The sequence below is a fragment of the Monodelphis domestica genome, chromosome 8, assembly GCF_027887165.1.
Source record: "Monodelphis domestica isolate mMonDom1 chromosome 8, mMonDom1.pri, whole genome shotgun sequence".
In the NCBI taxonomy this organism is placed as follows: Eukaryota; Metazoa; Chordata; class Mammalia; order Didelphimorphia; family Didelphidae; genus Monodelphis; species Monodelphis domestica.
Window position 1 is genome coordinate 22,314,746 of NC_077234.1, and position 222,500 is coordinate 22,537,245.

General features: G+C 39.3%; 2 protein-coding genes and 2 long non-coding RNA genes across 8 annotated transcripts; 2 read left to right on the forward strand and 2 right to left on the reverse strand.

Moving 5' to 3' along the window:
- Positions 1-31,844: 31,844 nt before the first annotated feature.
- Positions 31,845-59,259, reverse strand: SPTSSB (serine palmitoyltransferase small subunit B). 3 transcript variants are annotated; one of them, XR_008914158.1, is made up of 3 exons: positions 58,981-59,259; positions 57,537-58,612; positions 31,845-33,456 (listed from the first exon to the last, which is right to left on the reverse strand). XR_008914158.1 is itself a non-coding variant. In XM_007502273.3 (2 exons), exon 2 carries the CDS (start codon positions 33,429-33,431, stop codon positions 33,204-33,206), a length of 228 nt encoding a protein of 75 aa, XP_007502335.1. In that variant the 5' UTR covers positions 33,432-33,456; positions 57,537-57,818; the 3' UTR covers positions 31,845-33,203. The 3 variants fall into 3 exon arrangements, 2 of the variants coding, with proteins under 2 accessions (XP_007502335.1, XP_056664011.1); XM_007502273.3 differs by lacking the exon at positions 58,981-59,259 and having other exon boundaries at positions 57,537-57,818; XM_056808033.1 differs by lacking the exons at positions 57,537-58,612; positions 58,981-59,259 and adding an exon at positions 42,503-49,894.
- Positions 59,260-79,070: 19,811 nt separating this feature from the next.
- On the forward strand, positions 79,071-114,725 carry LOC103097452 (uncharacterized). The gene is made up of 5 exons (XR_008914159.1): positions 79,071-81,207; positions 83,814-83,906; positions 84,305-84,432; positions 92,264-92,376; positions 114,341-114,725. It is a non-coding gene; the product is annotated as an uncharacterized LOC103097452 (long non-coding RNA).
- Positions 114,726-123,759: 9,034 nt separating this feature from the next.
- OTOL1 (otolin 1) lies at positions 123,760-189,628 on the forward strand. 2 transcript variants are annotated; one of them, XM_056806861.1, is made up of 8 exons: positions 123,760-123,930; positions 132,516-132,913; positions 156,300-156,489; positions 177,575-177,632; positions 177,759-178,130; positions 182,170-182,259; positions 186,394-186,465; positions 188,586-189,628. In XM_056806861.1, the coding sequence occupies exons 5-8, from the start codon at positions 177,767-177,769 to the stop codon at positions 189,482-189,484; spliced, it is 1,425 nt and encodes a 474-aa protein (XP_056662839.1). In that variant the 5' UTR covers positions 123,760-123,930; positions 132,516-132,913; positions 156,300-156,489; positions 177,575-177,632; positions 177,759-177,766; the 3' UTR covers positions 189,485-189,628. The 2 variants fall into 2 exon arrangements, with proteins under 2 accessions (XP_056662839.1, XP_056662841.1); XM_056806863.1 differs by lacking the exons at positions 123,760-123,930; positions 132,516-132,913; positions 156,300-156,489 and having other exon boundaries at positions 177,533-177,632.
- A 1,033-nt stretch (positions 189,629-190,661) lies between these two features.
- LOC130455989 (uncharacterized) lies at positions 190,662-207,321 on the reverse strand. Of its 2 annotated transcripts, none has more exons than XR_008914274.1 (3): positions 207,189-207,321; positions 194,129-194,231; positions 190,662-191,344 (listed from the first exon to the last, which is right to left on the reverse strand). It is a non-coding gene; the product is annotated as an uncharacterized LOC130455989 (long non-coding RNA). The 2 variants fall into 2 exon arrangements; XR_008914275.1 differs by lacking the exon at positions 207,189-207,321 and adding an exon at positions 205,096-205,757.
- Positions 207,322-222,500: the final 15,179 nt, after the last annotated feature.

Consider the following 222,500-nt stretch of genomic DNA (forward strand, 5'->3'; position numbering starts at 1 on the left):
CTTTCTTTCTTTCTTTCTTTCTTTCTTTCTTTCTTTCTTTCTTTCTTTCTTTCTTTCTTTCTTTCTCAGATTTGAACCAAGGACTTCTAGTTTCTAGTTCTGATTCTCAATCCACTGAGTCACCTAGCTGTCTCACCCATATAATTTTTTTAATTAATGTGTTTTGAAATCTTACTACACATTATATGGCTATTATATATTTGAATTTTTAGGAATTGTCACCCTCCCATCCCCCAAAGGAGAGAAGTTTGTTTAACTTTATGTGATATTTACTTTGAAAATTCTTTGTGATATTTCCATGAATAATTTCCAGAACTTAATTGTTCTTTAAAGGATTTCTCTATTGGCTAAAAAAAGCATCTGAAAGGATTTTTGGTACTTTTGTCTTATAGTGAAGAGTAGTATTGGCAGTAATCAAAAGTCTAATAGTTGATGTTGCAATTTCAGAATGAAAGCTTTAAAGTTTTAGTAAAAATATTTTGTTTAACCTTGTATGCTAATATTATTAGGAAGAAATGAATAAACTAAGGGTTGGAGATCTAGCAATGAGTTTGAAATTCTACTGGAATAAATATTACTGAAAGGAGAATGTTTGAAGGAAACTTTTCTTGGGGCAATATGGGATTTCATGTGTCTATTTTCTTGGGTACTATAGTAGTAAAAATTGCCCTTTGATTTGAAGTTAAATAAAGAAGAAACTATAGTGAGTTAGGACTACTCTGAAAGCAATGTGTTCTTTGTGATATGTTAAATTTTGCTATTAACAATTACAAAAACCAGATTTGAACTAAATTGGAATGTGTTCTTAAATGGGGACTGAGATTTGTTTAATTTGGAACTTGGCACATGGTGAGCATTGTATATTTGCTTGTTACTTATTGCTATTTCACCGACTCGATATGAAACTCTCATACTGGACAATTCTGTATGGAGTTTTTAATGTGATTGGTACAAACTACACATAACAGGAATCATTAATTGTGTGATCTTATGAGAAGTCATCTCCGTTCATCTATTTGTACAGTAGACAAAATTAATGACTGGTATAAATCTGTGAAGTGTTCCAATTAAATGATCTCAAGAGTCTGATTTTTGGCTCTGAGTATTAGTTTATTGATTATTCCATTTTCTTGTTAAAAACAGTTGAGCTGATGTTTCAGGTTGCTTTAGAATGGAATGTCCAAATTTTAGCTGATAACAAAGACTTGGAAGGTTGATCTAAGGCTTGTTATGCTCACCGGCTCTGTGCTCTCAATGAAGTTTACCTTTGGCCAGAAAAGGTATTTTCCAGATTACTTGAGCCATTATTGATGAATTTCCTCAGTTCCATTATTAATCCAGTCATTCCTCACACAGATAGCTCTTTGCTTTCACCTGGATAAATAGGGAACTTGAACATATCAAGATAATTGAATATTCTTTTTCACATTTGCTAGTCTTATACTTGAAGCTCTTGTAGCTTCATTAGACTTGCCTGAGGCTACCTTCCCTTGACATTTCTTTGAGAACCCAGAGTCACTTTTAGACTATAATGAGACATTAGGAGAGACATTTAATGGAGCAAACTCAAATACTTCCTCCCCCCCCCCACTCCCATTGTATAGAGCCTGGAGTCAGCAAGAATTTAGTTCAAATCTAGTCTTATACACTTACTAGCCATGAGACCTTAGACAAGTCATTTGACCTCTACTTGCCTCAGTTTCCTTATCTGTAAAATGGAGAAACAATAAATCAAGTCCTGATTTGTAGCCTTTTCTGATTTCAAGTTGTAAATGCTCACTCTGAAAATTTAACCATTGTTCAAAATCAATTTGAGTTGGCTTCATCGCACTCCTGGGCATACCTTTAGAGTATTCTAAAGCAGAAGTATCAAACACCTGGCAACACCATGAATATAATCAAAATGATTGGAAATACTTAACAAAATAAGTAAAAATACTTAAAAAAAAAGAAATAATGTTAACATGTGGTTTTCTAAGCCAGGGAGTGCAGTGGAAAGAGCACTGGGCTTAGAACCAGGAAGACTCATCTTCATCAAATCCATCCTCAGATACTTAGTAGCTGTGTGACTGAACAAATTATTTAACCTTGTTTGTCTCAGTTTCTTTATCTGTAGAGTTAGCTGGAGAAAGAAATGACAAACCATTCTAATATCTTTGACAAGAAAATTCCAAATGGGGTCAGGAAGAGCTGGACATAACTAAAACATCTTGACAATAAGAACAAGTCAGAATGATGCCCACAGGAACCCTCACATACATTTCTATTTGAGTTTGACACTTCTATGTTAGAGGATTTTGGCTAAGGACTGAGAAGTCAATAGGTGTGGGTATATGGTTAGGTGTGTGGCAAACATGTAGGCTATTCTGGGAGGAAACTTAAAACTTGTTCACACCCTTATGCCTTGGGCTAGCCCCACCTGTGTCCAGGTATGTTGTTAACTTTAGGTGTGGGCCCTGTAAGTATTTAATCATTACAATATGTTTTAAAAAATTAAACATATTACTTTGGCAACTGATAGGATATCTTAGATGAAATAACCCTTTAAGAATGGAACTCTGGTCTCTCATTGCAGAACACATTTTCCTCCCTTGTTGTTAGGACTCTGTTCCATTCATTAATGTTATTTTATATTTTAAAGTATATTTTATTTATTTATTTGTGTACATGTTTTTTAACTATAAAATTAATTGATTAGTCTTGATTAAGCATCTATTATATACCAGGGATTGTGCTAGGCATGGGAGAGAAGATGGTTGAATTTTCAATGTGAACATTTACACTAGGCTTTTAGCTAGGTTGCATAGTGGATAGAATGCTGGGCACACGACAGTTTCCTGAATTCAAATCCTGCCTCAAACACTTAGTAGCTTTGTGTCCCTGGGCAAATCACTTAAGCCTGTTTGCCCCAGTTTACTCATCTATAAAGTGAACTGAATAAGGAAATGCCAACCACTTTAGTATCTTTGCCATGAAAACCTCTAGTAGGGCTGTGAAGAGTTGAACATGACTAAATGGCTGAACAATGAAAATTTACCCCCAGGAAAGCCATCAATTCATTGTTCTGTTGATTGTCTAGACTTAAGAAAGTGATAGAAAAATGTTAATGACACTGATTAAACTTAAAAATGTATCCTGCTGACATTTCTTCCTATGTACTCAAAAACCCAGTGTTCAACATTTACCAATGTATTTGCTTGTGTAGGAGTCCTTTATGTTTTGAGTTTAAAGTCTATGATTGATAGATCTATTAATTGAGTCATGCTCTTACTCATTAATGTATCTTGGCATTTTATTCACATTAAGCAGGGTGGAGTGACTTGATTGATTAATCATTTCACCTTCAAACATATAAGTGATCACCAACTACATGCAAAGTCAATATAAGACATTTTAGGGAGAGACACCAGCAGGTGGAAGGAGCAGGAAAGACCTGTCAGTTTCTGGAAGTGAGGGACTGTCCCATCATTGCTTTTGTGTCCCTTGTGCCTGGAACAGTGCCTCAAAAATTATTACACTTACAAAATAATTGTCAATCAAATTGAACAGATGACTTTAATATTTTCAGGACTACCAAATGAATCATTTATTATCTGAAATCACTGTAGGGATGCAGATAACTTTGTCATATCAGAGAGGAGTATACTGGAGTCAGTTGTTAAACCTTCAATTGTTAAATCTTTTTTACCCCCTACTTAAGAGATAAAAAATTATTGAAAATCACTGGGATGGCTCCTACTTCTCAGTCTTGGAGGGAAATCAGCTAGAGATGAAATCACTGAAAAATTAAATAGCCTTTACACCCCAAAGCCCCAGCAAAATATGGGGAGGGAGATTGGGGAAAGGGAATAGCTATCAGTTTTCATTTATCTCATGAATTTGGGAAGGAGTGGTGGTTGAAAGTGGAGGAGAGACAGCCCCATAATGGTGGGGTGAGGGAGATGGACTCATCTGCGGGTTTATTCAAGATTGTAATTCAGAGAGGAACAGATAAGCTTTTTCTTGAGGTCAGGAGGATATCTCACTCACTCCAAGATACACATAAGTATTGGATTATGGCAAAGGCTACCATAAGGATTTTATTTATTCCTTTTTTGATTTTCTAGACTTAAAGTGGTAGAGAAAATATCAATAATGCAGGTTGAAATTTTTTGGAGAGAACAATTGTTAATTATTTACCAGGAGACCACTGGACAAAGTTTTCTGGGTCCCTGTAAAGCAAAGGTACTTCTCTAGAATCATATAGACATTGTATGTCTGGGGCAATTGAGTTGAGATCTTCCAGACCCTGCAATCAGTGACACTAAAAGGAACAGAACTGGGAACATCATTATCATTTTGCAGAAGGCTAAAGAGAAGCTAAAGAGAAATGCAGTGACATGTTCAACATCTTGAGGAAGGCAGAGAGAAGCATAGTGGGGCAGCTAGCTGGTTCAATAGATAGAGAGCCAGGCTTAGATATGAAAAATCCTGGGGTTTGGATCCAGTCTCAGACACTTTCTAGCTGTGTGACCTTGGATGAATCACTTACCTTTGTTTCCTCAGTTGTAAAATGAGGTCTGCCATGCTTATAAAGCTACATAGTAAAACTTTAAATATCTTAATCTGCCTCCAGGGATTGTGTAATTCTACTCTCTTTTTCTGACATGGGATTACTTAAGGATTCTTTTTCCTCCTTTGTTAATTTGGACATTTGTATTTTTGTAAATATTCATCCATTTAACTTAGATTGTCAGATTTATTGGTATATAATTGGACAAAATAGCTCCTAATGATTGCTTTAATTTCCTCTTCATTGGTAGTAGTGAGTTTGCCCTTTTCATTTTTGATATTGATTACAAACAATTTTTCAGTGCCCTCGAGACTGTCTATGGGCCATCAAAATCCACCACCACTCCCTTGCTATCCTCTGACGGTGACACTCTCATAAAAGATAAAAAAGGCATCAGCAATAGGTGGAAAGAACACTTCAGTCAGCTTCTCAACCGACCCTCTTCAGTCGACCAAAGCGCCCTTGACCAGATCCCCCAAAACCGCACCATTGAACAATTTGACGTCCCTCCTTCAATAGAGGAAGTCCAAAAAGCCATTAAACAAATGAGTGCAGGCAAGGCACCCGGTAAAGACGAGATACCAACCTAGGTGTAAAAGGCCTTAAATGGAAAGGCGCTCCAGGCATTCCACATAGTGCGGACCAGCATATGGGAAGAGGAAGACATGCCCTCAGAAGTCAGAGATGCCTCCGTTGTAGCCCTATATAAGAACAAAGGCGCACGAGCAGCCTGTGACAACTACAGAGGCATCTCACTACTCTCCACTGCTGGAAAGATCCTCGCCTGTGTTATACTCAACAGACTCCTGTCATCTGTTTCAGAGCAGAACCTGCCTGAATCACAATGTGGCTTCCGACCAGATCGCAGCACCATCGACATGGTCTTCACAGTGAGGCAAATGCAAGAAAAATGCCTTGAGCAGAACCTGAGTCTCTACATTGTCTTCATAGACCTGACAAAGGCGTTTGACACAGTGAACAGGGACGCATTGTGGGTGATCCTCAGCAAGCTTGGTTGCCCAGCAATATTCATCAAACTGATCCAACTCTTTCATGTCAACATGACAGGGGAAATCCTATCTGGTGGAGAGACTTCTGATCGCTTCAACATCTCCAATGGTGTGAAACAAGGCTGCGTCCTTGCTCCAGTACTATTCAACCTATCCTTCACCCAAGTATTACGACATGCTGTGATGGATCTAGACCTGGGCGTCTACATCAAATACCGACTGGATGGCTCACTATTCGACCTTCGCTGCCTGACTGCAAAAACAAAGACAACAGAGAGATTCATCCTGGAAGCTCTCTTCGCAGATGACTGTGCTCTCATGGCCCACCCAGAAAATCATCTCCAAACCATTGTGGACAGGTTCTCTACTGCAACAAAACTGTTTGGCCTGACTATCAGCCTCAGCAAAACAGAGGTGCTGTTCCAACCTGCACCAGGGAGGCCAACGAACCAGCCGTGCATTACGATCGACAGCACGCAGCTTTCTAATGTCAACACTTTCAAGTACCTGGGCAGCACCATCGCCAATGACGGGTCCCTAGACCACGAGATTAATGCCAGGATCCAAAAGGCCAGCCAGGCACTTGGGCGGCTGCACTGCAAAGTCCTCCAACACAGTGGTGTAAGCACTGCGACGAAGCTCAAAGTGTACAGCGCAGTGGTCCTCAGCTAGCTCCTGTACGGTGTGAGACATGGACACTGTACCAGAAGCACATGAAACAGCTGGAGCAATTCCATCAAAGCTCCCTCTGGTCAGTCATGAGGGTCCGATGGCAGGACCGAATCATCAACCAGGAAGTCCTTGACAGAGCCAACTCCATCAGCATCGAAGTCCTCAAAACCCAGCTACGATGGTCTGGACACGTCATCCACATGGACCCACAGCGAATACCAAGACAGGTATTCTATGGTGAACTGTCAGCTGGACTCAGGAAACAAGGCCGACCAAAGAAAAGATACAAGGATCAGCTAAAGTCCAAGTTGAAGTGGGCTGGCATGACACCAAAGCAACTAGAACGCGCTGCCTCTGACAGAAGCAGCTGGCGAACCCACATTCACCATGCCGCCACCACCTTTGAAGATGAGCGACGTCGACGTCTTGCTGCTGCGTGTGAACGCTGACACCAGGCCACAACCGCACCTCCTGTAACAACTGGCGTCCCATGCCACAAACTCTGCGCCTCAGCCTTTGGACTCCAAAGCTACATGAGGGTACACCAATAGATGATAATGCACAAAGACAATAGTCATTCTCGGTCACTGAGAGACTACCACTATATACTATATTGATTATTTGATTTTCTTTTTTATATCAAATTAACTAATGCTATTTTTCCATAAAACCAACTCCTACTCTCATTGATTAGTTTAATGGTTCTCTTACTTTCAATTTTATTAATTTCTCTTTTAATTTTTAGGATTTCCAATTTTTATTGTGTTATGTTCTGAAAAGGATGCCATTATTATTTCTGCTTTTCTGCATTTGACGGATTACCCCAAATGGGGATCCAAGGACCAACTCAGGGTCTACACTGACCCAGAATGCCTTTTGACTTCCCCAAACTGGGGATCAGGTCCTCACCACAAGGCTGGATCAGGCACATAGCACAGACTGTCCCAATTGGAATTCCAGACCTCACCTCAGACTTGCTTGGAACTTTATGGGGTGTGCATTGAGCAGAGTCTCAGGGTTTGGATGTTGGCTTGAGTCCAAGTTCAGAGCCTAGAACAATAGATGTAGGGTGGTATTGGGTTGCAGTTAGTTTGCTACTTACTCTTTGCTGTAATTTCCTGCTGGCTCTGCTCTCCTCTCACCCAGTGACCCAATTGTTCTCTGCCTACATTTCAAATTATTCTCTGCATGAAAATTGCTTCACTCCATCTCATTGTAGGTTCTTTTACTCCTGTATTTGTTTTATGATATTTTAAGATTGGTTGGAGAGGATTCTCATAGTGGTTTCAAGCTTTGCTACTTCTATTCTGCCATCTTGGCTCCACTCTGTTAACTTTATTTGTAATCCTACTTTCTCAATGAATTTTAATTAATTTGTTTTGAAATCACTATTTAATGACTAGACTTGGGAATCCATGCCAGAGGGATCCATGCCATACTTATAATGATGATTAGTCCACTTGACAGTCTTCTCAATTTCTTTTGATGAATTATGACCAGATCCTATTCTTTTTAGTATCTGAGACTGCATTTGAGCTCAGGTCTTCCTAACTCCTGTGGTGAGGCGATAGTGCTATACCATTATACAACCAGCATTGTAGCCCAACATTCCCTAGGGGGTGCAGACATTCCCTTTCAGATTTGAACCTAGTTCTCTCCAGAATTCAAATAGAAAATTCTTTCCATTTTGCCAGGTTAACACAGAGAAATCAGAAATATGAAATAGATTATAGAGACAAGACTTACATAGGAGAAATGTGAGGTTCCATATATACCATGCTCAATAAGTAGGCATTCAATTTCTCCTGTAAGGAGGACCCCTCAACCTCCTTCAAGAACCCATTCTCCTTTTGGGTAATCCTAAACTCAATAAATTATTTCCTTATGACAAACCTAAAAATGGCTCATCCATTCACCCATCTCTCTTACTTGCATTCCTTTAGAGATAATTGAAGCAAGTTAAATCCCTCTCATGAAATTTTTTTGGAGAATTCAAGACAGCTCTCATGTCCTCCCTCATGGTTTTATTCTCCAGGCTAAACACCTTCAGTTTCTTTAGTTCATTTTTTTTGTATGGAATTAATTCAAGGTCCTTCTCTATTTTGATTGAATTCATCTTGAAACTTGTAAAGAGTTTCAATCAATGTCCTTGTCATAATAGTGTCAAATAATATTCTTGCTTTGGGCAATATATTGACTTTATAGGTGGAGCAATGGATAAGGTGCTGGGCCTGAAGTCAGGAAGATTCATCTTCTTGCATTCAAATCAGCTTCTTACCTTTATTGTGTGACCATGGGCAAGTCACTTCACCTCAGTTTCCTTATCTGTAAAATGAATTGGAGAAGGAAATGGTAAACCACTACAGTAATTTTTGCCAAGAAAACATCAAATGGGACCACAAAAAATTGGACAGGACTGAAAATGATTGATTGACAGCATTTGAAAGTGGCTAACTTTTCTGAATTAATGATCAGCTCTCTCTCTTTTGTTTCCTCTCTGCCCCTCCCTGCCCTTGCAGTAAAAGGTGGTAACTACACTAATGTTGGCCTGACAACACCAAGAAAACAGAGGTTCTCCACCAGCTAGTATTGCACCACCCAAATATGGAAATATTGGTTCTAGCAAATGGAGAAATTTTGAGTGCTATGGAGACATTGGCTGTATACTTTCCAGGGACATATACATAGGTGATGATGTTGATGCATGCATTACCAGAGTCAGCTTAGTGTTTGGAGGCTTCAAAGGAAAGTATGGGAGAGAAGATGTATTAGGTTGTCCATTAAACTGAAGGTCTACAGAGTCATTATGCTGACATCATTGCTGTCTGCTTATGAAACCTGGACAGTCTACCAGTGCCATGTCAGGAAACTGAATGACTTCCCTTTGAATTGTCCTAGGAAGATTCTGAAGGTCACTTGGCAAGATAAGGTGCTGGACACCCTGGTCCTCTCCTGAGCTGAACTGTCAGACATTCAGACTCTGTTGCAAAGAGTGCAACTCTGATGGGCTGACCATCTTGTTTGAGTGCCAAACATACATTTGCCTAAAAGGCTACATTATGAAGGACTCCCACAAAGCAAGATCTCATATGGAGGTCAGAAGAAGTGATACAAAACCACTCTCAAGGTTTCTTTGAAGAATTTTATTATTGATTGTGAGACAGGAGATACTGGCATAGGACCATCAGCCATGGTATGTCCACATCAAAGAAGGCATTGTGTTCTATGAGCAAAGTAGAATTACAGTAGTTCAAAGAAATGTGAGATGTACAAATTTAGAATCCTCTAAATTCAGGTTTCTAATGTTCATGCAGGAATATGGTGCCTGACTTGTGAAAGAGCCTTCTGAGCTTTTATTGGTCTGATTAGTCACAGTTGGACACACTGTACATTGATCCTGACATAGTGATGTTGTTTTAGTCCTCTTTGAGTATGAACTAGTCAGTACATGGCATTTTCTCTCTTTTATTTATGAAAGTCTTAAGAGATAGAAATTTTTCAAAGCACTACTTTGACTGTAGCCTAAAAATTCTGGTATTTTGTCTCTTTGATCTCCTTATCCAATCACTATATGCTGTAACAGATAGAGAGATAGCCTTGGAGCCAGGAAGATCAGCCTTTCTCACTTACCCACCTGGTAGTCCTAATAAAAGCAGTCCTTAGCCAGAGCTCCTCCAAGGTGTGAACCAGGAAGTACCCACTTTTAATAAAGATGGAAACTTGGTATCTGTAAGACATCATACACCTTTTAGCCCTTAGGATTTAAATAAATTGAAGGAAGATATGCTATCATTTGAGGACAAACCAATATTAATTATAAAAAAAATAGAGAACATATTCAGAACTTTTGACCCCACTTGGTTGGAAGTTGAGAATTTATTAGAAGCATTATTGACAAAAAGAGAGAAAAATAATATCGTCTTTCTGGCTAATCAAGAACAAGGTAAAAAAGGAAGTTATTGGCCAATTGAAGATCCACATTGGAATCCCAATGTTGAACTAGATCACACAAAACTAAACCAGTCCAGAGAAGCATTATTGACAGCCATGAGAGCTTGCTCTGATAGACCTGAAAAATGGTCAAAATTTGAAAGAACCCAACAAGATATTGATGAAACACCCTCCCAGTTTATGGACAGACTTATTGATGTAGGAAATACATATATGGATCTTGATTTATCCAGAGAAAGAGACATTAGGCAAATATGTAGGCAATTAGTTGAGAATTGTTGTTCAGTGGTAAAAGACTACTTTAAAACTAACTGTCCTAATTGGGACTCTATGGACCTTGAAGAATTGAGGAGAGTAGCAACCTATGTTTATAAAGGTCGTGTAAAAAGACCTGAGGAAGGCAATACATTAGTGGAAGATTTAAAGAAAGAAATTGAAATGCTAAAGAGACAATTGAAAAATAAGGGAGAGACTATAGCCCCTTTGCGGGAATTCACAAATAAGTCAGTAACCCGCCACTTCTGTGAGAAGAAGGGCCACAAAATGATGGAATGTAGAACCTTTCTTAAGATGATTGGAAAGAATATGCAGTTTAATAACAACTTTAGAAATAACAACTATAGAAATGATGATAATGGTCATAGAAACCAGAATTTTAGAAATTTTAGAAATTATAATAATGATTATGGAAATAACTATAATGAATATAGAAATAAGAACTTTAGAAACCAGAATTTTAGAAATAGGAATTGGGAAAATAATGACAATGCTCAAAATGAAGAAAATGATAATGCCCAACAACATTATATAAGAAATGGTGCTCGTCCAAAAAATACTAGAGGTACTAATGACCCTCAGAGAGGTGCCCTTCAGGAGGGTGCCCAAGGAACTTCCCAAATACAATGAAGGTGGTTTTTCTTAGACTCTATTGATTTTGTTGATGTTAATTAACCTTTTTCAGTTTTGTCTCCACTCCAAATAGTAGGAAAGAATGAACAAAGAACTTAAAACTATGATTGGAAAATTATGTACTGAGATACATTTAAAATGGCCTAAAATTCTTCCTCTGGCCCTATTTTATCTTAGAAGCAGGCCTAGAGGAGACTTACACATCTCACTATTTGAGATGCTTTTTGGACATCCACCTATACAGGCTAAACCTTTTCCCCCTGCATATACATCACTATTAGGGGGAGATACTACTATTGCTTCCTATATACAGGAGTTACAGCACAAACTATGTGAACTTCATGAATCTGGAGCTGCAGTACAAGCCGGACCACTAGATTTTTCTCTTCATGACCTGAACCCAGGAGATAAAGTGTATATTAAGAATTTCAAGCGTACTGGAGCAACTCAGCCTTCATGGGAAGGACCATTCCAAGTATTGTTAACTACTTCAACATCTATAAAGGTTGTAGAAAAGGACTCTTGCATTCATTGCTCACATATGAAGAAAGCATCTTCTGTTGAGACTGATTGACTGTACCCTATCATATGAATTGGAGATAATAATCCATAGACAAATGGATGCTGTTTTTCAAAAAACACATTGAATTACTGATTTTTCCTTATTTTTATTATTACTTTTCTTTTCTTTTGATTAGAATATTTGATTTTTTTCTCTTTTCTTGTACTAAAGGCACATATAATTAATTTTTTCTGCGGTAATACAAGTTAATATATATATTCTTGCTATAATATCAATGCATACCCCAAAAGCTTTAAACTATGGAAACCTGCCATTTATTGATAAAATATTATAGGACTGTGATTAATGTTTATGTATGATTCCAGAAAAAGGGATAAAAAACAAGGAGCACAGATTTAACCTGAATAGTGCCAAAAAGAGCACACAGGAAATACTAATGTGGACTCGAGGTTGTGACGCTTGACATATGTTAAGTTGTAGGACTTCCTTGTATCTATACTCTTTGCAAAGTACTCAGACAAGTACAAAATTTGACTATCATGCTGGCTCCCTATATCCCTGAGAATGACAAAAAAGTCAAATGAGGGAATGACGCTTCCCTATCAAAATAGAATTCTAATTCTTTTCCTTCTTATATTATGGCAACTTCCTGTAGTCTTGGCTGCAAATGGCTAAGTGAAATATTACTGCATTCTGTCCTATTGACTTTTGGGATAGAAATTACTTTAAATTGGACCTATATAAGGGCCTATTTTGAATTTTTTTCCTTATGTTTTTGATTGTGCTTTTCTATTCTTTTGATAATTGACTCATACACCCCCATAACTAAACATTGCATCCTGAGCTGAACTGGATGTTTGTTAACACCTACTTCAGGGGGGATTTTATTTTTAATTTAAAATCCAAGATTTTTGATTTTTGTTCAAGAAAAGATCTTCAAGGAAGAAGATTGATAACTTCTATATCCAGAGAATGAACTGTTGCAGAAAGATGCTGGAAACCTATACTTCATCAAGAAGATCAAGAATGAACTTTGGATATGGTTGATTGAACTGAACTTTGATTGAACATTTATTGTAAATGTACACATTTATGCCAAAAGGGACTGCCCCTAATTTGGCTTTCTGTCAATGCACCTAGCAAAACATTGGTTTTGCTTTCTTTCTTTTTTATTTTTCTCCCTCACTACTCTAATTTCCTCTTAGAAAATTGAATATTGTGTATATCTGTAGTTAGAAGTGCATTTAGGACTACAAATTGATTATGTTAAATGATCAGTGGGGAGACTAGTCTCCCAATGATCATTCAGGGGGCATTGTGAACCTTAAAAATTCCCCATTGGGACCATTCTCCATTTGGGCAGTGAAAGTAACTTAGATCAGGAATGTGAGAACTCTACTTAGATCAGCAATGTGAGCACTCTACTTCATCATACTTAAGCATGCCTCAGGGGATGATAAAATTGTAAACTCCTTTCTGAACAACGAAAAGTACTTAAACCCATACTTATAGTGGGACAAAAAGTTCTTAAGTCATGCCTATATTAGGACTAATACAAAAGGGTGATAAATACCTATAAAGGTCAAGCAACTTGTGAATGTACAAGGAACAAAGAGGTGAGAAACTTACTCAGAGCTTTCCTGGTGTGAATTACTCAAAAGATTATTCTACTCAGGTGTGAATTCAGAATGGTCTGTCCTTTGAAAAACGTCTACTGTGATTGGTAGATATAAGGACTTAGGGGAGGTGACATAGGAGAAAATGCCCTTTAAATAGGAGCTCAGATTAATTCAGAGGGTTTTCAGATTGAGGATTGAGCTGGTGGAGGCAGCTGAGATGATGCTGGCCTGGTGTCACTAGAATCCTTGCTTGGACAGATCTTGTGGTGAGTGATTAAGGACTGACTGATCTTTCTCTTAAGGGCTTAGGCCTGGATTGGCCAGGGCTGCCCTATCCTTTTCTCATTATTCCCCTTTTTCTCTCTTTCTCTCCTTTTCTTTAATTCCTCATTTGTATTAATTAAAATCTCTATAAAACCAAGCTGACTTGGGTATATTTTAATAATTGGGAATATTTCCCTGGCGACCACCTTATATTTGAATTAAAACAAGACACTGTAGTGAAAACATATTTTCTGCAGTCACAATTTACTCATCCACTCTTTTATCTACTACAATTTGTCTTCCACTATTTAATCACTACAGTTTATGGCCTCAACTATTTTAATTCTTACAAAGGTCAAGTTGAAGGTAAAAGATCTCATCACAGGAAGTTTTTGGCATTTTTAAAGACCATTTCTTTCTGTCACTTCCTGTGTCTTCCTTCCATTTTATGTGGACCAATTACAGCTAAAGCTTTACTTAGGACTCCCCTGGGGCAGCCAGTGGGTTCTGATTCATCACCCACTTTTACACACATAGATCACAGATCTCCCCCGCTTAAGGATAAGTGGGATGTCTATGCTTCTGGTGATTAAATCTAAAAAAATGGGCAGGGGAGAGTTAATCCCATCTTCACAGGGCCTAAGTCTCTTCTCTGACACTTATTTCCTGTGTGACTCTGGGCAAGTCATTTAACCTCTACTAACACCAAATGATTTTCTACAACTATAATTTTTTTTAAACCCTTACCTTCCATCTTGGAATCAGTACTGTGTATTGGCTCCAAGGCAGGAGTGGTAAGGGCTAGGCAATGGGGGTCAAGTGACTTGCCCAGGGTCACACAGCTGGGAAGTGTCTGAGGCCAGATTTGAACCTAGGACCTCCTGTCTCTAGGCCTGACTCTCAATCCGCTGAGATACCCAGCTGCCCCCCTACGACTATAATTTGTAGAGAAAGTGCTAAGATGCATTGATAGAAGAAACTTCTTTACTGTGGAATTCTCCGTGTCAGTGAAGTGATAAGATCTCATCCTTGAGATCATCTCCTCCCATATCAGCATTTGATTTTAAAACATTGTTAACTTTTAAGTTAGTTAACAAACTTCTTAGATCTCTTAAGATAGGAATCATAATTTTATTCTCCTTTTGTTTTTTTCCTTGAGGGTCTAAAACAATGATAGACTCTTGGTGGAACCTTCATATGCTCATGTTGACTGATGAGTCTATCGGGTATGTGTGACATCTTAATAGGAAAGCTTTTAGCAGAGGACAAATAATAGGTGTGGTGGTGGTTGAGCATGTGGGGTGTGTGTGTGTGTTTGTGTGTGTGTGTGTGTGTGTGTGTGTGTGCTTGTTTGTAGAGAAGTGTCAACTTTTTTTTGAAATTGATCTGTCCATAACTGGACAGTCATTGTCAGGTACTGGAAAGAAGGCAGATTTTGATATCAGAGGTCCTGGATTAAAATCCTGAGTTTGCTATTGACTAGTTGTGTGACCATAGGGAAACTGATTTAATTCAAAAGGCATTTGAACCCTTTTTTCGTCTTAGTAACCAATCTAAAAAATTTTAAACACTTACCTTGAATCTTATGATCATTATTGTGTATTGGTTCCAAGATAGAAGAGTGGTAATAAGGGCTAGGTAATTGGGGTTAAGTAAGTTGCCTAGGATCACCCAACTATGAAGTGTCTGAGGCCACATTTGAACCCAGAACCCTCCCATCTTGAAGTGTGGCTCTCAATCCAATGAGCCACCAAGATATCCCCTTAGTAACAACTCTAAAACAGAAAGGCAAGGGCTAGACAAATAGAGTTAATAACTTTTTGAGGGTCACACATCAGGAAGTATATGAGAATAGATTTGAACCTAGATCCTCCCAACTCTAAGACTTGGTGATCTATCCACTGTGCTACCTACCTGCCCCTCAAATTGCATATTGATAGAGCAGCTACTATGCATACAACCTCTCTGACTCTCAGTTTTTTCATCTGTAGAAAATCCCCTATGCTAGGGAATGTCTGAGGTCCCTCCTAGCTCTAAAGCTGATCTAAAGCTCTAAACGCCATCTGATCTGGGATCTTCGATTTAGGAGGAAACCCCAATGTCACTCAAGAGTAAGCAAGGAAGGAGATTCATTACACGTGGACCCAGATGAGGTTGCTCCTCAGGTCTGGGTCCCCAGGAAAGGGGTTCTTGTTATTTTATACATTTACTCAGGGATTTCCATAGGTTATATGATTGGACATATACAGATATGGGGGGGGGGTTACATGACCGGATGAAAGGAAAAAGGCTGGTGTCCTGCCCCCTGTGGCAGCATTATTCAAGGGGAGGCAACTTTTGGTTCCCAGGCTTGTATAAATCTTAGTATGGTACAGACAGTATAAGTCTAGAATATCAACCCATCATGGGTTTGTCAGGGGAAGGGGGATGGTATTGATCATCCTGCTTCTGGGGGTATCAGCCTTACAAAGCCAGTCCTTAGAGCATAAGGGTGTAAATAATAGACTCGAATACAGGACTACAATCCCCACAAGCCTTTGCTCCACTTCCCCAAAATGCTTTGTAATCTCACGGGAATTCTGAGGTGGGACGAGATCGAGGAAGGATTTAAGCTGGTGGCAAAGGTCTTGTCTGGTCTCTTGGACTTCTGTTTTGGGGCAGGCGTGGCCTTTTTTTCATAATGTAGGTGAGGTTGTGTCTAGGCCTCTCTATGGCCTGGACACGTGTCTCTTAACCTGTATTTTCTTTAATCCTTAATCTTCAATAAACCTCAAAAAAAATATAATACTCCTTGCAGAGAGAAACAAATTTCTACCTGCCTCAGTCTCCCCATCTCCCCTAAATTTTAACTGTTACAAGGGGTTCCCTAAAGGGGGAGATCTGAGGACTTTCCACCATATTCTTCCCCTTACAAGGCCCCTTAGAAGTTAGTCAATGGGGCTTATCCTCCTCCAAGGACTGGTAAGTTGCCAAGTGGCTCTCCAAGATCACAGAGAGGGCGATTGAATAGTCGGGTGAACCAAGATGAAAGATAATGCGATATCAGTTGTGCATGTGTTATTATACAATACATATTTCCATGTTCATTATACTGCAAAAGAACACACATATTACACTAGAGAAAATTTAGTGGAGGAAATAAAATGAAGAATGGTATGTTTTAATCTGCATATAGACTCCACCAGTGCCTTGACTGGTGGTAGAAAGCCTTTTTTTTTTTGGTTACATATCCCTTGAAGTTGGCCTGGATCCTTGCATTGCTGATAATAGTTAAGCCATTCACAATTGATCATTGCAATTTATTGCTATTACTAGGTACAATGTTCTACTTGTTGTGCTCACTTCACTTTGTATCACTTCATATAAATCTTTCCAGGTTTGTGATCATCTTGTTTGTCATTTCTTATGGCTCAATAGTATTCCATTATAATCATATGTCACAACTTATTCAGTCATTCCTCAATTATATAAGTTTATCTTACTTTCCTTCATACCTACATAATAAATCCCATCCAGAAGTGTCCCAGTCCATCTCCACATCAGAGAAGGTGTTGTCCCAGGAGACTGACATGTTCGTACAAATTAAAATTTTCATATTTTCACCTTTCAGTTCATTGTTTGGAGGTATGGATAGAGTTTTTTTTTCCAAGTTGCAAAAACATTTTCATGAAAAAACTCTCTGACAAAGGTTTAATTTCCTCAATAGATAAGGAACTAAGCCAAATTTACAGAAAGTCAAGTTATTCCCCAATTGACAAATGGTCAAGGAATATGAATGGACAGTTCTCAGACGAAGAAATCCAAACTATCAATAAGTACAAGAAAAAGTGTTCTGAATCCCTCCTGATTAGAGAAATGCAAATAAAAAATGAGATACCACCTTACATCCAGCAGACTGGCCAATACAGCAGCAAAGGAAAATGATACATGTTGGAGGGGATGTGGCAAAATTGGGACACTGATACACTGCTGGTGGAGTTATGAATTGGTCCATTCATTATGGAAATATTTGTAGCTGTGCTTTTTGTGTTAGCAAAATATTGGAAAATGAGAGGGTGTCCATAATTTGGGGAATGGCTGAATAAATTGTGGTATCTGATGGTGATGGAATACTATTGTGCTGAAAGCAATGATGGACTGGAGGAATTCCATGTGAACTGGAAAGACCTCCATGAACAGATGCAGAGTGAAAGGAGCAGAACCAGGAGAACATTGTACACAGAGACTGATACATTATAGTATGATCAAATGTAACTGACTTTGCTACTAGCAGCAATGTAGTGACCCAGGACAACCCTGAGGGACTTAGGAGAAAGAATGTATCCACATCTAGAGAAAGAACTGTGGGAGCAGAAACACAAAAGGAAAACATAGGATTGATCACGTGGTTTGATGGGGATAGGATTGGGGTTTTGATGTTAAAGAATCACTCTACTGCAAATATGAATAACATGGAAATAGATTCTGAACAATGATACATGTATAACCTAGTGGAATTGCTTGTCAGCTCCAGGAGTGGAGAGGGAAGAGGGGAGGAAAAATCATGAATCAGGTAACCACAGAAAGATATTCTAAATATATATATATATATATACATATATATATTAAATAAAGGGAGCTGTATATGGGGGTAAAAGAATATTACGAGGGGGCAGCTGGGTAGCTCAGTGGATTGAGAGCCAGGCCTAGAGATGGGAGGTCCTAGGTTCAAATCTGGCCTCAGACACTTCCCAGCTGTGTGACCCTGGGCAAGTCACTTGACCCCCATTGCCTAGCCCTTACCACTCTTCTGCCTTGGAGCCAATACACAGTATTGACTCCAAGACGGAAGGTATGGGTTTAAAAAAAAAAAGAATATTACGAGGATAAGTAAGAGTAGGTAGTAAGTACTTTGAGTTCTTTAGAGAGAATTATAAGATAAAATAACATTAGATAACTCAATTCCATGTACCTGAATTATAACTTACTATAGCATTTTCTATTACATTTCAAAATAGTTGCTAAATGTATTTAAGGTCATTCAAGAAATTTATTTTTTGGACAAGGGCAAAATTAGTCATCATGAAATTCACTGAGAGATCTTGATCGTCAAATACTTGTCCAAAGAAAATGTGAGAAAATTGGAATTTTAAATAATTTTAGTGAAAACAAAAGTGCTATTTACTAATTCAGTTCTGAAGTATTTTTTTCCCTAAGCAATCAGATCTTTACAAAAGGCACAAGCTCTTAAGGTCTTAAAAAGTCATTGCTTAATTGTACTGAGCTTTTGGTTCCTGTCCAGGGACTAGGAACCTGGGGTGTGGCCAAGAGGGTTGCATAACACTGGGTGTCTGGTGTCTTTCCAGTTTGGAGAGGGGGATATCCCCAGAAGTTCAAAGGATCATATAATTTAGGGCTAGAATGGAATTGAGAAACCTTTTAGTCCAATTCCTTTCTTTCCCTCCTCCTCCTCCTCCTCCTCCTTCTCCTCCTCCTCCTCCTCCTCCTCCTCCTCCTCCTCTTTCGTTCTTCTTTCTTCTTTCTCCTTTCTCCTCCTCCTCCTCCTCTTTTTTTCTTCTTTCTCCTTTCTCTTTTCTCCTTCTCCTCCTCCTCCTCCTTTTCTTGTTCTTGTTCTTGTTCTTGTTCTTGTTCTTGTTCTTGTTCTTCTTGTTCTTGTTCTTGTTCTTGTTCTTGTTCTTGTTCTTGTTCTTCTTCTTTTTCCCATAATTCTTTTATTTTCAAAATATGAATTTCCACCCAAGTCTCTTTGCTCCAAAGCCATTACTCTTTTCACTATATTAGTGGGCAGGAATGCAGTGCTAAAGTGGACAAGAGGATGGAGGCAAATTTGGCAGAGGTATTTAAATTAGCCATATTGTGACACTAATATACTGGGGAGAGCTGTGAACTGATATAACTATTCTGGAGAGCAATTTGGAACCACGCCCAAAGGACCATAAAACTGTACCTACCCTTTGACCCAGTAATACCCTACTAGGTCTGTATCCTAAAGAGATCAAAGATAGGGGAAAAGGGCCTATTTGTGCAAAGATATTAATAGAATATCTTCTTGTGATGGCAAAGAAATAGAAACTGAAGAGTTGTCCATCAATTGGAAATTGGCAGATCCCCCGAAAAACCTGGAAAGACCTATATGAAGTGATGCAGTGAAGTGAGCAGAAACAGGTGAACGCTATACATAGTAACAGCAATAATATATGATGATCAAATATGAATGACAACTTTTATCAGCAATGCAAGGATCTAGGACAACTCTAAGGGACTCATGATGAAAAAAGGTATCTATTTCCATAGAAGGAACTGACAGAATTTGAATGCAGATTGAAGCATGTCATTCTTTATTTTCTCCATGAATTTTTCTCTAGTGTAAACAAAATGTGTCTTCTTTCATGGTATGATGGACATGGAAATATGTTTTGTATAATAACACATGTACAACCTGCACCGTATTAGCTGTTATCTTATGGAGGGTGAAAAAATGGGAGGGAGGGAGAGAACATGGATCATGAAATGATGGAAAATAATAGTTAAGATTGTATCTGCATGTAATCTGGAAAAGAATAAGAAAATGCAAAAAAAAATTAGTTGTACTAAGAGTTCTGCAGACATGTGGACTGTGTGTATGTATTTGTGTATATGTGTTTGTGTGTGTTTATGTCTGGTTTTACCTGGTTGATCCTATTCTCTAGATTAATAAGGATTTCCCTCAGATCAATGACCTTTGTGATCACCAATGTCATTGCTCTCCAAGTCAGCGGCCATCTCCATGAGACAATAGACATGATGAATGTTTGCTGAAGAAATCAATTGAAAGGATGACCTAAGTGTTCACAGATCTCAGTTTAATTACTATTCATGAAGCACCTACTATGTGTCAGGTATTGTGCACTAGAGATACATAGAAAGGTAAGAGAATATTTCTCCCCTTAAGGTGCACAGTCTCTTGGGGGAGACAACATGCAAAAAACAACGTAGAGGGGGCAGCTGGGTGGCTCAGTGGATTGAGAGTCTGGCCTAGAGATGGGAGGTCCTAGGTTCAAATCTGGCCTCAGATACTTCCCAGCTGTGTGACCCTGGGCAAGTCACTTGACCTCCATTGCCTAGCCCTTACCACTCTTCTACCTTGGAGTCAATACACAGTATTGACTCCATGATGGAAGGTAAGGACTTAAAAAAACAAAACAAAACAAACAAAAAACAAACAAACAAAAAAAACCAATGTACAAACAAGCTATAGACAGGACACAGTGGAAATAATCAACAGAGCGAAGGCATTACCTTTAAGCAATATTGGGAGTAGCTTCCTGTAGAAGGGAGAATTTTAGCTAGGATTTCAAGGAAGCCACAGAAGCTGAAAGGTAGAGATGAGGAGGGAGAGCAAACTTTATGTGCTCCACAGTGTTGGTTTCAGCTGCCTTCATGGCCATTGGAAAAGATTGTCCTCATCTGCACATTTCATGCCAAGGGTCAACATCTCCTCTAACTCACCAATGGGTTTGAGGTCTGTTGATTGCCCTCAAGCTGGTTTTGCCCTCCTGAAGAGACAATTTACAGTGGTGTGGCCAGTGGTAGGACTACAAATATGAAAGAGCCCCCTGGTTCTTGACTTTGAAGATCTATTTTACTGAGTGTGGGGATGGTAGGGAGAGGAGTCAGGAAAGATAGGACAGATATACTGGTAAGTAAATCCAAGGACTGGCCCATTGCTAAGCCTTGTCTGACAGAAAGGATTCCATGGTTGCCCACTGATTGACCCGCCTGTGTACCCATTCACTGGTTTAAGGTGGCTTCCTGTGGCTTACTGCCGCAATGCATGCATGGCTTGCCTCATCAGAATCAATGTATGCCTGGCTCTCTTGATCAGAATCAGTTTATCAAACTTAATTTAATGCAGGTATGCAAAGTATGCTAAGCTCTCCTGGTCAGCAAACTTTCCTGTTCCCAATGCCCAAGTGGTTAGTATGGGAGGAAGGGGTCACAGTTGAGTTGTTCTCTGATCAACTCTCCTTAAGTTCCCCCTTTCACTTGATCCCTCTGAATCTACCCAGCAACAGCACTTACATGGAAGGACAGAGATCCAGAGTTCTAGGCATCCCTCTGTACTCCTGAGTTATTGGCTGTGCTTGATTTTGGTCTACAGAGCTGGGGAGCTTCTTCCTCGTGTGGCTGTGAGTAATAAACTGGCTGACTTATGGTCCTAGGGTGTTTGCGTTCCTCTTTGATTCCTCCCCCATGATCTCCTCACAATTGGGGTGATTTGGGATGTGACTCCTTGGAACAGGAAAGCTCTGGGGATTCTGAAGGTCTGGGAAGAGTCTCCATGGAAAGATGGGGTAGGACTAAAGAGGAATGGCTTTGGGGACATAGTAAGGTCAAAGCTTTTAGGACCCTGGACCTCAGAAAATCTCGCTGACTGAGTCTGGTGCAAAACTGAAAGGAATCCAAAGAAAGCTAATCATGCTCTCCTTGGCCATTGGCCTATTATTGACCTGAGAGGGAAGCACACACTTCCTTCCCCACTCACCATGGAGAGCAAAGACCCCTTGGGGAAATACTTACTACCACCCTTCAAATGCTAATGATAGAGATTCATACTCAAGGGAGACTGGGGAGCAGTAAGAAGGGAATTGGGGTGTTGTGGGGAAAGAGTTAGATAGCAGAAGGCAGAAACTCCAGAGATGATATAAACAAACCCACAAACTCCATGTTCTAGAGCTGTGGCTAAGTGATTGACATGGCTAAGGACCAAGACTAGAGTTGGAGGAGGGTTCTGGGTATTCATGTTTGAGACCCATAGGACAGCAATCACTAAGACGATGAAGTGGGTAGGGAGCTAACCAGGGAATTGGATGTGGGAGATAAGTTACCTGGAGGTGTCACAGGTTTCCTTTGTTGTACAAAGATTCACATCTAACTATCCTTTCTGCAAAGCACCCAGAGAATTGGACAGGCTCCAGGATCTCTTCCCCCTGGACAGCTTTGACTCTTGGGAAAATTCAGCCTGGAGATTCTTTCCTATTATAACGTGAGCTCCTTGAAGGCCAGAACTGTCTATTGCATCTTTTGGCATACCTTGTGCTTAGCAGAGTGTTCTATCAATGTTTATCAATCGATTGATTGATGGAATTCATACAAATGCTTTTCCAGTGAGAGGAAGACCAGGAACAATTTGCTTTCGATCAGCAAGGACAGCAATGTGCCTGGATAACCCTAACCCAAAGGTATAGGAACAGTTCCACAATTTGTTACTAATAGCTAGGGTGGACAGTAGCCAAGACTACTCTCCTCCCTGAGGTTACAGCTATTTTTAAATACATAGATGACATTTTGTGGGTTGCCCAAACAGAACCCCAAAATAGAGCAAACTGATTGTCCTCCCAAATACTTTAAAAGGGATTGGCTGGAACCCCAATCCTGACAAAATTCAGGGACTTGACAAGCAAGTTAAATTCCTCAGGACTAGGGCTCAGTGGAACATACTGTGGCCAATAAAGGACAAATTTAGTCATGATTTTTTCCTATTTGAACTTGGAATTTACAAACTTGGGGTTTCTAGATTCCAAGTTCACCACCTAGAAACAAAAAAGGTCCAATCAATTGTCAACATGGAATCTAGAAGCCCCCAAACTTGTAGCCTAGTAAGATCTGCTGAACCCCAAGTTTTAGAAGCAACTTGTAAGTTGGAGACCCCAAAGCTTGTCCTTGTTCCTGTGAGAATCCACCAAGAAGGGAATCTCAGGCTAGCAGTTTCAGACTGAATAATGGGCCCCACGGTAAAAGACAATCTCTGTCAGGTGGGGCCAAGCCCAAGCCAAGTAACTCTTCTTGTCACCTAAAGGCTCTCCCACTGAATCACACCCTCCTTTAGAGGATAGAACTCAAGATCTTTAGCTTACAAAGCAAACACACTGGGTACTGTGATAAAGTCACTTGGCTTGGACTTGGTCCCCACGTATCAGGGATTATCTTTTTACCTTGGGGTCCATTATTCAGTCTGAAACTGTTAGCCTGAGATTCCCTTCAAGGTGGATTCTCATAGGAACAGGGAACAAGGACAAGCTTTGGGGTCTCCAACTTACAAGATGCTCCTAAAACTTGGGGTTCAGCAGATCTTACTAGGCTACAAGTTTGGGGGCTTCTAGATTCCACATTGACATAATCAATAGATAAACATTTATTGAGCACCTCTTGTGTGCCAAGTATTTTCCCAAGTACTGGAATTAGTTAGTCCAAGAACTGATTGGTTATTGAAGGTGACACTTTGTATGAGGTAACCCAAGTCATTACTCATTTCCTGAAAACCTGAACAGAAACAAATCCGGGTCTAAATAGGCCCTTTCTTTGGGACATTTGCATGGCCAGGATCACAATGAATTACAAGACTCAGTTATAGCTGATTGGAGCCTTTGGTAACTGGCTTATTGAGGCTCCTGGGATTCTGGACTTGAATCTTAATGAAAGTTATTCCAAACTATACATTTTTTGAAAAGCAAAGTTAGCTTGCTCCTGGGCCCTAGTAAAGACTGAGACCTCTCAGAGAGTGTCTCTGTAATACTATTATCCATTCTCCAGTGAGTATTGAATGATTCCAGATCTCATCAGGAACAATGAGTACAAGAAGCTTCTAATGGCAAAATGAAGTGGTGCATTTAGTCCCAAGCACATACATGATCATTAGGAATGTCCAATCTATTAAAAAAGCAACCTTTATCCCAAATAAGAGGTATGAAAATTATAACAACCCTTGTTCTCTTCTTGCTATTGGAAGAATGAGGATCTCAAATCCCTGGTGATGCTGGGGATTGGTTTCATGATGACAGAGCAGTTATAACATGGGAAAAAATCCCACTGGGCTGCAGCAGTGATTTATGTACAAAGAAAGAAAGTTCCACACCCTTCATGGAGAATGCTCAGTCATTTACTGAATGGAATGGGCTCAGAGTTGCTCTTTTTGCCTTAGACACTCCATTTAGTAGGCAGGTGCATGTACCTTTTACAAACTCTTGTGTAGTAGCTGGTGTCCTTGCCCAGTGGTCAGGCCAGGGGCAGCAAGGTAGGTGGAATGTGAAAAACATCCCATTTGGGGATCCTAACTCTAGGGCCCAATTGCCTTTCATGGTTTTTGTAGAAAGATACTTGTAACTCATGTGCTGGCCCAGGATCAAAGGTGAGGTACAAACCTCCAGAGGGTGAAAAATGGGTGCTCATGTGTATCATAAGAGCATGGATGGGAAAATGGTGGGATTTGCTGAAGAAGGGAAGACAAATTATTATTGAGTGGGCTATGAATACATAAGACCCAGAAAAATTTGGGAAGGAGGCAGCTGTAGGGGGGGAACCCAATGTATTCATTATACTTCTAGATGTTTCTGAGACCTTCTTGCTGATCCCAAGACCCTCTTGTTGATCAATTCTGCTGATAGTAGCTACAGTCTTTTGGCTCACCCATTACATACATATATCTGTTTGGTTCCAATGATTCTTTGTCTATTGATGTCTGCTCTACCATTGTGAGGTCATTAGTGACCAGAGATCCATAGAGGCTATAGCTAAATGGACTTACTTGACATTTTGCTGAATGGACCATTCAGCCCTTGAGATCTTGAAGAACCACCTTTAGTATCCATGACAAGAATGTGCCTCTAAAGGATAGAGTGGAAGGGCTCCTTACTCCATTTATGTTAGATTTCCACCTACTCCCTGGCCATAGTACCTCCCATATATGTAACTGTATTTTTATAGTCTATACAGAATACACATCCATGAAATATCATGGCCCTTAACAATTGGAAGACACACGACCACCCTCCTCACCCAAAAGCTATTTCTTATGTATCTTGAGAAGTTGGGGACACAGAGGCAGGTGGATAGGAGAGTGCAGGGATTTTTTTACTCCCCCCCAAAGCAGGAGACTATTGCAGTGTAGTTCCAAAGTTACTATGTCAACATGTGGAAATGGAACTAGTGGATCATCTCTAGGGTCAGTGTAAATGTGTGATGGGGAAACATTGCTTGAACCTCTTCCTGGCCAAATGTGCTTCCAGGATCGTATTCACCAAGCTAACTCTCAAATTCATAGGGTTACAATGCATGAGGTTAGAATTACCAGGCTTTTTTTCTGACAATTGGTTATGTTCCTTCTTTATTTTTTTTCTCCCCAGACCTCCCCCCCCCTCAATTTTCCCACTGTGGGAATGGCTAGAAATTTGTCTTATTCTGCAGAAATCATAGCAAAAGAAAGAGATGCAGACTGAGAGCCTTACCTCTTTAGCTTGATTAGTGTTAGACCATTAAGTCATCCTAGATTACTAGATTGGCCAACACCTCTTGTTGCTTTGGGGTCAATACCATTAGAGAAGAAAGGAAGGAAACCAGCATTTATTTTCACCTACTATGTACCAGACAAACCACAAATATTATCTTAGTTAATCTCCACAACAATTCTGGGAGGGAGATGCTATGAGGATCCTCACTTTATAGTTGAGAAAACTGAGACAGATAGAGGTTAAATGACTTGCCCAGGTCACAAGCAGTCCACCTGATTTTCTGAGCTACATGAGACAGGCTCTTTCCTCGATTTAGTCTCACAGCTTAATTTGGGATCCTGGTTAGGGTAGTGCGAAGGGTAAAAGGAAGCCACTGGCATTAATGGGTGGGGGAGTGATAAAGTCAGATCAGAATATTATTGAGTTTGATTTTAGAGATGGAAGGAGGAAGCATGAACAGAAAAGAAGATTGGAGGTCTGGTTTTATACTTGGTGGCAAAGACTTGCCCATTAATATCTTTTAGCTGAAGTGTTCCTGAAAGATGATTTAGAGGCCACAAATTAAAACCAAAGCTGTAATTATATTTGCTTATACATGATAGTTTGTCTTGAGTATGCAAAGGACTGCCATATGAAGGGAGATCTGGCTTACTTTGCTGGCCTCAGAAGGTAGATGTAGGAACAATGGGTGGAAATGACAAAGAAACAAATTTAAGCTCAATGTGTACTTCCAGAAGTGAATGACTTATCTGAGCAGGGAGAGGACTTTCTCACACTTTAGACTTTCAAGCAAAAACCATTTTCTGGTTATATTGTGGAAAAGATTCCTGTTTAGGTATGGTTCTGAGGGTCTCTAATCTGTGATCGATCATCAAGTGGACCATATATTTTGGTCAATTTGGATTTTGATTGAAAGAGTTCTTGCTACATCAATATTCAGAAAGGGAAAAAATGTTGATGGATATTTACAGATGCCAGAAATGAAAACCAAAGCAGTAATGATATTTGTCTATTGTCCTGCTATGTAACCATAAACCAAACATTTCTTAGCTGCATTTATGGCAGTATTTGACTCATAATTTTATTTTGAAATATTTTGTCTTCAGAGCACATGTGAGATATTTTTTCCAGGCTCAGTAATGTATGCACTAACTATACACTTAGAATTTCATGCTCATAAAATAAATCCTGATATTTTATTGCACTTAAATGATGTAGCATAAAATGGTTGGCATCATTATAAAGAATAAAACCCTAGGGAACTTATTAACAATTTAGTTCTTGTATTCCTTATGCAAGTTTTCATTACATTTACAGATGAGAAGCCCAGGAATCATTCTGGCTAGCATTAGGGCCTTTATCTAGAATGATGACTGGGGAGATATGACCAAGCTGAAGATCATTTGAAGAGGTTCTGAGGGTTTCAGGGGACTGCAAACTCAATATGTCAACAGGATTACAAGGCATTTAAAAAACTAATGCTTTCTTAGGTGGTACAGTGGAGAGAATGCCAGGCCTGGAGTCAGGAAAATCCTTCTTCCTGAGTTCAAATCTGACCTCAGACACTTCCTATCTGTATGACACTGGGCTAGTGATGCAACCCTGTTGGCTTCGGTTTCCTCATCTGAAAAATGAGCTTGAAAGGGAAATAGCCAACCACTTCAGTATCTGCCAAGAAAAACTCAGATGGGATCACCAAGTCAAACACAACTGAAACAAATCAAGAACAATCCTAGACAACCTGAAAATAAGTCTAGTGGTATTATAGGCAACAGTAGCATCACTGTGCTCCAGCCTGGTCAGACTCCATCTGTGGTGTTTAACACAGTATTTTAGGAAGAACATTAATAGGATGGAAGGGATGGAGAGGAGGGGGACCAAGCTGATGAGATGAAGATCATTCTGTTAAAGGAAATCAAGGAGAGAAGATTTAGGAGCGCTATGGTATCTGTCTTCATTTTGAAGGGCTATCTATCACCTAGAAGAAAGCTTTGACTTGTTCTTTAAGGTCTTAGAGACCAGAATTAGTCTCAAAGGGAGCAGAAATAGCCAAGAGGCAAATTTAGGTTTGACATATGGGAAACTTCCAAACCATAGGAGCTGTCCAAAGTGAACTGAATGAGCTGCCTTGGCAAATCATGGCTTTTCCGCTCAATGAAGGTCTTCAGCAAAGCATGGATGACGATCTATGGGGCACAAGATCTTCTTTCTTATTCTAGGCTCTGGGATATCTTGGAATACTGAAATTAGTGATCAGTAGTCCTCAGATAATATGAGGTATAATGGTGAGCTGAGTCACAACAGGCTCAGGGCTTTTAGAAGAAAAGCTCATTCTTTTCAAGTAGTAAGTCAACAACACTTTGCTTTGGTTGGTAAGGGGTGAGCTGTGGAGAATGGAATAATAATCATAGTAGACATTGATAGAGCATTTTGAGATTGCAAAATGTTTTACATATTTATATTTCACAACAATCCTATGACACATGTTGCATTATTATTATTATTATTATCCACATGTTGCAAGGAAGGAAACTGAGAGGCCTCAAGAGGTTGTAACCTAGTTTACGTCACACAATTTGCAAGTTGGATCCAGATGAATCCAGATCTTCTTGACTCCCAGTTCAACACTCTACACATTATAATGCAAAGATTTTTAAATTTTTATTTTTTATCTTAAAGGAACTTTCATCAAAGTCAAAAGTTTGCAATCTGGGTCTCCCCCTAGCACCATGGATCATGTCATTTGAGGGTCCCCTGTGAGATACTGAGGAAGAGGTGGTTAAATAGTCTTGTGGAGAAGAGGGATTCACCTGATTACAAATAAACTGATTTTTAAAATGAGCAGGAATATTAAAAAAAAGTTTGAATGGACAGTGGAAAGAGAGTTACCTATGTTCTCATCCTTGAACCAAGGTAAATTGACTTGGTGGACAAGTACAAAATTTATTTCAAAGCCTATTGACTTTTCATTGTGTGGAAGAGCTAATTTTGTGAAATATTAATTCAATAAGTATTTATTGAGTACCTACTGTGTGCAATGAATTATGAAAATATATGATAATCATTTCCCTACAGAAGCTTCTAATTGAGTTAGAGGGATTAAATGATGAAATACAGATAAAGAATAGTTTAGAAATTCCATTATAGTGGACAGATGATAGCAGAAGGGAGGAAGCGTTGTGTATGGGCTGAGCACTGGACTGCAAATCAGGGGGAATGAGTCCCACTTGTCACCACTTGGTATGACTTTAGATGGACTGCTTGCCATCTCTGAGGCTCAGTTTCCTTATCTGTAGAGTGAGGTCTTTGGGCTCTAGTCTCTAGGTCCTTTCTGTTTCTAATTCTTTGTGATTCTATGATTTGGGGGGAGGCAAAATATTTTCTGTTTCATTTGATCAAGGAAGACTTAATAAATAAGGTGGGATTTGAACTGGATTTGGAAGATCAGGCAGATTTCATTGAGGCAGAAATTATTTTTAGAATTGGAATGATAGAGAGAATTCCAAATAGTGGGGAATATTAGAGTAAAAAACTCAGGAACAGAAATTGGTAGAGTATTTGGGAGAGGGTGAATAAACTAGTTGTCCAATCTGTTTAGAAAACTTATTCCAATTTTGAGTAAAAATAAAATATTCTAGCAAAGAAAATGACAATCTCATCATTGAGAGAGAAGTTAAAGGATTATGGTATAGCTTATGCTAGGGGAAAAGTGTGCATTTACACAAAAAATATGAATCCAAACTTCTCTTTCCTTTTTCTCTGATTCTAGCCTCATATAATTACTAGCTACGTGACCCTGAGCAAGTCACTTAATCTTGTTTGCCTCTGTTTTCTTATCTGTAAAATGAGTTGGAGAAGGAATTGGCAAACCACTCCAGTGTCTTTGACAGGAAATCTGCAGATGGGGCCAGGAAAAGTTGAACATGACTGAAATGACTAAACAACAAACATATGTATGTAGCCCTTTGAACCTCGCATCTTACCACCCTTGATCATTTGAAGAGAGAGCAAGACCTATACTTTTGTACCATCTTTAATCCACTTCATGAGGAAGTCAAGATATCCTTGGGGTGCCATCAGTCTTCTTTGGAAACCAAAGCCAAAAAACCAAAACATGTTACTGTCTTTGATCCCCTATGGGGTCGGTGCTATAATTATCCCCATTTTACAAATGAGGAAACTGAGGCAAACAACGGTTAAATGATTTGTCCAGTCACAAGGCTACTAAATGTCTAAGGCAAGATTTGAACTAAGGTCTTCCTGATTCTAGTTCAACACTATCCATTCCACTATGCTATCTGTGTTGCTATTCTGAGCTGGGAGCATTTCTAACTCTGACCTTAATCAAGGGTCTTTATTTGTAACATCCTTGTGGGAGTTCAGAAAACGTCCATGATTCCAACCTATTTTGTGCCTGGTCTTCTCTCTCTAACTCTGCCTTTTGTTCTTGACTGGCATCCTTGCATTGGCTCTTTTCTGGAGTCCTCTATATTTCCTTGATGGAATCTTTTGTATTGGAAGCTTCCAGCTTCACATTGTACTTAGTAGAGCCTCTGAGCAAATGCCCAGAGTTCTCTGGTAATATCAGAAGCAGAAAAGAGATTTGTTGTGCCCCAGGAAGACTTTGCCCTTGTCCTCTGGGAAGAGCAATGGGGTCTACACTCCAACACTCAGGAATCTCCATGCAAAGCTAGAGCTTGGTGTAACTTGGGCGACCAATTGTGGAAGGTAGGCTCTCCTAAGATCATGAATCCTTTCCTTCCTTCTACTGTGACCAGGAGATGGTGGCATCTAATGCCACTGCTGGATACTGGAGATCCTGGGAGTATCCTTATCTTTGGGATGTCTGATACCCAGATATCCTAGAATATGGCTCTATTTTATACTATGATTGTCCCTTTCCACTGCTTTTTCTGGCCCCCCAGGACTCCTGAATGTTTTGAGTGGAGCTTCAGATCTTCCTGTGTGTAAATTATGTCTATTATAAGTGTCTGTCACTTAACATCTGGTCTGCTTCTTTTGTGGAAGCTTTTTGGTTGGTCACATTTATCTCCCCAAAGCAGTTGTAATGGACAAGGGTAGGGCTCCAAGTCTCAATTCTGAGGTCATTCCCAACCAATCTAATCATTAGTGTTGCTCTTTCTCCTCAAATTATCATGCATTGATTTATCTGCGTAAATATTCCAGTCCTCCAATAAAATATAAGAGACTATTTTTCATTCTCTCTGTCTCTCTGTCTTTGTCTTTCTCTGTCTTTCTCTCTTTCTCTCCCCTTTCTCCATCTCTTTCTCTGTCTCTCCTTCTCTATCTTGATCTCTGTCTCTGCCTTTGTCTCCCTCTCTGTCTCTGTCTCTCTTTCTTTCTCTCTTTCTCTCTCTTTCTCTCATATGTGTATGTATGTATGTATGTATGTGTATACACATACTTTTTGCTTGGTGTGGAACTCTTCCACTGACATGGATGGCAACTTGACTATAACTTCCTTGGAGTCTCAGAGGATTAACTAGGCTACTGAGAAGTCCGACTACTTGCCCAGTGGCATGCCATTAGAATAATGACCAAGGTAGGACTTGAATCCAGGGCTTGCTGATTCCATTGCAGTGAATGTCATAAATGTTGAAGAAGATAAGATTGTTAACTGAGCTGGAAGAAACCCCCTAGAGCATCTAGTCCAATCCCCTTATTTTATTAGGTTTCAGTGTGAAGACCATTCTCAGGGCTCTGCATTGGGGAGGTGGAAGTGGGGAACTTCTAAATCAGTTGTCAATTTGTGCTGCACTGGTTTTGGAGTCCAAAGCCCTGGGTTCAATTCCCATCCCTACTGCTGTTTATTTGAATAGCATTGAGCAAATAATTCTCCATCTCTGGGTCTCAATTTCCTCATCTATTCAATGAGGGTTTTGGATTGGATTTTCTAGTTCTGAATTCTATTTGGAGAAATTAAATGGAATTCAAATGTTTCAGATGTAAGAAAATAAGCCTGAGAAGATTAGGCAAAACCACGTACATTATAAGTTACTCCAATCAATAAGAACTAATTGCAAACCAAGATGTTAATGTAAAAATAACAACCACCACTGAACAATTAAACTAACTTTTATTTTTCAAAAAACAATATATCTGTATTCAGGTCTGGGTCCTCTTCAATACATGCCCTTATTTTTGACAAATACAAAAATCTTTCCCTTGAGCACAAAACCTTTTACTTTCAAGAACTCTCCCAAATAAGTAATTTCTTCATGACATGTCCTCATTGTCCAGATAGTGTTCAAACGCTATTTACTTCTCTCCTTCCGTGCCATCAACACTAGTGCATGTCCATAAAGGAAAAAAAATGGTACAAAGCTTGCTCTTTGGCATTCACATTTGAAGCAACAATATAATTAGAAGCTCATTTCCAAGATAAACATTCCAAGATGATTTAATAAATCTCTTTGCTGCTCTGCAAAGGAGCCACTCACTCTATTTAAGCCTTTAGTTGGAGCTATAGACTTCTTGCTGTGAGAATATTATTTCCAGTCTATTTATCAGCTCAACCTCTTATAGCCCAACACATGCTTTTCTTGCTCTACTGAGTGATAGCATAACAAGAAAGCAATTTGCTTCTTAAAAATTAAATTAAAAATTTTATTTATTTTATATCATGCAAGGCAAGACAACTTTGGAAGACATGATAGCGGAACTGGCTTTAATCAGATTTAGTCTCTTGCACTCACAGTTCTTTGAATGACAATAATTCCTTGATTCTGGAAAACCAACACTGTTGATTTGAAACCACCACAACACTAGTGATGACCATGCTTTGGGAGAAAAGATTACATGGGCCATTTTCTGCAAAGGTAAACCTTAAACCCTTCTTGTATATTTGAGGGCAAACATCAGAAGAAATGGGCAGCCTTCCAGCAGACTGATGCCTTGAAGGGTTCCTGTAATTTGTTTCACATCTCTCACACATCATCAAACAATTGGAAAGACATATCCTGCAGCATTCCTTACAGAAATACCATTTACCCTTCTACCGTGGGTGCCCAAATACCCTTCCTTCCTCTGCTCTTTCTAAGTACCTGTCACTGTTACTTACCAGACATTTTTAGATAAGAAATTGTTCTGATAGAAAATAGACTTAATGCCATGGATCTGAGGAGCAGAAAGTTCTACTTTTTCTTATGAGAAAATACAGACTGTGAAAAGTATTTTTCTTAGAGACAAACTGCATTGTAGATAATTGGTGCATATTGCGAACAATGAGTAATTTTTTCAAACTGAGAAAGTGTACAGTAGTGCATAGATAAGAGTCCATTTTTCAGGTCAGATGTTTCAGGAGGATGCAACGTTCACAGAAATCAGAAATGCCTAAGCAACAACATCATTATGTAATAGAACTTCGCAGAGTGCGGAGGCCCTTCCTATTGGTATTGAGCAATTTCAGTTAGAGACTTAAGCAGTACTTTGGTCTCCAAATATTTCTGAGAAGAACTCCCATGCCAGGCGGATGTGAATGGGGATAAAGACATAGGCTGTGTACACGACCATTCCCAAGATGGTGAGAAAAATGGTGTTGAACATGGATCGCTCCCAGGGCTCCAGGACAGCACAGCAGCTAATGATAGTGTATTGGTAATACAGCCAGGCAAAGTAATCCTTCATGTACCGGAGATTCATCATGTTGGCCAGCGACAGTCAATTGGACCTGGGTACAAAAGGACATAGCTTAGAAGAGTTATAAGTTGGACAGTCAAAACATGAGTTTTCCAGATTGCCAGGCTAGATGTGATCAAATTAACATCCTCATTCAATGTTCCATGATATTTTCTCCTTCCTTCCTTCCTTCCTTCCTTCCTTCCTTCCTTCCTTCCTTCCTTCCTTCCTTCCTTCCTTCCTTCCTTCCTTCCTTCCTTCCTTCCTTCCTTCCTTCCTTCCTTCCTTCCTTCCTTCCTTCCTTCCTTCCTTCCTTCCTTCCTTCCTTCCTTCCTTCCTTCCTCCTTCCTCCCTTCCTCCCTCCCTCCCTCCCTTCCTCCTTCCCTCCCTTCCTCCTTCCTCCCTTCCTCCCTCCCTCCTTTTCCTTCCTTCCTTCCTTCCTTCCTTCCTTCCTTCCTTCCTTCCTTCCTTCCTTCCTTCCTTCCTTCCTTCCTTCCTTCCTTCCTTCCTTCCTTCCTTCCTTCCTTCCTTCCTTCCTTCCTTCCTTCCTTCCCCTTATCTTCTATTTTAGAATCAATACATATTGATTCTAAGGCAGAAGAGTGGTGTAAGAACTAGGAAATGAAGATTAAGTGAGTTGCCCAGTATCACACAGCTAGGGAATGTCTGAGGTCACATTTGACCCCAGGACCTCCTGTTTCTGGAGCAGGTTCTCTATCCACTGAGTCACCTAGTTGCCCTTCCTTTGGTCCTTTCAAGTGAGAGATTATGGTAGGTGGTATAATTCTGATAGGCAATACGTTGTATTGGAATTCCTTGGTTTATATTTTTTCAAAACTTACCTTCTATCTTAGAATCAATATTTTGTATTGGTTCCAAGGCAGAAGAGTGGTAAGGACCAGGCAAGGAGAGTTTAGTGACTTGACCAGGATCACACAGCCAGGAAGTGTCTGAGGCCAGATTTGAACCTATTACCTCCTGTGTTCAGAGCTGACTCTCTATCTACTGTGTCACCAAGTTGCCCTTCCTCTGGTCCTTTCAAGATGAGAGATTATGGTAGGTGGCATAATTCTGACAGGGAATACATTGTATTGGAGGTCCTTGTTTTGTATTCGGGATAGGAATATGAGAGAAGAAGAGGAGAGAGGCTGAAAATAATGACTAAATAATGAAGTCCATTATTAATAATATTTATAAAATGTTAAGGCTCATAATGAATTATGTTAGAAACAAAGGCTTACTTGATGTTTAAAAAACAAACAAAACAAACAAACCAACAACTGTAGAGAAAGGGGAAAACGAACTTTTCTGTTTTTCAGCAGAGGAAATCCTAGTAGAAGATTCATGTGCTATGAATGGAGTCTAGTAGGAAAAACCCTGGACTGAGCTCATTACAAAACATTTAAGAGCAACATAAAGTGAGATGACTTTGGCCTTTCAAAAGGTCAACATTGACACTATTTCCAAACATGAAAGAATGTCTCATCTTTTAGAAAATTCAAGTAATCAATTATCAACCAATCAATTAACCAACAAACACTTACTATATACCAGACTCCAACCTCTGTATCCCTGAGGATACAAAGATTGGAATAATTCCTGCTCTACCTGTATGGTGTCATTGATAAAGCCCTGGACCTGGAGTCAGGAAGAAGAGTTCAAATACAGCCTCAGACATTTACTGGATTGTGTGACCCTGGCAGTCCTGGCAGGGGATATGAGCAACACAAAGACAGAGGGATGAGAGCTGTAAGAGGGATATAAAAGATATACCAGTATATCTGTCCTATCTTTTGGTATATATTTTTTTTAAGAGAATATCAAGTTTAATTCCCTTATTTTACAGGTGAGAAAATTGAGACCCACAGAGTTATTACTTGGTCTAGGGTTGCATAGCTTGAAGGTATCAAAGGCAGGATTTGAACCCAAGTCTTTCTGACTCCAGGTCTATCCATAGTCTTTCTGTGGAGAAGGAGGAACACCAGGAAGGAGGGGCTGGCATGGCAACATCCTTTGTCAGGATTCCTTCTCCTTCCCCCTTTCAAACTGGCGCCATGGAGGGAAGCTTTCAGCCTCTACTTTAGCACTGCAGGGGAGAGGAGGAGGGTTTTGGGGTCCTATTGTTCAGGGGCTTGTTTTTCTTTGGATATGATTCAGGGCAGGAAGTCAGAAGGAGGGAATAAAGGAGGGAGAAATGTTCCTGATAACACCATCCATGAGTCACCAAGTGGAGAAGAGTCCAGAGTTGGGAAAAGGACTAGATTCTGCCCAGACAGCTCAGGCTTCAATCAGGCTTGGGTTGGGGCTTGGAGCTTCTTGGCTCCCTTTTCTTCTTTCTCCACAGCAGCACAACCGAACACTTCTGTTGTGAGATGAGCATCATAAGGAATTTTGTGGGGCAGAAGTTTCCCTTTTGCAATGTTACAAAGGGCTAAGCTGTTATGTCAGGCAAAGAGAAAGGAAATCCTCCAAAAGGGGGACTCTCTTAGCCATGGATTCTGCTCTCCTCAACAGACAGGTAAAGATAGAAAATTGTCTCAGTTTGGTTTTTAGGAATCCTGACGGTCTGCAGCTATAACGAGGAATTAGATCAGTAGCTATTGAGGCTGGGGTCCTCTTCTGACAACACAAAACCCTCCGACAATCATTCTGTTTTCATAGGCTTCAGATATGCCATATTAAGAAACGTAGAGATGGCAATAGTCGCCTGCCTGCAGTACAGAGCTGTTCTATTATCTAAGGAGAGATGCCCTATCTGTTCTTCTATAGCAGCTTTCTTTGGAGAGCCTGAAATGGAATACTTGGAGAGGTAACTAAGGTGGGGTGGTGAGACTTTGAACCATGGGGCTGAATTTCGAATGCATTGAATTTAGAAAGCACTGAATTTAGAGGGCACTAATGGCACCTTTGGTAACATGTTAAAGTATAGCATAAAAGGATCCCTTAGTAGCATAAAGAAAGAGTTTGTTGTTCAGTTGTGACCCTCTGGATCATACTATCCATGGGGTTTTCTTGGCAAAGATACTGGAGTAACTTTCCATTTCTTTTTCCAGTGTATTAAACCAGACTGTAGTTAAAAGACTTATCTGGGCCATACAACTAGTAAGTGCCTGCGGTCAGATTTGAACTTAATTCTACCAGGCTCCAGACCCAGTGTTCTTTCAATTGAACCACCTACTTCCCTCTAACACAAACAAATCACACAGCTAGTGAGTGTCCAAATCTGGATTTGAACTCAGGTCTTCCTGACTCTAGGCTCAGTACTCTATCCCATTGGGTCACCCAACTCCCTCCAAAAAAACCAGAAGTTAAATGACTTGCCCAAAGTCACACACCTAATAAGTATCTGAGGTCAGATTTGAACTTGACTATTCCTGACTCCTGGCTTAGTGTCCTATTCATTATGCCATTTATCTTAGAATTTAACATCGAGGTCCAAGGACATTGGAATGACCATATTTAATTATTCCAGAAGCAAAGAATCTCAGATTTGGAAGGAGCCTCCAGAGACATGTCCTCCAAACACTATGGAAGAGTGAGAAGCTTGCCTACATTGTCACTGACAAGTGGCTACTTAGCCTCGACTAGAAGACCTCTGGAGATGGGAAATTCTCTTCTTCCCAAGGCATCCTATTCCATTTGCATATGGTTCTAATTATCAGGAAAATCTCCTTTGTGGATCTGAAATTTGGCTCCCTATACTGCATAGCTAGCATGATTGGTTATCCTTCTGGTCTTTGGATAAGCTTAATCCTTTTAAATATTATTATTATTGGACTAGATCTGTGATTGTATCAGTATGAGAACTTGTGATAGGGAAACTGCCCCTAACTAATGCTGCCACTTAGACTTGTAAGCAGATGCCTAGAGGACCAAGAGGTTATAACTTGCTCAGCCTCATATAGCCAGATGGTAGCAGGACGGAAACCCGGGTCTTCTTGACTCCAAGATTGGCTCCCTACATTCTGTGCCCTAAAGTCTTCTCTATACTTTCAGTATTGAAAAATAGTGTTCATTCTTCCCTGATGTCTTTTATCCTCCTGATCACTGCATGGGAAAATTTCTAGTCCCAACCATATCCTAGACATCCGAGCAATATGAATAATCATCTTTTCTCTCTAGATCTCAGTTCTCTCATCTGTAAAATGGAATTTGAGTAAATAATCTCTAATTATGGTTTTTTTCCAGCACTGAAGTATGTGACTATGATTGGAGAGAGACAGTGTAGTGTAATAAATAGAGTTCTGGGCTTGTATTCAAGAAGACTCGGGTTTGAGTCACATTTTGGATATTTACTAGCTGAGTGACTCAGGGAAAATGGCCCCATGTTCCATTGCTGTAAGGAATTGGACATGATGACATCTAACCTATCTCCCAACTTGAAATTCTTGGGCTGAGGAATATTTTCTGAACATGCCGTATCCCACCAACTCCCATCCTTAGCATTAGTCCCTAATACTGTACTCTGTATGGGCTCTGACTGGGGCAGATTCTGTGGGACAACTACCTCCTTCATTCTAGACCCTAGAGTTCTATTAATGGCGGTCCCTACTGGTTTTCCCCTTTATGGCTTCCACATCAGATTCTTAACAATCATTTATTTTGATGTCTACCTGATCTCCCAGTTTTTTTTTCCATTTGTCTCTTTTACCTCCCATATTTTATATTTGATGTTTTGAACCCAAGTGTAAGCTGTACATCATTCTTTTCTTCTTTTGGTAGAGATAATCTTTTATTTTATGAGTACTTTTCAAATTAGGGGAATATAAGACAGATTTCTTAATTTTTTTTGACTTTCATTATTCTTACTGAAATTAATCTTGTTAGATTCTGATTATGTTCCATTAAAATCCTTTGGGATCCTAATTTCATTCATTCATTCATTCATTCATTCATTCATTCATTCATTCATTCATTCTTTCTTTCTTTCTTTAATCCTAACTATTAAATGCGTTTCTGAGCACAAGGGTCTCTGGGGAGCCCTGGGGAAATAAAGGCAATAGAAAGCAGTCCTTAACATCAAGAAGACTTCAATTTGACTAGGAATATTTCATAAGAATTAATTAATCAATCAACTAACCATCATTTGAGGATATGGAGGAGGAAAGAAAATAGAACTCAAAGAGACAACTTAAAAATTTAGAGCTTAGCAGAATAATGTCAGTGGCCAACCAGCTATCCAAAAAAAAAAGATGCAGGTATGAAATACTTTTAAATTTAATTTTCATTATTAACATTTTCTCCATAATTGTTTAAGTCTAGGTAATCAGAGAAGATTTGTAGACTTTGACAATTTCTGAGGTATAAATATTCACACTGAAATTTTAATAATCAGACTTTCTAGCATGAATAGGTTCTAGCCTTCCCTTGCATAGAAAAGTTTAAGATGCTTCTGAGGCTTAAGGGATAAGAATACTAATTTCTTGTTCTCTGTTCTCTAAGCCACCTAACTGCCTCCTATATATTTTCCATCTGAGCATCAACGAGTGAGGAGAGCAAGAATTTGAAACCAGTGAAATCCAGTGAGCTTTCCACAATAGCACTGAAGGATGGGACCTACATTAAAGGGAATAATACCTGACATTTAGAGTTAGCTATGTGACCCTGGGCAAGTCACTTAACACTGTTTACCTCAGTTGCCTTATCTGTAAAACGAGCTTGAGAAGGAAATGACAAACCACTCGGTATCTCAGCTGTTTGATCCTGGTCAGATCACTTAAACTTATTGGCCTCAGTTTCCTCATCTGTAAAATGAGCTAGATAAGGAAATGGAAAACCCGTATCTTTACCAAGAAATCTCCAAATGGGGTCATGAAGAGTAAGACATGACTGAGGAACAACTGAACAAGCTATACATACCATCTTTTTTGCCCAGCAAACCTTGTAACTAGGGACTCCATTTTACATATAAGGGAACTGTTACTCAGGCAGCCTCTATGACATGTCCAGGATCACACAGCTAGTGGGTGTTAGAGGCAGGGCTAATCTTCTGCTCTTCCTAATCCTGAGCTCTATACCCAAGCCATTATGCTCTCTTGCCTCTTAAAAAGAAGGCTCTCAATTTGGAACTATTTGGAACTTTGATCCATCCATCACTAGGTCTATATTCCAAAGAGATAATAAAGAGAAAATGATGTGTTTGTTCAAAAATATGTATTGCAGCTCTTGTTGCAGAAAAGAATTGGAAATTGAGGGGTTGTCCATCAGTTGGGGAAAATCTGGGGTATATGATAGTTATGGGATACTATTGAGCTAGAAGAAGTGACAAGCAGGAGTATTTCAGAAAAATCTGGAGAGACTTACATGAACTGATGCAAAGTGAAATAAGCAAAATTAGGAAAATGTTTTTGTACACAGCAACAGCAATATTTCTTGATGAACAAGTGAACGACCTAGTTATTCTCAGCAATGCAGTGATTCAAGATAATCCCAGAAACTCATGATGAAAAATGCCACCTGCCCTTTGGGAGTCTGAATGCTGACGGAAACAATCTAGATGTCATTTTCTTTCTTCTTTTTTTTTTATTTGAGATCTGTTCCACAAAATGACTAACATGGGAAAATGTTTTACCTGATTACACATGTCAAATCTTTATCAGATTGCCTTCTGTCTTGGGGAGGGGGGCTAGCGAGGGCGTAAGAGAGAGAGAGGGTCAGAAGAAGGGAGAGAATTTGAAACTTAAAACTTCAAAAGATGTTAAAAATTTGTTTTAGATGCAATAGGGAAAAACAAACTATTATTTTCAAAAAGGCTCCCATTGGAACTTATCTCCCCAATTGGGCTGTGTGGACCAGATTTAATATATTTAATTTGTAACACAGAAGGCTGATTTGTGTTTTCTTGTTTTATCCTCTGACCCACTTTCCCCTCTGTCTTTGTGTTTAGTGATTTGGAAGCAGCCTCTTAGACCTATGTATTTTTATCGCATCCAGAAGGAATGGTAAGGGACCATTCAATTGAGTTGCACTGTTGGCTTTTTTTGGCTTCCTGGTAGATTTATTTGTTTTTTTTTTTAATATATGTATTTAAACAATAAAATAACAAAATTACCCAAAAGAAAAGAAAGAGAACTGGTTTTGGGTGCCTAATTTATTCCTTCATTTTAATGTCCTTTTGGCTTATCCAGTCAGGTTGTTTTGAGAAACAATAGCTTGGCATAACAGACTTGCAGGACAGATATTTGCCTGTGCGAATTTAGTCAGCCCTTCAGTGCCAAGGGTGAGTGGGTTGTCTCTCTCTGGTATGCAGTTACTGGTCCAGAAAAAATTATTATGGACACAGGCTCCAAAACAAATAATAAACCAAATGGAAAAATTCTTCAGTTGGCCACCATGAGAGTGACTGTCCTGGAGGGAGGGGTACTTGAGTCAGATTTTAATGTAGGAATGCAACAGGTGAAAAACCAAGTGGGAGGTCATTCTAGGGGTGGGTAGGAAGAGGGGAAGAGATGGAGAGAGAGAGAGAGAGACAGAGAGAGACAGAGAGACAGAGAGAGAGAGAGAGAGAGAGAGACAGAGACAGAGATATAGAGAGAATGTGAAAGACAGAGACAGAGAGACAGATCAAAATAGAGAGAAAGGGAAAAGGGAGTATCAGAGAGAGAAGAGACCATGAGAAAGACACAAGAGATAAGAGAGATAAACAGAACATAGAGAGCATTCATCCCTTTGGGTGAGGCACCATGATGCAGTGGAAGGTAATCTGGACTTGGTGAAGACACCCTGAATTTAAACTCTGACTTAGCTTTAATGGAGATGATAGTACAAATGAAGAAATGGAGATTGGGAAAGTGGTGTATTAGGTGGTTGTTCTTTATGGATTATGGTAATGCAATTTACTCTTTCACAGTAGGTGACTTATCCAAAGTCATGCTGCCAGTTTAATCTAGAGCTATGCATATAGATGGCTCCTGAGTACAAGGTCAATGTTTTTCTACCACATCATCATCATGCTTCCCTTTCTCCATCAATCTTTATTCCTCCAAAGACTATTCATCTTTCCAGGTCAAGCCCCTCCCATATCACACAATTTACTTTTTCATGTCAGCCATCATTCTTTTCTCTTTCTTCTGAATTCCCAAAAGACTTTTTCTTTGTGCCACCCACAGCTAGCACTGAATTATGCCTGCTTGTATTAAAAGAAATTCTTGGAGGGGGGCAGGTAGAGGGTGGCTCAGCAATAGCCTGCCAGATCTGGAGATGTGAGGAATTGAATTCAAATCTGGCCTCAGACACTCCCTAGCTGTGTGACCCTGGGTAAGTCACTTAACCCCCATTGCCTAGCTCTTACCACTCTGATGCTTTGGAACTGATACTTAGTATTGATTCTGAGACGGAAGGTAAAAATCTGACTTGAGAATCCACACACAAAAGAGTTCATATACAAAGTAAAAAACAGAAAAGAGGATTTTTCTGTAAAAACATGAATTTATTATGAATAATTAAAAAATCATAAATTTGATGTTTGTAAAGTCAAAGCTGTCCTGCTTGTCCAGGTTTCTCTTGGAACTTCTGTACCTTTTAGTGGATTTTAAAGGTGCTTTCGTGCTCTTTTATTTGTTTCCCTCTTTAATTTTTTTGGTCATTCGTAGCTTGGATTTCTTCCTTTGAAAACTGCCTGTTGATCGTCTTTGACCATTTTTCTATTAGGAAATGGTTGTCATTATCCAATATTTGTATTAATTTCTCATTTGTCTTGGCTATCATACCTTTGGCAGCTAGGTGGCACAGTAGACATAATGCAGGACCTGGAGACAGGAAGACTCATCTATCTTTCTGAGTCCAATTTGACCTCAGACATGTAATAGTTGTGTGACCCTGGGCAAGTCACTTACCCCAGTTTGCCTCAGTTTCCTCATCTGTAAAATGAGCTGGAGAAGAAAATGGCACACCATTCCAGGATCCTTGCCAAGAAAACCCCAAATGGGCTCAGACACGATTGAAAATGACTTACCAACAACCATAATCATGCCCTCATCAGAAAAACTTGCTTCAATGCTTTTTCTCCCCATTTACCTGTTTCCTATATCATTTTCACAGCATTGATTTAGTTTGTACTGCCTTGCATTTTGATTTAAATATTTTACGGGACTCCATACCTAGGCAGCAAGATTCTTGAGGGCAGGCAGGCTCACTGTTATCATTCTTCTTTGGTATTGTCCACAGTGCCTATAGGAGGCAGTGTTGCCTAGCGCATAGAGTCTTGGACTTGAAGTTTGGAAAATGTGACAGGAATGTCATCTCAAACTAGGTGATGCAGTTGCTAGGTTTCAAGGATGTGGAGTCAGGAAACATGAGTTCGAATCCCATCTCAGATCTGACAAGCCCCTTAAACTCTTGGTGTCTCAGTTTTCTTATCTGTAAAATGGGGATAAGGGCATATATCCCACAGAGTTGTGAGAATCAATGAGTCAACATATTTAAAGCTTTTGTAAGGCACCTTATAAATTCTAGCTATAAGAAAAATAATGATAATTATTATTATTGATCGTTATATGACACCAGGTAAGTCACTTAGCTTCTCTGAGAACTGATTTCTTCCTTTATAAAATGGGGATATTAAATAGCACCCACTTCACAGGGCTTTTGTAAGCATCATGTAAGATGACATGGCTGAACACCTTAATCCACTTTATAATAAGAGCTAATACTTATCTATTGCTTTGAGGTTTGCACAACTCTTTATAGATATTCTCTCATTTGGCATTGATTGGCATAGATTCTAGTATCATCTCTATTTTGCAAATGTGGAAACTGAGGCAGAGAGAGGTATATTGACTACTCAGGTAACATGGATAAGAAGTATTTGATGGAGGAAAATGGGAATAACATTGATAATAGTAATAGTAATAATTAAATCCTTTATCAGCTCCTCAGCAAATTCTTAGTAGATGGGTAAAAGAATAGGTCTGGTTATTAATAATTTAAAAGTTCCTTTTGATCCTCAGAAGTATTCTTCAGATGCCTAACATTTCTGATAATAAGGTAAGGGAGAGATTCCTGAATTTGGAGTCAGAGGATCTTGATTTAACCCCTTCTCTAATATTCTAATGCCTGGGTGACCTTGGACAATTCATTTTACTCCTCTAGGTCTCAGTTTTATTTTTATTTTATTTTTTTCCCATCTGTAACACTAGGGGACTGTATTTGATAAGCTCCACCTCTAACACTCTCCCAACACGTTATGAGAACAAACTTCCATCTTTGTACAAAGAGAGTCCCCGGGCTCCTTCCAGGACATACATTCTGAAGACAAAGGCTTGTTCTTTCCCCTGGTCCCCTCTTAGTATGTGCTGTGTGGATAATGGAATGCTTACTGAAAGATACATGACTTTTATTATCAAGGGCAACTCAGGGGAAGATGCCATTCCATTTAAATAAATGATGAAGGGATGCCGAAAGAGAAGCCTCTAGGAGTCAGTTAATCTATAAATAAGACAAGAGTCCCTGCTCTGTGGCTCAGGTATCGTCCTCCCTCCTTCCTTCCCCGTCTCTGCTTCCTCCAGACTTCTTTTTCTAGGAATTGCCATTATATCAAATTTCTTCTGCCTCCTTCCCCAGTAGCTAGCATGATATTGAATATGTAGAGAAACTCAATAAGGGCTTTTATCGACATTTGAAGAAGAGAAGCTCAAACTCGTTGAGGTGGCTACTTGCATTTTGAAGGGTTGGGCAGAAGATGTTGAACAAATCTGTTGAGAGAGCTTCAAGTCGATATCCAGAAAGGTCTCAGGACTCATAATTAAACGGGTGGTTTGTGAATACTGAGACAAGGAGGCCTTATTACTAGATGTCTAAGAATGAGTCATTTTAGACAAACTTGACTTCCTTTTGTTGCTAGAAAGATTGAGGGAATGTCACGGACTCTTATGTCTTTGTTTCTCTCTTTTCCTATGGGCAACTGGAGAAGGGTTGACTAGATGATAAATACCCAGTTGGGCTTATAACTGGATGGACAATTGTACCAGAGAATGCTGGTTACTTTCATTTGGAAGGAAAACCACTATTGATGTTCTCCAAGACTCTGTGCTTGGTCCTGTTCAATATCCAGCCTCTTTAATGATTTCTTTAATAACTCAGAAGAAGACAGACAAGGGATTGGTATTAAATTTACAGATTCCAAGTTGGGACTGAGAGCTAATATGTTGAATCACAGAACTAAGATTAAAAAAGATCTTAACTGGCTACAATAATGGGGACAACAAGGTGAAAATTTTTTCAGGGATAAATGTCAAATTCTGCAGCCTGGCTTAAAAAATCAATTGCAGAATCATAGGCTTAATTAATAGCTGCTGTTCACAAGGGGAAAAAAAGACACAGGACCTTTAGTTTACTCTCTTAGGATTGCCAGAAATGCATTAATGAAATAATGAATGAAAAGAACGAAATAATCTAGAATTAGGAAAATGATAGTTCAATGGTTAGTCTACCCTGTTTGAATCACATTTCTCTCCTAGTATGATACTTCCTATCCCATGCTCGGCAATCTAGCCCAGCAAACCTTCTCTCTGTTCCTCAAAAACAACTCTCCATCATCCCTTGGCATTGATTGCCTCTAGAGGCATCTAGGTGTTGCAATAGAAGGTGCTGGGTCTGGACTCAGGAAGATGAGTTCAAATTCAGTCTCAGACACTTACTTGTCACTTAATTTGTCTCCCTCAGTCTCTTCAGCTGTAAAATGGGGATGAACTCCATCTGCCCAGAGTTGTTGCTTCTAACAAATAATATATTTGTAAAGTGTCTGGAACATAGTAGGTGCTTAATCAAAGCTTGGTTCTTTCCTTGCTGACCCATGGCTGGAATATTAGCTTACTTCTCCTCCACCTCAAAGAATCCCTCTTTTTCCTTGTAGGTATACACGGCTCAAGGATCAGCTTCTAGAGGAAGATTTCCTTGATACCTCCAAAGGCTAGTGTTCTCCCTATCAGGTGTAGGTACAACAAAAGTTTCAGCTAACTACTTCGGTATTGAATTCTATTTATTTTCTTTATGTTTATTCATACTATATTTACACATGTATTTCTTGTCTGGGCAGTTAGGTGGTGAAGTGGATACAATACCTGGCCTGGAGGCAGGAAATCTGAGTTCAAAAAATGGCCTCAGGCACTTCCCAGCTGTGTGACCCTGGGCAAGTCACTTAACCCCCATGACCTAGCCTTTACCACTCTTCTGCCTTGGAACCAATACACAGTATTGATTCTAAGATGGAAGGGAAGGGTTAAAAAAAAAGAAGGTAGCAAGAAATTTAAGAAGATCAGGGCAAACCAAGCTACTTAAAATAGTTCAAGAGAGTGACCATGTTTATTCTGGGGAAGGGAAGGCTGATGGGAAACAAGGTTATTTATATCTGATATTTAAATAGCCATCATATTCGAGGAGGATTGGCTTTATGGTATGTCATTCCTAATTAAGACCAAAGGTTGGAGGCACTATAGAGGTGGATTTCAAATCAATGCAAGATGGATTTTATATTAGACATGCCCGAAATGGACTAGACTCTCCTCTGAGGCAATGAGTTCCCCATCAATGGGAATATTCAAGTAGAGTCTGGAAGGCTAACTGAGAAGGGAGATATTTTCTCTATTGGGGAGGCAGTTGGATCAGATAAAGTCCAAGATTCTATGATAAATAAATTCCCATAGACTTACGAAGATTAATGTGCTTGGCAAAGTCATTTTAAAAGACAAAGCACCACAGGGGTAGCAAATACCTTTATTTTTATTTATTATTTTTTTCCAAATGAATGCTTTTATTCATTACAAAAAAGGTCCACATAGTCTTATACCTTATATTTTAAATATAAATAAATGGTGTCATTTTATTAAAGGCTACTTCAGCATCCATATAATCATGTGGTTTTCAATATATTATTCTAATAGTATATGACTTTAATCCTAATTCTCAGAGAAGGTGAAAGGAATTCTGAGCTGGGCTGGGCTCAGGTGATTGGCTATCGGCACCAAATTTGGTATCAGAATGGTGAGTCCTCAGGAGCAAGGAGGACTATCAGGTTGACTAAAGAGAGTTGAAATGGCCAAACTCAGGGCATGGGGATCTATAGTGGGACTGGACCTGTGATCAGCCCCCAAACTTTGTTGGGCTCGATGGGGAGTCTTAGTGCTTTTTTCCCAGTGTTATTTAATTTCCCCTCCAATTGCATGTAGAAACAATTTTTTTTTTAAACCCTTACCTTCCATCTTGGAGTCAATACTGTGTATTGGCTCCAAGGCAGAAGAGTGGTAAGGGCTAGGCAATGGGGGTCAAGTGACTTGCCCAGGGTCACACAGCTAGGAAGTGGCTGAAGCCAGATTTGAACCTAGGACCTCCTGTCTCTAGGACTGGTTCTCAATCCACTGAGCTACCCAGCTGCCCCCTAGAAACAATTTTTTAACGCTCATTTCCTCACATTTGGAGTGTGCTATCATGCAATACATATTTCCATATTTGGAAAGACCCACTCTCAAAACCAATATAAACTCCCAGCATTGATTTGGTAACTTGTGTTTGAAGAGATCTTTCTAGAAGAATCTGCAAGCCGTATGAAATGAGGAGATCAGAGTAGGAAAAATTCAGTCTAACAAAGTTTAGTAGGTCAGGAGTGTTTATCTTGGCCTGAGTGTTCTCATTGATATTTATCTCTTTAGCAAAAGAACACCAGGAACAGATATCTTCATCCTACATTACAATCTGAATTTTCTACCAGTCCATACCTGAACCAAACGAGCCCGTTTGATTTTATTTTCTTTGTTTAGAGTTTTAGTCAATAAAACATTTTCTTAAGATAATGGGTACCAACTGCCCATCTATATTCAAAGCAGTCTTACTTTTTTTAGGGTTATATACTTATTGATTTCAAAAGATTTTTTTTTTACCCAATTACATGTAAAATTTTTTTAGACTTTTTTTTTTGAAAATTTGAGTTCCAAATTCCCTCTCTCCCTCTTTTCCCCCTTTTCTGATACGCAAGCAATTTGATATAGGTTATACATGTGCAGTTATGCAAATATGTTTCCATATTAGTCATGTGATAAAAGAAAACAGAGACCAAAAACAAACAAACAAGAAAAAATTAAGTTTAAAAAATTGCCTTAGGGACAGCTAAGTGGCCCAGTGGATAGAAAGGTAGAGATGGATGGTCCAGGGTTTAAATAGAGTCTCAGACTTCCTGACTGTGTGACCTTGGGCAAGTCACTTAACCCCCACTGCCTATTCCTTCACCACTTTTGCCTTGGAATTAGTACTTTAGTATTGACTCTAAGCCAGAAGAAAAGAGTTTTTAAAAATATGCTTTGCATTGGCATTCAGACTCCATCAGTTCTTTCTCTGGAGGTGGATAGCATTTTCCGTCGAAAGTCCTTTGAGACAGGCTTGGATCATTGTATTGCTGAGAATAGCTACTCAGCCATTCACAAATCCTACAGCAGCAGTGCTGTTACTGAGTAATGTTTTTCTGTTTCTGCTCATTTCACTTTGTATCAATTCACAGAAGTCTTTCCAGGTTTTTCCAAGAGCATCCTGCTTGTCGTTTCTTATAGCACAATAGTCTGCCACAGTCACAATTGGTTCAGCCATTCCTGAACTGATGGGCATCCCCCCAATTTCTAGTTCTTTGGCATGACAAGAAGTATAAATATTTCATACATATAGATCTTCTTTCCTTTTCTTTGATCTCTTTGGGATACAAACTTAGTAGTGGGTTTACTTGTACACAGTTTTATAGCCTTTGGGGCATAGTTCCTAATTGTTCTCTAGAATGATCAGACCAGATTCCAACTCTACCAACAATGCATTAATATTCCAGTTTTTTTCTACATTCCCTCTAACATCTGTCATTTTCCTCTCCTGCCATATTAGCCAATCTGATAGGTGTGTGGTAGTACCTCATAGTGATTTTGATTTCCAGTTATCTAATCAATAGTGATAAAGAACATTTTTCATGTCTATAGATAGTTCTGTTTACTTTGTCTGAAAACTACCTGTTCATATCCTTTGACCATTTATCAATTGGGGAATGACTTGCATTTTTATACATTTGACTCAGTTCTTTATGTATTTGAGAAATGAGGTCATTATCAGAGAAACTTGCTATAAATTTTTTTCACATTTATGTCTACTGTGTATTTCCTTCCATCCTATTTTCCCCCTTTTGGTCCTATTCTTTTCTCCTTTCACCTTCATTCTGACATCGTTGGGGGAAATAGAAGTATCAAAGTAGGTACAGAAATATTTTCTGAACAAAAATTCTGTAAGAACTCTAAGCAATATGGGTTTCCTATTCTTAGAAACAAGTAATGGAGCTAAAATCCCTGGTAGCTAGACATTTCAAATACGATTAAAAAAAGCACCAGCATTTAGTCCCATTTCAACCTTTGTCAGTTTCCTCATCTATAAAATGGGTATAATAATAGCATCTTTTTCACAGAGTTGTTGAAAAGATAAATTATAATAATATTTTTAAAGCTCTTTGCCAACATTAGAATTATTTAGAGCTGTGTCAATACTAGATATTAAATATATATGAACTGGTAAGTGTTTATGAAGTGTTAACCATATGCCAGACATGTTAAGCTCTGGGGATTCGAAGCAAGGCAGAAAGAGTCCCTGGAGTTAAGGAACTCTCATTCTAATGGGGAAAACAATACGTAAACCATGGAAGATATGTACAGAGTGGATGCAAGGTTAGTTTGGAGAGGAAGGAGGGGAAAAAGCCCTCCAGAAGAAGGTAGAATTTGAGCTGAGTCTTGAAGGAAGTCATAAAAGTTAATGTGAGGAGGAAGAGGAGCAGCATTTTGGAAATGGGAGATAACCAGTTTGAAAGTTTTTTAGATCGGAGATGGAAAATCAAATCATCTTCAAGGAATAAATAGGCCAAAACAATTGGGTCACTGAGTGTGCAGAAGGAGGGAGAGATGTCTAAGTACCTGGAAATGTAGAAAGGGGCCAGAGTGGGAAGGATTTTAAGAGAACTGTATAATTGATCCTGGAGGTCATAGGGAGCCACTGGAGTTTATTCAGAATGGGGGAAATGACACAACCATCTCTTCTACCTTTCCTCCAGATGCTTAGCAAATATTTTAGTGCAATATTTTTATTTGGTAATTATTCCTTCTCCAGTTTTCTAATTTTCATTTTAAACCAATGTCTAGAAAATGGGAATTGTTGTAATAACTGAGAATTGTCCTCTACATAGTAGATCAGAGTTATTTCCCTTTATAGTAAATAGGTCCAAAACAATGGTATTCTTTTTTTTTTGGCTGTTCATACCAAAAGAAGAAAGAAATCTCAGAAGGTCAGTGTGTATAGGGATGTTAGAGTATACTTTGCTAGCAGGTAGATGATTATCTCAGGTTAAGGATGGTTCAAATAGAAAATAATTCTTAGTTTTATAAGGATTGCAATTGATATCTTTAAAAATAATATTATGATGCATAAAGCAAAGATATCAAAGAAAGGCTAAGAATGCTATAGATACATTTACCAGGACATCTAAAATGTGATTTCTCACATTTTAGTGCAATTTTAGTGCAATTCCTGGTGTATATGGTAGTTACTGAAATGTTGGTTTTTTTGGTGTGGCATTGTCCCTTCTGGGAGTTCTTGCAGACTCTCAGAATCATGTTTTAACTGCATAAAACAAAATACAAAAGATTATAAAAGAGGCCAATTATATTGAACTCTAGTTTTAAGGACGACTAGTTCATAGACTCCGGTTTAAGAAGCCCTAATCTGAAAGGAAGAGTAGTGGTCAGCTCTTTGGCTACAGCTCAGAATGGAGCCAAGTTTAGTTCCTAGGAATTTGTCTAATGTTCCCATCTTGGTGCGTGCGTGTGTGTGTGTGTGTGTGTGTGTGTGTGTGTGTGTGTGTGTGTGTATACAGCACCAGTTCAGAAATGAAAAATATTCCCCACTAACCAGATGATGGACCTACTGTGGTCAGCAGATAAATAAATTGACCTACCCCTCCCCCCCCTTCCTGCTCACTGACTGGTTTTGGAGATGATTTTGGGATTGTGTCACTAGACAGATGATTGACTCGTGGTCCGACTGTATGAATTATAACTGTTGGCACTGTGCTGTAATTTCAATTGAAGACATTTAAAAGAGAAATAACTGGAATCCCTGAGTGTGCAACTGCAGTCCTTATGACAAATGGTTCTTTTTTCTTGAGTGTTGGCCACTAGTCTGAGAGTCAAGACTTATGGGGATTGTGAATCACAGAGTCGCATTTGGGTTAAGAAGTCAACTTTATGGGAAAATCTGGGGAAGGTGGGGTTCCCATATATTCATGTGAAAAAGATCCAGGGGTATTAGTGGATAGCAAGTTCCAAATGAATCAACAGGGTGGCACGCCATTTTAGGCTGCAGGTGAGAGAGGGAAAGTGAGCAGAAGAAGGAAGGTCATGCATAGCTTTCCTTGGTCCTGGACAAGGCAGATTTGGAGTATGGTGCTCATTTCTGGGCACCATCTTTTAGGTGGGTGATAGATAAGCTGTGATGGGTCCCGAAGGATGGACCAACTAGGATAGTGTCTACAAATAGTTTAAATAGTCATATTATTAGAAGACATATCTTTCCACAAAGCTAGAACCCATGACCATGTTTTACCTAACTGTGACTTTAAATAGTGTACCCAAATGTTAGATGTTACTATCAGTGTTCGGACTTTTCCTACGCGAGGTGAATAACTACATGGTTGGACAAGAGTTCTTGGCTTATTCTCTATGAGAAATGGAGAAGGAAGGGGGGACTAAATTAGTTGGCGTCTGGTCATTGACATTTCTCATTCCTCCCAGAAACTCTCCTTTTGACCTATGAACAAGCCACTTTACCCTCTGCCATTTCCAGCTATACAAACAGAGATCATTCAAGTGTCGAAAGATTATGTGTTGGCGTTTTAAATTAAAGGTCATGTTGATATTATCAGCTTTTCAAAGAGCTGCGGAGAATAACTCTGCATGCTGACAGATACAGACAAGACTCACTTTGTCTTCTCCCTTCCACTTGGTTTGTTTTCTCTTTATTTGTATATATTTAATCAGGATCTATTGGATACAAGGCATTGGGTAAGACCAAATGGGAACAATTTAGGGCAAAGAGGTGTGTGTGTGTGTGTTTGGAAGGAGGACAGGCAGAATTTACCAGAATGATGAGAAGTAGTGATTGTGGAGAGAAGGAGAAATGGTAGGTCACAAGATGGCCCTGAAGTCCAATCATGGTTCTACAACATCCTACTGGTGTGACTTTGATGGAGCCCCTTAATCTTTCCTGACTTCAGCTTTCATCATCCATAAAACCAGGGGCTTAGTTGGGATGATCAACAAAGGCGAGACAAATCTATCTAAATCCCACGATCCTAATTTTTCTTGCTGCCAGTCTTTTGCTAGACCTTTCGAATTCTTTATTCAGTATTTGAGTTCCATTCATTCTTGAATTTTCTTCTTAACTCTGCTGAGCTAGATTTTGACCTGGGCTTAGAGCTGCTAACTCTGAATCAGATGAGACTGAATTATAACTGAATTAATTATTAGTTTGATCTGAATTATATGAGATTTTAAACGTTTTTCTTTTGCTTTTTATACTCCCACTGCTTAACGCAGAGCCTGGCACACAGTAGGTGCTTAATAAATAAATATTTATTTATTTATTGAATGATTTGGCATTGTCATCTTCTTTTTACTTTTCTCTTTTTTAAACCCTTACCTTCTGTCTTGGAATCAATACTGTGTATTGGCTCCAAGGCAGAAGAGTGGTAAGGGCTAGGCAATGGGGGTCAAGTGACTTGCCCAGGGTCACACAGCTGGGAAGTGTCTGAGGGCAGATTTGAACCTAGGACCTCCCATCTCTAGACCTGGCTCTTAATCCACTGAGCTATCCAGCTGCCTCCTTCTTTTTACTTTTCTAACTCAGAGTACAAATGATTTTCTAGGGTGGGCATCTGGGAATCTGGAGCCTGGCATTCTATAACAGGATTTCCACTGATGGCATTTCTATGGCACCAGGCTATGCGTCAGGCTTTATACTCAGTGCTTTTACAAATAGTATGTCACTCAGTCATTTGAGCTTCACAACAACACTAGGAGGTTGGTGTTACTTTAAAGTTGAGGAAACTGAGGCAGGCAGCTTAAGTGACTTGCCCAAGGTCATGTAGCTAGTGTCTGAAGTGGGACTTGAATTCACTTTTTCCCAACTCTGGACCCAGAACTCTCTACTGTGTCACCTCGTGAAGTGACCACTGAGTTCTACAATAAACCTGTGAGGCAGGTACTCTATATTCAATAATCTGCATTTTCAAGATCAGGCCTAGAAAGATTAAATGGCTTATGCTTGATGTCACAGCTGTTAAGCTATCAAAGTTGAGATACAAATCTAGTTAACATTGAGGGCACCATCGCCCTTATGCCAAGCTGCCTTTCACTACAACGCTTCAAAATGTCCCAAGGCATAATCTATCCGAGGATGATTTAAGATATTTGACTGAGGATTGATGGGAGCTGCTCCTCACCCTTTTCCTGGTCCCCCCCCCGCCCCCCCGGGCTTCCTTTTCCCTTTCTTTCCATCCCCTTTAGAGATGGACAGTCACTACTCCTTAGTTCCAGGTGTCAGTATCCTTTAGATTTCAAAGAAGCTCTGATTTCTTACCACTATGTGTTCTCTGTCTGCTCCACACTGGCTCTAACCTCTCCCATACTTGGGAGCTAGTTTCCCGAGCTCTCTGGCCAAAATAAATTCCTCCACTATTGGTCAACCTTTGGTGACATGCCTCTTTGGATTTTTTCCAGCCTCTTTCTGGGCCTTTGAAGTCTTTCTAGTCTGGTAGGACCTGCTTTTAGTTTATTCTCCACTAGCAAAGCCTTTGATATCCCACTCTCATTCTACAAAAATATTTCAGAATATGATTTAATGGCGGGTGGACATATGTGAATATGTGTTTGTTGGTGTATATATTTGGTCCAAGCCTGTGATTTCATTGGTCTAGAGGGCTTTAGGTGCTGATAGTATGGACTATCTTTCAACTGATGCTAACTGGCAACTCTGAAGTTAACAGATTTATCCATGGACACACAACTGGACACATATGCCTGAATTCAAATATATCAGGCCTCTGTTTTATTTACTTATTTGTTTAAAAAGTTTCTTTTCTTTTATTTTAGGTAATATATGTTTACATGCAGAATGTGCCTGAAGCAGGTCCTGATCCCAAATTTTTCTGATTCCAAGACAAGGCTGGCTTTTTAGCCACTGTGATTACTCTGCTTTTGTCTCTGTCTCTCTTCTCATCCTCGTCATCCTCCCCCCTCTTCTCTCCCTTCTCTCTCCCCCTTCTTCCCTCTTTCTCTCTACCTTTCTTCCCTTTCTCTCCCACTCTCTTTTCTCTTCTTTGCCTTTTCTCATCTTTCTTCCCCCTCTCTCTTTCTTTTCCTCTCCCCTTCTCTCTCTTCTCCCTTTCCCTTTCTTTCTTCCCTTTCTCTCTCCCTCTCTTTTCTCCTTTCTTTCTTTCCCCTTATATTTCACCCATTTCCCTTCTCCCTTCTTTTTCTCCCCCTCACGGTCTCTGTTTCTGTATGCCTTTGATTGTGCCTGTCTTTCTTGCCTCTGTTTCTGTCTGTCTCTTTTTGTGGGTTCATCTCTTTATAGAATCATCTACTACAGTCAGAGGTTCATAGTAGTTAGAACTGGAAGGGATCTTAAATGTCATCTAATCTAATACTTCATTTTACAGAGCTGGGAACTGAGGCCTAGAAAAGTCACAGGAATTTCCTACAGTCTTCTGGGCTACAAATGGCAGGACCAAGCTTTTCCCTGAGGTCCTTGGACTCTAAAGCCAACACTCTACTGATGACTCATCATGGTGTAGAGTAGAACTGGGATTTGAAGGCTTTGTCAATGGCAGATTCTAATAAGGTGGAAAGATTTGTGACAGACCTAGGGATGGATGACTGACTCTGTGTGTGTGTGTGTATTCAAGGACCAACTTCACTCATTCTGGAGTGTTTGTGGATAGAAGGAGAACAACATTGGAAGACCAGAGGGGCTGATATTTGCACCAGTGGAGAGTGCGCTATACTGACAATCTAATGGAACCTTCCTCAAAGAATTGACTTGTTCAGTGGTGCCATTCTTAACTCTTGTGACCCCACAGATGAAAGCACACTGATACTCGCCATGGGGATTTCTTGGCAAAGATATTAGAGTGGTTTCCTATTTCCTTTTCTAGTGGATTGAGGCAACAGAGGTTAAATGACTTAAAAAAGGTTAAAATGACTCACAGAGATAGGAAGTGTCTGAGGCTACATTTGAACTCAGGTCTTGCTGAGTTCTCCAGATCCAGCACTCTATTCATAGAGATACCTCAGAAGGTACAGATGGGCCCATATGAATATTTGTCAGTGTATATTTATATATATCTGTACCTATGATTCTCCAGATATTATGGATCTACTAGACACTGAGAAAGGTTACTCTCTCACTGTATCTCCAGATATGACAGAGTTAATTTTCAACATTACCAGTATTCCAAAGAATGAAAAAAGGCGATGAAAACTGATCTTTAGGCAGCTAAGGGCACCCTCTGACATTCTGTCCCCTGTGGCTGCCTCCTCTCTCTGGCTTTTTGCCTCTTCTGCATTCTTTTTTCTATTCTTGTCCATTAGAAAGCATCTCAGGGAGACTGAGTCAGGTAGGATAGAGATCCCTAAGGATCCCAGGATTATTTCCTTTTTGGCCCTATTGGTGAAAGTTTTCTTAAAAAAACAAACCGTTTGGAAATCTTGCCTATGCAAATCACCTTGCACCTAGACCTATGCAAATCAGACCCAGGTGTGATCACAAGTACTTTCCTGGCAAAGCTTCCCTGTTTTAAATGTAGGTCTTGGTGTGGCTTAAGGAAAAGTCTCAGAAAAATTACCCATGTGGTAGATTAAATCTTGCCATTCATGAGCACCAAGTTACAAATTCTATGCTTGCTTGGCACCAACTGCCAACTAGACTGTCTTCCTCTCTGCCTTGGCATGCGTGTCCTCACTTTTTCAGGGCTAACATAGGGGCAGGGACTTGACCTGTAGTTTCATCGGAACAGGCGCTCCTTTTCTTCCTCTGAGAGATTCCCTCTGCCAGCACATGTTGGCATTTTCTCTTCCAGGCCTAGCGCATGGAGAAGTGGTGTCTCAAAGCTGGTATGTGTCAAAGGCATGACCTGACTTGCATTTTGCTGGTTTTCTCTACCCTATGCCCCAAGGCTCTCCAATGATCAAATATTTAATATTAATATATGGGCCCATAAGGTACGGAGAACACTGAAGGAGAGAATTGCAAAATTGTTTGCAAATAGAATCAGTCCAACTTAGCAAAGATTTTCCTTGTAAGACAAGGGCAAAGCATCCTAGATTTGGAGCTGGAATGGAAGGTACATTTGGTGTTAGAGAGTCCCTCTCAATTTACGGACAGGAGAATTGAGGTTCAGAGGGGATGGATATCTCACAGGTAGCAAAGAGCAGAGCCAAGTTTTGAACCTGGTTCCTATTCCAGATCAGGTTTCTCTGACACTGAGATAATTATAAATAAGAATAACACTTGACCCATTTTTTATGGTGTCCAGTGAGGAACATTAAAAAAAACAACAGCAGCAACCAGGCACTAGTTGTGAACTTCTTAAATTCTGCTTCTGATTCCTCATCTACAAAAATGGGAAAACTGGACAGTACGGCCCCTTCTGGTTCTAACTATAATCTTATTAGCAGGACTGAGCTGGGAACGACTCACTCTGAGAGTTCAAAGGACTGAGAGTCTTTGGGAGGCCACATGAAGGAAGTGACTTTTGAGGGGGCCCTGGAGTATATAATACTAAGACCACCGGTAGAGGTTCAATTCCTATTGACTTCCAGTTGGAGCTGGCAGTCAAATCCTGGAAGTATCAGCCCCATTTTCTTCATTGACACTTGTTCCAGCCTTCAATTCGATAAGCCATTCTTATTTTGTTGCTGCTGAAGAGTTCTGTAATGGTGCTTGGGTTACTCTAGAGGCTGTGACTTTTATTCCAAAGCTCATGGAATTTTTTTTTGGTAGACATAGGGATTTCACCATAGAGTATATGCTTCTCCATGCATCTCCAAATCCTAAAAACCTTATTGCAGAGAATCATGGGAACAATGCAGCTGCTGAGCCCAAATGAAACAAACCTCTTCAATCTGTAGGTCTGTCTAGAATGCTCCTTAGAAAAGAAGGATCTTCTAGATTCCTCTCTTCTGTGTAATTCAAACAATAAAGAAAGCTACTCATCAGGAAAACACTGGGTCTGAACCACTCTCTTTTAACTACAGGAAGATATGCCTGTGGGGACGGGGGGGTGAACCTTTCTGATCCTTCAGCTTTTTAAAAGCTCCCTCGAAAGTTCCTTCTTGCTCTTTTGACAGACTGTGTTTAGGGACTCAACTTGTGTATGGGCAGCCCGTGGGAACTGCTTTAGTATCAGCTCAAGGGAGATGCTCAAATCACCTGCCATTAGGAACCAGAAAGGCCTTTGTTAAGTTCACAATCAATTTCTGCCAAGGTAGAGACACCCAGACACTCCTGAACAGGCATCTTGGGACAAGGATCTTGCTGATCATCTTGAGGAAACAGAAAATGTGGCCTGTCTTTGAACTTTTTGTTTTGCATTTCCTATACCCAACACAGGCAGAGTAATCCTGGGACTCAGTGCCTGATACAAGTTGCCTTATGATAAAGGGAGAAAAGAAAGGATAGGGAAGTAGGTATGAGCAGGAGGGTTTGAGTGACCTTTCCTTAATGGGCCAATAATTGTAAACGGACTCCAAGTAGACAGGCAGTCAAAGGACCCTCCTAGAAATTTTCTCTTCTCTTGGGACAAAGTGCCAATCACTTCAGAGTATAAAGTTTGGTTTCTCTCTGGGAAATAGCCAAGTTTTCTGAAATAATAAGAAACAGAAAAGACAGCCTGTTCTTTTCTTCCCTTGAGACCAAAGTTTAGTCAAATAGAACAAATTGGGTGAAAGTAGTTTAAAGCCCAGCTTGGTCTATGCATTTCCTTGCAAAGTATAGAATTCCATCCTGGGAAACTAAGGCATGGTCTAAGGGAAAAAAGGGGGGGGGGGTAAAACAATAGAAGTAAAAGCTTACCTCTTGGTCCCAGTGGATGACCCTGTGGATTGATGAGCAGTGTGGACACTGGCTTTCTGCTGCTGGGAGTTACCACGGGATTTATCAGCCCGAGGTGTATCTTCTGCCCCACCCTCTGTAACTGTTGTAAAAACTCCCGTCCTGCCAGGCTGATTCTAGTGATTAATTATTGACAAAAGGAAAACACTCCCCCGCCAACTTGTGTCCAACTGAACTACCCTGAACCATTGCAGGACTCCTCTGAGATGCTGCTGCTGTCTTTGCTAGATTCCCTCCCACCCCCACCCCCCTCCCTCCTTTATGGTCCTAACTTCCTACAAGCTGACAGTCATTGACTCTCTCTCTCTCTCAATCTCTCTCTCTCTCTCTCTCTCTCTCTCTCTCTCTCTCTCTCTCTCTCTCTCTCTCTCTCTTCTCTCTCTCTGTCTGTCTCTGTGTCTGTCTCCCGCCCCCCTCTCCCCCTCCCCTATGCAGTCATTATGCTAGTCATCCGAAGAATGTAGCTAAACAACTTTAAAATATTGGTATTCCTTAAGCTACTTCTCTGCCCCTCTGGGAGCCAACCTTCTCCCCGGTAGCGCATCTGGGGGCACAGCCTGCCTCTGAGAGCGCCCTGAGCCTAGCGAGGCTACAGAGCACTCCTGTCACCTCAGAGCCGCTGCAGTAACATCCAAAGTAAAAACAAGGATGGGGAGGGAGAAATCGACATTCCCCTCCCCCACCTTCCCAAGCCCTCTGGTAGGGAGTAGGGGGAAACGCTAAAATAGGGCATTGCCTTTAAGCGGCTATGGTAGAAATGGAGAGGAATGGAGCGGGAATGCACCACCTCGGGCTCGGAGTCCAGTGTAAAACTGCAGGGGAGATGTTGATGCTTCCTCCCATCCATCTATCCGCAGACTTCTGCAAAGGGGAGGGGAGGAAGGAGGGGGGGGGGACCACGCAGGGCACATTACAGCAAGATTGCAGGCAGCAGATAGCCAGGCATGAGGCTGTGGGGCAAGGCGAAGCTTGCGGAGCCGGGTAGCTCCAGTCAGGAGGGTCCCGGCTTGGATTCCTTTCGGAAGGAAGTGAAGCCCCTGCCGGAGAATGCAAAGAAAGCTTGTCATGTGGCCGGGCTCCTCTCTTTCAAGATGTATGCCCTGGCTTGGGCGGGCGAGAGGACCCAGGCTTACAAGGGTCCTGGGTGCTCAGCGCAGACTCACAGGTGGGGGGCGGCGAGAACAAGCTGCCGTGGAGCCCTGCGAGGGTGGTTGTTTGTGCAGGGACGGCTGCCCGGAGACGCTTCAGCGTCCAAGTGCAGAGGCTTGCTGCCAGCCCTCGTTGCTGCGGATCGTGACTCGGGCCCCCAGACTCTCCAGTGAATTTCCCTCCAGGGGAGATGGGGGCGCGGGGCTCGGGTTCCCAGAACACACAGGGTTGGGGGCGGGGATGGGGAGGAACCAACCTCTGCATTGGGAGTGCCGCGCGCTGCCTCGTCCCCGCGCCTGGCGCAGCGCCTGGCCCCCATGGGCTTGGAGACGCAGAGCCCCAAGACTCCCCACCTGCGCTCTCTGGCCGCTGCCAGCTCTTGACGCACCGCATCCCGGGGCAGCGGGCCAGGATGCCAGCGGAGGCAGGGAGTGAGGGCGGGGGGAGGGAGGATGTGAGCCACAGTTCATGCTGGCAGCCGGGCACGGGCCGCCTAGCTAGCTTCGGGAGTCCAGGGCACTTGGCTGCTTGTGTCCAGCCTCAGCCAAGAGATGCGCAGGGGCGGAAGCGGGACTTTGGGCTGCCCATCCTCATGTTTCCAGGCAGTCAGTGAGGATGCTGCTGGTGGGAGGGGCGGGGGTGAGGAGGGGGGCACGGGAAGTCAGGAGGGCTGGATTCAAATCCGACTTGGCCACCCACTGGTAGTAGTTATGTTGGACAAGTCACTAACCTTTCCTCTGCCTCAGTTCCTCACGTGTAAAGCGAGGAACCAGATGTCCTCCCGTTCTAAATCGGTGATCTTAAGCATGGTGACATGGGCAGCAGCTACTAGTAGGGAAGAGAGAACAGAGAAAAGACTGGTAGTGGCTGCCATTCTGTCATTGTACTTTCCCCCAAGGACTTGCGCGTCCCTGGTACCTTCGAGGGAGGGAGGGAGGGAGGGAGGGAGGAAGAGAGAGACAGACAGACAGAGAGAGAGAGAGAGAGAGAGAGAGAGAGAGAGAGAGAGAGAGAGAGAGAGAGAGAGAGAGACACGGACAGACAGACAGACAGACAGACAGAAAGACAGACAGAGACAGAGAGACCAGAGAGACACAGAGAGACACAGAGAGACAGAGAGACAGAGAGAGACAGAGAGATAGATAAAGAGTCAGAGATAGAGATAGATGGACAGAGCCAGAGCCAGAGAGAAAGAGAGAGAGGGGAAGAGAGGGAGACAGAGAGAGACAGAGACAGAGACTAGGGAGGGAGAGAGGGGAAGAGGGAGCAATGGACAGACAGAGACAGAGATAGAGGGGAAAAAATTCAAAAGACTCAGTGTGCTTGTTTATGTACAGGCTTTCACAAATAGGCTTATGGACAGAGGGGGTCTCCTTCACTGAGAAATGACCAGTGCAAAATCTGCAGAATTAGGGAGTTGCCTGGGGTACTGAAGGTTAAATACTTGGTTCCAAGTCGCACTGCTAGTATATTAGGGGCAGAACTTGAACCCAGGACTTCCTGATCTGAAATGGATTCTTCTGGGAGAATACAAGATGTCCTCAGGTAGGTGGTAGAGTGTCTAGAAGAAAGGAAGAAAAATGCATTTATTAAGCACCTACGATATGCCAGGCACTGTAGTAAATGCTTTAAAAATATCTCATTTGATCCTCAGAACCACCCTGGGAGGAAGGTGCTTGTTACTGCCTCTCCTCTCACCCTCATTTTCTAGAGGAGGAAATAGAGACTGAATAACTTGCGCAGTTAAACAGTTAGGAGTTGCATGAGGCCAGACTTGAACTCAGGTCTTTCTGACCCCAGGCTCTGTGTTCCACCTAGCTTCCAGACTTGGAGTTAGGAAGCCCATGAGTTCAAATCCTGTCTGAGACACTTACAAGGTGTACAAGCCTGGGCCAATCACTGGACCTCTTCTAGTCTCAGTTTACCATGTATAAAATGGGGATTATTTGTAGGTAATTGTGAGGGTCAAATGCCATAATACATGTTAAGTGTTTTGTAAAACTTTACAGTGCCATAGAAATGTTTACCAATATTATGACAAATTTATGCAAAGCAATTTGCCAAAAGCAAGAGAATTAGTGACTGAAGGGAGTGGGACTTGAGTGAGCATTGAAGGAAGCTAGGGATGCTAAGGGGTTGATGTGAGAAGGGAGAGCATGCCAGGCATGAGGCACAGCCTGTGGAAAGCCATGGAGACCAGAGATACCAAGATCAAATTAGGCAAATAGGCTACTTTGGGGGGAACATGAAGTGGGAGAAGAGGAGGAACATCTGGGAAAGGCAGCTGGAGATGGGAGCCTGGAGATCAGCAGAGCAGTCAGTGCAGGGTAGGTAGATTTGAGAATCACCAGCACAGAGTTGGTCATCACATCCATTGGAGCTGCTGACATCACCAGGGGAAGTAGCATAGAGGGAGAAGAAAAGGGGCCTGAGGGCAGAAGCCTGTGGATCAGCCCCTCTTGCTTGTCTTCCCTTCCTGTCCCTTCTGCTGACCCCAGAGTGCTCAGAGCTTGCCTTCCTCTTGGTCTTGCTATCCTAGATTGCCTCTGACTCAGAGTTCCTGAGCCCTGGCTGGGGTCCCCTTTCACCCACTGGAATCTCTTGCAGTCTTTCTTATAGTAATGATGATGGGCTTTCTTTTAGGGTAAGAATTCCATGTTTCTTCTGTAGCGATATGTGTGCATGTTGTCTGCAGATACTGCTGATAGCAGCCAGCACTGATACTGCATCCCGAGTTTTGCCAGGCACTTTCCGTATCCTATCCTTGGGGTTCTTCACAATGATCTGGCAAGGTAGGAGCTATTATTTCCCCCATTTTAAAGAGGAGGAATCTAAGCCTGAGAGCAGTCCAGTGACTTGCTCAGGGTCACACAGCTTGCACATTTTTCAAGGCAGGATTTGAATTCAATTTTTAAAAAACTCTTACCTTCCATCTTAATATTAAGTGTCAGTTCCAAAAGAGTGTAAGAGCTAAGCAATGGGATTAAGTGACTTGCCCAAGGCCACACAACAAGGATGTGTCAGAAGCCAGAATTGAAGCCAGAAGCTTCCATCTCCAGGCCTGGGGCTCTATCCACTGAGCCACTTAGCTACCTGGAATTCAGGTGCTCTTGACTTCAAGTACATCACCATCCACTTATACTAGACTGATAGGTTCAAGAGTGAATGGACTCCCCATATACTCTCTATTAGGACTATCTCATCAAACAACTCTGTCTCTAAAGCAAAACGACGTGCTTTATTCAGGGTGCCTCATATAGTACTTTATCCACTGTACTTTACACTTGACTGGTATGTTCCTCACTGAGCAAAGAATGTTCATATAGTCTCTATTAGGGTTACCCCATTGTAGCCTTCTTTCTCTAGAGCAAAGCCAAAGGATCCCAGAAGTCCTTTCACTTCAACAGAATCCAATCCGGAGTGAAGTGGGCCAAACAGTTCATGGAAGATGGGACTTAAGACAAGCTTTGAAAATGATGGAGAGGAGGCAATCTGGTCCAGTGGAATGGGTTCAGATCTTGCCTCTAATGCTCCGATAATGTAGTATGGGAGTCACTTCATTTTCTTAAATCTCAATATTCTTATCTTTGAAGTAAAAGGACTGATCCAGATGGTCTCTTTGGTCCACTACTATCTTGAATAATAATCCTTTAGCCTATGACCCAGTAATTGGATAGGAAGAGAGAAGGAGAGGGAAGAACCAAGAATTGGGCATAGTGTTCTTGGGAGGGATGGTGGTACCCTCAAAAGACGGTGAATTTTGGAGAATTCTTTCCTCTGAAACTCTTGTCTTCTGTCTTAGAATCAATAGTAAATATTGGTTCAAAGGCAGCAGAGTGGTAAGGGCTGGGCAGTTGAGGTTTGAATTAACGGAGTCTGAATGCAAGTTGAAGCCTACCATTTTCTACTTTATTTCCTTCATGGGTTTTTTCCTTGTGGAAGCGACATGTGTCTTCTTTCACAACACGATGAACATGGAAATCTATATTGCATGATAGCCCATGCATAACCTATCTCATATCACCTTCCATCTTGGGTAGGGGAGGGGAGATAGAGAGAGGGAGAGAACATGGTTCACTGAATGGCAGAAAACAATTATTAAAAATTGTATTGATGTAACCTGGAAAAGAAAAATATAACAAAAAAGAAAAAGAAAGAGAGAACAGGGAGAGTTAAAGATGATTTCAAATTTAGGACCCTCAGTCACAAAAGTAGGAGGACAGGGGCTTGCTGGAGGGAAACATGCTTATGAATGGAGGAAGTGAGTTCCATTTTGGACATGTTGCATTTGGCTCACCCAGTGTTCATCTGGAGATGTGAGACAATAGATATGTACGAGTTTCTTCCCCTGAACTCTAAGAGTTCTCTTCTTTTTCTTAAATATGGATCCCATGCAGTCTAGGAAACCTTTTCGACTTCAGATTCAGTATGAGACATTTTGAGTAAACAGAATTAGGCAAATCAAGCCCCCATTTAACATGGGGGCTTGTTCTATGCCAGCAAGCCAAGAATGATAAAACAGAGGAAAATTTTCATTTGGGAAGGACTAAGAAGAAATATGAAACATAATCATTATCTTCCCTTCATAAACCAAAAAGGCACCAAAGGGATAGCTCATAGGTCATTTTCCTTCTTTCTTCTAGAATTGTAGTACTGGATTCACAGTCTTCTCCCTATTAGCTCCTGCCCTCTCCATCACTCCTGAGACTCTTCACCATCTTTACTTTGACCTTCCCTTTCTCCACTACCCCTTCCTCCATTCTTCTAGGTTCAAATCTATTCATTGTATATTATTGCTATTACTGCACACATTGTTCTCCTGGTTCTGCTCATTTCGTTTTGCATCAGTTCATATACGTCTTTCTATGGTTTTTAAAATGATCATTTGGGGGGCAGCTGGGTGGCTCAGTGGATTGAGAGCCAGGCCTAGAGATGGGAGATCTTGGGTTCAAATCTGGCCTCAGACACTTCCCAGCTGTGTGACCCTGGGCAAGTTGCTTAACCCCCATTGCCTAGCCCTTACCACTCTTCTGCCTTGGAATCAATACACAGTATTGATTTCAAGATGGAAAGAAAGGCTTTAAAAAAATAAAATGAACATCCTGTCATTTCTTAACTTCCTTCCCTATATCCAACCAGATTCCAATCCTTTTGATTTAACTTCTATATCTCTTTTATCTCCTCCATTTTCTCCACTTACTTAGTCATTATGGTACCTATGGGGCTAACCTGCAGGAGAAAAAGCAGAAGATAGAAACTGGGGGAAAAAAAGAATTGGGTAGGCAACTGCAGGTCTAGGTTGAAGAATAGGTGTATATATACACACATATATTTGTATGCATGTACACACACACACACACACACACACACACACACACACACACACACACATAGAGAAAATGAACCCAAAATAGCTTTGGGAAGGAAACTGGGGAAATCAGGAAAAGCTTCATGGACGATGTGAAATCAAAATTGAATCTTGAAGGAAAGGAGGGATTTCTAGGGTCAGAAATGAGGAGGGAATTCACTCTAGTGTAAGAGTTTAAATAGTGTAAGCCATAAGCTGTAATGATTAAAATAGTGGGAGTCATAAACTGTTACAGATAAAAGAGTGTTTGGCTAAAATTGTGACCGCAGAAGTATAGTTTCAAGACAGTGTCTTGTTTTAAATCAAAATATAAAGTGGTTGCCAGGGAAAAATTCCCAAATATGAAATATACCCAAGTCAGCTGGGTTTTATAGAGATTTTAATTAATACAAATTAAGGAATTAATGAAAGGGAGAGAGAGAGAAAAAGGAAATAATGAGAAAAGGGGTAGACCAGCCTAGGCCAGCATGAGCGAGCCTAGGCTGAAAATCCTAAGAGAGAGATCAATCAGTCTTTTATCACTCACCACAAGATTTGTCCAAGCAAGATTCTAGTGTTAAGAGAGACACCAGTTTAGCTTTTCCCAGCTCAATCTGGATGTCCCCAGCTCTATCTGAGGTCCTTTTTAAAGCGAATTTTCTCCTGTGTCACCTCCCCTAAGTTCTTACATCTACCAATCACAGTAGATGCTTTTCCAAAGGACAGACCATTCTTAATTCACACCTGAGTAGACTTCAACTTTTGATTAAGTTCACACCTGAAAAAACCTTGGAGTAAGTTCTCACCTCTTTGTTCCTTGTAAATTCACAAGCTGCCTGACCTTTATAGGTACTTAGCACCCTTTTGTATTAGATCTAAAAATAGGCACAGCTTAAGAACTTTTGCCTTACTATAAGTTGGGTTTAAGTATCTTTCATTGTTCAGCAAGGAGTTTCTTCTCCTAAAGCATGCTTAACTAGGGGTGGAGTAGAGGTCTCAAATTCCTGATCTAAGTTCCTTCATTGTTTAAAATGGGGAATGGTCTTAACCAAACCTTATGAAGTAGGGTCTGAGAATTTTTAAGATTCACAACCCCCCCCCCCTGATGATCATTGGGAGACTAGTCTCCCCATTGATCATTTAACATAATCATCTTGTAGTCCTAAATGCACTTCTAACTACAGATATATACAATATTCAATTTTCTAAGAGGAAATTAGAGTAGTGAGGGAGGAATAGAAAAAGAAGAAAGAAAGCAAAACCAATGTTTTGCTAGGCTCATTGACAGAAAGCCAAATTAGGGGCAGTCCCTTTTGGCATAAATGTGTACATTTACAATAAATGGTCAATCAAAGTTCAGTGCAATCATCCATATCCAAAGTTCATTCTTGATCTTCTTGATGTAGTGTGGGTTTTCTGCATCTTTCTGCAACAATTCATTCTCTGGATTTAGGAGTTATCAAACTTCTTCCTTGAAGATCTTTTCTCGAACAAAAATCAAAATCTCGGATTTTTATAAAAATACAATCTTAAACAAAAAATCAAAATTCTTAGATTTTAAATTAAAATACAACCCCCCCCCCCCGAAGTAGGTATTTAAAAAACAACCATTTCAGCTCAGGGTACAATGTTTAGTTATGGGGGTATATGAGTCAATTATCAAAAGAAAAGAAAGACACAACCAAAAACATAAGGGAAAAAATTCAAAATAGGCCCTTGTATAGGACCAATTTAAAGTAATTTCTATCCCACAAGTCTGTAGGACAGAATGCAATAATATTTCACTTATCCATTTTCAGCCAAGACTACAGGAAGTTGCCATACTATAAGAAGAAAAAGAATTAGAATTCTATTTTTTATAGGGAAATATCATTCTGTCGTCTGATTTTTTGTCATTCTCAGGGATATAGGGAGCCAGCATGGTAGTCAAATTATGTACTTGTCTGAGTACTTCACAAAGAGTGTAGATACAAGGAAGTCCTACGACTTAACATATGTCAAGCATTGCAACCTCAAGTCTCACATTTAGTATTTCCTGTATGCTCTTTTTGGCACTTTTCAGGTTAAGTCTATGCTCCTTGTTTTTTTATCCCTTTTTCTGGAATCATACATAAACATTAATAATAGTCTTATAATATTTTATCAATAAATGGCAGGTTCCCATAGTTTAAAGCTTTTGGGTATGCATTGATATTATAGCAAGAATATATATGTATTAAACTTCTATTACTGCAGAAAAATAATATATGTACCTTTTGAGTACATATAGTACAACAAGAAATGAGAAAAAGTCAAATATTCTGATAAAAAATAAAAGAAAAGCAATAAAAAATAAGGGGAAAAAATCAAGAGTTCAATGCATTCTTGAAAAACAGCATCCATTTGTTTATGGATCATTATCTCCAATTCATATGATAGGGTACAGTCAATCAGTCTCAACAGAAGATGCTTTCTTCACATGTGAGCAATGAATCCAAGAGTCTCTTTCTCCAACCTTTATAGATGTTGGAGTAGTTAACAATATTTCGAATGGTCCTTCCCATGAAGGCTGAGTTGCTCCAGTATGCTTGAAATTCTTAATATACACTTTATCTCCTGGGTTCAGGTCATGAAGCGAAAAGTCTAATGGTCCGGCTTGTACTGCAGCTCCAGATTCATGAAGTTCACGTAGTTTGTGCTGTAATTCCTGCATATAGGAAACAATAGTAGTATCTCCCCCTAATAGTGATGTACATGCAGGGGGAAAAGGTTTAGCCTGTATAGGCGGATGTCCAAAAAGCAACTCAAATGATGAGATGTGTAAGTCTCCTCTAGGCCTGCTTCTAAGATAAAATAGGGCCAGAGGGAGAATTTCAGGCCATTTTAAATGTGTTTCAGTGCATAATTTTCCAATCACAGTCTTAAGTTCTTTGTTCATCCTTTCCTACTATTTGGAGTGGAGACAAAACTGAAAAAAGGTTAATTAACATCAACAAAATCAATAGAGTCTAAGAAGAATCACCTTCATTATATTTAGGATGTTCCTTGGGTACCCCCCTGAAGGGCACCCCTCTGAGGGTCATTAGCACCTCTACTACTTTTTGGATGAGCACCATTTCTTATATATTGTTGTTGGGTATTATAATTTTCTTCATTTGGAGCATTGTCATCATTTTCCAAATTCCTATTTCTATAATTTGGTTTCTAAAGTTCTTATTTCTATATTCATTATATTTATTTCCATAATCATTATTATAATTTCTAAAATTCTGGTTTCTATGACCATTATCATCATTTCTATAGTTGTTATTTCTAAAGTTGTTATTAAACTGTGTATTCCTTCCGATCATTTTAAGAAAGGTTCTACATTCTATCATTTTGTGGCCCTTCTTCTCACAGAAGTGGCGGGTTACTGACTTATTTGTGAATTCCCGCAAAGGGGCTATAGTCTCTCCCTTATTTTTCAATTGTCTCTTTAACATTTCAATTTCTTTCTTTAAGTCTTCCACTAATGTATTGCCTTCCTCAGGTCTTTTTACACGACCTTTATAAACATAGGTTGCTACTCTCCTCAATTCTTCAAGGTCCATAGAGTCCCAATTAGGACAGTTAGTTTTAAAGTAGTCTTTTACCACTGAACAAGAATTCTCAATGAATTGCCTACACATTTGCCTAATGTCTCTTTCTCTGGATAAATCAAGGTCCATATATGTATTTCCTATGTCAGTAAGTCTGTCCATAAACTGGGAGGGTGTTTCATCAATATCTTGTTGGGTTCTTTCAAATTTTGACCATTTTTCAGGTCTATCAGAGCAAGCTCTCATGGCTGTCAATAATGCTTCTCTGGCCTGGTTTAGTTTTGTGTGATCTAGTTCAACATTGGGGTTCCAACGTGGATCTTCAGTTGGCCAATAATGTCCTCTTCTACCTCATTTTTGATTAGCCAGAGTGACGATATTATTTTTTCTCTCTTTGTCAAAAATGCTTCTAATAAATTCTTAACATCCATCCAAGTGGAGTTAAAAGTTCTGAATATGTTCTCTAATTTTTTTATAATTAATATTGGTTCTTCCTCAAATGATGGCATATCATCCTTCAGTTTATTTAAATCCTCAGGGCTAACAGGTGTATGATGTCTTACAGATACCAAGTTTCCATCTTTATTAAAAGTGGGTACTTCCCTTAAAGGAAATAACCTATCTGAATTATTTGGTACTCCTGTTTCTAGGCTTCTTGCTCCATTCTCAGTGGGGTAAGTATGAGAAATAGAAGAGTTGGGCACACTGAGGGAGAGGGTTTGTTGTCCCATAGTGCCAGAAAGATCAGATGTAGGAAGGATCTGAGAATTGAATTGAGCAGGGTGGGAAGGAGGAGCCGAGGAAGAAGTGTGAAATGATACAGAGGTATTAGGATTGGAGGAATCAGTAAGGTGTGAAGTGGAGGCATTGGGATCAGAAGCATGGGTGGGGTGTGTACTTAGAGTGGATTGTGTAGGGTCAGAAGCATGGGTGGGGTGTGTACTTAGAATGTATTGTGTAGGGTAGGAAGCTTGGGTGGGGTGTGTACTTAGAGTTGAGGGTGTGGGGTTGGAAGCATGGGTGGGGTGTGTACTTAGATTTGAGGGTGTGGGGTAGGAAGCATGAGTAGTGGGAGGAATGGGTTGGTCCGAACTAGGGTTTTCTGAGGCCGGTGGGGCAGGGGGAGGTATGGGTTGGTTAGATGTAGGGTTTTCTGAGGCTGATGGGGTAGGAGGAGGGGTGGGTTGGTTAAGAGCAGGGGGTTTTAAGGTAGAGTTGAAGTAGGGTAAGCCATAAACTGTAATGATTAAAATAGTGGGAGTCATAAACTGGTACAGATTAAAGAGTGTTTGGCTAAAATTGTGACTGCAGAAGTATAGTTTCAAGACAGTGTCTTGTTTTAAATCAAAATATAAAGTGGTTGCCAGGGAAAAATTCCCAAATATGAAATATACCCAAGTCAGCTGGGTTTTATAGAGATTTTAATTAATACAAATTAAGGAATTAATGAAAGGGAGAGAGAGAGAAAAAGGAAATAATGAGAAAAGGGGTAGACCAGCATAGGCCAGCATGAGCCAGCCTAGGCTGAAAATCCTAAGAGAGAGATCAGTCAGTCTTTTATCACTCACCACAAGATTTGTCCAAGCAAGATTCTAGTGTTAAGAGAGACACCAGTTTAGCTTTTCCCAGCTCAATCTGAATGTCCCCAGCTCTATCTGAGCTCCTTTTTAAAGCGAATTTTCTCCTGTGTCACCTCCCCTAAGTTCTTACATCTACCAATCGCAGTAGATGCTTTTCCAAAGGACAGACCATTCTTAATTCACACCTGAGTAGACTTCAACTTTTGATTAAGTTCACACCTGAAAAAACCTCGGAGTAAATTCTCACCTCTTTACTCCTTGTAAATTCACAAGCTGCCTGACCTTTATAGGTACTTAGCACCCTTTTGTATTAGATCTAAAAATAGGCACAGCTTAAGAGTTTTTTGCCTTACTATAAGTATGGGTTTAAGTACTTTTCACTATTCAGCAAGGAGTTTCTTCTCCTAAAGCAGGCTTAAGTAGGGGTGGAGTAGAGGTCTCAAATTCCTGATCTAAGTTCCTTCATTGTTTAAAATGGGGAATGGTCTTAACCAAATCTTATGAAGTAGGGTCTGAGAATTTTTAAGATCCACACTAGATATGAGACAGGGAAAGCAAACAGGGCTACTGCAATAATCCAGAAGAACAGGGAGAAAGGCTTGAAGTTGGATGCTGGCTATATGGTCCTAGAAATAGCACTCTGGAGATGCTTCCGTCAGCCTCTTCTCTCCAGCACTGAAAAGTGGCATTGATCAAACGTCCCAGAAGGTCATAAGTGGAATGCTGACATCCATGAGGAGGCAACAGCAGCTCTAGGCACCATTGTGTCCCTCCCTGTTTCTGCGTCAAAGCCTTTTTTGGCTGGGTCATGCGTCCTATGTCATTATTACCTTTTCCATCTATTGATCAGATCTGGCTTTTTGGGCAGAGGCTTTATCAGTTTCCTTGTCTTTTTGTCTCTTGTTGGAGTCAGAGAGTTAAATTCTCCACGTCACCGAGGATTATTTGCACCCAACAAATAGCGTTAATGTTATGTCAATGTTTTGGTGACCTTGCTCCATCTCCCACCTCCTCACTCCTTTCCCAAAGATATTGCCTCACATCCAACAAGTTGTCACAAATGCTAAGTGATGTAAAAATTTGTATCAGAGGAGCTATGGGAAAATGGGAACACTAACTCACCATGATGGATCTCTTTCAACTATTGCAGAAAAGAACTAGAAATTATGCAAGAAAACTTACTAAGCTGTTCATATCTTTTGATCTAGGAATTCCATTTCTGGGATTCTTCCAGGAAGGTTCCCCACCCACAATATGGCTCATTATATGTACATTATTATACATATAAAATCTATATCAGATTGCTTGTCATCTTAGGGAGAAGAGAGGGGAAGGAGAAAAGAGGGGTAAAATTTGGTGCAAAATTTAAAAAATAACCAATGTTAAAATTGTTTTTATACATAATCAAGGCAGGGAAAATGAAATATTTTTTAAATGGCTCATTTGTATAAGCATGCCATTTTATGGTAAATAAAAGAACTACCCAAAATAGAATTTAAAAAATCAGACTACAAGCTCTGAGTATGGGAAAGGGTCAACCAAATTGTGATAGTTAATATTACTGTGCTATGAGGAATGATAAATATGTAGTATTTAGAGGGATGTGACAAGACTTGTAAGCAGTGAGGCAAAGCCATTTAGGCAGAACTAAATGAAAAATATTTACAATAATTACAGCAATGCAAATAGAGTCAACATCAGACAATAGAAACTCTGGTCAGTTATGGTGGTCCGTGGCAGCCCCATGCTGCCCAAGATAAAGGATGCATCCTTTGTTTCTGTTAATAATCAATAAACAAAATGGCTTTTGGGGGGATTTGCTTTGGAAGGGAGTTTGGACGGGTCTCTCTGTCAAAACAAACTTTCTGAAGGACTCTATCATCATCACTGGAATTCTGATTCCCGGCCTGGCCTCTGGCCAGAGAAAAGCATTTTTCTTTCCTTGGCTCCTGAGTGAGCTTTGCTGCTGTTTCTGTTGCCTCTGACTCAGCAGAAAAACTTCCCTGACCCGCTTTCTTATCCCTAATCTGAGGAGAAACCTTTAGCAGAAATAGCTGGAGTGGAAGAGGGGGAAAAAAAGCACCCGGTGACATGTTTTCTCTTCCCTCAAGTGGTCCTTTCCAAAAAAAAGAAAGAGAAAAGTCTATTGGTGTTTGCTGAGCATTGTGGGAATTTGGAGATTGCACTACAATTTTTTTCTCTGGAGTGTGAAAAAAAGGACATAGTGTCCACTGGGAGGTTGCCATTTTGCTTACTTCTAGATAAAGGACCGATGATTGGACTCCCTTTCTTTGTAGATATCAGGAAAAGTAGAATGAGCAGAAGGAAGGATATGGCACAGCAGGGACAAAGAAAGAGTGGATGGCAAAAGGGAAGCCTCAGAAGAAGGGAGGAGGTGGGAGACCCAGCTGGCTTGGCATTTTTATTCCCTATCTGGAAGTTTGATTCCATCTTAGCACTCTGTTGTTGTTTAGTCAGTTCAGTCATGGCTGGTCCTTTATGACCCCATTTAGAGTTTTCTTGGGAAAGATACTGGTTTGGTTTGCCATTTCCTTCTCCAGCTCATTTTATAGATGGGGAAACTGAGTCAGACTGGGTAAAGTGACTTGCCTAGGGTCACATAGCTGTTAAGTGCCTGAGGCCAGATTTGAACGCAGAAAGATGAGTCATCCTGATTTTCTAGGCTTGGCACTCTATCCATTGTACCACCTAACTATCTTCTGTTACCCATATGAAACTATTGCATGTTAGAATAGAATTCTGCCCCCGGTCAACAATCTCCAAGTTTTATTCATTAAAACACTGGCGTTTAATTATTCTCCCCATTTTAGTTTTGATGCCATTCTAGAACGAGATGTTCATGAACCACCTATTTCATTATTGGAGCACATAAAGTATCATTTTTCTTTTATTATTCTTTTTATCCTCATTTTGTTTTCTGACTTTTTGTGATCCAAATTCTCTCCCTTCTTCTCTCTTCCTCCTTCCCCGGGACGGCAAGTCATCAGATTGAGATTCTACATGGAGCTCTTCTCTTTTTGGTCCTGGCAATCTTTGTGTGGACTGGAGAGACAGAAATCCTTCTTCCTTCTAGTAGAAGAATAAGCAATTGTTGAATGCTTCCTATGAGGCACTGCGCTAGGCACTGGGCATTTAAAGACAGATACAATTGTCTCTCTTCTCAGGGATACACCATGTCCATACATAAACATGGGGGCAGCTAGATGGTGCAATGGAGCCTGGAAAACCTGAGTTCAACTATAGTCTCAGACACTGGCTAGCTGTGTGACCTTGGGCAAGTCATTTCAACTCAATTTTCTCACCTGTCAAATGGGGCCAATAATAGCACCTGCTTCCTAGAGTGGATATGACAATCAAAAGAGATAATCACTAGAAGGGGCTTCGCCTAGTGCCTGGCACAGAGTAAATGCTACAGAAATGTTAGCTGCCATTATTATTATTATTACCTCTAGAAAATCAATGTGTCTGGTACATAATAAGCTCTGTAGAAATTCTATTCTTGTCAAGTAAATGAGCATAAGTGAATTCTATTATAGTCATGTAAATGCAAAATATATGCAAAGAGAGATAGCATTAATAGACAGATAACAGATAGACAGTTGACCTTCGATCCTGCTCAGGCAGGTTGGCTGTGTGACTCTGGACCAATCACTTAAGCCCTCTGTGCACTAGGCAGCTCTTTCAAGACCAGTTTCTAGGTTGAAGAAGAGGAGCTGAAGTGCATTGATGAAGGGAAGTTCCTTACTGGAAGTTTTCTGTCCCAGTGTAATCATAGATCTGGTCAAAAAAGATGTGTACATAGAAAACCCCCCCAATACACAGAACACATACATTCCCTGTGTAGGAATACTACACTTATGCCCATACATATTTTATATGTTTTATGTGTTCATGGAACTCACATATCTGCATATATGAAATAATTGATATGTGAGATCTATTTCAAGTAGATTTGCGTGTATATATATGTATATGTATATGTATATATATATATATATATATATATATATATATATAATTTAATTTCATATATGAGCTTGAGAATAAAAGCCAGCACCAGGGGTCATCAGGGAAGGCTTCTGGTAGGAGGTGGCACCTGAGCTGTGATTTGACGGACGTTAGTGATTCTTTAAGGCAGAAGTAGAGACTGAGTCCTTTCTGGATCTGGAGAGCAGCCCTACAAATCCCAGGCTGGACAGGGGATGGAATATTCCAGGGAAGAGCTAGCCTGGAATGGAGACCGTGCAATGGCAAGTAACATGAACTTGGACAAAGAAGGTCAGTAGGAACCAGATTGTCGAAGCTTTGAATTTCCAGCCTAGGAAAATTCCCATTTTATCGCCGAGACAATGGGATCTGCTTAAGGTTTTGGAGGAGGAGGCTCACCGGGTTCGCTCTGTATCTCTGGAATAACTCTTTGGCTGCCACGTGGAACCCACGTCCCAGAGGGGCAAGAATGACATTCTCCCAGGAAGCCCACTGAGATCTTCTTGGAATAGTCTAGGAGACAACTGCTGAGGGCTTGAACAAGAGTGGGGGCTCTCTCAGCAGAGGGCAGGGCTCAGAGGGGAGAAGCCTTGCAGAGGTCGAGTGATGATGGATGAATTGAATCTTAATCATGGTCATCCCCAAGGCCATCCCATGGCAAGTCAAGGATAAGAAGAGAGCTCGCTCAGGGGCTTTGCCAAAATGTCACCATGACTTCCAATGGGAAAGGGAAGAGGTTGAAGTAAGAAGACGACTGTCCAAGGAGGAGGCACAGAGATCTATTCTGATTGGCTCAGACTGAATGAGGCTGCCATGCCGTTCATTTTCCTCAGGGAAAAGGAGGATTTCACGCAGATGCTTTTTTCCCTCCTGGACACAGAGGCTTGGCAAAGGGCTTTCAGAAGAGCCTTCGTCCTCTGACACAAGCTTTATTTCAAGGCTCAGTGGGTTTTTAGATCAAAGGAACAGCCAGCATCCAAGACCCAGATTACAGAAATGGAGGTCTATGTGGAATGCAGCCAATCTCTCCTGGCTTGGCATTCGAAAATCTCGTCCCAAGGACCTCTTTCAGCAAGTGACATGGATCGTTTAATTACAGAGACGGCAACGATTGATATTTAGGCAGCACTTTACTTCAACTCTGTCTCTGGGCTTGGAATCAAGGGAAGCAATGGGAAAGTCTTGGCACCAGCCCAGCCTAGCATGTTCAGGGCCAGAAGGAATGGAGACTACATAGAGGATCATACAGAGGGATTTCTTCTCAGACATCCCCATAACAAGTTAGAGAATCCAGGTGTGCTGGAAACAGAACACGAGATCTGAAGTCAGAGCAGTTAGATTTGAATCTGGTCTTTTCTAGTGGGCAGCTCTGTGGGCCTCAGTTTCCTCATTTGTAAAATGAAGGGATTGGACTATGCTATCTCTAAGAATCATTCCTACACTAAGTCTATGCTCTGATAAACCGAGAATGGAATTTGGGATTGAAAATGAAAGAATTACAGCCTTGGAATTTCTTGAGAACCATTAATATTAGTGAGCCTCACTCTCTCCTCTCTTCTTCCCTACTCCCACTGAAAGAAGAGGTATATTTGCATCTTGATTAATGAACTGAGAGTAAAGAGTGGAGGAGTCCACTTCCTAGCTTTGTGACCTTGGCCAAGTCACTAGACCCCACCTTCCTAGCCCTTATGGTTCTTCTGCCTTGGAACCGACATTTAATTTTGATTCTAAGACAGAAGGTGAGGTGTCTAGGAGTCTGGATAAACAAAGGCAGTGTGGGCATGAATACTGGTGAAGACAGACTGGTGAGTGCTGTTAGGCAGGGAGTGTCATGTTGATAAGTGCTTTGGTCATGCTTTTTTGTTCTGGCATGTTGGTAATTGGAACAAATTGTCTCAGCTAGTGGGGCCACCCTTGGTTTTTCCTTCCCCCCACAGGGGAAATTTGGACTGCAGAGCTTGTCCTGAGTGAGAAAACTGCTGGAGCGAGAATAATGAGCCTCTCCAGAGTGCTTCCCTCCTCCCTCCCTCCCTGCTCCCCAAGTCTAACCACTGTCACTGGAGGGAAAAGCAAGGAGTAAATGCTACACTGGCCTTATGGGCTGAAAAATGAATACTAGCAAAGGAAGGAACAATTCAGAGGCAAAGGGGTCAATAGCTGTAGCCAGAATAAGAGCAAGAAGTGGGATTGCTTGTCCCCTTTGAGACATCCTCAGGGATAGCCATGGGCCATGGCATGGTGCTTGGGTTTTGCTTTTTGGGGATGAAGCACTCATTTCTCTACCCAAAGGGGACACTTTGGCTGCTGTTCTGGAGATCATTTGCTTCATTTCTCAGCAGCATCCTGCTCCCACTGCCCTAAATTAACTTGAGGGAACTTGACTTTGTCTCCTCTGCCCCTCCTCTCCCTCTAGATCTTTTTTCTGCTGGCTTTTTCTGGACCGATTTTCTCCCTTTGTATGATTTCTAGATAAAATACTCGAATATTGCAAAGCCCAATAGGCTTGGAGAAAATCACACTGCTCAATGGAGCAAGTAGCTTTAAAAATAGCCTTTTCTGAGGGCTCAAAGCCAGGCTTTCTAGAAAGAGCAAGAACAATACTCACAGTGAGGATTCAATGTGTTATATAATCCTCACAGAGGCAGCACAGCCTAGGGCAGAACTTCTTAATTTGGGGTTCACAGACTCCCTAAAGGTCTGTGGGTAGATTCCAGGGAATTGGCCAATTTGGGAAATAATTACCTCTTTACTTTAATAGAATCGGATTCCTCTGCTGCATCAGATCATGGCTAGGATTCCTCTTGTTGTATGCCCCTAGTTCTGATCTGGGGCCACTAAGTGGCATGATGGATAGAGGACTGGTCCTGGTGTCTGGAAGTCTAATCATCCTGAGTTCAAATCTGGCCTCAGACACTTACTAGCTGTATGACCCTGAACAAGTCACTTAACCCTGTTTGCCACAGTTTCCTCATCTGAAAAATGAGCCAGAGAAAGAAATGGCAGACCCCTCCTGTATCTTGGCCAAGAAAACCTTAAATGGGTTCCTAAAAAGTTGGACACACCTGAAATGACTGAACAACAGCAACCAGAACAATAAAAAGGACCTGATCTACTGTTTCTAGTCTCTCTAATTTCTAGAGCTCACCAACCTTGACCTTGTGGCGTTCACTCTCCTCTCTTTTCTCATCTTCTCAGGACATTCCCTACCATGTACTCTTTGTTCCAGGGACACTGTCCTTGTTGTTCTATAGATAAGACACTCATCTCTTGGCTTTGGGCATGCTCTCAGGTTCTCCCTCTTCATCTCTGCCTCCAGTTTTCCCTGGCTTCTCACATCTACAAGAATCCTTGTCTAATACTCCTTAATTCTAGTGCCTTCACTCTGAGATCACTCCCAATTTGATCCATATATAGCTTGTTTGCATGTTGTCTACCCGATTAGATTGTGAGCCCCTTAAGTTATATCGCAGGACTTAGCCAAGTGCCAGCACACAGTAAATGTTTAATAAGTGCTCATTGATTCTGACTGATCTGTACCCAAAGATTCTTTCAAAAGTCTGAGCCATAATTCATAAAGGTCTTTTGACTTGAAGAAACTCAGAGGTCTCTTATTATCTCCTTATTTGCACTGGATTTCAGTGGATTCCCTAGTAAAGATATTTTGTTTTATACTTCTTACTTGAAGGACATTCTCCTCGGTAGAAAAAGATAAACAAAAGGAAGATAATATTTGAGTCTTTTAGAAACAATATATCGAAGACCTCTATATCCATTCTGAAACTCTATCTGAACACTTTTTCAATCTCCCTCTTGCCAACATGATACAAAGCATCGTTGCCCCCATTTTGTTTGCCCTTGCATCTGCCACCATCTCATCTTGGGCTTTAGTATTCCTGCCCTTATTCTTCCAAGTCTGGCATTGATTGGTGTTTCCTTCTACCATATATGAGGATAAGGACTGGACTTGTGAATTTATTGGAACAGGGAACTCTCAGGTGGGGAAATTTCCTTTTCAAATACTAGTTTGTATTTTCTCTTTCTTTTTTTAAAACCCTTACCTTCAGTCTTAGAATCAGTACTGTGTGTTGGTTCCAAGGCAGAAGAGTGGTGAGGGCTGGGCAATGGGGGTCAAGTGACTTGCCTAGGGTCACACAGCTGGGAAGTGTCTGAGAACAATTTGAACCTAGGACCTCCCTTCTTTAGGCCTGGCTCTCAATCCACTGAGCTACCCAGCTGCCCCACCTTCTGTTTTTGTTTTTTTTTTTAACCCTCACCTTTTGTCTTAGAATCAATACTGGGAATTGGTTCCAAAGCAAAAGAGTTGTAAGGGCTAGGCAATGAGAGTCAAGTGACTTGCTCAGGGTCACACATCTAAGAAGGCTATATTTGAACCCAGGACCTTTCATCTCTAGCCTTGGCTTTCAATCAACTAAGGCACCTACCTACCCCTATTTCTTCTGCTTTTTGAAGAAGATTTTTATCAAAAAGAGAGCTCCCCAGCTCTCCAAATGGTTGAAATCCCTCAGGCTCTACTCAAATAATCTTTTGGGCTGTGTTTGTGAATAACTCATCATAACTAAGTGATTTGTAGTATGATCCCACCACAAGATCCCTTTTGTTTTTCCCTCCATTAAATCTCAACCAAATTCTCTCTCCTATGTTTCTCTCTTCTTCCAGTAATTTTATAGAATTTCTTTCTTTTTTCATATATTATATATTTTCCCTTCTTATATTGCAGTGGTAATTCACATCCTACCAATCCCTGGGAGGCTGAATTGAACTTCTTGGTTCATTTTATTATCATCGGTGGTCAGCACATTTATGTATAAACATTTGAGGGAATGAATATTATTCCTAGCTTCCTGCTTGCAGAAAAATGGATGGCAGAGAGTGGAAATTCCAAGATAAGTGAGGAGAGTCAGCCTTGGGCTTACTGAAGAATCCAAATCACGAAGGACTTCAAGCCATTCAGTCCAGATGAATTGCATCCTAGATAACTGAAAGACTTTTTTGATGTGATTCCTGAGTTGCTGTTGGTGATCTCTGAAAGGTCTTGGAGAATGGGAGAAAGAAGTGCCAGAGGACTGGAGAACTGCAAATATCCCAATTTTCAAAAAGGGAAAGAGAATGAAATCTGAAAACTCTGAATTAGTGAGCTTCAACTTCCATTTCTGGCAGTGGGGCTGAAGGTAGTGAGAAGATGCTTTGTGAGCTTTTAGGAAGGGAGCAGTATTCAGTAAGGGCCAGTGTGGCCTCGTGAAGAACAAGTAATACGAGAAAAACCTCATTTCCTTTTTTGATGGGGTGACTAGACTGGGATATCAGGGAAAGCATGGCTTAGATTTCAAGAAAATGTTTGATAACAACTCTAATGCAATGTTTGGGGATGAGATGGAGAGATACGAGTTGGTTTGATGACATTGCAAAGTTGAACAGAACCGGTTGGAGCTAAACCCAAATGGTCCATTGATAGGTACAAAGGAAATAGAAGGCAAATTTCCATTGCAGGCTCAAGAATCTCTCACTCTAGTGGAGTTTCCCATTCCTCTAGCACCCTAGTATTTTGAGGGTCAAATATAAACTCTTCTCTTAGCTTTAAAAGCTTTCTGGGGGCAGCTGGGTAGCTCAGTGAATTGAGAGAGCCAGGGCTAGAGATGGGAGGTCCTAGGTTCAAATCTGCCCTCAGACACTTTCCAGCTGTGTGACCCTGGGCAAGTCACTTGACCCCCATTGCCTAGCCCTTACCACTCTTCTGCCTTGGAGCCAATACACAGTATTGACTCCAAGACAGAAGATAAAGGTTTAGAAAAAAAAGCTTTCCATCTTACTTTTCTAGCCTATGACATCTTCATTAATTTAATGGCTTAGACAAGCTGTCACCTTCCTCTTCTGGAGAGATGGCCATTATAACAAAGCACTAAGAATAATATTAAGTAATGATAAAGCCATTCAATGACCTGATGACATATGCAAGATTCCATATGAGTAAATACTCCTGACATTTGCCAAGGAATGGAAGGAGGGAACACCATGCCCTCAATCAGGTACTCATTTCCCTAATCCATCTTTATTTCCTCATCACTTCCCTTCAGGCAGTGAACAGGGATGAAAGCAATTTTGTGTGTACCCAAGGTCTTATCCAGCCCATCATAATCCCTGGAGATGTTTCCTAGGCTCTTTCTGGGTTTCATTTGTCCCCAGGATAGTTCGCATCGGGAAAAGAAAGACTTTTCTCATGACCAGAGTGATCAACTGTAGGATGGGGTTGCCACCCCAAAGTCTTAGCTTGCAGTCCCTTGGAAATCCCCAAATAAGTGAAGAGGTAATCAGCCTCGAGCTTATTTAAGGACACAAGTCCCCCAAAACTTCATGCCATTAGGTCTAGATGAGGTGCATCTTAGATTAGTTACTATCGCTGCATTGCTCTTGGTGATCTTTGAATTATCCAAGTATTGGGCATCTTATACAACGAATTCCCATCTTGGATAGGAAGGTAAGCCAGGTGATCTCTGACAACATTAACTATTTTTTGAACCAAATATTGGGATGGATGGTTTGACAAAGGAACATTTGGGGGCAAATTTGGTTCCCTAAGATCAGGATAGTCATGGGACCTTTTATGTAACGTCACACACTTATAGTGTTTGTAGGCTTTTTTTTTTAACCCTTACCTTTCATCTTAGACTCAATACTAAGTATTGGTTCCAAGGCAGAACAGTGGTAAGGGCTAGGCAATGGGGGTCAATCGACTTGCCCAGGGTCACACAGCTAGAAAGTGTCTGAGGTCAGATTTGAACCTGGTTCTCAATCCACGGAGCCATCTCTCTGCCCCAGTTTTGGCTCTGAAACTAGAAACACCATATTCTGATGTGTGGTATGCTATTGGAGTTTCTATGTAGAATGAACAGGGGCAATACAATGATGGAAGCCTCCCTAAGATGGGCTCAAAATTGAGATGTTTGTCTTCTGTTCAGGATTCTCTACTGAGGTGGACCTGATCTTTTGAGACATGCCTTTTTAATTATAATGTTAACTTACTCATAAAAGGAGGCTACAATTGCTTGTGTTTTACATTTTACAAGGTTGTAAAGATTTTAAAAAAGGCTTTGTAGACCTTCAAGTGCTTTTGAAATGAGTTATTATCATTATTACTGGCTTTATTCATCATTTGCCCCGATATTGGACTTTCTGAGATCTTTTTATGATTCATGGCGAGAGGTGATTTTCTTTGGGGGAACCCTGATCTATGCTTTCCTTATTATAGGGCGCTCCCTAGGAGGAAACTCCCTCTACCCATATAGTTTGGCTGATTGTCTGGAGCATAATCTTAGACTGGGCTTTTGAATTATTTTTTATAACGTGGATCTCTTTGACAGTTTAGTGAAGTCTCTGCACTCCTCAAAATAATATTTTTAACCTCATAAAATAAAACCATATAATTACAAGGGAAACAGGTTATATTGAAATAGAGGGCATGTATGAGTGTGTGTTGTGTGTCTTTTACTAGGCTTTGGTGTCTTCCAGATCACCTAAGTTGGTGACACCCATGTGGGAGTCCCCAGGGACCTGCATTCCCCTCCCATTAGGAGAAGCCTTTTTTTTCTTATCTGTGTAGCAGGTATTGCCTCGATTTTCAAGACGACCAGGTTGGCATTGGCACAGACTCTTTTTGTCTTTCTGTCTCTGTCTCTCTTTCTTTCTGGTGGCAGATGGGGTGAAAGTCTTATTTACCCACAATATGGGCAGTCTTGGGGGGGAAGGTCCCCTTTCCCTCCCTTTAGGCCCTATTGTTAATAGGTTTGGAATTTTGTTCTGCTTTGTTTGTTCTATTTGGTCCTAGATATGGGAAGTAAAATCCCCAGACCAGGCGGCTTGAGAGATGGTGAACTTAGAGCAAGGATTCTGGGCAAGATGTTGCTACCAGCTTGGCAAGGAAATCTTAAGAAGCCAGAGTGCCAGGACACAAGCCCAATGGGGCTTTGAATTTAGAGGTTGGTGCAAAATAGCAGCTGAGTTTACTGTAAGCTGATCTCTCTTTCCTGCTTGAAGACTGAGAGATGGGGATTTTACAACCAAAGGGTGGGATGTGTATCTATGTCCTTGTTATGCCTTTGAACAAAATATTCCTTTGTAAAAGCTTTGGACAACCAGGTGTCTCCATAATGCATAAAGCAGTGGGCTTAAAGATAGGAAGACCCATCTTTCCAAGTTCAAATCTGGCCTCAGACACTTTCTAGCTGTGTGACCCTGGACAAGTCTCTTAACCCCCATTGCCTGGCCCTTGTCACTCTTCTGCCTTGGAATCATTACAGAGTATTGACTTCAAGGCAGAAGGTAAAGGTTAAGAAAAAGAGCCAGAGAAGGAAATGGTTAACCACTCCATTATCTTTGCCAAGCAAACCCCAAGTGGGGTCGTGAAGAGTTGGGCACCACTGAAAAATGACTGAACAATAGTAAATGCTCATTTGACTTAAAAGTTCGATGGAACTGGAGGACTAGAAACCCCTAAACCTCCAACTATATCTACATATGTGTGTATGTGTGTGTGTAGATATCTATGCACATCTGCACACATATGTAGGTAGGAATGGGAGGAGGTATCACCAGGTTCTCAGTGCTCCTTTCTTCAATCCACCTCCCTTCAGACAGTAACAGGGATGAAAGCAGCACCTGTACCTGTGGGGGCTCAACTCATCCTTCCTATTCCCTGGATTCGTCTTCAAGGCATTTTCTGGTGATTTCATTGGGTCCCGGTACATTCTGCATCAGGATATGGAAAGCTTTTCCTAGTGACCAGAGATGTCAGCCATGGAATGGGCTGCCTCCCAGAGGAGTTAGCTTGTGGTCCCTCATAGCATTAAGCAATGGCCCGTGGTCCAAGGGTTCAGGATCTTGTAGAATGGATTCCAGTCTTGGGTGGCCATATACATATATACAAAGTATGTGTGTGTAAACAATATGTATTCTATACCCAAACACATATCCATATCCACATGAAACCAAGTCCACGTGTACCAGGGGAAGAACTCTTGCCTTCAATAGTTATCTGGCTGACATCGAAGAGGTATGACTTGTCCAGAGTTGCAGAACCAGAATGTGCCAGAGGTCAAATTCAATGATAAAAAATACTGATCAAACGAGTGAAATACTTGCTAGCCAGAAACTCTTGTTGGGATAAGTAAATGGGCATGCTCATATGATGATCCCCTTCGTGGGAGCCTTTAGCTGAGGGAAGGACACTGATGTAATTTCTTCCTTACTCATCTATTCCATTACTTATAATTCTACCCTTAAACACTGGGTTCAACTTTGCTCTTTGGTTAAACCATTGCTCATCTCTATTAAAAACTCAAATGTTCCTGGGGAGATCCTTGAGGCCATCTGGGCCACCTCTCTCCTTTTACAAATGAGGAAATGAAGCCCCAAATAAGATGAGAGGAGGAACTTGTCCAGGGCCACCTGTTTGGTAAGTGTCAAAATGGGATGCTGTCTCAGGTTTTTCTGACTTCAGGGGAAGCTCTCCATCCATTATATCTTATTGCCTCCTTAATTTTTCAAATGAAGGTATTTGTTTGAAGGATCTGAGGAAGGAGAGCAAATTTGCTCTCAGACATTCCCAACTTCTTTGAGTACGGTCTTAGTTATCAAACTAAAGGTGGAAATCAGACTGTTTTATTTGGGTTGGGTTTTTAGGGTGAAACTTGCCATCAAGGATCTGTGCAGAAATTTAAATAGTCAGTTTTAAATTTTTAGTGGGTTATACTCCAATTATAATGACTATGTTGGCTGTTTGGGACTTGGAACTCACATTCTTATTAAAAATAATATTTCATGCGATGGTCAGGTTTTCAGAACAGCTGGCAGATATTGACTTAACTCTATCCTGTTCTGGAAATAGACTTCTGCATTTAGGATATTAGATGGACCAGGGATGAACAGCTCAGGGAAGGAGGCTGTTCGAGTGCCAGCACTTTCTTAGTTTCATTTGATGTTGGGGAAAAAACAGGCAACAAGAATACATAGTGGCCCTTAGCTTCTTACAGGCCAGGCCTCTTGGGCTTCATTGGGGAATGCATCTGGTCATCAGGTCAGGAGATGGTGAAGGACCTGGTGGCTTATGTCGACTTCACAGATCCACACATTTGGAGGATCCTGGCTACACATGATTGAGATGTTTTATGGTGGCCAGGAAGCTACATCAGGCCAATTGACTCCCAGGATGCTTGGTCATCTTTTTGGGGAAACTAATCCCTGTCAAAGAAGAGAAAGAGGAAATCCCTCCTCTTAAGGAAGGCCTTATCCTGTGTTGTGGGGAAATGATGGTGGCTATTAGTCTCCTCATACCTTGTCTCTACGGAAGTGAGAATTCCAAGGGCCTTTAGGAGCCATCTGCTTCTTCTGACAAAGAAGTCCCACTCCATAATACTCAAAAGGCAGTCATCCTCCCTCTGCTCAAAGGGCCCACAATGAAGGGATATCGATTCCCTCTTGGGGCAGCTCTTGATTTTGAGGAGTTTTTTCTTTTTTTCTGACAGAAAGCTGAAATCACAACTTCTCTTGGCAATGTCTGCCTGCTGTTTCTGTTTCTCCCTTCTAGGACCAAACAGGACCAATCCAATCTCTCTTACACAGGACAGCCAGCAAACTCTTGAAGGCGGTGATCATGCCTCCCTAGACCCTTCTCTTCACAGTAAATATCCCAGGTTCCCTCAACTGATTATTTTGTGACATGAATTCAGGGCCATTCAAGTTTTTGCTTAGAGAAGGAAAAAATTCCTACAATAACCAAAATACTGAAAAATATATGTATCTGAGAAAAGTACACTCTAGGAAGTATCTGAGTCCAGTGAAAGGTGGGAAAGCCCATTATCAATTGGAGAAATGGAGGAAATTTCATGGGTCTGAAGGTTGTGCTAAGGAAGAGGGTAGTTTGATAAAATTAAAATCATAAGAAAAGCATATCCCCTCCCCATCCCACTCCCATAATATCCATTAATCAGTTCCTGACTAATTGAGTGGTTTTGTTTTATGAACTGGATGAAGTCTATTAATATCAATATGGTTTTGGTTTCTGTAATATCCCAACAGAGAAATGCATGTGGCATGTCTACAGGGTTCAGTGTGAGAACTGAAGAATAGTGAAGAGTGAATAATGTGTGATGTGCCAAGTCCTTGACAAGAATGATCTCATTTGCTCTTCACAATCACTCTGGGAGGTAGGTACTACTTTTTAATCCCCATTTTATAGTTTCTAAAACTGAGTCAAATAGAGTTTGAGTGACTTTCCAAGGGTCATGAAGCTCTTATGTATCTAAGACCCTGATTTTCCTGATTCCAGGTCTAAAATTCTAACCACTGGGGCACCTAGATGCTCAAAGTATTTTTACTCAGCTGTAAAGGAGCTGACCAAGAACACTGTATATGATATTTTCATTATGTCTAAATCTGGGGCTCATGAACTTGTTTAAAAACATTTTTCATAACTTTTAATCTGATTGGTTTTCTTAAAGTTCTGGGGATTGAATCAATAAGATCTGAGTTCAAATTTGAACACTTTCTATTTGTGTGATCTTGGACAAATCACATAACCTCTGCTTCAATTTCTTCAACTTTGGATAATTGGATAATAATAATAGTTAGTTGCGTGGTTTGTTATGAGGATAAAATGAACTAATATTTGTAAAGCACTTAGCACAGTGCTTGGCACATAGTAGAAGCTATACAAATGGTAGGAGTTATTATTTTAGGTATTTAAAAACATAATTCTGTGAAGAGGTAAATAGGCTTCACCAAACTGCCAAAGGTGCGATAATACCTCTCTCCCCTCATTCTCCTCTCCTCTTTTCCTCTCCCTCTTCCTTATCTCTTTCTGTCCAGTAATGCATTCAGGGAGTTTAGAGAAAATAAAAATAGATTCTAGAACTAAAAATATTTTGGAGATCTTTTAGTTCGTCTCCTATCTGTGAATGGGAAGCTGAGGTTCAGGCATGTTTGTGACATACTAATTTCTACACTTAGTGAGTGGAAGAACAAGGATGGGAATTTACTTCTGTTGATTCTCAGAATGTGTCATTCTGTCAGTATTTGTCAGGTACGTATGATGTGCCAGGCATGTAATGATGAGGATCTAGAGAAGGCCAAAGAAGTCCTTGTCCTCAGAGAGCATGCATTCTAATGAGGAAGACAATATGCATTTAAATACATATATTTGATATATTAATATAGAATTATATAATAGAATTATATGATATAGCATATATAGCATATACATGATATCAAACATTTAATATGTGTTTATATTATTTGTGGTATAGAAGGTAGATAATATCTATTATATATAAAACATACAAAATATATGGGAGGGGGGGAAAGTGTTAGTAGGAAGTGGGGGTAGGGGAGAAAGTGATTCTTGAATGAATGATAAAATATTCATTAAGTGCTTCATGTAATCTCCTTCTCTGAATCTTAGAAGAGGCAATGTCTCAAGCCTTGGGGTTACAAGTACAAACATCTGCCTTGAAGGAACTTATATTCTCCTAGGAGAATCCAATTCCTAAGGGGGCCTAGAGAGTTGGAAGGGCAAGATATAGACAAGATAGCTCCATGTTGAATTGACTGAGAAGTGATGTGGAAGTCTGGCTTCAGCAGTGATAGAGAAGAATCTCATCCATGAGTCTCAGAGAAAGAATCCAAGGTTCCAGTAGGAGGTAGATAAGAAGAATGAGGAAGATGATCCAGGTGTAGCTGCCATACTTTAGCATAGTTTATGGCCATGAATCAATCTTTCTTTGTTCCTTCCTTCCTTCCTTCCTTCCTTCCTTCCTTCCTTCCTTCCTTCCTTCCTTCCTTCCTTCCTTCCTTCCTTCCTTCCTTCCTTCCTTCCTTCCTTCCTTCCTTTCTTTCTTTCTTCCTTTCTTCCTTCCTTCCTTCCTTCCTTCCTTCCTTCCTTCCTTCCTTCCTTCCTTCCTTCCTTCCTTCCTTCCTTCCTTCCTTCCTTCCTTCCTTCCTTCCTTCCTTCCTTCCTTCCTTCTCTTTCTTTCTTTCTTTCTTTCTTTCTTTCTTTCTTTCTTTCTTTCTTTCTTTCTTTCTTTCTTTCTTTCTTTCTTTCTTTCTTTCTTTCTTTCTTTCTTTCTTTCTTTCTTTCTTTCTTTCTGTCTGTCTTTCTTTCTTTCTTTCTTTCTTTCTTTCTTTCTTTCTTTCTTTCTTTCTTTCTTTCTTTCTTTCTTTCTTTCTTTCTGTCTTTCTTTCTTTCTTTCTTTCTTTCTTGTTTTTCCTCCCCTCCTCCCTCTCCCCTCCCAGAGCCAATGAGCAATTCCACTGGGTTATATATGCATTATTGTTCAAAACCCATTTCCATATTATTAATATTTGTAATAGAGTGATCATTTAAAGTCAAAATCTCTGATCATATCCCCATCAAACCATGTGATAAAGCAGTTGTTTTTCTTCTGGGTTTCAGCTCCCACAGTTCTTTCTCTGGATGTGGAGAGCATCTTTCTCTTAAGTCCCTCTGGGTTGTCCTGGGTCATTGCATTGTTACTAGGAGAGAAGTCTATTACATTTGATTTTCTATGACCATGAATCTTGAAGAAAGTGAAGGATCCTTAGAAATAAAGATGAGGGGAGACAATAGACCAAGCATAGGCAACAAGTCAGGAAGATGGGAGATGGAGCATTATATAGGAAGAATGGCAAGGAGGCTGGTATGGCAGGACCATTGGTTTAATGGAGGGCAGGGATATATAAAATGACCAGAAAGATACAAAGGGGCAGGCTGTAAGGAACTTACAACTACAAGAGGGCTTTGAACTCTGTGAGAAGATCAATATATGGGCTAAATAATGGTTGTATAACACCAGTGGCTATAGGTGTTGCTGTGGAAGGTATGATTAGCCAGCTGGTCCTCATCCCTTTCCTCTCCTATCTACCCTCTTTGCCACTGGAGATTTAATTAGTCATCCTGTTATTACTATTATCTAATTTTTTTCTCTAGGCCAAAGGTAGCATAATGGTCCTTTAGGTCTCCTTTGCTTCCTTCCTCCTCCCTTAGAGAAATCTCTAACATTTAGGCAAGCTTCAGTTCCCTGTCCTGGTTTGCATTTATGTTTATCTCTAGTTAACCATTGTTTGAAGCAAATATGTTTGCTATATTTGAAGTAAAATTCAAGAGACAGGAAATATTTAGGTAAAAGAAGTGAGCAGTGGGGCAGGGAGATGGCTCAGTGGATATAGAGCCAAGTCTGGAGATAGGAGGTCCTGGGTTCAAAACTGTAATCAGACATTTCCTAAGTGGGTGATCCTGGGCAAGTCATTTAACCCCAATTGACCAGTTGTCTAGTCTTTACAATTCTTCTGCCTTGAAACTGATATTTAGACAGAAGATAAGATTTTTAAAAAGAAGTGAACAGAGCATATTGATGTCTCTGCTATTGGACTTGTCCAAAGAGAAAGTTGGGGAAAGAGTCAACCATTAAAAAAAAAAAGCCTCCCTCAGATTTTAAAAAGGTCAGCAAACTTAAGTATTTCAGCCTGATTTTTCTGCTCCAAGTGGGAGCAATAAGAAACCGATGGAATTAATTAAAAAATAAAAAAAAAGAAACCCATGGTCTGCCTTGATTGCTCCCTTTTCTGTTCCAGATCAGCCTTCACATTCTCTTTATTCTTCAGACTTTCAACTTTTCTTTTCATCTGTTGCCTATGTGCAAATGATTCTTTCTGGCTCAGCTCAATAAATCCCGAGTAGGGCTAGGGAAACTGACTTCCATTGCTGCTGCTGCAGAGATCTTGCCCTTCTTCCCAGTCTCTGTCTCATAGACTATGTAGGTCCCTTTGAGAATTCTCAGGAGGGATCCAAGCCCACCTTTTGGCTCAAAGATGGTAGAGTCCCCAAATGCTCTGAGAACAGAGTAGGAATGCTTTAAAATTTTTTTTTTTGTGAATTTCCCAGAATGGCAGTGAGCTCTTAAACCCTATTACAATAGGTGACATAGAACTTTCTGGATCAATCAAAAAATCAATAAGTGATTTTTTGAGGAAATTTTAGATGGAGGTAAAAAGGCAAGTGCTTAGCTTGATTGGGAGATGGTAAACGATAATGAAGAATGGAGTGATTCTGGATGGATGATTCTTCTTTGAAGATCATAGCATCATAGATTTAGAAGTCATTTAGTCCAATCCCCTCACTTTACATATAATGTAAGAATTTTGGGAAAGGGGATAAGGAAGGGTTGTAACAGGGAATGGAGGAGAGGGCACAAGGAGGGCTGGTGAGGTAAAGGAAGAGATAACCACTGGGGCTCAGAGATGATCTTTGTGATTCTCCCTTTCCCTCACACTCAACCTATGAGAGAGGTACTCCTGAGCTGATGTTAAGTTAAGGATGAACAGGGTAATTGTCTCAATGAGTAGGTTTCTGGGGAATGATGGAGTTTACTTCTATTAAGTCTTGGTTGGTATTTGAAGCCCAGAAGTCCCACTCATCTGGCATAGATGTTGGCTTTTGTTTTGTTTAGCCAAGGCTAAATAGCTATCCTATCCCACCACCCTCTCTTTCTTTTTTCTTCTATGATTTGAACCTGACTTTGAGTTTTTCCAATATAAAGTTGTTTAATAGTTCAAGTAATAAAAAAGTGGGGGATAGATTTGTGGGAATAGGAGACCCTACAGATTGTCTTTGCCCTATTTCAGCTGAACTAAATGGATCAGCCTCAGCTTCTCTTTCTACTTTCTCTCTAATCACTGTCACCATCCTAAACTAAACAAGATGTCAAGTGTCCTTCTTGGGATGGTCAAGGAATGGGAAGGGTCTTCAGGGTGATCCCATGAAGTTAGCAGCAGTTGTTCTTTTCTTCCTTTAGTTGATGATCTCTTTATATCAGGAATCTTCTCTCTTCAGGGTAAGGGAAATGGAGGCAAGGCTTTGGCACCACAGGTTCGGATCTTGAGTTTGGGTCCTAGCTCCTGTCTCACCAGAGTTCACAAGACAGAGACCTCTCTTTTCAGTTATTTCTCCCACAAGCCTCTACTCCTGCTCCAACTGCCGCTCCCCCTTCCCAACAACATTCTTGGTTGAATGGTTTCTCAATTCGATGGTTTCTCAATCTCAGTTTTCCTTTCCACAATAAGGAAACAGACTCAGAGTTGAGGTGATTTATTGAGGGTGTCTAGAGGTAGTAGGTAGAAGAATGAATATTTGGAGCTCAGATTTTTTGCCTAAGAAGTCCACTGCGCTTTCTACTGTAGCACTCCAAGGCTGATGGATATATTCAATCTAGCCACTCAAAAGCACTTATTAAATGCAAACATTTATCATGTACAAGGCACTGTGCAAAGTTTTTTTTGGGGTGTCCAAAGACAAAGAGGAAATAGATCTTACCTTCCCAAAGCTTATATTCTATAGGATAATACAGAAGGGAGGGAAGTAACCAAGTAATTTGGTTGGGTCTGATGTAGAGAAAATTCTTGTTCAAGTATGGACTGGATGAAGTGGTTTCTGATGTTCCTTCAGCTCCTCAATTCTGTGACTGTAGATTTCATATTGCTAAGCCTTTTTTTTTCCCCAAAGGGCTGACTTTTCTTTAATAGTTTGTGATGGCAGCAAATGGTTCAAGGATCATCATGTTGTGATCTGTGAGTGATTTTATGGGTTTCACATAAAACTGATTCATGACAACAGATCACTTTCCTTATTAGTATTCACTTATAGTCTTGAAGTTAAGGCATGCTTCTCTTCCCAATTTCCTTTCTTCTTAAGACTCTGAGCTTGGAAGGCATAACTTTTATTATCTTGATTTCATTGTTGTTCAGTTGTTTCATTGGTTATCTTGGCAAAGATCCTGGAGTGGCTTGCCACTTCTCACTCCAGATCATTTTAAAGATGAGGAAACTGAGGCAAATGGGATTAAGTGACTTGCCCAGGGTCACATAGCTAGTGTTTGAGGCCATATCTGAACTCAGGTCTTCCTGACTCCAGACCTGGAACTTTATCCACTGCTCTGTCTAGCTGCCCCATTCTCTTGCTTAGAACATTAATATTATGAAAAACAAATATGGAACCTTCTGGAGCAATTAGAGGCAGATAGGAGAAAATGGTATCAGAGAAGTGTTTCTTTGGAAAATAAAATGATCTGTGTAGTTCATGGCCTTCGCATACCAGAGACAGATTTCAGAGACTTCCAGTCCTGTGCTTGGTTCATGGGTACCTCCATTTGTGGAAGTATCCATGCCAACCTGCTCCTCTCAGCCTAGGTCTTCTGACACTCTGGACTTCTTTATCAGCTATGTTCTCCTTTCATGCTACAGCTTCTTCTTATTTGCTGTCTCTTTCTTAGAATGTAAGCTTCATGACAGTAGACAAAGACTACCTTTCTTTTTGTTCATACTTCTGTCCCAGCATTGGCACACAGTAAGCACTTAGGAAACCTGTCGTCTAATCTATCTAATTCATGAGCTTTTCAGTATTCACACTGAAAGCTAACTTTAGTTTGTTGCCTCAGTTGTGCTAATGTAAATGACCATTTGAGTGGTCCAAGGAGGAGTAATAAGCAGTCTCCAAATGAAAGTTACTATTTTCTAATGAGCAGCACTTAAGAGATGAGAAAGGAATAAAAGAGATGGAAGAAGCCAAGTGGAGAATTGGAATGGAGGAAATGAAGAAGGAACTCATAGATCAAATTATAGATGGAGAGCCTTTACTAACTATAACTAACATTTATACAATGCTTTAAGATGTACAAAGGATTTTACAAATCCATTATGCTTTTGGAGTCTTATAGCAAGTGTGGGATAGTTGCCATTTTTATCCCTGAATTTTAGATAGGGAAACAGAGGCAGAGAAAAGTTAAATGACTTGCTTAAATCTTACCACAGAGTTAGTCAGCGTCTTGAATTCAGGACTTCTGGATACCAAGTCCAGCCCTCTATCCACTAAAACACTGAGAAGAGAAAGAGTGCCTGAGATTTAAAATATCCACCAGACTTGGTGTGTATGTTTGTGGTCCAGTGCTTGCCTCTGACTCATATTTCCTTGGGTCAACAAAATGAGAAGCCCAGCCCCTTTCTACATTCCTGTTTTACACACAGAACATGTAGTTCCTTCAACTGATCTCAGGTTGTACATGCCTTTTACAGAATGTGCATTTCTCCTCCTCTTAGAAGCATATATAGACTCTCCTCTTTCTGGGATACCCTCTTAAGAATATTTGCCTTCAAAAATATCTAATTCCTTTTCTCCTCCCTCCTATCAAGTAAATATTTTTTTTCTCCTTGAATGGGAATCCTAGTTTCTCTCTCTCTGTCTCTGTCCATATCTGTCTGTCTGTCTCTCTTTTGTTTAATTGTGTTTCATTAAAAACATTACACTGTTGTTTCCAGAACAACCAGGTCAGATCCTGATATCAGCTCTCATACAGGCTGTCTTCTTTTAAACTGAGACCCGAACCCTTTCCCAATCATAGCCTTAAAGATAATGTATGTCAATGGGCCATTTAAAGGATTTTCAAGAGTAATTTTGACTGTAAGAATTCTGCTTTAGGGTCAACTTTAGAACCTATTAGCCCCATCCCTCACCTCTGGTTGCAATTCTGTTATATTAGAAAGTAGAATTTGATGGAGGAGGACCCAGACAAGGAGCTCTTGGGAAAATGAGCACCCATGGCAGCATACTTTCAGCTGGGAGGCTGAGGAAGATTTGATGAAGGAATTGGAGCCTGAGCTGATCTTTGAAGGAAGAAATGGGTTCTAAATGGGTTCAAGGGGCAAGAGGTTTGAAAACTCCTCTTCCTGGATGTTTGTAAGGGATTCTGAAAGGAGAAACCGCCAATGAAGAGAATGGCAAGTAATATGGCATCTTCGGAGAGAAAGCCAAGTTTCACACTTTTCTCATTTACTAACTGAGTTTTCCTTCTTTGGGGCTTGGCTTAACATTTTTTAACTTCTTGTTTACGAGCAGGTTGTGGACTGGCTTAATTTCCTTCATTCATAATTGAGGACAGACCATAGGTTCCTTGAAGGCAGGGCTTATTTCTTTTTTTGTTTTTGTATCTTCAGCATTGTGACTGCCAACATGCTTGTGTGAATTAAGTGAATGAAGACTGAGGCAACGTTTTTTTGGCCAATGTTTCTTATCCACTGAAAACCTGGAGCACAACTTTTCATGCTGAGTGAGTTATACATTATAAATACTAGCTAGAGAAGCAGTTTCTGAGACATAATGCTTAAAATATTCTGCTTGAGTGTGGCCTTTGGGGAATGAATATCCTTCTCTTTCAACAATATCATTAGAATGAAAATATTTCCAAATCTCAAATTATAATCAATGCTTCTTCCATCAGAAATTGCCTTCTGGAAGGTGGTAACAATGTGAAGAAAATGATGAATCTGAAAATATGATGAATTTATAGAGTCTTTAAAGGAAGTCAAGTTTTTTTTTTAACAAAACTAAATTTCTTCCTTTTTAAAAAAATTGACTTAAAATGTATTTATTAAACCCCTACTATGTTTAAGGTATTATGTATTGGATAATGAGGATATAAAAACAACAAAACCAGTCTTTGCCCAGCGGAGACAAATTATGGAGATGACTTTGAGATTGGAAACCTGGATGATAATTCTTAATTAGAGATAGGGACTATACCTATACCTATGATTTAGTGAGAGAGAGAGAGAGAGAGAGAGAGAGAGAGAGAGAGAGAGAGACAGACAGACAGAGAGACAGACAGACAGAGAGAGAGACAGAGAGAGACAGACAGAGAGAGAGAAACAGAGAGAGAGACAGAGACAGAGAGACAGAGACAGAGACAGAGACAGAGAGACTGACAGAGGGACTGACAGAGACACAGAGAGAGAGAGAGAGAGACTGACAGAGGGACTGACAGAGACACAGAGAGAGAGAGAGAGAGAGAGAGAGAGACAGACAGACAGACAGAGAGACAGACAGACAGAGAGAGAGACAGAGAGAGACAGACAGAGAGAGAGAAACAGAGAGAGAGACAGAGACAGAGAGACAGAGACAGAGACAGAGACAGAGAGACTGACAGAGGGACTGACAGAGACACAGAGAGAGAGAGAGAGAGAGACTGACAGAGGGACTGACAGAGACACACAGAGAGAGAGAGAGAGAGAGAGAGAGAGAGAGAGAGAGAGAGAGAGAGAGAGAGAGAGACAGACAGACAGACAGACAGAGAGACAGACAGACAGAGAGAGAGACAGAGAGAGACAGACAGAGAGAGAGAAACAGAGAGAGAGACAGAGACAGAGAGACAGAGACAGAGACAGAGACAGAGAGACTGACAGAGGGACTGACAGAGACACAGAGAGAGAGAGAGAGAGAGACTGACAGAGGGACTGACAGAGACAGAGAGAGAGAGAGAGAGAGAGAGAGAGAGAGAGAGAGAGAGAGAGGAGAATGAGAGACAGAGGAGAATGAGAGACAGAGGAGAATTAGAGAGAGGAGAATGAGAGAGAAAGAGGAGAATTAGAGAGGAGAATGAGAGAGAGAGAGAGAGAGGAGAATGAGAAAGAGAGAGAGAGAGAGAGAGAGAGAGAGAGAGAGGAGAATGAGAGAGAGAGAGGAATTTAAACTCCTTGAAGGCAGGGACTATGCTTTGTAGACACTAGAGCATCTAGTAGAATGTCTTGCATATAGTAAATTAAATCAATTTATATAATGAATAGCAATAAGATCTTGGTGACTGAAAATTACAGAGTGTCAGCCAGGGATGGGAGGCCCAAGTATCATGAGAGCCTTGACCAAAGAGATGAAACCTCAGATGAGGATGAACTTTAGTTGAGGCTCTTGCTCTGGGCTTACCAAGAGACTAGGGGAAGATGTTAGACGTAGGCAAGATTGGTGCAGTCAGTGCTGAAGATGAATCCTGCCTACCTTGTAATTTTCCTGAGGACCAGTCCTCATGGGAAGCCAGAATCCCCTGCCAGCATCACCAAATGCTTCATTCTATTGGTACTGAAGAGATGCTTGAGGTTGTAAGATTCACCTGGGCTGATGGAGGACCAATGGAATGCAGCCAGACAGAAGTAAGTGGGATAATGAGATACCCAAGAAAATGCACGAAATATTCAACAGAATAGAACAGGGTGTAGATCAATGTGATGTAACAGAAGTCGTTGGAGCATTGGTGTGTGGGCAGGAAGGATTAATTGGTTCTTTGTGAAGAAAGACTGAAGCCATGAGTCTGAGATTATGCCTATACACCCCAACTGAAGAAATTCAGCCTTTGTTTTTACAATAGATTTGGGTGGAGACACTGCCCCAGAAAGAGAAATAAACAGTATAGACCATTACAAAAGAGAACCTGGGGTCACTCCTCAAGAGTACAAAGGACAGGTTGGAAGAGGCTCTTAATTATGTAAGAGCCTTGCCTGTTGTATCTCCACACACAGTGACAGCATCCCCTTTGTACAAACAATTCCACTTTCTCCCCATTACCACCCTCTACAATAACACAGATGCATCAATTAACAAGCATTTCAGTGCTATGTGACAAAATGTCATGCTCAGTGCCATGCTAACACTTTAGATTGAACACATACAAAACAAATCCCGTCCCATTCTCTACATCCTCCCAGAAAACTTGACCTTTTTGCCCAATTCTCAATTTCTGTTGATAGCATCCCTCTCTTCGTCCAGGTTCAAAACTCCAGATTCACTGTGACTTGTGATCTTTGATTCTCACCCCCACACACTCCTATTTAATAATTTGCCAAGTTCTATTGATTCTTTTCCCACAAATTTATTCATCTCTATACTTTATCCTTTACTCACACTGTAATGCAATATGCAAATTATTTTAATTTCCCCTCTGAACTATTATTACAGTAGTCTTAGAATGGCCTCCCTTACTCTGTTCATGCAACTGTCAAAACACTCTTCATCCATGGGAAATGGGATTACTTGTCTTCCTTGAAAATTATTTAAGTGACTCTATTGTCTATAGAATAAAATATAAAATTAGTGTTCTTAAATTTCACATTCCATACAATAGAAACCCAATAAATATTTGTGTGGGCTGCATCAATGAATTAAAATAAAACTCAGGTTAGAGGGCAAGATGGTGACTCTTTAGGACCAAGAGGAGCCCAGGTTCCCCGCGAACACCTCAGTTAAGTTCTACAAGAGTAGCAGAAAAAATGAGAAAAGTGAACTGATGGAAAACAAACAGAGTCTGCCTACATCATTCAAGAAGAAAGGTGAGAGCAGAGTCTGACTCACACAGAAAGTTCTAATCCAGAAACCGAGGCTGGAGAAATCAGTGCACAGGAAGACAAACATGCTGAACACTGGAGAAAAAATATTGTCATGATGGAAACTTTCCAGATGTGAAGTCCAGAGGAAGAGCGATGATAAGTCCTAGCCTTGGAGGAAAGAATGTCTTGGCCCTGAGATCTATTAGACAACTGGAACAAAGGACACAAGAATTATAAAATACCATATTAAAGGGAATGTTGGGCGGCATGAATAGGTCATGAATAAGAAATAGGATAAGGAGATGGTGGTGAACCATATGCAAGAACTGAACTCTGAGTAGACTGACCCAGAAGAAACAAATGGACAAGAAATGTTAAAGAATAAAAGGCAATTGAAATAAAATTTTCTATTGACCAGTGCAGTCACTGAATTTCAATTCAGTAGATCAAAGAATTATTAAAGACATACTGTGTAATATATCTATCTCAGTCAGATTGGAGTGCTGAGTCTGGAGTTAGGAAGACATGAGTTCAAATCCTGCATCAGACACTTCTTGGCTGTGTGACTTTGGACAAGTCACTTTATGTCCATCTGCCTCAGTTTCTTCAACTATAAAATGGGGGTCCTTATAATACCTACTTCCCACGGTTGTTGTGAAGATCAAATGAAATAATAATTACAAATGCTTAATAAAGTGTTTGCTTTTCTAAGTAAACTTTCTATCAGTTCACTGTTACACAGCTAGCATATTATTATTATTATTATTTTGTATAAGGATCTAGGAGTACAAAGGCAAACAAAGAAGCAGTATTTGTCCTTAGAGACTTAATTCTACTGGAGAAGCAGGTTTTTAGCCAATATATTATATACTTAAGTTATAAAATATGTATCTTATGATTATATGTAGTATATATACATATTTATATATTTTAAAACATGTTATGTATCATAATATATTTTATTTTATATTATAAATATGTATTATAAATACATTACAAAGTGTTTTACATAAAGTTATATAAATTACATATGTACATAAAGTAATGTATACCTATATCAACAAATATATAAATCATATAAATGATATATATTTATAAATATCTACATTAAATCAAATCAATATATCAACAAATAGGGAAATTATAGAAATTAAACTTAACAAGTGTGTAAATTATATAAATTAAATAAATATTTAAAATATATACATAAAACCGATATAAATTATAAAGATATTAAATATTTAAATTCTATAAAATGTAAATCAATGATTCCATATGCCATGTTTTTGTTACAAAGAATGATTTATTTTCCTTTCCTCATAGTAATCTCTCATAGTTTCAGAGGGTTCAAAATTCCCCTGGTTAAGAATATCTGTTTTTGGCTCTTCTCAGATGCTCATTTGTTGGTAAGGCAACAAATAGTCCATATAAAATGAATGTGTGTCTAAGAATAGGATCCTTCCCAGCTCCATTGATATGTTCAAGGCAAATATGTACATTTGATACAAGTCTGTTTTGAATGTGCAAATATAGATATGGTTTTTGGATGAAGTTGGCCCCAAGGTAAGAGGCATTCCTCCACCCATTTCTTTTGTGGTAATAAAGTTCAGCAAGTCACTTTGTCTTTTTAGACCTCAGTTTCCTCACCTTGCATTCCAACTGCCACTGGCACAAAGTAAATTTTTAATCGTTGCTTCTTGCTTTAACTTTAGCTTAAAATGAAGATGAAATTGGATGAGAGCTTGCTTTTCCAGATTTATGGGAAGATCTTATGAGATCATTATTAGTCTAAGGATTTCATCAATTTTACAAAATGATCTTTTGGCAAGATAAGTTTCTTGGTATTAGTCCATTTAGAAATATCTTAACAAGACATTTATTGAGTAACACCTACAGATTGGGCACTATAGAAATAAAAACACTGTTTGGTGTCAGTGGACTGGAGTTCAGATCTTGCCTTTGCAACTACTTTCTTATTGTGTGACCTTGAAAGAAAAATTTTCAATTCTCTGGATTTTCCTTTCCTCATCGGTAAGCTTTGGGATCTGGGCTGTCAATTGTAAAATTGAATCAACAAGCATTAAGCCTCTTCTACCTGCCAGGTACTATGCAGGATGCTTGGGAAGCAAACACAATAAACGAGATGTCTTACTTATAAGGAATGTCTCCAGACTTTTTTTTTATCTTTTATCTCTTTTGGCAAAAATATGTTTGAACATCTCTTTCTCTCTCTCTCTCTCTCTCTCTCTCTCTCTCTCTCTCTCTCTCTGTCTCTCTCTCTCTCTCTCTCTGTCTCTCTCTCTCTCTCTCTCTGTCTCTCTCTCTCTCTCTCTGTCTCTCTCTCTCTCTCTCTCCTTTTCTTTCTCTCTCTCTATTTCCACATATATAATATTATCTGACATATAAAATACATATTATATAATTACACATGAAATAACATCAGGCCATATCATATAATTATACATAATGTATATTTAATTTTTACTATAATTTATATGTAAATAATTATATACATTATAAAATTTGCAAAAATACAAAGAGATTCAAAAGGAGGAGCTATAGGTAGATTCTAGATTTTAGGTAAGGAGCCACTAGAATTAGAGGAATGACATACATAGACCTATTTTTAAGGAAAATTACTTTGGTAGCTTTGTTGTTCAGTCATTTCAGTTTTATCTGAGTCATATTGATATTCATGAGTCAAAAAGTCATATTTAATAGGACTCCATTTGGGGTTTTCTTGGGAAAGATGTTAGAGTAGTTTGTTTTCTTTGCATATTAAATTATAAATTCAATAAAGAAGTTAGTATGTATTGCTGTGACTTCCCTACACTTCAGTTTCCTCCACTGTAGAAAAGAGGGACTTGGATTAGATCATCTCTGTAGTCGTATGAGAATAAAACATGGCGACTGTCTCTGCCCTTAATGACATGAACCAGTCTGGCTTATGCACTCCATAAAGTTTCCTTCCAAAGTATTAATTATATTATGTAGGGCTTAAAACACATCATTGAAAGCTAGGTAAGGATCATCATAATAAAGTGTTGGGGTTGTGTATGACAGGGGGAGTGTGTCCCCATCGAAGGGGGGACTGACCACTTGGTCCAGCCTGGGGAAATCCATGGAAAGGAGTGATGTCCTCAAGACTCTCCCTGTTAGACCACAAACCCATCTGATGGACCTGAACCATCCTCATGTCCAGGAAGCAAGCCAGGGCATGGGAAACTTACAAGAAGTAAAGGGTTTTGACCTGGGACCAGAATGTTCTTGCCTGAGCCTGCCTCACAGGCCAGGGTTCCAAGTTGGTGCCTCCTATCTCAAACTCTTATGCCCACGATTACTGATAAAATGTTGGGTAATGACTCCTGATGAATTTAGGACTTTGAGCAATAAGCTGTTTATATGAGTCTACTTAAATTTGAATGATTTAAAAATTAAACCTCATATGCCTATAGCAATTTATAGTTTTTTCACATTTATGATATTTTCATTTTTTATATAGTATTTTCATATTGGTTATTATACTGGGTCCTCAGGGAGGTGCAGAGGAGAGGGGAGAGTGTTAGGATCTGGAAGCAAGAAAGTCTGTGTTCTGATCTCTTTTTCTCCTGTCTGGACCTCAGTTTGCTCATTTGTAAAATGGAGGTGAGTAGGGCTGGATGTTTGTTAAGGCTTCTTCCAGGTTCAAATCAATGATCTTCTGATGGTGAATGACCAAGGGAGATCAAGAAGCAATCTTGCAGGTGAGGAAATCATGGGCCCAGAGTGATCGTAACTTGCTTAAGGTCATACTTTCATAGGAAATGGAAGGGATCTTAGCCTTCTAGTTGGTGGGAACCATTGGGTTCATTGAGTGCCTCTCTTTCATTTTTCCCTTTCTACTTTCTGATTTCCCTGGTACATATATATATGTAATCCCAGGCCTGGGAATGGCAGAGCAGCTGTTAGATGCAAATCAATCCCATGGCTGTTATGATTAAGCTGTCTTCCATTTGTTTTTTTGTTGACTGATTGTTCGCCACCAGTAGGTATACCCTGGAATCATGGGCAAGGGTGGACTTTGCCCATGGCAAACATTATCTATTCCTTCCTGTATTTTAATGTTCTTAATTATTTCCCAATAAATTTGAATATGGTTCAGACCCCACTCTGCTTGTTTGACACCTCTGTCATATATCCATGAAATCACAGCTCCAGATCTTATAGTGTTTGAAGATTTGTAAAGCATTTATCATACATGAGCTCATGTGATCCTCATGATAATTTTGTTAAGTGAGAACTATAGTTGTTATTACCCCCATTTTACAAATGAGGAAAGTGAGGCTGAGAGAAATTAAGTAACTTTTTTTAATTTTTTTTTTATTTGAGCATTTCAAAACATTATTCACTGGAGACAAAGATCATTTTCTTTTCCTCCCCCCCCCTCCAATAGCTGATGCACAATTCCACTGGGTATCATATGTGTTCTTGATTCAAACCCATTTCCATGTTGTTGGTATTTGCATTAGAGTGTTCATTTAGAGTCTCTCCTCAGACATGTCCCCTTAACCCCTGTAGTCAAGCTTTTCCTCGGTGTTTTTACTTCCACAGTTTGTCCTCTGCTTATGGACAGTGTTTTTTTCCTAGATCCCTGCAGATTGTTCAGGGACATTACACCGCCACTAATGGAGAAGTCCATTACCTTCAATTGTACCACAGTGTATTAGTCTCTGTGTACAATGTTCTCCTGGTTCTGCTCCTCTCACTCTGCATCACTTCCTGGAGGTCGTTCCAGACTCCATGGAATTCCTCCACTTTATTATTCCTTTTAGCACAATAGTATTCCATCACCAACATATACCACAGTTTGTTCAGCCATTTCCCAATTGATGGGCATCCCCTCGTTTTCCAATTTTTGGTCACCACAAACAGCGCAGCTATGAATATTCTTGTACAAGTCTTTTTCCTTATTATCTCTTTGGGGTACAGACCCAGCAGTGCTATGGCTGGATCAAAGGGCAGACAGTCTTTTATCGCCCTTTGGGCATAGTTCCAAATTGCCCTCCAGAATGGTTGGATCAGTTCACAACTCCATCAACAATGACTTAGTGTCCCTACTTTGCCACATCCCCTCCAGCATTCATTACTTTCCTTTGCTGTTATGTTAGCCAATCTGCTAGGTGTGAGGTGATACCTCAGGGTTGTTTTGATTTGCATCTCTCTGATTATAAGATATTTAGAACACTTCTTCATGTGCTTATTAATAGTTTTGATTTCTTTATCTGAGAACTGCCTGTTCATGTCCCTTGCCCATTTATCAATTGGAGAATGGCTTGATTTTTTTGTACAATTGATTTAACTCTTTGTAAATTTGAGTAATTAAACTTTTGTCAGAGGTTTTTATGAAGATTGTTTCCCAATTTGTTGCTTCCCTTCTGATTTTAGTTACATTGGTTTTGTTTGTACAAAAACTTTTTAATTTGATGTAATCAAAATTGTTTATTTTGCATTTTGTGACTCTTTCTAAGTCTTGCTTGGTTTTAAAGTCTTTCCCTTCCCAAAGGTCTGACATGTATGCTATTCTGTGTTCACCTAATTTACTTATAGTTTCCTTCTTTATGTTCAAGTCATTCACCCATTCTGAATTTATCTTGGTGTGTGGTGTGAGGTGTTGATCCAAACCTAATCTCTCCCACACTGTCTTGCAATTTTCCCAGCAGTTTTTATCGAATGGTGGATTTTTGTCCCAAAAGCTGGGATCTTTGGTTTTATCATATACTGTCTTGCTGAGGTCACTTGCCCCAAGTCTATTCCACTGATACTCCTTTCTGTCTCTTAGCCAGTACCAAATTGTTTTGATGACTGCTGCTTTGTAATTTAGTTTGAGATCTGGGACCGCAAGGCCCCCTTCCTTTGTATTTTTTTTTCATTATTTCCCTGGATATCCTTGATCTTTTGTTATTCCAAATGAACTTTGTTATTGTTTTTTCTAAATCAGTGAAGAAATTTTTTGGAAGTTCAATGGGTATGGCACTAAATAAATAGATAAGTTTTGGTAGGATGTTCATTTTTATTATATTGGCTCGTCCTACCCATTAGCAGTTAATGTTTTTTCAATTGCTCAAGTCTAGTTTTAGTTATGTGGAGAGTGTTTTGTAGTTGTGTTCATATAGTTCCTGTGTTTGTCTCCGGAGATAGATTCCTAGGTATTTTGTTTGGTCTAAGGTGATTTTGAATGGAATTTCTCTTTCTAGTTTTTGCTGCTGAGCTGTGTTGGAGATATATAGAAATGCTGATGACTTATGCGGGTTTATTTTGTATCCTGCAACTTTGCTAAAGTTGCTGATTATTTCGATTAGCTTTTTGGTTGAATCTCTAGGATTCTTTAAGTAGACCATCATATCCGCAAAGAGTGACAGCTTGGTCTCCTCACTGCCTATTTTAAAACCTTCAATTTCTTTTTCTTCTCTAATTGCTAGTGTTTCTAGTACAATGTCAAATAGTAGAGGTGATAATGGGCATCCTTGTTTCACAAATTAAATGACTTTTCTAGGGACACACCACTAAGAAGGACTTGGAAGTGGAATTTGAACTTGGGTCTTCCTGACTCCAATCCAGCATTATGTCCATAATGCTTCACACATTTTTATTTCTTTTTGTCTTCCCATCAATTCAGTGAGGGAGTAGCACAATTATTGAGTTCCCCACTTTATAAATGACAGAGCCTTGACTCAGAGTCTAGGGTTGCACAGTTAAATAGCACTTGACTATGTTCTACTGATGTCAAGTCTGCTTCACATTCCCTTAATACACAAAGAAATAACTTTGGGACTAAGAAATATTAAAAAAATGTAAATGTGAACACCATTTTCCTTCTTTTGTGAATCTACTGTTATTCTGTAAAGTGATTGGATAGGAAGCCAAATTGACTTCCAGCTTTGCCATCCTTGTCATTATCATCATCATCATCATCATCAGTAACATTTAGGAAGATTCCTGAGGTTTGCAATTTCTTTACATGTGTGTATCTATCTACATACACATGTTTATACATATATAAACATACATGCACATATATCTCATGAGATTTGATTCCCCCCCACCAGGAGCTGTCCCCCAAATATCAAGCTTGTGACAGCTCCTTTTCTTCTTGCCTCTTTTCTAGCAAAGCTCTGCACATCTCTCCCATTGCTCCTTGCAAACAATCCCTTCATTATTGTTTCTGGAGTGAGCTCAATATTTAAGAATTTCAAAGATTATAGAAAAGAATGAAGGTGATGCCATGCAACAGTTTTTTTTCTCTTTCTCTATCTTTTTTCTTTTTTTTCTCCCCAGCAAAGCCTTTGGAATGATGATATGGCCCAATGTCTCCCTCTTGTGAAACTTTTGAAGTCCACACCATAGCACTGAAATAGTCTCTGGAACTGGAATCAAAATGGATTTCATATATACAAAATGTGTGCATATTGTCACACAATATTGCCTCAGTCTACAATTACCTCTTAATCAAGAATTTGATCTCAGGTTGGCCAAATTTAGGAAAGCCAAACGCAAAATCAATGTCTCTGAGACAATGGCTTCTTCTTTGGATGCATCTTTCTAGGTGCTTAGAATACTCCTCTTGTTTCTCGTCGCAGATCTCTGAGGCCTTTGATTAAGGACTCTCCTTTCTCTGTTTAGTTTTCTCTCTGTTTATCCACAGACCTCTCATCGGTATTTCATCTAGGGATCTAGAAGATTTCCTTCGCTTCTTTTAATATCTCTTTACCATGGTCCTTGGTTTATCTTTTGCTGGCTGTGATTATTGCTCTGGGATCAGCAAGTATCCTTTTCCACTCTCATAGGATAAAAGGGGCTGCCTTGGCTTACTGAGGTCAGAGGGAGGTGTGCTTCTGGATCTCTGCAGGGAACTTCTGGTGGCTCCAGTGATGTTTTGATTCATCATTTGGTTCTGTAGCATGCACTCATGGTGGCCAAAGTGCATGCCCTATCTAGGGAAGAAAAGATTGCAAAAGACCCAAAAGCCTTATAGAGTGCTTTGACAAAATGACTTCAGACAGGCTCAAACATCTTATGTACTGTGATGATGAACTATTGTTATGCTCTGTGGTGACTGATACTTGAACCTCATCAAAACATGAAGCTCTTTGGGAATTGTTGGAGAGGAAAGATTATATTATATACTATCCAAACTACTGCTGGTTTATGTCTTCTGGTAAGACAAGGCAGTCTCGGATCCATTCTCTTAATGATGGTAATCGTCTCCAGTAGTTTCCACGGACTCTTCTGTTGCTGCTGATCAGCTGTGATACAAAGGAGCCAGGACTTCTGGGGCTCATAGGGTCACCTCCATGCATGGACATCTACATCTTTGGGAGATATGCATATTCACTCATAACAAGAAAGACAAACCCTAAAGGGGCAACCCCAAGATCAGACTCAGACTTGTCCAGCTAGACGATAGACTTGAGATGCCAAGTGTTCATGGCTGCCTGGTGTCTAGGGTACACGAGAGGGCAAATTTCCCTTCTCACATGCTCAAGGGAAGTTGCTTGAAACCACTGACAAGGGCAAAAGGAATCCTTTATAAATACCAATGAAGTCATGCCAGCAGCCAATAAGAGAAGGGTCTCTTCATTCCCAAAGGTTAAGCAAATCTAGAAGCAAGTAGGACATTCATCATCTGAAAAGGGCTGATGTCCTGAAAGTCTCCAGGGGAAGCCTTGGGGGCACACTGCCCCAATGGGCCAAGTCAACCATTGCTACATGTGTCTTAGATTTAGAGCTGGGAGGGACCATTCACTATGGTCCTTCCCAACCATTCATTTCATATATCAAAAAACTACAAAGTTCTTGATGATATTTCTAAAGTGTTGGCCCAGGGATGTAGTGGGTAAACCACTAGATTTGAATTTAGAGGGCTTAGGTTCCAATCTTGCCTCTCATACTTACTCCCTCTGTATCTCTGAATAAGTCTACTAAAAATGAGAACATTGAACTAGATGACCTCTAGTGTTCCTTCTTCTTCTAAACCTGTGATCCTATGATACTTCTCATGAACAAACTCTCATTAATACCCTGTCCCAACTTATACCCATCATCCATTTTCCTTTGCCTGCTGGGTTACTTGTAATTGCTACTCTTTTGCAATTATGTTCTATGATTTATAGTTAGTTTGCATCACTGGAGAGCATTAATATTAAACAGATGTGCTTTTTTGGCATTGAAGAACTTGGTCTCATTAAATGTATTGGGCAATTCCCCTAATGTGACATCTTCAATTTTGTGTCTGGCTTATTGATAATCTCTAGTGCCTAGACTCTTCTGACCTTTGGAACATGGGTTCCTGGAAAGATGGTGATGTCCTCAACAGCAACTGGGAAGTTAGGGGGTTGGGTTGGGGAGTCAAGTCAAAGCAAGTCAAAGTAAGCCAGTATTTTTTAAAGTTCTTACTCTGCTCCAGGTCCTGTGCTAGGAGCTGGGAATACAAACATCGGAGTGGGGAGTTGATGATTCTGTTTTTGACCTTATAAACTGAGGATGCAGACAGGACAAGAAAGCAGTATGAAAAGGAATGATTAACCATGTTTTCAGTAGTTCTCATGTACTTCAGTGTAGGCTTCCTAGCATTAGGCTCTTTTTGCCAGCTCTTTTCTTACTTCTCCCAGGGTTGGCAATGGAACTTGGAGTCAGGACCACCTGGTTTTAAATTCTGCCTCAGAGACTTCCTAATGTATTTTGCTTGTGCCTCAGTGTCCCCCAGTATAAAAATAGAGGGTTGGACTACATGTTATCCAAGGGCCTCTTCCAAATACATGATCCAGTGATCCCAATTATTCAATAAGGATTCTATTGGAAAGCTCTTTCTCCATGATGATTCTTGGATTGGGATGGAGTTTTCAGCTCGGTTGGGCAGTCATTAGTCATGAGAGTTTCCTCTGGAACCACCCCACTGGGGAATTTGGAGTAGTTTTTATCCTATGAGAGCAGCTTAAGCTGATGGTAATGAATGACTTGTCACTAGATTAAGGGACATACAAGAGGAAAGAAAGTGGTTGCCTAGTAGGTGAGATCATCTGGAGAACATTGGGGTCACATAATCTTCAGGCTCCTTCCTTCGTCTAATTTCTTTATCCAAGGATGCATCTAGGATGTAGCTATAGTGCAAAATGAAGCATAGGCAATGGAGGGGATTGGTTTTGCCTGACTTTGTGCTTTTGTTATAAGAAGTTTGTTTTTTTTTTTTAAAAGGAGTGTGGATTAATTAAAAATGAAATTAAATTGAGTCATTGAAGGGTGATAAAATTCTACCATGAAATTCTCCCAGGGATTGTTTCTATCACTGATGATCAGTGGTCCAGAATTCAGTGTTGGCTAATGCATTTCTACAGTAGTTGCTATTCTTAAATTTTTTTTCTCAATTAATATGTAAATGCCATTTTTTCAATTGTTTTGTAAAAAATTGAGTTCCAAATCTTAATGTCCTTCACTGAGAAGGTAAGCAATTTGATAGAGATTATACTTGTGAAATCATGCAAAACATTTCCATATTAGTCATGTTGCAAAAGTAAACAGACCAGAAAACAAAAATAAAGAATAGGGGCAGCTAGGTGACAGTGGTTAGAGAGGAGAAGTTCTGGGTTCAATTTTGACCTCTCCACTTTCTAGCTTCTGCCTTGGAAATAACACATAATATTGATTCTAAGATGGAAGGTGAGAGTTAAAAAAGAATAATGAAGTTTAAAAAGTATGTTTTGGTGTGCATTCAGACTCCATTAATTCTCTCTCTGGAGAATAGCATTTTTCATCTTAAGTCCTTTGGAATTATTTGGATCATCATATGGCTGATACTAGCTAAGGAATTCCCAATGGTTGTTACTCTTAGAAGGCAGAGCTGTGAGGTGGATTCAAGATGGTGGCTTAGAAGCAGCAGAAGTTCAGACCTCTGAGAACCCTTCTTTACTGATCACAAAATGACCACTCCTAGGAGACTGAAAAATCAAGCCTAACAACAAGACAGAGCCAAGGAACCCTCCTTCTGGACTCAATCCAAAAGGTACGCTCCCCAAAATTCAGAATCTGAGAACACTCAGGTTTAAGGGGAAGGCAGAAGGAAGGTCCCAGGACCCCTTCCCCCCCCAAGAGTTCTGAGCCCCCAGTGGCAGTGGGAACCTCTGGGCAGGCAAAGGTGCTGGTCTAGAGGGTGTACCTTGTGGGCAGGGCTGTGCCAGGCTCAGAGCATCCAACACAGGTGGCAGGGAAGCAGCTAGAGAGAGATTGAAGAGCTGGCAGCCTGGGCACCTGGGTCCTTCCATTTGGCTCCAGCCTGACCAGAGGTTTTTGCCTCAGGGCACATCTAGCCCAATCCAGCTGAACCTAATCACATCAGGAGTCCTCAGAGCTCAGTGAAGCCAGGACCCCTCCACCTCCCTCCCCCAGAGTGCTGGGCCTCCAGCAAGGACAGGAAACTCTGGGCGGGCAAAGGCACTGGACTAGAGGGTGTACCATGTGGGCAGGGCTGTGCCAGGCTCAGAGCATCAAATACAGGTGACAGGGAAGCAGCTGGAGAGAACTGGAGAGAGCATAGGAGGTTGAGACCTTCCATTTGGCTCCAGCCTTCCAGGAGGTTTGGACCTCAGAGCACATACAGTCCATCCCAGATGAACTTAATCCCATCAAAAGCCTCCAGAGGAGATTTCCTAGTAAGCATGGTGGCAGATTAGACACAGCTCGCTTCCCCTCCTCAGACCCAATGATACAGACGACCCCAAAAGAACCCCCCAAAACCATCCTCATGAGAATGGAGGGACTCTACAATAGGGTGCAGCACTGAAGGTACATGGGATTTGGGCATTTCCACACTATAAGGGAATGAAAAAGCTCCCATCCAAACTTGAGCTGACCTACCCTCCCTTACCACACCTACAGAGCCAGAGTTAAAGTCAGTGCATGCCAGAACCAACGAGTGACGGAGGGGCCAACCAGGAGTGAACAACGGGGAGCACCAGGTCTTGGGAGCTGACTAAGACCACCAAGGACTTACCCCTGAGAGCAGTAACACCCCAAGCCCCAGCAGGTGGTCAAGGTGAACTCAGAACTCAGGTGCTCAGAACCAATGCACCATAATCAATGAGTGTGCAAAGGGCACCCCTGAAATGAGCAAGGGGCACCTATAGGTCTTGGGAGTTGACTAAGACCACCAAGGACTCACCCCTGAGAACAGTAATACCTGAAACACCAGCAGGCAGAGGAGGGCAGACGTGGGGCTCCCCTGGGAAGATAGCCCAGCTGCGGAGAATTGAGAGCTTGTCCGAGGTAAAAAGCCTTGATCATTAGATCCATACACAGAGAGCCAGGCCTCCTCAATCAGATTTCTGACTGGAAAGGGAAGGAAAAACCATGGAGATGGCAAACAGTGCCCAGGAACAACTTCCCAACACCAAGAAAAGCAAGAAGAAGGGGTTGACTTTGGATAGTTTTTACGGAGGAAAAATACACACTACAGAGGAAATAGCAGAAGAGGAAACCCAAATAAATGTTCCAAAACCTTCCAAAAGAAATAGAAATGGTCTACAAACTCTCGAATAATTTAAATCGGAGGTTATCAAAAGATGGAGGCCTTCTGGCAGGAAGAATGGGAAATAATACAAAGAGAACACAACAATCTGAGGGACAAGAACTCTCAATTGGAGAAACAGCTGGAAGCCTCAAAAAGCAGGATAGACCAAACTGAAAAGGAAAACCAGTCTTTAAAGACCGGAATTAGGCAACTGGAAGACAATGATCTTGCAAAACAGCAAGAATTAATAAAGCAAAGTCAAAAGACTAAGAAATTAGAAGAAAACATAAAATATCTCACTGACAAGGTGACAGATCAGGAAAACAGAGGAAGGTGAGACAATCTGAGAATCATTGGTCTACCTTAAAAGCCAGAAATAAACAGGAATCTTGACATCATAATACAAGATATCATCCAAGAAAACCACCCTGAGGTTCTAGAACAAGGGGGCCAAATAGAAATTGAAAGGGTTCATAGAACACCCTCTATACTAAATCTCCAAAAGACAACTCCCAGGAATGTAATTGCCAAATTCAAGAGCTTCCAAGCTAAGGAGAAAATCCTACAAGAAGCCAAAAAGAAACAATTCAGATACAAAGGAGCACCAGTCAGGATCACAGAAGACCTGGCAGCTTCCACACTGAATGACTTCAAGGCCTGGAACACTATATTCAGAAAGGCAAGAGAACTGGGTCTTCAACCAAGAATAACCTATCCATCAAAACTGACTATATACTTCCAGGGGAAAGTATGGACATTCAACAAAATAGAAGATTTCCAAGTATTTGTAAAGAAAAGACCAGAACTCAGAGGAAAGTTTGATATCCAAACACAAAGAGCAAGAGAATCATGAAAAAGTAAATATGAAAGAAAGGGAAAAGGAGAAAAATGTTTTTTTAAGTTTTATTTAAACTCTCTTCTATAAGGACTACATTTAGATCAAATTATATATATATATATATATATACATATTAATATGTGAGGGGAAAATTGTATGCATTATTAGAGTAATTAGAAGAATCACTCATAGGGAAAGATTGGTGCATTAAGATGATATAGCGAAAGGGGGAAAAAGAAAGAAAAAGGGAGGGGGGAATTGATGATGGTACCAAGATATACTTGAAGAAATAGAAAATAAATTAAATAGAATAATCTTTGTCACACAAAGATACTCATGGGAAGGGGAGGGGAAGAATTCTCTTATAAGAAGGAGAGGAAGAGAGTCCTAATTGTTATCACTTAAACCTTACTCTCTGTGAAATCAACCCTGAGAGGGAAGAGCATCTAGATCCATTGGGATCTTGAATTCTATCTTATCCAACAGGGTAAAGGAGAAGGGGAAATTAAGGGGGGATGGGGAGAGGGAGTACAAAAAGGGAGGGAAGGAGAGGGGGGAGGGAAATTAACAGACCCTAAAAAAAAACAAGAAGGGAACAAAAAGGGAGGGGCTAGAAAGGGAAACATATCAAGGGAGGGGACTAGGGAGAATGATTTAAAGTAAACCACTGGTTTAAAAGGTTATAGAAAAACAAGAAATGTCAGAATTAGGGGAGGAGATAAAAAGGCCAGGGAATCCGCAAGTGACAATCATAACTTTGAATGTGAATGGAATGAAATCACCCATAAAATGTAGATGAATAGCAGAGTGGATTAGAATCCAAAACCCTACCATATGTTGTCTTCAAAAAACACACATGAGGAGGGTAGATACTCACAAGGTCAGAATTAAAGGTTGGAGTGAGACCTATTGGGCCTCAACTGATAGAAAGAAGGCAGGAGTTTCAATCATGATATCTGACATAGTCAAAGCAAAAATAGATCTGAGTAAAAGGCATAGGGAAAGTAAATACATCCTGGTAAAAGGGAGTACTGACAATGAGGAAATATTACTAATCAACATGTATGCACCAAATGGTATAGCACCCAAATTTCTAATGGAGAAACTAGGAGAATTGAAGGAGGAAATAGATAGTAAAACTATATTAGTGGAAGACCTGAACCAACCATTATCAAAGTTAGATAAATCAAATCAAAAAATAAACAAGAAAGAGGTAAAAGATGTGAATGAAATCTTAGAAAAATTAGAGTTAATAGATATATGGAGAAAAATAAATAGGGACAAAAAGGAATACACCTTCTTTTCAGCAGCACATGGCACATTTACAAAGATTGACCATACACTAGGTCGGTCATAAAAACATGGCATACAAATGCAGAAAAGCAGAAATAATAAATGCAACCTTTTCATATCATAAGGCAATAAAATATTGATCAATAAGGGTACATGGAGAGCCAAATTAAAAATCAATTGGAAATTAAATAATATGATACTCCAAAATCAGTTAGTTAGAGAACAAATCATAGAAACAATTAATAATTTCATTGAAGAAAATGACAATGGTGAGACATCCTTTCAAACCTTATGGGATTCAGCCAAACCAGTACTCAGAGGAAAATTCATATCCTTGAGTGCATATATTAACAAATTAGGGAGGGCAGAGATCAATGAATTAGAAATGCAAATAAAAAAACTTGAAATTGAACAAATTTAAACCCCCCAGAAGATAACCAAATTAGAGATCCTAAAAATTAAGGGAGAAATTAATAAAATAGAAAGTGATAGAACTATTGAACTAATAAATAAGACTAGAAGCCGGTACTTTGAAAAAAAACAAACAAAATAGACAAAGTACTGGTCAATCTAATTAAAAAAAGGAAAGAAGAAAAGGAAATTAACAATATCACAGATGACAAGGGGGACCTTACCTCCAATGAAGAAGAAATTAAGGCAATCATTAAAAACTACTTTGCCCAATTATATGGCAATAAATATTCCAATTTAGGCGATATGGACAAATATTTACAAAAATATAAATTGCCTAGACTAACAGAAGAAGAAATAGAATTCTTAAATAATCCCCTATCAGAAAATGAAATCCAACAGGCCATCAAAGAACTCCCTAAGAAAAAATCCCCAGGGCCTCATGGATTCACAAGTGAATGCTATCAAACATTCAAAGAACATCTAATCACAAAACTATTCAAACTATTTGACATAATAAGCAAAGAGGGAGTTCTTCCACATTTCTTTTATGACACAAATATGGTACTGATTCCAAAGCTGGGCAGGTCAAAAATGGAGAAAGAAAACTATAGACCAATGTCCCTAATGAACATAGATGCAAAAATCTTAAATAGGATACTAACAAAAAGACTCCAGCAAGTGATCAGGAGAGTCATTCACTATGATGAAGTAGGATTTATACCAATAATGTAAGGATGGTTCAATATTAGGAAAACCATCCACATAATTGACCATATCAACAAGCAAACCATCAAAAATCACATGATTATCTCAATAGATTCAGAAAAAGCCTTGGATAAAGTACAATACCCATTCCTATTAAGACACTAGAAAGCATAGGAATAGAAGGGTCTATCCTAAAAATAATAAACAGTATATATCTAAAACCATCAGCAAACATCATCTTCAATGGGGATAGACTAGACGCATTCCCAATAAGATCAGGAATGAAACAAGGATGCCCATTATCACCTCTATTATTTGACATTGTACTAGAAACACTAGCAGTAGCAATTAGAGAAGAAAAAGAAATTGAAGGTTTTAAAATTGGCAATGAGGAGACCAAGCTGTCACTCTTTGTGGATATGATGGTCTACTTAAAGAATCCTAGAGAATCAACAAAAAAGCTAGTGGAAATAATCAACAACTTTAGCAAAGTTGCAGGACACAAAATAAGCCCACATAAGTCATCAGCATTTCTATTTATCTCTAACCCATCTCAGCAGCAAGAATTAGAAAGAGAAATTCCATTCAAAATCACCTCAGACAACATAAAATACTTAGGAATCTATCTGCCGAGACAAACACAGGAACTATATGAACACAACTACAAAACACTTTCCACAAAATTAAAACTAGACTTGAATAATTGGAAAAACATTAACTGCTAATGGGTAGGACGAGCCAATATAATAAAAATGACCATCCTACCCAAACTCATCTATCTATTTAGTGCCATACCCATTGAACTCCCAAAATATTTCTTTACTGATTTGGAAAAAAACATAACAAAGTTCATTTGGAATAACAAAAGATCAAGGATATCCAGGGAAATAATGAAAAAAAAATACAAAGGAAGGGGGCCTTGCAGTCCCAGATCTCAAACTATATTACAAAGCAGCAGTCATCAAAACAATTTGGTACTGGCTAAGAGACAGAAAGGAGGATCAGTGGAATAGACCTGGGGCAAGTGACATCAGCAAGACAGTATATGATAAAACCAAAGATCCCAGCTTTTGGGACAAAAATCCACCATTCGATAAAAACTGCTGGGAAAATTGGAAGACAGTGTGGGAGAGATTAGGTTTGGATCGACACTTCACACCCCACACCAAGCTAAACTCAGAATGGGTGAATCACTTGAACATAAAGAAAGAAACTATAAGTAAATTATGTGAACACAGAATAGTATTGTAATAGTTAAAATTCAACTGTTATGATGACTGAGGCAGGTAGAAATTAGTTTCTCTCTGCAAGGAATATTATATTTTTAGAGTTTCATTAAAGCTTGAGAATTTGAGAATATACAAGTAAGTGAAGCACGTGCTAGGTGGGCCAAGAGGCCCATTTTAACCTCACCTATGTCATGAAAGAGCCCTTTGCTTGCAAGCGGAAACAGGAAAGAGCCCTCAGTAGGCGGAGAACTCCTTTAAATAATAATTTGTAATCTTGCCCAGGTGAGAATTCAGTGCGATTACAAAGCATTCTGGGAAGTAAGCAAGGACTTCTGGGGACTGGAGTCCTGGGTTCAAGTCTCCATTTTTTACAGTATACATGTCAGACCTTTGGGAAGGGAAAGATTTTAAAGCCAAGCAAGACTTAGGAAGAGTCACAAAATGTAAAATAAATAATTTTGACTACATCAAATTAAAAATATTTTGTACAAACAAAACCGATGTAACTAAAATCAGAAGGGAAGCAACAAATTGGGAAACAATCTTCATAAAAACCTCTGATAAAGGTTTAATTACTCAATTTTACAAAGAGCTAAATCAATTGTACAAAAAATCAAGCCATTCTCCAATTGATAAATGGGCAAGGGACATGGATAGGCAGTTCTCAGCCAAAGAAATCAAAACTATTAATAAGCACATGAAGAAGTGCTCTACATCTCTTATAATCAGAGAGATGCAAATCAAAACAACCCTGAGGTATCACCTCACACCTAGCAGATTGGCTAACATGACAGCAAAGGAAAGCAATGAATGCTGGAGGGGATGTGGCAAAGTACGGACATTAATGCATTGCTGGTGGAGTTGTGAATTGATCCAACCATTCTAGAGGGCAATTTGGAACTATGCCCAAAGGGCGATAAAAGATTGTCTGCGCTTTGATCCAGCCATGGCACTGCTGGGTTTGTACCCCAAAGAGATAATAAGGAAAGAGACTTGTACAAGAATATTCATAGCTGCGCTCTTTGTGGTGGCCAAAAACTGGAAAACGAGGGGATGCCCATCAATTGGGGAATGGCTGAACAAATTGTGGTACATGTTGGTGATGGAATACTATTGTGCTAAAAGGAATAATAAAGTAGAGGAGTTCCATGGAGACTGGAATAACTTCCAGGAAGTGATGCAGAGCGAAAGGAGCAGAACCAGGAAAACATTGTACACAGAGACTGATACATTGTGGTACAATTGAACGTAATGGACTTCTCCATTAGTGTCAATACAATGTCCCTGAACAATCTGCAGGGATCTAGGAGAAAAAATACTATCCATAAGCAGAGGACAAACTGTGGGAGTAGAAACACCGAGGAAAGGCAACTGCTTGAATACAGGGGTGGAGGGGATATGATTGAGGAGAGACCCTAAATGAACACCCTAATGCAAATACCAACAACATGGAAATGGGTTCAGAGCAAGGACACATGTGATACCCAGTGGAATTGCGCGTCGGCTATGTGAGGGGTGGCAGGAGGAGGGGGGAGGAAAAGAAAATGATCCTTTTTTTCCAATGAATAATGTTTAAAAATCACCAAATAAAATAATGTTTAAAAGGAAAAAAATAACGAAAAGAGAAAAAAAAGAATTTTGCAACTAAAAAAAAAAGGCAGAGTTGCATCTTTTGTGCTTGCCATATGTGTCCTCCTCATCCTTACCTTCCCAGGGCTCAATCTAGTTCAATTTAATCTGATTTAAATAAATCTAACAGTCATTTATCATATTTCTCCTATGTGCAACTGGGCTACAACTAAGGAATACTTAGTTGCTGGCCTTGAGGAGTTTAATACTCGGGGGTAGGGAAGTAAGCATTTGTTTATTTAATCAGAATTAATGGGGTGCTTTCTTTTTTCTAGGTGGAGCAGTGGATAGAATACTGAGCCTGGAGTCAGGAAGACCTGAGTTCAAATGTGACCTTGGACATTTACTAGCTGTGTGACCCCTGGGAAAGTCACTTCACCTTGTTTTCCTCAGTTTCCTCTTATGTAAAACAAGGAGAAGGAAATGGCAAACCACTGCATTACATTATCTTTGCCAAGAAAATCCCCCAAAAGGAGGCATGAAGAGCTAGACAGGCCTGAAAAATGAATGAACAGACCAAAGACAAAGGGCTCTTGCCCTCAAGCAGCTTACCTTCTAGCAGATATGCAGAGACGTGAAAATGAAGTGTATATAATATGCTTGGGGAAAGCTGGAAGAAGGAGGGAAGAGATGAATAAAGACCACTCACTACCTGAAAAATTGTTGGAATGATTTGAACATAAAATAAGAAAATAGAACAAAAAGGGGTTTGAGGAGTCCAATTGTCAAGGGAAGAGAGCATTCAGTCTTTCTACTGGCTCCCAATCTTGCCTCTCCAACTGCCTTTCAAACATCTGGACCTGAATGTTCAGTAGACATCTTAAATTCAATATGTCCAAAACATGGTTTATTTTCCCCCTAAATTTCCCCCCGTCCTATTTATCCTGTAGAGGGCAATACCATAGGTCCTTTGGGTTCACAGCCTAGGTGCCTTATTGGACCCCTCACTGTCTCTTCCCCCTCCCCTCCTTTCCAATCTGTTTCCAATACCTGTCAATTTTGCCTCTGGAGCATCTCTCAGATAGCCCCCTCCCAGCCTGGTATAGACCCTCATCTCCTCACTGCTGGACTACTGTCATAGAGTAGAGGCTGGGGGTCTCCTGCTTCAAGTCTACCCCCCCCCCCATTCAACCATTAAGGTGATTTGCCTGAAGTCAGATCTCAGCATGTCCCTTACTCATTAAACTCCAGGCTCCCCAGTGTTTCCAGAAGCAAAACCAGAATGGTCTCTTTGGCATTCAAAGCCCTACATAGCCAGCCTCCTCTTACCTTTCCAGTCTTCTCAGGCCTTACTCCCCAATACTAGGTCTTTAATCCAGTACCACTGACCTCCCAGCTGCCCCAGGAACCCCCCCCATTTCTGACTCCCGCCATTTTCTCTGGCCATCTCCCACATCAGGAATGCTCTCTGTCCTCTGCTCCATCTCCTAGCCTCCCAGACTTCCTCTAAGTCTCAATGAAAATCCCACCTTCTCCAGGAAGCCTTTCCCAACCCCTCTAGATGCCAGCGCCTTCCATCTGTTCCTTATTTCTTATTTACCCCCAATACATCTTTTGTTTTGTAGACATGTTTGCATGTTGTTCCCCCCATTAGATGTTGAGCTTCTTGGGATCTCCAGAGCTTAGCTGGGTGCCTGACATAGTAGGCGATCAAGAGCCTTGAAATGGACCCATTTCTGCAGAGGAATGGATTGCTAAAGAAACTGCTATTTGGGGGCAATTACTCTCTTTCTTTCTTCATTGTAATAACCAGATGTTTCTGAAATATTTGAATTAGGAAAGGAAAACACCTTAAAACACAGAAAGGAAATCCTCCAACAGTGGGACCACGTCTCTTACGTAGAAATTCATAGGATCCAAGCCTGAGAGGCAGAACTTCCAATCTCTTGATTATTTATAGATCAGGGAACTGAGGACTAGAACGATTGTAGTAAGCATTGGAGGTAGAATTTGAACCCAAGTCTTCCGACCCCTTTCCTGTGTCCCCCAACAAAACCAGTCAGTTTTTAAGGCTGTGGGCTTCCTCTACAACATTTCTGGATTCTTTGGTTGCTTCTCCCTCTTTAAAGAAAAATGATGGAGCTCATTACAGCTTTGCCAGTTTTTCTTTGCCACAAACTCATGGCTCACCAGATCTTTAATTTTGCAGCACGTTTGATAGAAGAGAGAAAATGGGCAGACACTTATCTCTTTAATTAAAGCAGCTCTTCCAGGAGAGGAAAGTGGATAGAGCCTGGACTGCCAGGCAGGCATCCTTGAAGAAGTCAGTGATAACAGTGAAATGCAGCCCTTCGGTGGGCCTTCGGGAGTCCATATTATTAAAAAGAGGAGGTAATAAAACCTCCCCCTCCTAATTTAATCAGAGCCATGTGTGCAATCAGTCTCTTTGATATACCTTTTGTCAACACTGCTTTAGGTTTTGAATAGGCAATCTCAAAGGCTGGAAATCTACCATACTGATTTATCAGCAGAACTTTTGCTGAGCTCATGTGTAATAATAAACCTGATTAAAAAGAATCTGAGCCCCATGTCAATATGTTAGCGGTCTGGGGAGCCACAGAAAAAGTCATTGACTTTCAAGCTCAAATAGACCTCACGGCTCATATGTTTGACCTCAGAGGGCAGAATTTGGACCGATGGGAGCAAATTGGCTTGCTGGCCATTCTCTGAAAATGCCGCCTTCCATGTTTGTGTCTTTGCCCAGGTGGAACTTCATGGCTAGAACGTTCTCCCTCTTCCACCCTTTTCTGAGCCTCCAATGGTTAGTGCTCTCCCGATATCACTAACGTTGCTCCTAGTGACTCAGGTTCTCCCCTTCCCCACTATGATGAAACTCTCTGAGGGAAGAGAGAATTTTGTTTTTGTCTTGGTATTACAAATACCCAACTCGGTATCCATCTGGCGCAGAGAAGACTTAAGTTCTTGTTGAGTGAATGAGTGGAATAGAATCCCAGAAGATTTAGGTTTGATGGAAGGCAGAGGGGGCAAATTCTGGCCAAAGAATTTTCAGATGTGCCTGAACCAGATTAATTGGGAAATCTTTAACAAATATAATCCAACACAGGTGACGTTAATTTGTGGGGTTTTCCTAAGTCAATAGGCAGTCTGACAATTCTATTTGAATTTGACACCCCTAAAGGAAGGGAAAACTTTCTAGTTACTGGAGCTGTCTATCAGCAGGCTTAGCCAAAGGCTGGATTCTGGGGATTTGGCAGATCCTTATTCAGGTATGGGGTGATCTGGATGGCCTCTCAGATTCTACAGATCTATGATAGAGTCCAAGCCTCCTTTTTAAGAGGAGAAAATGAGGAGGGGAAGTGACATTGCTTAAAGTCCTACAGTTAGCTCCATTGGGAACCGAGGTCTTCTGACTCCAGGGCTCAAAATATGCCCATTGGGGCACTGCCTGCCCCTAACAGTTTGCTTTTCCATCATAGTCTATTGCAATGGGATTACTCCTTCAGTTTTATCATCATTATCATAGTTAGTTTTTTTTTTATTTATATGGTGTTTTAAGGTCAGCAAGATGCCTTACATGTGTTAACTCATTTGATTCTCTCAACAGCTCTCCGAGGCAAGTTCTATTATTTTCCTTATTTTGCAGGGAAAGAAACTGAGGCACAGAAAGTTTAAATGACTTGCCTAGGGCAGAACAACTAGAACAACAACAATCTGAGACAGGATTTAAACTTGGGTCTTCCTAATTCCAAGTCCAATATTCTGCACACTGTTCCAGTTAGCTGCCCATTTTGGTGAGCATTTCTCACCAGCCGTCTTGCCACCTGGAGACATCTCTGCCTTGATGCCTTGGTTGGTGACTGCTTGCCCAGACCACTATTTTAGGAGAGGCCCCAGTCATTCTCCATTTTATTCCCTACTCAACTCTGCAGACTCCTCTTCTTCCTTAACAGCCAGATGTCTGGGCTCTGCTAGAATTTACTTGTGTCTTGTCTTTCCCCATTGGACTGTGAGCTCCCTGAGGACAGGAACTTGTATTTGTAACCCCTTTTAAAGCATAACTTAAAAAAAAAGTGCAGAGCCTGGAACATAATTGGTAAATTACCTGTTATCTAAGTCTACATATCAGTCTGTCTCTCTCATCTGCCTGCTTCTACCTCTATCTCTCTATTATCTATCAACTATTTCTATCTAGCTCTATTGTCTCTTTATATGTCTCTCTCTATGTCTGTCTATCTTTCTATCTCTCTCTCTGTCTCCTTTCTCTGTCTGTCTGTCTCTCTGTTGTTCTCTCTCTCTCTCTCTGTCTGTCTCTGTCATTCTCTCTCTCTCTGTCTTTCTCCCTCTCTGTCTCTGTCTCTTTCTCTGTCCCCCTCTCTCTCCTTCTCTCTCTCTCTTTCTCTCTCCCTCCTTCTCTCTCTCTCTCTCCTTTCTCTTTCTGTCTGTTTCTCTCACTGTGTTGTTCTCTGTCTCTGTCTATCTCTGTCATTCTCTCTCTGTCTCTGTCTCTCTGTCTCTCTCTCTCTATCTCTGTCTCTCTGTCTGTTTGTCTTTCTCTCCTTCCCTCTCCTCATCTCTCTGTCCCTCCCACCTCTCTCTCTGTCTGTCTGTCTCTCCCTGTCTGTCTGCTTGTGGCACATTGATTTCTTTGCTTGCTTAGATCTTTCCCACCAAACACAGAAGCATAGAAAGTATAGCACAGTATTCTGAAATTAAGAGCTTTGTATTTACATTTTTCCCCTTCCGGTGACTCTTGAATGCCTTGGACAATTCCCTTCCCCCTCTGGGCCTCATTTAAAAAAAAAATCTATACAATGAAGACATTCTGATGAACGTTTCTAAGGTCCCTTCCTCTTTAAAACTTGACCATTCTATGACCCTTACCTAATAGCTCTCTGCTCTAGAAAACTAGGCAGTGAAGTGGACAGCCCACTTATTATTTTTTTCTTTTGCTTATACTTTTTAAAAGTCTCCTTTCTGTTTTTTTTAAACCCTCACCTTCCATCTTGGAGTCAATACTGTGTATTGGCTCCATAGCAAAAGAGCGGTAAGGGCTAGGCAATGGGGGTCAAGTGACTTGCCCAGGGTCACACAGCTGGGAAGTATCTGAAGCCAGCTTTGAACCCAGGATCTCCCGTCTCTAGGCCTGACTCTCCATCCACTGAGCCCCCAGCTGCACTCCCTTCTTCTTTTTTTAAAAGTGTCCCTAAATGGAAATCTGCTATTGCTGACTCCTGTAAGAGTCATTGGCATGTTGGACTCCTGAAACTGCCTCGTAGTTCATGGGGAAGGTAGACTGACCAGTAGAATCCACGTCTCTCCTTTGAGTTCTTTCTTGGAGAAGACTCATTGCACTGACGGAAGGATTTAAAAAATATGTTTCTGATCCACCTTTTATGAATCTGTTCGTTCAGTCCGGGAAAGCTCTCTTGAGTCGTTTGAGAGCCAAGTGAGAAGGCTCTGGGGATGGTCTTGGACTCACTTTCGGAGCCCTTCTCAGCACCAGAAGGAAAAGCTCCCGTGTGTGAGTGGGGAGCCAGTGCAGAATGTAGCCCTCTCGCCGGGACTCTGACCTCATACAAGCAGCGCTCGAGGCCAGAAGTGACGCCAAGGCTTGGATGGAGTCCCCAGGAGAGGCGGTGCTATTTTCGCTGGAAATTGGCTCCTCGTCTGAAGCCAGAAGTAACTGCTTTCAGATGACAAGCATGAGGAGAGAGAGGGAGGACCACGCGAGCCTCTCACCTTCTTCATTCAGCCTTGCAAACTGAAGGCTTCTTCGGGTTTGACTGATATTTAAGTCCCTAAATCATGCCTGGCAGACACTGAGAATGCAAAGAAAAACCAGAGTCTCTGCTCTGGGAGAGATGAGTCTGTAAAGGACAAGGAAGGTGGAAGATGGAAAGATGGAAGGGAGGAAGGAAGATGGAGAACAAGGTCCTTTTGATGCTAAAGGATTTGTGACGACAGCCAGAGAAAGCAAGTGTGTGATGATGATTATTACCGGGATTTATTCAGTGCTTTGGAGTATTTTGAGTGCTTTACATGTTATTTCATTTAAGCCTCAGAAGAACTCTGTAAAGAAGGAGCTATTATTATTCCCATTATACAGATGAGGAAATGGAGGCAGTCAGAGCATTAGTGACTTATCCAGGGTCATGCAGCTATAGAAAATGCCAGAAGAAGAATCTGATCTCAGTTGGGCTTTCTAACTCCAAGCCTAGCCCTCTTCATCATGCCATCTGTTGTTTTTCAGTCACTTCAGTTGTATCTAACTCTTCATGACCCCATTTGGGTTTTTCTTGGCAAAGATATTGAAGCAGCTTGCCATTTCCTTCTCCAATTCTTCTTTTTACATGTGAGGAAACTGAGGCAAACAGGGTTAAATGACTTACCCAGGGTCACACAGTCCTTAAGTACCTGAGGCTGTATTTGGACTCAGATATATCTGACTCCTGGTCTGGAGTGCTATCCATTGCACCATCTTGCTGTCTCTCTTATGCCATTTAGCTGCCAATAATTAAATTCCTTTTCTGTACAATGGAGATAAAAATACAAGGAATAAAACAATTCCCCCATCCCCTCAGAGAGCTTCCATTCTCCCACAGAAGACACCAAGTACATTGAATAAATATAAGGAAGATGAATATGGTAGTGAGGATTGGCATTATTATGGTATTTGTAGAGTAGCTCAATGGTACTAGCCCTTGCTTCTCTCTCTCTCTCTCTCTCTCTCTCTCTCTCTCTCTCTCTCTCTCTCTCTCTCTCCTCTCTCTCTCTCTCTCTCTCTTCCCCCTTCCTTCCTTCCTTCCTTCCTTCCTTCCTTCCTTCCTTCCTTCCTTCCTTCCTTCCTTCCTTCCTTCCTTCCTTCCTTCCTTCCTTCCTTCCTTCCTTCCTTCCTTCCTTCTTTCTTTCTTTCTTTCTTTCTTTCTTTCTTTCTTTCTTTCTTTCTTTCTTTCTTTCTTTCTTTCTTTCTTTCTTTCTTTCTTTCTTTCTTTCTTTCTTTCTTTCTTTCTTTCTTTCTTTCTTTCTTTCTTTCTTTCTTTCTTTCTTTCTTTCTTTCTTTCTTTCTTTCTTTCTTTCTTTCTTTCTTTCTTTCTTTCTTTCTTTCTTTCTTCTTAGAATTAATACTAAGCATTGGTTCCAAGACCCAAGAGTGGTAAGGGCTAGGCAATTGGGCTTAAGTAACTTGCCCTGGGTCACCCAGCCAGGAAGTATCTGAGGCCATTTTTGAACCAGGACCTCACATCTCTAGGCTTGGCTCTCTATCCACTGTGCCTCCTAGCTGCCCTGAACCCTGGCTTCTTAATGAGTTCTACCTACTAGATGATCTGAAACAAATTCCAAAAATGTTCCCCCAAGAAAAGGCATTTAAAGTAGCTTTAAACATCAAAGCCATTCCACCTAGCACCCAGGAGAGGAAGGGAGGGCAGAATATGGCATGCAGGGCTGGTTTGATACAGCCCACAGAACACTTTCCTTGGCACACATCCAGAGGGTTTGGGGCTCATTGGCTTAGAGCTATTTTGTTGATGTTGGCTTGACCCCAACGAGTCAGGGGACTTCTCAGCTAATTTGCTGGGCATTTGCATTTCCCTTCTCAGCTGGAGTAGGAAACTGTTGATAGGAGTTGAAAAGGAAATCCTCAGTGTTGCTATATCATCACCACCATCACCACCATCATCTTCATCATTTCAATAAAACCAATCACTGCCCCCCATTGCCCACACCCCCAGCACCTCATCCATCTCTCAAGATCTCAAGATTGGTCTCAAGCCTAAATGGAGAAAGGCATCTTGTTGGGCATCTGGAAGCCATTTTTTGGTTATCCCCTTCAAATAGAACAGTTCTGGATGTTAAGTTGTCTCTGACGATGTGTCGGTAATTCTGGTTGAGATTGTTTTGTTTTGATTTTCCACAATGTCCTTTACATCCATGTCTGTATGTTGGCGTGATGTCTCTGAGAGAAGCTCACTTGTTCTTGCCCGACCTTTGATATCCCCTGCTGGAAGACAATTAGACAAACGAATTCACTGGTTTAATTCAACAAATAGGGACTTGGTGTGTTGGAATCAGCAGCAGCGGGTTCAAATTCTGTCTCTGCCACTAGCTAGCTTTGTGACCATGGATGAGTAAGTCCCTTTCCCTCTCCACACCTCAGTTTCCTTATCTGTAAAGCATGGGGATTGGACTGGTGGCCCTCTGAGATTTCTTCCAGCTCTAAATCTAGGATTTTACTAAATGCTTATTTGGTGAAAGACACTTGGGATACCAAGACAAAGCAAATTTGCTCACTAGTACTTTGTATCCTGGACAACTAGGTAGCACCATAGTGGATAGAGCTCTGGGTTTGGAATCAGGAGGACTTACTAGCTGTGTGACCCTGGGCAAATAACTTCTCCCTGATGACCTCAGTTTCCTCATCTGTAAAATGAACTGGAGAAGAAAATGACAAACCAAGAGGGAAAAATAGGATGATGACCAGAGAAAGTAGCCTCTCCAGGAGGACACTGTGGATAGTACCGTTAAGGCAATTGGGTGCTTCAGTGCATACAGTTCTAGGCTTGGAATCAGGAAAACTCAAGTTCAAATCCTGTCTTAGATACTTACTAGCTCTGTGACCCTGAACACTTATACTTTGCCTGCCTCAGTTTCCTCAACTGTAAAATGGGAATAATAATAACACCTACTTCACAGGTTGTGAGGATCAGATGAGGTGATTTTTGTAAAGCAATTTGAAGAGCACCTGGTCTACCAGAAACTTAATAACATGTATTTTCTCTTATCAAATTGTGCAGAGAGGTAGAGAGATTTGGCAGTTAAGAGATAGCTAGTAATTTTAGAGACAGTAGTTTCATTGATTGATGGGGTCAGAAGCCAGGTTGCAGAGGATGGAAGTTAGAGAGAATCAGGAGGAAGGAATGGAGGTAGTGAGAGCAGGTGACTTTTTTAACAGACATTTGGCTGAGAAAGGAAAGAGATAGGATGATAGCTTGGAATGATCATAGGCTATAGCAAAGGGTTTGGATCTTTGGTTTTGGTTGTTTGCTTGTCTTTTTTGGGGGCAGGAAAGGAGAGAGGAGGCTTTAATCTGTAGGCAGTGAGGAAGGAGCCAGTAATCAGGGAAATATTGAAGATTAGACAGAGAAAGAGGATGATTGTGGGCACCATCTTCCAGAAAAGATGAGAGGGATAGGATTAAGGCTACATGTAGAAGTGGTGGGCTCTGGAAGAAGAAGACTAAAGTAAAGAGCCTGGAATGAAATTATTAATTATCAGAGGCTGAAATGAAGGAGGAGTTAATGAGGGAATATGTCAAGGAAAAAAAGAGAGAGCTCAAGGCAAATGGCCTCTATTTTCTCAGTAAAGTACAAAGCTCTGGGGGCACAGGTTGCTGTGGGAGATTTGAGGAAGGAGAAGAGTCTTTTGGAAGACTGGAAAAATTTTAATGAGGGAGTAGAAAAAGGATTGTCTCATTGCCATGAGACTCCAGTTAAGATTTGATAACAGAGATCTATAGTGGATCCAGTCAGCTTGGCTTTTGTGACTTCCTTCAATTCCATTCAGCAGCACATGAATCAAGTTGGAGGAGGAAGATGGTGGGAGCTAACCAGAGTTGGAATTTGGAAAGTCACCAGTTGTATTAGAACAATTGTTCAGTTGTTCAGTTGTGTCTGACTCTGTGTGACTCCATTTGGGGTTTTCTTGGCAAAGATACTTGGAGTGGTTTGCTATTTCCTTCTCCAGCTCATTTTCTAGATTAGGAACTGAGGCAAGCAAGGCTAAGTGACTTGCCCAGTGTCACCTAACTAGTACGTGTCTGAGGCCAGATTTGAATTCTGATCCTTCTGATTCCGGGTCTGGCACTCTACTGTACTTCTGAGCTGCTCCAATAGGACAACAGAGAGAGGTAATCAATGGTAGGGAGTGATATAGAGTTGATGTGTTTATCTAAAGTGTTAAGATTAGAAAGTGAGGAGGGTCTACCCAGGGCAGGGCTGAAGGCTTAGGAAAATAATGAGGGGTAGAGGGATTGGAAGTCATGGTGAGGGTTCAGAAAGGATAAGACATAGGGAGAAATTGGAATAATAGGTTGTAATCAGATAAATGAATTTTGTGTTCTAATTTGGGGAGTGGAATAGTTGTTGGTGAAGGGAAGATCAAGGGTGTAATTATCCTGGTTAATGGTTTAGATGGATAGTTAAAGGTTTGGAAGCACTTCTGAGATGTCAAAATACTTTTCCTCCCACATACTCTTTGAAGTGCTATTATCCCCCCTTATGTGGTTCAGTCATGTCCAACTCTTTGTGACCCCATGGACCATAGCTCTAAGGGTTTTTTTTTATTTTGGCATGGATGCTAAAGTGTTTTGCCATTTCCTTTTCCAGTAGATCTCTGCTTAACAGATGAAGAAATAAATATATCTAGGTTAAGTGGGTTAAGTGTCTCTTCTTTTCCTCTTTCCTTCCTTCCTTCCTTCCTTCCTTCCTTTCTTTCTTTCTTTCTTTCTTTCTTTCTTTCTTTCTTCCTTCCTTCCTTCCTTCCTTCCTTCCTTCCTTTCTTTCTTTCTTTCTTTCCTTCTTTCTTTCTTTCTTTCTTTCTTTCTTTTTTCTTTCTTTCTTTCTTTCTTTCTTTCTTTCTTTCTTTCTTTCTTTCTTTCTTTCTTTCTTTCTTTCTTTCTTTCTTTCTTTCTTTCTTTCTTTCTTTCTTTCTTTCTTTCTTTCTTTCTTTCTTTCTTTCTTTCTTTCTTCCTTTCTTCCTTTCTTCCTTTCTTCCTTTCTTCCTTTCTTCCTTTCTTTCTTTCTTCCTTTCTTCCTTTCTTCCTTTCTTCCTTTCTTCCTTTCTTCCTTTCTTCCTTTCTTCCTTTCTTCCTTTCTTCCTTTCTTCCTTTCTTCCTTTCTTCCTTTCTTCCTTTCTTCCTTTCTTCCTTCCTTCCTTCCTTCCTTCCTCTCTCTTTTTCTCCTTTTCCTAATACTTTGATGGATCTATAACCTCATTCATGTGCGTTTCCTTTCCTTTAGTGAAGATGGCAACTCATACATGTCTTTTTGGTTATCATTTATTTTTCACATGTAACAATATAATAAATAACAATGATAACATGATTTGTTGAAAATATATAATAAATTATAATGTACTTATTATGTACAACCTATATTATATTACCTGACTTTTTGAGAACGGGGAAAAATGGGAGTGAGTTGGAAAAAAAAAGAATGAGACATAGATTTTTGGACAAAGTTCATGTGAGAATCTGTTTCTTTTATATTTTCTTTATAATTCCTTGATGATGAATTGAATCTTAGAGTTCTTAGGCCAAGGTCCCAGAAAATGATGTTATTCTGGCTATTTTGTGACCTAATTGGATATGTGCAATGCTTTTAGATCCCAGAATTTAGAGATGGAAGGTAACTTTCTAGTGCAACCTTCTTGTATGTTTGAGGAATTTGAAAGCACTGGGCAAAGTGACTGGCTCTAATCCCTGGGTTTGTCTATACTTACAACCTGGGTGATGGTGGGAACTTCTCATTTTCTTCATTGGTTAACTGAGGATGTTGGACTGTATGAGCTCTGAGGGACCTCTAAATCTATTATTTATGATCTTGTGAAATTCAGAGAGTACAGACTTGCCCAGGCTGTGTCTTACTGGTGAGTCTAAAACCTTAGATTTGAACCCATTTCTCCTGACCCTAGGGCCAGGGTTTGGTCTACTGTACCACACCATCAATTCTGTTTGCTTCATATGACAGCACAAAATGATTTATAGACTGGCTGTACCAGTCCCTGGAGGTCTCCAAGACAAGGAGTGCTAATGACCTAATTTGCTTATGGTTAAGGCATTCACTGGGGCTCATTGTTCAAATGGGATTGGAAATTTCCATTGCCATTCAGAGCCTCTGAGTATGGAGGGTTAGAAGTTGGCTTTGAGCACTCACACACCTCTCCCCCGACTTCCCAAGATATAACCCTCCAAAGGAAATTAATGTCATTAAGGAATGATGACAAACAGGGGCATCCATCCACCAGAGCCTTCATGAGGAAAGGTTTGGAAGAGATAATCTCATCCATCCCATACTGCTCAAGCATATCTTCTGCAAAATATATGAGAAATGGTGAACCAGCCTTTGCTTGAAGATCTTGCATGTGTGTGTGTAGATGGGGAGAAGGAATGGGGAATCCATTACCTCCTGAGACAGCCCATTCCATTCCACACTGGGACAGATCTAATTATGAGAAAGATTTCCTGGATACCAAGTTTCCAGGGAATTGAGGGGATTAGAACAGCAAGTGGTTAATTGTGGGAACTGAGTGAACCACACTGACTCCATCAGTTCTGGAGCTAGCCCAGTCCCTTTTCTATTCAGTTATAGGTTTATGAGAAAACCTTCTTCAATTGTGGGAACTGAGAACTGAAAACATGCAATCTTATTGCATGGTTTGAACGTAGCCCTACATAGCTGGGGCACAGGCTCCCCTCTATCTGCGGTTAAGAGACCCTTAACTAAGGACTTAGGTTATGCTCATCAGAAGCTGTCAGATCCAAAGATTGATACAAGGAGTTTTCCCCACAATTATTGTTTTTGTTTGTTGCTCTTCATATTGGAAGAGGACCAAAATGACATCACCATGCTGGGGTCGATGTGCAGTGTGTCCAGCTGTGGCAAATCACACCAATGCACACTCAGAAGGCTATTGCACAGGTCAGGCACAAATAGCCCATCAGAATGTTTGGGATGGAGATGTCTCCAAATTTGCAAGCCTCAGATTTCTTCTGAGCTAGTGCACAGTGCCTCCTTTGATGCCAGCATACCATGCTGGATGGTCTTGTGCCAGTCTTTTCTATGTCTCACAATCTATAGCAAAATTCTTCAGAGAGACCTCGAGACTATCTTTGTAGCACTTCTTCTGACTTCTGGGTGAGCCTTGTGTGAATACTCCATAAAATAGTCTTGTAGACAAATGTGTGTCTGGCATTCAAATAATGGGAGCAGCTCATTGGAGTTGTGCTCTCTGGAGTAGAGAACAAATGCTTGGCTGTTCAGTTTGAGAAAGACCTCAGTGGCCAGTATCTCATCTTGCCTGGTGAGCGTCAGAATCTACCTAAGGCAATATGAATGGAAGCGATTCATTTCATGACTCCTGCATGTTTTAACCAACCTTGTAAGATGAATTCAGGGGAAGAGCGTAGAGGGTACGGGTTCCAAAAGTGGCCAAAGGATAGAGTGGAACACAGCCTTGTGGGACTGGAGATCCAGAGACCCTGGGGCACCTTGATGGCCCAACTAGGGAGAGGGACCGAGTGGGGTAACAACTGGAGTTGTGTCTTCATTGATGTGGGGAAATCCTTGGGTGGAAATTCTCAAAAGATTCAGTATGGTGGCTCATTTGTAATTCAGGTGCTGAGAGTTGCTAATGTCACTGCCAGGGTAATTGACTTGTCCTCCTGGTCATAACATAGAATGTGTCTGAGGTAGCCTTAGAACCTGGGTCTTTCTAACTCCAAAGTCAGGGAAAAAAATCAACTGTATGGTCCTGCCTCTTGAAATGATTTTCAATTCTAGGAATTACTTGGAAATTTTTTATTGCTATGATTTCATTTCATTAAGACACCCAGGTCCTTGAAAGTCCAAATTCAAATTAATATCAGATACTTAGTTTGTACTTGAAAGCTAGGGAGCACCTCGTAACACATTACCTTAGTTACTCGCTCAAAGAAAATGGGGTGCTGTGTATAGTTTTTTACATGTGAACATTTTCCATATGTCCTTGAACTCCTTGGGGTATAGGTCTAATAATAAGAAGAATATTATTGTTAGGTCAGAGGACACGGGCAATTTAGTGACTTTTTGGGTATTGCTTTCCAGAATGATTAAATCACTTTATGATGTTCAGAACAGTGTATTAGTGTGCATATCTTTTCATATCCTTCCAAAATTTGTCACTTTTTTTCTCTCCATCTCTGACAATCTGATAGATTGGAGGTGGAATCCCAGAATGATTTAAATTTGAATTTCTCCTATTAATGATTTTGATTTTTAATATGTGACCGCTAATGTCTTGCTTTTCTTCATATGAAAACTATTGATTTATATCCTTTGATTAAATATCTCTTTCTTGTCTCTCATTTTTATATTTTTGTATCAATTATTGGTCTTGGATAGGAGACTTCTATCAGATTTACCAGGAAAAATCTCCCCCCAATTAGTTATTTCCTTCTAATGATAACTTCATTGATTTTGGTGGTATAAAAGCTTCTGAATTTTGTGGGATCAGAACAGTATATTTCATTTTTTATGAGTCCTTCTATCAAACTGCTCAGGTAAGATTTTTCTTCCTAGTCAGTAGTGAAAAGTTTCAGCTCCACTAAAAATGATGGGATCAACTATATTTCTATATATTTTATGCACAAGTCTACAATTAATATAATAAATATATGTATAAATGCACTGAAAGTATATCATGAGAAATAGGGGTAATATTTTATTCTAATGGAGATTAAGTGACTTATTCTCAGTCTCATAATTAGTAAATGTCTGAAGTGGGATTTGAATCCTCATCTTTTCTTCCTCTGTTCTTTCTAGTTCTCTCTTTAGCATAGCAGGCTGCCACTCTGGTTGAGCTAGTTTATCTTCCTTTATTATGATGACAGAATGCCGTTTTGGGCAAGAGACCCTTACTTAGCATGCCTAAGAGAAGTCAGTGTATTCTGGTCTTGACTCCCTTCTGAGATGTTATTCTGTGCCATACGACCTCATCCATGAGCACGAAATAGAAGACTTTAAAACTGTCACCTGGTGCGGCAACTGTGCTTACAGTGTCCCTCTGAGGAATACTGTCTGTACCCCACAAGGAATGTCCTCCCTGGGTTCAAGAGCCCATTTCTTGAATGTAGACTCGAGTTTCATTAAATCTTGATTTGAAAGTTGCTTGCAGGTCCCACAATGAAATGAATCAATTTTTTTTTACCAAATCAATTTAATAATGTACAAACAGGACACTTGGAGAAATATTTTATCTAAAGTAGTGAGGTGAGAGTGGTTTTCAAAAAGGAGCTGGGCTCACTTAGAATTTTCCAGCAATCGCTCAAGTATTTTGGGGAATTAAAAGGCACCGTTCTGCCAGGTTCACTAAAAACGTCCTCCCATTGTCCTTCAGATGTGACATGTGTGTGAGTATGAGCACAGCCCCCATCTAAGGGCAAACATTTCCCGCAAAGAGTTTCTGGTGAAAAATCATTGAGAAGAGTCGCACTCTCCAATGAGGAACTAATCAAAGAATAGACAGTGTAATGCTGTCCTCTAGTGGAAGAGGTGTAGAACTGTGAAATAATGTTTTTGGACCAACCCACAGACAAAACCCAAGTCAGTCTCCCAAACTCAGCATCCCTGTCTGCTGTGGAACAGGACGTTTCTGTGTTCTAATCTGACCTTGGCTATATTCAAGCAACATCTCCTTTGCCTCATTTTAAAAACACCATCTGCTAAATTCATGGCATCCCAGCTGCACGAAGCGGTAAAACTGTAAAGGATGGATCTGATTTGAAATAGCAGCTTGTACATCCTTGAGGAAAACTGTTGAGATCTATTGAGTTTGGAGACATGAGGTTTAAGTACATTGAATTCTCTCTCTCTTCATTTCCACCTCCTGCCTTCCTTGGCTTCTCTCCTGTCCCAGGGAAATCCTACATTCTGCCAGCAGCCATTCCTCCAAAGTGCCTTTCTTTGTGAAGGGTCTATGATGACCTAGCCACTCTGCTAAGCACAGAAAGTCTGTGAGTTCACATTCACCTAGCTAATGTTTTTTCTTACAATTCAGATTGTGATCCATCTGTGCTTGCCCATCTTTGGGGATTCTCATCCCAATTTTCCACAAACTTAAACAAACCCCTTGCATTCTGTCTTAGAATTGATACTATGTGTTGATTCCAAGGCAGAACAACAGCAAGAGCTAGGTAGTTGGGGTTAAATGACTTGCCCAGGGTTGCACATCTAGGAAGTTTCTGAGACAAGATTTGAACCCAGAACCTCACATCTCCATGTCTTGCTCTCAATATACTGAGCCACCTCGCTGCCCCCTCCTACACACTTTTAAAGTAGCAGGAGCCTTCTTGACATTAATGGATACTAAAAGAGCACATGGGCTATTGATAGACTATCCCTTGCTTTTGCTATATGACTGGTGCATCATTTTTTGGGGTCATTTACCTCTCTTATATTATCCTTCACATAACTATTCTGGTAAAAATCTTCAGCTAGGGAGGGAGTGCTGAGTCTGGAGTCAGGAAAACCCGAGTTCAAATTCAGATATTTGCTAGTTCTGTGACTCTGGGAAAGTCACTTCATCACTCCTTTTCTTAATCCACTGGAGAAGGAAATGGCAAACCACTGAAGCATTTTCCCCCCAAGAAAATCCCATGGACAATATGGTCCATAGGTCATGAAGAAGTTGGATGAGATTGAATGACTGTACAACAAAAACAATTTGTCATGGATAATGTATTAATATGTGTTCATTATCCACCATTGTTCTTTGGTAACAGTCAATTTTAATTCTTTTGAGACTGTAGTATTTCAAGACTTGTAGTCATTAATATTACAGGATGAACATTGGTATTAAAATTGGCATATTGGTATTTGAAAGTTTAGGAGCCTTCAAAACATCATGCAATTTCCCAAAGGCAGTTCCATTTATTCTCTTCCACTTGTTCAACTCTCAACCCAGATCATTATTTGTTTGACCTGGTACCCTATATATATATATGTATGTATATATATGCATATATATATATACACATATAAATATATTACATAAATATGGATAAGCTCTCCGAGTATTGAACAGAATGTATGTCATAATCTGGATGATGGAGATTTTTTTTGCCCACTTGGTTTTTCCTGTGTGGATAGTTAGATCATATCCTTGAGCAATGCTAAATCTCATTTCAGAGGTTTTGCAATATTTCATAGCTTGAAAAGAATCTCAGACCTCATTATTACAAATAATTGCTCTAAAATGGTTTAATAACGATTAACCTAAATATCTATTTATGTGTTTATAAAAACATTGATGGCAATAACATAATTACTCATTAAGGGTATACGTGAAGATTGTAGAAGGTGTTTGAGGAGGACCATCATCTCTGGTGTCTAAGTGGTACTCAGTGCTCACCTGTGGCTCCAAGGAGATGTAGCTTGAGCAGCAGCCACATCCCAGTAAACCATTTTGGCATGCAGACAAGATTAGGTTGAGGGTAACTGATGGACCACAAGCCTCAATTGCCTAGCTCTTCCTGTTTCCTTTTTTTCCTCCACCAATGTTCTTCCTAAAAGATGGTGCTCAGAATTGCATATCTGAAATTATTATTTAATACATTAATATTAATTTATACATATAGGATAGGTCTTAGAATGAATATCTTTATATTTATTGTACTTAATAAATGACGCACAATTTTACTAAAATACAGGAAAACTCCATCATAAAGCATCTTACTTGTAGGGAGGATTTTATTATACCCCGGGTCAAATATATTTCACAATTGAACTCCCTCCTCAAAGCTGAATCTTTCTTTTTAATGGCCATCAAGGATATGGCTTTCCTTCCACCAACCAATCAGCAGAATTATCCTGTGTCGGTCAATCAGTCATTGAGGCACTATGCTAGGTGAATACAAAGAATGAAGTTTTCCCAACTTAAGGAGCTTATCAGTTGTTTCCTTCCAGGGCTTGACAGGTTAGAATTTCATCAGTTAGAATGAAGAAGATCCATCTGTCCTGCTCTTAACATTAACTCACATCATATTGTGTTATCAGAGCATTTAAAAAATTCTTCCACGTTCTGTTATTGGGTTGTTTAGGCAAACTCTATCATCAGATTGCTTTGTAAAACTTTTTTTTTTAAACTTTTATCTTCCATCTTAGAATTAACAGTAAGTATTGGTTCTAAGGAAGAAGAGCAGTAAGGGCTAGGCAATGGGGGTTAAGTGACTTACCCAGGGTCACCCAGCTAGTAAGTATCTGAGGCCATATTTGAACCTAGATCCTTCTGTCTCTAGGTCTGGCTCTCTATCCACTGAGACACCCAGCTGCCCCCTGCTTAATAAAACTTTAAAACAAAACCTCCTTTATTCTGGTGGCATCTAATGTTTATCGATGACTTTCATAATGAATAAACTTTTGTTTGAGAAACATGGCTATCTTGAGGAGAGTGATTCCTTGCTCCCAATTATGCAGGTTGGCACAGGTGACCATCCAGTCTCTTAAATATCCTTCTCTTTTAGCGAGGGCGGAAGAGACATTTTATAAATGATATTTGCCATCTTGGTTCTTTCAAGCATGTGACTTTTGATAGAGTCCTGCAGATTTTTTTTTCTTTGTCTTCCCAGAGAACTATATTAAATATTGAATCCTCTCTTCAGCATCCTTTATAACTTGTGATTTGCTACTGAGTGAAAGCAAATGGATTAAACAGATACCCTCTGTTCTTCCTATTTAGGACCAGGGACAAGTGAAATGGATCCAGGCACAGATGGCTGAGTGACTGGTGAGTTCTCAGCCTGCTGCCCCATCACCAACATCCAGCCCCTTTTTAACAATGAGCTAGATGGAGCAGAAAATAATATTAGCCTTCAAGAACAGCATGTCCACATTCCTGGTCCCATAAAACTAATCAATGGAAAACAATTTTCCTGAGCTGAGGCTGAGCTCATTTTATGACAATAACTAGTGAAGCTAAGGGGAAGAAGAGTGTCCTTTTAGTTCCTTTCCTTTGGTGAATAACTTCTCTACAAACACCTGGTGAATCCACAGCTGTGGGAACCTGGATATAAAGAACATGAGGGAAACAAGAGTGAGATCCATTCTTCTTCTGAACCCTCCCTCAACAGGGTTAAGGTAAGTTAATCCTTAAGTGATCATCTTTGATGGCATGTTTTAAAACACATCATTTCTGCCAATTTCTTAATTTTAAAGTATTGATAACAGCTAGCATGTACATAACATTTGGAGGTTTTAAAACCCATTACATATTATTGAATTTATTTCTCATGACAACTCCATGAGATAGGTGTTATTATTATTATTCCCATTTTACAGAGAAGGAGACTGTGAAAGAGAGTGGATAAGAGACCTGACCCAAGTCACACAGCTGGTGAATAGCTGAGGCAGGATTTGAACTTATGTCTTCCTGACTCCAAGTCCAATTCTCTATCAACTGCATCACCTTGCTGCTCAGATGACTTTAATGGTTTAGAGTTGGGTAATTGAAATTTTTTTTTTAAACCCTTACCTTCTGTCTTGGAGTCAATACTGTATATTGGCTCCAAGGCAGAAGAATGGTAAGGGCTAGGCAATGGGGGTCAAGTGACTTGCCCAGGGTCACACAGCTGGGAAGTGTCTGAGGCCAGATTTGAACCTAGGACCTACCATCTCTAGGCCTGGTTCTCAATCCATTGAGCTACCCAGCTGCCCCCGGGTAATTGAAATTTTAAAACCTGGATTTGTTGCATGGCAAGACTTTAGAGGCTGTCTAGTCCAATCACCTACATTTACTTGCCTAACCTTATCATAGTAGTAGTAAGTAACAAAGCTAAATTTCAAACCATTTTTTCAGGCTCCAAATCTGAGTCTTTTTACTATACCTCTGAATAGTTTCTGAAATTATATTCCACCTCTCACTCATTTCTTAGTGCTGTTAACACAGACTAGGTTTAAAGATTTCAAATTCCAGCCAAGTGCTTATTAAACAACCTCCTGTTTCCTCTTCTAGTCCTTCCAAAATCTGTCCTTAAAGGACCAGACAAACTATAACACAGGATTCCTTATCTGGAGCTGGAAGGGATCTCAGAGGTTGTCTGCCCAATCTTCTTTATTTATACATGTGACAAGGAAATCACTTTAAAAGACTGATATATATTAATTTAAGGTCGCCAAGGAATTCAGCTATGTAATTCCTAAACGAAAACTCAAGTCAGCAGTTAATCTTTTATGGAGTTTAATTACAATAGGAGGAAGAAAGGAATTAGAGATAGAGAGAGAGAAAAAGGGAGAGAAGGGAATAGGGCTTAAATACCCCTTCTGTTTAGGCTGGGCCAAAAGGCCCAAGCCCTTAGATAGCTGGGGCAAAGAAAAGAGATCAGTCCCTATTACTCACGTGACCAAAATGGAGAAACAGTCTCAGAGGCCCCCACCTTCAGCTTCCTTCAGAGCAAGCTTCTCAGAGCCACACCAACCACACCGACCAACTTCTCCACCCACCACCCTGAGTCTTCAGCCTCCCCTATCTTTAAGGAAACCATCCAAGTTGCCTCCCCTCAGTCCTCACATCTACCAATCACCTGTCCTTCAATTTCCCTGTGCCAATGGAGGCTCTAGCTTAAACCCAGCACCGCCCAGAGGTCTCTGGCTTTTGCACATGTCTGTTGAAGGTCATATTTTCAAATAATTAAATCTTTGATCCTTTGCTACAGCCCTTTCTAAATCCTGTTAACCTGAGTAGGGTAGAGATTGGAATAATTAAATTTTGATCTAGGCTGCAGCCCTTACTCAATTCTGTTAGGACTGAATAGGGTGGAGATTGATTCCAAGTATCTCCATTGTATCAATTCTAAAATCAATCATGACTCAAAGAAATTCCTGTTCTATGCTTAAGCATAGGTCAAAGTCCTTTCCATTGTTCAGCAAAAGGTTTCTGTCCTAAAGTAATCTTAAGAAGGTAGGAGAAGGAACCTCCCATGCCAATGGGGTTCACATTCCAATAGTCAAGACCCACTATCAATAGGAAATTTTTCAAGTATGAAATTTTCCAATGGTGAAATTTCCAACATTTATAAGTCTAAGAAATTTTGAGGTTTACAACAAGGACCCAGAGACCCAAGAAGTTTGGGTGACTTGTCTAAGATCCTACAAATGCCTAGTGGTATCAGAAGTGGGATTCAAATCCTAGTTATCTGACACCAGAGTCAAAGATATTTCCACTGTCCCACTGTTATGAAAGTCTTTCATTGTCTTTTGTCTATAAAATCCATTGGAAAGAATGAGGAAGATACATATTACAATGGAAATATTTTTCTTCCTTAGATGTGGATTAGGTTGGATGGATTTTTGTCATTCACAGATTCATTGACAAATATGAGATATTTCCTGCTCTAAAGGAACCTATATGATATCTAATTGGAAATAAAAGATATGTGTGTGGAAAATGAGGGAACAGTATGACTACTGAATATGAAGAATGGCTATATTAATTGTGATATCATTGTATGAGTGATGATTGGGAAGAGCCAAGTCAAGATTTACAGGGGACTTTGTTCTGGCTTTCATTACATCTTCCTACTGAAGGTGTAGGTAACACCAATGAGACCCTATTGAGGACCAGTGCTTTCAGTTGTCCCTCCTCCTCAATATTTAGTATTAATTTGGCATTTGATTATCTCCATACCTTTTTCCTTTAGATTGTAAGCTACCCAAGGGTATAGTTTATTTAAATTTATTTCTTAGATCTTCTCTGAGCACAATATTTTATAATTAATAAATAGTTCTAGGAGGCAATTAGGTGGCACAGTGAGGTAGACCAGTAGACCTAGAGTCAGGAATTCAAGTCTTACTCTACCTGCTAGCTGGGTGTCCTTGGGCAAGCCACATAATTTCTGTCAGATTTGTTTTCTTATCTGTAAAATGGGGATAATAATAGCACTTATCTCCCAGGGTTATTGTAAGGATCCAATGAGTAACACATGTACAAGTACTGTGAATTTTAGATTTACTCCAATCTGCTTAGTCTTTAGAATTCTAGCAACCAGGGATGTATACACCCCCACTTAATAATTAACTGTAGGGGAGGATGGTCTATGACTTGTGTCATAGCAAGTGACAAATCAGAAACAACTGAGTGACTCCCTGGGCTGTACTAAACCAAGTTTAAGCCACCATTGGTACATGTGAGACACAGGAAGTGATGTAAAAAACTGTTTTTATATTTTGAATCACTTCCTGGGAGGGAGGCTTTGCAGCTTTGGCAACTTTTGGCGTCCTTTGTGGTTTTGGTGGACTTTGGTGGTGGGGTTGACTGGGAGGAGCTCTGAAGTGTGGGTCTAGGTGGGACTGCTTCCCTGAATGGCCATGTGGTGAGTGATAAGGCTGACTCCTCTTTCCCTTGACCCTTCTGAAGGTTCTAGCCTTCAAGGAGGCCCCTCATCTTGGAGGAGGCTTCCTAGCTGGAAGCCAAGTTAGATTTAATCTTCTGGGAAGGCTCCTTGGCTGAGAGGCCTCTGAACTCCCGCTGGCTCAGGCCAGGCTAGAGATCTTCTATCCCTTTCCCTCTTTCTCCTTTTTCTTAATTTCTTCCTTTAATTGTAAATAAACTACCGTAAAATCCCATTCTGACTTGAGTATTTCATTGGGATTTAGAATTTAAATCCCTGGTGACCACTAAATAATATATTCAGTTTCAACCCTAAATTTTACTCGTAACAGTACTTTGTAAGTCTTAAAAGCACTACAGAAATGCTAGCTATTATAACTGAATTAAGTTTGATTTTGAGTATGTCTCATCGAAGGGATGTGAATGTATGTATACCCTTCTTCTGAATAATCAACAGTTTGGAGCTGGAAGGGATCTTGGTGGTCATCAAACCAACCACCTTATTTTAGAGATAAGGAAACAGAGTCCCAGAGAGGATTTGACAAAGATTAAATGGGCAATAAGCATCAGAGGCAGGATTTAAAATCAAGTCAAGTAATCAATTAAGCATTCAACAAGTTTCTACTAAGTGCCTACTGAGTGTCATTTACTGTGTCAAGCACTAGGACTACAAGCACAGAGAATGAGACAATCCCTATTTAGAATGAAAATGGGAGCTCTTGCTGCAGCATTAAATTGCATCATGTTATAGGAGGATGATTGATTATGTTATAGCTTTTGTGTATCTGACCTTATCCTTCTAGACACCTTTAAAGGAAGCAAGCAAAGCAAATAGGGAATATTGCCAGAATAGAGAAAGAGAAAGACAGACAGACACAGGAGAAAGGCAACATGAAAGAAAGCTGAAAAACAGGGGGCAAGAGGGCACACTATCTCTGTTATTAATTCCTTTATTTGGAAATGTTAATAATAGTTTTTATTAAGCATTTTAAGGTATTAATGCCCTTTACATTAAAACTATGCTAAACTAGAAAGGCATTATTAATAGCAACAAAAGCCTGTTCTGATAGATCTGGTACATGAACAAGGTTTGAGAGTCTTAAGCAAAAAACAAAACAAAAACAAAAACAAAAAACAAACAAACAAAAAAACAATGAAAATCCCTCCCAGTTTATGGATAGACTTATTGAGCTGGGAGGTAGATATATAGATCCGAATCTTTCTAGAGAAAGAAATATCTATCTATGTTAGATAGATAAGAAGTCCGTTTGTAGAAAACTGTTCTAAAGTGTTCAATGATTATTTTAGGACCAACTGCCCACACTAGACTAATATGGAGCTTGAAGAATTGAGAAGAGTAGCAGTTTATGTCTTTAATGGTCACAAAATGAAAGATGAAGATAACAGTGACTCAGTGGAGGCATTAAGGAAAGAAATAAAAAAAAATTAAAGGAGGAAATTATATAAGAAAAAGCAAATCAAGTAGTGTCCATAACCCCTTTGCAGGAACCCACAAATAAACCATTAATGCATTACTTCTGTGGAAAAACGGGTCATGTAATGATGAACTGTAGGAAGTGGAATCAGGCAAATAGAAATCATAACAACTTTAGAAATAATAACAATTACATAAATACTAATCCAAATCAGGCAATCGGTAACTCGCATCAAAATATTCAAAATGGGGCTTGTCCATCCTATACTCAGAGTAGAAATTCCCCTTAACATGGGGAACCCCAGAGAAATTGCCAAAGATCTTTATGAAGGTGTGAAAGGTGTGGAGGAATGATTCTGGAATCAGAGAGTGAAACATTTTATTTTCCAGACCCTGATATCTTAACACCAGTTATCCCAGTCCATTCTCCCCCAAATAATAATGAACCTCATGTGACCCTGAAAGTTGGGAACATGTATTATGATTGCCTCTTAGACACTGGAGTCTCCAGATCAGTTTTGGTGAGTAAACCAGATTCCAAATGTAGTTCTATTGGCTCTCTAAATGTAGTTTGGGTATTAGGAGCACCTGTAAAGGTCCCAAAGCTTTTCCCTCAAATGCTATCTGTGGGACCCCTATACTTAGAACATTCTTTTCTTTTAATGCCTGGTTCCCCTATAAATTTATTAGGGAGAGACCTTTTATATAAACTTAGAGCTACAATAACATGCTCTTAAGATGTCACTATGATGCTAGAGTTGCCTGAGGAATCCTTAAATTTGCTCCCTGTACTTCTTTCAGACAATCAGGAGGTGAAGGAGCCTCCCACCTTTGAAATACTAGGTGGTATACCAGAGTTTCTCTGGGCCACATTCTTCTGATGTAGGCCTACTTAAATCAGCGATTCCTGTACAATTAAAACAAAAGGTGCTCCACCTCTTTCCATTCCTTAGTATCCTCTACCAAAAGAAGCAATTGAGGGAAAATAATTCCATGCAAATCCACATATAATACACCTATTCTACCTGTAAAAAAAAGACGAAATTAGGCACAGATGGAAAACCTGTATATTGATTTGTACAGGATTTAAGGGCTATAAATAATCATGTCAAAAAGAGAAATCTTGTGGTTCCAGGCCCAGCCACAATTATCTCCTCTATTCCTAGCACAGCCACATATTTTACTTTAGTAGACCCGTGCTCAGCATTCTTCTCAATACCAATTCATGAAAATTCCAGGAATATATTTGCCTTCACCTAGAAATGTTGAAATAGACATGGTCCTAATTACCACGAGGGTTCATGGACAGTCCTACATTTTTCTCGCAAATTCTAAATCAGCATTTATAAAATACTAAATTTCAGAATAGCTATTTGATACAATTTGAAGATGATTTGCTCTTGGCTTCACTAAATGCTATATGCCAAGAAGATAGCAAATATCTTCTTTTACAACTACATAAGAGAGTCCACAAGGTCTCAAAGGCAAAAGGTCAGTGGTATCTCCCCAAAGTGGAATATTTAGGGTTTATTTTAACTGGTTCCTGCTACATTTCCCATAAGCACATTGAAGATACTAAAAAAATTGAGTGCCCCGTCTACTGAGAAACAGTTGAGAGCAATTTTAGAAGCAACAGGGTTTTGTAGACAGTGGATCCCTTGCTATGGGGAAATCATTAAACCCTTATAGTACTGACAAAAATTCAGTCCCCGAACTGCTTAAATTGGAGACAAAACACCTGTCAACTTTTTCAAAATTAAAACAGGCTATCCTGTATGCCCCTCCTCTAGGCATTCCAGATTATAAAAAGCCATTTACCTTGTATGTACACAAACAGAGAGGGGTAGCTTCAGGTGTTTAAGCTCAAACTGTACAACATCCAGTTGCTTATTTGGCCCAGTTGGACCCAGTAGCTTCAGAAGCCCCATAAGGGATAGCCATCACAGATTTATTAGTAATTAAATCTACTGATTTATTATTAGGATGTCCATTAACAATAATGTGCCCACATGAAGTAGAAGCATTGTTGCTAAGGCATAGAACACAGGCATTTTCTGACCAAAGACACACAAGGTATGAAGTAACCTTATTAGGCAATGAAAATATTATCTTAAAATGCTGTATAGCTCTTCACCCTGCCACCTTGCTTCCAGATTTACTAGTTTCAGGAGAACCATTGAACAACTATGAATCTTTAGTGTCCATAGCTGACACTGCTTTAGACAATCCAGATTTAGTCTTATTCACTGATAGTTATTCTTTTATGAGGGATAGCACATGCTACACTGGAGCTGATGTAGTCACAGAATTTGTCACTGTGTGATCAGCTTCACTGCCCTCAAATATAAGTGTTCAAGGTATAGAACTGATAGCTCTAAAACCTGCCTGTGTAATTGCCAAACATAACAAGGCAACAATTTACATGGACACTAGATATGCATTTGGAATATGTCATGCAGTAGGTATGCTATAACTCCAAAGGGTATTTTTAACCTCAGTTGGAAAAATGTATTGCAAACACAGAAATCATTAATGAAGTCATTTCTGCTCTCTAGCTCCCTGAATCCCTAGCTGTGGTTCATTGTTCTGCCCATACAGGTAGAATTGACCCTGTCTCTAGAGGGAACCATTGGGCAGATACTGTGGCAAAGCTTACTGCCTTAGAAGGGCCTGAATTAATTTTAACTTTGGCAACTAGTAATGACTCAGATTTATCCCTTTCTTACAATGAACAGGGAGTCAAAAATGGAAACAAAAGTTCAAAGCAAAACAGATCAATGGAGTATGTGTGTCATCCAAAGGAAAGCCCCTGCTACCTAGAAGTTTTTTTATCATCAAATTTGTTTATCCATTCACAAAAATGGTCACTTTGGTACCCAGGGAATTGTAGACTCTGTTAAAAGAGTATGGATAGCCCTTGTTATAACTACCATAGCCTCTAAAATGTGTGCAGCCTGCCCCACCTGTCAAACATATAATCAACATGTCTTTCATGGACACATTTTTGGTGGGAGTCCTCTGGCTTACACACCTTTTGAACATCTGAAAATTAACTTTATCATGATGCCAAAGGCTGGTGTAGTAGAATATTTGTTAGTTAATTAAGTAGGAATAGGGTTAATTAACAAAATTTGTTGATAGATGACTAAGAGAGAGTTGAGTGAGTTTAATTTCTTTAAGTCAGAATAGAATCTCAAAGAGTATTTATTGGAAGAGAATTTTTCTCAAGGAACTTTGGGAAAGACAGTTGAACCAACAACTCACTTTTTGAATGATCCTGAATAAGGAAGGTTGTCCAAAGAGCCTGCTCTTTGAGTTGAGAGAATTTCTGGTGAATTTGTCTCCTGAAACCATCCTAGCAAATCAGAGAAGAAAAAGGAGAGTATTGGGTGCAGTACCTGTGCAGGGCCCAGTAAATGGTAGAAAAGAGTGAGATGCTTTAGTGGAGAAATCTGTGAGAATTCTAACAAGCTGCTTTTTCAATCTGAGCAGCAGGAAAGAAAATATGACTTATTCCTCTCTAAAGCTTCCTCAGAGGGGAGAGAGAGAAGCTTTAAGGTAGGAAGATAGAGAAAGGATAGAAGTTTTAGATACCACGAGGGGGATGATGGAGTCGAAGTAGAGATATGAGGTGGCAGGAATGAGTCTTTATTAATTACCAATGAGCCACAGCCAAGCTCTGATCAAAGGACTCTTCCAAAGGCTTTTACCAGTCCAGAGATCCAGATTCAATACCATACAGGTCAGAGAGATGATAAAGATTAGAAATGGAGCCTGGCCCAAGGCCAGGCTCCAGCAAGGACAGCCATCAGTGCAAGCTAGGAAGGAGGAAGAGCAGAAGAGAGAGAGGAGGAGCTGGCTGGGCCCTATTTAATCTCTTTGATATGCAAATATACACAGTACATAGGGATGATCATCATTGGTTAATGACAAGGTATAGGTGTGGTTTCACTTAACCAGGTGAGCACAAAGAAACCTGTGTTCCCGCCTAACCTGGGGGAAGCTGGGGTCAAAGGTTAGAGGCTTTCCCAGCCATGTGCAATACTGAGCATGCTCAAGACTGAGCATGCTCTCTTCTAAGGCAATCTGTACATACCAACTGTTCCCTTGCCCATAGCTAGGGGTGGACTGCTACACTCTCTGTTTATGAGTTTATATTTTTAGTTTGAAGATAGAAAGATAGTTATTTGGGAATTTAGTTAGTGTAGAATAACAAGGATCACTCTTAGTGATCATGAAGAATTCACTCATGTGAAAGATTGGTTGGTATTTATTTAGAATTTATTAATTATAGGGAATATTTTCTTATCAATATCTATTTTGCCTTTTACTTTCCCTTTTCACAATTTTTAATAGTTATAATAAATAGGGTTTTATATAACTGGCCTGAGCAGGAGTTTTTCTTCAACTGCTTGAGCAGCAATTTTTTCTCAGTGGTCAAACTCAAGAGCCGGTCCATATCAGTGACAACTATTAGTAACACCAATACAAATAATTAATAAGGGCAAATACCCCAAAATAACACTAGACGTTATAAATTTTGCCTAGTCATAGTAGATCAGCTGACCAGATGGCCAGTAGCATTTCCTAGTACCTGACCCACAGTGGCTTTTGTTGCCAAGGTGCTCTTAAAAGAGATTATTCCTTGCTTTAGCCTGCCAGCATTCAGATGGGGGAACTCATTTTACCGATTTGGTTTCATCTCAGGTTTATTTGTGTTTGGGGATCACTCCCAAATTCCATGTACCATATCATCCCCAGAGCTCAGGTCAAGTTGAAAGAATGAAAAGAGATCTTAAGACTATGAATGAGACTCATTTGAAATGGCCCAAAGTTCTCCCACTAGCTCTCTTTTATATTCAAAGCAGACCCAGGGGAGATCTATACATCTCACCATTTGAGATGCTTTTTGGATGCCCTCCTATACAGGCTAAGTCTTTTTCTCCTGCATACACATCATTACTGGGGGTGGGGTGGGGCACTTCTATTATTTCTTATATACAGGTCTTACATATCAAATTGCAAGAACTCCATGAGTCCAGAGCTACAGTACAAACAGGACCTATAGACTTTTCATTTCATGACCTAACCATAGAAGACAAGGTGCACATAAAAAACTTCCAGCACTCTAGAGCAACTCAGCCTGCCTGGGAAAATCTGTTTCAAGTACTGTTAACCACTTCAAAAACTATCAAAATCAGATAAAAGGACTCTTGGATTCATGGCTCACATTGCTTTCCTTTTTATTTTCAATAGAATATTTGATTTTTTTCCTTTCTTATTTCTTTTACTTGAAGTACATGTAATCAGTATTAATGTTTTTTTATTTTTAAGGATAAGTTTACTATATCTATTAGCCCTAATATCAATGCATATCCAAAAGCTTTAGAGTATGGAAACCTGCCATTGATTGTTAAGTATTATGGGACCTTGATTAATAATTGTATCTGATTGCAGAAGAAGGGATTGCGAAAGAGCCATTGTACAATACCAAGAAGCACAAGGTGTGAAGATTGGATTTAGCTCTCCATAATTATAACAATGAAGATACTTAGCTCTTCCTTTATTGTGAAGATTAAATTTTAATCCCCTGATTGTAACAATGAAGGTATTTAGCTCTTCCTTTATTGGGAAGATTGAATTGTAATCCACAATCTATTTTTAGATTTTAATACCCAAAAGATGATAACTCAGAATTTTAAGTATTCTACCCATTTTAGGTGTTAAGTAATAGTGTTAAGTAACTATAAAAGGTGAACTAGCCAAAAAAGGTGTTAAGTAACTCAAAAGGGATAATCTAACCAAAGGAGGTGTGAAATAAAGAGTGGGCAGTCCTGGTAAAAAGCGTCTGCTGTGATTGGTAGACATGAAATTTAGGGGAGGTGACACAAGAGAAAAAGATCTTTAAAAAGAGGATCAAAGGCCAGAATAAGATATATTCAATTCAGTTCAAGGAGATTGAATGATTGGCTTGGGATGTAGAGGAGGCTGAACTGGTAGACTTCTGGCTGAAGACTCCACACGGAGATTGAGACTTCAGGAAGCCTCCTGATGGAGTGCTGAACTAGACTTCACTTCACTGGAGAAGCTCTTAGGGATGGTAGGCTTGTTAAGAATCTGACTCTTTATCTACATTTACCACTTTCACTCTTTCCACCACTTTGTAAATAAAACCTGTTAAAAGTCATTTTGACATAAGCTATAATATTTTAAAATTGGAGACCACAATATTACTCTCTTATTGAGTCAAAAACCCCAATTTTAATTTTTACACACTACAGTGGAAAGAACACCAGATTTAGGATCAGGGAGGACCTGAATTCAATTCCAATATCTGATGCAAGTTTAAGTCACTTCTTCAGATCTCAGATTCCTTATCTATAAAATGGACACAACACTAAGCTAACCTCACAGAAGAAAAATTCTGTATAAATGTTATACACTGCCTAAATGGGGGTACTCTGAAGAGAATCAGGCTTTAAAAACATGCCAAATGGACCGAATCAATTTGAGATTTAACCTAATTTACATGAATGATGTTAAAGCTAAATTTAAAGGAGGAGGGAAGGGGAAATGGAACAAGTATTTATTTAGTGCCTACTATGTACCAGGCACTGTGCTAAGTGATTTGTAGATATCATCTCATTTGAGAATTTGATCAAACACCTTTTTCTTAGAGGATTCAGCTAGATGATAGAATATAGCACATGGGTAGCCAGGTGATGCAGTGCGTAGAGTGCCAACTCTGGAATCATTAGGGTCTTAGTTCAAATCCAGCCTCAGACACTCAATAGCTATGTTATAGTGGGCAAGTCATTTAGCCCTGTTTGCCTCAGTTTCTCCATCTGTAAAACGAGACAGAAAATGAATATTCTCACAAAGAAAACCCCCAAGGAGATCACAAAGAGTTGGACATAATTGAAACAACTGAATAACATAAAAAATAGCACACATTATGTTTCAGAGCACTTAAGAAATCCCCTGGGTTGCCTTTTGATAATAATTTTCATTCAGTTTCCTAGGATCATGGACCTAGAGCTGGAAAGGACCTGAGAGGCCATTTGGTTCAACCACCCCATTTGAAGATGAGAATTTGAGGCTCAAGGAGGAAGTTAAATGACTTCACCATGGTCAAGTGAAGTCAAGTTAAATCAACAAGCATTTAGGAAACACCTATACATCAAGAAATCATAAGCTTAGAGAGAGGCCAAAGCAGTCAAGATCCCTGAGCCACTCACAAAGATCTGAGAATTGTTATGATAATAGACAAGTTCTTAAGAGACAAAGTTCAAAGAAAAGGAAAAAAAATCTCAGGACACTGAAGCTTGGGAACTGGTGAGTCAACTAGTCAGTCAGCTAATACTCATTAAGCACCTATTGTGTCTCTGGAAATGTACTAAGGACTAAGGATACAAAGGTTCTTGTCCTCAAGGAAACCAGGTCGGTCTGTCTGTCTATCTATCTATCTATCTATCTATCTATCTATCTATCTATCTATCTATGTATCTATGTATGTATGTATCTATCTATGTATCTATCTGTGTATCTATCTATGTATCTATGTATCTATGTATCTATCTATCTTTCTATCTATCTGTCTATTTGTCTATCAATCCATCTGTCTGTCTTTGTCTATTTGCCTATGTATGTATGTATCTGTCTGTCTTTGTCTATTTGTCTATCAATCCATCTGTCTGTCTTTGTCTATTTGTCTATCTATCTATCTATCTATCTATCTATCTATCTATCTATCTATCTATCCATCTGTCTGTCTTTGTCTATCTGTCTATCTCTCTATCTACCCGTCTGTCTGTCTTTGTTTATTTTTCTATTTATCCACCCATCTATCCATTTGTCCATTTCTATATCTATCTTCTTTGTATATAGTATTTTGCATACACATTTATAAACTCATATTTGTACATAATTTATCACATATCCTTTTCAGTTCTAGGTCTGTGATACTAAGAAACAGAATGGAAATTATTGTAACAAATTATTATCAAGTTATAAAAATTATAATCAAGAGGAAATTATTATCAAAAAATAACCTAGGGCTGTTATTAAGAGCTCTGAAACTGAATGTGTGCTTTATTCTATCTATCTGAGTCCCTCGGGAAAAGATGTTCTCCACAGAATCTATCAAATGAGATTGTATTTATAAATCACAGCACTATGTAATATTTATAAAAACATTACATATAACAGATTGTTACAAGTGTTATAAAATATACATAGAGATAGTAAGATAGATGCATAATCATAGAGGGAAAGTACTAGTATTAAGAGGGCTTTTTATGCAAACTGGGATTTTAGTTGGGACCTGAAAGAGAAACCAGGGAAGGCAGAAGAGGTCAATGAGGAGGGAGAGAATTCCAGGCATGGGGGACAGACAGTGAAAATGCCTATAGTCAGGAGGTAGAGTGTCTTGGGTGAAGAACCATGGCAGAGTATAGGGAAAGGAGCTTAATGTAAGAATCTTGGAAAGGTAGGAAGGGACCACATTCTGAAGGGCTTTAAAAGTCAAAGAGAAGACTTTACATTTGATTTTGGAGGCAACAGGGAACCACTGGAGTTTACTGAATGCTTGTGTGTGTTACACGTGGTCACACCTGTGCTCTAGGAAGAAGACCAGTTTGACTGCTGAGTTGAGCATGATCTGAAGTAGGGAGATCTGGGATTTGAACTAAAGTCTCTCCAGATCCTCTTCCCTTTCTATTGGAATTACAAAACAGAATAAGGATTTACAAGCCACTCTGCAGTGGCAGGCGCTGTCCAAACAAAAGAGAGAAGCAAGCTCATGGGGCCACACACCAGTGCAGGAGTTTGACTTGTGACCCTCATCTTGAAAGTAAATCCAAAAGCAGGTCCAGTGTCAGCAGTGCCCAGGGTCTGGAGGGGCTAGTTGGACTATAGCCCAGACTTAGAGACCTATTTCCAGTGAAGTGCTTTTAAGGTTCAAAGTCTTAGAGAACTGTGAGTGATGATGATGTTATTTTTATGAACCACAAAACAGGCTGCAGATGTGAATTAGGGTGTTTTTTTAATAGGTAACTTTGTTCTGAAATCTCTTATTTATTTCTGGACAGCTGGAGGTTGGGGACTGAATTAGCTAAGCTCTGTAAGCCTTTTCCAGCTCTGTGATTCTTTGACCAACCCCCTGAAACTATTCTTCATCTTGCGATCCTTGATAAATCTGTGTTAGAAAAAAAGTGCTCTGTAAAGTGGGTAATAAATCTGAGTAAATGCCATTATTTCAGGTACAAGAACAGAATTCTTGGAAGAGTGCCCTATTTACAATGCTTCTGGGCAAGAGAAGTCCATGTCACATCCTTTTCTAAAATCCTATATTAGATTCCTTTTAGGGCTGAAAGTTTTCTTTCAACTGTAGCAACTGAGCTGAAAGGAGGAAAGAGGAATGGAGCACCATTTTTTTTAACCAGTTGTGAATCTGGTCCTACTAGCTGACCTAACTGTGCCCTCACTGGTTCCTCACCTTCTAAACCTTAGACGTTGAACTCCCTGAAGGTGATAACTGCCTTTCATCTCTCTTTGTATTTCCAGAACTTAGCACAGTGCCTGGCACATAGTAGATGCTTAATGAATGTTAGCTGACCAACTAGTTCCCCAAGACTTGATTCCTTTTTTTCTTCCAATTTGAAGGTTGGCACTAAGAATTTTGTTCTTTGTCATAACTCCTAAATCTTTGTAAGTGGCTAATGGTTCTTTATTGCCTTGATTTATCCCTGAGCTGATTAGTTATTGGTGTGGCATAACAAATAGAATGGACTCAAGTTAAGAAGATCTGGGTTTAAATCCCACACCACCTATGTGATCCTGGGGAAGACCTTATCCTCTCTGAGCCTGTCTCCTCACCTGGAAAATGGATGTCACAATAGCATGTGTCTCAAAGGAATATTTGAAGTTTAATCATTTTCACAAATGTGAACTTATCATGAAATGCCCACTAAGTATTCCCACTTAACTGATTTTCTGTGTTACATACAATGTGCTTAAAATGGAATTATCTTTCCCAACCTCTTTTCTCCAATCAAATAAAAATATCCTCAACAACAAGCTACTTCTTGTTCTCAACTTCATTTCTGTCAATGATATATTAATTCTCTAGGTCATCCAGAATGGAAACCTCAGTGTCATCTCTGACAATTCTGTCTCCCTTCTCCTCCATTTCCAAGAATCACCAGTTATGATGGAGTCTCTCTTTAGGATGCCATTTTGATCTGGGCTTCCCTTTCCAGTCTCACAACCATTACCCTATGGAATGAAGTAACGAATGCTTTCTACCCTTCATTGTCTCAGTCACTTTACTACAGGCTTTTTTGAACAAGCTGTTCTATGGATTAAAAAAAATTGAGTATGCTCTCCAGTATATGCATATTTACTTATATGTTACATTGTGGATTACTTCAACAATACATCATGTATATTATAAAATATGAACCAAATACAAAAGTGAAAAGCATGAGATAAAAGATATTTATTGTAAAACATAAACAAAATAGAAAAGTTAAAAGCATGAGATAAAGAGATATAAATATTATTTAAAAATGATATTTTCCTTTGTTAATGATGCAAAAAGGCTTTATGTCCTCACTAGAAATAATTCTTAATAAAATATTTTGATAAGATCATGATGAATCCCTACTATATATGTATTTATTTATAAATTGAATATATTCCAGTATACTAACCTATTCTGTAAATTATAAAGCAGACAGCAAACTAAATAAAAGTGATGCTATAAATATGATATAAATTTTATTCTAAAATAATTTCATGTTGGTTTATCAGTGGCATGAAGCTCTTTTAACTCTTGTTATAATTAATATAAATGTTTTTCTTAAGAACAGTTCACTTTTGTTTCATTATTTTTAACATCATGATTTAATATTTTGTTATGCAGTAATTCAAAGGTCTGGTTTTTCATTTTATTTATTTCAGAATTTGGTTGTAATGGCCATCATACATGAAAAAGTCAGCTCCTGAAGATCCAGAGATCCAAAATAGAAGAGGCACCTTATTGGTCATATTTATCACATCATGAAGTTCATTTTACAGTCCCATCTACAAATGCTTTTTATTATGCCCATTTCCCTCTTTTAAAATCTACAATGATTCATTATTATCTCTAAGATAGAACCTTAACTCTTTAGCCTAGAATTCAAGGACTTTCATCTCATACTCAAACCCTTTCCCCTACTTTGCACTTACCCCAGCCTTCTCCACTTTATATACTGGATTATCCACTGTCCCCTTAAGCATGCCTACTGCTACTGCTTATTTTTCACCTCCTTCCCTAGCCTAGGATCCCCTTCTTTCTCATTTCCTCTATCTAAATCCTACCCTCCCATTAAGCCAATAGTCACCTTTCTCTCCTCTGAACTTAAATCACATTAATGTCTAGACTCTTCATTCTCTAGTTGGTCCTATTTTTGTCATACAGTATCTCTTGTACTGCATGGATGTGAGGTGAGGGAGCATGGAGTAGTAGATAGAGGATACTAAATTTGGTGTCAGAAAATCAAACCTGACTCTGACACTTCTTAGTTGTGTGACCATGGATGAGTTGCTTAACTACTTGCACCTTAGATAGCCCCTTAACCTCTAATTATAGATGGGATGCAATCTGTGTTATCTAGAGGAATTCTCATATTGATGATGAAATCACAGGTCCCCGATTTACTGTGCCATAAAGAATGTCACTCAAAAGAGGCAGGCTTAAAAAGGCAGATGGGCTAATGATGTAAAGAGAGAGAGGGAGAAGTGATGACTGATGTTGTAATGAGAGGGAGGGAGAAATGATGGCTGATGGAATTAGGAGATGGAGGGATAACTGATGGCTGGTGGTGTTTGGAGAGGAAAGATTAACTGATGGCTGGTGGTGTTTGAGAGGAAGGATTAACTGATGGCTGGTGGTGTTTGGAAAGGGAGGAATAACTAATGGCTGACTACTGCAGCTAGTGATATCCATGCAACACCAAGATATAAAGAGGAAAGTCTTTAGCATGTTAAATAGATCCTCTATGGGGGATTGATGGAAGGACATCATAGCTTGCATTTACATAGTGTTTTTTGACTAAGTGTTTTACAGACATTAGCTCATCTGACACTTTCTGAGTTCCCATTAGGAAGGTGCTGTTATCCCCTTTTGAGCTAGAGATAAAAGAAGTGTCTGAGGCAGGGATTGAATCCATTTCTTCCTGACTCCTTGTGCAGTATGCTATCCATGGTACCAAACTGTCTCTAAGGATGGAATAGGATGGAAATGGATTATGAGTTGGGATTTGAACAATTAGATTAGGGAGAGTTCCCACCTTGATAAAATCACAGTTCCATTAAAGTGAGAATTGAGCTGCATTTGTTTTTCTCCTTAAATAGAAAATGAGACCTATGGAAGTGAAGTGAGTGTCCCAGGGTCCCATAGGTGGTGTCAGAGATGGGACAAATTCAGAAACACTGACTACAGAGTCATCTCTCTTTCTATTTTACCAGAGAATCAATAACACAAACAGGAATATTCCTGGATGATGTGGACCCCATAGTATATTGTTTATTGCCTCCAGTAGCCCAGTCCCATGTATATAGTAAGCCCTTAGGAATGTTTAACAAATGACTGAGATGAATTAAATAGCACCCTTCAAAGGAAGACCTAGATATTCTTATTGTGTCCATAAATGTCTTGTTCTCCCATGGGTTCCACAATGAAATTAGCATTTTGAGGAAAGACTTTCTTTGAAGTATTCTCTTAATGAGTCAGGGTGGCTGTTCAGTTACATTGCAAATTAGATCTTTCTTGAGAGCTTGCATTCAGGATGATGTTGCCATTGTAATCCAGGATTCTATTGCTGCATATTTCAAGTACATTTTTAGCCTAATTGCTCAGAAGCAATATAGCCACAAGTTAAAATGGCTTTGAGATGGAGGAGAACTTAAAAATAAAGTGAACCTGTCATTTGGAATAATTGCATTTTAGCAAAGTCAAGAAGAAACCATTAGCAGTCTTAGGAACAATTAACCCAGGGGCTTTAAGAGCTTCTAGAGGTTGTATCTATTTACTTGATGCATTTTAAAAACTTTAAGTAGCTAATGTTTGAATCAGCATGCTAATTTCAACATATTGGTGGAAATAATTTTTTTTCTTTAAGTTCTTAAAAAACACTTCTGGAATGTAACAATTGAATTATCAAGGGGAAAATATTCTGAATTTTTAAGTTAGCTTATTTATTTTATTTTTTAAGTTAGTTTCTTAATAAAGAAAATCCAAACTAGCTGTTTGGAATATTATATTTATATTTAGGATATTAGATTCAGATTAAGAAAATATTAACTGGCTAATTGATTCCTTCCATAATCTGAACAGATGCCAAAGAGTGCAAGCAAGACAAAAGAGAGTTCCTGTGGTGTAGCCCAATATATACCCATCAGGATTGCATGATTTAATCCCCTGGACATCCCAAGACATTTCTGATTAGTAAACAGTCACTGAGTAGCTGGAATCAGAGACCTCAGCCCCTTCCTCATTACTTCATCACAGGAAGGGGAGTGTCCTTGTTGAGACCTTGAAGACAGCAACACATGAAACTGGCTGCTTTGGGTATGACTAGAGCTTGTTGATTTAATCTTTCAAGTGGTTGATCAGCTCTCCAGGGATTGGGGGAGAAGCTGATGCCTCAACTTAAAATCAGATAGTTTTTTTTTTGAGGAGATGGGGGCTAAAGAGAAAATTATTTCATAAAAAATCCCAATTCAATATTATTCTTCCATAAGAAGAGAATCTTACTTTTCATGAATTTTAAACTTAAAGAGTTCCAGAACTGGTCGCAAAAAAGGAGAATATGCATGGAGGAACTTTAGCCATGGAATGGGAGTATTCTAAGATCCCTTTAGTTAAGGCATTTTTAAACTTTGCAAATGACATGAGACTATTTTTCACCACTAAGAGAAGTCCTTTCTAAAGCTTTCCTTTATAGTACATTTTAATATTTAGTTAGGGATTAGATCTGTGATTTCATTAAAACATTTGAGGAACTTCCAAAGAAGAAAATTCCTTCCACCAAAGCAATATGTCATCTTGGAGAGTTACCTGGCATACTGAGAGTTGCTCAGGTCAGGCTTCAAGCCTGACTCTCTACTATACAGTACTCCATGTTGCCTCTGTTTTTCAATATTTAATCATTCTTAATTATGAGGAAAGGTAATAGTTAATAGAAATTATTCCATTAGAAGCATAAGCCCCCTTTGTTTACTACAGCGATCAAGCCCTTGTGGTCATTATACTGTGGTTTAGGGCTCTTTCTGGAACAAATGTCCAGTGGACATTCACTTTGTCAGACTTAGTCATCTTTATCTTTTTCCTTCTGCCCTTCTATCAGGCAGATTGCATTCCATCCAAGCCTTCTTTTCCTGTGGTCCATATCCTTCCATCATCCTGCCCCATAGGTTCCCATTCCATTCCAGGGTTTTGACTAGTACATGGAGCTTCTTCCATCAGTACTCTCTGATACCTTTTCTGTAACTAATCATCAACCTAATACAATCCAACAACCATCAACTAAGTGCCTGTGCACTTGGCACTGGGCATACACTAACCAGACTGCTCTTTCTAGGACTGTCTGTCACCTAGCCCTTATGCCACCTAAGCTTGTCTTCCTCATTCTAAGATAAGCTCTCCAGTCCATTTGCCATACCACCTCTCGTGCAGAGAACTTAGTGTTATGTTTGGAATAAGGTCTTTACCACACTATTTCCTTTCTTTAAAAAAAATTCATGGTTGCTTTTGATTCTTATACCCAGTCATTACTCCTTAGTCCCTAACTTCCCCAATATTGAACTCTCCTTTGTAACATTGCAAAACCAAGTTTGACTTCTGAGTGGTTAGAGTGTGTTTTCTCTTCAGTTTTCTCAGGCTAAGACTGGGAACTACACTTAATTGGAGTGTGGTGGGCTTTTAGTGCTTTCATTTACATTTCTGTCATCCTTGATTATCCTACTAGAATTTTGCTTACTTCATCCTGCATCAGTTCATGCAAAAACTTCCATGTTTCTCTGAATTCTTCATATGGTCATTTCTTGTAGTGTAATAATATTCCATAATCTTTACAAACCAGAATTTGTTCATTATTCACTAATTTATGGGAACCATTCTTCCTTGAGATTTTGGCCAAGTACTTTACAATTATTATCTTATTTGAACTTTTTTAAAACCATGGGAGATAGGTGCTATTATTATGTCCATTTTATTGAGAAAGAAACAGAGGCAAATAGAAGTTAAATGACTTGCACAGGGTCACACAATTAGTAATTGTCTGAGGCTAGACTCGAATTTATATCTTCCTTACTTTATGTCCATTGTGCTATTCTCTGTGCCATTTATTTTAAACCTATTTAATGAACATTTATTTTATTATTAATATTTTAGAAGAATCTTTCATAGGGTCATTGAGAGATCATAATTCTTTTGAATACTATTGATCTTTTAGCCTTTGATCACTTATCTGCCAGGAGATGGAAAAATATTTTCTTTTTGAGATTGACATGTAAATGGTCCCAGAAGGGCAAGCAAAATATGTGTAGATCATAGAACTTTGGGTTGAAAAGGATATGAGAGTTTGTTTTGTTCAATATCTGTTCTAAGGTAGAAATGTTCTCTTCTCATATTCATTTAGACTCTGCTCGAATACTTCCAGTGAAAGGAAACTCAACACCTACTTAGTGAGGTAGCTTATACCATTGTTAGACAGATATGTTTATTAGCTCTTTTTTCTTTATTTCATCCTGAAGAAAATATTTCTGTCATTGCCTATCTTTGGTCCTTGCTCTGTCCTCTAGAACTATTCTTGTTTAGACATGAATTGGCATTTAGTAATATATGAATATTTGGAGGATGGAGGATGATAGGATCATAGATGTAGACCTGGGAAGGGTCTTAGAGGTCAACAAGTCCAATTTTGTCATTTTATAGATGAGGAAACTGAGGAACAAAGATGTTAATCAACAAGGTTGAGGTCACAAGGCAGCTGTGTCAGAGTGTCTCTGACTTTAAATCCAGTAACTCACCCACTATATCAGCAAATCTCAACCTTTTTAATCTTACAACCCCTTTATATTCTTAAAAATTATTGAGGAACTATGGATTATATCTATTGATTGTTGTGGTTCAGTCATTTCAGTTGTGTTTGACTCTTCATGACCCCATTTCACTTTTTTTAATCAAAGTTACTGGAATGAATTATGATTTCCTTATCCATCTCATTTTACAGATGAGGAAACTGAGACAAATAGGGTTCCTGTCACACCTGATAAATGTCTGAGACTAGATTTGAACTCACAAAAATGAATCTTCCTGACTCAGGTCCTACACTATATCCATTGCACCACCAAATGCCTTAATGATATTGTATTAGAAATGAAAATATTTTAGTTTTATTCATTATTATGGAAGTAGTTTTGAGCCTAAGGATCTTCTGAATGGTTTTGGGGAATTTCCAGGAGTCTACAACCCGCATTTTGAGATATAAGTTGAATCTTTTATTTTCCCCAAGAAGTAACATTAAAACAGCTTCATCTTACTTGTAAAATGTATGCATTCTTCATATTTTGAATACTCATGCCAATTTGGAACACAGAACTTCCTGGAAAAGTGCAGTGGTTTCATTGTAATATTTTAAGCTCACCTCTACTCCTGATTTCTTGTGTGATTTTGGCTAAATCTCTTAGGACTATAGGATTGTAAGGGACAGATGGGTAGCTCAGTGGATAGAGAGCCAAATCTGGAGATGGAAAGTTCTGGGTTCAAATTTGACTCCATACTCTTCCTAGCTATGTGACCCTTTGGCAAGTCACTTAAACTCAACTGCTTAGCCCTTACCTCTCTTCTGCTTTAGAATAAATACTAGTATTGATTCTATGAAAGAAGGTAAGAGTTTTTTAAAAAAGGAGTATAGGGTTGTAGGTTTTGAGCTGGAAGGGATCTCTGAAGTCATTCATTCTGCTTGAAAAACTTGAGGCTCAGAGAAGTTAAGCAGGATTCTTTCCCCCAAGCATCAATGAAACCTTGACTAAACCCTCTACTTTCACTCTACCAGGACTTTTTTTCAGGACCCTGTCCATCCCTAAATTTCACTTCACTCCTGTTTATGTCCATGTTGTCTCCCCCAATAGAATGTAAGCTCCTTGAGGGAGGAGATTGTTTAATTCTTGCCTTTTTCTGTCTAGTGCCTTTTGAAGTGCTTGGTGCATGATAAATGCTTAAGAAATGTTTGTCAGTGGATTGCCAAAGTCACAAAGGAAGTCAATAGCAGAGTTGGGTTTTAAACCCATCTCTTTTGGCTCCCAATTCAAAAACCTTTCCTTGAGATCCAATCTCCTCATCTGTAACACGACGGGGTTGGGCTAAATAACCTCATAGGGTCCTTCTAGCTCTAAAATGTCTGTTTCTATGATTTAATCAGTGTAGAGGCTCCCTCTGGCTGATGCAGATCATGCACTGTTTGGTACAGGATCAACGATTTAGAACTGGAAGAGACCTTAGAGATCACTCAGCCCAAACCTTTTGCTTTACAGATGAGAAAGATGAGAGACCCAGAGAGGGTAAGAGTCTTTCCCAAAGTCACATGGTCAGTAGGATAACCAGGATCTGAAGCTCAGTCTTGACTCCAAGGAGAGAAATTATAAAGCTGTGAGATCATAGGTAGAGTTGAGAATTTCAATAATAAATAGAGAATTCAACACACTGGGAAGGAACCAAACTATTTGTTTTAATTTAGAAAGTATTTCAATAGAATTTAGTCTTCAACTTTATTTAAATATTGTCAATCAACAAATATTTATTAAGTGTTTTCCATGTGCCCGGTACTGTACTAAGTTCTGAAGATGCAAAGAAAAAAAAAAGCAAAATCCTGCTCTCAAGGAGCATATATTCTAATGAGAGAGACAACATGTAAATAACTATGTGCATACAATATATAAAGAAAGTAACTGGGAGGTATTGTAAGAGGGGTGGGCAGCTAGGTGAAGCTGTAAGACCTATTAGCGCCAGGCCTGAAGTCAGGGACACTCATCTTCCCGAGTTCAAATCTAGCCTCAGACACTTACTAGCTATGTGACCCTGGGCAAGTCACTTAGCCCTATTGACCTCAGTATTCTCAACTGTAAAAGGAGATGGAGAAGTATCTCTGCCAAGAAAACCCCCAAAGGGGTCACAAAGAATTATATATAACTGAAATGACTGAATAACAAAGTCTTAGAGAGAAGTCAGCATCAGCTAGAGAAACCCAGAATGCCATCCTGTAGAAGATAAGATTTGAGTTGAATCTTAAGTGAAGCAAAGAAGCCAGGAGACAAAGGTGAGGAAGTAGAGTGTTCCCTAAGCCGACACGAGAAAAAACAGGAAAAAAAGAAGGAAGAGGAAGACTTGAGTGTGGCATGAGAAATAGCAAGCAGGCAAAGTTATAGAGTATATGGAAGAGAGTAAAGACTGGGAATGTCTGGAAAGGGCTCAGATTGTAAAGGACTTTTAATATGTTATATTTACTTTAAATATATTTTATTCTATTTAAAATATTTAATTCTAAATTTTAATGTATACTTTAAATATATTTTACTCTGTTTAAATCTAAATTTAAATGTATACTTTAAATATATTCTATCCTATTTAAAAATAAAAACCTTAAATTGATCCTCAGATTCTAAGAAGCCCCTAGAGTTTACTAAGTGAGGAAGTGACACAGGAAGCCCGCTGCCTTGGGAAATCACTTTGACAGCTGGGTCTACAATGGTGTGGAGTGAAGAAAGATTTGAGTCGGGAAGACCAACCAGGAGGCTTTCATAGCTGTTCAAGAATGATCTGTGAGCTTGTACCATCATGGCATCTGGGTGAGTGGCAAAAAAGGGTGACACGTAGGAGAGAGGTTAAGGTGAGAATGACAAGACAACCGATTGATACGGGAGACAGGTGCGAGACAAGTTCAGGATGCCTTGGAGTTTGAGAGCCTGTATGATTGGGAAGATGGTGGTGATTGCAGGAGTTACAGCTAAGTTTAGAGCTTTTGGAGGTTGGGAAAGATGGGTTGGTTTGGACCCTATTGCATTTGAGAAGCCCATTATGAGAAGCCATTTTGAAATGTATTAAAAAACAATCAATGGGGGCAGCTATGTGGTTCAGTGGATAGAGTGCCAGACCTGGAGACAGGAAGTCTTGAGTCTTGAATTTGAAGTCTCAAACTTGAGACACTTTCTAGCTGTGACCCTGGGTAAATCATTTAACCCCAACTGCCTAGCCTTTACAGCTCTTCTGCTTTGGAACTAATGCATAATAATGATTTTAAGACAGAAGATAAGGTGTTTTTTTTTTTTTAAGAGCAATCGATAATGCAGGATTTGCAATCATAAGGGAGATTAGGGTTGGAAATGTGGATCTGGGAATAATCTTGATAGAGATGATATCTGATAATAGAAGAGAACCCTGGGCAGAATCTTGGGGTACTCTCATGATTAGCAGGCATTCCTTGGACAAAGGGCCAGCAAAGGAGCCCGAGAAAGATTCTCAAATTTTAAAACCAAGAAGTACCCCCTTTTTTCCCTCAGAGACAAGTCTCACTATGAGGTCTTGGCTTCTACTGGAGGAGAGGATTGTAAACTCCATAGAAATGGAAAGCTAAGCCTGTGTGAACATGGCTATTGGCAGACTTATACAAGCCAGACAGCTTGAAGCAAAGAAAGTCACTAGTGACAATGGTCCTGAGAATAGGAGCCCCTTAATTCTCAGGCTAATCCCCCCAATAGGGCAAAAACAATGCAGATCTCAGAGAATAGCCAGGTTCCCCAATGGAGCTGCTACATGAAAGCTAGCTCATGTTTGATAAATACAAATGGAACACAGCAGAAGGAAGTGAAATTAAGTACTACCCAGAAGGAAGATGTAAGAACCAGGAAAGACAGAATAAGGAATGAAAAATAAATAAGGGATAAAGGATGGAGTTGGAAAAACAAATACAAAGGAACCCAGGAGGGGCATAAGGCACAAGTATAAGTGAGGATGACTGAGCAGACAGAGAAACGTCAAATATATGGGAAAAGAAGGAAAATGGAAACAAGCATGCCCAGCCTGCCAAAGGATTAAAGTCTTAAAGACTAATCAGATTAAAATAATGATGAAGAAAAGATGAAAGAAATGGGAAGATGCATCTGGCTAGGAACAAAGCCATGCCTGAGCAGTAAGGTGTAGAGGATGGGGAAAAAGAAGCCGAGCCATTATGGCTGCCACTGTTTAAGCAGCTTCATTACCAAAGTGGACCAGATGCCAAACTGGCAATGGCGCTGTCTCAGGGTCACCAGTCCAGGGCAGAAGGGACTAAGCAATTATGAGTGGAGCAATGGTAGAGTCTGAGAGACTGGATCAGTCACCAGGAAGCAGGCATGAGAATGAGGTTAATCTTTGGTCTTAGCTTCTGGATGAAGGAGAATCTTTTATTAAGGTGGTAGGCATCAGGCTAAGTATTGGCAGTCCAACTGCAGAAAGTGCCTTTCCCCAAGGAGGGGCTACATTCTGAGAAGACACCACAGTGATACGGGATGGGGACCCTTGTCTGAAGGAAGAATCCCTGGGATGGGGAATGGATCCATAAGGTAAGCCAGGTCAATGAGTGAAGAGGAAAAACGAGACTGACCCTGGCTTGTAGCAGGGAAGAACCTTGACAATTCAAATGAGTAGCAAGGGACAGACTTGCTTAGGGGATAGATGGATTTTACAAGTGGCTCATGTTTTATAAGAGGCTTAATACATGTATGGAGTGGGCATTCTGGAGATTTTCTACCAATCCCCACTGGCACTGGCACTGGCAGCCTGGGTTCTCAGAGGGTGGTTACTACATCTCCCTTCAGGTTATCATTGTGTAATTACAATTTGAACCCTAGAACTACAATGCCCAGCATCCTGCATTCCTTCTCATGTTATGTGCTGTCGTAGGAAGGATATAAATTTTGTGTAGCACCGCCTCTTGCTTGCTCTTCCTGTGATCCTATTTGGTGGAGGGGTATGATGTGAGAGGCAGGCTCACGTGGTCTTATTTTCTTAGATAATTACCTTTTTATTCCTTTACTTTAAGTGATTATTAATAAGCTTTCTAAAATATAATACTTGGAATATTGGATGTTAATTTAAATCCTACAATTATAAACTCCTTGAGGCAAGGGATTATCTTTTGTATCCTCAGAACTTAGCACAGTGTAGGCACATAATAAATGTTTATTGATTAATTGATTCTACAGGTAGTCCTGTATAAATGTAGCACATAGCACGTAGTAGGTACACATAAATTTCTGTTGCTTAACTACAATTCCAGTCAGCACTCTTACTACTAGACTTTAAAGCTGAGAGCTGACAGCAATCACCCCAATCCTCTATACCCTAGAGTTGGTTCAAGGTTCAAATTCTACTACTACGTGGGTTTTGAGGCACATGGATATGTCTTTCTGAGCCTTCACAATTTCCTCATCTGTAAGAAGAGAAGTTTGGAGAAAATAATTTCCAAGGTCCTTTCCATCTCTAATACTATAATTTGTTGGGGTTTTAGAAAATAAACGAAGCAGCTATGATTTCCTTAGCTGGGGGATTCTAGGTACAAGAACTCATCAATAACTTAATAGAGAAACTGCAGGGGGATTTTTAAGGTACAGAAATACCAAGAGACTTTCTTACTGTCAGACACTTACCAAGTTCCAGAGGTAGAATTGGAAATCGTGTTTTCTTGACTTGATTCTCGAGGAGGGCAGTTATTAAATTGAGATGATGTTTATTTATATATTTGCATATGGTACTAGTGAGAGGTTCTCTTATCTTCTAAAGCTCCTTTTTATTGAAGGAATCACAGAGGAATAAAACTAGAATATTTCTTAGAAGATGTTTTCCCATATAAATAGTTCAAGGAAGATTAAATCACTTATTGCTTGAGTCAAAGAAGAAGAAGATAAAATAGTTTAAAAAATGTTTGAAGCATATAAAGCCTTTCATGCTTAACACCTCTGGTGTTGAACAAGGAGATGGAATTTCCCCGTTGTTAAATTCTGACTTTATTTACACATAAAATTATGAAATGACATGAAACTCTCCGCCATTCTTATTCTTTTGCTAGTGTCTTGCCTGGAGCTGAAACCAAACAAATGAATTAATGTAATTTTGCATGAGAGGAAGAAGGATACAAGAACCAGAAATGAATTTTAACAAGGTGTAAAAACATGAACAAAAATAATCTAGATGTCAAAACCCTGAATTGCCACAGAGAGTTTTTAAAAGAGAGGATTCTAAATCTGAGGGTTTCGTAGTAAGCATTTAACAAGGAAAGCTTTCTTCTCTTGCTCATTCTGTTTTGTGTCTCAGCCAAGTAGAGGGGTCAAGTGTACATTTCTGTTACATGAGATTCATATCTGAGGGGAAAGGGCAATGAGAGATAATGTGAATTAAAGCAAAGACACTTTCTTGGCTCCAGGGTAACTGGCCTGATTCATTCAAACAGAATGGAAGTCAGAAAGGCTGGTTTGCCTCAGATTCAGGACTGGGAAATTGAGACGATACGGTTACCAGAAAGAGGGCTTTCATCCACGCCACTGGTATTTTCTTTCTAGTACATTATTTTGAGGTCAAAGCCTTATAAGAAGCATATTGTAAATCTCTCTGAAGTTGCTTTTATAGGGTGCCTTCTTTCCCCTTTGAACATCATCAGGACAAGAGTTTGAACTCTTTGTCTTTAAATTCTATAACTAAAGAGATGTCTTTGAGTAAGATGGTCAGGTAGAAAGCCCGTGGCTTTAAATGGATGCTTTATGGATCATTCCAGACAGAGCCAAAATGAAGTTTTTCATATTTGGGGCAATCATTGCAAATATGTCTAGGATAAGGTTTTGAATGCACCTGACCCTATAGTAGAACCCATATGCTGAAAGCAATTAAAATACATATTTATTTTTTCAGTTACATGTAGAAATGACTTTTGATGATCAAACATAGTGTATAATCTTTGTGATATATTGATTTCATCTCTGTACTAATATTGTATTTAAAATTTTTGCATCATTATTGTTTTCTGACATTTTAGGATTCAGATTTTCTCTTTCCCTCCTTCTCCCATCTACCAAGGTGGTAAATAGTTTGATATAGGTCATAACCATATTTAATGCAATACATATTTTCATATTGCTCATGTCATGATAGAAGACACATATCACACACATATACACCCCCACCCCCACTCCCCCCAAAAAAAACCTTAGGAAGGAGAGTAAAATGAAAGATGGCATGCTTTGATCTGCACTCAGACTCCAACAGTGCTCTCTTTGGTTTTAGGTAGCATTTTCATGATGAGTCTTGTAGGTTATCTTGGAAACTTGCTTTGCTGATAATGGTTTATTCCTTTGCAGTTAATCATTGTATAATGTTTCTGTTTCTGTGTACACTGTTCTCCTGGTTCTACACATTTCACTTTGTATCAGTTCATAGAAGTCTCACCAGGTATTTCTAAACTCATCCAGTTCATTATTTCTTATAGCAAAATAGTATTTTATTACAGCCATATGCCATGACTTGTTCATCTATTCCCCAAGTGATTGGACGACCCCTCTGTTTCTAATTCTTTGCCACCACTAAAAGAGCTGCTAAAATACTTTTATACAGGTAGGTCCTTTTCCCTTATCTCTGATCTCTTTGGAATAGGGACCCACTAGTGGTGTTGCTGGGCCAAAGAGTAGGAATAGTGAAATAGTTTTATGGTCCTTTGAGCCTGGTTCCATATTGCTCTCCAGAAAGGTCTCAAATCACTTGTTAAAGACAATTTCAGAGAAGAAGAGTAGTTTGTGTGGGGACATGATGATACTGAAGGAATATGCCTATGGGAGCTTTCTCTTTTAATTAATGACTTCTGTCAACTGTGTGTTGAGGTTAGTTGTTTCTATGCTTGTAAGAGAAAAGTCTTTCATGCCTCTTCAATTACAGTGAAGACCGGGTCATCTCACCCCGGTTCCATAATGTCCAAGAACCCAAATGAGAGACAGAGTATGTTTAAAGTGTGAGAAGTTACAGGGCATGGTGTATAGGAACCAAGAAAAAATGGTTCAAGTTCTGCCTCCAACATGTATTTTTCAATGAGCCATAGAACCTCTTGAGGCCCAGATAACTCTCACTGGCTAGCAGTTGCTGACATTATTGACTTGTACTTGTAGAAATTCCTTACTGATAGCTCCCTATGCAGATGAAATATGGCATGGTAGGCAAAAAATGGTGTACTTCAGAGAAATCACCCAGGTTAGAATATTTGTGAAAGAGTTCTGGTGCATTGCTGAACCTTGAACCAACTCTAGGGTATAGAAGATTGGGGTGATTGCTGTCAGCTATCAGCTTTAAAGGTTTGATGTTGCTGAAAGCCAGTGGAAGAAGAGGAAGCTCCATTAGTTGGGACTTTAAAGAAAAAAGATTCGATTACACATAATTCAATTTGTCATTTCAGTGTCTTCAAAGACCAAGGTAGGATGGTTGGGTGAGACTTTCTTAATTCAATTCTACAAAATATATTAAGCATGTATTATGTGCATGCCACTGAGTTAAGCTTAGAGACACAAAGATAGAAAGAAAACCAACCAGACCTTACTCTTGAAGATCTTGAAATCTAATAACATGGATGTAAATAGAGGTGATAATGTGACATAATATAAAACTTCTACAGAGACATAAGGACATAATTTCCTAGCAAGGACATCAATGAACATGATTGATACTGTCCCTTCGTGGTCGCCACAATGTGACAAGGGAATCAATAAATATGATACAATATAGAATGGAGTAAGGGCAAAAATAAGATCTATGCAAAGATAAAAAAGAAGCAGAAGAAAACTTTCAGATGGGGAAATTTGTCATCCACACACTTATACACATCCATTTAACATCTTTGGAGCTCAGTTTTTCTATTTGAAATGATTCTAAATGATTCTAAATGAAATGATTGAGCAAGGTCCTTTTCAACTCAAAATTCTATGGTTCTTTGATATCTTTCTATACAGGCATCTTAACCTAATTTCTTTTGCGTAAACATTTCTCAGGTTTTTGGGCAGTGATGGTGGTTTGTTTGGAAAGAGTGTGATATGGGATTTGCATCAGATTTTGAATTCTCTGGCAATTACTTGGGCTGAACCAATGTGTCATGCCAATGCCTATTTCAACAGCCCAGTCTTATTAGAGTCTATTTCTAATAACTTTTATTTATTAGATATTTGTCAGTTCATATTGTCAGATCATTCAGTCATTTCATCCAATCTTTGTTATTCAGAGGGTTAGAATTAAAATTCTCTGGAGACATTTTATATTAATTTATAACTATTTATTAGACAGTGAAAGAGGATTACAGAGAAAAAAGGCTCACAATCACATGGCTAATTGCTTAGTTAATCTGAGTTTGCTGCTCACTTCATGTCTCTGTTCCATAGCAAAGAGAGATCATGCTGCTTCCTCAATCACTAATAACCCTGGTAATGTCACTACTTCCAGGTCTCCCTAGTTGGACAGACTTGATCTTAGTTAAGGGCAAAGATCAATCTTCCAGATGCCAGGAGTTACTTGGGATAAGAGACCAGCATCTTCTGGGACACCAGGGAGTCATGAGGTCTTTGGAGTCTTCTGATAGTATATATGGGTGCCCAATCAAGGGTGAAGCTGAGATCTAAATGGATTTTCAAAACTTCCCTTTATAAAAGGAAAGAGGGGTACAATTTATAATTAAATTCACACAAGAGAAAATAAAAAACCCAAAGGGTCAAAAGAACTCCAAAGGGCCCAAAACTCACTCTTTGAACTTTTTATGTCCATTACTGGGTATAAATGTATGTGTTGCTGTAGTATGAACATCTTAAAGCCTCTACATTTTTGTTCATCTTCATCCATGTTAAAGATTAAAATAAACAAAAAAGAATTATATTAACAGTGGGGAAACATTTCCAATTATTTTAATTTATGAGAAATGTCTCAGAAAAGATCTTGGGAAATTATAGTAGCATAAGTAAAAATGTAATAATATGGTGTAAAGAAGAACAAGAAGACCAATTCTAGCCAATTTGTACTGTATTAATACTATCTACCAACTTTTTGAGAAGGGATTCCTGTAAATATAAAATGCTAAGTAAAAAGGCAGAGTAATTTCTCAGGCCACACATGTTTTTCTTGGAGACTTAGTGTTAGAGTGAATGAACTAACTACTTAGGTTTAGAGTAGGGATCCAAGTCTTTTTTAGATCTTTTGTGAGTCTTCTGAAGCCTTTGGACTGCTTCTTAGAATAATGCTTTTAAATGAATAAAATAAAATATGTAAGATTACAAAGAAAACTAATTATGCTGAAATATAGTTATCAAAATAATTTTAAAATTCAAAATAGGAGATCCCAATAAAACTGACAATCTAAGTGAAATGACTCATTATTTGCAAAAAATATAAATCATCCAGATCACCAGAAGAGGAAATACAATACCTAAATAACATTATCTTGGGAAAAGAAATTGAACAAGCCATCAATGAACTCCCTATGAAAGAATCTCCAGGATTAGATGGATTAATGAGTGAATTGTCAAAAATTTAAGGAACAATGAATTCCAATACCACATAAACTATTGGAAAAAATGGGTAAAGAAAGAGTGCTACCAAATTCCTTTTATGACGCCAATTTAGTTTTGATACCTTACTTAGGGAGAACAAAAATAGAGGGGAAAAACCCTATGGACCAATTTCCTTAATAAATATGCATGCAGAAAATTTAAATAAAATACTAGCATGGAAATTATAGTAATATATCACAAAGATCACTATCACCAGGTGGGATTTAAACCAGGAATGTAGGGCTTGTTTAGCATTTGAAAAACTTTTAGCATAATTAACCATATCAGTAACAAAAACAACAAAAATCAAATGATTGTGTCAATAGACTCAAAAATAGCTTTTAACAAAAGACATCTATTCCTATTAAAAACACCAGAAACCAGAAATCAATGGAGCCTTTCTTAAAATGTTAACCTTAGTACCCATCTAAAATCAAGAGCAAACATCTATAATGGAGATAAGATAAACATCTTTCCAATTAGATCAGGAGTGAAGCAATGATGTTCGTTATCATCACTATTATTCAACATGTACAAGAAATGCTAGCTATAACAATAAGACAAGAAAAGAAGTTGAAAGAATAAAAATAGGCAGAGGAAACAAAATTATGAATTTTTGTAGATGATATAATGGTATAATTAGAGAACCCTAGAGAATCAATTGAGAGACTAGTATAAACAATTAACAACTTCAGTAAAGTTGCAGGATATAAAATAAATAACATCGGTTTTTCTATAGACTATTAACAAACCTTAACAGGATCAGATTGAAAGAGAAATTCCAATTAAAATACTTATAAAATACTTGGAAGTTTACTTGTAAGGACAAACCTGGGGAGTATAAGAATACAAAAAAAATTAACATAAATCATGTCAAATCCAAACAATTGGGGAAATATTCATTGCTTATGGATAGGCTGAGCCAATATAATAAAAATAACTTTTAAAGTTAATTGACTTGTTTGGTGTTGTATCAATCAAACTACCAAAGAACTATTTAAAGAGCTATAAAAAATAGTAACAAAAGTCATTAGGTAGAACAAAATGTCAAGAATATCAAGGGAATCAATGAAAAAAGAAGTTAAAGAAATCAGCTGAGCAGTTCTAGGTTTCAAACTATATTATAAAGAACTAATCATCAAAATAATGTGGTATTAGTTAAGGAATAAAGTAGTGGATCAATGGAATAAATTAAGTTCACAATATGCAGAAATAAATGACCAAGGTAATCTCTTGTTTATAAACCTAAAGATCCAAGCTTTTTGGGGATAAGAACTCAATATTTGACAAAAATTGTTGGAAAACTGGAAAGCAGCTTGCCAGAAACAAGTGATATGTCAACATCTCACACTAATTACCAAGATTAGATCAAAATGGATAAATGATTTAGACATAAAGAATGATATCATAAGTAAATTAGGGAAGGATGGAAAAACATACCTGTAATTATGGATAACTGAAGACCTTATGACTAAACAAAGGATAGAGATGATTACAGTAAGTAAAATAGATACATTTTATTGCATGAAATTAAAAAGCTTTTGTGCAAACAAAGCTAATGTAGCCAAAATTAGAAGGAAAATAGGAAACTAGAAAAAAATTTTAACATCTGATTTCTCTGATAAAGGCCTCATTTTCAAACATAGATGGAATTGAGCCAAATTTATAAAAATAAGAGCCATTTCTCAGTTGATAGAAGGGCAATAAGATAGTGACAGGCAGTTCTCAGAAGAAATCACATCTATCAATGATTATATAAAAATTATCTAAATTATTATTGATGTAAATATTAATAATATTGATATTGTTCTATAAGAAGAATACAGGGAGACATAGAGAAACCTCTACTAACTGATACAATATGAAGCAAGTTAAATCAGGAAAACAATATACACAATGGCTACAACAATGTAAATTGAAAGAAGTAAAAAGAACAAAAATGAAATAGAAAACTGCATATTTATAATGGTATAACTTGACTCTGAAGAGATGTGATATGCCTCTCTCCCTTCTTCAAAGAAGTAGGGGCTTATGGGTGCAGAACACTACATATACTGGTGGACTTAATCGATATGTAGTATAATTTTGCTGAATTGAATTTTTTCCTTTTTTAAAAAGTAATTATTATCAGAAAGGGAAGACTATTTTGACAAATGAAGAGGCTATAAAACACATCAACAAAACAAAGAAATACAGCATCACTTCTGGGGCTTCCCCTCCCCCTTTATAGGGCTATATTCAGTTTTGCCACAAGTGCTGTCTGTGGTTCTGACTGCTTCTCATAATGAAAACACCACCATCACTGGATTATTTTCTCCATATTCTTACTCAAGTTCTAGTAGTAACTCTGCTTTTGTTTATTATAAAATTCCAAGACCTTCAGAAAACTTAGAAAACTCAGATGACAAATCTTTGACATGATCTAAATCAGTTTGTGTGACTGGATATTGGGTGTGAGAGAAAGAGACAGACATGCAAAACAAATGAAGTAGATAGATGCAAACCTCTTTTTTCCCTCCAGAAATGCATTTAAAAAATCATCCAATGGTAGCACATATTACAGAATAGCAAAATCATTGAATTTCAAAATTATAGTGATCCAGAGTGATCATTTAGTCTAACACTGACAATACCAAAAATCCCATCCAAGGCTTAGATGACCTTCAAAGAGGACAAACTCCCTGTTTTTATTCTACTCTACCACCATCACCAAATATACTGAATGGTAACACTCTGGATAAAGATTATAAATAAATTTCATTTTATTTCTTCAATTGAATTTAGTTTTTCAAGTCAATCAATTATATGAATATATTGACCCTATTCTAGGTAAAAAAAAAACAAAACAAACCAAAACAACCTCCTCCCTATTCTCTGAACTATTAAAATTATTTCTAATAGGTATATCTTCCTTCTACTTTCCACTCACAATGACAAGTTCTTTATATTTATTCCAGATGAATTTTCCTTGTGTCTTATCATGTCACTGTGCTCAAAAATCTTCAATAGCTTCCTATAACCTATCATGTAAATTTTACACTTATTGTTTGGCATTTAAAGACTTTCATAATAAGAGAAAACTCTTGATTTTCTCTAGAGGCTGTACACTATATGGAGTTCTGGTACTGGAGTCAGGAAAGCTTGATTTAGACTCTGTCTTCAGATACTAACTGTGGGATTCTAGGTTGATTTATTTGTTTCAGTTTCCTTAAACTTAAAACGAGGATGCTAATAATAATACCTACCTCCCAGGGTTATTGTGAAAAATGAGATAATAATTGTAAAGTACCTAGCACATGGTAAGCATTACATAAATGTCAACTTGTCTCTTATTCATACCTCATACTTCCCTATCTTCATAATCTTGCACATACTATTCTCTCTGCCTGTAATGCCCTTATATGCCTTTCTGTTCCTCCCAGAGTCCACAGTGATTCTTCCCCCTTGGGATTTACTCAGAACTTTGTTTATACTTCTCTTATGCTTGTGTCATATATTATTTTAAGTTATATATGAATTTAAAGGTTCAGAAGAATCTATATGTTGTAAAAATAGATTCAAACTCTGGACTTCAATCCCCACAAGCCCTTGCTCCACTTCCCCAAAATGCTTTGTAATCTCATGGAATTCTCAGGTGGGCCGAGATCGAGAAGGGATTTAACCTGATTGCAAAGGCTTTTGTGGGCTCTTTTGGACTTCCGTTTTGGAGCAGACATGGCTCTTTCCATAATGTAGGTGAGGTCTTGTCTAGGCCTCTCTGGCCCAGGCACATGTTTCTTATTCTGTATTTTCTTTAATCCTTAACTTTTAATAAACCTCTAAAAATATAATATTCCTTGCAGAGAGAAACTAATTTCTACCTGCCTCAGTCTCCCCTAAATTTTAATCTTTACAATGTGTGGCATATTTCTTTGCTAGACATAACCCACTAGCTCAAAATTCTGCACATTTTTGAATTTGATATTTCAAGGATCCAAAATTTCATTGGTTGGGTCCTTTTTCTATTGTTCAGATCATATAACCTTCACTCATTATTTAACAGACTTTTTGAGATACTTGGAAAAAAATCTCACTTAGTGGCTAATCTTCTGGTGATAAATCTCTATATTTAGGTCAGCTAGTTCTTATGTGATAGTCATGTAACTCATTTCTAAGTTTAAACTTGAAGACTTTCCATTTTGGGAAAATATGCTTGACTGGGGGCAATGAGGTGCTCCATATTTTATAATATGACAAAACCTCTGACTTTCTCTATTCTCCTGCTAGAGGTGGTGCAAGGTATAACATTCTGAACCCAGAGTCAGGAAAACCTGAGTTCAAATCTGTTCTCAGACACTTAGTAGTTGTGTGTCCCCGACCAAGTCACTTAATCCTATTTGCCTTAGTTTCCTTATCTGCAAAATGAGCTACAACAAGAAATGTCAAACCTATCTAGTATCTTTGCCAAGAAATTGCTAAGTGGTAAATAATCTCAGCAAGTTAGTGTTTGATAAACCCAAAGATACCTGCTTTTGGGGAAAGAATTCACTATTTGACAAAAACTGCTAGGAAAATTGGAAAACAGTATGGGGAAAATTGGGGTTAGATCAACATCTCACATCTTATATCAAGATAAATTCAAAATGTGTAAATGACTTCAATACAAAGAGGGAAATTATAAGTAAATTGGGTGAACATAGAATAGTATACCTGTCAGATCTATGGGAAAGGAAAGAATTTAAGAACAAGCAAGAGATAGAGAACATTATAAGATATAAAATGAATAATTTCAATTACATTAAATTAATACATTTTGTACAAACAAAACAAATGCAACCAAAATTAGAAGGGAAGCAACAAACTGGGGAAATTTTTTTTATAACAAAAATCTCTGACAAAAGTCTAATTTATCAAATTTATAAGGAACTAAGTCAAATGTATAAGAAATCAAGCTATTTCCCAATTGACAAATGGTCAGAGGACATGCATAGAGAGTTTTCAGATGAAGAAATCAAAAATATCAATAATCATATGAAAAAGTCTTCTAAATCCCTCTTGATTAGAGAAATGCAAATCAAAACAACTTTGAGGTACTACCCCACACAAGAAGATTGGCCAATATGACAGTAAAGGAAAACAATAAATGTTGGAGGGGATGTGGCAAAATGAGGACACTAATGCATTGCTGGTGAATTGATCTAACCATTCTGGAAGGCATTTTGGAATTATGCCCAAAGGACTTTAAGAAAAGCATACTCTTTGATCCAGCAATATCACTACTAGATTTATACCTCAAAGAGATAAAAATTGTTGTACAAAAAATATTCATAGCCATGCTCTTTGTAGTGGCAAAAATTAGAAAATGAGGGGATGCCCCTTTATTGGGGAATGGTTGAAGAAATTATGGTATATGATGGTGATGAAATACTATTGTGCTATAAGAAATGATGAACTGCCTGATTTCTATAAGAATTGGAAAGACCTCCATGAAATGTGCAGAACCAAGAGAACATTGTACACAGAAACTGAAACATTGTAGGATGATCAAATGCAACATATTTTGCTACTAAAAGCAATCAACAATCCAGGACATTCCTGAGGGACTTATGAGAAAGAATGCTTATTTACATTAAGAGAAAGGAATGTGAGAATAGAAATGTGGAAGAAAAGAATATGATTTATCACTTGTTTACATGGGTATAGGATTTGGGGTTTTGTTTTTTAAAAGATTGCTCTATTACAAAAATGAATAATATGGAAATAGGTATTGAGTGATAATACATGTATAACCCAGTGGAATTTCTTTTCAGCTCTAGGAGCGAGGAGGGAAGAGAGAAGGGAGAAAAAGTGAATCATGCAACTATGGGAAAATATTTAAAAATTAAAAAAAAGAAAAAAAAGAAACCCCAAATGGAGTCAGAATGAATTGGATATAACTGAAAAATGATCAAGGAACAACCACAACATGCTTTGCTGGTCTAGCTTTTTGGGAATTTAAGGTTACTGACTTGTCAGGAGCAAGCACTAGAGGAAGTCTTTGATTAATGGAACAAAGAAAATGCCCAGTAAATATTAAACATTGAATTGAATAATTATGTGTTCCTGAAAATAAGTTTAATTATTACATAAGCTACTACAGTAGTGTATAATAGAGTTGACCAATGAGGGAAAAAGTGCTATTTTTTGAAATAGAAGTAGGGTTGGTTGTTATGTGGAATTAGTGGTAGCTCAAGTATTCCTATGATGCCCCCAAAATGAAAAAAAGAGACCTAAAGAAATACCTTGCGTTGAATGAAATCACTATGCAAGACTAATGGAGAAAATGTGAACAAGAATTGCAACCCCTCACCGATGGATCAAGAAATGGACATAGAATCAGAGGACCTGAGTTTAAATCTTACTTCTGATGCTGATTATTATCTAGGGTCTTGGACAAGTCACAGACCTACCCTGGACCTCAGTTTCTTCCTTTTTAAAATAAAGCAGCTGTGTGAGATTGTTTTGAGATCCCATCTGTGATCCTACACATGACCTCAGACATGTGACTTACCTCATTGGGCTTCATTTTTCTCATCAACAAAACGAAGATTTTGAACTCTATGATCTTTGTTAGCCCTTAGCTCTATATCAATGATTCTAGGAAAGAATGACTGTCCACACTGCTGAGATTCATTGAAGGGTTGAGTTATGATTAAAATAACTCATTCTGCATTGAAGACCCTTGGGCTTTAAAGGATTGGATGTTAATCTCTTGCTTATCCTCTAGAACTTCAGAAATGGGTCTATTGTTTAGTTGGTTTTCACTTGTATTCAATTCTTTGTGACCCCTTTTGGGGTTTCTTTGGCAAAAATAATGGAGCTCTTTTCCATTTCTCTCTCCAGCCCATTTTATAGATGAAGAAACTGAGACGAACAGCATCAAGTGTCTTGTGAAGGGTCACACAGCTACTAAGCATCTGAGGTCAGATTTGACCCGGGAAGATGAATTGTCCTGACTTTTGGCACAACACTCTATTGCTGCATTACGTAGCTGTCCATCCATTACAATGAGGACTTACCAAATCAATACTTTTTTGATCCACAGGTCAAAAGAACTAATAGACAACTATTTATGTTGGAAACAAATACTAACCAAAACCATTTTTGAAACAAACTGTTATTGAGCATTTTCTCTCAGTGGCCTCAGAGCATGACAGCAGAGGATAATTCTGTCTGTACCTTAGGCCACAAAGGAGCTGTTTGGAAAGCAGCCAATCTAGTCCAAGTGAAGAACTAAGTCTTCACCTGTCCCAAGGTATTTGCATTTCCTCAGATTTCAAGGCCTCTTTTACTTAACTTTCAGAAAATATTCACCAATCCCCTTAACTCCCCCCTATAGGGGCACTCCTCTCCTTTTGGTTATGGGCAAAGTAAAACCCATTCCTGTCTGATTGTTAGTGAAGTTGGACATCCAATGTGACAGCCAGATGAGGGATTGCTCATAAGGCAAACATTTATAAGGTAGGATATGGTAACAAACATTGTTTCACTTAATATTCCATGAGGGCTTTTGTAGGAAGATCATGGGCTTAAAGGAACTCCTGATATCATTCATCTTTTGGAACAAGGTGCCTAACAGATAAGAGTATGGGATTACTGGTAGTGTTATAATTTCATTCCTTCTTTTTTTTTTGAATAGTATTCAGAGATGGTGGTTGTAGAATCAAGGATGAGAAATCAGTTATTTAAAGCTTTGTTTTACTGCCTCTATTCTTGGGAAAAAATTCAATTTAACCAGGATATAATATGATCATAAAAAATAAGAAATTTGAGCATTGGACCCAGAGGGCAGTATGGAAGAGATATTTAGTTTGGATGATTATTTTTGTTACAGGGATATATGAAGTCACTTTCTGAGTTATATAGTAAAATATCAGTCTTACAAATTAGGTTTTCTCTTGATGGCACTATGGAACTAGAATAGTAGTGATTATCTTGGAAGTTACTTGGAGTAAAAGTAATCAAAAAGATTGTTGGATATCATTTTTACCTTAAGCTATACTGTGTCTGCGATTCTTTATGAAATAATTAGAAATGATGACTACCACTTAAAACAAAGTCAATTTATTATGCTAGAAATTAGGTGACTATTATATTCCTTGGTTTTACCACATGCTTCTGTTAAAGACTTATAATTCACTTTTTAAAATGTATTTTTGTATTGTCAGCTCAAAATATTTATTTATTTTTAGCCTATAAGCTCATTATTATAACTTGATTCTTCTGGTAGTATTCAATGAGAGCCAATGTGGTCATCTGCTGATGTATTTATTTCCAGGTCCAAAATGAACTCCTCCATAATGATAGAATTCTCAGGACAACTTTGCAGGTTGTTTTTTTTTTCCTTTTGGAAAAACATTTGCAAATAGTAGACGATGTAAAATGGTATTTTCCTAGTAGAGTGAATTCGCTTAAGTCAAAAAAAGTACCTTTCTGCATCTTCCTAGAGACCCAAGTGTTCCATCTTTGGGATGAACATTCTTTCTACTTCTCTTGTTTCTCTCTTTCATAAACCCCTGAACAAAAACCTGAAGCTAAACTAATAACTGGTACTTGAATTGATTGAAAAATATATTACATAAACAAGAGTTCCTCAAGATGTCTCTCTTTCTCAGGTCACACCTAAGGAATAAGTTTGAGGCAGCCCTGAAATTCTCTTATTTCATTCTCTGTATTTTTTATGCAATTGATGGCTCTTGTTGACTTCTCCATTTCAGTGGGATATAAAGCAAATTCATCAAACACACACATCTATAAACTCAATTTTCTTTTTCCTTGTACGGTCGTGATCTAGGCTTTTCACAGTTCAGTCTTTGTAATTTATACGACCTAAAAACAAAGGGCTTTGCACAATCTCCTTGCAAATGTTTTAATTGACATTCTGCTGTAATGAGCCCCACAGACCATTACCTGGCTAATTACTTCAGTTACAGTACTGCTACAATGCCATCCATTGTCCTTGGTTTGTAGGGGTATTAAATAGCATGGCAGCCCTGAGATAGGAGGAAGTGACCGTGTCCTTGTTTCCTGGAGTGCATTAGTCTGTCGGTAGCTTTTCCAAAACAGGCTTCCTTCTGTTTCACTCTTGACTGATGTCAAATCTCGTTCTTGTCAGATACCTTTGTTATTGTGGACTTCTTGACATCTGGGGGGTTGCGATGGGAGTGGGGGGAAGTTTCTGAACTCTTAAGCATCCTGGAGGTCAAATTGCAGGCTATCTGGTCTGAGAATTGGCCCCAGATCCATAGCCCAAGAACAGGGAAAGGTGATGGTCAGGAAATCAGACAAAATTGCAGAAATCTAGAAAGTGGCCAAATTCAAGGGGAGTAGAGCTGTAAAATCATAAAACTCTATAAGTAGGAGAGACTTTGGCCATCATTGAGTCTGCTATTTCATTGTCTAGATGAGGAAATTGAGATTGTGTGAGGTCAACTTCATCATCCAAGGTTCCATATTGGTTGGTGTTGGAGTTGGTGGTGATTCTATCTAATAGTTTTCCCACAAACTCAGTAAAGCTCCACTAAGATTACAACTAAGACAGGATTCAGAAGTTTTAGCTGCTGAGTAAAAATATAGAATTATATAGTTTCAGTCTTGGAAGGGCCTTCAGAGAGCATTTGGCTAGATCTCCCTCATTTTGCAGTTGAAGATGTTGAGAGTGAAGGAGATTAAGTGACTTGCCCAGGGTCACACATGTCAGTGGTGGGACTTGAACCAGGTCCTCTGACTCTAGAGTCAGCATTCTTTTACTGTGTTATACTAACTTAATAGAAGTAGTTCCAGGAACAGTTGTATGGAGAGACCTGGTAACCTTTTAGGGAAGCAAAATTATGATCAATGACTAGAAATTGTGGGCATGACATATCTGTGAGGGAGGGGTGGAATAATTGTTGTGCTAGGTCTGCTTTAGAAAAACAGGTGACAATATGAAGGAGAGAGAGAATAAACTTAAAAAAAATTAAACCCCTACTAGTTGCCAGTGACTACTGAGTTACATATATCTCATTTGATCCTTGTCACAACTGCTGTTATTCTCATTTAAAGTTGAGGAAATGAGTACAGAGTGGTTCAAGGTCTTGTTCAGGGAACACTTCTAGGAAGTAGCTGAGGCTAGATTTGAACTGAGATCTTCCTGACTTCAGATTAAATGTACTATTGTACCGCTTAGTTGTCTGGGGTTCTTGGAGAGAAAATCCCAATAAGAGGGATCTTGACATACTTGGGACAAAGATTTGATTTGGTTGGTTAGTGCCAAAGCATACTGGTTCCACTTGTCTAGTCCCAAGCTGGTTGCCAAATTCTGATGGTCTTGAAGTCTCTGAAAGGGCATTTGATGTTCTTTTATCCATGACCAAGGACCAGTCATTGAACCTCTTTGGCCTTCCTTTGTAAAATGGCCTGTAAGTGGATAGATTGAATGAGATGGCCTCTGATAACCCATTTACCTGAAGTCTGCGATCCTAGGATCCCTCTCAGATTTGACAGGTAAAGAAAGGAGGTTTTGATTGATTGATGCGAGTTTCAGATTTTCCATCCAACTGAAGCTTTCTTGGCTTTTGCTGATGAGACACTATACAGTCCTCCTTCCAGTTTGCTGAAATGATTCTGGTGGTTAACTACCTTAAAAAATAATCAAAGTTAAAAAAAAGAAATGGAAGAGAAATGAAAATCTGATACTTTAAAGAGAATGATAATTAAGTTCTTCTGGCACCTGCGGGAAGTACTAACAAAAACAGGCAAAAAACTCCCCAATCCCAACCCAACCCAACAAACCACCATCACCACCATTACCATCACAACAACCAAATTGTGTTAAGCCATGTGAAAGATAATGGAATATAATCTTTTAGATAATGAATTCAGAGAAAAGAGGGAAAAGGAGGCAAGAAAATATAAACCTCAGCAAACAAAGCCCTTTAGGAGTAGAAAAGCCTTTGAGTACCACTTCATGGGGTCAGAAAGGAAGTCGAGATTCAAGACATCAGTCACTCTGGTGGAAACCTGGTTACACAGAGAGGCAGCTGCTTGGGAGGCTATTAATGGATGGGTGTAGAGTGGAGAAGTTTGGTCAGCTCTCTGAGAGGGGAGATGATTAGCTTTATATTTACCTACATTCATAATTTGATATGCTAATCTCAACTATTCAAAGGAGGTAAAATGCTAGGCATGCTTTTTTTCTTTTTATAATTCTTACCTTCCATCTTAGAATCAATACTGTATATTGGTTCTAAGGCAAAAGAGTGGTAAGGGCTAGGTGATGGGGATTAAGTGACTTTCCCAGGGTCACACAGCTAAGAAGTGTCTGAGGCCAGATTTGAATCCAGGACCTCCTATCTCTAGGCTTGGCTCTCAATCCACTAAGCCACCTACCAACTCCCATGAGAATGCTTTAAAAAGTTTTGGACCCTTAGACAATGTCCTGGTTGACCTGCTCTACTGTCACTTTAAATTAGAAACATTTCTGTGACAAAGAGTTATTTCACACACTATATTTCTATTAATAATTTTATTTTAAATTTGAAGATGGTGCTGATGAGTGCATTCAATAGGATAGGACCATAATGATCCGTTGACACCAAGAGGAAAACATCAGCAGCATGACTCAACCTTAGGTCCCCGATTTCAGAGCTTTTCTTGGGTATTGAATTGTAGTAGGAATTGAAGGGAGTTTGGGGAAAATGTGTCACTCTCATGTGTGGCTCTACTAGTGCAGAGCAAAGGTTTCAAATCCTCAGGGACCAAGAGCAGCCCCAAACTCCAAGAGTGGAGGCCAAAACAGATTTAACTGTAATTGGAAAATATTTAATAAAATAAATAAAAATGCAATTGAACATAGATAATGTTAATATGTGGTTTTCTAAGTCAGTTTGTGGTCAGCTAGTGTCTTTAGTATGAGCTGTTTCAATCTGAGTTTGACACTCATGCAGTCCTTACCTTTTAAGTTAAGAAGGTGCTAACCTACATGGGTAGAGGGGTTTTCCTTACCTGAAAATCCCCAATGCCAACGAAATCAGTTTCCATTCCTATTCCTATTCCTAAGAGAGGCTCAAGTCAAGCATTTTGAGAGTTCTTCCTCCCAAATCCCAGGCAGGTCTGTAGTGAGCACAAAAAAATGAAGCCAAAAGTAATCCTTCCCTGCTCACTGTTCCCTTGCGCCATTGTTAGAGAGCTTGTTGTCTTTTGAGGGAGCAGCATGATACACAGATCAGAACCCAACACTCACCCAACAAAACCATTTTATGTGGTTATGTCTTGTGTTTCTGATTGGGTTGTAAGCCTTTTGGGAGCAGGGGCTATGGATTTTACTTGTTTGATGTCCAGGAAAACCCCGGGAACTAGGCGCGTTCCAGAAATCCTTGTGAAAAGAAAGACTATGTCATCAATGGTCCCAATTGGGAAGTGTGGCTTCTTCTAACCTCTCTGGTCTGCATTCAGCTCCTCCATCCCAACCCTGGAGTCCTTCAGGCTTGTTCTGATTTTGCCTTTTTTCTTCCTGTTATCTCACTCCCTGCCAGAAAGCCTTCTTTCACCCAGAAGTGACCTAGGACTATAGAGTTTCAATTCAGAGCTAGAAGAGACTTTAGAGAGGTCAAGAGAACCCTGTGGACTTGAAGTCAGGCAAGGAATGAATGCCAGTCCCACTAGCTGTGAACTGCTGGGTGAACCTTGAATCTTCTTAGAGGCCAGTCATTGATTCAGATAAGTGGTGTGTATTGGTTCTAAGGCAGAAGGTTCTAAGGTTCTAAGTCAGGGCTAGGCAATGGGAGTTAAGTGACTTGCCCAGGGTCACACAGCTAAGAAGTATCTGAGGCCATATTTGAACCCAGGACTTCCAGTCTCTGGGACTGGCTCTCAATCCACTAAGCCACCCAGCTGCCCCCTGTAATATCATTTTAGACAGTTGTTTGAGTGCACCCAGAAGTTGCTTTTTGCCTAAGGTCACAAAACTGGCATATGTCAAAGACAGGACCCAAACTCTTGTTTTAATGATTTATTGCACCTTTCATAAAGAAGAGTTTCTATTTTCCTTTATGTTTGTATTTTAATGTTTTTTCCCCCATTTTAGTGAGTCTAAAAGATTACTCTCACATCAGGATACATTATAACAAGAAGATTTAAAGACTCTGGTGCCATATTTTTCCCCTAGAAATAATTGAGTTTACCAGTATAAGCTATTCTGTTCAATACTTTTCATCTTCTTATAATATGAATGTATTTGATTCCAATAAATCTGAGGCAGATAAGTCAGGAAGTTATAAGTATTTTGTTTCCCACAGGGTATGTGAGTTATTAAGTTGTGTTTCATTTTTTATAGATCGTGTTTGCTGTTTGGCAAGACGTTTTGACCCAGTCGAAACAATATCTTGGAAGAGGTAATAGTGGGAAAAAATGAAAACAAATTGGCTCCTAGGATAAGAATATTCACCCACTCAAGAGCTCCACTGATCAATCTAGCGGTGGAAAGTATGCTATGTAATCCCATTTTTTTTCCCTTTCAGCTTTAACCATGTGGATGTTTTCTTGGCCTTGGGTTAACCTGGTGCTTTTAGTGGTGGCTGTAATAGGCTTACTGGCCAAGACCACACCATCGACCAAGTTTACCAAGAAGCCTCCTGGAAAAGATGTCCCAAAGGGTTCGAAGCCATCCACCATCCCTCCCTTCAAAGAAGAAACACCTTTTACGGAGGCAGCTGAGATGGAGAAAATGACCACCGAGTCTCCTACGATGACCTCCGCCCATGGGCCAGAGGCCACTCTCTTCCCCTTTGACAACTTCACTCTGGATACGGCAGATTTCTTTTTTAATTGCTGTGACTGCTGCATGCCTGCTCCTGGACCCAAAGGAGAACCTGGGGAGCCCGGATGGCCAGGTATTGGCAAAAATTGTCCATCCAGGCCATTAATAAGGACGTGTGTGTGTGTGTGTGTGTGTGTGTGTGTGTGTGTGTGTGTGCCCAAGGGAAATAGGATAAAATTGTAAAAAAGATATTATGGGACGTAGTATGCAATGTGTCATCAAAAATAGAGGCAACCCTATTTAAAAAAAAAAAGGTTCCTATTTTAACAATTTAAAAAAAATTTTTAAACCCTTACCTTCCGTCTTGGAGTCAATACTGTGTATTGACGCCAAGGCAGAAGAGTGGTCAGGGCTAGGCAAGGGGGGTCAAGTGACTTGCCCAGGGTCACACAGCTTGGAAGTGTCTGAGGTCATATTTGAACTTAGGACCTCCCATCTCTAGGGCTAGCTCTCAATCCACTGAGCCACCCAGCTGCCCCCAACAATTTTTTATAGAGAGGTGCTAAATTCAATTGTTTCTGTACTGCTAAAGGACTGCCGGCGCCCTCAAAATCCAGCACTCTGATACAGAGCTCTAGTTATCTGGTCCTAGTTCCGTGTTTGCTAGAACTTGGTCACTGGGTAGAACTTGGTTAAAGTGTGGGTTGGGTAAGAACCCCAAAGCTTTTGTCGTTACCTTATAAATTGTTATGGGCTTATGAGTCTAGAGTATAAGGGCAGCCACCGAGTAGGTATTAAAGGAAAATTCTTATGGATTAGGACGCCTTTGAACAATAACTGACCATGTAACCCTCATTAGTGCTTGACCTTTCTGGCCAACTGAGTTTGCCTGCTCTTCAGTGTATTTATTCCCCCGCCCTGGCATTGGTTCAGCAAAAAGAGGCAGTGGCCGTGTCTCTCCCCTGGTAGCTTTGGGGAGCGGTATTTGTATTTAGGTAGGATTAGGCATGGAAAGCTGATGTTATGAAAATAAAGCCGATTTACTTCTGTCTCCTTATTGAAATCCGGAGGCTGGCCCTCTAGCTTTTCCCAGCAAGTTTCTACATTGAATTCCAGGTAATACATTGGAAAGTTCAAATGGCTCTAATACTATGGCTGATGGCTGCGTTTCCACTCCAGCTTTGACGAGATTATGGCACTGAGGGTCAACATCAGAATTTCAATTTGAAATACCGAGTCTCTGAGAACTGGATTAATTATTTTCTTTGAAGGATGGGACGCTCCACCTGATTTATGCAGCTTAGGATCATCCTCAGAAGTTAGTTCCAGGAGGTCTTATCATCACTCTCTTCCCAGCACCGGATTCATCCAGAAACATTCTCATTTGTTATTTTATCCTCTGGGTCTCCTTCACATTTTATGATAAAGCATTTATCCTCTTGTAACAAACATTCACCATCTAGTAGAATCCTATAGGTTATATGCCCTCTCTTTGTTAGTATTTTTCAATCATCTTTTAAAGAAGCTACAAAGCCAAATGAAAGGGTTTCCAAAGGGTTATTATGCTTGGGATGATCTAATGGTGTCATCTGGACATGATGGCAAAGCTAGAAAGAAAGACATGGGTTCAAATCCTGCCCTTGACAAATATTGACACTTTGACCCTGAGCAAGTCCCTTCCTAAGACTACAGTGTGCAGGACAGTTAACTGATCTGCAATGATATCATGAGTTTCTTTACCAAGAGTTCACTATATAGAGAGGATTATCACAACTGGGGAAGGTGGAAGCATTTCTATAGTGCTTACTATGCACCAGGCACTGTGTTGTGTGCTTGCTATTCACAACAAAGTTGGGAGGTATGTGCCATTATTACATGAATTTTATAGTTGAGGAAAATGAGGCAAATAGAGGTTAAGTGACTTGCCCAGGGACATACAACTAGAAAGCCTTTGAACTCAGGTCTTCATGATTCAGACCTAGCCCACAATCCTCTGTGCTACCTGCTACCCACTAGCTGGCCAATATAGGTCCTGATTAGTGTGACTAATGAATTCCTTTAGAGTGATTGTGTTTTTTGAATCCACATGGAATATTTCCATTGAGATGGAAAAGTGAACATCATTGACATAATTATCATTTTAAAAATAACTGGTAAACAATTGCAAAAACCCAGAGAGTTTGTCACCTGGCTGACTCATTTAGGAGGGAATTTACCTTATAGGGTATTTTCTCAGATGGAGAGTTGCAATAGGAACTTCCCCATCATGAAAATGTTAGATATAATTTTGAATAATGCCCATTTGAATACATGTGATAACTTCAATGGAGTCATTAACCACACTAATTGTGATCTAGTCTCTCCTTTGGTATTGGTTGAATACTTTACTCCAGTATTTGTACAAAATGATAATCCTTCTCTTGAGTTTTGTCTATCTTTAATGAATGAATTTGACCACATAGACTACTTCCCATCATTTTAAAGGTCTTTAATGAATGAATTTGACCACATAGACTACTTCCCATCATTTTAAAGGTCTTTAATGAATGAATTTGACCACATAGACTACTTCCCATCATTTTAAAGGTCTTTAATGAATGAATTTGACCACATAGACTACTTCCCATCATTTTAAAGGTCTTTAATGAATGAATTTGACCACATAGACTACTTTCCATCATTTTAAAGGTCTTTAATGAATGAATTTGACCACATAGACTACTTCCCATCATTTTAAAGGTCTTTAATGAATGAATTTGACCACATAGACTACTTCCCATCATTTTAAAGAACTTGTTTCCCTAGTGATGTATCTGTAGATCTTGGTGGATAGTTTCAATTGCCCATTTTAGTTAGTGTTGCCATAAAGAAGCTTGATTTATAGCATGTGGGTCTACAGCTTTAGCCCAGGCCTGTTGGTTGGAATCAAAATCTCAGCAATACATCATGAGCCATCACTTAATAGGTGATAGAGTAGAGTTAGGGGATGGTGGAGCTGGGACTGTGCTTCAGGACTCTGTTTAGAAGGGCAGAGATTAGATCATTCTGAAACCACTTTCAGTCAAACATCAATGAAGAAATGGTTGGGCATGTGACCTAGAGAGCAAGAATAATTGGGTAACAATTAGGACAATCCAGAGGAACTTATGAGAAAGAACGCTATCCACATCCAGAGAAAGAACTGTGGGAGCAGAAATGCATTAGAAAAATATATGATCAATCACATAGTGTGACAGGGATATGATTGGGATTTCGATGTTAAAAGATCACTCCACTGCAGATATGAATAATATGGAAATAGGTTTTGAACCATGTTACCCATGGTAACCCAGTGGAACTGCTTTTAGGAATCCGGAGGGGGGAGGATAGATTGGGGGGGGGGCATGAATCATGTAACCATGGAAAATATTCTAAATTAAAACAAGGAAAAAAAAGAATAATTGGGTAAAATAGGAAGTTACCAGATGGTGTGCTGGGATAAACTTTACCCCACTTCATCCAGTGTGACTTCCTATCTTTGTAGTGGTCCTAAAGTCATATCCTGGAGCTTCTGTATCTTTCCCATAATGTAACGTACATCCTTCCCCAGTCATCTGAGATCATGTTTGCTCTCAGTGTGATTAAGAGAATTTGTCTTAGCTATAAAAAATCCCATTGCGTTTCTGGAGCTAAGAAGACCCCGATTTGACATTGATTTCTTCCTGTATCAAGGTGAAGGTCCAGGTTTACTCAGATTATTCTGAACTTTTCAGTTTCACCCTTGCTTGATGTTTCCCATTGCCCAGACCACTTTGAGAGCCAAGCCAAATGGACTCACCTAATTGTCTTTGCTGAGGTATAATGGAACTTCTTAGCTGATAAAGCATCTCTTCTCTCTGATCAATCTCATTAATCCTATTGGCAGGCATTATTAGGCTCCATTTACATTTTTGAGAAGCAAAAAACTATAAATCAGATGACAACCTTATCCAGTAGTACTCTAAATAGTTCAGATCAAAGTGCAGATTCTCAGTATTATTCAAATCTGAGAGCTAGGAGATCAATAGCTGTTGGCTTCAGTATATGAAAAAAATGTTTATCTCTGGCATATAGTTCATAAAAATACTTTAATAGTATTAACTGTAATTAAATTAATTCATTAAATGTAAATAGGGTCTAAATCATATTTCCAGGTCCCAAGGGAGAGACTGGTGATTTAGGGAAAACAGGTCTTCCTGGAATTGCTGGGCCACCAGGTACAAAAGGCCACAAAGGAGAAAAGGGTAAGTGTTAAATGTATAATATATTTTTGTACCAGTGGATTTCTGGGTAAATTTTTGAGTGTGTCACTTGGTATTTTGACATTACTCAAATAAATGAGCCCATATAAATAACACTGTCTGTTAAAAAAAAAAAGGATTGACTATTCATGATAAAAATGTTGACTCTGAGCAGTCAATTAAGACTTTAAAAAATGACTATTTTACCTGTTGCAAAAACCCAGATGGTTTGTCACCTGTCTGACCCATTTAGGAGGGAATTTACGTTTCTGGGTTTGTTCTCAGATGTAGAGTTCCAGTAGGAATCTCCCCGTCGTGAAAATAATTTTCTCATTAGTGAGAATAGAGCAGAAGATCCTGCAGGAATGTGCGTGAGGAGGAAATTTTGATCCAAAGAATTGGAAGTAGAAAGCCATAGTGACAGAACACTGGCCTGGGAGTCAGATAGGAAGAGTTCTGCTCATGAGTCTGACACTAGGTAGCTATGTGACCTTGGGCTTTCATTTCAGGTGAAATGACTTCACCTCTTGGTTTTAATTTCCTCATTTTATAAATGAAGGGTTTGAGCTAGATGACAGCTAAGGTACCTTTTAGCTCTAAGAATAACAATAGCTGACATTTATATAATGCTTTAGCATCTGCAAAACACTTTATATAAATTATTTCATTCAAACCTCATACAACTCTATTGTTCAGATCTCTAAATGGGGTGAGGTGATAAAGGATTTACACTAAGGGTAATGTATTTAGAGGACTCTGAAATCATTTGCTGTCCTTCAGTAGAATAAACTTCAGAGGCACTTAGCAAGAATTAATTAAAATGGGAAACTGAGGTCATGGAAATGACTGAAAAGGTTGAACAACAACACAACACTCTAGAGCAAACTTTCTCTACTAAGCAACCGTAAAGGATGTGGCTCTCAAATCAGAGGACCTGGGTTCAAATCATCCCTCTATTGCTTACTACCTAGTAAAACCTTGAGCCAAACACTTTGTCTGCTTGGGTCTCAGTTTCTTCACCTCTAGAATTAGTGTGTTTTGAGGCTTCTTAGCCCTTAATTTTTGGTCCTTCCCCATCTCTGCCCCTCATGGATAGGCAACCCACATTGCATCTAACATATGATTCTAATTGGACTACTCAACCAAGAGGGCTGGCAGTAGAGTTTTTGGCTCTAGGAAATGCTGGTTTGTGCTATTGTCACTTACGGATGTAGATAGAGAGCTACACATTCACTAGGACATTAAGATATTTCCTGGCAAACACTGTCACTCTGTCGACATGCCACGCATCCATCAAATTAAATGTTTTTCGCCTCAATGTCACACATCAGGAGATGTAATATCATCGATATATCACCCTCACTGTGTCTCAGGAGCAGCCTGACTCATTTGGGGTAGAGCATTCAGCAAAGTAATTACTGTAAAAAGAGATGGAGGTAACACAGAGCTATTTCACACTTGTCAATTGTGGGATTTTCAGCCTTGGAAACATTGAGTTCTTTGGGGGCTGAATTATGTTAGTGGAACTCCTTGTGAAATAAAGATGAGCGATGAAGTTGCTCAGTGATTCATGCAGTTTGGAAGTAGCAGGGGGAAAAAGAACAGGTGAAGTGGCTGTTACACGGATCTAAAGAACATGCTTTGATGGAGAATCAAAAGCACCGATCCTTTCAGCCAATGTCTATTTTTAAAGGGACGAGTATTCCAGGCCTTGCCTTGAAGTCTTAGTGTGGGTTGTTGGTTCTATCTCAAGGACAGAAATGAGTTAGATGACTGTGCTGTAGTTTCTTATCACTAAAACTACTTCTTGGGTTGACTTAGTTTAGTATAAATGACTAGATTGTGCCCCAAGGACTCAGACAATTGTAAGCAATGGGAGCAAAAGAATGCTGATAAAAGTTTAACAACCAGCTCTTGGGGAAAAAAATACCCTTGACAAAGTTTAAATTTTATGCCCATTATTAAAAATTTCCGCATCAGTTCCTTAAGTGTAGACAATTGGGAAAAAAGTCAAGTCCTAGTTTGTAGTTTGTTGATTTCAAGATGTAAATGTTCAAGGTGGACACTGGACAACTGGTTCTTGAGCCAGTTAGAGCTGGTTCCAGCACAGCCTCAGGTGAGAGGCCAAATAGACAATGGAGGTCATTGGACTTCCCTTTGACTGCAGAATGGATCCGATTCTTGGACAAGGGTGTGTAGGGTCTCTCTACAAATAACTTGAATGCACATGCAAATATAACTGCAAAGGAAAGGTCCAAAGAAGGGCTAGGTGACCTCATTCCATGGTCTGATGCATTATTGGAAGGATTTTCATAGACTGAGACTGGAAGGTGGAAGAAAAAAGTAGACAGTTGTGCACTATGGAGACTGTAAGTAAAGGCACAGAGATGACAATGACAGAGGACAGGATGAGAATGGTAAATGATGAGTCATCCAGTTTGAAAGGAACATCTAGGGTGTACACTAAAGGTGTATTATGAGCAGAGGCTGGAAAGGTTGGTCAGGAAATGGATTGTAGAGGTCTTGAATGTCAGTCTAAAGTATTTCTACTTGATCATGAATGCCTTTGGGGAGTCATGAAAGGTTTTCAATTAAAATGATAAAATATGAAGACTAGTGGTGTGAAAGATAGATTAGAGGAAAGCAAAACCAGAAGTAGGAAGAACAAATAATAATAATAATAATAACAATAGCTAACATTTATATAGTCCCTACTATGTACCAGATGCTTTACAAATATTATGTTATTTGATCCTCACAATAGTGCTTTTATTATGACCATTTTACAATTGAGGAAACTGAAATAAGCAGAAGTTAAATGACTTGCCCAAGATCTCACAGCTAATAAGTATCTAAATCTGGATTTCAAATTAGGTATTCCTTACTCCAGACCTAGTTAGTGCTCTATCCACCATACCACCTAATGGACTATTAAAATTGTCTAAGCAAGTATGAGGGCTTTTCCTGGGGCTGTGTTCATGGCTATGGAAAGGAGAATTATTTGAGATACTGTAGATACTTGTAATGGATGAAGAGTTAGTCTGAGAGTCAGGAAGACTAAGGGTCAAGAGCCTTGCCACTGATACATTCTACAGGTATGTCTATGGACAAGACATTTAATCTCTCAATGCATTAGGCAACTATGTTAACTAGGAATTCTCTACAGTACACCAAAGAATCACAGGACCAGGCTAAAGCAATACAAAGTAAGCAAACATGATCAGCAACAATAAAAAACAAAACCAAAAACCAAATAATAACTGAACCAAGGTAATATGAAATGTAGATATTCAGTCACTGAATTAGATTAATAATGGAAATGGAAAACAATTGGATTTAGAATGAAAGGAACCACACATATATAGTGGAGAAATAAAGCCTCGATGATGGTGATGTCATTAACAGAAAAAGAAGTATTAGAACAAGAAAGATAACGAGCTGAGCTTTGGATGTATTTGGTATGAAATGCCAGTAGAGTGCTTAGATGGAGCATCTATTGCCTAGGATAATGCAATGTTCAGGGTTGTTACTTATCCAAAAGGAATTTGGAATTATCCAGGTTGGACATTTGCAGAAAAGTTGAGGCAAGAGATAAGAATTTTTGGGTATCAATATCTAATTCTAACCCCCAAATAAAAAATGGTGGGGCTATTTTGAAGTGTACACATCATCCAGTTTTTTTAGAGAAATATTGAACAATGAAAATAAATGATTTTTTAGAAGTAGAATAATTTATATGGGGAAAATGATGATTTTTAAAAATGGAAATTACATAGAACTTTAACAATTCGAATGTAATGGATAGATATACAAGTTGGATTGATTTCTTAGTACTTGAGTGTAGAGAAAATAAATTTCAAAACAATTCTATTTTGATAAAACAAATCAAATAACATACTAATTTTAAAACAAATCAAGTCTAATTCCACTTTGCATTATTTCATTTAAATAAAAACTTACCTGTCCTCAACTGTAGTAAAAATCATCTTAAAAGCCCTGAAAGCATGTAAACTTCCAGATGATTTCCTTTTAAATGATTCTAACTTTAGATGGGGAGTGGAATATAGCTATTGAATTAATATTAATTGTTTTCTAAATATAACCTGTAGCAAAATGTTAATAGTAATACTATTTTAGGAGACAAAGGAGAATATGGTGATCAAGGAGTAAATGGAGTTCCAGGATATCCTGGGAAACCAGGAGAACAAGGTATGTCAGAACTTCACATTTAAAAAAATGATTTATTATTATTATTAATATTTAGAAATTTTAATATAATATTAGATTAATATTAATATTAAAAAAACAACATGTGTTAGAATATACCCTGTGAAGACTTATATTATTTGATTCCATGGCACAAACTATCATTTGATTCAATTGAACAATCACTAATTGATTCTTTTTATGTGTTAGAGACTGAATTAGGCAGTAAGGATATAAAGACAAAAAAAGAAAGAGACCCTGTTCTTAAGAAAATTTCAGAATGATTAAATTAAAAAATTTGCTTCCTCTCTAACACCTCACCTTATTCTAGAAATAAAGAAAAAAAAGTTTTTGAATATAGATGGACATCTTCATACTTCCATCAGTTAATTCATTAATACACCAAATTTCCCCACAGCTTCTCCGACCTTTGTCATTTTTGTTTTATGTCAACTTTCTGAGAGGTGGAGCCTCAGAGTGACCTTAATATGAATTTCTCTAATTATTAGTGATTTGGAGTATTTTTTCCAAACGACCAATTTCTTCCTAAGAAAATTGTTCATATTCTTTGATAATTTATTAATTTTTTAATGTTTAGTTGTTTTTCACTCATGTCCAACCCTTTGTAATCCCATTTGGGGTTTTCTTGGCAATTCTGATTTACATTCCCTAATGTCTTTCATTCTTATAAATCAGAATTAACTCCTTCTATATTTAAGAAATGATACTTTTATCATAGCACCAGTGTATTTATTTCGCTTTTCATATTAGCTACCTTGGTTTTGTCTGTATAAAGACTTTTTATATAAACACAATTGTTCATTTCATCTTCTGTGATCTTCTATATCCTTTATTTTGCCATGAGCTCATCCCTTATCCATAGATCTGAAAGGCCATTTTTTTCTCCTTGCTTTTATTTGTTCATAATGTTACTCTTTATAGCTAAGCCATATGACTGTTTAGAATTTATTATGGTATATGGTGGCATGCGTTATTAAACTTTACCTCATTTCTTTCAGATTGCTTTTCAGTTTTCCAGAAGCTTTTACTGAATAAAACCAACCAATAGTTTTCGTAATTTGCTTGATTAAAACTAGGTTACTGTATTTATTTATTTGCTTCTTTATATTATCTATTCTATGCCACTGATTGATCTATTTCTTTTATCCATCACCAAGTTATTTTCATTATTATTGTTTTATAATATAATTTGAGATTGTTAGGCCCTCTGCCTTCTCACTCCTACCTCCCATTGTTTTCCTTGAGATTCTTGACCTTCCATTCTTCCAGATGAATCTTGCTATTTTTCCTAGTTTTTTTTTAAAGTAATTCTTATATGTTTGATTCCAATGTCACAGAATAAAACGAAGAAATGTATCATATTGTCATTTTTATTAAATGGGTTAGACCTACCCATGAGCAATTAACATTTCTCAATTATTTGGTTCTATGTTTATTCAAAGAGTGTTTCGTAGTTGCATTTATATATATGTTATGAATGTAGAATATATAATTTGTAACTGAAGGCTAAATGGGAAAGTAGAATTATGCAAAACAATGGTAAGTTTTGGTCATGTGAATTCATTGGTACAGGGGATTCCTTGAATGCAGAACCAATCTACTGATGCAAGTCAGTTCCTTTTCTTCAGTTTATGCTTTTAGAGAGTTGCTCAGAGCACTGAGGAGTTAATTGCCATGGTTAGGGCTGCCTGGCTGGTAGGAGAGGTCTATTCTCTATCTCTTATAACACTGCCTCTGAACATTGAACTACATCTGTTAACGGGACTTAGACTTCCAAATGGAAATGAGTCAAAAACAGAAAATTAAGTTTAAACACAAACTGCTTCTACATCATTCACAGTGTCTGTCTCTGTTTCTATGTCTATATCTCTGTCTCATCTATGTCACTGCCAATATCAGAGTTCAAATCTGTATCTAAATCTGTCTTTTCCTCAGTCTTATCACAAATATTTCTAGCCTGAGGTTTAACAATTCCCGAGACAGGACCCAAGTTTCCTTAATACACTGAAATTTACTTTTCATGTATATATGTATAAATTTATATCTATATACACTTCCAGCCTTCCTCGTCTTCCAGCATTTTTTCTCCTCTTTCCTTTCAGGCAGACCTGGTCCTAAAGGTGATAAGGGAAACACTGGACAGACTGGAATGAAAGGACAAAAAGGATCCAAGGGGGACATGTGTGAGAATGGCACCAAGGGAGATAAAGGAGACAGTGGAGATATGGGGCTACCAGGCTTAAATGGAGAAACTGGAGTCAAGGGTGAAAAAGGGGAGATGGGTGAGAAGGGATTCTGTGGAGATTCTGGGGAAAGGGGAGGTAAAGGGCAAAAGGGGGAAGCAGGAATGAAGGGACAAAAAGGTAGCAAAGGAGATGTTGGGGGAGAAGGCATCCCAGGTTTAGATGGGCAACATGGCACCCCAGGGGAGCCAGGAATTAAAGGCGAAAAGGGGGATCTAGGATCTCCTGGTCTTATTGGACCTGCTGGACCAAAGGGAAATCTTGGGGGCAAAGGGACCAGAGGGACTATTGGGAAAAAAGGTTCTCGGGGTCTCAAGGGCTCAAAGGGGGAATGTGCTAGTGTCAAAAGATCAGCATTCAGTGCTGGCTTATCTAAGCCTTTCCCTGCTCCCAACATTCCTATCAAATTCGACAAGATTCTCTATAATGATCAGGGGGATTACAATCCAGGAACTGGAAAATTCAACTGTAGCGTCCCAGGAATTTATGTCTTTGCTTACCATGTCACTGTGAGAGGCAGACCTGCTCGGATCAGCCTTGTAGCACAAAACAAGAAGCAGGCCAAGTCTCGGGAAACACTTTATGGCCAAGAAATCGACCAAGCATCTTTCCTAACCATGCTCAAGCTAAAGGCAGGAGACCAAGTCTGGCTGGAAGTTGGGAAAGACTGGAATGGAGTGTATGTCAGTGGTGAGGATGACAGCATTTTTACGGGGTTCCTATTGTACCCAGAAGACATCACTGCTTCTTCACCATAGATGTGCTTTCAACAGTATCAATATAGAATGAATTTAGTGATAAAGCAGGGCCACATAGATTCACGTTATTTTTATAAGACTGTATTTATGAGATGTGCAAGAAATGGATTGATGCTGAATAAATCTCTCCCAGGTCTTTCTAAATGTGTGTAATTTCTTTCTATGCACCCAAGAGCAGTAAACACTCACATCTAGGGGGAGAAATATGCCAGAAAGAGCCTTCTGAGTCTCACTGCTGGAAAGACTTACCATATAATTAAACATAAAAAGTGAAATGTAATGTCACATTAGTTTAATTTGGAGTGCAATTAACCAGCTATGATTGCTAGGACTAGCTAAACCATCGCTGAAATTTTTTTTAATGGTGTTTAATGGTTGTGGAAATGCTCACTTGGGCAAACATGTATTACCTGGTTTCCTTTTGGGAAGAAATGAGAACTAGTATTTAGATAGTGTTCAATCACGGCCAAAATTTAGGTATTCATCAGCTTGTCACCTTTGGAAGAAATGAATTTCCATGAAAGAAGCAAGAGTAAAATATAGAGATTATTGCATCAGAAGACTTCTTTTTGTTTCCCCTTTTTTTCTTTTATAGTACAGAAATATATCTTTTGACTTTGTTATTACAGTCTTGAGAATAATTAATTACAATGATTCAAAGAGAATAATGCTGAGCCAGGTGGTGGTTTGGGGAGCTACTGAAAATGGGAATGTTTAATAACCTTGTGAATACTTTGCAATTAGACCAAGACTTTTCTTCTAAAAGGGTCTTGAAACTGGGGCAGCTAGGTGACTCAGTGGATTGAGAGCCAGGCCTAGAGACAGGAGGTCCTGGGTTCAAATCTGCCCTCAAGACACTTCCCAGCTTGTGTGACTCTGGGCAAGTCACTTGACCCCCATTGCCTAGCCCTTACCACTCTTCTGCCTTGGAACCAATACACAGTATTATTCTAAGATGAAAGGTAAGGGTTTTAATTAAAAAAAGGACATGTATTGATTCTAAACTAAGTTTAGGGAAATGATATGTAATTAAATTGATTTATAGGTAAATCAATCCCCTTCTTTAATCACAGATGAGGAAACTTAGACCCCAAGAATCAAGCTGTTATGGGCATGGAAGGATACCCTGTGGGGTTCGGGAAGGATACCTTTTGCAAGCATGCAATGACTCCAAAACTTAGCTTAAAAACAAAAAGAGATTTATTAATTTAGAGAGTAATGTTGAGAGTGGCCAGGAGGATAGCAAGGTAGAACAGCAAGATGGGGAGCAGTTCCCTGGGAGGACAGCATTAAAGGAAAGGCAGTTCCCCCCTGGGGACAGTATGGATGGAGAGGCTATCCCCCAGAGCACATCAGTTCTGGGGATTATATACTCTTTAGATGCTATGTCCTGGTGTGGACATGACCAGGATGTTAGTCCCTCAGGCATTTGGTGGGGTGGGGTGGTCATCTGATTGGGGTCTGCCTGGAGGCATCAAGATTCATTTCTTTGTCCACCTTAAATCTAGAGGACAAAAGAGGGTAAACATCTCAGGACCCTGGGTGGGGTCATTGGGTGTTTCTAGGTTAAGAGCCACAAGGATGCAAAGGCAAGGGAGTTTCCCTGATAACAGTTGGCCTGGGTTTCTGGGGGTACAGTGCCCATGTCATCTCCACCTCTCCTAATATGTAAGGGAAAAAGGGTTGGCCTTCTGTCTTCTGTAACTTCTTCAGAGCTGAGAATGGGTGTAGAGAGGTGCTTAGGAGAGAGAGGCATTGACTGTAGACAGTGTCCAGAGCATCAGGCTGGGATGGTTGCTGGGGTGATGGTGGAATCTGGCATCTGGGTGACTCCCGTGAGAGCTTTTACCCTAGAAGCAACTAGAGATGACAAGGTTACAAGTACAACCTCAGGTCTTGGATACACCTCAGAGGCACTGAGATCTTGGGCTAGAGGCTTGGGGTTCTCTCCACTTTGGGGTGCTTCATACACACCCAACAGTTAAAGGGACCCATTTTGGCTAACGCTTCCCCAAGCTGAATCAAAGAATTATATGTCCGGCTGGCTGGGTATGCATGATTTGAAACATAGAAGAAGACCCAAATTTTTAGGAAAGAAAGTTATGGCTTTTTCTCTCCTTAGAGCACTTGCCACTAGATACCAGAAGCCTTCTTTTCCTTAAAGGACAAGTCTCACCCATTAATAGCTCAGAGAAATTCTGCTTGTCGGCAGTCCAAAAACAAATTTCCATAACCTCAAACAAGCTTTTCTGACCATTTGCCCTCTCTAAGGATTCCTTAAAGCCTATAAGTCTACATTATAGCAGTTATTCTTACATATTTTGGCAATAATTAATTTGTCACAATTTAGTCATAAAACCTGAACAGGAATGTTGAATTCATTAGCTCTACAGTAAATACAAATCAAGGCTAGATCATATCCTGACCTTAGACCATATGAAAAAACTAAGACAAGACCAGTCAGGAATCTCTCTAAGGAATTTTGATTTTCCAAAACTACATACATCAATTCTAGGAATGATCCCTAAGTTAAAGATCCAATTATGAGAGCAAAACATCTATCTGTTCTCTCTCTCTCTCTCTCTCTCTCTCTCTCTCTCTCTCTCTCTCTCTCTCTCTCTCTCTCCTCTCTCTTTCTCTCTCTCTCTCTCTGCTTAAAAAGGTAGAACACAACTTCCATTCTTCCTTCACAAATCTACATACTCAAGCTTTATGGACTTTAGAACATAGTCCCTCTTTTTTCTGAATTCAAACCCAACATAACTCTTCACCTTCTCTGACTTGCTTTTAGCATCATAAGTCAAACAAACATTCTATTGATATCACTTCAATTGCTAATCGGTAATCCAAAGAATTCTGATTTAAAGGATCATTGAAATACTGTATCTTTAGCATAGTACTCGTCCTTTATGGGTTTCAGTTCATAGTACAAATTGGTAAACTGAGGTAACCACTGAGTATTGAACAAAATCTATGGTTTGCAATGAACTTTTTGTTTACATCCAAACAATATTTAAAATACATATTTCAACAGCAACTCACATAGCATTAAAAAATTTCATAAAGCATTTAGTATTACAGGATCTATTGTAAATTTAGAGATTTGAAACCTTTTTAAGGACTGTAAACCTTAAAGCAAGCCTTTTGACAAGCAGGCTGATTATCTATTTTCAAGACCAAGAAGTTAAATGCAATAATAAAGTTATTCCAACTTTAGTACACTGGGATGAAAACCATTTGATAATTTTAAACAAAAAACCCATTTTTGGTAAATTTAAACACTTTAATGAATTTTTCCTTTAAACCTCTTATGCTGGAAAGGTAGATAAGGATGGAATGCAGTCTTCTCAAGGCTATACTACTAAAAACCTATTTTACAAAACCAATCTGTGGCTTTTCTATACAAACAAATTTTACTGTCTGACAAAATTAAAATTAGGATGTTCTTTTTAAAACCTATATGAATACATGATCACAATTTTGAAATAAAATACCAATAAATACCTCTAGACAAATTTTAGCATTACTCCCTTTTGGCTAGCAGACAGGGAAAGGAGATTTATCAGGTCTTCTTATCTCTCCCTGTTTACCCCCAAAACAGAAGATAACTAATAGGTTGTTCAACAGGTTAAAAAAACCCTTAGTTTTAAAAGTGTAAGTCATTTAAAAATCCCCCAAATAGGGGTGTCTCACCAGTTTTTCTGTTCAGAATCAATCCTTCTTCCTCTCTGCAGCAGAGGAGGAAGGAAAATCTGATCAGTGAAATGAAAAGCTTCCCCGTTTCCTTCCCCCTCCCCGCCATCTTCACTTGGGTTTTTTAGGCGGGCCCTTTGCCTTAAAATCCAAGTGAAGAGTAGAGAGAATGGAGAATTGGGAGCCTGGAGAGAGAATAAAGGTAAAAGGTACAGAGCTTCTGTCCATAAAAGATGTCCAATTGCCACCTGGTGTTGGAATTTTTAGGGTAACAAAAAGTCAATTTCCTCATCATTTTTTTTGATGTTGCTCAGCTATTTAACATGAGAGAAAACAAACAAACAAAAAATCCAACTGAATTTTCTCTCAGGCTCTTAGACTTGATCTCCTCCCAACAGGAGAGGCCTGCAAGCATGCTGCTCCCTTTGTCTTAATTGAGTGGGCTGGTCCCTATCTGGCTTGATCTCAGACTGAAAAAAAAGAAAAAAAAATTGCCACTGATAGGCCATGCCTCTTGTTTATCAAAAATGTAAGGTGGCCAGTCAACATTACAAAAAGAAATTGGTTGCTTTTTCTTTAGTGCCAATTTTCCCCAATTTTTAAGTATATGCCCCAAAGGGGAATCTCGGGGTACTCTCTGTCTCTGTCCCATTTAGATGCAGAATTGGCCAATTCTACATGGAGGGTCAACGCTGTGTGTCCACAGGTTGCCCGACCAAAAGCACTCAGTTCCAGTACTGAGGCGAGTGCTCAGTGTAAACTGAGGCGGCAAGACTTCCCACACAACTTGGAACCATCTTCCAGTATAACGGGGAGCCGACAGATAGACCCCAAACTCCAGTGGCCAGACTGGACTGGGGCCGATGGGAGAGAGAGCACAAAAGAGTTCCCACGGAGATATCACCCGAAAGATGGGGGTTTCAGGAGTCAAAGAAAAGGCTCCTTTCCTACCTGAGAAGCCGTGTCCTCGTGGAGGATCCGGGGTACAGGCGTAGCTTTCAGGAGAGCCAGATTGGTTGGTGATCAAAAAGGTCAGTCAGGGTCTTTGAAGAAACTTATTGGGGAAGAAAATAATGGTCAATTAGAATTCTGAGAAAGTTCCTAGGATGCCATGGGGGCCAACCCAAGGTTCTCAGGGTTACCTGATCCAAAAGCTAGACCAAAAGAGGTAGAAAATGGAGTACACAGAAACAGTCTAAATCTGCCTGGGTGGAAGAGAACTCCCAAAGAAAGTTGGTTATCAACAAGATGACAGTTTGTTTCATGAGTCTTCTCTATTTGACACATTCTCTTCTGGTAGCAGGCTGCTAACGTTTTAACACCTCCTCACTTCACAGTTATAAGTGAGCTAGTGTCAAAGGGAAAGGCATTCTTCCAATATCATCACTGAAAAGGTTAAGGATACCATTCACATTTCTCTGGGGATCCAACTCTTCCCACTGGAGAACTAGGGCATAGATGCTCTGGTGGTAAAATAGGTGCTAATAATCATGACAGACATTCCAAACAAAAGGAATAGACCCTAGAATTAGAGCTGGAGAAAATCTTGGAAGTTATTGTCTACCTCTCCCCTCCCTGAGACACATATGTATCATTGGGAGGCAGACTGGCAGGGTAGAATGAATACTGAAGGTAGCAAATTGAGGTAATTGTATTTCTAACTCATCTCTTTGCTAGTTGTACAATGCTGAACTATTGAGATTCTGTCTTCCACCCGTCTTCTCAGACCTGGCTGTGACTGCTGGTTTTGGCCCTGATTCTGCTTTATGATCTTCTAATGAGAAAACATTCAAGAGGGATTAAATGTAAAGTCTCATATTTGGGTAAAAAAATAATTCCCAAGTAGAGAATAGGAAAACATAACTATAGACTTCTGTTAAATTGAAGAGGTGGTTAGTGGGTAAGAGTGCTGGATTTAGAGTCAGGAAGACACATTATTTGACTTCTCTCAGGATCAATTCCCTCATCTATAGAATGGGGAAAAATAATAGCACCTACCTAAGAGGGTTCTTATGAGAATCAAGAGATAATATATATGCAATGCTTTGAAAACTTTAAATCACTTTTTAAGTTCTAGCAGTTATTATTGTGAAATTTAATGGATTGAAATTTAGAATGAGTTGAAAATAATGTGATAATCAGAAAAGGTTAATATCATTCTCATCTGCATCAAAAGAAGCGAAATGTCCACAATAAGGACAATGATAGTCCTCTTGTTCTCATTCCTAGGCAATAAATCTGGAACTTGACATGAGCTTGGCATCACATTTTAAAGAGAAAACTAGTAAGATGGTGCATGGTCCCCAAAGGGCTAATAGAATGGTAAGAAGCTATGCCATAGACGATCAGTTGAGACAAATAGGGATTTATAGACAGGCAAAGAGAAAGGGCTATGAGTATCCTCAAGGATACAAATAAAAACTTTCTTATGGAAGTGAGCATCAAAGGGTAGATCTAGGAGTAATGGAAAGGAATTATAGAGAAATAGATTTAGACTTAGAGACAAGGCATATATTTCTATTTATTACAGTTGTCTGAAAGTGGAGCAGACTACTTTGGGATATGTTTAGCTTCCCTTTAGGGGAGGGCTTTAAGCAGAAGCTGCATCATTACTTATAGGAAGATTTCATTTTCAGGTACAGGTTGGATTAGTTGGTCTGTGAGGCTCCTTCCAACTTTGATATTTTATGACTCTGTCAACACATCAACCCCACAAATCACCTTAACTTTGGCTTATTTGATTATAATCTCTCCCTCCCCCTACCATGAGATCAGTGAATATGATCGGTCTCAGATCTTGATGAATAGTATAGGGAGATAGACATGAATACTGTTTATTTTAGAAATGTGGGTAGGAGTTGATGAGAAATTTGAGTGGGTAGATGACTGGAGATGGCATGTGGACTAAGGTGATTCAGGTGAGAAGATGTAGACCCGAAAATCAAAGAAGAGAAGACTGAGATGAAGTCACATACAGGAACAGAGACGTACTTCCCCCTTGTCCCTTTTCCATCTCCACTGCACTGAGAAATGGTTTGTGCATGGAAATTAGAATCAGAAGAGACATATGACTGATGAGTATTGGATGGCTAAGCTGTTGTCAGGACTTGGAAATGAGAGAGGGGAGGAATGCCTGCAATCCAGCTGACAAGAGTTTAGATTAGACTGAGAGGGGTGAGTTGGATCAATGGAGGCTTTTTCCCTTTCCCTCCTCCCCCCACGTAGTCATTTAAAAAAATAGGAGCATGCTATCGTATAAATTATATTTTCTAAAGGAAAGGGAATTTATTTGAGATCAGGGTATTTACATTAGAACATCATTTCTGTCACTTATGAGCTGGGTGACCTCAAGCATATCATTTAAGCCCTTGGGTATGTTATTTTCTAACAACTTAAATATAAGAGTCTTGAAGTAGATAAATTTGTAGATTCTGTCCACTTTGACATCTTATGATTTGAATGGCTTGGGTTTTCCTGATTAGTTCTATTTGAAGGGGTTTAGGTTGGGAAGGAAATCTATTGTGGGAATCTGGAAAATCCAATGGGTAGTATAGGTGCTGGTTTCTAATCCTTTCTTACATTTTATGGGAAAGCTCATACCATTCCCATTTATAGTTGTGATATTATTGAGTATTGCCCTCCTGTTTTTCCTTGTTTGTCCTTCTTTTTCTATTTTTACCCTATTCCTCCACCAAAATCTTTCTGCTTTTGACTGCTGGTATTCTTAATCTGCTGTCACTTTGACCAGAATCCCTTCTCTTTTCTTCTTGCCTCCTACGTCCCTGTAGGGTAAGATTGATTTTTATATCCAATTGACTATGTATGTTATTCATTCTTTGAGTCAGTTCTAATCAGAGTAAGGTTCAAGTGTTGCCTGCTAACCCCATTTCTCTCTCCACTATAAAAATACTTCCTTTTATGCCTCTTTTATGCGAGATAACTTCACCATTCTTTCTCTCACTTCCACTTTCTCCCAGTGTACTGCTCTTTCTTAGACCTTAATTTTATATTTTTTAAATCATCTCATCACAGTCAACTTACATCCATGCTTTCTCTGTATATTCTTTCTAACTTCCCTAATAATGATAAAGTTTTTAGGAGTTACAAGTATAATCTTCCCTAAAAGGAATATAAACAGCTTGATTTTATTGAATACCTTATGCTTTCTCTTTCATCTTTATCTCTTTATGCTTCTCTTGATTCTTGTATATGAAAATCAAATTTTCTATTTCTCTCTGTTTTTTTTTCCCCACAAGGAAGGCTTGAAAATCCTCTATTTCATTAAATATCTATGTTTTACCCCTGAAGGATTTTATTCAGTTTTGTTGTGTAGATTATTCTTGGTTGTAATCCTAGCTCCTTTGATTTTCAGAATATCATATTCTAAGACCTCTAATTCTTTAACATGGCTGCTAATTCTTGTGTGATCCTGACTGTGGCTCCTTGATATCTGAATAATTTCTTTCTGGCTGCTTGCAATATTTTCACCTTTTCCTGGAAACTCTGGAATTTGACTTTAATATTCCTGAGAGGTTTTCATTTTGTGATTTCTTTCAGGAGATAATTAGTGGATTATTTTTCTATTTCTATTTTATCCTTTGGTTCTAGAACATTGGAGAGATTTTACTGTATAATTTTTTGAGATATGATGTCTAGATTCTTTTTCTGGCATCATTGTTTTCAAGTAGTCAAGTAATTCTTAAATAATCTCTCAACTTATTTTCCAGGTCAGCTATTTTTCCAATGAGATTTTTTCATATTTCCCCTCTATTTTCTTGTTTTATTGTTTTTTTATGTCTCCTAGAGTCATTAGTTTCCACTTGTCCAATTCTTATTTTTAAGAAATTATTTTTTTTTAGTGAAAATTTGTGTCTCTTTTCCTATTTGGCCAATTCCATTTTTTAAGAAATTCTCTTCAGAGTATTTTGGTTGATTCTTTATTCTAGATGTTATTTTCTTTAGTAGTTTTTGTGCTTCTTTTACTAAATTATTGACTCTCTTGCATCATTATAATTTCTTTTTCAAACTTTTTCTGTCTCTCTGATTTTTAAATTTATTATTTTTTGCATTTGAATAAATTCTTGTTGGTCCTGTGTTTAATTCACATTTTTTAAAGATGCTTTTCATGTAGCTGTGTTGACATTATTGTCTTCATCTAAGTTTTTGTCTTGTTCATCCTTGTCACTAAGGTAATATTGTATGTTCAGGTTATTTTTTGTTTTTGTTGTTTGATTATTTTCCCATCGATTTTTGACTTTTAGCTTTATGTTAAAATTGGGCTCTTTGCCTTAAGTAGAAGAAGTAATGTTTCAAACTTCAAGTCTTTTGTGCTCCTACTTTCAGAGCTAGTTCTGTGCCTATAAGTTTTTAGTGCTTTCAGGGTAGTCTGATCTAAGGAGAGGTCACTGCTCTTCTGGTCTATGCTCTGGTGTTTATACAAGAAAGACACTTATTCCCCTGTGACTGCAAGTGCTGGTGCACCTTATTGTCTTGGATCTGAGACCAGGCCTCTTGCTCCTCCTCAGTCATAAGTGCTTTCACTCCTTTTGGCCACGGGACTGTGATTTAGGTCCCTGCTTTCCTGGGGCGACAAGTGCTAGTTCTCTTCTTCATCCTGGAACTGTGTCCCAGAAATGAGCATATGTAATGCAACAAGGTTCTGGATCCAAGGCTGGTAAAGAGTATTCTGTAATCTCTTGCTGACCAGCTATCTGACCCCCTTACCACCTGTGGGGTGAGAGTCTCTGAAGCTGGTTGAAGCTGGCTCAAAGATCTGCTACTAGTGGTGCCATAGTATGGTCTGAGCTGTGCTCTGGGTCTGATCACCACCTGGGCATGACAGACCTTTTCTCCAAACTTTCCAAGTTATTTTGGGCAGGAAAATTATTTCACTTGACCTTTTGTTGCCTCAGCTGCTCCAGGATTTCATTTGAAGCTTTATTTTAAAGTTGTTTGGAGGGATAAGTTGGGAAAAATTAGGTGAATTCCTCCTCTACAGCAGCATCTTGGCTATGCTCCCTCTGTGAGATTTGAGTTCAAATCTGATTGCAGATGCTTAAAAAACAGCATGGCTTATGGAAAGAACCCTGGAATCAGAGACATAGGACCTACATCCAAATTTTGACTCTGTCACTTACTTCTCATATGAGTTTAGTCAAATGACTTACCTTTCTGGGCTTCAATTTTTTAAATTAAAAAATAAAACACCTTATTTTCTGTCTTAGAATCAATACTAGGTATTGGTTCTAAGGCAGAAGAGCAGTAGGGGTTAGGCAGTGGGGGTTAAGTGACTTGCCCAGGGTCACACAGATAGGAAGTATCTGAGGTCAGATTTGGACCCAGGATTTCCCTTCTCTGGGCCTGGTTCTCAATTCACTGAGCCACCTTGCTACCCCCTGGGCTTTAATTTTTTAAACTAAAAAATGGATCAGAGGAGTGGTTGTCAGAGGTTGATATCTCTGGGTCTATCTTAGATAAAGATCTGAGAGCCCTCCTCAGAGGTCAAATTCTCAGGGTCTGTCTGAGAACAGGGCTGACTGCCCTCACCTCCACCACCTTTTAGTTTTCCATAACAAGATTGCTGACCGTTCCATGAACCCCAGATGATTCCTGGAACCATTATCTTGCCCCAACCACTATCCTACCAGCTGCACTATTTACATTCTTGTTACACTTTCCCATGGACTTTTCTCAGGGGTAATTGTTTGTAATTCCTGTGGTTTTTACCTTTAAAAGATCTACCAGTCTGCAATAAACTCGAACCCATTACCACCAGCACTGGGTCCCTTCTGACCCCACACAGTGATTGTGACTGTGATTCTTATCTTTTCCCTCACCCTTATCTTCAGGTGATATTCTTCTTATTTCTACCTCTATATTTTCTCTTACTGTTTTCCCTATTCTTTACCTTTGGAACCCTGGTCCCAGTCCAGCCCTCTTCTGGGACTTTAACAAGTGGTGTTGGAATAAATATCCACTAAGGTCCTTTCTAGCTTTAAATCTCATTGTATAATCACATGAGTTTGGGGGACAAACAGGTTCTATCACCAGGGCTTGAAAGTTAATCTCTGAGTCCAAATTGTACAGTCAATTGCATCTGTTAAAGGAATATTGAGTCTTAGCCTTTTCTTTAAAAAGAGACTTTGCTTTTATTGAAATATCTTCCTTTTCATTCAAACTATGCCAGAAGAATATATTCATCTTAGTGTTCAGACACACATTTCCTCCTTAGATGTCTTCTCCCTGATCCAAAGGAAAGAGGGCTTTTAGAAGATGGATGTTTTGTGGATTTCCAAGGCAATGGCAATGACAAATGGCTCCTTTCCAATGGGCCATGGTGACCATGACTGGCAGGAGATTCTATCAACCAGCTGATTAAGGCAACAGGGGGCAGGTGGCCTTGCTATGTTTCATCTGATCAGACCAGCAGTTTGATGAGTGTTTGAACAGTCTACAGCAGTGCCCACAAACACAATTCGCTCTCTAGGAACTAAGGATAAATGAGCAACAAGACATTTTGCAACACTGAATCATTCACTGTCAGAAACATTCCCAGGCCATCTCTCCCTCTCTTTCTCCCTCCCTCTCTCTCTGTCTCCCTCTCCCTCCTCCCTCCCTTCTTCTTCTTCTTCTTCTTCTTCTTCTCTCTCTCTCTCTCTCTCTCTCTCTCTCTCTCTCTCTCTCTCTCTCTCTCTCTCTCTCTCTCTCTCTCTCTCTCTCTCTCTCCCTCTCTCTCTCCCTCCCTCTCTCTCTGTCTCCCTCTCCCTCCTCCCTCCCTTCCTCTCTCTCTCTCTCTCTCTCTCTCTCTCTCTCTCTCTCTCTCTCTCTCTCTCTCTCTCTCTCTCTCTCTCTCTCTCTGCCTGTCTGTCTCAACTTGGTCATTAAATGTGAATTAAAACTGCATTTGACCATGGTAAGTTCCTATCCCAACCCCATAGATTTAGAGCAATAAGGGACATGAGAGCTCATTTTGTCCAATCCCTCATCTTATGGGGGAGATACAGAGATACAAAGTAAATTGCCCAAGGTCATAGAAGTAGTAAGTGTCCTACAGTGAAGAATGTCGATACATAAATCTTACAGGACAGATTGGAAAAGTTAATGCAGCAAATTGGTTGATGGATGTTCTGGCTTATCTACCTACAGGAAATCCAGTTGGGGCTTCATTCACAGCTGTAAAAAATATATCAGTCCAGAACCAAAGAAATGACAACAACAAAATAAAAGGATAAAAGTTCATCAGACTTCTGTTTTCACCAGCAATGCCCGCTGTAGATCTCTTGTGGAAGGTGACGGTCTATGCCCTGTTCTAGGTTCTTGGGTTGGCAGTGATGGGAAGAACTAGAGGAACCAAATGCCAGGATTCTGGTGGGAGGAGTATGCCCAATTAGACCAGGACTAAGGGAATAATGAAAGAAGAAGCAACCTTGATTTATTCTAGCAGGGACAGCCCCAGACAAAATGGAACACCATTCTTAGAATCATCAACAGATGAAATGAGAGAGCAGAAAGGGACTTTATGGATTCTTTAGTCCAATGAAGGAGATTAACATGAGGAAATGGATATCTAGAGAGGCCAAGGACCAGTGTTTGGGAAGAGGGTGCTTATTAGCTATGGAAACATGAGGAAATTTAAGGTGCCATTTTCCTCACCTATAAAGGGGATGCAATTGTTACAGAGGGTTGTTATAAGGATCAGATGTATTTAAAATGCTTAATTTATAAGCTTTAAAGTGCTTTGTACACACCAATGCTTATTCTTCAGAGTATATATTTTAACTGACAACATTAAGTAGAAAGAGACAGATACTTGATTGGAGAGATTGCTAGACATGCAGTCAGGAAGACCTGAGTTCAAATCTCTGACTGCAGATGCTTAAAAAAAACTGTGTGACCCTGCTCAAATTGCTTAATTTCTGCCTGCCTCAGTTTCTTCAACTGTAAAATGAGGATAATAATAGCACTTACCCCAGGGGTTTGTGTGAGGACCAAGTGAGATAATATTTATAAAGCTCTTAATACTTTCTCTGGTATACTGGAAGTGCTTAAAAAGTGTTGCTTCTTTCCTTATCCTCACCCTACTTTCATGGATGCCTAAATATCGTGAATTCAAGTCCTTCATCTTTCCTGATTGCTCTTCTCTGGATATTCTCCACCTTGTCAGTCTCTTTCTTAAAATATGACTCTTAAAACAGAACATACTAGTCCAGATATTATCTAAGCAGGCAGAGGACAATGGGCAGAAGACAGCTACCTTTCTAGCCCTGGACACCCTGTCTATCTCCATGGAGGTTAAAATAGAATATTGCTGAGTTTATATTGAGTTTGCCATCCTCGTAAACCTCCAGACTTTTTCACACAAATTGTTGCCTAGTTGTACCTTCACATCCTGTACATGGGAAGTTCTTTTTTTATCCCAAACTTTCAAGTATTCTCTATTCAATTTCCTTTTTTTAGATTCTGCATTGTTGACGGGAATATTCACACTGATGAGACCATGTACCAAGTGAAGTATTGGCTTAGAATAAGCCCAGGGATCACATCCATTAAGACTTACTTTAGCTTTTCCTCCAAGTTTTGTGCTCTCTGAAAATTATTAGTATATGTTACACATCTGTATGTACATATATGCAAAACACACTTGTATTTATATTTGTACAGCTATACATATTATATATACACATATATACTCATTTACACACATCTTAAAGCTATAACTGTACATCTATCTATATCTATATCCATATATCCATCTAAGATGCTAATAAAAAATAATATGCTAAATAAAATGCTAATAAAAAATAACTGCACAGGACCAAGCCAAGAACCCCAGGTCTTTCGATAGGCTACGTCTTTTCAAGTTATCATTGAACCATTGAGTATTGTCCTTGAATCTGGACATTCAACCAGTTCCAAGCCCACCCAATTGTAGTATCTTCTTGCTCTTCTAATAATCAGGTAAAGAAATGACCTGGTCTGGTCTATTGTTAAAAAAAAGAATTCTTGGTTGAGTAGACGTCTCTCCTTGGTCCTCTCTCTAGAATCTAAGCTGCCTGGTGACTGGGACGTTTATGCCTTGAGGGCAGGCACAATTTTTGGTTTCTGCATCTCCACTAGCTAAAATGCTGTACTTAGCAGATGTTTACTAATTGATTGATGTGATTTGCTTTAACCCACATCTGTTTGTTTAGACTATTTCCCCTTTTCCTCTTCATTGGTTTTATTTATTTATTTATTTGTTTTTTTTTTGTGTGTGTGTTTTGAGAATCATTCCAAAGAGACTCCCATCTTTCTTGTGTTGACTTTTCCTGCAGAATTTTGTGATGACATCTCACTTATCCTTTCTCTAAGCCTTTTGAAACGTTTTCCCTAAAATCTATGCATTGTAGATTGCTTCTGGCTTTGCTCTTCTCCATAAAAACGCCAAGATGGAACAGCCATTTTCCTCTGATTTTCCCATCATATCCACACCAGCAAGGTAGGGGATAGAAGATCCCTGAGAACAGAGGTTAGCTGATGCCTAGCCATGTGTTTTGCTCATAACAGATGCTTAAGAAATGCTTATTGAATTAAACTGAAGCTGTTTCTTAGCTTTGATTTCTATGCTTATTTGAATAGAATGACATGTCCAAAGAGATCATTTCAGTATTTATTTTAGACTACGTTGGGAATATCTATGTGCTTATCCTTTTCATTATATAAGAAGACATGGATACAGTTTGGATTGGATAGTTTAGGAAACTTGGGAAACTGGAAAGCCATTTCAACATGGGCAGTCAATATGTGCTTGGTGAGAGATTACAGAATTTGGATAATCTACCAAAGGCACATTAGATTCTTCTAGAGAAGGGACTTAATCCCATTGAATTTATGGTCCTAAGATCTCTGAAGGCTCTTATGACTCTAAGGTTATGTTTTATATTTTAAATTTAATCTAAAACTTAGCATGAAACTCAAAAATGTTATACTCGATACATTTGAATCTTCATTTGCCTGTTCTTGGTCTTGCTACAAAATGTCTCATGAAAAGTGGTTCCTTACTCCTGCTTCCTTTCACAGGTGAGCAGGCGCAAGTCATTTGTCACCCTGAGTTCAGGAATGAGACAAGGGGACATTTCCTGTGTTAAACTGGGTCGAGTTTGATATTTTGTCCCTTATTATGCAGTCAGGCATTATGAAATATGAAATTATACATCTTTCTCATCTTTTTGACACTTAAGGTAATTTAAAATAAATTATTTCAAATTTTTTCCAAATTGCTTACTGAATTCTATTAGATACTGGTGGAAATTGTGGTAGGAAAAAACCCCCAAACAATTCTGGTGACTGCATGAGCTCAGTTCTTGATTTGGAAAAACTAGGGTGAAGTGACCGGAGAATGACTAAGACCTATATTACCCTCTCTCTCTCTCTCTCTCCCTCCCTCTCTCTCTCTCTCCCTCCCTCTCTCCTCTCTCTCTCTCTCTCTCTCTCTCTCTCTCTCTCTCTCTCTCTCTCTGTCTGTATGTCTCTATCTATAATTAGGGCTCTGTCATCAACTGAGAATACACACACACACACACAAACACACACACACACAAACACACACACGGAGTTCCAAAGTCTCGGAACCAATTGTGAGATTTAATAACGATTAAAGCTTGAAGCTCGACTAAAACTTTTGGGGCACCAAATATATGTATATGTGTGTGTGTATACATATAGACTACATATCTCTTGTTCTATGTCTGTGTCTCTCTTTGTCTCTGTTTCTTAGCAGATAGGTGGCACAATGGGCAAAGAGCTAGACAAAGAGCTGGGAAGAACAGAGTTCAAATCCAGTTTCAGGCACTTCCTAGTGGTATGACCTTGACCAAGGCACTTCACTTTACATGCCTCAGTTTCCTCATGTGTAAAAAGACAAAATTCATAGCACCTACCTCACAGGATTATTGTGAAGATAAAGTAAGATGTCCACAAAGTCCTTTGCAAACCTCAAAGAGGTATACTCATGTTAGATCTTGTTATTGTAATCCCTTTAGACACACGTATAATATTCTCCCACCCATGTATGTAATCATGCCATTAGTACGTGTTTCCAGGGGTTGTTTTGAGGTTCAAAGGAAGTACTGATGCATCTCTTTAAAATCTGCAGTCTTTTCATGTATTTCTTCATTTGAACCTCATTACAGTCCCATGAGATTAGTTGAATTGTCTCCATTTTGTATCAGAGGCCATTGAGACAGTCTACCGAGATAGCATCCAAACCTAGGTCTTCCTTACTTTAAGCACAACACTCTGTCTATGACATCATGGATCAGAGAGCAGTTTAGATCTCTGTCCTTTTCCAGGTCATTCAAAATTCAGCCAGGAAGCCACTGGACTGCTCGCTACTTTAATTGATTCCATTATAGCTGACACTCCTAAACAGTCCCTAGCGTGGTGACTGGAGCCCCAGACAATCATTTTTATCAGAAATCAGGCTGTACTCTCTCCTTTCATCCTTTCATCACAGACTTACCCTTACTGGGAAAAACCCCCAAACCACACACCTAGCCCCTGTACTGTTATGGCTGACACCTAGGAGAGTCATGATCCGCTAACTACCTCAGAGTGAGGATGGAGACTTGTTAGTCTTTCTTAGAAAGAAAGTATTTAATTAACTGAAGCAAATGCTAAATTCCAATTAGAGGGGAGTGAAAATAAAGATGTAATTTCTCTCCTCTGAGTTTTTGGGCCCCCTGAAATTCACAGACCTGAGATGGTTAGGGTTAGGGGCTCCTGATGGAGATGAAGCATAGGGCTTCCCAGGTCAGAGCAGGGCTGAGAGGATGGGGACACCCAGAGAAACGGAAATGAGACACACCAGGAGCCATGTGGCATTGTGCCGTTGTCCTTACAAATTCGTTTCATAACATTTCTTTCCTCCCTGTTGTTGGGAGAGTGTAGTGTTCTCTGAACTAGTTACAAGACTCCAAGGTCCTAGTAGTCAATAATATGCCATTCCCCCCTCCTTTTCCCTCTCCCTCCTTGCTCTTTCCTTCTCCTTCATCCTCCTCTCTCCCCTGTCCCTTCTTTTTTGCCTTCCTCTCTTCCCCCCTTTCCTGTTTTGCTTTTCCTTCTCCAATTTCATTTTGATGTATTATACTAATAATTTCTGATTTCTCACATATGATGATGACTTTTAAATCACATTTCTATGCCCCAGTAAACATGACTGAAAACTGAGCCATTGATGGAATTTCAAATTTCAGGAACAGAAACTGGGTTTTACATACAATTTTGTATCTAGTCAATATTCAATAGATGTTAATTGAATTACATGTGATATTAATGGGAATGCCCAGGATCTTTCTAGGTTCAGGCAAAAGAGCACTCCCAGATCAACATATAGCCAGACACCCATCGCAGCTACAGGATTTTTGCATCTGGTCTGGTTTGCTACACTGGGATTAAAACAGCAGACCCAGCCACTGACTCAATTTCCATTTGCTTCTATTCAATAGCAATGGGGCTCATCAATGTACTAGGCTGGGAAATGTTCTGGATTATTGGGGCACTGCTGAGTCTATCTGACCCTAGAAAAAGGCTAGGTGGTTTGCCAGGTTAGGTGTTGAAACAGATGAAAGAGATGATATATATTAGGGATACTGAGGTGTTCAGGTCCACTGAGGAAATTTCTTTTTGACCAGCTCTTATATTAAAATGTTGTCTGTTGTGTGACTTTTCTGTTGCTTAATGGGTGAAGACTCCACACGGCTCCCACATTTTGACGATAACCTCACATATTTCTCTTTGAAGGATCACATTTTAAAAAATTATTAGAAGAAAATAATGAAATATTATTTCCAGAAGCAGTTATGTTTCAAAGACATCCTGACAAGTGCCCCAACCACATGGATTTCTTTTCTTAGACTTCAATGGTATGAAAATTAAATGTTAGAAATAACTGTTATGCATTAGAATAATTGTTGTGCATTGCAACTGGGCTAGTAGAATGGAAGCTCCTTGAGGGTAGAGCCTTAGATCTTACCTTGTTTTGTTTTCTCTATCCTGGGAATCTAGTTCAGTTTCTTATACACAGTAAGCATTAATTCCTGCTAATTCAATTGAGTTGAATTGGATGAAATTCCCTCCTGATATACTTGTAAATGTTTAATGACTGGATCTCTGGAAAAAATGTATGCAAGATACACTTTTAAATTTAATCAGTACTTTCTTAAATCTAGACAACTGATAATACAATTATTCAAGCCCTGATTTGTAATATTTACTGATTTCTTAAATGAAAACACACTCATTGAAAATATAACAATTGATTTTAGGAGAGTGGCCCTTAGAGTTGGCTCCAAGCTGCTCCTTTCCTGCTCTCTCCCCTTTTCCCTCTCTCCTCCTTCCCCCCTCCTTTTCCCTCTCCCTCCTCACTCTTTCCTTCTCCTTCATCCTCCTCTCTCCCCTGTCCCTTCTTTTTTCTTTTTTGTCTTCCTCTCTTTCCCCCTTTCCTATTTTGCTTTTCCTTCTCCAATTTCATTTTGATGTATTATACTAATAATTTGTGATTTCTCACATATGACGATGACTTTTTAAATCACATTTCTATGCCCCAGTAAACATGACTGAAAACTGAGCCATTGATGGAATTTCAAAGTTCAATGGAGTTCTCTGAGTAAAGAGAATAGTTGGCTTGCCTCCTCGTCTCCACCTTCAGTGAAAGATGCCAGTCACACCAGAACTGCTCTCCTCATGTTACTAAGTAACATAGACTAATTGTGTGGTCAAACATACCTGCTGAAAAACAGGGGCAGCATTACCACTGTACCCTGAGACAACATCTTCCAGGATTCTGCTGCGAGTTTATAATTTGAAAGCCAGTGAAGGAGAGATTGTTGTTCTGGATCAAATATCTCTGCAGATGAACTCTTGCCTGAATTCCCCATCACTCACAATTTATTGGAAAATAGAAATGAGGATGAGAAAAGAAGGTTAACTTTATGTTGAATAATTAAAGGCTATGATCTTATGATCTTTTGCCTCTCTCCTTTGCCCTCCCCTCCCCTGACCTCCTTTCCCTTTCCTTCCCCTCCTCTTCCCCATCTCTTCCCCTCCCATCTCCTCTCCTCTCCTCTCCCATCTCCTCCTCTTCCCTCCCCTCCTCTCTTCTCCTCCTCTCCTCCTTTCTCCTCTCCTTTCCTCTCCTTTCCTCTCCTTTCCTCTCCTTTCCTCTCCTCTCCTCTCCTCTCCTCTCCTCTCCTCTCCTCTCCTCTCCTCTCCTCTCCTCTCCTCTCCTCTCCTCTCCTCTCCTCTCCTCTCCTCTCCTCTCCTCTCCTCTCTTCTCCTCTTTCCTCCCTTCTCCTCTCCTCTTCCCCCTCCCAAGTATCCAACGGGTCCGAAACAGCCCAAAGTGGGAGAAGGGAAAGCTATGTCACCTATGGGGCCCATTTCACAATTTTCCCTGTGCCCTTCTGACTGTGCTCTTCAAAGTCGTCTTATGCCAATACGCCACAGGCTGCAACGTGCCTCCTCTTGGGCTCCCAACTGAACTTGTGTGATTCAAGGGCAGATGAAGGATTTGAATGCTAGCATCAGTAACCCCAGAAGAGAAAGTCTATACCAGGAAAATCAGAGCAATGTCTGGAAAATGGACACTTGGGCTAAAAATGTCACTTTTAATGGGAGATAGAAATCAGAGTTCATGAACAACTCAACTTTTATCTTGACTTTGGCACAAATATAATAGTGGGGATGACAGAGGACACAAGCTCGGGTCCCCATTTCCCCAGGGCATCATCTCTCAGCAGCCCTGGCTGGCATCCACATCTGATCCTGCTCTGCCTCCATCCCTGATTCTCAGACTCTCTCTATAAATAAGCAAAGGAATAATATTTCAAACAAAGTTTGTTTATGGGCTTTTAGAAATAATTATCACCTCACTTAACTGCAGAGAGCACATCCAGCTGAGTCACATTCATCTTAGATGACACTTTTTGCCAAGATCTAGATTTGATGAAACAATAATTTAAACCACCACCACCAATGATGCACATCCACTATGAAGCACCTACTATGTGCCAGGCACTGTATTAGGTCCTCGGGATGCAAAGACAAAAACAAAACAATCTCTGTATTCAAGGATATTATGTTGTATTGGTGCTAAGTCTAAAATGAGGTAATAGCCATAAATATCCTTCTTGTCTCCAGGTAAATAGGGATAGCTGAGATGATTATAAGGCAGAGAATGGCCATGATTCAGTGTCCGGTAGCTTTTTCCTTTTTAGAATTATGGGATATGTAATCGTAAGGGATGTTAGAGAATCAAAACTTGATATAATGGGATACTGGTACATAATAACAATTAATAATAATCACTAGCATTTAAATAGTGTTTCAAGGATTGCAAAGCCATCTTATTTCTTCTTTACAATTGTGGGAAGTAGGTACATTCTCTGCATTTTTATAGATGAAGAAACCCACTTGTCCAAGGACACACACACGTTTTTGTTTTTATTTTTTTTAACCTTTACCTTCTGCCTTAGAATCAATACTGTGTATTGGCTCCAAGGCAGAAGAGTGGTAAGGGCTAGGCAATGGGGGTTAAGTGACTTGCCCAGGGTCACATAGCTAGGAAGTGTCTGAAGTCAAATTTGAACCCAGGACCTCCCCTCTCTAAGCCTGGCTCTCAGTCTACTGAGTAACCTAGCTGTTCCTGACTAGTAAGTTTCTAAGGATGGATCTGAACTCAGTCCAGGTCCAGCAAGCAGTCCTCTTTACCCTCTAGTTGCCTCAATGTACAACAGCTGTGAGAAGAAGCTGTGGAACCTGATTCTGGGAAAGCATGGTGGTCTCTGAGAATACTAGCTACATTGATTAAACAGATGAGGAAATTAAGTTGCCCGGAGCTTAAGTTGCTTCTGGTCATGCACGACAGGGCTTGGACTAGCACTGGGGCTCAGTGAGTAACAAAATATGTTGTTGTTCATCCATTCCAGTTGTGCAGATGGAAAAACTTGTCACACCTGATCTACATTTATAGCATCCTTTTAAGTGATGTCCTTATTTTACGTAATGATGCTTAGGAGATAAATGTGGCTGAGACCCACGCTGCACGGCTCTTTCTCTTTGCTCTGCTCACTTGACTGAAAGAACCTTTTATCTTTTCCTTCTCTTATTATTATCATTAAAATCCTACACACTGTGTCTGACTCTTTTTGACTCCATTTGGGGTTTTCTTGGCAAAGTTACTGGAGTGGTTTGCCATTTTGTTCTCCAACTCATTTTACATAGGAGGAAACTGAGGCAAGTGGGTTGAAGTGACTCGCCCAGAGTCACACAGCTAGTCAGTATCCAAGGTGACATTTGAATCCAGAACCCAGGACTTCCTGAGCACAAACCCAGCACTGTTCATTGTAAACAAAACATAGGGTCTCTATAAACTACAGCGGATTTGATGGTGTCTCACCATAATCTCGAAGTTCAGACGAGAGACGTTGGTGGAGTTTGTCTTCCCAAGAGAGGTGAAGCCAAGAGAGAATGAGAACTGCCATTCAAATCGGTACCTCTCAAGGTAGCTGAATCTTCACTGGCACATGAAATCTCCTCTCCTTTATGTCTCTCTAGCCGCTTCTCCACAGATAACTTCTGCTCGTTTTAGAGTTTTTAATAAGCGATTGTAAGTCTCTACCTTTCTGCATTGTCAGTCATTCCGAGAACCCAATTCCCCAGGATTTGGGGAAATCCAGCACTTAAAGCCATTAACACTCCACTCCTAAACAAAAGTTTAATTGCCTTTAAGTGATGATGAAGCAGTAGGTGATGAAGCTAGGAATGAAAATGACCCTGATCTAGAAGTGAAAAAAAATGTGATGAGGCCAAATGGAAGGTGAGTAAACAGTCCTTTCCAGCTGATTAAAAGCAACTGCCTGCATTTCCTTTTACCCACTGTGAAAACAAGGCAGTGACAAGACTTTTTGACTTTTTAATTAAGGCTTTCACCACATGCTTTAACATTCGTGTTTTGAAGGGTATGGAATAAAATTGTTTTAATTGGGGACAGCTCCAATTTAAGGTTATTATTTATAATTAGGAGGAATTTTCTTCCAGTTTGATTGTGCCCATCTTGTAAAGGAGGAAAAGGGAGCCCAATGGATAGGAGCAAATACTCAAAGCTTCAGAGGACCACACAAGGACATTGAGTTCACTGCTCAGTTTGCAAATGAAGAAACAGAAGGTCTAAGGTCACAAACATAGTAGGTGGCAGACAGGATTTGAACTCACATCTTTTGATTTTAAATATGGCGCCCCTTTTGACTCTGCCATGATGTTGTCTTAGTTATGCAAAAGGCTTTTACTCTCTTGATTCACGGACGAGTTAGGATAATGTAGTTGAGAGTTTGCCATCCATTAGTGAACTCTAGCTAGAGTTTCCCTCTCTGTAATTCTCAGAACACCTCCGTAGAATGAAAGCTTTCAAGATCTAAGCACAATATAGAAAGCAAATGCATGTGCAACTTGTCTAGTTTAAAAGTCATCCCACAATGTAAAAGTGATGAAAAATGCTGCGTGCGGCCGTGTGTGTCTATAAATGCTTGTGTGTAGAAAATGCCCCCTTCTACAAAAGAGAGGAGGTGAACATTCAGTTTGAGGGACATTATTTTAATAACAAGAACTCACGTTTTAAAACTCAGGGGAATTGTGTGTTGGCTATGTGGGAGGAGGGGAGGGAAAGGATATCAATCATGTAACAATGTAAAGAAAAAAATTTTCTTTATCAATTAAATAAAATAAAAATAAAAAAGCTCACATTTATATAGTACTTTGCATTTTAAAGCATTTTGCAAAAGTATAATCTCAGGAGGGTTATTAATGCTTTAGAGAATCCACAAAAGGGCAACAAGAGTCCCAGAAAGTCTATGGGTCCATTCCCAATAAGGTTTGATTCAAGGTATTGGGGAAGCTTAGTATGGAGAAATGAAGACTCAGGGGAGCCTTAATATGGGTTCAAATATTTAAGGGCAGTCCTGGGGAGGAGGGCTTAGACTATTCTGACCGGCTTCGAGAGGCATGGGAGTTAAGGCATGGGAGCAGCCCATGGATGTTAAAAAGAGTTCAACTTGGTCTGGGAAGAAGAGACTCTGTTGTTAGTAAGGGGGATTTTCTCTCCAGGATGTGATACCTAATCATGCTTGGTGCAATGGACAGTTTTCAACAGAATCACAGAAGCTCAGATTTGCAAAGGACCTCCATCACTGTTTTACCTAAACGATACATGAAAATGAATTCCCATTTGGACAGATCCATCAAATGGCAACTGAGCTTTTGCTTGAAGACCTCCAACATGAAGGAACCTCCTACTTCCTGAGGCTTCCCATTCCCCTTTGGGAAAGTTCCCATCGTTAGGTAGATTTTCCTGACTTCAAGCCCAAGTCTTTCTTTGAAGCTTCTATCTCTTGTTTCTAGTCTTCTCCTTTGGAGCCGAAGAACATGGCTAAGCCCTCTTCCAAATAACGACCCTAAAGACAGCCATCTTCTCCTCATGAGTCTTTTCTAAGCTAAATATCCTCAGTTATTTTAACTGATTCTAATAGGTATAAACTAGGAGCCCAACATGATTCTTTCCATCTACCCACTTCTTTCCCTCCTCCAGAAGTTCTCTCAATTCTCAGTGACCCTCTTAAAATGAAGCCCCCAGCACTGAACATCAAATACTCTAGAAGTGGTTTGAGCAGGGTAGAGTTTTATTTCTGGAATCTATGACACTCAATGTGGTCCCAAAGAGCATTCAGTTTTTTTGGGTTAACAGATCACACTGGGGTGTTATATTGAACTTCTAGGCTCCCGAGAGTCTCCCAGATCAACCCCTACCATCCTTTGGTCAAAATAGCCAGATCTTTTTCAGATGGGTGGCTAAACTCCCAGTACCCAAGGCTAATGGGGATGAACAGCAGGAACATTTTTTGAATGGAGGCACTAAAAAGGTCTTCATTACTGAGTTCCAGTGATGAGTTTAAATCATATGGATATGGATTTTATGTTCTCTTCCCACATAGAGGCTTCAAGAAGGCAGCGTCACTTGCATCCTATCAGGCAATAGCAGAATTGGATTTTCATGTGGGAATATGAGACAAAATTGTCAGCAGGAAAAATACCAATTTGGAAATTCCATCCACCAATCCCAATTGCAACCTATCTCTAACTTGGTAGATATGTCCTAAGGAGTGGCAAAAGATCCAGTGAACTGTCTGGGGCCATGGCACTAGTGAGGGCTTGAAACTAGGTCTTCCCAAGCCCAAACGAAGCCTTCCATCTACCTCCTTCCTCCTAAAGACTCTACTGGATCCTATATCCATATAACCTATGGATAATCTAAATTCTCAATTTTTCATTGTGTTCATCTAGGCACTTTACATTTTTGTGAATATTTATTTCATTTGTTAGTTTTATTGACATATTGTTGGATAAAATATTTTCTAATAATTACCATTATATTTTCTTAAAAATAAATCATATAGTCTAAGTGAACCTAGAACAGAGTCAGGACCCCCAACGGAGTATACTAGGCTGTGTCTTTCCTCTGGATATGTGTCCAGAAATCTGGCGGTCACTCGGTTAGTGGATTGCCCTGCTTTCTGGTATGGAGTCTATAAACACAGATACTAAACACCCAGAAAAAAAAGTTGTGCAGATGATTTTCTCTAACAAGAGAGAACATTAAGAATTGTGCTCTGGTGGAAAATGAAAATAATGTATAATTTGTATTGGAATCAATTGAAGGTATTAAAAAAGATGTCAGGGTAAAGATTTCCTACTTTGAAAAAATCACTTAGGAATGCCAGATTACATTACAAGCACCTTGTCAGTAAGAATAGAACATGCAGCTATTAAACTTATGGTGGAAAAAATAAAGTTAATGTGTACTAAGAATTTCTGTTATCATTTCAAAGTTTTAAATTAAAAATAGGATAATGGCAGCTAGATAGTAGAACAGATAGAGTGGCAGGTTTGGAATCAGGAGGACCTGAGTTCAAATTTGGCCTCTGATACTTCCTACCTAGGTGACTCTGGGCAAGTCACTTAACCCCAATTGTCTAGCCCTTGCTGGTCTTCTTTCTTAGAACAGAAGATAGAAGTTAAGAGGTTTTTTTAAAGGATCATACTTAGACAACTAATTTTTATAAAATGTAATTTGGGGTAGGGCATCATAATGACTTGAGAGTTGGTTACAAGAGCCAGGAAAGAGCTGGGTTCAAGTAGTCCCTTAACCATTCAGTGCCCCAGGCAATGCTCTAAGATCAGAAGTACAGAGAAAGTATCTCCCTTTATTGGTATAGTGGACTCATCAGAGACTTTGGTAAGCAAGTAAACTCATCTGGCCAGACCCATCACTAATTTCAGAGTATTTTGAAGGATCCAGTAGAGTCTTTAGGAGGAAGGAGGTGGATGGAAGGCTTGGTTTGGGCTTGGGAAGACCTAGTTTCAAGCCCTCACTAGTGCCATGGCCCCAGACAGTTCACTGGACCTTTTGCCACTCCTTAGGACATATCTACCAAGTTAGAGATAGGTTGCAATTGGGATTGGTGGATGGAATTTCCAAATTGGTATTTTTCCTGCTGACAATTTTGTCTCATATTCCCACATGAAAATCCAATTCTGCTATTGCCTGATAGGATGCAAGTGACGCTGCCTTCTTGAAGCCTCTATGTGGGAAGAGAACATAAAATCTGATAGATTCCATCAGGCTGGAAGGTCTTTGAGCTCAGGTTGGGTGATTTATTGTGTGCTTCTTATCAAAGGATCAGCCTAGCTAAGCTGGGGAGACTCAGCAGCAAACTGGCCAAAGGGGATGAAATTTTGGCTCCAGCCAATCCCCAAGAGGGCCATCTCCCAAGTAGGAGAGCTTTCGCAATCTGAAGTGATGGAGGCAGTATGTATAAGAAAGAAATCAGGATCTGGGGTCAGGATTTGAGAGTAGGAAGAGTACTGGACCATAATTTTTAGGCCCACCAGTGGGCAACTTGCCTTTTTTGGTCTCTGCTGTCATTCTCAGTGGCATGTCCTTGGATAAGTCACTTGCTGCCTTTGTTCCTTAATTTCCAAAATGACAGTAATAAAACTTGTTCTACCAGCCTCACTGGGTTGTTGTGAGTCTCAACTGAGCTAAAGATTGCAAAGTGCTTTGAGAACTTAAGAGCCTTATATAAATGTCAAATATTGTTGTAATTACCTCCCAGGTTTCCAAGCAACTTTCTAAGCCTGTTAAGTGAGAGGCAAGTTGCCTTTAGGCATCAGTGGAGGGAACTTCCATATCAAGAGTTTGCCACCTCATTGAAATCAGAGTTCAGGATTTTCATAGCTCATCATGATTGTTGTCAATCCATCAAGAAGCATTGAAGAGGTTCCCTCCCTGTGCCTGGCACAGAGCTCTTTGGGAAGCCCCACACAAATGCTGAAAATATTCAGGCTTACAAGGAATCTCCCTCACCTCCACCCCATTCTACTGCATGTAACTCACTTGATGTGTCACATTGATGCCCTCTGCGTATGATTGGAGCAAAACGGAAATTGATTGATTAAAATGTATAAAGTAGTGATGGCCAAGAACTAACCAGGATAAAACTGGCTCACGCCACTAAGCTTTTAGGAGGCTAATTGGAGGATGTAGTGAGGTCTAGGTGTGGAAGGTTGCATTTGTTCCTCCCTCAACACTCATAGTGGTGTCTATCTCTACAAAGTTTATTTCATTTCTCTTATTTTATTGGCCAATAAAATGGAATCTATCCTAACCATTCCTTTCTAACTAACTTATTCCATGGATGTTTTGCTTCTGAATTAAGGGTTTTCTTTTCCTGCCATTTAATTCTAGTGACTTATCCTGGCATTCAGTGCTCTGTGAATATCATGAGTGAATATAGAACTTATTGGCAATGTCTTCCCACAGAAGCAATCGTTTTAGGGAAAACAGTTGACTTTAACAATTTAGCCTATGGGAATGGATCAAAATGATTTAAAAGGCCCACGAAGACTTCCCAAGGGTCATTTCATTATTTATGAAATAATTAAGAGGCTCACATGTGCCTTTGCCAAAAACATGTCTGTGCCTGGATAGAAGGGACAGGCATACAGCATGTATATGAATAAGTCAATACAAAGTAATTTGAAGAGGGTGAATGCCTTAGCAAGAAGGTGATAGCTGAGTTGAACTTTGAAGAAGAATAAGGACTCTGAGATGCAGAACTGAAAGAGGAGAGCATTATGGGAAAGTGGTATAATATTTTAGAACTGAGAGAAACTATTGAGTTCTACTTATAGCTAGTAATATTTTGCTGGAATGTGGAACCCAGAAATAAAGAGTATTCTGAAATAAAACTGCAAAGAGAAGATTAGAACCAGATGGCGGAGAGATTTAAATGCCAGGCTGAAGGGTTAACATTTTATTTTCAAGGCAATGGGGAGAAACTGAAGGCTTTTGAGAATTGGAGTGGTGGGGTTAGATGTGTGCCTTAGCAAAATTGTTTGGTAGTCTACTTCTGAGTTCTAGTCTTAAGTGTGAATAGAGTATGAATAGTTTCCTTATAGAAAGAAAGGAAGGAAAAAAGGAAAGCAAGAAAGAGGTAAAGAAAGGAAGCTAGGTGGTCCAGTGGATAGAATGACAGCTCTGGAGTCAGGAAGACTCATCTTCCTGAGTTTAAATCCAATTTCAGACACAACTCCTAGGAAAAGCCACTTCATCCTGTTGCCTCATTTTCCTCATCTACAAAATGATTTGGAGAAGGAAATGGAGAACCACTCTAGTATCTTTGACAAGAAAATGCCAAATGGGGTCACAAAGAGTCAGGCATGACTGAAATGACAAGGACAAGGAAGAAAGGAAGACATAAAGAAAAACAGAAATAAGGAAAGAAAGGAAAAGACAGAAAGAAAGATAAAGGAAAGAAAGCCTCAATTACATCTAATAGCTGAGTATTTTAGTTTAAGGGGTAGAGGAGTCTAAGAGTTTTATTGGCATGATGTACTATTTACTTTCTCAGCTTTCATTCCCCTTTTCACACTCTGTCTTACTATCTATCATCCATCAAACCTCTATATTTGCAGCCTCAAAGAACCCAGATCTACTTTCATTAAATGAAACCCAAGTTCCTTATATTTATTGGACCCATCCTGACCCATAACAGGCTGCCAATCTGGGCACCCAAGTATTAGGTAAACAGTACAGTACATAGAAAATTGGATTTTGTTATGAGTAGGACAGGACCAATAAAACAAGTACCATTTAAAAAAATTTTAGATGGGTTGAGATTTAAATGAGTAGCACTGAATTTTATAGTGTCTTTGGAGCACCATTTTGACATTTCTAGTGATCGCCATAAACTTTCATTGCCCTGTAACAGTTTATTAAGCTACAGGGTCTTCATAAATATGCAAACTGGCCTAATAATATTGTCTGCCATGATTTCCCATCAATTTGCTATTGAAAGGGCACCGACCTAGTCAATAAAAATGTCTGCTGGTGGAACTGTCTGTGGCATGCTTAATTTCCAAGATTATTTCATTTAAATGCTTCACTATAAAATGTTAAAATAATAGAATCACATTATCTATACAAGTGAAATGGCTAATTTCTTCATTAAGCTTGATCTCTTCTGTTTAGCTACATTTCAGAAACCTGTAAACAGGTCTCTGTAGATGTAAACTCGTGGTGGAACAACAAACCAGTGTTACCCGCATTTAGTATGGAGGCATTGTGGCTAGATGCCCAGGTCTGCAGTCAGGAAGACCTGCATTCAAATTCTTCCTCTGCCCCTTACCAGCAAAATGACCCCATTCACTTGATTCTCTGGGTCTTGGCAACTATATTTGGACTTTAGATAGCAAGTCATTGGCAGCCTGAAGGGGAGAGTTGCTACATCAGACAAACCTGGGAAATATACTTTATTTGGTTAGCATCTGCTTTCAATTAAATCAATAATGTTGAAGATAGTTATAATGCTGTCCTCTTAGCTACAATTGGGGAAAATGTTATGTTGGGAAAAGTAAAAACAACAACAATGAAGACCAGTTTCATTATTATTATTTTCTTTTTTAAGATCTAATTATTTTCACCATTATTGTTTGCCCAAAGTTTTCAATTTACCACAATGAATCCTAGAGTGATTTAATGGGAAAATCACTGGACTGGAAGATGGGGCATTTTGGGTACTAGTCCTGACTCTACCACTCTACTAATTACTTCTGTGACCTCTCTGGTCCTCAGACAAGGTGGGGGAGGCAGGTAGGTGGATTAGATTATCTCTAAGGTTCCATTTAGTTCTAATTGTCCATGAAAGACAAGAAGGAGGAATAATGAGTATAGTGCTGGTCTTTAGTCAACAGGACTTGGGTTTGAATGTCATCTCTAGTGTATTCTAGCTATGTGACCTTGGGCAAGTCCCATCACTTCCCATTGCCTCAATTTCTTCATCTTTAAGACAATCATAAAATACTCATGATACTAACTCTGCAAGGTTTTGATGACCCTCATATTAGATGATTAGAACACAAATTCTGACAGGGGGGGGACCATTTTGATTTTCTTTAATATGCCTAAAGTTTAGCACTATCCCTGGCACATAGCACAATTGGCTTTTGGAACAAAAAAATAGGTCAGGAATGCTCTCCACATCCAGAGAAAGAACTGTGGGAGTAGAAACACAGAAGAAAAACAACTGCTTGATCACATGGGTTGATGGGGATATGATGGGGGATGTAGACTCTAATCAATCACCCTAGTATAAATATCAATAATATGGAAATAGTTCTTGATCAATGACACATGTACAACTCAGTCGAATTGAGCATTGACTATGGGAGGGGATGAGAAGAGGGAAGGGAAAGAACATGAATCATGTAACCATAGAAAATTTTTCTTAATTAATCAATTAAATAAAATAAAAAAAATCAGTCAGGAAGACCTCAGTTCAAATCGAGCCCCAGATACTACTTAATAGTGGTGTGACCCTGGCAAAACCACCCAATCTCTGTTTCCTCCAGTTTCCTTAATTATAAAATATAGATAGTAATAGCTCCTAACTTGCAAGGTTGTTGTGAGGACCAAATGAGATAATATTTGGGAAAAGGCTTAGCACAGTATTTGATACATGTATGTAGTAGACGCTACATAAATGCTTATGACTTCCTTCCCCTTTTCCAGCAAATACTTAATAAATTGTTTATTGGTTGATAGTAATGTTTTACAAATACCATAAAGCTATAGATGATAATGGTATAGGAATGGCAATGATTCAGTTCAATGGAAATTCTCTCATAGTGCTCCATGTCTGTAGTTCTTCCCTCAAAACAAAGCTTTTCCCTGCTTTATTTTCAGATCCTTGGGAGAAAGTACAGTTTCATTTACTTGGTATCTTCCTTAGTGCCTAGCTGAGTGCTTGGTCCATATAAGAGATCTACCAAATGCAAGAACCACAGCACTTCAGGTGCTAAGGTAACTTCAGAAGCCATCTCCACCTTCCAGGACCTGAACAAAATCCAAGATAACACGTTTGCTTCTTGGTAATTTATCCTTTGCTTGGAGATGTCTATGAGAAAAAACCATTGCCTCTAGAGCCAGAAGTCCATTCACTTTTACATGACTCTAATAGCTTGACATCTGTCTTGCCATCAAGTTTAAGTCTTCCACTTTGTAATGGCCCTTCATTACTTTGTGCTGTTTTCTGGAACTGAGTGGACTGACTGGTCTAATCCCTGTAGGCTGGTCCTTCAAATCTTTGAAGATCACTATTCTGTTCCCCGCTATTGTTTCTCTTCTCCTAGCCACATCCACCCAGTTCCTTTGACCTGTTTTTGTAAGGTAAGAGCCTAAAGTCCTTTTACCATACTGGTTTCTCTCCAACTTATTAATGTCTTTCAAAAACATTTTTTTTTCAGTTCAGAGTAATAACAACAATTAAAAACATTTATGGAGAAAAAACTGAGAACTAATGATTAGATGATGGCACAATTCAGAATTCCAGGAGCTCAAAAGTAAATATGACAGTCCAGATGAAGTCTGATCAGGGCAAAATATAGTCTGGTTCTCAATTCTATACATCTCTTAATGCAATTTAATTAGCTTAATTAATTTAGCATTTCTTCATAAGTTCAAATATGGCCTCAGGCACTTCCTAGACATGCAACCCTGGGCAAGTCACTTAACTCCATTTGCCCTAGTTTCCTCATCTGTAAAGTGAACTGGAGAAGGAAATGGCAAACCACTCCAGCATCTTTGCCAAGAAAACTCCAAATAGGGTCATGGAGAATTGGACATGACTGAAATGACTGAACAACAATTCAGCTTATCTTTCTTGGGTGCCATATTGCAATATTGATTCACATAGTGTTTTTAGTCTAATGATATCCTGACATCTTTTTTATTTTCAGATCTGCTGCTCTCTAGCATTGTGTCCCCTAGTTGGTATTAGCAAAGTGGATTTTTAAAATCTAAATGTAAAAATTTACCTTTATTCCTACTTAATTTGGTTCGATACTGGAGCTGTCAAAACTTTTTGTATTGGCTGTCATCAGTGTGTTGCTATCCTTCTTAGTTTTGTATGGTCTACAAATGTGATTACCACTCTATTGGTGTACTTCCTGAAGTCATTGATAAGAATGTTAAACAGCAGAAAGTCCAAGATAGTCCTCATGAAAATCTATTGGAGACCTCCTTCTATGCTGACCCTGAACTATTAATGAGGAAGTTTTGGGTCTAGTCATTTTAACCAGTTCTGAATTCACTGAACTGCGCCAGCATCTAATCATTAGTTCTCAGGTTTTTTCTCCATAAATGTTTTTAATTGTTGTTATTACACTGAACTAAAAATATCACAGCACATTAATCTGCTATGTGACCTCAGTTCAAATGAGAAACAGAAAGTGCATGTACTTATTGACGAGATGATCTCTAAAGGTTCATTATAGTTCCACCATGGTATTATGCTGGCTTTTAAATGGTCTTAAAATAATTTTGAAAAGTTGTACTTCTATTTCATGATTTAGAAGGGAACAAATGAAACATTTATCATTTAATGATAAAATTTCTCTCTGCTATATTTTAGAAAATGCTATTTTACATTAAAAATAATGAATAAAAACCCCTTACCTTTTGTCTTAGAATCAGTCTTGTGTATTGATTCCAAGGCAGAAGAGTGGTAAGGGCTAGACAATAGGGGTTAAATGACTTGTCCAGGGTCACAGTAAGGAAGTGTCCAAGACCAGGTTTGAACCCAGGACCTCCTGTCTGTATTTTCTTACACAATCCACTGAACCACCTAGTTGCCCCAGAGAGTGCTATTTAAAAACAAAACAAAAACTTTTATTTTAGACCAGTGTTTCCTAATCTTCATTCTGTGAATTTGTTTTCAAAAATATTTTGATAACTCCATTTCAATATGTGGGCTACACAGATCAGAGTTGCAGTTAAGGGCAAGAAATTCTCAGATATATTTATTGCATTAAGAATGAGACGATGTGCAGCCAGCTCTATCTTGGTTGGATATTTATCAGATCCTGCTTACTTTGACTCAATTTACTTCCTTCTTAAGCAGTATAAAACCTGTAATAGCTTAAGGACAAAGTCCCTGGGTAAACTCTGTCTGCTTGCTGTCCATCACAAGGTTCTAAATCCTGGGATCTCCTCTAAGTGAATCTCCTAATATAGCTTGGGCTCATTACTCTGGCTTCATGTGCCTCTTCCCTTGGAATTTGTGTTGCAAGCAAATGCAAGAGAGAACTTTGGTGCACTGGACCTCAACACAATATAATTGGTTTCCTTAGCAATCCTATGTATTTTATTTCATCCTTTGAGAACTGGGTCTGAGAAGGAGTCTATAGGATTCGCCCGACTGCTGAAGTTGTCTGTGATTCAAAAAAGGTGAAGAATCTTACTTTTAGAGAGTGCCATTAATTTTTTTCTTCTTTTGTATGGTGTTTTCCTGTTTGATCCTTGGGGAAGTAATTTCCATAGATGGATGTGTTGGCAAAATACTCTTTTTGATTGAGTTATTCCATAGGATCCTGGATTCAAAAAATGGAAGAGACCTTAGAGGTCATCTAGTTGAAATATCTCTTTTCACAGATGAGGAAACTGAGGTCTGAGCAAATTAAGTGATGAGTCCAAAGTAGTACAATTAATACCTGGAAGAGATAGAATTTGAACCCAGATCCCTGGACCCCAAAGGGAGGCCTTTTCCTATCATACTTTTGACCTCTTTTCAGAAGGTTACATAAGAGGAAAACCAAGGTCACAGAAAATAAATCCAATGTTGACTGCCAGTAGAGGATATCTGATAATCCATAACTTTTATTGGGCACATTCACGGTG

What these genes read in the sequence shown, in the direction of transcription:
- SPTSSB (XM_007502273.3), bottom strand. Translation starts at nt 33,431, where the DNA reads ATGATGAATCTCCGGTACATGAAGGATTACTTTGCCTGGCTGTATTAC.
- OTOL1 (XM_056806861.1), top strand. Translation starts at nt 177,767, where the DNA reads ATGTGGATGTTTTCTTGGCCTTGGGTTAACCTGGTGCTTTTAGTGGTG. An exon ending in TGGGGAGCCCGGATGGCCAG is followed by an intron (nt 178,131 to 182,169) that starts GTATTGGCAAAA and finishes TCATATTTCCAG; the next exon opens with GTCCCAAGGGAGAGACTGGT. An exon ending in AGGCCACAAAGGAGAAAAGG is followed by an intron (nt 182,260 to 186,393) that starts GTAAGTGTTAAA and finishes ATACTATTTTAG; the next exon opens with GAGACAAAGGAGAATATGGT.